Consider the following 288,358-nt stretch of genomic DNA (forward strand, 5'->3'; position numbering starts at 1 on the left):
CTCAGCATTTCCCCCACTATATTGTGAGCGTTCTTCAGGTAGGGGTATATTTTTAAATATCTTTATGTTCTAGAGCCTGATTTAGAATAGGTACTTAATAAACGCATATTTGTTGCATCAATGCATGCATACTTGAATGAATGAATGCTATTCCCAAGACAGAAAGATTAAATAAAACAAAACTTACATTCGTTTTAGCTAACATGCTTAACTACCGTGGTGAAGAAGATAAAATCTTGGCTTTTAAATTGGAATGTAATTTGTTTCTCTAGCTCGGATGTAGGAAGCAGTAGGGGTCTAGGCTTGGAATCGTTGCCTAGCTTATCACTGCTTATCACTAATAAGGAAAGGTCTCAGAGACAGACCTGAAGAAAGGATTCTAAACCACTGTAGCACAGAATTTATTTTCTAGCTCAGGTACAGTTAATTCTTGATTATTTAATTCAGCTTCATGATCTGGTTTATGACTAGCTGTGGACTACAGGGCTTGCCTACGAGGAACGTAGAGCAAGCAATATTCTCTATTTGCCTCATTCAGTCAAGCCTTTGCACCCCTCTCTGCTACACTCAGTGCCGAAAACGTAAAGCTGAGTCAGCTCTTTAAAGGAAGAGGTGAAAAGAAAGGCATATGGAAAACATGGAGCCAAAAAACCTGCTTGTCTGGAAGCAGGTCAGGTATGGGGAAAAGCCACATGAAACAAAGATGGCCACTCTGGATGCTTCTGGGAGCTAATTTCACCCAATGGAACTGTGTCACTCACTTAGCTTAAAAGCTGGAGAAGCTTGCATTGCTTATACCAACTCAAGGCCTTCAGGCTGGGTGTATCTGACAGACATGTTTTCTTAGGTCTATTCACTATTAGCCTTCATAGTATTTTAAAACTATGGTTTATCAACAGTTACGATTTGGATTTGGGATACTTCACAAACAAAATGTGTAAGTCTACATTTCTTGAAAAATTGGAAGTTGTGGCAACACTGGGTGATTACAGTTTGTGCTTTGTAGTAGCCACTTTAGATAATAAAATATTCTCCAGTCTACCACAATCCTCATCACTCCTAAATAATCAAATGACTGTCAGGTCAGGACTCCTTTCTGGTATACGAAGGTAAGACTGAGGCAGTGGTATGCTGGAGCTGGCTAGTTCTGGCTCAAGAGAAAGAGTATGCACGTCTCTTCCAAATTTCAGGTTCAATGGCACCTTGCTGGTAGCTTGAACGGTCAGGTTCTTTAGCCAACCTTGGAGACCAGTTGTTAAACATTTATCAGTGCACCTCTGGACTGAGGTGAAATGAAGAGCAGCTGCAATTCACAAAGCCTCTTCAGTTAACATATGTTACCTGCTTTATAGAAAAAAAATCACGATCCACAATAAAAATATACCAAATCTATCATGATTGACCTCTATACTTATTTTTTAAGCATAATATCAAATGCTCCATTCCAGCCCTACTGAACTGTTTGCTATATCTAAGATGGAACACCATTTTTTCTTTGTTTCTTTGTAAATATTGTTCCCTTTTTCTGGAATAACCTTTCCATCTTCTCCATCTGACCAGTGCCTACCTGTCCTCTAAGATTCAACTCAGGTAACATCTTCTGCTGAGTTATCTCTTTAACTGGCTTCCATCTCTGTGCACTTGAACATGGAGCACATTTTTCTAATAGTTGTTCAATGTTTGGCCATTGCCTCTTTGATTGTCTCTTTCCCCTCCTGGACTTTGTGCCACTTGAGAATGGAGTTTTGCTTTTTTTTTTTTTAATATGCTTATAGAAAGAGACCTGTTTTCCAGTAAACATTCAATAAAAGTTTCTTAATTTTAATATTTAAGAATATGAATTTCTTTGTATTTTGAGACATTTAATGCCTGCTTGTTCTAGCTATTAGTACTTGCTGTCTGTTGATCAAAATGTGACTCTCAAGCCTTAAACACTGGAGATAAGTTATGGTGAGGGGTTAGAATGGCAGAGAAGAGAAATAGCGTGGGTCACCAAGACCACAAGGCTCTCAGTAACTGACTGAATCAGAACGCTAGCCCAAGGTTACTAACAACAAATCCAATCTTTCCACTGGTTGCCAGCTTTCCTTTAATCCTACTATTTAATCTTATTACTCCAGTGTTTTCTCCCCACTGCTAAAAATTCCAGCACTGGTATTATCGTCTTCCTAAAGGCACTGAGATTCAATAAATAATGTAGATACCTAATTTTATAATTTAACACCTTAAATTTCTACTTATGAGTCCATTTCCACCTTTCCTGGAGTTCCTCACAGACATCCCCTATCATCATCTTATCATTGAGATTTATTGATATCATTTCATTTACCAACTGCCCTTTTCAATTTCTGTCAGAGGCAGATGTTCAATCTGGCATCTTCCCCAGCTACAATCAATGTACATAATGCCACAGCTCCTTGATTGGCTTCAAAACATTTTCCTGTCTACAGAAAGGAAGACAGTTTAAGGTTTCTGATGGCACATTTCAAGTGATGCTGCTTAATTCGTCTCCAGTTCTCAATATCTTGGTTGTCTTATACTGATCTTTAAAAACAGACTCTCTGATGTTACAAGCTGAAAAGTGGTCCCAAAGAAAAGGAGATTAAAACCATGATGGTGCAGTATAGATACTGGACATCCTATTGCACTATGAGTACTAAAATGAATATGTAGGAGAAAAATGTAGATGTTTTGGCCCTGAGAAGTTAGATAACACCTGCTAGGTGATAAAGTTGTTTACTGTGTTTGTTCTTACTTTCCTATTAAGTTTTTTAAAAAAACTGCTCTTAATGTAAAAAGGTAATGATTTTCTTGGCAGTACTTATATATGATATTCATGATCCATAAGAAAAATTATCAATTAAAGAATGTTTTTAGAATAATTGTTATATGGATTCTCTTATGCTGAATTAAAACAAATTGTTCCAAACACACTTAACAAAATAAATGTCATTTATCCAAGACCTTTATAAATTTCTCAAATAGTGTTTTCATTTTTTTAATTTTTAAATTTTACATATTTTATTTTTTTAACATCTTTATTGGAATATAATTGCTTTACAATGGTGTGTTAGTTTCTGCTGTATAACAAAGTGAATCAGCTATACATATACATATATCCCCATACCTCCTCCCTCTTGCATCTCCCTCCACGTGAAAAATTTTTTTAAAAAAGAACAAGAAAAAAAAGAGAAAAATAGGAATTAAAAAAAATCAGGTAGTGTTTTTAAATGATTTTACTTATAATAAAATGTGCAATCTATCTTCATTGAAATATTTCCATTAATATTTTCATATGAATGCTGTTGTCATTTTTATCATTTCTTTGCTGTCCATTGATCAAGTACATACAGCAAAGCCAATGTTTTTGCCATTCTCCATTGAGTTTGGCTCTGCTCTGACTCCTCCTCCCTCCCCAACTTCTGAGACAATTAAACCAAGACTACCTTAAAACTTCAGCTGTAGTTGATGAATTTTGAAAATGGGGTAACTTTTAAGAGGACTTTTTCACAAAAATCATAATAGAAAACACACAAGTGATTTTTTTAAAAATTCCTCTAGCTTCTAGAGCTGTGTTCACTTTGCTCACTTGTTATAAATTGTTATTTTTTTAGGTAGATTAAAGCAACCTGGTATTTGGAAAGTCTAATAGACTGGCTTTTCCATTTCTACTGTTCTATTTAAAGGTATTTTAAAGAATTTTTAGCAGTATTTGTACCACAGGGGATCCAGGATATATTAGGAAGGTGGAATGAGGTAAGTGTTTCTCACAGTGACAGTTATAAGTGAGTAAGACATAGGGAGATGAGTCACTTGGTCATCATATTGATGTGAATTCTTTGAGGACATAGATCGTAAATTTGAAGGAGAAGGGCGATGCATTTCTGCAAATGGATAGTGCATAAGTCTCTAAAATGCTCCTTGAAATAAATGGGACACAAAGGAGGTTGCTTTACCCTAAAATGATCTCACCTCCAATCTTAGCAGATTTCAGCATTCTTGAGACTTCCGGACTACCCTCTTAGATCAGTGTGTCTCTAAGGCGGTAGGCAATGGGGTACTGACTGGATGAGAATCAGAGGCCTTAATCAAGTCACTCTAAGCAAGCAGGTTACTCTATTAACTGTGCCATCTGTAAAATAGACCTTGTTGAAGAAAAATGTTCACAGATCTCAAAAATCCTGTGACATACAACACTGCAATGCAGCCTCAAACCAAAAGCCATTCTATTTTCTTCATAGACCGCTGTCTCAGAAGCTAGTGGAAAATATTCCAGTAAAACATCTAGTAATTCCTGAAAATTCTGGTGCTGTATATACATTATGTTTTTATATGATAAGGCACTAAGCATGTAGGTTAGGTCTCAGTAAAATTCGTAATTGGTTTATTGCCAGAAGAAATTGGCAAACACATATAAATACACAGAATTTTGAATTTCATCTTTGCTACTTAAGATTTTCATCTTAGCTAAATAACCTTGGCCATCTCACAAAACTCCTCTGAGTTTCATTTTCTTCCTTCTATAAAGTGGAAAGAACAATCCCAATTCTGACTATATCATGGGTTATTAAAAGTAAATTAAACAAGGTAAAAAAACTAGCTATTATATTACCTAGGGATGACTTGTGTATATGAGTAGAAACCAAGAGTCTCTCATAAGCAGTGAATTGCTTCACTGGCATGCTCAGAAGAGGGGCTGATTTTTAAGTGAGTTCATTCATTCATTTACTCACTCAAGCCACACTGATATATTTCAAATATTATACCAAGGTGGAGGATACTGAGATACATAAAGCACCTCCTGTACCTTCAAGACAGGTATAGTGCAGAAAGGGTTGTAGGCTCAGCTCCTTGTGGGCCACAGATATATTTTGTTGGTTAGCACAGTTTAAAGTTTGATTTAGAAGACATTTTAATATACTCTCCAGTTAGCCACATGCTCAACCACTTCCTTTCTTCTTACATTAACCCACTTTATTCAAACATAATATATGTATTTGCCTCCCAAAGTTCATGTGATAGAGGTGTGATACAGGCATGATACTCCTTGCCTTAGCCAAATGAGCACCGTAGTATAGACGCCTTATTAATTTTGTTGTTTGACTCTCAGGCTACTTTCAAGAATGCATGTTCCCATGCAAGCTGTTGGAATAACATTCAGATCATTCTTTCTTATAAATGTGCCCCAAAAGCCTTTTTTTCCATTTTTCTTCTGGATCATGCATCTCTCTAAATATCTCTTAGATTTTCTGTATTTCATTATAGTTTTGCTGAAACATAGCCCTGCCATACAGGGTGTGCTTCTGTTACATTCTTCTGAGGCCTGTATTTCCCTCAAACTCAACAAAGTGAAATCTTCACTACTAGACTAGTTTACTCTTTAGTATTTGCTCCCTTTTCTGAATTCTTGTAGCATTCTTAATGCCTATACCAGTCATTTGGGAATGGAACCACATTTGGAAACATTTCTTTAGCTACTTCATATCTTTCTAAAACTGCTTTGTTTATTTTTTGAGAACAGGCACTGGGTGTTACATTCTCTTGTTTCCAGACCTTCTCCTAGTGAAATCTTGGTGAAGTATATTAACAAATAAGCAGTGAAGGATGACACAACTCAAAATGTTACCTCAAATACATAGGTCTAATAATGTACATGGCACAGTTATATGAAATATAAAATTATATATAGTAAAAATTACTCTTAATTCTCAGAAGCAACAGAATCAACTAAGAGTAACTTGTATGTCTACTTTATTCATCCTTAAGCACAAACAACCACCAAAAAAATAAAAAGCTCCAAACTCTCATTCCATAGTTACCTGCAATAGCAATTATAATAATATTATCTGTGGTGCTATATTATACATTAGTTTTCCTGGAGGGCTAGCCTTATCTTCTGTTGCACTTGAGAACCTCTTGATTTTATGTATAAACTTATTTTTCTGAGGCTAAGTGTCTTTACCTTATAAAATCACACTTTAATGCCTCTGGAAATAAAGCTTGTTGTGAGAAACTGTATGGAAACCTAGAGACTATTATCTTAATAGTTTCACCTGATACATAGCTATATAGTCCAGTGCAACCTGAGTCTCCATGTAATTCCTAGGAGACTACATTACTTTGATGTGCAAGATTTTAAGACTACATTTAACGATGCTCAGGCAAGTCAGTTATCCTTTGTGGCTTTATGCCGCGAAACACTGGCCTCTTTTGGTACACATTCATTTTTCTTTCATTTTCTTTAATGGCTCACTGCATGCTGGTCAGATATTCTCAAAATGATTTCCAAGTAGAAAAAATGTAGATTTGGGATCTTTTATAAATGTCCCCAAAATGGAATGATATTTTTATATATAAATTGAAAAGAATTAGCAGAAAGTGAAATTATTACTGAAGAAGCATTGAACTTCAAATGAGAACATCAAAATTTGGCTTCCAGGGACTTCCCTGTTGGCACAGTGGTTAAGAATCTGCCTGCCAATGCAGGGGACACAGGTTCAAGCCCTGGTCTGGAAAAACCCCACATGCCACGGAGCAACTAAGCCCATGAGCCACAACTACTGAGCCCACGTGCCACAACTACTGAAGCCTGCACGCCTACAGCCTGTGCTCTGCAACAAGAGAAGCCACCTCAATGAGGAGACCGCGTACCACAATGAAGAGCAGCCCCCACTCGCAGCAACTAGAGAAAGCCCCCACACAGTAACTAAGACCGAATGCAGCCAAAAATAAATAAATAAATAAATTTATTTTTTAAAAAATGGCTTCCAGTTTTGTTAGTTAATAATGATAAAACTTTGGTTGACTACCTTTTCTGAATTTAATTTTCCTATCCAGGTAGTATGATAATTATAATCCTACCACTCGTTAAGAGTAATTGAGAGGATCAAATAAAATATTTTAAGTGAAGAGATTTGCAAACTTTTAAACACTACACAAATGTCATGGTATAATTGCTAAGCATGAATAATGATTGCTAGAGCCTCATACTTGGCACCATTAATTCTTGCATAGCCACAGGACAAGCCATTGTTGATGGAAATAATCAATAAACAAACTATAATAGGAATAGGAAAGAGTTTTATTTGAACCAAACTGAGGACAATAAGCCAGGAAGACACAGATTCAAGAAACTCTGGACTACAAAATGAGGGAGGCTTATAAAAGGCAAAACCTGCAAAATTACGTAGACTATTTTTCAAGAATTAGGATTGGAGCTGGCAAAAAGTAAGGGTGCTTATTAAACAAGGATTGGTTGGGGTCCGAAATGGTTGCATAGTTACAAGGGGTGAACTTGAGAGCATAAGCTTGCAGCTAGCAGCTGCTAGCAATATTGTTTTAAGAATGCCTTGCCGCTAGCAGCTGCTAGCAATATTGTTTTAAGAATGCCTTGCCGTGTCCTTGAGTTTGATATAGTTCAGAAAATTCATGTTCTCAGTGATGCAGGAACATGTCTGAAACCATATCCACAATGGCCACCCAGCTCCATTCTGAATGCCTGAACAAGTTACTCCATTTTGATTTTTAAATGCATTCTTTTCTTTAATGGTTAAAACAGATACACAATGAATGTTTAATAGGCTACAAAACAGGTTGTTCTAGTTGCAAAAACTTTAGGTTAAAGCATGTATAATTCATAATGCCTTCCCTATACCTCAATAGCAGAAAATTCCTTCCATCACCACACAGTATGGGAGTTGAGTGTACTGACTGACCGGTGGAATTATGCAGAGTCAAAATACAGTTTTGAATACATGAGAAAGAGGCCAGAGTTAGATATTTGAATGGTGAATAATCAGAACAAAGTAATTTTGAGAATAAGTTCAAAACCAGGAAATTCCATGTGAGAAAGCAGCAGATAGTACGTGAACAAATAAATAATACAGTGGTGGTGGTTGTGATTCTAACCTAAATTTTCAATCAGCATACAAAATTCAGATAATCTATCCAAGTAGAAATGGAGCAAATAATCAACAAAGAGCTAAGAGCTATGCATTTGGTAGCAGTCAAGGCAAGCAGATAAGCAGCTGGCATTCATGTAATCTCACAATAAAATTTCAATCTAGTCATGATAACATTAAAGTTGATTGGAAAAGATCCAATTATTAGAATGATTGGTTAATCAACAAGAAAGAAAATGGAAAAGGAGTTTTGTTTGTTTGGGTTGTTTAAAGTAGTATATTGCAGTGGTTAAACAATATAGCTAAAATCTCTGTTGGACAAACCACAAGGCAGATTTGACTTTTGGTCATGTAGCAATGGCCAAAAGAATCTCTTTACTTCTTACCAGCCACACTCTCAAAATTTAGGCTGCTACTTGCATATATTTCAGGATGAGACCAAGGATGGCATTAATAGGCTAATCTACTAGTATTAGAGGAGTTTCATGCAACTCCATTGTATTTTGTATCTTTAGAGAGCTCACCTTGTATTCAATGAGAAATCAATCTAAGCAGCATACAAGGCTGTAAAATTAAACCTGTGATAAAAGCTATGTCAAAAAGCTGGTGATACTATTAAACTTCTAAATTGGGCATTTACTTGCTTGTATATGCCAGGGAAATTTCCCTAAGCAAGTAATAACCGAATTAAAATATGAAGAAAAAAGAAATTAAGTGGTGGGGAAGATGAAATCGGCAGGAAGCATTCAAACAGAGGAACAGTATAACCTCTTCAAAGGTAAATATCTTCTCCCATTCAGTATAGGCAGCCTTTGTGTTTTGTTGATAGTTACCTTATTTGCAAATGATATGTCTGATAAGAGGTTAATAGCCAATAAAGAACTCGTACAACTCAACATCGAAAAAACAAACACTGTGATAAAAAATGGGCAGTGGACTTGAATAGACATTTTTCCAAAGAAGATATACTGATGGCCAACAGGCACATGACACGATGCTCAACATCACTAATCATCAAGGAAATGCAGCTCAAACCATAATGAGATATCACCTCACATCTGTCAGAATGGCTGTCATCAAAGGCAGGAAATTACAAGTGCTGGGGAGGGTGTGGAGAAAAGGGAACTCTAGAACACTGCTGGGGGGAATATAAATTGGTGCCACTATGGGAAGCAGTATGGAGGTTCCTCAAAAACCTAAAAAAGAGCTACCATATGATCCTGCAATTTCACTCGGGTATTTATCCAAAAAAATGAAAACATTAATTTGAAATGATATATGCACCCCAGTGTTCATCGCGGCATTATTGACAACAGCCAAGATATGGAAGCAATCTAAGTGTTCAGTGACAGATTAATGGATTAAGACGATGTGGTAAATAGATATTACTCAACCGTAAAAAAAAAAATGAAATCTCTCCATTTGCAAGAACATGAATGGGCCTGGAGGATATTACACCTAGTGAAATAAGTTAAACAGGGAAAGACAAACGCTACATTTTTTCACTTATATGTGAAATCTAAAAAACAAAACAAGGAATAAAATAATAGAAACAGGGGGAAAGGAGCTTCAAAATGGCGGAGGAGTAAGACTCGGAGATCACCTTCCTCCCCACAAATACATCAGAAATACATCTACATGTGGAACAACTCCTACAGAACACCTACTGAACGCTGGCAGAAGACCTCAGACCTCCCAAAAGGCAAGAAACTCCCCACGTACCTGGGTAGGGCAAAAGAAAAAACAGACACAAAGAATAGGGACGGGACCCACACTAGGGGGAGGGAGTCGTGAAGGAGGAAATGTTTCCACACACTAGGAAGCCCCTTCGCGAGCGGAGACTGCGGATGGCGAAGGGGGAAAGCTTCAGAGCCACGGAGGAAAGCACAGCAAGAGGGGTGCGGAGGGCAAAGCGGGGAGATACCCGCACAGAGAATTGGTGCCGACCAGCACTCACCAGCCCGAGAGGCTTGTCTGCTCACCCGCCGGGGCGGGCAGGGGCTGGGAGCTGAGGCTCGGGCTTCGGAGGTCGGATGCCGGGAGCCGGGAGAGGACTGGGGTTGGCGGCGTGAACACAGCCTGCAGGGGGTTAGTGCGCCACGGCTAGCCGGGAGGGAGTCCGGGAAAACGTCTAGAGCTGCCGAAGAGGCAAGAGACTTTTTCTTACCTCTTTGTTTCCTGGTGCGCGAGGAGAGGGGATTAAGAACGCTGCTTAAAGGAGTTCCAGAGACGGGCGCGAGCCGCGGCTATCAGCGCGGACCCCAGAGACGGCCATGAGACGCTAAGCCTGCTGCTGCCGCCACCAAGAAGCCTGCGTGCAAGCACAGGTCACCATCCACAACTCCCCGCCCGGAAGCCTGTGCAGCGTGCCACTTCCAGGGTCATGTGATCCAGGGACCACTTCCGCTGGAGAACGCACGGCGCGCCTCAGGCTGGTGCAACGTCACGCCGGCCGGCGCAGGCTCGCCCCGCCTCCGTACCCCTCCCTCCTCGCGGGCTGAGTGAGCCAGAGCTCCTGAAGCAGCTGCTGTTTTAACCCCGTCCTGTCTGAGCGAAGAACAGATGCCCTCAGGCGACCTACACGCAGAGGCGGGGCCAAATCTAAAGCTGAGCCCCGGGAGCTGTGGGAACAAAGAAGAGAAAGGGAAATCTCTCCCAGCAGCCTCAGAAGCAACGGATTAAATCTCCACAATCAACTTGATGTACCCTGCATCTGTGGAATACCTGAATAGACAACGAATCATCCCAAATTGAGGAGGTGGACTTGGGAGCAACGATATATATTTTTTTCCCTTTTTCTCTTTTTGTGAGTGTGTATGTGTATGCTTCTGTGTGTGATTTTGTCTGTATAGCTTTGCCTTTACCATTTGTCCTAGGGGTCTGTCGGCCTGTTTTTTATTTTTTTTATTAAAAATTTTTTTTCTTTATAATTATTTTTATTTTAATAACTATTTTATTTTACTTTATTTTATTTTATCTTCATCTTTCTTTCTTTTTTTCTTTTTTTCCTCCCTTTTATTCTGAGCCATGTGGAGGACAGGCTCTTTGTACTACAGCCAGGCATCAGGGCAGTGCCACTGAGGTGGGAGAGCCACGTTCAGGACACTGGTCCACAAAAGACCTCGCAGCTCCACATAATACTAAGCGGCGAAAAACTCCCAGAGATCTCCATCTCAACGCCAAGACCCAGCTCCACTCAACAACGAGCAAGCTACAGTGCTGGACACCCTATGCAAAACAACTAGCAAGATAGGAACACAGCCCCACCCATTAGCACAGAGGCGGACTAAAATCATAATAAGGCCACAGACACCCCAAACCACAACACCAGATGTGGACCTGCCCACCAGAAAGACAAGATCCAGCCTCATCAACCAACACAGGCACTAGTCCCCTCCACCGGGAAGCCTACACAACCCACTGAACCAACCTTAGCCACTGGGGACAGACACCAAAAACAACGGGAACAACGAACCTGCAGCCTGCGAAAAGGAGATCCCAAACACAGTAAGTTAAGCAAAATGAGAAGACAAAGAAACACACAGCAGATGAAGGAGCAAGACAAAAATCCACCAGACCTAACAAATGAAGAGGAAATAGGCAGTCTACCTGAAAAAGAATTGAGAATAATGACAGTAAAGATGATCCAAAATCTTGGAAATAGAATGGAGAAAATATAAGAAATGTTGAACGGGTTGCCCTGATGGCGCAGTGGTTGAGAATCTGCCTCCCAATGCAGGGGACATAGGTTCGAGCCCTGGTCAGGGAAGATCCCACATGCCGCGGAGCAACTGGGCCCGTGAGCCACAACTACTGAGCCTGCGCGTCTGGAGCCTGTGCTCCACAACAGGAGAGGCCGCGACAGTGAGAGGCCCATGCACCGTGATGAAGAGTAGCCCCTGCTTGCCACAACTAGAGAAAGCCCTCGCACAGAAACGAAGACCCAACACAGCCAAAAACAAATAAATATATTTAAAAAAAAAAGATCAGGAACAAGACAAGGTGCCCACTCTCACCACTATTATTCAATATAGTTTTGGAAGTTTTAGCTACAGCAATCAAAGAAAAATAAATAAAAGGAATCCAAATTGGAAAAGAAGAAGTAAAGCTGTCACTGTTTGCAGATGACATGATACTATACATAGAGAATCCTAAAGATGCTACCAGAAAACTCCTAGAGCTAATCAATGAATTTGGTAAAGTAGCAGGATACAAAATTAATGCACAGAAATCTCTTGTATTCCTTTACACTAATGATGAAAAATCTGAAAGTGAAATTAAGGAAACACTCCCATTTACCACTGCAACAAAAAGAATAAAATGTCTAGGAATAAACTACCTAAGGAGAAAAAAGACCTGTATGCAGGAAATTGTACGACACTGATGAAAGAAATTAAAGATGATGCAAATAGTTGGAGAGATATACCATGTTCTTGGATTGGAAGAATCAACATTTTGAAAATGACTCTACTACCCAGAGCAATCTATAGATTCAATGCAATCCCTATCAAACTACCCATGGCATTTTTCACAGAACTAGAACAAAAAATTTCGCAGTGTGTATGGAAACACAAAAGAACCCAAATAACCAAAGCAACCTTGAGAAAGAAAAACGGAGCTGGAGGAATCAGGCTCCCTGACTTTAGACTACACTACAAAGCTACAGTAATCAAGACAGCACAGTACTGGCACAGAAACAGAAATATAGATCAAGGAAAAGGATAGAAAGCCCAGAGATAAACCCACGCACATATGGTCACCTTATCTTTGATAAAGGAGGCAAAAATATACAGTGGAGAAAACATAGCCTCTTCAATAAGTGGTGTTGGGAAAACTGGACAGCTACATGTAAAAAAATGAAATTAGAACACACCCTAACCCCATACACAAAAATAAACTCAAAATGGATTAAAGAACTAAATATAAGGCCAGACACCATCAAACTCTTAGAGGAAAACATAGGCAGAACACGCTATGACATAAATCACAGCAAGATCCTTTTTGACCCACCTCCTAGAGAAATGGAAATAAACACAAAAATAAACAAATGGGACCTAATGAAACTTAAAAGCTTTTGCACAGCAAAGGAAACCATAAACAAGATGAAAAGACAACCCTCAGAATGGGAGAAAATATTTGCAAATGAAGCAACTGACACAGGATTAATCTCCAAAATGTACAAGCAGCTCATGCAGCTCAATATTAAAAAAACAAACAACCCAAACCAAAAATGGGCAGAAGACCTATACAGACATTTCTCCAAAGAAGATATGCAGATTGCCAACAGACACATGAAAGAATGCTCAACATCATTAATCATTAGAGAAATACAAATCAAAACTACAATGAGATATCATCTCACACCGGTCAGAATGGCCATCATCAAACTATCTACAAACAATAAATGTTGGAAAGGTTGTGGAGAAAAGGGAACCCTCTTGCACTGTTGGTGGGAATGTAAATTGATACAACCACTATGGAGAACAGTAGGGACATTCCTTAAAAAACTAAAGATAGAACTACCATACGACCCAGCAATCCCACTACTGGGCATATACCCTGAGAAAAACCATAATTCAAAAAGAGTCATGTACCGAAATGTTCATTGCAGCTCTATTTACAATAGCCAGGACATGGAAGCAACCAAAGTGTCCATCAACAGAGAATGGATGAAGAAGATGTGGCACATATATGCAATGGAATATTACTCAGCCATAAAAAGGAACGAAACTGAGTTATTTGTAGTGTGGTGGATGGACCTAGCGACTGTCATACAGAGTGAAGTAAGTCAGAAAGAGAAAAACAAATACCATATGCTAACACATATATATGGAATTTAAAAAAAAATTGGTCATGAATAACCTAGGGGCAAGATGGGAATAAAGATGCATACCTACTAAAGCATGGAGTTGAGGATACGGGGAGGGGGAAGGGTAAGCTGGGACAAAGTGAGAGAGTGGCATGGACATGTATACACTACCAAACGTAAAATAGATAGATAGTGGGAAGCAGCCACATAGCACAGGGAGATCAGCTCAGTGCTTTGTGACCACCTAGAGGGGTGGGACAGGGAGGGTGGGAGGGAGGGAGACGCAAGAGGGAAGAGATATGGGGACATATGTATATGTATAACTGATTCACTTTGTTATGAAGCAGAAATTAACACACCATTGTAAAGCAATTATACTCCAACAAAGATGTTAAAAAAAATAGAAACAAACTCACAAATAGAGATAAGAAATTAGTGGTTGCCAGAGGGGAGGGGCATGTTGGTGATGAGCAAAATATGTGAAGAGGATTAAAAGGTACAAACCAGTTATAAAATAAATAAGTCACAGATATGTAAGGTACAGCACAGGGAATACAGTCAACAATATTATAATAACTTTGGGTTTTTTTGTATGCTATATCCTTGCACTTTATTTATTTTATGTATTTAATATATTTATATTATTGAAGTATAGTTTATTTACAATGTTGTTTTAGTTTTAGATATACAGCAACGTGATTTAGTTATGTGTATATATATATTTATATATATATATGTTATTTTTCATATTCTTTTACCTTACAGGTTATTATAAAATATTGAATATAGTTCCCTGTGCTATACTGTAGGTCCTTGTTGGTTATCTATTTTATATATAGTAGTGTGCATATGTTAATCCCAAACTCCTAATTTATCCCTCCCCCCACTTTTTCTCTTTGGTAACCATAAATTTGCTTTCTATGTCTGTGGGTCTATTTCTGTTGTATAAGTTCATTTGTATCTTTTTTTAGATTCCACATATAAACGATATCATATGATATTTGTCTTTCTCTGTCTCGCTTACTCACTTAGTATGATAATCTATAATAACTTTGAATGGTGTGTAATCTGTAAAAATGTCAAATCACTATGTTATACTACTGATATTAATATATTAAAGTCAACTATACTTCAAACAAACAAACAAATAATCAAAAAAAATGTTAAGTAAGGCTAGAGTTCTGATAGCAAAGGGAAAAATGGAGAAAAATGAAGCTGTGAAGGTAAGGTCAGGTCTGGAAGGCCTTGTTTATGGGCCCTGCCAAATATGTTGGAACATTTGAAGTTTTAAAACAAGAGATCATATGTCTAAGTTTACATACCATACAGCATGTGGCTTCAGTGTGAAGAAGAAATTTAATGATGCAACACTGGTTTTGGGGACAATTGCAGTAGGAAGGAGACAATACTGTGTTGACTAGGGCAATGGCAGTGGAGATGGAGAGAAGACCGATTTGAGAAATATTTAGGACGTAAAATCTATTCACAGTGCTGACTTCTACATTGGAGGAAAGGAGAGGGCAATGGAAATTTATGTTGGAAACAGTGGAAGAGATCCAACTTAGGGGGACAATAGTGAGTTCATAGATGTTGACTTACAGGTGCCTTTGAGGCATCCAATTAAGGATATTGGAACCCTAGTTGGAAATATATTTCTGGAGTTCAGAAATTTCAGGATGATATAAATTTCTCAGTGATTTGCATATGTTCGATAGTAGAATGGTTGAATTGCATTCAGACCTGTTTTAATTTGGTGATCACTTTGCTGTGTTGTGGTACAATGTGGCTAGTGTTGCCAAATCTGGCTCCCTGTGCACCAATGCCAAATCAAAATACGGAGACAGAGAATTGGAAGATAAGAAATAGAGAGGCTTTTTATTTTCTTTGCCAGGCAAAGGGAAGATACAGTAGGCTAGAGCCTCAAGAACTGTGCCTCACCTTCCTGGGGAATTACAGGGATTCTTAATGGGGAGTTTGCAGTCCAAAGTGACTGATAAGGATCAAAATGGTGAAGGTCTTGCATTCTTCTTCTTGCATTATTTCAAAATAGTCATCGCTGGAGTCAGGCAACCCGGTAATTGGGTCCTTAGCCTCTGGGTTATCGGTCTACGACCTCCCCTCTGAAATGTAAACAGCTACACGGGTGATTTGCTACAAGAGTTTATAGGGAGAGTAAAGAGTAAATACCAGGTACAGGATGTAAATTATTTAAATTACACAGGGTTAGGGGTGACAGATTAGCTTTGTGAAGGACAAATCTAACTACAGACACAACAGATTTGTAACAGTTAAAATAAAACTAGGACTGATTAACTCAGGCCAGTTTATGTTTCTTCTCTAGCCTGTTCACTGTTCCCTTTATCTTCCTGGTTATCAGGAGAGGAAAAACCTCATTTCTATTTTTGCTGCAACACTAGTCTCAACAGTATGTGACTGGTGAAGTGCATTTACTGAGAAAGCGAGTGGTTGAACTTATTCTCAGTTGGGGGTTTGTTTGATGCATGTGACAAAACAGCCGAAGAGGCCAAGGAATTGAGAGTATTATCAAGAGTGTGTTGAAATATGGATAGTAGACTCTAATGAAATTGGAGATATTTGAAGTCAGGGAAGAAGTACAGGGGATCAGTGGCCTTGAGAGACCAATGAAGTCATAGATCAAAGCAGCTAGAATGGGAGAAGTTTTGAGATCAGAGTGTGATGCGCTTTAATTCTGACTGAAAATGAAATAGTTACAGGTGGCAGCAAGATGCCCCCTCAGAATGAATGAGGTGGTGGAGCGGAAAGGAAACTCATTGGTAGTGAGGTCAAAGAGCTGGGGAGCTGCATGTTGAACATTCCATGCCCTCAAAGCAATGATGAAGAGAAAGAATGAATTGTTATGCAAATAAAAACACAAAGACTTGACTTGCATACTATTTCCTTGCTTAAGAATATCAAAGAAACTAGAGCATATTCTGTTCCAGGAACTTTAAAAACATTATCACAATAAACACTTCGGGGTGTCTCAGTTTTTGATTTCAGTGCCAAATATTTGTACATAAGAACCTAGTGCTTTTGGATATTTCACATTTTAGCTGATATTACATACTTGTCTCTCATTATCACACACACAAAAAAGCCCAGAAAATATAGCACAGAAAAATATCTATTTTGACAGTTTTGATCATTAAGAAGCAGTGACAACAGTCACAAGATATTTCCTAGTAGGCTCTTGGATAGAGAAAGGAAATGTAATTAAGATGTTGAATAATTTAATGATGTACTAATAATTTAATGGTATACTCTCTAGAGCATACCTACTTTTACTGTGGTTGCTATTTCCAGATCCTATTTTCCAGCCAGCGATTTTTTCATGAGTTGTGATATTCACTTGAAACCTTAATCATTCTCAGAGATCCAGCTTTAAAATGGAAGCTAGGGCTTTTCCCTCTACCTGAAGCTCACTTGAAAGAACTACAGCTGCTGTCAACTGCTTTCAAGAATTATGGAGGGCAGGCCAAGGGAAAGCCTTAAGAATAATGTAATAGTTGCTTTTTGTTTGTTTTTTAAAGGCACTGGTTATCCAGACTTTCCCTAAGAAAATTTCAGTGCTGAATTTTCAGGTCCCAGATTAAGATGCTGGTTAGATGCACAGTATGATCTAGGTAAGACTCTCTAATAAAGACCCTATCATTGTAAAATGAACCATAGACAGCATCTAAAATAGTGTAACTACAAAGTAAGTAGGAAGCAAACTTTTAATACTCAAAACTCTAATTTGAAGAGTTCTATTAATTAAATTTCAATTTGTTTTTAATGTTATTCTACTGAATTTATTTACCAAATTCTATAATTTTTACCTTTATTTACCAAATTCTATCATTTTTACCTAACTGTACACACACTTTTACCTTTGTTCCTGACTTTAAAACATAATCCTCATTCACTCCCAATTTGCACCCTCAAATTTGTCTCTATCGGTCTCCTGGCTATATCATTGTTTCCATGCAGTCTTTACTTTATGATATTTCCCAAAGTGACTCTTTAATTTTGCAAATGCTTTCCTGCCCCAAAGGGAAGATACAATGATTGATCTCATTCCACCATTGTTTTTCAAGCTGTAGCAGAATAATTTCCCCCCATAGATACATATGTGATAATTCCAGGAACCTATGAATATGTTATGTTATAATACATGGCAAAGGGAATTAAAGTTATAAATGGAATTACATTTACTAGTCAGCTGATTTTAAAGTAGAGAGATTATTCTAGGTTATGCCAATGTAATTGCGAAGGTCCTTCGAAGTAAAGGAGGCAGAAGAGTGTCAGAGTCAGAGATATTTAGTGATGCTACACTGCTTGATTTGAGGATGCAGGAAGGGGCTTTGAGCCAAGGAATACAGGTGGCCTCTAGAAGCTATAAAAGGCAAAGAAAGAAATTTCCTTCCAGACACCTTAGAAGGAACACAGCCCTGCCAGCACCTTGACTGTAGCCCCGAAAGTCCCACTTTAAACTTCTGATCTCCAGAACTGTAATATAAGTTTGTGTTTTTTAAATCACTGCATTTGTGAAAATTTGTTACAGTGTAAAGGTAAACTACTACACAAGCTTTTACTTATGTGTCTGTCAGCAATTTTCAGCTTCTGAATTCTCACCTTCATTAACAACTTGCACAGATTCTCCACCCACATCAGTGACTGGCATTGTTATCAAATCCACACCAGTTAGTGCACAGTAGTTAGGGTTTTCCATTACTCAGTGGCAATATCCTGAAATAAAAGCACTCCCATAAAGGAAACATTGGAAAACCCAGCATTAGAGATGACAGAGCTTCCAGTAAAGCTGCAGTGAAGGATCACTTTGCTTAACCTCTGCTCATATCACTCACCAGGCTTTCTCATCTTCAGGGCTGTTTTTCCCATATTCCCAGATCCTCTTAGTGCTTACCAGATCCAGAGTCAAACCCATTTGAATGTACCTATATGTGTGCCCCAAAGTCTGTATCTAGGATTCCTCCTAGGACTGTAATATCCCTTATTGTTGTTGCTAATTAAAACAGCTCGTGAAGTATCTCTTCCTCCTAGGTAGTTCACAACTAATTGGAGGAGATACATTGGTCATCTAACTAATTTGTCTAAATAAATAACAATTTCCCAAAGGCATATAACTTCCAATTATTTCTAATAATAATCTGAATTATTGGTCCTGACTAGTCCTGAGTGTTAAAAAGATGGAAAAGACTAGTCTGAAGATGAGAAAATCTGAATGATATGATATTTCTAAAGGATAAAGTTTTAAATTTGTATCATTGACCTAATTATGTTGCAGCTCTCAAGTACTGAACTATTTTTCTTAAAATGATGTCAAAGTTATGAGCAACCTATCAATGTTTCTATGCTTATAGATGCTTCTAGTGTGAAAAAAATAGCTTGTCCTCCTAAAAAAAAGAAAAAGTTGAATATCCTTCTGGAATGTTACTCATTTCCTCATCATGTTTTTTCTTTCTGAGAAAGTAGAAAATTAAGTTTGTGTGCCCAGAGATGGCAATTTCTAAGTTAATGAACAACCAATTGGTTGGGTTTTTATTTATGAAACTGATGTATGTAGTACATAGTAAACATACTTGTCTACATCTGTAGATTTTTGTTTTTTGGGTTTTTTTAATTCCCTCCCTCTTGCGCCTCCCTCCCACCCTCCCTATCCCACTCTCTATGTCGTTGCAAAGCACCCAGCTGATCTACCTGTGCTATGCTGCTGTTTCCTACTAGTTAATTATTTTACATTTGGTAGTGTATATATGTCGATGCTACTCTCACTTCACCCCAGCTTCACCCTCCCACCCCATGTCCTCAAGTCCATTCTTTATGTCTACTTCATTATTCCTGTCCTGCCACTATGTTCATCAGTATCATTTTTTTTTTTAAATTCCATATATATGTGTTACCATACGGTATTTGTTTTTCTCTTTCTGACTTACTTCACTCTGTATGACAGACTCTAGGTCCATCCACCTCACTACAGGTAACTCAATTTCATTTCTTTTTAGGGCTGAGTAATATTGCATTGTACGTATGTGCCACATCTTCTTTATCTATTCATCTGTCGATGGACATTTAGGTTGCTTCCATGTCCTGGCTATTGTAAATAGAGCTGCAATGAACATTGTGGTACATGACTCTTTTTGAATTATGGTTTTCTCAGGGTATATGCCCAGTAGTGGGATTGTTGGGTCATATGGTAGTTCTATTTCTAGTTTTTTAAGCAACCTCCATACTGTTCTCCATAGTGGTTGTATCAATTTACATTCTCACCAACTGTGCAGGCGGGTTCCCTTTCCTCCACACCCTCTCCAACATTTATTGTTTGTAGATTTTTTGATGATGGCCATTCTGACAGTTGTGAGGTGATATCTCATTGTAGTTTTGATTTGTATTTCTCTAATAATTAGTGATGTTTAGCATCTTTTCATGTGCCTCTTGACCATCTGCATGTCTTCTTTGCTGAAATGTCTATTTAGGTCTTCCACCCATTTTTTAATTGGATTGTATGTTTTTTTGATATTGAGCTCCATGTGCTGTTTGCATATTTTGGAGATTAATCCTTTGTCTGTTGTTTCAGTTGCAAATATTTTCTCCCATTCTGAGGGTTGTCTTTTCATCTTGTTTATGGTTTCTTTTGCTGTGCAAAGGCTTTTAAGTTTCATTAAGTCCCATTTGTTTATTTTTGTTTTTATTTCCATTGCTCTAGAAGGTGGGTCAAAAAAGATCTTGCTGTGGTTTATGTCAAAGAGTGTTTTTCCTATATTTTCCTCTAAGAGTTTTATAGTGTCCAGTCTTACATTTAGGTCTTTAATCCATTTGGAGTTTATTTTTGTGTATGGTATTAGGTACTGTTTTAATTTCATTCTTTTACATGTAGCTGTCCAGTTTTCGCAGCACCACTTATTGAAGAGGCTGTCTTTCCTCCATTGTATGTTCTTGCCTCTTTTGTCATAAGTTAGGTCACCATATGTGTGTGGGTTTACCTCTGGGCTTTCTATCCTGTACCAATTATCTATATTTCTGTTTTTGTGCCAGTACCATACTGTCTTGATTATAGTTTGCAGTATAGTTTGAAGTCAGGGAGCCTGATTCATCCAGCTCCATTTTTATTTCTCAAGATTGCTTTGAATATTTAGGGTCTTTTGTGTTTCCATATGAATTGTAAAATATTTTGTTCTAATTCTGTGAAGAATGCCATTGGTAGTTCAATAGGGATTGCATTGAATCTGCAGATTGTTTTGGGTAGTATAGTCATTTTCACAATATTGATTCTTCCAATCCAAGAACGTGGTATATTTCTCCATCTGTTTATGTCATCTTTCATTTCTTTCAGTAGTATTTTATAGTTTTCTGAATGCAAGTGTTTCACCTCCTTACATAGGTTTATTCCTAGGTATTTTATTCTTTTTGTTGCAATTGTAAATGGGATTGTTTCCTTAATTTCTCTTTCAGATTTTTCATCATTAGGGTATAGGAATGCAAGAGATTTCTGTGCATTCATTTTGTATCCTGCAACCTTACCAATTTCATTGATGAGCTTTAGTAGTTATTGGTGACATCTTTAGGATTTTCTATATACAATATCATATCATCTGCAAAGAGTGACAGTTTTACTACTATGCTCTAGCATCTGTAGGCAAAAGCGCTGCATTATGGAACATGGATAGGGGTTTGAGAGATGCATTCTTTAAAAATTAGCAGTAAAAATAAACATAGTAATCAATTTTTTCACCTTTCAACTCAAAAGCCCCAAATTCACAGGCAGAATGTTTTAATTAGAAAACAAGGATAAAATAAACAGATTACCTTGAAGGACTATCATGAAAACCATTACCCTGATTGTGTACCTCAGAGTATACTTTCAAAATCTATTTGGAAGAATTAATATATTGATGATCCAATTAGAAAATGCATGGTTTTGGAATGTCCTTTTGGTGAAAAGGAAATGCCATGCCATAGTTTACAGGAAACATGAGGGATAATGAAACCAACACCAAAATAAATAAATAAGCAAGCAAGTAATTCTTGCCACCAAATATGGGCTATATTCCTCAGATTGATGATGAACCTTTTTAAAAGGTTAACTTTTTTTAACATTTTTAGAAAGGTTAAAAAAGAAAAGGTCTTTCTGAGAAACACAATTTCACAATATTTTAAGAGATATTTTCTTCTGGGCTGGTAGCCTTTGAAAGAATCCATCAGGTTGTCAAGTCAGGATGAAATAAACCCGGATCAAATGGAAAAACAACAAAGCCTAGCAAAAATATTCTGAATCTTCTCTTATTACTCTTTCTTCTGGAAAGTTCAAGCAAATAATATTAGCTTTATTCTATTTGTGGAAAACAGCTATCCACTTACAATAGTTACACATTGAAAAATATTGAAAAGTAAAATGACTTGTTTTTCATTATTTTAAGTAAACATTGTACTGTTTTACTGATAGCCTTACCCCTATGGCCAAACATGAGAGAGAGAAAGACAGAGAGAGAGGGAGGGAGGGCGAGAGAGAGAAAGAGAGAGAAACACAGGTGAATACTGTGCCTGTATGGAACTGGGTTGTGGCAGTTTGATGGTTTAAATAAAAATGTCCAAAAGTCAGGTCTTTTTACCTATGTATAGATACCCATTGTGCCTAAATAAACTTTTCAAGAGGAATATTTGATGCCCAATGACCTCATCTGAACTGCCATGTAAACCAATATCCTTTATATTCTGTTTGTAAAAATGGAGCTCATATAAGGCTCACAATTTTGCCATTCTGAGTCATTAAACAGTCCACAACACTTGAGATAAAGAGTTTTTAGAAAATAAGCATATTATCTGTCTTTATACCATATTATTTCAGTAGTCAAGATTCCTTCATTTTTTTATGAAGCTTCATATATGCCACACAATATAAGCAATGTTTCATTATTACTCAAAGTTTCCTACTGCAATTTGGAAATAAAATTATTTGTGTCCACCTTAGGGGTAAATGTAGCTTCTTACGTTTTCACTTACAGAATTGAATGGCCCTAAATCCTTTGAAATTTAAATAACTTCAATAGCTAGAATATTAATTTCATTTTTGAGAACTCATACTCTTGAAGGGAAAGACCACTAATGCCAAATATGGTATTGATATATTGCCCACAGGATTATAAAACAAATTTGCTTCTGGGTTACATAATCAACTACAAATTTGGGGAAATTTCCCTTTTGGCTACTACCATACATTTCTGTAGCCTCCAAACCAGAGAAGGATTTAAGGAACATTAGGAAAAATAAGACTAATTTGGATCTAAAAATTGCATCGTTAAATCATGGCATAAAAAAGATCCAACTTTTATTCAATTATGCTCCAACAGTATAAATCTACTTAAAGTGAAAAAAAGGCCTAGAATATGATCTTTAAATATTTCATGTTGGCTCTATGTTATATTCTTTTCATGAACAGGTGAGAACATTAGCAGTTATTTTGGGTTGTTCTGTCAATTAATTGTAATACAAAAATCAGTGCTTTGGGGGCTTCCCTGGTGGCGCAGTGGTTGAGAGTCCGCCTGCCGATGCAGGGGACACAGGTTTGTGCCCCAGTCCGGGAAAGATCCCATATGCCGCAGAGCGGCTGCGCCCGTGGGCCATGGCTGCTGAGCCTGAGCGTCCGGAGCCATTGCTCCGCAATGCGAGAGGCCACAACAGTGAGAGGCCCGCGTACCGCGAAAAAAAAAAAAAAAATCAGTGCTTTGGGAGAAGACCAAGGAGCTGATGATTTGTGTTGCTTTTTTTAACAGCCAATTTGAGAGTTTTTAAAATTTTTTAAATATTAAGGTTTTATTTAAATTTTATTAAAGTGATTAATGTTTTTAAGTAGTTGTGTTCTAGAGCATCAGCTTCACAAAGGAAACAGTCTTTAATCTGTTTTGTTCACTGACACCAAAGCACTTAGGAGAGTACCTGTAAAATAGTAAGCAATCAGTAAATATTTTTACCATACCCTGAACTAAAGTCACCACATACGCAACAGAATTTGCAGAAAATAGTCATCTCTCTGAGCTTTGGACCTTAACCTACCAATGTTTGTTTATTATATTCAGATTTATGTAAATAAAGTATATTTTATTTAATAAGAATATAATGAACATTTGGGAATAATTTTTTTTTCTAACTTTTTTCTTTTTGGTGTCAGATATCAGAAATTCAAAATATAATATTACAATATGCGTTCAATATTACATTCAAATTACTTCTCAATTTTATTTTAAGTTCAAGCTATGCATCTTAAAGAGCAAAAGATTTATAATTATCTCAGCAATTCACATCAAGAGAGACAGTTTTCTAAAGTTGAAATCTCAAAAGATAAAGGTCTTTAAATTTTGCCTTTGAGGGTACTTCCATTTATAAAAACAATGTACTTGAACGTTTTATGTAGCACAATTTGGATATAGGAGGGATTTTGCTTCTGGCTTAGGTTTACACCTGCCATTCCCACCCCACCCCCATCCTTGCCCACGTCAAGAAAATGATAGCTCTGATTCTTTAGTGAATATTGCTTTCTCAAAGAAAATGACACAAGCTAAGGCATCTGGTTCTGTCATGTCTTTTGTTTTGTTTCAGAATAAAGCTATCAAGACTTGAGAATAAACTGCAAATTGAAAACTAAAACGGTCCTTTAAAAAATGCATGCCTAAAAATTATACCCTTTTTATCATTGATATTTAATACAGAAACTCTAGATACTGCTTTGTAAGCCCAGAGTTTATTCATATGAATATATATAACATAATCCTAGGTAAAATCCTAGGTAAAACATGAGTGCATGTTTTATTAGTAATGTGGTAATGTAAAGAGAGAAGTTGCATAATTAAATTATTCCATTCCTTAGAATATTTCATTCCTCCATTAGCAACAAATTTTATTTTTATAGTGTTGAGGGTTTTTTTTATAGTTTATATATATGAATGTGTTGGAAAAATGCTAAAGAAATGTATTTCATGTAGTTTTATTCAGTCACAAATATTGGAAGAGTTCGCTTATCTAGTATGTCGTTTCTTTGTTAAGTAGGACATGATCACCATTCTGATATTATCTCAGAAAAGAACAAACCCAAAGTCTTGTGTTACTGTTGTTGTTAACAACATTGGCCACTGCTTCCCCCCTTCCCAAGCTAAATGAGGGCATTGTTTTCCATTTTCACAGTATTGTGAGAAATGACTAAGAGAATAACCATGTTATTAAAACCATTACTTGAACCAGTTCAGAATAAAACTTCCTCCTAATGTGAAAAATAAACAGACAATTCCACTTTTGTGGATTTGGTATTTTCTAAAGAATTCTTAATAGACTAGGGAAGTACCAACACCACCCAAAGATCATGTCTAATTTTGGGTGGTCTTAGTGTGACCTGGGGGTAATCTTGGAATCTCTTAAGCCTACTTTGCAGAATTAAATAGAAATTATATATACATATAATATTTTTATATTATTCAGGAAATATGCTAAGACTTTCCAATCATATTGAAACTTTAAATTACCAAAGAGATTCTGCCGACTTCTATTTGCTGTTATAAAATGTAAATACCTCCATCTCTGAGATTTAGTCTGTAAACAATTTTTTAAAAACCATTAAAAGTATGTTCATGTTGATGCCAGGATGAATTTGAAAGGAAGATTTCATTATCTTTAAAGGCAATTGGAAATGGGTTTAGAAACTGTTGTCAAAATTTTGTCCCATGTCTATCACATACAAAAACATCAACACTAGAGAAAAAATTACAAGTTACTACACTATAAAAATTCTTTGTAAAAAAAAAAAGTAATAATAATTATAATCATAATTGCAGTTCACATTTACTGAGCAGAATCTCTGGATACAATACTGTGCTAAGCATATTACATGCATTTTCTCATTCAAAATTCATGACAAAATTATGTTGTAGATATTATTCTCAGAAGTTTACAAGTTTCTATGAAATTTATAGTTTAAATTACTTGTCCTAAATCATATAGCTAGTAAAGGATGAGAACAAGATTCCAACTCAAATTTACTTTGACTCTAAATACCATTTGATTTACCATAGGTTAAGTAGGTTTATCTACAAAGCACAATAGGACTTAATTACTTGTGCTAATTAAGGGGAGAGGGCACCAGAGGAGATCTGTAAAGTGAATTTCTGATCCTGGGAGTTAATTCTGGCATTGCTGTTGAAAAAGTTTAGATAAATATAAAGAGGTTTAAAATAGAGTAACCATAGAATCTGTGGCAAATTGAAGTTTAATCCAGATAGTTATTAGTGTCCAAGAAGGTCCAGACCAATAGGTGAGGCAGGGCTGCAAGAGGTCCAGGGACAATGGTGAACACTGTGTCTACCATATCCTAGAGACTCTGTGAGGCCCTGGAGATACTGAACAAAGGAACCAAAGAAAAGAATAAATTGTTGACTATAGAGAGGTAAAAAGAAGCCAAATGATAAAATGTCTTAAATGGCAAGCTTAAAAGTTTGCATTTTACTCTGATGTTGATAGATGTACAACTAGGAAAGAACATAGTGAGATACAAATTTCAGAAAAATGAGTCTTAGTAACAGTTCAATTTTTTTTGTTTGTTTGTTTTTTTGCAGTACGCGGGCCTCTGACTGTTGTGGCCTCTCCCGTTGCGGAGCACAGGCTCCGGACGCGCAGGCTCAGCGCCCATGGCTCACGGGCCCAGCCGCTCCGCGGCATGTGGGATCTTCCTGGACCGGGGCACGAACCCGTGTCCCCTGCATCAGCAGGCGGACTCTCAACCACTGCACCACCGGGGAAGCCCATAACAGTTCAATTTAATAAATATGTATTGAGATTCTTCAGTGAGCCTGCTAGTGTGCCAAGCAGTAGAAATAGAGTGATGAATGCCTGCTGGGAGACTCCAAGGGATAGTGTCCAGAAAAAGAGCAGATCTAATTAGATCATTTTATCATATTTTTGGCAGTAAAATGAAAAGACATGAATGGCAGCAACTTACCAGTTTACTTACAGCTGCCTTTCAGTTTAATCCTTTCAAAAAAGGAAACTTAACTGTTTCAAAAAAGGAAAGGAGCTGATTTTTATTCATTTTCAAATTATATTTATGATATTATTAAAATCTTCTAAAGATTTATTTCAAAATTAAAGTGACTAACAGAGTGGTTGGAATTCCTCCCCACTCCTGCCCAACCCATGTACGTCCTCAAAGTTTTTTTTTTTTTTTTTTCTGTGATTCACCACAACTTATAATATCTACCAAGGAACTGTTAAAGACAAATTGCGTGGTACTAGTTAGGCAGGGAAGATTTTATTTAAGACTACTGCAATAAAGGAAAGAGATGGAACTCAACTACACTGAAACAAAAGTGGTAGAGATTTTAAGCCCCGGGGTGAGCTAGTGAAAAGTACCAGAGGACATTAGAGGGGAGTTTGGTTAATGTGATTCGGCCATCGGTGTTTGCTAATTGGCACTTAAGAAAGTTAGGCTCCTACCTTCCCACAGAGTTAGAGGTGCTATCTTTCATGATTATTACATTTCAGAGAAATGGCTCCCGGGCCCTTGAGAAAGATATTCCTGGGTTGTAGAACTGGCAAGAGCTAGGAGAAGACTTACACTTCCAAGGGGCAGAGAAAGAATTTACACTAGCAAGTTTTCAAAAGTAAATGCTCTAAGAAAAAGGTTGTCAGGGGCCGATGGCCAGGAAGAAACATGTTTTGTGGACTTGAGGGGAATGTTAAGGCATCTTGGTCATAACCATCAGTTGGCAATTCAAAAGATAACATTCGTGTCATGAAACAGTCTCATAGTTAAACCTAGTTTAGTTGGATGAAGGATTATTCAATGGTGTGAGGCTGTAGAAGTTACTGCCTATGGCTCTCAAGTGAACCACTTAGGTCAGAAGATGCTTTCTAAGGAGTAATTCTGTGTGTCCTTTTTCCACAGGTCCAACACACCGCATGTCAACACAAGAACATTTGGTGCCAAGAAAAGATGATATTAAAGGCAAATAATCTTATTTCCCCTTAATATTTTGACACTCAATGTTATGGTTGTTATGCATTATCAGTTCTAAAAAACAAGTAGGTAGATCTGAGCCTGAAGAAATTTAATTTTGGAAAATAAACCTTATAATGATATTTTTCCTAGGAATCTCATTTGTGTCATTAAGGAGTTTCACATTAAAAGGCAGTGTGTTCTCAGTAGTACTCTGTCATGTGGTGCTCTTATAATAAATTTTTAAAAACTTGTACAAATACATTTTACACAAATCAAAACAAATATAAAGCTAGTGGTATTTTATATTTTGACAGTCATCAGTTGGTTCTGAAAACATTTAACCTTAACATTAATGTAAAAGTAAAGAAAGGATATTTCTTTGTCAAAACTGAAAGAAGCAAATAAAAACAGAGCATCTAAGAGAAAATTGTCTAAATTCATTCTTCGTTAGGGAATGTGAAAATTGATGGTCTCTTCTCTAGCCCCCTGTGATGTAATGCAAACCTTTCAAGGTCTCCAGTGAAAAGAATGTCTGGTCCTTTTGTGCAGAATTTATTCTAACATGGCTTATGAAGCAGAATTATATAATTATTCCTTTACCTTTGACTTGTCCTTTTGTTTATTTCACACTAAATGACCTTGCTTCAGGCAATATTCAGCGTTTGCTGCTCTATCTTTGGCTTTTCTTTGTCTCTGAATATCCAGTGGTACATACGTGTGTTTTAATCATTACTATCTTAGGTTCTGATGCTCTCTATCAGCCATCTGTCCAGAATTCCCATGATTTTTTTAATCTTCCTGCCAGCACCCAGTGTGATAAGGAACAGCTACTGCAACAGGAGTAAACATCATTGTAGAGTGTTTAAACTGGTGCCCTTTGTTTCCAGAGAGACCAAATTACTGGTAAAATGTGAGCTCTCAGGGAAAAAAAGAAAAAAATAAAGAAATATACATTCAGTCCTTAGGTACTGCCTTCATGCTTAATCCTTTGCAATAAAATTACAGGTTTTGTTTTGTTTTATTTTTGATCAGAAAATTAGGCATATCTTTAAGTAATATACTTTCTCTTGGCCATTAAGAAAGAATTGGTTTTAAATAAGAGTTCAGTTCATTGCTAACAGATCTCAAAAGGAAATAAAGACACTGAGCCCATTGATTAAAGAAAGGTTTAATCAAAGGTTTCAGAAACTACCACCTTCAAATTACATTAAGAATCCTTTCATATGCTAGCTGTTTCATGTCACTATTCACCACTCCTAAGATAAATGTGAATTTTTCACTAATGCCAAAGAAATTTTAATCATTTTGGTGTGACGACAACACTTCCTGGCTCATAGACAAAAGTCTAAGTGTTTATCAAATTTATAACAAAAATCAAAAAATTGAGTTTCCCTCAAAAATAAGTTACTTGATATTGAGTTACATGGTATGTCCTTATATCATTTTTTATTATAAGAAATATACTGAGAAATGAAGATTTAAACTCTATGGATTTATAATACATGCACAAAAAAATTTTTAAATGGCTCCTCAAATTTGGAATCACATTTAAGGACTATGGAAAAAAAAAAAGAATTTCCTAATGAAGTACTTGGTTGGTCTGCTAGTAAAAGACTAGCTATACAGTAAATAGGGGCATGATATTTCTAAACTCTATAATAGCTTAATTCATGCTAATTTTTTGTTTGTTCTGTTACATTTGTTAATAATATATATGCTAAGTCTTTTTTAAAAACAGTGTATGTCTAGGACTCATCTCCAGATATAATTTCAAAAGTTTAGAGTTGAGCGCTGGCATTAGTTTTTTTAAAGGACACCAACAGTTTTTCTGATGCAGAGCCAGAATTAGAGATCAACATAGTAGATGAAGTTTTCAATGCTAGGAATGATGTCTTACTCATCTGTGTTGCCCTGGGATGCTTCCATGAACATGCACATAGTTAGAACACCATACATGAGAGAGAATGAACAGAGGCTAGAAAGGTAGTAGGCCAAATTGCAGCATGACTTGAATGATAGGTTAAATACACACACACACACACACACACACACACACACACACGAACACACACATGAGTATTATAAAGTAAAAATAACAAAAGGGAAAAAAGGCAAATTGATAAAACAAAAACATTTGATTTGTTGAGTGGAAAATTATGGAATTATAGTTAATTTTTTAAACTTTTTTGATTTCTATAAGAGCTTTTACTATTTTTTGTAAAAAAAAATTACTTTTACAGAGAAAAATCTGTTGGTGGATAATCAATCAACATATTTACAGCTTGAAGTGAAGTGACAGATTTATAAATAACTCCTGTGTGGTTCACATGATTGACAGTAAGAAGATGAATTAGGAGAAAAGTAGTTCTGATAAATGTGTCAGGGGACCAAATAAAAAAAAAAATGAGTGTAAATAGCAGCAGCTGTGCACCTTGGTATTTACCCAGATGAATTGAAAACATATGCCCACACAAAACCTGAACACAAATGTTTGTAACAGCTTTATTCATAATTGCCAAAACTTGGAAGCAACCCAGCAACTTCAGTAGGTGACTGGATAAACTATGGTACATCCAGACAATGGAATATTATTCAGCACTAAAAAGAAATAAGCTATCAGGCCATGAAAAAACATGGAGCAACCTTAAGCGCGTACCACTGCGAGAAAGAAGCCAATCTAAGACTACATCCTATATGATTATAACTGTATGACATCTAGAAAAGACAAAACCAGGAAGACAATAAAAAGATTAGTGGTTGCCAAGATGAGGGGAGGGGTAAATAGAGCACAGAGGATTTCTAGGGCAGTGAAATTATTCTTCAATAATTGATTCCTGTCATTAGACATTTATCAAGTTCCATAGAATGTACAACGCCAAGAACGAACTCTTGGGCTTCCCTGGTGGCGCAGTGGTTGAGAGTCCGCCTGCCAATGCAGGGGATACGGGTTCGTGTCCCGGTCCGGGTAGATCCCACATGCCGCAGAGCGGCTGGGCCCGTGAGCCATGGGCGCTGAGCCTGCGCGTCCGGAGCCTGTGCTCCGCAATGGGAGAGGCCAGAACAGTGAGAGGCCCGCGTACCGAAAAAAAAAAAAAGAATGAACTCTAATGTAAACTATGGACTTTGGATAATGATGCATCAATGCAGGTTCATCACTTGTAACAAATATCACTGGTGTAGGATACAGATAGTCGGGGATGTTGTGCATGGTGAGGGGCAGGAGATAAATGGGGACTCTGTACTTTTTGCTTAATTTTGCTGTGAATCTAAAACTGCTCTAAAATATAGTTCATTTCTTAAAAATTGAGTGCTAGGTACCTGGGATCCTCAATGGAAAATCCATAGTCTTTGAACATTTTAATGTTCAAAATGCATATTCAGTGATCTGTCACTTTGATGTGACGGTTTGATAAGTAAAAAAAGAAATCATGTAATACTAATTCAATTAAATTATTTAATTTTTAGACAATAATGAAAACAATTATTTTAGGGGAGAACAGGAAGTAACAAAATTTAATATGAATATTAATGACACAGCAACCATGTTAGAGAAAATTTGTATAAATCTATAGTTTAATAGTGTCCAAGTATTTAAACAATTCATTAAATTTTGGCAGGGGTAATTGGAAGGAAGGATGACAATTTTTTTCAGTAAGGAAAATTTTAAACCACATATTTTAATCATCATAAACTGCTAAGGATTTCAATTTTTTAACAGATTCATTTAGCTCTAAATGTCTTCAAGCATGTTATAAATCCTCCAAAGTCCCTGCTTGGTACTATAGCCTTTTAATATATTCATTGTCTCTTTCCAAGTTAAGTTCGCTGTTGCTATTCAATTCATCTGTCTTGTGATTTATTTCAAAGATAAAATGAATATCTTCACTTTTCATTCATGGCTATTTAACCTTGATTTTTTAATCAAAATTTGATGTCAATTATCTATTAAAATGTATTCTTTCCCCATCCTACATATTTTCCCTTTTTACAGTAAATCCTACATCCTGACACAATCATTAAAAACTTTTTATCAGTAATTATATTTAGACAGATTTCCTTTTCTGAATCTCAGTTTCTTAATAGTCTCTTAATAATCAACACTGAGCACTTTTAGACCTAGAAAAGATTCTGTTGATGCATTATGGGAAAGTGTTGGATTACCCAACCTTATTTCTCTTTTCCATTTTACCTTTCCTCTAATCCTGTTGGCATCATGGAATTTACAGGATAAATTTACACATAACCCCCCAATACAAATGGAATGTCAGCTATGTGTGGTGCGCTGCTGAAACAGTGGTCCATTACCCAAAAGTGAGACAGAAGCCATCTTTGGAAGGTAAGTATTTACAACAAGAGGCTCAGTAAATATTTAAACCATAATAAACTATGACAGGGGAAATTATCTGTGGCAGTTTTGCCTCTGTGATCCTTCACTTCACCACCAATAAAATGAAAACAAAAAATATTTACCTCCAGAATCTCTGTGATGATTAAGTTGGAAAGTGTAAGTGAAAATTCAGTATTAGTCATAAAATGCCATATAAAAATCAAATACCATAATAATTCATAATTTTACCACTTCTGAATCATAAGAGAAAAAAGCACTTAGAAAAGGAAGACACATGCCTAAGACTTAAATGAAAATGTGAGCTATTATGTTTATAAATCCTTTCATCTCAAATTTTTTATAATGTATGAGTATTAGGTTTGGTATCATGATGCATAAAAATAGTAAAGCCTGTTGAAAACTCCAAAACAAAGAGAAGAGCCAAGAAAAGAATATGAAGAATTTAATCAGATAGGATTCAAGTTTATCCCCAGCTTATTTGCCTTTTATTCTTCATTTCAGTTATTTACATTTCCATCAATTATCAACAAGGATGTGCATGCACCTTGAGATGTTCACAAAAGGTCCACGATACAGAGGTTCATAATTAGGTTATATGTTATATTCAGAATCCCAGGGGAACTAATAGATTCTGGAAATACTGATTAAGCAAGACGAAGAATTCTTATACGGTTTCAACTGCAACATATTTAAAGACAAGTACAAGCTTAATTTGCCACAAAACACAAAAAAGTAATTGATTGAAGAATATCTCTTTTATGCAAAATATACATTTTAGGATATAATTCAATTAATATTCTACTATATACTGACATTGTTCCTTGATCATTTAATAAAAAAATACTCTCATTGCCAGAATTTTATTTTTTGTCATATTAATAATTGAGGTAACAATGACAAAACACTTAAACTATAAGTAATATTAGTGAGTTTTTTAAGTCAAACAATTTTTCAGAACTTAAACAAATGTGGGATTCAAAATAGGTCAGTTTTGATAAATAGGCACTGAAAATTTCACAACGTAATCTGACAAGCTGATCATATAAGTGGTTTATTAAAAAAATGATACAGTTAGTGTTTGTGGATCCAACCAACAAAGGAGAAATAAGGGAAATTAAGACAGACCTATACTACACCAATATCACTGCTTTTATGATTCACAGCACAATCTACTGCAACTCCATGAGATGGTAATTCACAGAGGTATGGGCCTTACTTGAAGCTCCAGAGATGTTGATCATGAATTTGGCTTCCTTTGACGTGAGATGGCCAAAGCTGTTGATCCATGCACACACGCTGGTATTTACAGTTGTTTCATGGACGCTGGCCAGTCCACAAGCAGACCACTCATATGGGGAGCACCAAATGAGTTCCATCCACAGTTCTTTTACGAACTTTTAATGCCTCATGAAGACGGGAGGATCTCTTCCAAGTGCAACCTGGTCACATCAGGGCACATTCAGCAGCAGAAATCTGTTTCCAGTACAGTCCTTGGTATGGCTAAATTCCACAGTCCCTTTTTCAGCAGTCAAAAATCCATGATAAATTCTGTACAACACTGCAGTCAATAACAGCAGCACCAGACAGTATATTAATTTCTTTACCATAAAGCTGTGTGTAATTATAACTTTCTATGTGTGGTGTTATCAAAAGCATCACTGAATTTCTAAATATCAGATGTTTATGTCTGAGTAAATACATTGCTGTACAAGGTCTTTGACATGCAGATCATGCTCTAGAACTTAGGAATATAAAGTAGTACTTGTTATGTGGCCAATCATAAAAGTGGCAATTATCTTCCTAACTGAAAATAAACATGAGCATTAGGAATTAGCAGTCTCTAGGATCCTAAATGCCTCAGAAATATTGTTTATCTCTCAATTTATAGTATGACATTTTTCCTCCCTCTCATGCCCAGTACACCAGACACACTACTGCTATTGCATTTGTAGGGATGTGTAAACAGAATTTCTTCCACTTGGACTGAATAAGACACCCTGGGGGTTTCATTGGAGTGAACAAGCAGAGAGGCTTGTTCCAAGTAACCAAAGAAGGCAAGGGGCAGGGGAGAAGACCCAGTACTAAAATCATGAAGACCTTATCAAGGCATTTCTGTGCTTCATGGAGACAGATGGCATATACACTTAAGACAGGGAGCTAAGACAAACGGACAGAACAACATACAGGACAAAGCACCTGATTAAATACTGCCTGAAAATCTGATTAATCCCGTGAGTCAGAAATTTAAGGCTGGTCAAGAAAGCTTCCCGTGAACAACAATGCTCCTTGTTGTTTGCAAAAAAAATAATAATTAAAATAAAGGAAGGGGGTAAAAATGACAAGAGCTTTGAATGATATTTGGCACTCTGCCTCTGAAAATGATGACAAATTCTGGGATTTAAAAAAAATATATGACTCTAGTACCAAGCAGCAATTCCTATCTAAACAATGCAAGCCTGGCTGGCAGTTACCTTTCTCTCATGTTTTGTGCCTTCCCCAAGCCATTAAGTAAGAGATCTGGCCTCAGCTTGCGTGTAACCAGTAATGACAACCTCTTTGCAGTTATCTGTGTGCAAACAACCAGAGATATTCAGAACTCCAATACAGCATTTTGGAACAAAAGTAAATCAATCAAGAAATTAAATCTTTTAAAACAAATATTTTTTTCAAAGAATAAGAAAAAAAATATGTCAGGGAGAAACTCGCCCTCCATGCCCCACAATTCAACATGCAGAACAGTCGACCAGTACTTTCACATCAGCAGGATGGTTCAATGCAAGTACACATATCCCGAGCCATCCATGGTCCCCGAACTTTGTGACATTGCTTTCAGGTGATAGAGACAAGATGGTCCATGCAAATGAGCTGACCAAAGTCATGTTGTGAGCAATCAAAATAGAATCCCAGACATCTTCAGAATGGTTTAGAGAGTCACAAGAAATGAAGTTCCCATGAAGTGGTTGGCATTTGGAAGCACACTGGTTTAAATATATCTCCCTGAAGATATGTTTATGTATTAGGGTACTGGCCAATATCTGATGCTATCTGTCATTTTATTGCAAAAGGAGATCAGGGCAATTAATATGGAGAAGTAGTAGCACTACCAGGATAAGATTCATTTAAAGCCAGGATAAGATTTGTTGGCTACCCAAATGGCATTTCTGATTTCAGATAGTAGTATCATGCAGGATTGGTACTGTATTAATGGAGCTTGGAGTAAGTCTATGTTTAATTATTTCCATTATGGGATAAACAGTACTTGAATTAAGACAATTAAGCCGACTGATGCAGTTTGGTTTACAAGATAGATGGGATGGGAGATCGAGAGCGCCTCAGAGGACAAGGAGAGTTGTAGGGTGATGTTACTGGAGAGAGCCTCAGAGCATTGCCTGCCAAGCCCGCTATGTTGTTTAAGCTTCGGGATTTTTCATATCCTTTTATGAAAAAATGCACAGACATCAGTTGAATTCAACCAGAAAATAGACAAAGACAAACAATATCATGCAGGGTAATCAAAAGTGCTATTTTTGAGCTCAAAGAATTTGTTTACAAAGAATTCAATATTGAGACAATTTACAACTCTAAAAAAAAAAAAAAATGAAGCTCACTGTAGTTGTCACTTCCAAAAGATTAAACCAGCTATCACAAATTACTGTTGCAATACTTCAAAATCTATTCGTTCGCAGATTACAGTCTGTATTGATGTAATTTTGGCATACACAATATCAGAAAGCTTTTAAGAATCAGGCAAAGCAACTTAAGTAAGATATAAATTTGGCAAATATTTTTAAATTTCAGAATATGTTCCTTAAAAAAAAATGAGCTATTTTTTCTCTTTTCACTTTTTATTATTACTAAGCTAATAAAGCATGCTTAACTTTAAGCGGACAACTCTTTTCCAGCATATTTAATCTTCCAGCCTTATGGGGTTAAAAGGATGATTCCTAAATAATGGTTTTTAATGCCATTATCTAGATGATGTAGAATGAATGCCCATTTCTAATCCCTTGTATTTAAAAAAAAAAGTAAAAAAAAAAAAAAAAAAGAAAAGAAATGAATATAAATTGAGTCATAATTTTAGTAAATTAAAGTCTGATTTTGATTATATATTTTCAGCTGACTCTCCCCTGCCAGGAATTGAGAACAATTTGATCTTAATCCACCTTTTCTTTCTATTATCGTGCATTCTAATCTTTTGTTCATGATCATCATGAATTTACAGAATGAAAGATACTTCCCACAAGCTCTAACCTATTGATTTGCCTTAGCTACTCAAGCAACACCCCATCAAGGTCACCTTTGGAAGGATTCATATATTGCAGTATTTTTTATTAGGAAAGATTAGAGGCAGGTAAATGAGGAAGGGAGTACCTAGTATAAAGTTAGAAGTAAAATTGTCTTAAAAGCCAGGCAACTATTAACTGAAAAAGTAGTTATACTATACAGCTTAGCAAATAAATGTTCTGACAGCTCCACTGAAAAAAGTGTTGTAGATAGGAAAACTAAATAGCTCTACTGTGGGGTAAGATTGGAATAATAGGAACCTCTCCCTACATATACACCCACAAACTTTCAGCAGATTAGATGTCTTCTTTGATATTTTGTAGATGGAAATTTATGTCCTCCATTAACTACAATGAAGTTCTCTAGGACATAATTTCTGCTAATTATCTGCCTATATATTTTGTTAGTATTTTGAGCTATAAAGCATGGGAGGTGATATATATTTTGTTCTCCTTTGGTAGCTAATGGAGTAGTTAATGGGAGAATGTCTTAAATAATTAAAAAGGAATTGCAAGTCATTTTTTCTTACATAGGGATCTTCACGTGCCTGGAGGGCTAGTTATCACTACTCTTCTGTAATGCGATTGGAAACATAACTGGAAATTGTAGAAAGAATAATTTATACAAGTTGACTTGGATTTTTAGTGTAACCGAAAAATGTAAACTAGACTATAAACATTGATTGGTTTTGATTAAAAGCAAACTAGTGAATATGTATGAAACAAAGAGGTTGTTAACAACTAAAATTCATCCTTATAAAAATGTACCTTTTGTCCTCACTGTCACCATGTTCTCTATAAGACTTCCAAAAAGGTAAAAAATCTGTTTGACAATTTACATTAATCATGCTAGTTACATGTAAATCTTGGTTGCCATTCTCAATGTTTACTTTTCTGAATTATAGTTATTAACATAAATATTATTTATTCTATTTATAGGTCTTTTATTTTTAATAACTATGATTTCAATGTCCATTTGAGAAGGCTTCCCTTATAATTTAGTAACAAGTATTTAATTAGTAAAATTATAAGTTATTCATATAAATATATTGTTCCTTTATTCTGGAGGTTCATTTATGAACAGAAAATTTGATAAAATTTTGCCTTATCAAACTTCTACTGAATGGAATGACTAAAAATATAATTCATGAGAATAAACAATGTTGAACCCAATACATGGTATACACTTTATACAGCTTTTAAGAGCACATATTAGTTTGGGACAGTATTGAAACTTCCTATTCATGTACTATCAATGGGTATGTTTGTGTTCATGTAAAATGATTTCATAAAACTACTATATAAATAAAAACACAGGTTCTAAGTTTTGGGAGTTTACTCTTTTAGGGAATCCACATGTTTTCTTAATGTATGCCCAACTACATTTACATTTGTTGATAGAAAAATAATACAATGGGAATCCAGTCATTTATCTCATGTACATAGGGGAGAATTTTCATAACTCTAAAATCAGGTTAAGGTAGAAACCAATTTGAAAGGCCAGGAAGAAATCATATAGGAAATAAATATCTGAGTAGGAGTAATAGGAGACATCTCTAATCTACATAAAGGAAAAAGGAGAAGAAATGAATGGATTTCTAATAGACATGACAAAATAAGACACTGAGAAGATTAAGTGAAATTAGCCAGAAATGTTATCAGACCTAGGAAAAGAACACAAATCTGCAAAAGAATTGGGCAAGAATGAAAACGAAGTTGATTATGGTGAGAAATGACAAAGAATAAAAAGCTCATAGATGAGTTTTCAAAGATGTTCTCACTGATAGAATTTGTATTTGTGAAATAAGATTGAATGTATAGTTTTCTCATATAAACTGAATATCTTATGAATTACTTTGCTCATGAAAGTTTGCTATTTTATGGAAAAACTATATTTATATAGTGCTTTATAACTTGCAGTCTTTTTTCAAATGTGATCCCCTTTGACAGTTTAAAATTCAAAATATTTTCTAACCTAGAAAAAAAAATTCTATCTAGATCCTTAAACATGTAACCCTAGTATAAATATTGCATGTGATACTTTATTGAATGATGCTCAAAATGCACATAAATCTAACCACATATTACATAAAAATACATATATACATATATAAGTATATATGTATATACACGTATAGTGATTTAAGATTACAATGCACTTAAAATACTATGTTCTATATTATTAGTTAGATATTATTATTTAATATATGTACATATATTTTGCTCAAATACTATGACAGAATATTAACTATCTTTATAAAATATTTAAAAATTGTTGTAACATGATATTTAAATGTAAAATAGCAAAAAATCAAATAAATCTATTAAGATGATTGAAATACATTTTGGTGCAAGGGATAGAGGTAGAGATTGAAAGTTCTTAGAATGAAGAAGGATTTAAAATATTACATATTAAAGAAACAAAAGAAGAGTCCTTTGTCTTCTCTTTCACGACTCACAGGTATGGAGACAGAAAGAACAATGTAAAGTGCTCAGAAGAAATGAAAGAGAAGCACAACATGGGTAATGAGCTATTTCAAAGAAAGCAGTCATCACAAAATAAATATTTTAGGCTTAAAATGGTAAAGTATTCAATAGGAAGAAACTGCAATGAATAGCAAATAAGCACAATATTTTAAAAATGCACTTGCACTAACGTGAAAGTTTTGGAGTGGCTTTTCGTTCAAATTCAGTCAACTGCATAAGAAATTATTATTTCTTCATAAGAAATTAATAGTTCTTTCTCTATTCTGTCAATAAACAGAGAAAAATAACCATGACACTAAAGCCACTGGAATTCTCAAAGTAGGAGGTAATCTAAGAGCATACCAGCACTTTGACAATGGTGGGTTATAAGTGTCACAAAACTATTTCTTAAGGAGAAGAAAAGGGTCCAATTGTTGGTTCGTAAAATTTACTAAAACAAAAACAAAGACAAAAACTAGCACCTAAGGAATAGTCATAGATGCCTGGCACAATCTAGGGAAATGAAACTGTGCTGGAGTGGAGCTTCAGTATCTTGTTATATTCCTTAACAAAGATGTCTGTCCGATACAATGTATTCATTCAACAAATATTTATTAAGTATCTTCTATGTGCCACGTACTGTTCAGTGTCAATTAAAAAAATAATAAACTTAGAATTATTACTGCCCTGAAGAAAAATTCCATCAATACATTTTGTAAGTACACAAGTAGCCTTTCCAGTGATTGGGTATATTGTTCTATATGGCTGAGGATCTTGTACCTTAGCAACCTTCTGACATTCAGGTAAACCACTAGGAAAAGTGGCCCAATACTGGATAAGAGACAACTAGAGTACGTTTAATGTTTTACTTTGAAAAAAGCTTTATTATTGTTTTAAATTATTAATTACTTATCAAATATATGCATAGTGTCAACTAGTGAGTTTAATTCATTGTAGGAAAAAAGATAACTTTTAAAGACTGCTGAATCCATTGTATTAAAGTAATTAGACGAGTGACTTAATTTTTAAATACTTCATTACAATTCTGCCCATAGACAAATGAAAAAACAAAATGTAAAAAAAAAAAGAAGGGTGAAATGCCTTTTAGATATGACAATCAAGTCGGCTGTTATGATATGTATTTTTAAATGTTTATAAAGAGAGAAGATATGATGAGGAAAAGAGCACCATGATTGCACAGTTGCTCCTAGAAAATGATGAAAGAGCATTTTACAGCACTCCATATATTTGCAGCATTTAATTGCTAAGTCACCTGTTAGGATCTGATTAAATTCATGCCTACCTTTCCTGATCCCTCCATCAGAAGCACACGTGTAATCACCTGTCGTCAGTAGGAAACATGTTTCCCCTCTTCTGTGTTTGTCTCTGGTACTAGAGCGTCTGATGGGGAGCCTTTCTGGGGGTGATAATGGCGGCTCACTTCCTGTACTGTCGTCACCTGATAACACTGGTCACAGCACCATGCCCATTGACAGACAGTGATGGATGAGGAAATGAGACAGTACAAAGAGTTTACGCCGAATGTCCATAGTACAGTCACTCGATATACAAAACACAATAATCACATCATGATAAGAAAAAGAATTTTCACCACTCATTACAAAAATTTATGTGGAGCAAAATGGAAATGTACTGAAAAGGAGAGAAATGTTGTTTGGGAAATTTTAACTTCATTTTGGATTTTATCTAATAGGACAATAACTTTTACAAAATTAATGTGAATTCAAAATAAGTGTGATAATGAAGTAGCACACAAGTTAATATCTTTCCATTTTTGACATGTTATCTAGTTAATGCAAATAGACATCTTTGAAAGTGGAGCCTACTGAAGGAAAAACTCCTAAGTAAATATTTGTCTTTGCAGTGCTTTAAGACGCATGCTTTTATTATTTTCTGAAAGTAATTTTCCCCAATAAATTGTAATGAAAATAATCCTGAAGTTCACAAACTTCATGTCCAGGTTCTCTATTTTGAGGTGACATAATATTTTTGAGCATACCAGTGGAAAAAGATCAACTTCTCAAATGCCCTTGAAACAACTGTTTACTTCTATATGTTTTTGCCAAAGACTTTCACATCCTATCAGCCTAGATACTAACTTATAACAATGTTTGCCCAGGCTGAGAGTGTGTCCTCATTTCCATGCCCTTCATACGGGCTCTGCGCAAGTACGTGAGAACAGTCTAATGAGAGCAGTAACACCAACTAAATTTCATCTTTCATAAAGACATTCCTGGCGTAACAATTCTCAGATACATATTGACAGAATTTGCAAAACAATCTACTAAATAAACATAAGGACTGCGAATAAAATCTTTGAAAAAGCAGTTCAGTTCCAGCCAGTTTTTTTTTTTTTCCCATGTACCCCATAATAACTTTTGGAAGCTAAGGAGGGAACCTGTGAAAATGTCACTTGCCTTTTCTGTTTGTTTGTTTCCTTGCTTGCTTTGTTTAATTGTTGTTATTTCTAAATAACGCAAAATTATTCACATGGGATTCTAGTAAGTCATTTTTCTACAAGAAAAAGTTAAGGTATATGCATATACCTTAACTTTTCATAGTGGACAAAATCTAAATTGTGTAAACTACAAAATATTTCATCTGTAGTAGACATAATAGACTAGAGATGACACTATTGACTATCACTTTGGCAAACTGAATGTCAGCCTACAATCAACCCTAGATTATTTATGACAATAGAGAGGAGTAGCAATTCAACTAATTCAAGCAGTAAATCATCCAAAACTGAGTTCTGGGAGGGAACAAAGCCCAATGCAGAGTGCATAAAAAAGGAAATCCACAGAGAAATTCAACCTTGCCATTGATTAGCCAAAGCAGATCATCTAGCCCCTGAATAATGTTGGGCTGATTATATTACATAGCACCTTACCCAATCCAAAGGGATTATATTGAAATATCCTAATTTAAGAATAATGAAAACTTAATGAACCCTCCGTAATATTACTGAGGAAGCTATTTACTTTGAAAAGGGACATCTTACATATCACCTCTTTGGTGTTTAGGCCTTTGAAATGTAAACGTCCACTCTTCTTACATATCTTCTTCTTGTGAATTAGGTTAAAATGCATGGCCCCATGTGGCAGAGATAAAACTGAGACAAACACGCCAAGCCAAATGATATGGAGATCAACATTTTGAGAATGAAGGATGGAAAATGTCCAGTATCGTACCATCACATCGTGCAGGGAAACAAAGAAACATTGGCACAAAAGCAACAAACAGGCAAAAGAAAATATTGGTACCATCAGCAAAGGGCATTCCCACTAAAGCAGGAGAGCTCTATAGCCAGCTATGCAGACTTCTACTTAGGATTCATTTAGAAAAGCTATAATCTAGCTATCTACAAGCCTGACACAAACAAATTTTTTGTGAAGGGGTAGAATGGAAAACTCATGAAAATTTGCGGAAAATGAGAATGCTTGCCTTCTATTTCAGGGACATACTGGTCTATAAAGTATTTAATGGCATGCATTTGAAATCGTGCCTTACCTGATCTGTTATGTTCCGGAAGCCGATTGTCTTTGCCCAGACACGTGTCACCCTGTGTGCTATTACAGGCCATATTTAATTCTGTCTTGCAAAATGTAGGCGAGGTTGCCTGAGGGGCAGGAGGGATGTGCTTCTTTCTTTTTCTTGGAAGTTTCTGCTTCGCCATTGCCAAGGAGTAGTACATTCCAAAATTGTTGACAATGACAGGCACCGGCATGGCTATTGTCAGTACTCCAGCCAGAGCACACAGGGCTCCCACAAGCATCCCTGACCACGTTTGGGGGTACATATCTCCATAGCCCAAGGTAGTCATGGTCACTACAGCCCACCAGAACCCAATAGGAATGTTTTTGAACTGCGTGTGCTCACTAGCTGAAGGGTCATTGGGTTGAGCTCCTACTCTCTCCGCATAGTAGATCATAGTAGCAAATATCAAAACTCCTAGAGCCAGGAAGATGATCAGCAGCAAAAATTCATTAGTACTTGCTCGAAGCGTGTGTCCAAGCACCCTCAGACCTACAAAATGGCGGGTGAGCTTGAAGATTCTCAGGATCCTGACAAACCTGACCACCCTGAGGAAGCCAAGTACATCTTTAGCAGCTTTGGATGACAGCCCACTGAGTCCCACCTCTAAGTAGAAGGGTAGGATGGCCACAAAGTCAATGATATTCAAGAGGTTTTTGATGAATTCAAGTTTATTGGGGGAAAAAACAATACGGACTAAAAATTCAAAAGTAAACCATACCACGCACACTCCTTCTACATACGTCAAGGCAGGATCTGTTTCGATTTCATACTGTAGAACGACACTTGTGCCATTGATGACTGGTTCTGTCTTGTTTTTAACAATATTGAAAGCTTCGTGTGTCTCCAGGCAAAAAGTTGTGATTGAAACCAGGATGAAGAATAAAGAAGCAAAAGCAATAAACTGTAGAGAAAAAAAAAAAAAAAAGAAATAAAAGAAGAAACACAGAGTGATCTAAACATAATATATTTCAATCCAAATCTAAATGTATCAATTCCTGTAGTAGAAAAAGTATAAACATATATTTGAAGATTTCACTTGGCATGTTTCTCAAGTGTAAGAAGACGTGTAGGGAACATTCATTAGAGTTGCACTGATGATATGTTTCAAGTTCTGTTTTCAGCTTATATAGGCAAAAAGTTTTGATTTATGTTGGAAAATAATTTGACTCTTTTGTGTAAGACACTATACCTGTGAAAAGAGCATAAAAATCCTTGCAAAAGAATGTTAAAGGGCAACAGGCTGAAAAAAAAATAAATGTAGACAATGGCTCCAGATATTTTTTACCATCCTAGAGATCTTCACATATTAGATCAAGATTTACAACCATAAATAAAAGGTACAGTCCACACTGATAGAAATTTGGTAGCCACCCATATTTAACTGTAGGTTTCTTCTATAATGTTCAGATTGTCATGAGGTATGAACATGAAAAAAAAAATTTGAGCTATGTTACCATTTATATTATATCAACTTAAGGCAGAGTCTTGTCCAAAAAAGCAAATCTAGGAAGAGGAGGCATCGAGACTGAAGAGAGAGAAAGAGTTAAGGAACAAATTAAAAGGCAGTCTTCTTCCTGTCCTGAAAAAGAACTCCAAATGTTAAAGTAATATGTTATAAAGTTGCAGGATTTTTTTTAAATTCAACATTTCTTTGGTCAATAATATATGAATACACACCTACTAATACAGAATAATAATAAAAGCTCTCACTCATGTAGTTCTTACTAGCGCCAGACAGTCTTCAAAGCAATTTACGTAATTAACTCACGTCAACACTCATAACAACACTACACCAACACCTTTTACAGTCATAGAGTTTGTCACTTCTCCAAAGTCATAAGATTACAAAGTGATAGACCTGAGACACTAACTTGGTAAGTTTTGCCCCCGATTCTGTTCCCATAACTACCAAACTCTCAAATGTAGAATACAAATATGTTGAAACCTTTATTTATCTTGGGATCACATACTTCTTAATATTAAAGATCTGAAAACTTGAAACCCAGTTGTTTTAGTAAATGGCACTGTTGCCATTTGTCACCACCAGAGGCTTTCAAAGAAGCTGGCAGATTTCTATAATGCTCTTAGATTGAGCATGCTTAATGAATACCAAGAGACTATTCCTTGAATGTCTAAACAAATGAATTATTCAGCAGGAGGAGGTCATCAGTCAAGTGGAGGGAGGCCATTATTTAGAAATAATAGGGTATATCCCAAACCCAAAGCTCTTCCCTAATATCCTGCATCTCAACCATGACACTGAAAAGATCTAAGTTTCAAGAAGAGATTGAAACCACCTCTTTTTTTGCCCCTGGTTGATCTTCAATGGACGAGATATACAGATCTCGCCAAATACATAAGAGATACACAAAAAGACTAAAAAAAAAAAAAAAACTTTGGCCTGAGATTATCTGCTTTAAAGAACTACACAAATACCTGTGAATAAACAAAGCAACGGAATAGTTTCTAAATATACACAATTCTAAGACACAAAACTTTAGAAACCAAAAATTGTCTGTTTTTATGTCATTGGAACTTGCATTTATAAATATTTTTTTAGCATAATTTAAAGAACTACATGATGATTTTTGTATTTGTATTATTCTTCATTGTAATCTTTATAACTCAGTATATCTTTAGCTTTTAAAGACTTTGTAAATCTGCTGGAGTGTGATAGTACTATAATCGGAAACTAAAAAGAGTATAAAGAATGGAAACAAACTTTGATATTCCTGGAAATATACAACATTCATCTTAGAAGTACCTCATTATTTTGCTTAAAAATCAGCTTGATAGGTCATTTTTTATTTATAAAGGCTAAGGACACTAGGTATGGTCTAGAACAAGAGTTGTAACTGAGAACCAAAGTATGCTTCATAATAACATGGTAGGAAATTGGAAGTTGGCCTCTATCAGCCTGCAAGTGAGGACCTTGGAAGGAAGTTGAATTCTGAAGAGAAGGAAGTGGAAAATGTCTCTAAAGTGAAGGAGGAGAGGTCCATAATATGAGCACAAACAGTTGAGAAATCCCCCCACAGGTACAGCAGCAGAACTTTGGGAGACCAATGGAGAATATTAAATTCTAAGATGATGCTTGCTCTGTTAGGCCTTCAACAAAAGGTGGTTGTACAAAACAGCTTGGTGTTGAAGGTGCTTTGAGTAATGAAGGCATTGGACCATGGGAGAACAAAAAGAGGACATCAGTCAACCACGAGAGGCAAAATACGTACTGAGATTCAAAACCACAAGAGAGTAACAAATAAAAGTAAAACGTAATAAGGAGAAATGCAGCTCCCAATAAAGTCCTTGGAGATATTGGGAGACAGAGCTTCCCATGGAATGAAGAATAGGGTCTCAGTTTACTAGGAACTTAGTTTGAGTATCAAATGAAAGGGTGACTCCAGAAACCTTGAAGATCTAGAATTATCCAGAGGCCACATTTGGATTCCTTTAGCAAGGAACTTGTGTACTTTACCTGAACTTAAATCTAAGAGTCTTGGATATAGAAAATGTCTTCTTTTGTTCCTGACTCACTGAGTTAAGCCGAGATGGGTAAATATGAGGTTAGATTGAATAATATTTTTTAAAAATTAAAAAGGAAATAAATGGGGAAAAAGAAGGTTTTATTTGTTTTTCCTCTTCACTGAACTGGGAACTGTTTAAGGACTGGAATGATTTCATATTCATTTCTGTACCTCCTGCTTCTGTCACAGTAGTTAGTATTTAGTATGGCTGGATGGAAGAATAGAAGGATGGAAAAATTAATAAAAGAATGAATAAATTAACAAAATAAGGTAGACTATATTCTAATGAGGATAAAAATGATGTGAAAAAAGGAAGTAACAGAAATGAAAAATGAAAGTCCGCATATTGAAGCAAAAAAGCCAAATTTACAGCTGAAGCAAACTGAATTGGCTCACAGGTCCAAATGTTGCCAATGTTAGCTTCCATTCATTCTGTTAATGAAGTTTGTATCTTACCAGGGAGTTGGGGAAGAAACTTATACTGCCATCTTTCTCTTCCTTTTCCCCTGTGATAAGACCACAGACTCCTACAAGCATTAAATGAAAATAAAAAGAGGCATGTTAAATACTAATTAAAATGTTAGAAAGCTTTCCAGACAAAATGTAGCATGTTGACTGAATTCACAGAACTGATATTTCACCCAAGGCAGTTTCAGACTGGGAATATCCTACTAAAATATTGGCTTGTGCGTCCAGTGAGTAGTTACTTTTTCTCCATAAGCTCAGTGCCCATGCTTAGCAACATAGAGTGCCCCAAACTCTCTCTCTCTCTCCTTTTTTTTTCCAATTAGCAATTATGAAGTAGAAGTCCTCAAGGTCCAGATTCTACATAGAAGGTATTAGGTCAATCAACCTCGAAGCAAACATTCAAGTAGAATCTCCAGGTATATATAATAGGCTGAGAGAAACAGGGGGAAAGTGTGGTATATTTTTATGTTTCATCATTTTCTCTTTCAGGTTAGCATTAAAATATATGTAACTGAACTCAACAACTAACATTCTCTAACACCATACACAAAAATAAACTCAGAATGGATTAAAAACCTAATGTAAGGCCAGATACTATGAAACTCCTAGAGGAAAACATAGGCAGAACATTTTATTTGTTTATTAGAACTATTCTTTTTTTCTTCTAGTTTTATTGAGATATAATTGAAGAACACTCTTTGACATAAATCACTGCAATATTTTTTTGGATCCATGCTAATGTAAAGGAAATAAAAGCATAAATATTCATAGAGATCATTACCAATTTTTAATTTTTTGGCTTTACGTGCTATAAGAATAAACAAAATGGGCCAATTCTAGAAAATATAAAAAGTTATTCAGCTAATACAGCACCAGACCATAATTCTGAAATTGTGAAGATAAGAGCTTAGTAATGAAAGCTAATACCATAGGCTAATACCAAACATTCCCAAGTACTATAAAACTGTCTAAATCATAGACATTTTCTATCCATAACCAATTAGCAAAATATGGTAACTACACAATTGTTTTATACTGTTTTTAACTAATTCTACCTCCCAAATCTAATTCGGTGTCCGTTGTCCTCAGAGACATCAGGAAACTAAGAAATTCCAGGCTATGCCACCAATGACAGTTTATATGATTAATAAGTGACACTTTAAAAAACTAGGGATAGTTTTAAGATGCCAAAAGCAACACTGCCTTTGTCATTTAAAAATAGCAACCAAAAAATAATAAAAATAACAATCTAAAACCAAAGCAATAATAATATTAACAGGTAAAATTCAGTGAGGGCATCTGTCCTAAAAAAATAATTTGCATCTCTTCTAATCCTGCAAACATATTGCACAGTGGATTCCACTAACCCATTTTAAAGAAAAGTGAACCGAGGTGTAGAGATTAAGGTCAAAGCTCTCTGTTTTGTAACATATATTGCTTCTCTGAATTCACCTTTTTTTCAACACAAGAATCTTAAACCCTACTGAACACAAATATTTAGAAAATAAATATTACAGTATTCCAATAAATAGCATTTTATACACATATATGCATGCAGACACTCATGCACGCACACATGCTAAACTTTTTTCAAGAATAGTGCAAAAGCAGCAAAGCCAGGAAAATGAAATTCCTAAGCTTTATTCCTGATTTATCTTATGGATCTTTATATATAGTACTTTTTCAAGGTCCTTATAAAATAACTGATATAATAACCAAATGCTGATTCTACATAAGCAAAAATAACTAAGAAAACAGGTGTCAGGATAGAAAGCAATTGTGCGTTCATTACTTGGACAAAGTCAACTATACATTTTGTTCCTAAAGTATCTAAAAATGTCTGAAACTTGCATGAATGGACATGTATGAGCTGGGTTCTCCTCCTTTACATACTTTTTTTTTTGCGGTACGCGGGCCTCTCACTGTTGTGGCCTCTCCCGTTGTGGAGCACAAGCTCCGGACGCGCAGGCTCAGTGGCCATGGCTCACAGGCCCAGCTGCTCCGCGGCATGTGGGATCTTCCCGGACCGGGTTATGAACCCGCGTCCCCTGCATCGGCAGGCGGACTCTCAACCACTGCGCCACCAGGGAAGCCCTCCTTTACATACTTTTAAAAAATATATCTTCTAGCTAGAGAAAGAAATGGTGGTTTTCACAGATTATTTAGCTCATTTCAGAGCTTCCAAAGCAAGGTTTACAGGATTTGCCCTTGATACAGAGACAACAGAAGGGAAGCTTCTGAATATTTAATAGAGCTAGAAAATCCTACAGTTAATATTCTCTTGAGCTTGCACAATGCTGACTTAGAAAGAAACCCAAAGTATCTCTTTTCCACACTGTAGAATCTTAAAAATGCTGTAAGCCCTAAAATGACACTCACAACTTGAATTGCTTTCATTCTTAAAGGTAAAACATTTCTTTTAAAATATGTGCTAAAAGTTTTAGTCAATCAGGAAAAGAGAACTGTGACTGTGCTTTAGGTTTTTGTTAACATCCCATTTTTTATTACCTTATTTCTTCTTTTTAGAACTTCAACCATTTGGCAACAGCCCAAATTTTATCTAGGTTTTGTTTTATTTTGTTCTGCTTTGTCATTTTTGTTTTGTTTTGTTTGCATCAGGGACACATTTTAGGAATACTAAGCAAATCAGCCATCTAATGCCATTTAACAGTTTTTGCATATCCAACAGGCTTTGTTGATTTTGATTTTGCAAATGTGAAAATTTCTTTAAGACAGGATAAGCTTTTGAAAGAACTAGGACTGGAGAAGGACCCCCCGTACCTAAAAGTCCGTCTCAAATGGTTATAGTAATCCTTCATGGGATGTTTTTAATGACCTACAGTTTTCTTTCTTGTCTGTTCTATAATTTTGTTGGTTGTGCAAGAGTCTAATTCAATTCAATAAATATTTCTTGTTCAACTATTAAGTTGAAGGCTCTCTGCCCTGAGATTCTGGAGAAACCACAAGTTCTTATGTACAAAGAGCATTAATCTATTTGGGGGGAAAGATAAAAAGAAATAAATGCCTCAAATAAAGGTAGAAATTGTTCATTCAATAAGAAAGAGACAAAATGTTTAAAAGTCAGCCATCCACTCACTTCAGTCTGTCTTCCATTCATATTTCTCCAATTACAGCAGCCGGCTCTTGTAGAGGTCATCAGTTGCAAGTCAGTGGCCAATTCCAATGGATATTTTTATGTTCTCACTCTCAGAATCAGTAAACACTAAAGGTCCTCTCCCTTTGAGACACTCTCACTAAATGATTTTCCACGTTCTTCTGATTTTCACCCTACTTCTCTGGACAATACTCTCAGTTTTCTTTGCTACTTCCTCTCTTCCACTTGATCTCCAAATGATAGAACAACATACAACTTGGCTCCAGATCCCTTTCTATATTTAGGCGACCTGATATGGTCCAGTGATTAAAACCTACATCCATTTGCTTCTGGTTCCAAATTTATATTCCCAGCCCTGACCTCGCTGAGCTCTAGACTGCATTCTTGCTCAGTTGCTTTCTTGTCATTGTCACTGGACATGGTGTCAAGTAGGTTCACCAAATTTTAAAATTTCTTTCCTCTCAAATCTGTTCTTCCCTTCATCTTCTTTATCTCAGTAGATGGAACACAAGTCAAAACTGAGAGGTCATCTTGGCGCCTCCCTTTCCTCCTCACTTCAGAGTCTAATTCACTAACACACTGGAATCCAAGTGACAATCATCTCTTTGAGAAATCACTACAGCCTTCTAATTAATCTCCTTGCTCCCATGCTTCCAGACATGAAAGTCATAATTATCTACTGCTATGTGAATATTACCCCGAAACTCAGCAACTTAAAACAACAGATATTTATTATCCCAATTTCAACAGTCAGGGTGGGTCTGGGTGGGTTCTGACTCAGAGCCTCTCATGAGGTTGTAGTCAAGATTTCAGCCAGCAGCTGTGGTCACCTAAGGTTTAACTGGGGCTGGCAGATCTATTTCTAAGGTAGCACACTCACAGTCTGTTGGTAGGAGACCTAAGTTCCTACTGTCTATTGAGAGAAGGCCCCAGTTTCTTACCATGTGGGCCTTTCCATAGGGCTCCTTGAGTGCCTTCATAACATCACAACGTGTCAGCTGCCCACACCAGAGTGAGGAATCCAAGAGACAGAAAGAACAAGGAAGGAAAGGTGATGTCTTTTATGACCTAGTCTCAGAAGTTACTTTATGTACCATCACTTTCTCCACATTCTATTTGTCAGAAACAAATCACTAAATCCAGCCCACATTCAAAAGGGAGAAATCAAACACTGCCTTTTGAAGGGAGAAATATCAAGAATTAGAGGAATATTTTAAAAGTACCACAGCCTTCCTTTGCCCAGAGTGCAGGGCCTCTACATAAAACAGCTCCAAGGCCATCGAATAACATATGGAGAGTGGAATTAAAGGGTTCTGAAAATGATTAATTCAAGAACTGTGAGTTTCTGCAGATATTGATTCAGAGAATAGCATTTACTAAAAGAAATCTAGGTGAAAAAGTCTAATGTTGACAAGAGGGATTGGAAGAGGTTCAAAAATTCTGTGGGTAATTTCAGTGAAAAGGGATGGCCTAAATGCATAAACTACAGGGGCCAACTTTACTTCAAATAAGGAAAGCTTCAAAACATGGTATGAACTTGGCAGCAGGGAGGAAAGTGAAAAGTACTTTTCAAGGCATGGCAAAAGCAGGCACTGCTAATTAAAAGCAATCTCAGGAAAAGTTAGGTTTCACTTAGGCAAGGAGGTAGAAGAATGATAGGAAAATGAACTATAATCTGGGTTTATTAGTCTGGTCTAGCTGCCATAACAGAATACCACAGGCTAGGTAACTTAAACTAGGGGCCCCCAACCCCCGGGCTGCAGACCGTAGCCTGTTAAGAACCGGGCCACACAGCAGGAGGTGAGCGGCAGGCCAGCAAGCAAAGCTTCTTCTGCCGCTCCCCATTGCTCACATTACTACCTGAACCATCCCCTACATCGTTCTCATTACTGCCTGAAGCGTCCCAACCCCCCATCCCCCGACCCAGTCCCTGGAAAAATTGTCTTCCACGAAACCGGTCCCTGGTGCCAAAAAGGTTGGGAACCACTGACTTAAATAAAATAACAGAAATTTATTTCCTTGCAGTTCTGGAGGCTAGAAGTCCAAGATTAAGGCAGGTTGTTTCTGGTAAGACCACTCTTCCTGGCTTGTAGATAGCTACCTTCTCCCTGTGTCCTTACGTGGTCTTTCTTTTATGTGTGCTCATTCCTGGTATTTCTTCCTCTTCTTATAATAAGGTATCAGCCTTATTGGACTAGGGCCCCACCCTTATGCCTCATTTAACCTTAATTACTCCCTTAAAGGCTGTGTCTCCAAATACAGTCACATTGACAGTTAGGACTTCAACATATGAATTTGCAGGGTGAGCAAGAGACACAATTCAGTCCATAATACTGAATTAGTTAATTTATACTCAAAATGGACTGTGGGTTTCTTGGGACCAGGTGAAAGAAGAGAAGAACATCATGGTCCAGGTTGCTGTAGGCACAGGAAGGAGTTAGAATAGATGCTAAGAAGGTGGAAACGTACAATGGGGAAGGAGATCTGAAAGCAAGGACGCAGAGTCAGATTCAGGAGTGGGGGGTAACTGAGGAATAGTGGGGTGTTGTTCTCGAAGCAAGAAAAAATTGCAGGCAGTGCAATGAGATAGAGAAAACTCTATATTAAGTGAGTATTATGAGAAGTTGGAAATTAGAAGTTATTCAATGTTCAATTTATATATTAGAAATTAGGCTTGAATTGGTGCCAAATTATCAGCCTTCTCAGAGCACCCACCTGCCTTTTCTGATACTGGAAGGGCAATTATTCTGCACACAAAAATGATTTTCAAAACCCAGAATGAAAGAAGGAGGAACTTGATAGGAGTGTGTTAGCAACAGGTTGAGGATGGAAGGGGGAGCAGAGCTGAATAAGCCGTAACTTGTCATGTCATGAACTAAATCACCTCAAATACTTCATTCAATAAACAATCATTGAGTCATTGGTGGTAATTCAAGAAAATGTTTGAGATCCTTAAGTTTCTTTTTATACATTTTGGCAGAACATGCATATGGACCAGAGACAGGACAAATCCTTTCACAATTTATGATAAACATGTTCAGGCATGTGAGAAGCTGGATGAGAAAAATTAGATGCAGAGGCAAGACTAATCAAGTATGTCTACACTTCCTTAGCTTGCCAATGTATTAATTTTCACAGTCAATTATTATTTTTCCCAACAAATGATTCATAATAATTTGGATGAACTTTGAAACACTACAACTAAAATTACATAGTTTTTACTTTCTTGGTGTTATAAAAGTGATTTCTTAATTATAAGTTCCTAACATGGGGATATAATAAAAAATCTTCCCATCATGTTTGACACTTTTATTAAATTATTAAAACTAGACTGATTCCAAGATAGATAAATACCAAGAAGCAAAAATTGATATGTATGTCACTTAATCTCTCTTAAATTCCATTTTGGAATAATTTCATTAGCTCCTTTGTTCCTTTATTCCATTACGTTACTACTCTAAGGTGCTACATGCAATGTCTCTTTTTGGATTCTAAAAGATTGTAAAACCAAAAAAAAAAACCACATTGGATAAGCAATATCACCTCCCCATAATACCTTTATCTTTCACGATGCAGCTCCATGTTATGGCTGTGACTATTTTAATAAGGTGTCCCAATTTTTCTTGAAACAATTATAACTTTTCATTTCCTGGAAAAAACCTTGAGTACACTAAATTCTTCTGATCAAGAAGTATATATTAAGTGTTTCACATAATTGTATTAGGAAGACAATAAATATTTCTCTAAATATATGCATTATAGAGAAGATACAGAAATGATGCCTAATTTTTTGTTACTGTGTTTATTAGATTACAATTTCTTTCCATTGAATTTTTGCTCGCTGTTGTCAGCAGTGGCAATTGTTTTTCAATAAGGTAGATGTTTTGAAAAGTGGACTTAGAAATGACAATAGAAATTATGCTCAAAAATGTCATTTCCAAGTTATTTCTTATGACAGGGTGTATAGCCTTTTAACTTTGAATTTAACCGATCAGAAAATGTTCTCTTGTTTTAAATCTTGAAGTTGCATGCTTGAATTTTGTAGACTTAACCCTCCATTGAAGTATGCCATTTACAACTTTTACACCAGGCAAAACGTTTTGGTATGCATTATTTAGATTGTGAGTGTATACACTCCATTATATACACATGTGTGTGTAGCATAGGACCAACAAATATCATACAAAAGTTATATAAAACTTATGAAATTGTGTGTATATTTCCCCAAATAACATAGGCAACTAGATAGGTGGAAAAGAGAAACTAATATCAGTGAATTTCTTCACCATCTGAACATCTAATAATCTTTATTCACTAATTTGATTTTCTTATTAGCTAGCATTTACATTATAAAATACAAAATTAAATATAATTATCAGTACTTGAAAAATGGATTTCAGTGGTAACGCAAGACTGAATCACTGGTATTCAAAGAATCCCTAGTAGGGATGCAAACAGTAACAATCAATATTTTTTTGGCTCAGTTTCTTCAAAGGACCCCAACAGCAGTGCAAATGTAGTCATTCAGTGTGTTGGTATGCCTCAGTGAAGCCCCAGTCTGACCTAATTCTAACTTTTTAGAAATTGATAACCATGTGATTTTACTTAAATTTAATTATTTATAGTTTTTATAAATTTTATAACATTATAAATATGTATGATATTGCCAGTTATTCATTTTCTCTAAATTTTATTTTTATAACTGCTCAAAAACAGCATTTGATCAGGCTTCTCGTGACTTTCTTAAGTAAAATCATATTCATCTTTTCAATTTGCTATTGATCCCATTTGCACCAATTTTTTAAAAATGTGAAATATATTATCAAAATCTTATCTTAAAACACAATATCAAATATCTATTAAAAATAAGACATTATTCTTCTTTTATAGAAATATAAGAATAATTCAAGAAGACCTAACTTTATAGTAATATTTTCTTTTCAGCCATCTTTATCATTTTTTGATTTCTTTACCATTTATTTGGCACTATTTTTTATAGTTAGCCAATGTCTAATGTGTCACAATAAAACGTATAGTTTACCTTAGGTTATGTTATAAATTTTGTTTTTATATGATGTCTAATACAGTAAAGATTAATATTTTCCTACAAGACAAAGCTTAAACTATAATGTGCTCCTCACACCATTGGAAGAAATAGTAATTTTTTTTTTCAACAGAGCAAGATCAATCATAAGTTGGATTATACGAATGTCACAACCTTTGTCTAAATTAAAATTTCCTAGATAATTTAAGCCTTTGGACTATAATGCTACTCAGTTGAAATAATTCATTTGCATATAAAAATGAAAGATTTGGATAATATCCAAATCAAATAACTCACTTAACTTCAATTAATGTTACTGAAATAAACAGCACTCTGTTACTACTTGAATGATGTAGTTATATTACATGGACCTGATTTTAAGCCATGTGTTCTTTCTCCTTAAGTAATCATTCACCATTTAACAAATAAGCTTAAAATATTAATTTCAATAAATCTAACATATTTGGGACCTGGAATTGACCTATGTATTCTTGTTCTTACTAGTTAATTGAAAATAAAGATTTCCAAATTTAACAAGATGTGGTTTAAAAGTGATATTGTTACCTTAAATATACCAAGGAAATATATTCCAATTAGTTTTTATCTGTTACAAATTGATAGAAAAGGCAATTTTAGACTTTAAAAAAACTTTAAAAGCTTTTTGTCTAACCTCTTCAATTTATGGATGAAAAAAGCCTAAGAAGTTAGGTCTCACGTCCAGAGTCACCTAGATAGTTTATGGCAAAGTCTCTAACTCACCAAGGTATTTACATACAGTTATTTTTTAAATTTTACACACAAGTAAACAGATAAATTATAAAACAATGTAGTATATTATGTCCTATTTGAGAAATTCATTATATGTGCATTTAACCAATACTTTTTGAACACCTACAATAGGTAAGACCCATGATAGATCAGATATAACATGATCAGATATAACGTGATATAACATGACAGATATAAATGGAGTTCTATGGGAATGGAGAGACAGAAAAGGTAAATTCTTCCTGGGGGAATATGGAAAGGCTTCACTGTGGAGAAAATATTAGACTCCACCTACTTCTTTAAAAAGCTTTCCCTGACTCTCTTTTGCATGGCTAGTTGTGTTAGAAGAAGAATCATACCCCAAATCCTATGGCAGCACTGAAAATAGATTCTAATCTTTAGCTACCTGCTCTAAATATATAAAGATCTGAAAAAGCATCACTATGGAGAATATATTCAAAAGTAGTAGCTACTATCACTGTAACTCCCTGTGTCATTGATTAGCTACTCCCTTCCTGGGTTTCCATGATATTCTATCAGTCAATATCTCTCACATTCTCCTTACAGACTGTGAACTCTTTCGGAGCAGAGGAAATCATTTTTTCTTTATATTCTCAGTCTTATGCACATAGAGAGCCCCTACAAAACTTCTGTTAAACTAAAGTAAACTGGGTCTAATGGGATAATCACAGTGTTTACCTCTTAAGCAAAGAAGCTGGAAAATGACTTCCCAGGGAAGGAAAAAATGTGGAAGAGGTACAGAGTTTTAAAAGACTCTACTAAGGGCTTCCCTGGTGGCGCAGTGGTTGAGAGTCCGCCTGCCGATGCAGGGAACACGGGTTCGTGCCCCGGTCTGGGAAGATCCCACATGCCGCGGAGCGGCTGGGCCCGTGAGCCTGCGCGTCCGGAGCCTGTGCTCCGCGACGGGACAGGCCACGACAGTGAGAGGCCCGCGTACCGCAAAAAAAAAAAAAGACTCTACTAAGCCTGAGGTAGAGTTTAGTCAATTATGCATACTTGGAGGGGTAAACCATGGTATGGAAAGTGGGGGCATGTTACTTGTGAAGTAAATGATGGGTGATGAGTTGGATCTAAATAGGGAATGGTCTTAGATGCCATAATAAACATTGTGTGTTTTTCTGTTCACCACAGGTATCCAAGGAAAGTTTTAAGCACGGTAGTGACATAATCAATCTTTATTTTTTAATAAATTTTAATTAATAAGAAGGAAGGAATTTGGAGAATAAAAACTAAATAGAGTATATTCTAATCAACTAAGCAAGAGAAGACAAGGGCATGGGTTAAAGCCATAGCAGCAGCCATCAGGATGGAGTAAGGAAATAGGTTCAAGATATATGTCTGAGGTGAAACAAACAAAATGTACAGATATATTCTGTTAGGAATTATTTAATGAGGTCAATTTGTAGAAAGCAGAAGTTAGAAATTATAAGAGGTGAAGCTATCCAGACAAATTAAGTGTGCTTTACTCCTATGGGAATTGTCTACTGACAGAATGATTATATTTGTACTGATAAGTTTAATTTTCAAAAACCCAAAGGAGGAATAAAATTTGAGGAGTAGAGTGTTATTAACAGTTACAAATATCAGGGAGAAATAAAAGAAAACTTAAGATGGGTCTTTGGACTTCCGCATTGGGAGGTAATCAGTGACCAGAATGGGAATCTTTTCAAGGGAGTATTGGGCCCAGAAGCAAACTAGGTTTAGGAAAGACTGGCATAGAAGAAAGAAGGGCTAACTCTTCTTCACAAAACTCACCATAACAGGAAAGCAAAACGCTGAAGGGGAGGAAGAGTTAAAGGAAGGTCTGTTTGTCTTTGCTTGGTTTTTGCTCTTCTTTTAGAAGATATTTTGAGTATGAATACTCAAAATAGGCAGAAAGAAAGAAATCAGTGGAAAGGAAGAGCTTGAATATACAGGAGTAAGCACACTTCTCTGTGAAAATATCTTCAAGAATTAAAATAAAGGACCATTGAAACATGTCAAAAGAACTAAAACATAGCTTCACTTTTATATAATCTAAAAATCAAAATGATTTCCACCTCAGGCTTAGTGTACTGTTTCTGTTGAATGATTCCAGTGGGCCAAAATTTCACTATACAATATGGCTGTTGCACAATGACTACTGTGGACAAATTTCAGTGGTTTACAAAGATCTTATTTCTGTTCTTCCAATCTGATCATAACTGGGCTTAATTAACCATTCTTTATTACCAAATACTGAAAAAAGGGGAAAGGAAGTCCCTTTATTGGGTATAACAAGAAAAGGAAAGCATTCCTTTCCACCTTCAGCCTCTGGGTAGAAGCTTCTTGCAGACCTAGGGGATAAATGAAGCTTCAAGACCATAACGAGTTATCTTCTCTATGCCTCAGCTAAACTGTCTGCATCTTTCCTATTTCAGGGAGACCCAGAGGAGTACAGGTGGGCCTCAGAGGATCAATTTTTGAGGCTGTAAAGTCAACTTCAGTAGCCCCCACTATACATCAAGAAAACAATAAACAGGATCTAAGTGACTCCTCTGCAACAAATTTCACAAGTGGGAGACTTCTCTCTCTGGCTCCTTTATTCATGTATAGAACTGTGGCTGTTAACAATCATTAGCTAAGCTCTATGAGCTAACTTAAGAAAATGCACTTAATCAATAAAAGAATATTAATAAATAAGATTATTCTTCTTGCTAGTATAAGAAATATTTTATGATACATTTTTAGACAAAGAATAGTCACTCTTTAACTTGCATAATATTAAAAATTGCAAAGGCAAATTCTTTCAAGGAGAATTAAATATTTTCAGAGAAAAATTCCCACACAGTCTGATACTACATTGCCATTTTATCTCAATCCTCAAGGTGATATTCACAAATAGGACTTAAAAAAATCCTTTACATATTCTTAAATACAGAATTATAAAATGATAATATACAAATGTGTAAATGCATTTATAATACATTTAATTTATATGTACCCTTTATAAGATGTCTTTTAATTTATATGTACCCTTTATAAGATGTCTTTTAATTTAGTTTAAAAGAAAATGACTTTATAAATTATAAATACTGATTAAAACAGCATTTGTGGGAAATAAATGGAGAGTACAAGTATTCTGAAAAACTTATTCTTCAGACTAAGGTGCTAAAATGTACTCATAGGACATAAAAATATAGGGAGAAAATTACATTTTAAAAATACAAGCTTTAAAATTAATAGTCTATTTTATTAGCAACAGATGTATTCTTCACATTAATTCTTATATTTATTTTGCTAAGTTCTTTATTTTCATCTTTCTCATGGTTTTCCTGTACCTAACCACACTTTCATGGTATAATAGAAAATAAATTTTATAGGACTGGAGTAGAATCATATCTTCACCGTTTACTATCTGTGTAACTCTGGCCATTAGTGGCCCACTTGAAGAAGAGAGATAATAAACTCTTTATATAGTTACTATTTGAGCTTCAAAATTATCTGATCTATGTAAAAGGCACTGCATAATGCCAGGGTCTCTGCTAGCATAAGATGTCTTGAAAGCAATTTAAATAAACATTGGCTCTGGGCAGACTAATTTCTAAAAATGCTTCCGTGCTTCACCAAAGTCTCATGGTTTAAGGAACTGAGAGAGGGGATTTCAGATCCCCACTTATACCCCATGACAGGAGCCATTACATGCAGCACAACCTGCAAAACCTAAATCAGAGTCCTTAACATTTACTAAGGAGGTACTTAATAAATATTATGTTTCATTCCCCTCTTCTTCTTAGACACACCAGGTTTATGAATAAAGAAGTATGCTAAAAATATTGGTACACTTTTTAAAAATTTATGTTTTTAATATAAACACTTCAAAAGGAAACCCAACACAATCTTTGTTATCTTAAATGGTTAGGTTCATAACTTATTCTTATTGGAAGTTATCCTATGTACCTCATGCACATATGTGCCTCAAAGAATTAGAAAACAATGAACTATGCTTCCTACTAAAAGTATACTCCACCAGATAAACCTCTTTTGTCCTTCAGCAGACACTTAAGAATACTCTATTTATAATTCCTCAGGGCTGTCATCATGAAAACAATTAACCCTCTATCCAAGTGAGAGTTAGCTAAGGTGCTGGTTAACAGAATGCCAGATACAGAGATTTTGTTTATATAAATCTCTTTCAAATGAAAGCTCAGTAGGGGTATTCCTTAAAATAATGTCAACTTGATATATGTAACATAGCTGATATAGAATTAATATGTCATGGAGCTGGTTGTGAAGTTGCATATTGCTCTCTTTGTCTTTCTGTTGATGCCCCTGTTACCTAACTGTTCATAGCTGTTACTAGACATCATGTCATCAAAAGGGAGAAGAATTAAAGTGACCTTGACATTTGTGGGCACTGTGGCAAGACAATGTGATATCTAATTTGATTCAATTAAGGTTTAAAATTATGCTAATCACTGGTAAATAGATTCAACATAGATGATTCAAACTGATATTTATGGAAATAAAACCAAATAATGGTAAAAAGGAAAGAAATTTATTCTTCTATAATTACAAAAAAATACTTCAGAAATATATCCTTCAAGAAGATCCTTCTTGAGGTCCTTCAGGAAGTCCTATTAAGTGCATGTGTTAAGATGCTTAATCTCCCCACATAGTTGAAGTTTTAAAAATGGATAACATCTGGGAAACCCAAAGATATGAAACATCAGGATATTTAAAAGGGAAAACCGATAGAAAAATCAAGTAAGTCCTATATGCAAAAGGTCATTTTATGATTAGCATTTCAGGAACTCTTTTATAGTACACAAAAATTTCTCTGGAATTTGCTGAATGCCTGGGAATGACAACCTTAACTTGCAATTTTCTTTTGCTTGTCAGTTTCAATCAGACCTTTAATGCTATTTCAGTAAAGGGTTTTGAACCAAAGATCTTGAAATGGCTTTGGTCTGACATGATTTTAAAACACAAATCTGTCAAAACTGTCAAATAAATATAACTTGTAGACTATTAGGGGATTTAGGATCTTTCGATAAGACAGTTTCTACTGATGTGGGCAGAATGGTGCCCATTCAAAGGACTAGAAATACATCCCTCATTACAAAAATGACTGTTTATGTTGAAGAAAAACAAGTCTGATCTAATCTGCTTGAGTCCAGGCTCATTTCTTTTTTTTTTTTTTCCCTCTATACATGTAATATTACATTAGTTTCAAGTAGGTACAAATGATTTATTTTGAGTATTTTGTTTGTTTCTTTGCTTAATGCACAATTAGAAATGCTGCACCTAAATTTAGGAGACTGTGAATTATTCACATAAACTATATGCAACTAAGATATCTCTTTAGAGAAGGAAGAATATAAAATTCCATAAATACGGAAATAGATGACTTTCGAATGCCTCTATTAAATAAACCATGGAAATGATTTAAAATTCCAGCGAGCATATAAATTTACAGGCTACCTAGATCTAGGTAGTAATTATCCTTAAGATGTTGCTATGCCTCTCAACTGATGATCTTTAACTCAATAAATCCAAATAAAACTAGAGGTACTTAACCTAATTAAAGTTGCCATTTTGTATTGTAGGTCTTCCTAAACATTCTGGACAAGTGACTTTTCCCTATGTCAATTTCACATATAGTAGCACTTCTATTTTTTGTCTGCCTATTGAAATTGTAAGCATTTTGAGAGGAAAGGTGGCTCATAAAAAATAACAGCCAACAGAAAAATAGATTTAGAGTTGAAGATAGTGGTTTGGTTTTAGGATTGTCATAAGAATCTATTTAAATAAAAAAGAAAATCTGTTACTTTATTAGTTATAAGAGAAATTAAGTAGGGAATCAGCAAGCTGGGAAAGGGAGGCTAACCAAAGCTGGCTCACGGATGTTCCTTTTGCCATTTGCGTAAAGTCACTGTTGAAATTCTGCAAAACTCATCAGTGGCCAGCTTCCAGGGTAGAAAGTGTAGAGCGGTCCCACAGACAGATTTGAGGCCAACGACAGGGAGGAGGGGAAGAGGGGAGAGTCATACATAGCCTGGTTTCTCTCTCTAGAATGCTCTCTCTGATACCAAAATCTTTATGAAGTTGCTACTACTTCACCAATTCTGCTTTCCTTGCCCTTCTGGAAACTTAACATCAAATCAAGTTGTCTCAAGGCAATAACTGCATTAACACTTTTAGTTTCAGCCTCATTTAGAGTTTTGGTCTCAGTCTGTCACTGAAGTCTTGACCTCTTGGGTCCTGTGTGTAATTCAGGATTTGGATATGATCTTGGAGACCACTTTCAAGTTCAAAAGTATCCGCCTGGTCTAAGAACTGAGCCTCGCTCAGCTCTTATTCATTTCATAAACATTAATTATAGACCTACATTTTTGCAAACATTAGATGTGAGATACTGATACCACAAAGATGTATATGATATATTCTCTATCTCAAAGAGACTGAAATGCTAAACAAGTGAGATGGGTAAGATAATACTTATTGTAAAGGTATAAGTGTGTTTGAGAAACACCGTGTGCCTATAGAAGCACAGAAGGAGGCCTAACTCAGGAGGACAGGGAAGGTTCACTTGAACCAAAGTCCAGATCACTGAAGGAGGGAAAGGTGTTCCTGGATCAAGAAAGAGAAGGAATAGAAATGTTAGAAAGCAACATATGTAGTATTATTGAGTGACAGTTTTATGTGGAGGAGCAGAAGAATGTGAGTCTAGAAAGATCAGACAAAAAAGAAATAATTTAGGAACCTAAATTGAATCTACAGACTTTGAACTCTAAGCCCAAAATAATACTGAAGGTCTGTGCAAGACAGTGATAGATCTTCTATACTCTGATTAAAATGTGAAGTAACCAAAAGTCTTTGTTTTGTTTTGTTTTGTTCTCTTGTTTTATCTATTTATCCTAAACCCCACCCAACCAGGCCAATGTTGGTGGTTAAACTCTGCTCTGGTCAAGAGATGCTATGATTCCTCCTCACATTATCCCTTCAGAAGAAAACACCCCTTCAGGATCTGAATAATCTCCTTAATCTCTCTGTAGGAAAGGTGAATGTTTCCAAACATTAAATACAAGTCTCAGGAGAACAAAATGCAAAAGTTCCTCAGCATGTATACCTTCTAATCTGAAGACTGAAAGGGAATTAATGGAAGCCTCTTTAGAAGAAAAACACATAGCCAGTCTGGAATCTGTTGGGGTTGAGTAGAAGGCAGATGACAGCTATGATTGTATTATTGGTTTCCAAAATGTTAAAGTTTTGACCTAAATGTTGAAACTCCTGACTTCATAATTTTAAAAAATTGATGGAATTATGGCTGCATTCATGCTCTAAATAAAATAAACTATATACCATTACTTACATTAATAACTTAAGAAGTATACCTAGGAAGAGGTACAGTATAGAGTCTTTTTCCACATCCTTTTACAAGTTTATTTTAATATCTTATTTTCCAGCTATATATATCTATTTCTCTCTACCTAGCCAAATATATCACAAGCATTATTGAGTTCCAATAAAGCTTAAGAGTAAGATTTTTTGTGGTTTGAAATAGCTCCAAATTTAATCTAATCAATGAAAAAACCATGTCAATTCATAAAAATTTTAGTTTCACCAACTTTTAATAATAGATTTATTACATCAATAGTACACCTTGCTAATGCCAGTGCTAGTTTCATTAGTATTTGCTGAGAAAAAAATCACTTTTGTCCTCATTATTTAAGTGAAAAGGCAACCATATCTCTATGATAAACCCCATTAAAGTCAATTTTCTAAGACTTAATAAATTCTTATTTTTACAGATCTAAATGACTCACACAATAGTTACTTTCCACACATGGTCATTTTGGTAATATCTCATCACATGCTGTCTGACGAAATTTGTTTGTTTCCTAATGGGATATTCCATGGCTCCTAGTAACTTTAAATGAGAAAACAAGGTAAGGTTTCTGATGCAAATCAACTTCTTGGCAGTACTCATTTGTTCTTTTATTGTTTAGTCCATTTTAACCTTGAAGGAGAAAAATTTCCTCTCTTGTAAAGCATTCCAAGAGACACCTTAATTTGTAACCACGGATCTGTCAGCTGTCTTATAATGTATTTATTCATATGGTAACCATTAGAATTTTAGAAGGGAAGTCTAGGTTTATTTAGGCAATGTCCTTTGTTAGACTATCTAAGTAATGACACAGTAAGACCTCCAAAATGTATTACACAAATTTACAAGTAAAGGGGCAAATGAGTTGAAACCCCACTTCCTCTGGTACTTCTGAAAGGAAAGCAGGATGGAGAGTAGAACATTTAAGAGCAGAAATACATAGTATCCAGGTATCCCAGTAGGAGGCTGGTGTTGCAAAAACATAGTACATGTTCAGTTACTCTCTGAGTTATAAGAGAAGACCCCTGATTATCCTTATTATTACATTCCCCTTTCTACTTCAGAACTCAAGCTCTCTGGCTGTATTATTCTTGTCACCTGTATTCATACTTTGTGTTGTTACTTCCATTTTTGGGTGACTATGGTTAATAACACAAAATACATTCAGCCCATCTTAGGTAGCTTGTATATAATATTCATTAGGCAGAATGGTCAAGAATAAGAAACCATAAACCGTGAATAAGTGCTAGGAAAAAGTAGTCTGAATAAAGATTTCACAGGCTCAGAAAACCAGAGTAGTGGGTAGTGGGAGACCAACCCTGCTTGGAGGGCACTTTATTATAACTTGTTTTCAGGACATATAAATACAAAGGAGTTTAACTTCTGGCTTCGCTCAAACTTATGCTTTTGAACATTCAGTTTAACATTTCCAAATAAACCTATATTCTATCATTGTAATGACTTCCAAGAAAATGTGATACTGGCATAGAGAATACAGAATGACTTGTTGAATGGTGATAGCAATTTCCTTCAGTGCAATCAGTCTTCATCATCATAATAGTCAACACATATGGAAAGCTCTTACTACATAACAAGCACGGTTCTAAGTTCTGTACATGTGTCAACCCCTGTAATCCTCGAGGAAATCCTTCATTCTATAAATGAGTGAAGCACATAGACATTCACTTGTGCAAATTCACATAGGTAGGGCTGGGATTCCAATCTAGTCAGTCAGCTTCTATATTAACCAGGAGAGTAAATCTGGTAAGCAAAAGGAATGACGTGAAGGTATAGTGAGGATACTTTTAGCATAACTCACATCCCTGCTATATTAGAGTTTCAGCGGTCTTCACTTAAGATGGTCTTTGAATACCACAAGTTAATTAACTTGGGTATGACTAGAGAATACCTAAGTCATGGTAGCATAAATTTCTGTAGATTCTATCTATACCCAGGTTTAATGTAAGAGCACAGAGAATTTTATTAAAGTGTATTTTCTTACTTCACTGAGATAAACATGTACTAAACACAAAAGCTTCATATTTTACCATGAGAAGCTGAAATTAGACTAGGAGAGCAGAGAAAACTAGAATTATATGTTTTACATAGATCCTAAAATACATAACACCAAATGGTGTTTGCAACTTAGAGAAAATGTTTGTGGTGTTGTGGGTAAGAGTATATAGGAATATGTTAAACCATATTTATGGTCTGTGCCTCTTCCACTGTTAAACATGAAGAAAGATCAAAGCTTTGATCTTTCCTATGGACACATTTCCAAATGCCTTAGAGCTACAATTTCTCCATGATTCCCCAGAAATTCTCCAGTGCCCTACCTTAGGGAATGCAATTGTCTTCATCCCTGAATAGAAAGATTATATGTAAAATTTCAATTTCAAAAGGAAAAAAGTTCAACTGTGAAAAACAATCTAAGGTCTCAAGATCTTAAGAATCGTTATATTTATTGTAATTGGCATGTAACACATATGAAGGAATATTTTGTTGACTAAATGAATGAGTGAATGAATAAATGTATACTGAATCCCTTTGGTAGTATATCTATGTGTTTAAAATGGGTATGTTTGTATGAGTGTATAGACGCTTATAAACTGATCATCATAACTAACTGCAAGGTAAATCTTATCATGCATCATAAAAATAAGCAGTCTCTACAAAAGGCCAGAATTCTAACAGAAATAAAACAAACACTCAGTTACTGAACATCAAAATCTGGAATAAGTCTAAGCATCTAAATGGCTAGCTGAATTTTACAGCTCTTAGAGTTTCTCAATATAAGATAACCAAATAATCAAAAGTTAAGATAATTCTCTGACATATTTTTTAACATTTTAGAGATAGAGAGAGGGGAAAAGTATAGCATCCCTCTTTGATACAAAGCATTTCTTTCGTTGATGCAACTCTTTTACCGGGGACAATGTGTTTTCCTGTTCTTGTCTCTGAAGACTTTCTGCATTTCATCAGCAATGAGAATAAAGAGGAATAAATGAGATGCTAGATTTGGCAGTGACTGTAAGAGAAGGAGGCTGGGTCAATGACTGTAATTGTTCTTCAGTAGAGACTTTCTTCCAATCAGTTTAATTTTACATGAAATTTTTCCTTTTTTAATTTAAAAATATATTGCTCTGTTCTTTCTATTTTCTTGCTCAATCTCAGGATCAATTCTGTTGGCAATGAATTACTCGTCCAAAACAACTTAAGAATTTCACTGAAAATAATTTTTAAAAATCAAAAATGTAGAAAAAGTAATTAAATAACATGCTAAGACAGAAAAAGATGCACTGTGCAAATAATCCTTTATCTGTGGCATTGTGCACCAAGATTGAGGATTAGAAACTGTCTTGTCTTGAATATGTGAGCAAGGGAATGTGTGTATTCACCATCACGCATAAGCTCCACTTAGAGTGGTAATATAGAAGAAAAAGCAAAACACTAAGAAACTACTCAAGTTGTCTCTTGATATAAACCAAATAGCCATGCATAAAGGGAACAGAGAGTTCATTTCAACTTTAGAGCTTCAGATTTACAACAAAAACAAAAGGCATTTTTGAACACATATAACATCTCTATAAATGGAAATGTTATACTGGGCTAGAATCGTACTAAATTACACATAACAGATCAATTTTTAAGATACGATTATCCTTGAAGAAATATATTGTGAAAATAAATAAAGGAAACCTCATTTAAAAACAAATGAACAAACATAACTAAACAGAAATAGAGACATAGATATAGAGAACAAACAGGTAGTTACCAGAGGGGGGAGGGTGGAGAGAGGAGAGAAATAGGTGAGGGAGATTAACAGGTACAAACTTTGACCTACAAAATAAATGAGTCACATATGTGAAATGTATAGTATGGGAAATATAGTCAATAATTATATATCTTTGTACGGTGACAGATGACAACTAGACTTAACACAGTGATCATTTTGAAATGTATAGAAATATGGAATCAGTATATTATGTACCAGAAACTAACATAATGTTGTAGATCAACTAACACTTCAAAAACAAACAAATTCGTAGAAAAAGAGGTCAGATACATGGTTACCATAGTCAGGGGGTGTGGAGGGAAGGAGGCATTGGATGAAGGTTGTCAAAAGTTACAAAATTCCAGTTATAAGATAAATAAGTACTAGGGATGTACCGTAGAACATGATAAATATGATTAATACAGCTGCATGTTATATATGAAAGTTGTTAAGACAGTAAATCCTAAGAGTTCTCATCAAAATATCTTTTTTCTATTTCTTTAATGTTGTATCTGTATAAGATGATGGATGTTCACTGTACTTATTGTGGTAATCATTTCATGTGTGTGTAGGTCAAGTTATTGTGCTGTGTACCTTAAACTTGTACAGTGCTGTATGTCAATTATATCTCCATAAAGCTAGAAGAAAAAAATTTAAATTAAAGTCAGGAAGCTCTGAGGGGGAACTCTCACACACACATCACTCACCACAGCTTACCGACCCCAGCTGGAAGAAAGATTCCCTTCTGACCCATCAACAACAAGCTTCCCACCACCTGCAGCTGATGAAGAGCCATCCCAGCCTCCCCAGTTTCCTCCTAATACCTGTTGAAGGCTGACCTCCCATTTGTCTCCTCGGACTTGCTTATGGTTCAGCATAGTTTGCATGGCCCAAATTGCAATTCCTCTGATCTTCCCAAATAAACTCATTTTGCTGGTAAAATAACTGGCTCTTCTGTTTTTTCAAGGTCAACAAACTCAAGCAATGGCTCTACGCTGAAGCTTCCCCTGGTCCCTTTCACACGCAGACCCTCTCTCTAACCCTCTGTCCTCCGGCCGTGTGCCAGACCCCCACTCCCACACACACAGGCAGAGCACTGAGATATGTGCCTATACTAGAATTTCATTCCTAGGTAGTTGTTTGAGTTTGTATTTGACCACCCCCATGATGGCATAACCCTCAGCACATAGTGCAGGGCTGAGTCACATTAACTGACAAAAATTGATGGGTCCATTATGGCTTCTCAATCTTCTCATGGCAAATTCCTCCCTGAAAGAAGATATGCTAGCACGGGGTAAAATCAGTGGTTTTCAGAATGCCTTTCTCTTGTCTGTAATTATATTCTATAGCCTCCCTGTAACTCTACACACTGTCTTCAGTATCCATTCTATCAGAAGTGTAACTTTAACAAGTTTTCCCCAATAATCTCTAAACTTCCTGGAACAGCATTCAAACCAAACCAAGTCCCATCCCAGAGAATTTTTTTTTTTTTCACATCACGACTCGCGTACGTCAACACACTTATTTTGACCTTAGAAGCCCCTTTGGCAGAAGACAAGATTTATAAAGATAGTAAAGTATAATAATACGACCTGAGACTGACTTGACCAACCTCAAAATACTTTTTTTTCTATAGATTTACAGCTTTCTTGTAATAATTTGGTTGCTGGGGATAGTTTGCTAAATATTTTATCTACAAACAGCCTGATTCACTTCTTGAAATAAATGTCCTCAGCTATCTTGGAAAATGCTAGCAATAAAAATTTCCATTGCAGGTAACGGAGTCATGCCTATATAATTGTTTGAAAAATATAAAAAGACTATGAGAACTATTTATACCTAAGAAAAGAAAAGCATAAATGCTTCAGTGGAAACACACAAATTGAAAATCATGACGCACATCTGCTAAGTTTAGAAAACAAATATAACCCATGTTAGTAGACATCCTTTGATATAATTGTTCAGTACCTAGAAGCCTGTGCTGGACCCAAAGCCAATACCATATGGACCGGACCTTTTTACTGGTTTCTACTCACACGCATCTTCAAAATGATTACGTTACAAACTAAGTTGATTCCAGTTTCCTGGACGTATGCATTTCCATAGAATCTCTTGAGAACCACTTAATTTCTGCTCAAGCTTGAAGAAGTTGCCTTTTTGCTAAGTATTTTCAGAATGTGTGAAAGAGGCACAATAATACTTATTTCTTACTATTACCTCAGTGGTGTGAAGATTAATTAAAAGCACTGTTTGCTTTGAAAAGTGCTATATAAACACAAGGTATTACAATTTTGAGGAGTAAGAAATTATCTTAGGGAAGTTTTAAATCCTGGAAACAAATGATACATCAGAAGGCATTGTAATCATCTATAAATTCATGAAATAATAATAATTTTACTTAAAATTACAGAATGACAATGGAAGTGAGATTTCTACACCTGACCCTGCCACTACCACCAACACCAGTTTTTTGTGTAAAAGAAAAAACTTTCATAGATAACAGCCTCTAGAAAAATACAATGAATAGCACTCTCATCACACAGATGAAGAAAGGACAGACATTATTTATTAAGCACTATATTATATACCAGATACTTTGCCAGTTGTTTTTACGTAGTAATCTCATTTGAGACTTACAACAATCCTTAATGTAAATGGGTATAGTTTTAATTATTTCAGAGGTGATGAAACAGTCTCAAGCATGTTCAATAATGTGCTCAAATCAAACAGCTTTTAACTACCAGAGCTAGGATTTCCAACCAGGTCTTCTGCTCTTTGCATTTCAACATGTTGTGAGTATTTATTTTTAATGGTCATTGACCAAGATATAGTTAATATTTCTACCATTTAATGAGAATTTAAACTTCTAAAATTAGAGAGATTGCTCTATATAAGAGTAGACACTTCCTTATGAGGGAGTGGTTATCACCTGTGTGCAGGTAGATACTGCCCTATGTGTAGGTACATAATTAAAATTTAGTTGTCACTACCACTGTGTAGAAAGACAATTCAGATTGTTAATATCACATGTAAAATGAAAAGACAATTAACAACCTAAGAAGAAAATGACATTTGTAACATATGTGACATCGATTAGCATATTTAATATGTGAAAAACTCTACTTTTTCAATTAATTATACAATTTTTTAAGGTGAAATATAAGTCAAAGAACACAATCAGTGAATTCACAGAGAAGAAATACAAATTCCATGTGTGTTTTTTAATGTTTAGCTTCACTTATACTAAAACAACGCAATTCAAACAATATTTGCTGCCAATCAAATACATTTTTGAGCCAATGTTTATAAAATTCAGGGATGTTTATTCCTCCGGTTGGAGTATAAACTGGTACAACATTTCAGAAGATTTTAATGTAATCTATAATATAAGCCCCAAATCTTAAAAATTTAATTTCTATTTGATCCAGAAATTCTTTTAGAAAATCAACTAAAGGAATTAAGCTTCAATGTGTCAAAATTTTTTGCTATGAGAATATTCATTGCGGTGCTGCTTTTCATAGTAAAAATATGGACATTACCTCAGTAAAGGTAATAAATAAAGAATAATTTAGGTAAATCCTGGGGCATTCATATATTGAACTTCTTTGTAACCAATTAAAACGGTATTCTGGAAAAATACTTAATGATATGAAAAAAATGTTCACAAATTAACTGAAAAAAAACTCAGTGTACAAATTAGTATTGAGGATGATTCTATTTTGTTTATATAAAGACAGCATACATTTCATTTTTGCATCCAGAGATAGAGATATCTATATAGAGAGATGGAAAGACATCTGTACAATAGAGATAGAACCAGAGAGAAAATGAGAGAGACAGAGACAGATATACCTACCAAGATGGACATGGAAGTAAAATAAAGATAGAGATATCTACACAGAGTAATAAAATATATTTATAGTGATAAAATTACAGATTCAGAAATACATAGACATAGGTATGCATATATATTTATATGCATACCTATATCTATATACAGCAAAAGTTTAGAAGTGGTTATCTATAGGTAGTGAGGATTAGATTTTTTTTCTTCTGTTTATCTGTCTTATTTTGCTTAAAAATTTAGAATTAAAAAAATTAATATGTAATATTTTCTTTAAAAAAGTCATTTGTAAAGACAAAAAAATTATGAATAAAGGTCAGCATCATCTTACCAAGAAGAGTATCATTGTTGTTTTCTGTTAGCTGTTTTAATTCATAGAGAGCAGAAAAAAATCAATACCCTTTTAGACTTCTCCAATCACAACTTATTTCTGTTTGTTAATTTTATCGGTAATTAATTAGCATCATATTTAAAATTTTTCAGGTTTGCAAAAAAAATCCTTAGAGACAACCACCCTGGGTGCATTAAACTGGTCAATGTGTGGAGAATGTAGTTAGTTAGTAGTTAACTTGATAAAATTAATAAGGGTACATGTTAAAGCCAAAAGAGAATAATAAATTAGAAGTCATGAAAATAAGAGCTACAATCCTACTTCGTTATTCACTAGGCACAAAGCCTTGAAATATTTCCTAAAAATTTCTACACCTCATTTACTTCATTTATAAAATTGGGCTAAAAATAACTGCCCTTCTACCTTAACAGATATATGTAAATACTGACTCTGGCAGTACACATAAAATCTAAGAAAGTTTATATAAGTATTACAATCAGTGTGATTATTACTATTTAAAAATAAACCAGGAAACTTACAATGTGAGTTAATTGTCCTGTCTGTTAATCAGTACAAAATACTTAAATTTAGCATTTTTAACCCTTTAAGAAGATATTTTACTATAATAAATACATGATTTACTAATGTTTTTCTTACTCTTTTCTTATAGACTAGAAATGTTCTGTACTGCAATTAGTAAAAATTCAGAAACATCAAGACATATAAAATAAAATGACATTTAGTTAAATTCAATGAATTTAATTCATTTTTATTCCCTCTATACTGTATTCTCAAACCAAGTGGAATATGTAAGCACCGACATTCCTAAATTGGATACACCCTTTTAATTAGAATCCTCTGTTTAATTTTTGATTTGAGTGTTTCATACTTCTCTTGAAGTATCCTAGAATTAAACCACTTCAAGTGTGTTCACAAAGAAAGTTGGAAAATGTGGACATGAAAGTAATTCACCCAAAAGTATCTAAGGAGCATCTTCTTTACCAAATACAATACGAAAAGGAAACCTTGCTCTCCAGGAGTTCATAATCTAATTGATTTTATATCTATATCTATCTATCTGGCTATCTAATAAATAAAATACACACACACATAAATACACCAGTTAAATATGAGAAACAGTAGGATTTTAAGCCCCCCCCCAATACCATAAGAATTAATAAAAATAAGACCTCGTCCTAGTTCTAGTATTTTTAGATGATTAAAATAATTACCACCCCTATGCTCTTACAATTAGGGAGTGGCGGAGCTAGGATTCAAACATTCGTCATCAGAAGTCAGAGCCTACACTCTTACCATCTACAGAGATATTTGAAAATTCCATTAACTCTCTTAGGTCACATATATCTTAGTGTCTTTAAGAGTCATTTTTCAAATAATAAGTGTCTCTAGGAAGTTTATTGGTCCAGTAAAAGGTCTTTATTACCAGTCTCTCACACTAGTACTCCTAAAGATAGACTCCTTTTAACTGATTATGATCACTTATCTAGTAACTTCCTAAATTCTCATATCTCAAAATACAAATAACAAGAAAATTAGAAAATTAAAGATGAACTTAAAGTTGTGCCATTAATGCAATGGTTGTGATGGAAGAATATTACATTAAGATTCAAAAGACCTGATTTCCCACTCTCTAAACATTTCTTGGTGAAATTCCTTTTCTGCTGAAGGTATCAGCCTAACTCATGCCCATGCTGGTTCTAAAATTTATAATTTTAATATAATTCAGCTTTTTTAGATAAATATATTTTCCACCTTCAGTATGCTCCATTCATATTCTAGGAACGATTTAGGGTGCAAGAAGTATCAATCGTGACTGTAAAATTTCTCTACCCCAAAATTCAGGAAGCCATCATTTTGCTCTAAAACTACTGGGAAGGGCTTTTGCTGGCGTGCGTGTTGGGTGGGGTGGGAGAAAGAGTGGAGGGGGCAATGGGTGAGAAACCTGGTCATTAGAAGACATGATTTTGTGCCAAATATGCCACACGTGGCTCAACAAAAAGGAAACCGTCAAAATACTTCCTCTGTACCAAGTTCTTTGCTATGTATTGGGGATGCAAGGATAAATGACGCTGTGTTAGTCTTTGCGCTTACGAGGCTTTGGAGTTTGAGACGGAAAACACATAACAAATCATTATTATTCTATGTGAGAAGCACCATATGAAAGAATGTTCAAAGTGTTGAACCACTTATCTTCACAGTAACCTTGAGTTAAAATAGTTAATGTTTGCATCCCCATATTAAAGGTAGCATTGGCGTTTGGAGGTGTAGCAGGATTCTTCTAAGGCCTAAGAGCTAACTGAAAGCAAAATCATGATGAGACTTTTCATCTGTAACATTCACCTTAGCATTAGTGCACTCCCTGTCTTCCTGTTAGTAAAAATAATATTCTAGAGGTTTAGATTTATAAACCCTTTGGCTATTATTTTAGATATGTAAAGTAATATTAGCTGGTGGTCTCAGCATCATTTTATAAGCAATTGTGCCTACAATTGCTCATTTCAATAATTTTTAAAGCTCTAATAATTGTGTAAAGACATTATACATTTTTTGATTAATTAATATTTTGTAGTTCTTTCATTATTTTGAGGTTCATGACCTTTATCACCCAAGGAAATTACCATTTGGTTTTTCTTTTTGATGCCCATGACCTTAGTTCCACTTGTCCCCATTAAACTCTTTCAAATTAAATCTTGGGGAAACCCAGGGCAGCACTGCTAGTTACTTTGCAGATCCCCATCCATGGGCACATGTTACCATGGAGTATAATAATGCAAAGCCTGGGCACGGGCTGGGAGTGGACCAGGCATGAGAACGTGAAGATAGGCCTGTGGAAAGCTGCGTCTTCCCCCAATAATCTGACTGAAGTGTTTCAAATGAAACCCTTTGGCCACCAGTACCATCCTCTTCCTTTTTCCTTAAGCTCTTGATTGCCCCAAGTGACAGAACCAAAAGTTTCATGGTAACAGAAATTAGCCTAATAATTGAGTGACAGGCTTTTTATTTGGTGGATCTGGGTTTATATCCAGTCTATGACACTTATCAGCTGTATAACATTGGGCAGCATTTTTATCTCTCACCTGTGAACTGGAGGTTAAAACACTATTGATCCAATAGGATAATTATGAGGATTAAATGAGGCAATGAACATAAGTGTTTAGCACACTGTCTGGCATATAGTGAAATCAATGGAATTTAGCAAATTGTACAAAGATGAAGTTCTAAGTTTCAATTTCCACATCTGTGAAATGTAAGTAAAAATAATTTATCCCATAAGCTTTGAGAATTTAATGAGGTAATGCATGAGAGCATTTCACCTGGTGTCAGGTCTATAATATGAGCTCAGTAAATGTGAACTCTTAATATATTGCACAAGCATAAAGTTAAAGTGGAAGCTCTCTTAACCTCTAATTAATTAATAGCCTAGATTAACCAAAAATTCTGTTCTTTGTGTAAAACATATGAGCTGATGTCCAAAGGATCCAAACAGCATGGCTAGTGACACACCCTCTAACTATGGTAATCATAGGCCTCAGTTTGTCCAGGACTGTCATAATTTATATTTTCTTTTACTCTCAAAAGCTTCTAGGCATGGATGATAAATTACATGCCTACTCTACAAGTACACCCATGCCCTCCATACACGCCAGAAAATTTGTATGCTCTCCAAGTACTCTCTGCATTAGTCTGCAGTGCTGTTTTTGCAGATTTTCCTTATTATTGTAAATTCATAATTCAATTAAGTTTTATAAAGACTGATAAAGATGCTATGGAATTAAATATAATTTAATTAAAAATCTACATAAACTAATGAAAAATTCTACAGCATTGGACATGAGAGAGGAAAAGGAAGATCAGGAAGGGGGACTAGAGAGTTTTTGAAAATGTAGAAGCTCCCACACTCATTACTTCCCAAGTTTAAGTGCTTGCTCTCATTCACAGAAATTCAAAGTAAAAACTGTAGAGAATGAAAAAAAGAAAATGTGAAATGTGTCACTGGATTCATAAATACGTTTCCATTATACCTCAAAATAACCTTGCAAGGAAATAATTTGTCTAAGTCCACTAGTAAACAACAGTGCTGAATCACAAACCTAAATGTGTCTGAAACAGAACACTTTGCTCTCAGTAGCTAGATAATAGCTTCCGCCACCCCATAACGAAGATACAGTATGTAAAGGCTAGAGCAAGCAAAAAAATGTGATATCTTTTGAATGGAAGCCCAAAAAGCTTAATTTGCTAATTCTGGAAGACTGACTACTTAACTGATTATAAGTTAAGGATACATCCTTATGCTCTATGTCAGCATTCCATTGATATAGACATAGATATAGATATTTTTAATTGCAAAAGGAAAAAGTGAACAGAGATTGGGTACATCCTGGTGATTTATTTTCTCTGTTAATATTCTACTGAAAATTAAGTGCCTGTATAATTCTGCTGTAACACACTAAAGGAATATATTTAATCTGCAGTCCATCAATGCATAAACTTTTATGTTAAATAAGAAACTGCCATTGTATTCTCAACATTCACTATGTCATACTCCTAAATTGATATCTTCTATTAGAGCTCTATGTAATATAACTATAAAATAGACTCTAGTTGCATCAGTAATTGAATTGGGCTCTGCTTTGAAAGATTATCTTAATTATAGTGAAACTAGGGAAATAAAAATGCAACCTAGGTAGATTTAAAGTACAATTTATGAATTTTAAAACATTGAACACTGCTTTACCTACAGGTTTCATTAATGTCAATGGGAGATGTGCAGCTAAAAGAACATGCAACATTTAACAATTTTACATTTAACTGGGCACTTTTTTCCGTTTTCCTTATCAGTGATGAATTTGGTGGAATATTGCAAATGGAATTGTGGTCTACAAATTGTTAATAATGCACTCTGTTTTAGATTTAAATATGTGCTTAAAATATGGATAAAATATCTAGATTTATACATTATGAATATAAATTATAAATATCTAAATTTATAAATAAGATATTTAATATATTACATAAAATTCACTCTCACCAGCCATGTTTCAAGTAGTCAGTAAATACATGTGCTTAGTGGCTGCCATATAGGGAAGTGCAGATATGAAACAGCTATTGGAGAGCCACTAAATAGGTTTTAGAATCAAACTATTTTTAGCTTTCACTTTTCCATGCATAAAAGTCCAGTTTGTGACTTTCTAATAAATGAGAATGGATTTTTTAAAATAATATAGTGTCATTATTATTAATAAACCAGGGAGGTTTTGAATACTACCTTATAAGGAGCTCCAAATCCTCATTTCAATAGCCTGACATATCTGTCAGAAGTTTCTAAATATCCTCAAACTCATTGCTTTTGGAAACTCTACTTATCTGCCATACACAGTTCTCCAAGGTTTCTGTTTCCCTTCTTCCTCTATTTATGTTTATGGTACCACCATCTCCAAAGCCATGTCAACATAATCTTCAAAATCATGTCTCTGATTTCTTACTCTTCCTCTCCTCATACCTCTAAAATGGTCACAGCGCTATTTCTTCAATCACGTAATTCTTTTTTGTCTTTTCCTCCTCTCTACCCTCATGCACTCTTATCAACCTTTTTCTCACTTTAATCTATCTTCCAAACAAAAGCCACAGCAGCCTTACTAGAACACAGATAATATGACAGATCCAACTACAAAATGAAAGGCAAACTCCTGAGAATAGCTTTAAGGAACTTCATAAACCCTTACACATGCTACTGCTGCCCCTGACAATGGCTTGGTGACCCCTGCTGGCATATTTTGAAACCTTTTCCAAATACCTGAAAATAAGTTCAAGGTCTTTAATCTTTGTGACCCTCGTTCTTCTGTCATAAAGTGAGGGAAAGAATATTTACAGGACTTCCCTGGTGGTCCAGTGGTTAAGAATTGGTCTTGCGATGTAGGGGACGCCAGTTCCATCCCTGGTCGGGGAGCTAAGATCCCACATACCGCGGGGTAACTAAGCCCGCACACCACAACTACGGAGCCCACGTGCTCTGGAGCCGGTGCACCAAAGCTAGAGAGAAGCCCACACACCGCAACAAAAGATCCCGGGTGCCACAACTAAGACCCGACGCAGTCAATAAATAAATAAATATTTTTTTTAAAAAAACAATATTTACTTTCAGGGATACTTTAGAGCTTAAAATTAGGGATAATTTAGAGCTTAAAATTAAGCCACGTAATAAATTGCTGCTGTTTATATCATCATCATCTTCTTCAACATCATCATTCATTTGGCTCTAACCTCCACATTTCTGGTTGCATTTTCAAAGAAGTCTGCATAGACAAATTGCTAAAGATCCCTATGTTTCATTTCACTGGTGAAGAAAAATAGGTCAGACAAGGCACCATGCACTTGCCATGACCAATCGTATCACTAGGGTGTAGCCTCAGGATACCAATGACCTTCTCATTACTACTAAAAGTTACTCAAAGGCTGTTGAAGCCTAATGCTATAAATGACTTTAAATTGTTTTTATAAGACTTCTGAATTTAGTGCAAAAATTTTCATTGTACTTCATCTACCTCTTGATGCAAAGATTGCATCTGAAGCCTGCATGCGCTCAGACACATTACAATACCGAGTCTATCCAGTTGGTAATGTTACCACATTACTACTAAATAAAAATGACTGGAATATTGTTACTATAAGGCTTATCTAAATCTTCATTCTTTTCTGTTTCTTCCAGTTTTATTGAGATAAAATTGACATACAGCACTATAGAAATTTCAGGTGTACAGCATAATGGTTTGACTTATATACATCATGAAATGATACCACAATGAGTATAGTGAACACCATCATCTCATATAGACACAACATTAAAAAAATAGAAAATAATATTGTTTCCTTGTGATGAAAACTCTTGGGATTTACTCTCTTAACAACTTTCACATAAAATATACAGCAGTGTTAATTACATTAATCGTGTGTTGTACATTACATCCTTAGTACTTATTTTTCTTATAACTGGAAGTTTGTACCTTTTGACAACCTTCACCAATTTTCATTCTTCACTTTCATTTGAGCTTTTTAATTCTTTGAGTTTATTTTTTTTAGCTCTTCATGCAGCAACAATTTAGGAACAGTCATTAATAAAATAGCTGCCTTTTGATTTAATAAAGGCAACTTGTTATTAACAAAAGCATCAAATTTGCTGAAAGATCGTAACATCTTTGTGAGGCTGTCCTAGCAAGTGAATCCTCTTGAATCTCAGCTTTCCTCACACAACAGTCTTATTTTGAAAAAACATTTAAAAATGCTTAAAAAGCAATTTATAAAATAAGAGGTCCTTAAAATAGAACTTTTATCCTCATAAAAAATAGGTGTAAAGTCAAGTATTAAGTTACTCTAATTAAAAGGTCTTCAGTTTCTATAATGCAAACTATGTGTTTGTGTCATTTTGTTTTTGAAACAAAGTTTAGAAGTTTTTAGAATATGTGGAGAATCCTCTCTCACTGGTGGTAAAAATATTTATGGTTATTTTTGAGAACCATAACAGAACAGAATGCCATAAGGACTGTAGGTAAATATAAAGTTGTGTCCTTTATTACTCAGCCATAAAAAGAAACAAAATTGAGTTATTTGTAGTGAGGTGGATGGACCTAGAGTCTGTCATACAGAGTGATGTAAGTCAGAAAGAGAAAAACAGATACCGTATGCTAACACATATATATGGAATCTAAAAAAAAAAAAAAAAAAAGGTTCTGAAGAACCTAGGAGCAGGACAGAAATAAAGACGCAGACGTAGAGAATGGACTTGACACAGGGAGAGGGAAGGGTAAGCTGGGACGAAGTGAGAGAGTGGCATGAACATATATACACTACCAGATGTAAAACAGATAGCTAGTGGGAAGCAGCTGCATAGCACAGGGAGGTAAGATCAGTGCTTTGTGACCACCTAGGATGGGGAGGGTGGGAGGGAGGCGCAAGAGGGAGGGGATATGGGGATATATGTATATGTATATGTATAGCTGATTCACTTTGTTACACAGCAGAAACTAACACATCATTGTAAAGCAATTATACTCCAATAAAGATGTTTAAAAAAATTTTTTTTAAAGATATATGCTGGGCTTCCCTGGTGGCGCAGTGGTTGGGAGTCCGCCTGCCGATGCAGGGCACACGGGTTCGTGCCCCGGTCCGGGAGGATCCCACATGCCGCGGAGCGGCTGAGCCCGTGAGCCATGGCCGCTGAGCCTGCGCGTCCGGAGCCTGTGCTCCGCAGCGGGAGAGGCCACAACAGTGAGAGGCCTGCGTACCGCAAAAAAAAAAAAAAAAAAAAAGATATATGCAAATACTATCCACTTTGGTTATAAGACAGAACTTATAAGATCTCAATTATTTTGTCATTTATGGCAAATGTTCAACAACTCAATTGTGGTTACTAGCTAATTGAGGGAAATAATGTACATGTTGCACTTTTGTATGATTTCCCTCAAATACCAACATTATTTCGTTATATCATGTGCCTCAAAATGTGCTCCTTGGATCAACTGTATCAGATCCACCTGAAATGCTTGTTTGAAATACAAATGCCTTGGAGAATTTGAATTCTGGAGGCAGTGCCTGATCTGCATTTTAACTATCTCCTCAGATAACTCCTAGGTATTCAAAATTTAAAAACACCGCACTATATTTTTTAGAGTGAAAGAAATTAAATGACAAAGCCAAAGGCAGACGAAAGGCCACGTGGCCCATCTCCATCCTCTCCTCTAAATCACACTGAACAATTGGAAGTCCTTACTTTAGGATATAGTCAGCATGCATAATTACCCTGTAGCATAACAGATCTGGTTTTCAAATTTTCTTGACAAAGTTTTGATAGTTTAAATAGGAAAACAGACGGTTGCTTATATATCCAACGTAAATTTATTTGTAAAATATCTTAATCAGTGTAAGCGTAGCACTTCTCTGGAGGGAAAGCTTACTTTTCATTGCCTTGCAAACATATTCAAATATATTTTACTCAAGTTTGCATTAAAATTCATTGATGACAACTTGTATAAATATCTTCAAGGCAAATTGAACAAAGGTATCTATTCCTGAAAAATGAGACTCTCCCTTGGGAAAGTGATGATTATGATAATCAGTTGCACAAAACTCTAAACAATAATGATAAAAAAATTAAAATAGTATGGTTAAGGAAAATAAAAGAATAATTGTCAATCTTCCCTTCCCTTACCTCTTCATATTTCTGTCACAGTCTCTAAAGGAAACACATATCAAATATCACATTTAGTCCTGAAGAAAACATTCTTTGAATAAAAGGCACAAATTAATAGCTATGCTCACAATTAAACCTAATATGTGGATAAGCTTATCATATGCCAGAAGTCATTCTTGCATATATTGTTCAATCAGTTCATCACATATCTTTATCACAAGAATGACGCTAACTTTAAAAGGTCATGAACCCTGTATGTGGTTGTAATTTGACCTTCAGTTTTTTTAATTGGTTGAATAGCTATCTGTTCCTTCCCCTATACTTGAAACCTCTAAAAAAATTAGGATAGGGAGTGGAAAGAAACCAATACAGCAATTGAAATTGTTCCTTTATATCGTTTTATGAATTCATAGATCCAAAATACTTTGGCAACCATACATAAAAAGAAATGTGTATATTCGGATGGAATGGCAGCAATTCATAAATTAAATGAAATTCAGGAAAGTCTTCTTTTAAAATTTGTTCTCTTTTTTCACCATAACAATTGTCTCAGTAGTGTCAACTCTGCATATGTTACAGGATCAGTTTATGTCCATAAAAAGAAAAAATTATATTAAAATATTAAATATTATATTAAAATATGTTCCTTCTCTCATGTGTTTCTGAAAAATCAATCTCTGTAAGAAGCTAATGGCCCAACAAGCCTGATTTCTCCAGATGCAACATCTATTCTTTAGACCTTTTCACCACTGATTGGTCACCCATGGATTTGTGGAAGATTAAAAAACTTGAAGCTCTTTTTTAGTTTACTCAGGGATAGAAGCACTAATTTCATCTAGAAGTATAGACAATAACATAATAAAAGTAAATTATTCTTAAATTAAAAGGGCTAATGAAGTTGTTAAAGATACTTAATTTACAGCGCAGCCTCCTAGGTATGGAGAACCCAGCACAACTTGACTCTGACTAGAGCTTATTGCACTAATTTTGCTTTAATTTAAATGACCAGTGGCAACTAAGACCCATGGTTACCCATAAAAGATTCAAGCTTTTCTGAAAAAGATTAATTTATAATCCTTATTATTTCCAGTTAGTAAACATATATGTACTGACCAGCAAGAAACGGATAATGTGAGCCTGCTTTACTAGAAGGTTCCACTTTAAGAGTGCAGTTTAGTACATTTTGAATGTATAATAATGCATAATCTCAGTGTAGTGTTTTATTAGGTCCTCCTTTTAAAATTTTAGTTATTTTCCAGTTCACAAAAAAGCAAACTCTTGCCCCCCAATTGGGTTAAGTTTCAGAATACCAGTCCTGCTTACATTTAGTGACTAGTTCACAGTTTGGGTGGGGTGGGTACAACTTTCTGCTTGTTAAAAGTAAAGTTAAATATGATTTTTCTTTTAAAGTTGTCTTTTGATTTTTCAATTAAATAAAATTTAAACATACATAAATTACATATTAAAAATTAAAAGTTATCTATTCCATCTATACTAACATCAAATATTCCGTCAACTAATATTTTATGAATGGGCCGCCAAAACACATTGCTACCAAGATAATACATAGTTGAATGAATTGTCATTCTCAAGTTGAGTGAAGTAATAGCCTATTTGTTAAAGGTGATATAGCAGAATTATTCTCCTCTTGTCTGCTTATAAGGAAATACACCTATTCTCATATTGTCTTAGCTTAAAAGTTGAACCTGAATAGCAAAAGTCTCCTCCGCCCCTTCATAATTATGTTCAGTAATATTTTGCCTTCTCATTTAAATCAATTATATATATAACCCTTCTCTTATCCAGGGAAATGTCCGACTCATAAAATCCTTGTTCCTGTTCAGCAAGAACTTTCACCTTTCTAACAGCAAGGTTTCCATAAGGGCAATTCAAGCAGACATTGAGAAGTTTCCAGGAAGTTTTAATTGAATCAGAACTGATAAAGATTAATTAGCTACATCTGTCCTCATGACAGTCCTGATGTGGGAACAATAATCAAATAAAAACTCTGTCAACAGAAATGGTCAGTGATAAAGACTTACTGAATCTCTCTATCTCAAATGCAAATCCCCACTGCAAAGACATTACAGAAAATGAAGTTACAATGAGATAGAGGATAAGTGACCTGCTGTGCTTGGAAACAGACCAATGCAGTCTAGGAACATCTAGCTCTTTTAAAAGTAACAATGGGTAAAACCAGAAATTAATAACACCTAATGTCCCCTTGATAGAACAAAGTCTTAAAGGCATCATGCTTCACATAGAGTGGACTATACATTGTCAGAACATTTATATACTGAAGGAAGATCTGTGTTTATTCATCTCTGATTTATAGATAACAGAAGAAGTGTAAAGGAGAAATATAAGGATGGAGAATGATTTATAGCTGATCATTAACAAAGAAAATTACACAACCATACTTTCCGCTCTCATGTCCAATTTATGATTTTAATCATTAAGTTGTTCCTCAGTGCTGGCAGGAAATTCTACTGTAATCTTTTAGCCACCTTAAAATGCATGGGTGTATTTGCACAAGGCCCACACTTAGGAACCATGCTTGGTTTTATGCATAGCTGTCACTGTCTTGAATTTTTTAATAATTTAACAGGACTCTGACATTTTGTGTTGCCTGTGCGGTCTCTAGTCAAATCTCTCTTATATTCCTCTACTTTTGCAAATAATTATTATTGCTTCCTTTTATTATTCCAGTGTCTTCTCCTTTCTTGCTCTCAGTTTGATGGTTTGGGTATATTATTTTACTAAAAAGAAAATGAAAGCAATCAAAAGAGAAATTCCACCTCCTCATGCAACCATATTCAGCAACCTAGCTACACCTATACACATATAAACTTGGGTCTCCTCCTGTTACACTGAATGAATGTTTCTTTATTTTATCTAAAGCCACCTAACCCACAGGGAACATGACTCCTACTTAATGCCTGGTCTAGTCAATCCCATGACAGGACAGTAAATCTGCCTAATTCTGGAAGGCAGTATTAGGAAACCCATTTTGCCCTTGCACATGAGCTACATTCCCCATTTCCACCTTTAATACTACTAGAGGTAATATGTTGGGATCTCTGTCTATTCATTCTTTGTCTTATTTTTTGGGACAAAAAAATTTTTAATGTTGTTTATAAGAGTCCCTCAAAGACCTCAACCGCAATCACTTAATAAATATTTGTTGAAGGAATGAATGAGTGAAGCTAATCATGTTCTTAAATATTTGTTTGCTTAATCTACCAAGTAACCTTAATTTTTAAAAAATTTCCTAATTTTTACTTCCTTACCATAATTATGATGTTTTATTCTTATTCCATTAGATAGTAATGTGGATGGGTACAGGAATCTATTTCAAGTAATATTGGGGTGCTCAAATAATTTACTTGAGAAAGTAATTTAGAATGGCTTTTGGTAAAATAGTAAAGTTATGGATGACTCTATAGAATTCAGATTTCACCCTCTCCCTACAACAGGCCATCTACAGCTTGGCTGAAGTCCTTAATTTTCTCCATATACCATAATGGACAAATCCCACAATTTGCACTCCTGTTACACCACTTCCAACCAAATCAAACACAAACAGCTCAGCTCAATTTTATTTCCTTTAGAAATAAAGATAAACGTTCATTTCCCATGATTATAGGAGATTTAAACTGAGAAGAATGAATTAGATTAATGTTTTCTAATATTGTTGATTTCATGAAAATATTTTAGGAACAGACTTGGGGAATTTCAAACCAGTCTGAACCATTGGTTTAAATTACTACCTTCTGCCTACTCAAGTTCTGTAGTAGGAAAGCTTATTATTTACATTATTTAATATTTCATGAAAATATTTTAGGAACAGACTTTAGAAAATATTTTAAGAACAGATTTTCTCCACTTGGGGAAGTGGAGAAAATAGGAAAGAATCCCAGTGAATTCCCCACTTTCTACCAGAGCAACTCTGTATTTATCTTCCTTATTCATTGCGTTTTCTCATAACATTTAAGATATTCTTCTGCTAAAAATTGTCTAAGTCCACTTACAGTTCTAAGTGATTAAATAAAATATTTTTGTTGAGTATGGGAAAAAAGCATATGGTCAATTTGTTACTCAAAGGATCTTTATCAAAGAAAGAAATGGTATATTTCTTCAGAAGAAAGACTGAATGACAAAAGGCAAGTGATTATGTAATTACAGGAGAAAAAGGATGAGTAGTAAACAACAAAAGAATAAGAAAAAGTAGCAGAAGCACATATTCATCCCTACTATCATTAACCTACTATCCTTAAGCACATAGAAAATGGGTTTACCCAGATTTAGGAATTTGAAAAAATTCTGCAATTCATAGATTGAGAGATGAATTTAAAATCAAATGTAACTCATAATGTTTAGTGCATAAATAATATCCTCATTAGTTTCAGGCCTTTAAGGAATTTCCACTTTAATATTATAGAGAATAATTTAATTTATATAAATATAAAACTAAAAATAGAACTACCTTTTGACCAAGCAATTCCACTCCTGGGTATATATCTCAAAAAACCAAAAACACTAATTTGAAGATACATATGCCCCAATGTTCATAGCAGCATTATTTACAATTGCCAAGATATGGATGGAACCTAAGTGTCCATAAACAGATGAATGGATAAAGAAGATGTGATGTATGTATGTATTATATATATATTATATATAATATGTATGATATATAATATATATATATACATATACCTACAATGGAATACTACTCAGCCATAAAAAGAATGAAATTTGGCCATTTGCAACAGCATGGATGGATTTGGAGGGTATTATGCTTAGTGAAATAAGTCAGACAGAAAGACAAATATTGTATGATATCACTGATATGTAAAATCCAAAAACTGCAACAAACTAATGAATATAACAAAAAAGAAACAGAGTCACAGATATAGAGAACAAACTAGTGGTTACCAGTGGGGAGAGGAACGGGACAGGAGCAATGTAGGGGTAAGGGATTAAGAGGTATAAACCATTGTGTATAATATAAGTTACAAGGACATATTGTACAACACAGGGAGTATGGCCAATATTTTATAATAACTAAATAGAGTATAACTTCAAAAATTGTGAATCATTATATTAAACACCTGAACTTATATAATATTTTACATCCACTGTACTTCAATAAAAATAAGTAGCTAGGGACTTCCCTGGTGGCTCAGTGGTTAAGAATCTGCCTGCCAATGCAGGGGACATGGGTTCAAGCCCTGGTCCAGGAATATCCCACATGATGCGGAACAACTAAGCCCCTGTATCACAACTACTGAGCCCACGTGCCACAATTACTGACACCCGCGCGCCTAGAGCCCATGCTCTGCAACAAAAGAAGCCTCCACAATAAGCCCGTGCACCACAAGAGAGTAGCCCTCACTTGCTGCAACTAGAGAAAGCCCACCAACAAAGACCCAACGCAGCCAAAAAAATAATCAATTAATTAAAAAACCCAAGAAAACAAAAACATGAGATAGTACTTCACATCCATTAGGAGGGCTAAAGTTAAAAAAAAAAAAGTAACTAAATAAAGAAAGAATGAGATATGTTCATGCAAAAGCCTGTACATGAATGCCTATATCAGCTTTTATTTTATTTCTAAAACTTGGAAATTACCAAGATATCCTTCAATAAGTGAATGGATAAACTGTGGTACATGCGTACGATGGAATATTACTCAATGATTTTTAAAATGAGCTATCAAACCAGAAAAAGACATGGAAGAAACTTCAATGCAAATTGCTAAAAGGCCAAACTATATAGAGAGTAAAAAGATCAATAGTCCCAGGAGTTAGGGGGAGGAAGGGAAGGATGAACAGATGGAGCATAGGGGATTTTTAGCACAGTGAATATACTCTGTGTGATATTATAATGGTGGATATATGTCATCATATATTTGTCAAAACTGTAGAATGTACAACACAAAGAGCAAGTGTGAACTGAGGACTTTAAATAATAATAATGTATCAATATTGGCCCATCAATTGTAACAAATGTACCACTTTAATGCAAGATGTGGAAATGGGAAGAGAGGAGGGGAGAAGCATATGGGAACTCTGTACTTTCTGCTCAATTTTTCTGAAAACCTAAACTGCTCAAAGATAAATAAAGTCTATTTTTAAGGTCCATAAAAATGAGAAGAGAAAATAAAAGTACAGTAGTGAAGTAATTCTACCTTATAAAAAAAGCATTAGAAGCCTATATATAGCATGATTTTTAACAACAAGGACTTTGAAGAGAGCTCAACCAGCATTTCAATTGAAGCTTTGCTGTTTACCACCTGTTTGACCTTGGGAAAAAAAGTTTCAACCTCTCAAAAACTAAGTTTCATCATTTACAAAATAGAGGTGATATTTGTACCTATTTCCCTCCCTTTGCTTTTTCTTAATATGAAATATTCAAAAAACTAGTAATGTCCTTTTATTTGTTCTTTTGGAAATAAAAGCAGCATCAAGTTATGAAATGGTTCAGTTTGAACCACTGTTTTAAATTACTACCTTCTGTCTATTCAAGTTCTGTAGTAGGAAAGCTTATTATTTACATTATTATGAATATGTGCAATTCAGAAGTCTTGCTCATTTTCAAGCCTTAAAGAAGTGGTGAATTTATAGCAATAAGGCTCCAATCTGAACTTCATTAAGTAGAGGCAGTTCTCATCCAGATAAGGGCAACTTAAGGACATGATTATCTTATTGAATATTTCATATTAAAACATATCACCATGGGCTTCCCTGATGGCGCAGTGGTTAAGAGTCCGCCTGCCGATGCAGGGGACACGGGTTCGTGCCCCGGTCCGGGAAGATCCCACATGCCGCGGAGCGGCTGGGCCCGTGAGCCATGGCCGCTGAGCCTGCGCGTCCGGAGCCTGTGCTCCGCAATGGGAGAGGCCACAGCAGTGAGAGGCCCGCGTACCGCAAAAAAAAAAAAAAAAAAACACCAGCATTTAATAGAAGAGAAGTTTGCTTCTGTTCTTCCTAATAAGAAGTATGAGAAGCCCTTTAAGTACTTACATGTTTTACTGGGCGCTTATATTACTGTGCAATCTGTTGCTATTTGTAAAGTATTTATCTCACATTACTTCGGTTGATTCAGGTTTTATTTCCATGGAGAACTACAGAGAAGCTTTTCGAACATTCTAAAACTATCTTAAATCTGCTTTCTCTGTGGAATTCTTAAATTGTGTTGGTCTGGTACAAGGAATTATTTCTCAGAAATCATACTGGAAGAATTCTGAAGCTATACAAAACCATAAGCCAAGCGTGGTCTGAGAAAGGATAAGAGAGCTGTTGATCCAGAGTGGGGCTTTGCCCTCAGAGAACTTGGGCAGATTCTGTTCTCAGTGTCCTGCTGATTCATTGTTTGACCTCTCTCAAGAACTATTCCTCGCTACGGGAAGAAAACGAGCAAAAGTTGTCAACATCTTCTACATTCTTTAATGACAACTTATGAATTAATAACCTTACCTTATGATACAAATCTGAAGCAGAAATATTGCTAAGAAATGCAAAGCATTATTATTATTTATGCAAAATGTGATAAGAAAACTGGAATGTATTAATTCGAAAAATTACGAGTAGTGTCTAGAGGGCTGGCACATATGCAAGGTGCCATTTGTGCTGAGATAAATTTACTTTCTATTTCTAAGATGCAAATGAGAGAAACAAATTGAATATTCCACACACAAACACACAACTGTACAAGGCATCCAGGGATTTTGGAGTTGAATTTAGTTCAAAGTCAAATAAAGTTCAATTTTTGTACATTTTGCTTTGTTTTGTCCATGAAAGGCCCAGCTGCTTGTCCAGCTGTTTATCAGTCATTCTCGATCATAGCTTTATTAGTGTGATTCTGTACTCCTGCTATATCCTTTGCAACTAAAAATTGTAGACATATATTTTCTTTGTTTGAGGGTCATACAGAAAAGCTTCTGACTCGATGAACACGAAGATTATAAAGAAGACATTGTTTAAAGATTCTTATACAAAAATATGGCATTTATAAGAATTCAACCCTGATTGGGTTATTATGGCTTTCTTAGATAGTTGTTGAATGACCAATCATCTCAAGATAAACAACTCAGCTTGTGCTCAAATACTAGATTTCTATTATTCCCACTTCAATCTCAAGTCTCTATTGAATAACTTCAAATTAACAAACAAACAAAATATATCACAAGAAAGAATGTCATGTTTCTTAAGACCTATAATATTTGTCAGAATGAATAAAACAAAACACTTGCTGTGGAAAAGTGAAGCAATAGACCAGGATCAGAAGAGCTTTCTCTGACCCCAAATGATGCTGTGATCTTTGGAAACTATCTGGACCTCCATTTACACATAACAATTGAGAATAGACTAGATGAATGTTTTTTCAAATTGTATTCCAGAACCTCTGGGTTCTATGAAGGTATTGTAGGGGAAGGTTAAGGTTACAAAAAAAGGAGAAAGAAAAGTTCGCATGGGTAGGATTTTCACTCCCCTTTTCATTAGAATCACTCTGCGCTTATTTTTCTTATTCTTGGGGATTATCATAAGATTTAATTTAATAAAAATGTTTCCTTTTCTACACATGCTTTAAATAATTAGATTATTTCTATAGTCTTTTTTATATCTACCAGCCAAACTAGAAAAAAAATTCAATGAATTTTAGACAAATCCTGATCAGCCTGTTCCTCAAACAGGTCTACATCAGAAGTTTGCCCCTCCTTTGGTTTATCTGTTGTTATTATGGTATTATGTACTTACTGTGCATGTCCACACAGCAAAACATATTCTAGCAATCCAAACCACCTGTAAAAGGCAGTAAGAAAATGTAAAACTCCATGAATCAATAAAGCTCCCTAAAGATATTACAAAAGAATATATAACTTTGCATACTGAATATAGAACTATTTTACGTGGAAATAATATTAATATAAAATGTATGTACAGCACACGTATTTTTGGGTATCATGAAGTACTGTATTTTCTTTTTTTATGAATCATATTGCTACTACCATTTCAGGGGTCCCCCTTCTTTACTGATTAGAGAGACTATACATTTAGAAAGTCTTAATGTAGTATATTCACAGTGATTATAAAAAATCCCAACTTATAGCACAAAAACTTGACTGCACTTATTTTTAATACATTTTTGTCTTAGGAAAAAACTTGACAAATCTAAGTATTAAATTAATATTCCTTATTCTTCTTAGATCATGAACTACAAGCTCTGTAGAAGCAGTTAATGATAAAGGTGAAATTAGGAGTTTAAGTAATCAGGTATCAAGAGAAATACAACATGAAAAATAGTAGGAATTATGAAGCAGTAAAAGTGTTTAAATAAAGCAGATCTCCAAAATCATATATAAATATCAACTCAATTTGGATAATAGACTTAAATGTAAGAGCAAAACTACACAACTTCTAGAAGAAAATACGTTAAAAAAATCTTTTTGAGGGCTTCCCTGGTGGAGCAGTGGTTGAGAGTCCACCTGCTGATGTAGGGGACACGGGTTCATGCCCCGGTCCAGGAAGATCCCATCTGCCGTGGAGCGGCTAGGCCCATGAGGCATGGCTGCTGAGCCTGTGCATCCGGAGCCTGTGCTCCACAACAGGAGAGGCCACAACAGTGAGAGGCCTGAGTACTGCAAAAAAAAAAAAAAAAAAAAAAAATCTTTTTGAAATTCTGTTAGACTCATCCTTAGATAGGACACAAAATTCAGGACTTATGAAGATAAATACATAAATAGGACTTTATCAGAAGTAAAAATCTTCTGTTTCCTGTTTTCATGCTAAAAACATGGCACGAGAGGCAACAAACTATAAGAAAATATTTACAAAATACATTATCAGTTAAAGAACTTGTATCTACAATATGTAAAGAACACTTATAACTCAATAATTTGAAAACCAACAGTCCAATCTAAAAAGGAACAAAAGATTTGAACAGACACTTCACCAAACAAGAGAATAGGCACATGAAAAATGCTCAATATTATTAGTCATCAGGGAAATGCAAATTAAACCACAATGAGCCAACTACTAGAATGGCTAAAATTAAAACGAAACAAAAAAAGACAATACAAATTTCTGACAAGGATGCAGTAAAATTGAAACGCTCAAAAATTTCCTAGTGAGAGTGCAAAATGTTACAACTTCTTTGGAAACCAGTTTGACAGTTTCTTATAAGGTCACAAGCATATCTACTATACAACCCAATAATTCATAGGGTAATTACCCAAGAGAAATGGAAACTTGTGTCAAACAAGGTCCTGTACACAAATTCTTCACTCACAATTGCCAAAAACCGGAAACAACCCAAACTTCCAACAACAGATAAATGGATAAACACATTGTGAAGATCCATACAGTGGAAACCTATACAGCAATAAAAAGCAACAACACTAATGAATATCAAAAGCATTGTGCTGACTGAAAGAAGCCAGACACAAAAGAGTACACACTGTGTGATTCTATCTATTTGACATGTGGAATAGGGAGAGCAGTGATTTCCAGGGGCTGAGATGGCTGGGAGCGATGAAGGAAGAAAGATTGAACGTAAAAGGGCATCACACTTTGGAGTGATGGAAATCTTCTATATTTTGATTGAGGTGCTGCTTCCAACTGTATACATTCACCAGAAATCATCAAACTCTGACCTGGAAAGGGTGCTCTTTTAAAATGAAAATTATACTTCAATAAACATCTTTTCAAAAAATAGATCTATGCTAATTGTGGTTTAACAATAAAGGGCTAGTTTTTAAAAAGTCATTATAGAAAGATATGCATAGATATAGGATTCATGGAATATTTCAGTTTACTCAGAGCTTTTCAGTATCACTTTAGAGAACCATGTGTGATTTGAACTTCCTTGGCAAAACCTAGAACAAAAACAAGAAAAAAAAGAAAGATAAAAAGATACCTCCAAACAAACAAGAAAAGCTGGAAGGAAGAAACTTGTAAGACAATAAATGTTGGGACCTATAACGCATATTAAAAGAGCAGTAGGGCTTTAGGTAGCACAAATTCTCAGGGCTCCTATCTCAATTAACTCTGTAGTGCCTCTCATACCACACTTCCTTTCCTGTGGCCCTTCCTGGCTGCTGAGAATGGAAGAGCATCTTCTTATGGGATTTGCTAATCCCCCCACTCCTCAATTCTTAAGCAATAGCCCAGAGGGCCCTCCAAGTCAGACCAGAGTTCTAAGAGTAAGCAATATGTCTATGTTGTGTTTTATTTTTAAGATCAAAGAGTTGTCTCTTAATGGAGCTAATTAGGGGAAGTACAGAAAAAATTAGGTTTATAACATGGTGAACTTTCAGTTTTCAGAACGTGTCACTGCCCATGGAACATATCCCCTCCCATACAGGTTTACTGATAATGGATCTTTTAATAGAGAACAAAGCCTTCAATTTTATAAGATAATGTGTTTCAAATAGGAATCTATGGAATGCAATGTTTTGATCTGAACTTTTCCGATATGATATAAAAATTTGTAACTAACACTTTCCTCAGCGCAGGTCTTCATAGCTGGAGGAAGAGCACTGGGGCGTGAGATGCCTCCACTGAGTGCAAGCCTGACAGACAAAGCCTGGACGCCAAGAGGTGAAATTGAGAATGTCAAGACACATTCCAGCTTTTCCTAAGAGGGTGCTGAATTGCTTGCAAAATAATCTCCAAGGGCAAATCATAAGCTCTCTAAATGAAAATGATTAAAAGGGTTAAATCTAACTCCATGGAAAACAAGCCAAAGAATGTAATTGGAAATTTCCAACCATGAGTCAGACGAGATGTATGGGTTCTATATCCACTATTATGGTTCCCAAAAGTGTAGGGTTTTTTCTTTCCTTATTGTTATGTAGAATTATTAAGGAAAGCCTACGATTTGTCCTTATACATTTTCTTGAAACCTGAAAATATAGCCACTCATAAAATTCCACCAGTAACTTTCTATAAGATATCAAAGCAAGGACAGCAGTTATATGTTCTGGGGATTGGTCCTTCTTCTTCAGTGCCACAGTTGCTGAGTAATTGATTTACTTAGTATCAACCATTCTGTAGGACATTCTACTGGGTTACAAAAGATGTTACGAAAAACCCAAACGAACTTTTTGGCCAATCCAATATATCTGTTACCTCATTTGCTTATTATACTAGATCTCTATGGTACAAAAATACCCCCATTTAAAAATGAGGTGGATAAAATTTAACATTAGTAACCTAAATCCACACAGCTAGTGGGAGAACTGGAACTACAAATCAGATTCCAAAACCCACACTAATTGTACAACGTGACATTCATATACAGGGATCAGTACAATGTGTTCCCCACAAAACAGGAAGTGAAAGAAACAATACTAATAATTAAGTATAATCAAACTAGTTCTATGACCACCATTATATCAATATATTTTACTTCTGAGCATAGTTGTTTTTTTTTAACATCTTTATTGGAGTATAATTGCTTTACAATGTTGTGTTAGTTTCTGCTGTATAAAAAAGTGAATCAGTTATATGTATACACATATCCCCATATCCCCTCCCTCTTGCGCCTCCCTCCCACCCTCCCTATCCCACCCCTCTAGGTGGTTACAAAGCACCAAGCTGATCTCCCCTTGCTATACAGCTGCTTCCCATTAGCTATCTAGTTTACATTTGGTAGTGCGTATAAGTCCATGCTATTCTTTCACTTCGTCCCAGCTTACTTCCTCCTCCCTGTGTCCTCAAGTCCATTCTCTACATCTGTGTCTTTATTCCTGTCCTGCCCCTAGGTTCCTCAGAACCATTTTTTTTTTTTAGATTCCATATATATGTGTTAGCATACGGTATTTGTTTTTCTCTTTCTGACTTACTTCACTCTGTATGACAGACTCTAGGTCCATCCACCTCACTACAAATAACTCAATTTCATTTCTTTTCATGGCTGAGTAATATTCCATTGTATATATGTGCCACATCTTCTTTATCCATTCATCTGTCAATAGACACTTAGGTTGCTTCCATGTCCTGGCTATTGTAAATAGAGCTGCAATGAACATTGTGGTACATGACTCTTTTTGAGTTATGGTTTTCTCAGGGTATATGCCCAGTAGTGGGATTGCTGGGTCATATGGTAGTTCTATTTTTAGTTTTTTAAGGAATCTCCATACTGTTCTCCATAGAGGTTGTATCAATTTACATTCCCACCAACAGTGCAAGAGGGTTCCCTTTTCTCCACACCCTCTCCCGCATTTATTGTTTGTAGATTTTTTGATGATGGCCATTCTGACTGGTGTGAGGTGATACCTCATTGTAGCTTTGATTTGCATTTCTCTAATGATTAGTGATGTTGAGCATTCTTTCATATGTTTGTTGGCAATCTGTATATCTTCTTTGGAGAAGTGTCTATTTAGGTCTTCTGCCCATTTTTGGATTGGGTTTTTTGTTTTTTTGATATTGAGCTGCACGAGCTGCTTGAATATTTTGGAGATTAATCCTTTGTCAGTTGCTTCGTTTGCAAATATTTTCTTCCATTCTGAGGGTTCTCTTTTCATCTTCTTTATGTTTTCCCTTGCTGTGCAAAAGCTTTTAAGTTTCATTAGGTCCCATTTGTTTATTTTTGTTTTTATTTCCATTTCTCTAGGAGGTGGGTTAAAAAGGATCTTGCTGTGATTTATGTCATAGAGTGTTCTGCCTATGTTTTCCTCTAAGAGTTTTACAGTGTCTAGCCTTACATTTAGGTCTTTAATCCATTTTGAGTTTATTTTTGTGTATGGTGTTAGGAAGTGTTCTAATTTCATTCTTTTACACCAACCTGAGCATCGTTTTGAAACATGTCTAATTCACATATCAATTTAATAATAATAATACTCCTTGTGCAGTATATATACAGGTAAGGAAACTGATGGGATAATTAAGTAACTTGTCTAAGGTCATACAAAGTAAATGATAGAGCCAGGATTCAAACCTAGACAGTATGACTCCAGTCTCAAGAATCTTACTACTAGCTTGAACGGCCCTTTAAGTAGTAAAAGCATGTTCTATATATTAATGGCAATTATTATAATCCATTAATTCAACAAACATTTTTTGAGTGCCTACCTTATGTCAGGTCTTGATCTATGTGCCTGAGATGAAGCTAGAATCAAAACATATCAAGGTCCCTGACCTCAGGGAGGCTGTATTCCAGTGGGAAAGTCAGAAAATAGCCGTCATCAATAAGTAAAATATATGGCATGTCAGTGCTTTAGAGAAAAAAATGTAAATAAGTGAAATAAGAAAGTCTAGGTGTATAGGAAGTGAAGATTTCCTATTGATATTTTAAATGTCACTACAGAGATGACATTTAAAGAGAGAGCTGCAGGAGGTGAATGTGTGTAACATGTAGATGCCTGGGGGAAGAGCATTCTAGCCAAGGGAACAGCAACTGCAAGGGTCCCAAGGCCAAAAAATGCTTAACCTCTATGAGTAACATCAAGAATACCAGTGTGGCAGGAGCAGTATGAACAAAGGAATAGACTAACAGAAGTGAAGTCAGAGATAAATGGAAACCTAGGTCCAAAGAACCTTGGAAGGACTTTGGCTTTTACTTTAAGAGTAATGAGATGCCATTTTTGGATTTTGAGCTGAAAGGTGTTTTGGTCAAGAATGGACTAAGAGGGGAAATGTCAAGGCAGGAAGATCCGTTAGAAGGTTATTGTACAAAAACAGGTAAGATGATAGTGGTTTGGATTTGGCTAGTGGTGGTGGAGATAGAGAGAAGTATCAAATTCCAGATATATTTTGAAGGCAGAGCAAATAGAATTTCCTGAGGAATAGGATATAGGAAGTAAAAGAAGAGAAAGAGGTTAAATTTGACTCCTGTGTTTTGGAGTCACAGGATAAAGTTGCCATATCTTGAGATGGGGAAGGCTTTTAGAGAAGCTGGTTTAGAGCTTACCAGAATTTCATCTGGGGTCATGTTAAGTCTGCAATGATGACTATATGGCAACAGGAAGAGGATGTCAATTACAGCAGTTGAATACAAGACTGCAGAGTTTGGAGAAGAGGACTATATGCATGAACATATAGATGGAATTTAAATTTCTTAGACTGGAAGAGATCACCAAAGGGGGAACTAGAGAGAGTAAAATTTTGAGGACCTATCTCCTAGAGACTCAATCATTAGGACATTGGGCAGAGGAGAAAACAGCAGAAGAGACTGAGAAGGAGCAAAGAGAAGGTCAAGGGGAAATCAGATGACCTGTAAACCAATGTTTCAAGCAAGATGGAATGATCAATTGTGTGAAATGCTGTTGATAAGTGTTAGTGTTGCCAAGGATTAATGATTTCATCTTAGTTTTCACCTTAGTTTTAGCAATTAGAGGACTTCGGTTACCTTGAAAAGAGCAGTCTCTGTGAAATTGAGGGCTGAAAGCCTGAGAGTGGTAGATTCAAGCAAGACTAGTAAAATGGAGAATGTAGAGAGAAAAAATGGGCAACTCTTTTGAGAAAATTTTCTGTAAAAGAGCAGAGAAGTAAGGTGGTGGCAGGAAGAAATTATAGTATGTTTCTATGCTGATGAAAATTATTCCAGGGTAAGAGAAAAAGCAATGATAAACGAGAGAGAAGGGAGAATTGCTGGAGAGGTGTCACTGAGGAGAGGAGATGAACTGGATTTACTGAACAAGAGGAGAGATCGTTATCAGATGGGAAATGGGAAAGTTCATTCATGGAAACAGGAGGGAAAGCAAAGGATGTGGATATGGCTAATGGATGCAGACAGGTGGCTAGAAGCACATGTAGGTTTCTTTCAGATTGGTACTATTTTCTCAACAAAATATGAAGTGAATAAAATATACTACAAATACAATCACCACTAATATTGACTGAGCATCAGCTATGTAGCAGGCACAGAGCTGGGTCCAGTAATTATGTGATTTAATACATCTTTTAGTTTAGATATTATCCTTACATTACTATGGTGTAAGCTGATGTCAGCAACAAAACAATTTATATATTCGATTTCAAAAATATATTTTTAATTCCACACATGTTAATATTTAAAGAAAGCCAAGAGTAATCAAACAACAATATATACTAAAAAATAGTAGTTTTTTGAATCAAGTCAATTTTCTGTCAGCAACTTTAAAGTTGTCTTTTTTTCTTTCATAATAAGAAGATAAACCAAAAAATAATATAACACAGGGATGTGAATAGAGTTGAAAGAGTAGGAAAAATCACTCGTTATGAAAAGCTTTTCTTATAAAGTTCATTATAAAATCAAAAACATATAGAAATCAAATAATATTTTCCATCTTCTATGTATTATCTGAAATGTTTAGTCGATTTTATTAACTTCTGTCAGAAAAAGAAAAATTTCTCTAAGACTAATCTCCGATTAATGACATGGCCACTCAATCTTCTCGGGTCTTTGCTAGATTTATGTTTTCAGCTGAAGAGCAGAAGGAAAACATGAAGTGTGTCTTTTTATTTGAATATGTTTCTTGCAAATATCTTTCATATAACACAGCTATAATTTTTAAGTTTAAAAATCAGAAGAGTAAAAGGAATGTGATGATGACAACCATAAAGAAATTAAATTTTAGAATAAGTTGTAAGAGCAAACAAAGAAAAAATAAGGCCCAGATCATTGACTTTTACCTTTTCTAAACTATCAGGAAAAACTGCAAAAGAATTACTTTTACCTGATGCATATTAAAACACAGAGCTCTCCAGATACTCTTATTTTCTGAAAGTACCAAGCAGAATCCTGCATATAAACCTAATTTACTTTTAAATTCTGTATTCATATCACAAAAGATGAAAAAGAAAATTAAAAAACAAAACAGGGAAGAGAAAGAAGACAATTGCAGAGTAGAAAATAAAGTCACCAGAACTGTCCTTAGGCCTACGACCTCTGAGAGCTGACACATTACTTCAGTCAATAGTGAAAATAGAATGTTTGCTGAATAAATCAATCAATAAGCATTGAGCAGATATTTGGAACAGCATTTTGGGTTATTTTCCACTTACCTCTTTAGAAAATGACCTCTCCGAAGCTAACTGAATATATCCAAGAAAAATTAATTAACAGCCTGAATCTTGACTCAGAATGACTAGTGGTTTAAAAAGCTGATATGCAATAGACCAATGTGACCTTGGGCAAGCTGATTAACCTCTCCAATCTTTAGTTTCCACATCCATCAAATAAGAAAATATATATATTTTTTTAATTTAATGAGTTATTATAGGGTAACTTGTGATAATATAAATAAACAGCATTCAGGAAGTGGTCTGGAACAAAACAAAATGAAATGTCTGCTGCCATGATTATGACCTCGTATAGCCTTTCCCAACCTCACTGTGATGATATATTTCTCCCTTCTATTTCATAATTTTTAATAGGTTCAGAAACATCCATGTCCATTCTTTAGGCATCCCACCACCCCAACTACTTAGTTCCTTATATTATCATATGACAGTGAATTTGAGAACAAATTTAATTAAAAATTAGAGGAGGAAAGAACAGTGACTAAAATTTGATTCTGATTATAGATATATAAAATAATTACTAATATTTGAATATTTTTGTTTACCCTATCTTTTCTATGACTATTGAACTGAAGACTATTTAGGGGCAAGAAAAGGAGATGTTGCCATCTTTTCCCTTTTACCCCTCGACAGCTTCTAGAACAATTTCTCTAATATTGCTGCTTATCCATTTCACCTTAGAAGCAATTATTTTAAAAATACATTTAGAATTGGGACTACTGTTTACCATGACCAAGCCTTTAACTGCCCTTATCCATTCCAAAACAGCTGCTAAATTTCATAAAGCCAGCAATTACAATTTGCTCCCCCAAACCCTCACAGCTTCTTGTAAATGGATTCTGCTTAATTCCATTCTAAACCAAATAAGAAATAGTGTTTTCATGAATCCAATGTGGTAGTTTCAAGGCTGAGATAGTTTTGTTGGGCATGGAAATTTAAGCATTTTTTCTCAGAAGTTCAACTGAAATCAAGCTATCAGATACAGCCATTTAACTTTACAGTAAATACCATCCCTAGTATCTAGCAATACTTTCACATATGTGCTAGAAGGAAAGAAGGGAATATTATAGCAACTTTCACAATTTTTCTGCAATTAAGTTCAGGGTAACTCAGAAAGTAAGACAGTCACCTATTGGAAAGAGTACAAAGTTTAAAGTCCAGACAAACTGCAGACAAAATCTAAGCCACTTACTCATGCAACTGTGAGAGGGTTACTTATTTATCTAAGCCTCAGTTTCCTCACTTAAAGTGGGGCAACTATTACATATCTAGTGCGATTGATGTGGTGATTAAAAGTAGATAATGCTCGACACATAGTAAACCCCATAAAAGGTATTATCTTTCATGTAAAACTGATCAATCTTATAGAAAGATCTGGGAGATTCTGGAGAGGCAGTGTCTCCTAAACTTTACCTTAATGCTCCCACCATACTCTCTCTTGCTCTATGGTTCAAGACAGCAGTCACTGAAGACAAACTGTTTACTCTCCTCTGTGTTTTGATGGGAGTCCAGAAACCACTGGTCTGGGATGATTCTTTGGACCTTCATACACCCAGAAATAACCTCATCCTTGAAAATCTGTGAGTTATTTTAGGGAAGTCATGCTTATGTGGGGTCTGAGAACCTACAGAGAAGCCATAATTGGAGCTACATTGCTAACGGTCTTTGAAGTTCGTGGAGTATTAAAGCTTACATTGCACTCCAGCAGGTCTAGGAGCACCCAAGAAGTTCCTTCATGGTGCCTCATCAGATTTCAAGTCCCCTGTCTATTCACCACAGGCCTAAAGGAACAAAAATCATTTGGGCTCCCTTTCCTGGTTGGCCAGCACTTACAGGACCCTAATAATCTGATCTGATGGCTACCAACAAGCAATGGAACCCAGAAACCTCTGGGAGGACTTTCAGGTAGATGATCCCAAACTGAAGGCTTTGAAAAAATTCACTAAGAAGAGTCTGATGATGACTTGAAACTAGTAGAAAACAATAAGACTATATAAAGATATCTTTTAGATCTTAAAAAATAATCCGGAATTTTAAAAACATTCAGTAAAGGAAATGAGAGAGAAGATGACAACGTTTAGGGAAAGATCAATGAACAGGAATATCTCAAAACATACAAAAAATGATACTAGAATATAAAAAGTCATGGGAGAACAGTTAAGAGTCTGAAGGAAAAATACAGGAGGTTTGATATGCAAGTAATAAGAATTTAAGGGCTTCCCTGGTGGTGCAGTGGTTAGGAATCTGCCTGCCAATGCAGGGGACACAGGTTTGAGCCCTAGTTCGGGAAGATCTCCCATGCCGCAGAAAAACTAAACCCGTGCGTCACAACTACTGAGCCTGCACTCTAGAGCCCACGAACCACAACTACTGAGCTTGAGCGCCTAGACGCCGTGCTCTGCAGCAAGAGAAGCCACTGCAATGAGAAGCCCGCACACCGCAAGGAAGAGCAGCCCCTGCTCGCCACAACTAGAGAAAGCCCACACACAGTAACGAAGAGCCAACACAGCAAAAAAAACAAAAGTATGGAAAATTGCTTATTTTTTTTTAAACATCTTTAATGGAGCATAATTGCTTTACAATGGTGTGTTAGCTTCTGCTTTATAACAAAGTGAATCAGCTATACATATACATATATCCCCATATCCCTTCCCTCTTGCATCTCCCTCCCTCCCACCCTCCTTATCCCACACCTGGGAGAATTGCTTCTTAAAAAAAAAGAAAAAGAATTTCAGATGAAGGAAAAGGAACAGTTGGAGGAGGGAGAATAATCAAGCCAACAATAGACAAAACGTTTTATCAACTGAAGAAACATTTGAACTGCAGATTGAAAAGATTCACCACGTCTCAGAAAAGACTAATGAAAAAAACATATTTTTATAAGTACTCTGGTAAATTATCCCAAATTCCTAAAATGAGGTAAATTCTTTTAAGCTTCCATACAAAGTAACTTTCACAATAAAAAGAATCAGAGTAGCATTCAAACTCATCTGAAATCCCAGAAGGTAAAAGAAGTTCATATTCACAGGCCCCTGAGAAAGGACTGTAATCAATAACCCATACCCAGATGAGACAGCTGTCACCTGGGAAAAGAAAAGAAGTATATCTCTGGATACACAGGGAATCTGAGCTTATGTCACTCACGTATTCCCATTTGCAGAAAATATGAGAAGGTACCAAATATCAACTGAGCAAGACTGGAGACCTTGGGATCAGAAAAGGTGAAGGGAAGAATGGGAAGACAGGAACCTCGTAAAGCACACAGATAAGTCAACAGAGATGATAGCCATGATAAGGCTGATGATTGATATGTTATGTTGTAAATATGCATTCTTTTTTGGAAATATTTTAATGTAATGTTTTTAGTTATAAAGTATGTTACATATATAAAAGCTATAAAGAATATTCACGAACCAAACACCTAACTACTCCAATACCTTGATTGTAGGCTACAATACCTCTGCCTTACTGTATCAGCAGAGACCACTATCATTTTCTTGCTTTTTTGAGTTTATGTTTTAAAAAATATATATGTATATTTCTATATGATACATTCTTTGCTTTTCTTGTTTTTAAGATTTATAAAAACTGGTGTCAGACTAGGCAATTTTCTAGACCTTACTTTTTATGCAGTAATATGCTCATTAAGTCCATGAATATTTTTATGTAGATAATCTGCTTTCACTGCAGGATATAATCCACCGCATGAACCCACTGCACAGTTTGTCTATTTTTTTTGTTGGAGAAACCTGGTCGTTAGTAGTTACAAACAGCGTTGATATAAGCAATTCTATTTATATTTCCTGGTGCAATAGTTTCTCTAGAAAACATACCAAGATAAATATATCAATTTTTTGTATATTAATAAATATATGTTCTACAAGGTAATGCCAATTTCATTGTCACCAGTAGTGTATGAGTTTTCACTGAAAGTTGTCAAGATTTGGCATTGTCACTAAGTAATGAGTCTTAAAAGCTAGTGACACATTAAAAGAGAAAACTTATTAAGTCTGGAATTAAGAATATTAAGCTATCTCCTCAAAATCTAGAGACTTGAAGTGATTTAGGGAAAGATGGGAAATATATGCATTTTTAAAATATGTGCATTTAAATATGCATTTTGTGGAGAGAGGCACATTATACTTGTTTCATTTTTTAAATAATAATCACAAAATATGAATATAAAAACTAATGATTAGGGCTTCCCTGGTGGCGCAGTGGTTGAGAGTCCACCTGCTGATGCAGAGGACGTGGGTTCGTGCCCCGGTCCAGGAAGATCCCACGTGCCGCGGAGCGGCTGGGCCCGTGAGCCATGGCCGCTGAGCCTGTGCGTCCGGAGCCTGTGCTCCGCGACGGGAGAGGCCACAACAGTGAGAGGCCCGCGTACCGCAAAAAAAAAAAAAAAACCAAAAAACTAATGGTTAGAATGGGAATGTAAGCACCAGCAGAAATGAAAGATATATTAAAAGCTCTAAATTTATCAATTTAGACAGAAGAAATTCCCTATCAGTTTATAAAATAAGAAATAAGAATGAAGATAACTAGAAAAATTCAGAGAGCAGAATTAAAAATCATGCAATAAAGCTATCATTAGTTACATTAAACGTGACTGACTTGACTGCTGCTTTCCCCTATTACAGAAGAGGGGCCGAAAAAAAAGCACAAAAAAACCCCTCTGTTGTTTTTTCTTTAAAAGTACACATAAAACAAAAAGTCTAAAAATAAAATGAGGGTCAGCTATTAGACAAATGCAAATAGAAGCAAAGCAGAAGTGACAATATCAGTAAAGTAGAATTTAAAGTCAAAGCATCAAATAGGACAAGAGGCATGTAATGTAATCATAAAGATGCAACTTACAAAGTTCTTCTATAAACTCTGCAGTTAAATATAAAAACTCGAACTTACTCAAAGTACAAGGTGACCTTGATAAACAATTATAGTGTGAGATGCTAATTTACATCTTTCTGAATAGAACAGAATACAGAGCAAAAACATTTGTTAAGGAATGAGGGGTCTGAAAAATATGACCAAAAATCTCAGTTATGTTGATTTATATTTTCTATCCATCTCTGTATCTATCTAATTATGTCTTATACTGTAAGCACTGAAATTCTTTTCATGTCTTATGACGAAGGAATATTTACAAAAATGCATCACGTACTTAGGAATTAAAAATATTCAGTATACTTTACAAAGAATAAATCAACCAGTAAACTTAGAAATGATAAAATCAAGAGTAATTTTTCCTTACAATTGCATCCAACTGATCAAGAAAAATATGTACTTATTCTTCAAATAAAAGGCCACAAAATAGAAAATATATGAATGTCTATTATTAATCAATCAACCAATAAACTTAGCAATGAATTAATTGTAACCATACAAAGAATGAATACTGATAAAAGTCACCATGCCAAAAGCTAAAAACTTGAAAATGTGAGAGCTATTGCTAACAAATGCCTATGGTATACAGATATTCAGTCTTTTCTTGACAATCAGCCTTGCCTTGATATTCAAATAATAGGAATCAACCAATAAACTTAGAAATGATAAAAAGACAACTAAAAATCTTATTACAATGGCATTTTCTAAATGTTTTCTTAACCCTTGAGTCAAAGAAATAACCAAAACTAAATTTACAAAATGTATTTTAAGGGCTTCCCTGGTGGTGCAGTGGTTGAGAGTCCGCCTGCTGATGCAGGGGAGACGGGTTCGTGCCCCGGTCCGCGAGGATCCCACATGCCGCAGAGCGCCTGGGCCCGTGAGCCATGGACGCTTATCCTGCGCGTCCGGAGCCTGTGCTCCGCAACGGGAGAGGCCACAACAGTGAGAGGCCCGCGTACCGCAAAAAAAAAAAAAAAAAAAAAAAGAAAAAATGTATTTTTATAAAGATTTATTTTAGAAAGAGCTAAAGATCTACTCAGAGGAAATCTGATAGACTTGAGTATCATCATTATTAATAAGTAGGAACTGAAAAAAATAACTTAGTGCTCATCTTAAGAAACTGGAAGGTAAAAAAGTAAATGAATGAATAAACCAGTAAAGTAAGAAGATGTAATTAAATACAGGTAAATACAGTTGGCCCTCCATATCTGCGGGTTCTGTATCTGCAGATTCAACCAACTACAGATTAAAAGTATTCAAAAATACAAAATTCCAGAAAGTTCCAAAAAGCAAAACTTGAATTTGCTACAAGCCAGCAACTATTTACTTAGCATTTACTTGTATTTGCAACTATTTACATAGTATTAGGTATTATAAGTAATCTAGAGATGATTTAAAGTATACAGGAAGATGTGCATTGGTTGTATGCAAATACTACACCATTTTATATAAGGAACTTGGGCATCTGCAGATTTTGGTATCTGTGGGGGTCCTGGAACCAATCCCCCACAGATACTGAGGGATGACTACACTAAAATAAAAGAAATAAAAAAGGAACTTCTACTTTCCAAACTGTCTTTTAGTATTTCATTCTAGCTGCCTTTATCATCATTGTCCTTTAATCACATTTTACAGTTAACTACCATAACACTCATAATAATAAAGAGCCTGGAGTTTTTAGAGAGATGGTCATAATTCATCATTGTTACATTAGTTCACTAGAACAGGTCACAAATGCAAGTGCCTAAAGAATTCAGGTAATTGACATAATTAAGTACATCAAGACAGGTCGGGGTATAGTAGGGAAAGATGTGCACTGCTGTGAATTGGAACACACAGGCTGATCACAGTGCTTCAGGGAAACACTGCCATGTGGGAGTGTGGGCCAGTGCAGCATATCTTCCAACTTTTCAGAAGATGCCTATTAACTCAATTTTGTTTTATTTTGTTTTGCTTTTACGTGAAATTACTTGGAAAGTAACTAAAAAATTTTTAAATACAGTGAGGAACTATGCTATGTGAACTAAAACTGGTTGGCCCAATAAAACAGATCTACAGCTAAAGTCAGTCCATGGGTGACTTGTTAATCACCCTCTTCCTTACAGCCAAAATCTAATGTTCCCTAGGGTATTAGAGCAAACACATAAACAGGAAACACAGCGATTTCATTTTTAAAGTTCCTCGACAAACTACCCCATCAGTGTTGTGTGAAAAATTAGACACTTTTAAAATACTCTCATCGTTTAAAAAATAAACAATCTATAGACAAGATGAAATTATGAAAATATTGAATTCTCCATCCAATTCACACTAGATTTTGCATCTTTAATTTTTAGAAACCTTTTCTATTAAAATACAAAATGTCTGTTATAATTTCTTTTATAAATTTTTAAAAAAATTTTATTTTGTATTGGGGTATAGTTGATTAACAATGTTGTATTAGTTTCAGGCATACAGCAAAGTGATTCAGTTATACATATATATGTACCTATTCTTTTTCAAATTCTTTTACCATTTAGGTTATTACAGAATATTGAGCAGAGTTCTCTGTGCTATACAGTGTTATAATTTCTTTTTGATTAAGTTTATTTATAACTTTATGTAACATGAAAAAAAATGAACTACCACAAAAGATTGCTAATATCTTAAAAAAGAGTATCCAATTCTATTCTTTGCTTATGAAAATTATTCATAATTCACAAATTATTCTCCAACTATCATATATTAAGAAAAGAACAATATTTCAACTGAAGTTTTCTGAATTAATGCCTCCTTGATAGCAATGACTACTGAAGATTACATTTAGTTTAATAGAACTTCTAAGAACCAAAAGATTTTTTACATTTTCCAATTTTTTATGCTTTTCTTGTTAACCCTTCCTACAATCGGCCTGTCCCCATGTGTTTTATTACTACCTCAAGTCTGGCCATTCCATGTTAATTCTATCTCATTTAAAAATTCTACTATGTTCTACATTTTCCCCCGTTTTCTCCGTTTTTTACTTCTCTTTGAGCCAATATCATCTTCTTTTCCTCCTCAACTGCAAGTTCCTACGTATTTTCTCCACTTACTTGTACAATTGGAATGTACAATCAATGCAAGCCTGAACTTTGTTAATAGACAATATTGCCCAGAAGTGGGCATAGCACAAGTACCACAAAACATAACAAGCCACCAAACTACATAGCAGCCGTAAAATTAAGCATAAGGAGACCAACAGTCTAACAGAAATCTTAAGTACATAACTTTTGACTTAACTGTAACAATACAAAAGATGAATACTGATAAAAAGTCACCATGGCAAAACTAAAAATTTGAAAACGTGGGAGATACTGCTAAAAAACGCCTAGAGTATACAAGTATTACTTCTTTCCTTAACAATCAGCATTGCCTTGATATTCAAATAATAGGAAATTGAAATGCTATAGAAAATTCTCAAATCTACACAAAGCAGAATCAAGTTAGTATAAGTAGGAAACCTGTATTCATTTTACTATTTATCTCAAAAGATAAGCAGTAAGTAACCATCCGTAGTTCAGAAGACACCAAAATTAAGAAGCACGTTATATGGTAGAAAAGGATGCTTATAATTATATATATACCAATATTTGAACATCTGGAATGTTCAAAGTGAGTATATACATATGACAGTGCCTGCTACTTGATGAATTTAATTGCTTTAAAATCAATGTACTGACACTAATCAAAATTTCCATACCAAGGGATTTGGAGCAGTAAGGTGAATGTACTTAATTTTCATAAGAAAAGATCTCAGCATTATCTCTTGAAGGTTGAATTCCCAAACTTGATCCCAAATGTATTAGTCATTTGGATATGCAGTCTGTGATCAACCGAATATTAAACCCACTATTTCCCCTGCACAGTAGTCCCCCTTATCTGTGGGGGATACATTCCAAGATTCCCAGTAGATGCCTGAACTGAAGACAGTATCAAATCCTATATTCACTATGCTTTTTCTTATGAAAAAGTTTAATTTATAAATTAATCATGATAAGAGATGAGCAACAATAATAAATAATAAAATAGGACAATTATAACAATCTACAGGTATAAAAGTTATGTGAATGTGGTCTCTCTATCTTTCTCAAAATATTGTATTGTACAAATTTCTTTTTTTTTTTTTAAAGAAGATGTTGGGGGTAGAGTTTATTAATTTATTTTTGCTGTGTTGGGTCTTCGTTTCTGTGCGACGGCTTTCTCCAGTTGCAGCAAGCGGGGGCCACTCTTCATTGCGGTGCACGGGCCTCTCACTATCGCGGCCTCTCTTGTTGTGGAGCACAGGCTCCAGACACGCAGGCTCAGTAGTTGTGGGTCACGGGCCTAGTTGCTCCGCGGCATGTGGGATCCTCCCAGACCAGGGCTCGAAACCGTGTCCCCTGCATTAGCAGGCAGATTCTCAACCACTGCGCCACCAGGGAAGCCCTGGCTTAGTTATTTTAAATCTAGTTTTCCTTACCCAATGGAACTCCCCGCCACACACATATTTGTGTATGAAAGTTTAATTTCATACATAAATCAAAAGAAAAATCAGACAGTTTAATTACTCTAACTCACATTTGAACTTCATTCAGCTAAATTTTTAATTTGAAGCAGAATGAAAGACTTATGAAATCTGATGGAATAATATGTAAAGCAATCAACCAAAATGAGAGTTCAGAGAGTCAAAACCAGCTATGAACAGATATCACTAAACAAATAAATCCAAAAGGTTAAGATAAAATTGTAGATAGTTGCCAGCTTCAATCTTTCCCCTTTTTTGTACCCTATGGCCAACTTGTCAGCAAATATGGTGGGTTCTTTTTCCTAAGTATCTTGCAGGCGTTATTAATTTAGTTAATGAATATATAGAGAGTATTTAATAAATACCAGATACTGTTTTAGCAGCAAATACATAGTAGTGAGCAAAATAGACTAAGTCTTGCCCTCTTGAGTCTGTGTTTTATAATGTACTGCTGCTATTGGTATAAGCACGATCAAGAAAATTATATCAGGACAAGAAAATGTTAGAGGATAATATTTCAGATTGGGGATTACAACCCATAGAGGTAACATTCGATCAAAGTGTAAGTGATGTGTGGAACTGAGCCTTCCTCCAGGTATGTTCAAAGGACCTGGAATCCTCTCTGTATCTAGAGTTACTTACATCTTCTGTTTCCTTTATCTGTACATTTGCTTGTATTGTTCCCTCTCTAAAATGCCCACCACCCTTTTTGCTGCTTTTTAGAATCCAATCAGTTTCTTGCATGCTTCCATGACCCTGTCTCAAAAAACTCCAGTCAATACTCAACTTCTGTCTTTCATGGCCAGCTATCCCACGTACTGTGATCTGCACCAAATGTCACTGAACTTAGAATCTAAAAGAGAAAAGAAGTGATACTTATAGAACTTCTAATATGAACCAGGATCCCTGCCCATAGCCTTTTACGTATTATCTCACTAAATATTCATGATACTTCTATAAGGTAGGTATTACTATTCAGTTTTACAGATGAGGGAACTGACCTTCTGAGAGATTCTGACCACACAGCTATTAAATGGCAAAGCCAAAATCCATACCCAGTTTTATACAATTTCATATATTTAATTTTATTTATTTATTTATTTATACTCCTCCAGCAAAACAGTTTGTCCCATGTCTTTTTTCCAAGTTAAGGAGTTAGATGATTTTCAGTGCTTTTGCCTGGAGTTCTGTTGGGTTTCTCCTCTACGTATTAAATTCTTCAGGGCTCAGCATGATACAATGCCTTTCCAAATTAGTTAAGGTACACTTGGAATCAAAATTGCACAGATTGGAACCTGTTTCTTTCTTTACTTGTGTGATTCTTAATCCTTTTTCTAAACAAAATTATTTAAGAATCTAAAGCAAGCTCTAGACACTCTCCCCAGAAAAATAATGAATACAATTACATTACAATTACAATTGTGCACACCTGAAACTCATCCCTGGACTCCTTGCTCTGAATGCATCTATTTAAACTACCCAAGAAAATTATCTATTCCTTGAGAACAGCAGCTATGATTTATTTTCTCTTGAGCTCCCTGCAGTGCCTGGTACAGTGCTGAACAAATATACTAAGTGACTTGCCTGTCAAAGAATCTTGTGCTTTGGATTACGCAAAGTGATAGGTTTTCAGCATAAACTCATCTAATTCCAGTTTGCAAAATAAGAAAGTTGGATGCATTTTGCAGAACCCAAAGATCAGGGGATTATAACTTTAAAAAGGGAGCACAATAGAGTTCAACCCCACTGTTTTGAGGTCATTGAGCTGTGAATTCTGAACCTGGCTGCAGAATCTAGATTTTTTTTCCCTTTTTTTTTAAAATTAATTTTTATTGGAGTATAGTTGATTTACAATGTTGTGTTAGTTACTGCTGTACTGTAAAATGAATCAGTTATACATATACATAGAACCACTTTTTTTTAGATTCTATTCCCACATAGGTCATTGCAGAGTATTGAGTAGAGTTCCCTGTGCTATACAGTAGGTTCTTATTAGTTATTATTCTCTATATAGTAGTGTGTATATGTCAATGCCAATCTCCCAATTTATCCCTCCCACACTCTCTTTCCCTCTTGGTAACCATAAGTTTGTTTTCTACATCCATGACTCTATTTCTGTTTTGTAAATAGGTTCATTTGTACCATTTTTTCTAGATTCCACATATAAGTGATATCATATGATATTTATCTTTCTCTGTCTGACTTACTTCACTCAGTATGACAATCTCTGGGTCCATCCACATTGCTGTATATGGCATTGTTTCTTTCTTTTTTATGGCTAAGCAATATTCCCTCGTATATATAGCACAGCTTCTTTATCCATTCATCTGTCGATGGACATTTATGTTGCTTCTATGTCCTGGCTATTGTAAATAGTGCTTCAATGAACACTGGGGTGCATGTTTCTTTTTGAATTATGGTTTTCTCTGGCTATATGCCCAGTAGTGGGATAGCTGGGTTGTATGGTAGTTCTATTTTTAGCTTTTTAAGGAACCTCCATACTGTTCTCCATAGTGGCTGTACCAATTTACATTCCCACCAACAGTGTAGGAGGGTTCCCTTTTCTCTACACCCTCTCCAGCATTTATTGTTTGTAGAGTTTTTGATGATGGCCATTCTGACCTGTATGAGGTGACGCCTCATTGTAGTTTTGATTTGCATTTCTCTAATAATTAGTGATGTTAAGCATCTTTTCATGTGCCTCTTGGCCATCTGTATGCCCATCTATCCCTCCATTTCCCTTCAGACATTCCTCTTAAGCATGTAAATCCAGATTCTGTAGACATACAGAAGAAGGGATAGATGGGCTCAAGTGGGACTCACACTCCCTTCCTCAAAGAGAGTATCAGATGAATATTTCCACCTGGTTATATTTTTGGACTTGCTCATTATAAAATAATAACAAAAATAAAGCAAAGGGAAATATTATTAGATTTCAAAAAGAAGACTATAAAGGCAGCTACTAAGAATCACTGTTAGGAATTCTTCCAATTCACATAGTATCATCTTCTTATTCAGATTCAAGTGAAATGAACATTCTGAGGGAACTGGCTGACTATACATATTCCAGCAGAGGAAAATACTGTAAGAGCAAACCAACATTTAAAAATAGCCAAATAAGAACAGTAGGAATAAGAGACAAAGCACCATATTTTATCCTGAAATTCAGGTCACTAGATAACAAAACAATATTTAAAAGTGGAACAAAACAGTAATAAATGTAGGAAATGTTGAGCTGCAAGATGGCCCCTCTCCTAACATCCTCTGTCTTGGCAACGTCAGCCCATATGCTGCACCCACTTTCCTTAGTAGACTCCACAGACTGACCCCCATAGACATGTCTCCAACTCACGGTTGATACAACTTTTTCCCTGCAGCCCATCCACCTCCAAAAAAACCGGATTTGCCTTAATTATCTAGCAGTAAAGGGTGGTATCTCACTTGCTTCACCTATAATTCCCAGCTTAGCATAAGAAAACTTTCCTTTACAATTGCTCTCCCTAAAATTCCATTCACATAGCAAAACAATTTTTCTTCTGTTTTGGGCACAGTTACTCCCTGACTCTTGTTATCACTGGTAATTGAGGTTTTTTTTGTTTGTTTGTTTGTTTTTTGCATGGCAGTTTTTAAATAAAGTAGAAAGAGAAAACAAAAAGAAAGGAATGACTTCCAGATTTAATTACACATTTACCTCCATACATTGAGAAGTTTCTGGGTGTAAAAGCTTAATGTTTTTCGTTCTTTCTAATGCTCTGAGAAGGTTTTGTTTTGAATTCATTTTGCCTGCTCCTTTCAAAATATACAAAGGAGAAAATCTGCACAAGATACAGGCTGCCCTGTCAACAGGCTGGCCCTGTATTGCTTTTATTATCTTGACTGCAGCCTCCAAAAAGACAGCAGACAATTTATATAATCTACCCATAACAACTGTTCACCCTCCCCCGCCCTCCAAAAGAACTGTTATGCTGACTTTTTTCTTTTGTGGTAATTGTTAGAACCATGGATAGTCTCAGAATGTCCAAATTACTTTTATGGTCAAATGCTATTTTTCTACATAACCAAGCACTGCAGACTACAGTTTTAATCATTATTCTTTAACCAAGGTAATACTGAAGAGAGTTCAGGGAATTTTTTTAAAAAACAAGGAAATCAGCAATAATTGAGAACAAACTAAAAATTAGAGCTTCTAGGTTTGCAAAGATAAAGCAGAGAGGTAAATAATCAAATTTTAAATTCATGCAATACCTAAATAATAGTAATAACACATGTAAGAATAGCATATATACACTCTCTTATAGTGAACTGTTAATATGGACATTTAACTATCATCCTCAGCAGTTTTTTATGAATATCATATGAGTTAATGCTTAAAAGTGTTTAAAACAATGCATTACATAATTTAGGGCAATGAAGCTGGGTATTACATACCACAAACTGAATGGTACCCCTGGAGTTGTACAAAGCAGTGATCCTGCATAGTGATCAACATGTGTCAAAGTTATTTGTCTATGTCCTTGCCTACCTCACTGCATGGTGCTCTCTTCAAAACAGGCCCTATCCTTCATCATTGTACCTCAGTCCTAACACAAGGCCTTAAAAGGTGAATGCTAACATTTTCAGAGTGTTACAAAATCCCTGGGAATTAGAGCAGATAATTATTATTTTCCGTAGATAAATCAAGAAGCCAAATCTCAGAAAGGATAAGTGAATTAGGAACTTTCAGTTAAATGATCATTGGTCATTTACAAAGCACCATTTCTGAATACTATGGTGTGCCAGATTCCAAGGGCACAGCCAAGGATAACACATAACTGTTACCGTATAGTAGCTAACATTCCACTGGGGAGAAACAGATGATGAGCATGTAAGCAAATAAAAGAACTTCAGATACTACTGATAAGAAAAAAGAATAAGGTGGGGTCGTAGGGTCTAGAGTGGGTTGGTTGGCAGGTTTACAACCTGCCCTGTTGGAAGAGGTGACCTTTGCATTTCAACCTCAATGCTGAGAAGGCTGCCCTGGAGAAAGCAACCCAAGCAGAAGGAGATCAAGGATCAAGACCTGAAACAAGCTGGCAAGGAGTAATAAGAAACCCAGAGTGGCTGGAATATTGTGAGTAAGCAGGAGATTTTAGGAAGAAGGCAGAAGGAAAGGCTGGGCATTATAAGTCATGGTCAGGAGGGGAGACTTTATTCTGGTTACACTGGAAATCCATTAGATGGTTTTAAGCAGGGAAGCAGTGGGATACAATTTAAACTTTAGAAAATGTACTCAAGCTAATATATAGAAAATAAGGTAAGAAAAGGGCTAAAAGTTCAGTTAAGGGCCCAGTACAGTAATCCAGGAAAGAGATTATGCTTTGCATTACATCCCTTTCTACCACAGTGAGAGAAAGAACTTCTAACTAGACAGAATGTACTGAATGAATATGATAGCCCAAATTTTATGCCTTACAGGCACAGGAACTTCCTTACAAGCCAAATGTGACCTGCACCTTACTTTTTAACAAGTTCACTGTAAGTTACCAGGCCTTACAAGAGTCCAGCTAAATCACAGTGAGACACTGAAATTACAAAGAACAAAGCAATGCACCAATTACACTGAAATGTTCTGTGGAATGTGTTTGCTGGATATCCCCTCCCATTGTATCCTTCCAGGCCTTTTCATTTCACTCGATGGCCCTTTTGAATAGATTAATATTAAATGCACAACTTAGTAACTGCAAGGTGGATCTTGAAGCTGCTCACATTTGTTTTCAGGAATACAACAGAAACTCGCTGCAGAGACTGCCGAATGAGCCATTTCACAAATAAGTTCAAAATTTAGGTTTTCTTTAAAAAGTGGCTTTGACCAAACCAAGTCACAACTAGGGAGATAGATATCCTCTATCTCTAATAGAGATAGTGAAAAGAGTTTGGTTAAAGATAACTAATATTATATGTCACTTCACTATTTGGAAAGTGCTTTTCCATACAATGCCTCATATGATCCTCAAACAATCACTGTGATGTAGGATAATAATAATTATTATTATCTCTAATACAGAGATGAATAAACAAGTTCCGAGAAGTTAGTGACTTAACCAAGAATCCTCAGCCAGTAACTGGTCAACTAGGTCAGAACTTGAAGCCAGTTCTTCTGTCGTTCAAGGTCATGCTAGTTCCATCACTCTACTCAAGCTTGCATTTAGAAAACGTTGTCTTTCCCCAGAAAGCTGCTTAGTGCTGGGGGGTAAGAACACAGGCTCTGAGGTCAGATGTACCTCCAGGGATCTATAAGCCGACTCTTCTACATCATTGGCAACCTCTCTGTGTCTAAATGTTTCCAATTTAGTCTCTTATGAGCTTCAGTTGAATAGTTCCAGCCATCTGCATTTACGAGATGTTCAGAATAACTCACTTCCCATTAACCCCAAATATTCTATCATTTTAACAGTTGCAGAGACTCCACAATATGGCAGCAGTGTCTCGTCAATATTCAGGATTGATTTATGTTGGAGCACAGACCATAGGTTCCTGGGCATTCTGGCAGTCAGGCTTGGCAGACACAGTACCCTAACCTGGCCTCCCACCAGGAGCCTTAGCCTCCCCCGTGCTGGCCTCCTTTGACCCCATATTCTAAATCAAGCAGGATTTACAGCTGGGATTGCATGCAGCGGCACTTCTTTATAATGCCATGCCTTGAGCCCAGCCAGTTCTTTTCACAGCTGGAACGAATTCATATGCTATATCTTATGTCTTAGGGAATGGCACCCTTTTAAGCTTCTGAAGCTGCATGGACTGAAGCCACAAATGAGGCCAAAGCCGTCAAAGGAATGTCCCGATCCCCAAATGCAAAAGTGCTAAATTTGATGAAAGACTCTGGCAACAAGGAGAGTCTTTTACAAAACCTTCCTTGGCATTTGGTTATTAATTACCCTGCCAGGAAAGGCAGTCACTTGGTGGTCCTCAGAAAGCGTCTCTTTAAGAGGAATTGTGGGAATTACCTGAGAGGGGCTCCATGTATGTCTTTTCAGAAGACTTTAAGATTATGCTCTCATTTCTTAGCTGCATACATCTTTTCATTTCCTTTTAATCATTGTAACATTTTTTTCCTTAAACACTAGCTCTGATTATAAAACCACAAAAGAATTACTTTATGTATTTTTCAACAGTAGGTGATGCTGTATTTTATCCCCTTGTCTGAGTTAATATGGAACTTCACCAACAGCAGCCTACTGTACAGTGCAGGCTTCTTTCTACTCTAGTCCTCTGTATACACCTCTCTCTGGGCCACATGACCCACAGTGCCAAGACTGGCCATGGATACCTTCTATTTTTCTATTCCTAGCCTTTATGATGTTTCCAGTTCTTAATTCATCTCACCCCTAGTTCCTAATACTACACACTTCTATAACCAATGCTGTTGACTTCCCCATTTGGTTCTTAAATACAGAGCTGATTTCAATGGATTTCCTACTTATTATACCTGCTTTGTTTTCAAAATTCTCCCTTTTGGGATTCATAGACAAGCCAAGTATTCTCTCTACTGAGTCAGCTGATTTAGGACAATTTGCTTACAAGTCCTTTTTCTCATTTTACAATTAGCTACTGAGCACGGGGCCAGGCATAAGGTGAGATGCTAAGAACATAGCAGTGAAAAATAGACATGATTCCTGCCCTCAGGAAAGAGAGGATGCTAAGCCAGTAATCACACATATAACCAGAGAATGAAAGTTGTGATATGTGCTAGTAAAAAATATCGGAGGTGGGAGGGAGTCAGGGAAAGCCCCTGAAGAAGTGATTGTCTTTGTCACGGGACCATAAGCACTCTTCTTTAATTGCACTTTTTTTATGAGCTGTTGAAATCAGAATGTTGTATTAGTTTGGTTAATATTCAGCATGTGATTCAGTTACTCTGCAGCTGTGCCTGGAGAGCTTGGTCTTATTTCTTCTGGAATTTCCAATGGAACAGAAGCATTCATTTCCCACGACCGTATTTGATGGATTAAAATAAGTGCAGCTCATTTGTCAGCTCAGTTGTAATGTCAGAGTAAAATTCTGCATTCCATTTCTGATATTCACTGGGATCCTTGGCTACCTCCACTGTATAAAGGAGAAAAGTGAAGTCCTTTTGTGCTTCAGTGATCTCATCCAAAGGACTCCACAAGTTCATGATGTGGAAAAGGTCAGAACACAGAGCTCTGGGCTATTAGCTCCTTGAGCACTGACTCAGCCTCTAAAGTGAGTGACCAGAAGCATCACATGGAGGCTGCTGCGGACACTGCTCGAGTCACACTAAGTACTTTGGCCCCGACCAAAGTACTTAGAAGGATGGTACACTGAAAGAGAAGGAGCATCTGGGGAAATAATAGCCATGTTCCACCACCATCAAGGCAAGAACATTAGTCTTCTTGCCAGAAAAATGGAGCTATCTCTGCCCTCCCTAGACTCATGGACAGTAGAGTTTACTTGTTAGTGTGAAGGGAGATGAGAAATAGCAGCTATTTTATACAGTCATGACCACCCTACAAAAATCATCATCCAAGTCTTATAGCAAGCCTATAGGATATGAAATCTTGTTTTACAGATGCGGAAACTGAGTCCCAGAGCCATTTATGTGGTGGAGAAAAACAGCACTCATTTTAGTACCCACATAGGTGGGAATCCAAAGCTGCCACATTTCCCATTACACCTACCAATGTTGAAAAATAGGGTATGAATTTAAAGAGTTAAGTTTGTTGTAATATATGTACTATTTTCCGTTAAATTTCCTTGATGAGTGCCCTTTTTTGTATGTTGACTTATCAACAGAAAGTTTTGTTTTTAAAAAGTCAGAAGAACAGGAAACAGAACTTCAAAGCTGAAGGTTCTGACCTTCAACATACTTGGGTTTTTATCCTGGCTCTGCTGCTCATTAGACATTTTGTCACCTATAAACTCAGGTCAATAACTGTATGTTTCTATTAGGATTTTTCAAGTATTGTATTGAATGATGTAGACTTATTTCTTGACTCAATGTCTGGCACACACTCAGGAAATGTTAGCTATCTTTATAGTCTATATTCACATGAGTGAAATTGTTTCTTGAAGCTGTGTTAAGTGACTTTGAAAGAGCTCAGCTAACTGAGCATACATCATGACACATTTTCAATAAAATCTCAGTTCTACAGTACATATCCTAAGGGTCTTTAAACTTTGTATTCCATTGCTTAAATCTCAACCTTCTAGAGAACTTAGCTCACACATCCTTAAAGCAAAACATAAGAACAGCCTGTAATAAGTAGATGACAGATTCAGAATCCAAAGACCAAAGTTCAAGTCCCAGTTCTTCCCATCTGTGGCTGTGTGATGTATGACATTCATTTAATCCTTATGAACTGATCACTAATCCTATATTTAAGATAAGGAAAATAGGATTCACCTCTTCCACATGGCTTCAGTATCAAAGTAAATCATTGCCGAAACAGGAAAATCTATTAGGTATATTGTTTGGTAAGTAAAACAGAAAAATTCAAGGACTGAATGTTCTTATTTGATCTGTTAGGCCAAATAAGCACTAATACAATTAAAAGGCATCAAAGTAAACCAGGAAGTACAAACATTCTTTTGTTCATCTATGGAATATTCATTATCTTCTAACATTTGCTAATATTGTATAATGAAATATCAGATACTAGTTAAAACCAGAAAGCTGGAAAAATATCAGATAGTGCTGTAGGTCATAGTTTTACTAAAAGAAATTTAATCTTTGAAACTCAGATTTATATTAATCAGAGGATATTTTAATTCAGGTCTTAGGCCAATCTGCCTTGATAATTTATAAAGATATTTTATCAAGTATTATATTTTTTAAATTGAGAGTTTAGCAAATCCTCGATGAAATAAAATCCCTACCTAACTAGATCAGATAATTATATTAAATTAAATATATTTCTTCAAAAGCAAGTACAAATTTTGTAGAAAAAAGTGAAGATTGGTATATAGGTCTTGCTCAGTTTTAAAGGATGAATGTTTCTCTAACATCATTATATAAACTTAAGGTACCACTTTAGGACAAAAATGAAAGCAGTTGCATAAGATTTCAGCTTCAAATTTGGGTGTAAGAGAAACACACATGACAAAATATTCTTTTTTTAAGGCAGTTTTTACTGCGTATTAAGCCTAAACATTAAGTTTATTTTAATTGGCGCAGAATCAATGACATATAAATCTTAGAGTATCATTTGAAACCAATTCTATTCTTAATAGTACTAAAATAGATACAATGAAATACTTTTCTTCTAATTAAATGTTTTAAAAATACACTTCATGAGAAGAGCAAAACAAACAGATTGGTATCCACCCACCATTCTAAGCTTCTCTATGAATCCCAAAAGGGAGAATTCCCAAGTACCTCTTTTGGGGCTGAATAGTCAGTGAGTTTGTAATCCTTACTTCTACCTGAGGTTCTCTTCCCTAATCATTCATTAGGAATGAATGCAAAGGAAACCAATACAGCAACATCCCCTCCTTCCTTTCATGTGGGAACAACACGATTTTATCTGAGGACACAGTTTAAGGTCTTGATTCTAGACCAATTAAGTCAAGGGTTAAAAGGTACCAGATTCCCTGACCTGCATGTCAGTCCAATACAATCTGAGTACAGTTCTTCCTCTGGGGTATGCACCCCTCCACACTTCTTTCTCCTTCAATTCTTTCTTACCATGGTGAAACCCTTAGGGATCTGATGGTCTTAGAAACCCCAGGAATCAATGAGCACCTCTCAGAATCACATAGAAATCAGGAGAAACTTCAGAATCAGCAGCGTTTGGAACACTGGATCTAGAGGAAGCTGACCAGAGGAGGTTGCAAAGGCTACTTGTCAAAACCCAAAACTGAATACCACTTTTGCAACACGGTGGAGCTATCCTTCAGTAAACACTACACTCTCTAAAGTCTTATATGTTCCCCATTCATCTAGTGAAGGGAATAAAATTTCACCTAAGGTCGCTAAAGGAAGCAAGTACAAAATTCCACTAAGAGTCCAAACCTTTCAATTCTTGCTACATGAAATTTGATTACCTTCTGTATACAGGATTTGGTTCTGTATGAACTTAAATCATCCTCATTCCCCTGAATCAATTTTCACCTTGTGTATAACTCCAGAAGAGAAAACAATCTGTCCTCTACTGATCAATTTTTATGCTTCAAAAAAACCCAAAGGTATGACTATTCATACTTCACAAAACATATCCAAGGGAGTTAAACACCCCAAAATGCCTTTACACTATAATTTTTTAAGTTAAAAGTCTGCAAGTTTACTTGATCATAATCTTTAGCTCTATGAGGATTTACTATATAGAAGTTTTATAGCTTCACTGAGGCCAGAACAAGAGTTTAGATTTCAATGAGAAGGTTTTTATGAGATATAAATATGAATTGATGGTAGAGGAGGCCTTTAAGATGCTTTAATAAGTGATTAAGAATTAATTATCTGGGCTTCCCTGGTGGTGCAGTGGTTGAGAGTCCGCCTGCAGATGCAGGGGACGCGGGTTCGTGCTCCAGTCTGGGAAGATCCCACGTGCCGCGGAGCGGCTGGGCCCCTGAGCCATGGCCGCTGAGCCTGCGCGCCCGGAGCCTGTGCTCCGCAGCGGGAGAGGCCACAGCAGTGAGAGGCCCGCGTACCGCAAAAAAAAAAAAAAAAAGAATTAATTATCGGAGATAGTTTAAATATTTAATCATACATAGAGACAAAAAAATGAGCTCTGGGGATCCTTTGCAGAACTATGATTCTATAGAAATGGGCCATGACACAGTTGAGTCTTTGAAGATAAAGATGTTTTCTACAAATCAAAGAAGGATTAAAGATGTAGAATTTGCATATATTGTGATTAAATCTCTATCTCCTACCAGGTTCATAAAACTTTAAAAATAAAAAATATTTTGCAACATTCTGTGAAGAAGTTCATAATCTTCCCACTGAAATTTACCATCCTTGATATCTTTATTACTATTCCTATTGAGGAGACATTAATCAAAATACATCAAATGTTGTGGGCAAATATGATGACCAAGCTGGCAAAGAACATCAAAGAGGTTCATATGATTGGTGTATAGTCCACCATGGCGGGAATAACTATGCCATTTGTCAAACTCATGAGGCTACCATTCTCCTGCAGCAAGTTTTTCACAGTGTGGGTGATAAACAGATTAACAAAGCATGCAAAGGTACACATCTAAATTGAATGTTTTGGAAAATAATTTTGAAGTCTTGAACTTGAGCCAAAATCAGACCAACCTATTTTAGCCAATCAACCAACAGTTTAGGGTTCCATGATTATACTGTTATTCTTCTTAACAGAAACTTACCAATATAGTTACAATCAAGAGTAATCAACTGTGTTTCTCAGCAGAAGAACCAAACTAAGTGAAGAAAAGAGGAGCAGATGCTTCTTAGCTGCACTATTTGCATATCCTTATGAAATGGTGCAATCAGAAAATAATCATTCTGAATATGAACCATAGCTTCAGTTTCAATAACACCTTTTGTAAGGTATTTAGCCAAGACTATTAGAATGTGTAGGGTCAGTCATGGGAAGAATTTTTACAGAGAGAAATTTTATGTCATTGCCATTTGGTGCACCAAACACCCCTTCTGTACTCCTTTAACCCTTTTGTATGCAGTGTTATCAAACTTATACATACTCAGGCTACCGGCTAGCACCCTCAAACTAAATTCACTTATTTTTCTCATTCCTCATCAGAATTCTCCCTTTCCTAGAAACATGCATTGGAAAATAAAGTGTTCAAATAAAATTTCTACTTGAATATTACCCTTAGGAAACGAGATAGATAGATAGATACATAAATAGATAGATAGATATAGACATGGAGAGAGACATTTCATTTTGCTCCTTATAATAATACTGAAACATGGCAATCATTCTCTTCCTTTTAAATGATAAGGGAAATAAGGCCAAGAGATGGATATCTAGCAAGCTGTGAACCCGAAACTGAAACCCAAGTCCCTCTTCTCTCAAACTCAAGACCTTACTACTACACAAAATAGTAAGGAAATTAATCTTTATAGCCTAGCCCAGTGTTACATGAACTAGTTTTAAAGAATATTTGTTGCATTGAAGGAGGTCAAACTGAGTTAGTGTGTCATCTCACTTATAATAATTTGCATTTTAAAAGAAAATAGCTTGGTAAATTAAGTCCTTAAAACAGGAAAATGAATTTCCAATGTTGAAATATCAGCATTAATTTATTCATTCACACACTCATTCAACAAACCCTTACTGAACACTGTACAATGTGCCAGTCACTGTATAAGCTGTTAAGGGTACAACTTGAATAGGCTATTTTTACATCTCTAAGTATTTTATGTCAGGGGATATAGAAAATTAAACACCACTGATTACAGTGGAGTGATATATAATACATGAGGTTTACACAGGATGCCATGGAAACAAAAGGAGTTTGGAGAAAACATTCTACAAAGGTTTCATGTGTAATGTGACAAATGAGCTGAGTTTTGTAGGATTAGGAAGTTGGTGATATGAGAGGGAGGATGCTCCAGACACTTAGGACTGTGTGAAGAAGGCACAGGTGTGAAACAGCCTGAGACAAGGAAGGAATCACAAGCCATTCAAAATGGCTCTAGATGATGCGCAAGGCTCAATGTAGAGGTTTAAAATGAAGGGTCATGGTCATGGGCTAAAGCTGAAGTTTCTGAACTTTATCTTGAATCCTATGGGGACATCAAAGGATTATAAACAAGAAAGTTCAGGATAAGGATTTTGTTACAAAAAAGATTACTCTAGCAGTAGGAAGATTATAAATATGCCTTTGGAGAAGCATTTGGGGGCAGGAAGGATTTCCCGGTGTTCTTAAATCACATGGTTGAGAGTTAATTCTTCAAAATTACCCAGATATATTAAAAGAAAAACTCATGTATAATAACCAAACATTTCAACAAACTTTCCATCATGCCTACTAAAACACTGCTGTATTAAGCATTCCGTACTCTACAGTATACCATTGTATATTATACTGTATATTGTATGTACTGTATATTGTTAAAGACTTTTGCTTTCTAGTTTGTCTCAGTTAATGTTTTGGGTTTGGCACTTGTCCCAAAGATTTATAAATGAGAACTCACCATGGAAATTACAGAAAACAGGTAGTAACAATCTTACTGTTCTAGTGAAAGCCACACTTTAACAAAGTGAGAATTAGTAGCTACATAACAACGCTAGTTGAAAATGTAGCTGGATTAAATTCAAACAATATAGAAAATTATAGGATCTCTCACTTGCTTTCAGAGAAAAAGGTCAGTTCTCCAACTGCTGACAGGAAGAGATAAAGGAGCTTGATATTTAAGGAAAATTGCCTATGGCTTTATAGAACCATGGAGAAAACTGGTAGTCTCAGTGGTCTGTTTTATTTGTTTTGTGATGGTTTGGAAATAATAATTGAACATGTCAATTGGAAAATATAAAGAAAAAGCATAGGGAAAAAAACTAGTCCTTTATTGAGTAATCAAAACACATAGATTCTCATTCCCAAACTGGAAAGCTTTAAAGAGGATGATGAGGGCTTCCCTGGTGGCGCAGTGGTTGAGTCTGCCTATTGATGCAGGGGACACGGGTTCGTGCCCCGGTCCGGGAAGATCCCACATGCCGCGGAGCGGCTGGGCCCTTGAGCCATGACCGCTGAGCCTACGCGTCCGGAGCCTGTGCTCCGCAACGGAAGAGGCCACAACTGTGAGAGGCCCGCGTACAGCAAAAAAAAAAAAAAAAAAAAAAAAAAAAAGAGGATGATGAGGCAAATATACACACTGCCCTTAGGAATGAAAATAATAAAGACTAGAAATGATGGAGAAGTAAAAAAAAGGGAGAGCAAACCATATTTGTCTATAAAAAGGAGGCAAGTGAAAAAGAATTTAACATTTGAAAAAAAAAAAGCAGATGTGAGCATGTTTGGAAGACAAATATAATGAGAAGAAAGTTGAGTCCATTAAAAAAAAAAACTCAAGGGAATATTTCTATCTCACAACTCAATGTACCTTTTCAAATAAATTATCAATTATGGAATTGCTAATGGAATTCCTTTCTTATCTTTAAGTAAAATATTAAAATTTTTTCATGGCATTTACCTGGAGAGGAACGAAGACTATAATCATCTAAAAATATATGGATATGACTTTTCTCTAAACTAAGACAGAAACATGTCAAGCCAAAACCATTATTATTTCATTAATAAAGGACATAATGATGAAAAATTTCTCAATATTAAAGTGGTGTAGCAATGAAAATGTCTAGTAATATAATAGGATGTCCCAGCTTCAAACACAATTTCACAGAAAATTCGTATTACAGAGTACACTCTACGGTCTATTTTCTATTATTTTCTCATAATTAGTCTACTTTTCTTACTATAATATCTTTAGCCCCCAAATATTTACAATTTAGATTTTTAAATGGGCATTGGAATGATAAAGGAAAATCTTCAGCATAATAACCATAAAATTAGTCAATAAAAGATGTTCAGTCCTCTGTGGCCCATGTTGGAAATCTGTTCTATTATACTCATTCATAAGTAGAAATATATTCAACATAGAAAAAGACAAATGCATGTAATTATCTAAGCCTATTTCTGCAGAACACTATCAGTGATCAAAACAATGTGAGGACTGAAGGGTGTAAATAAATTCTTACAAGCCAGCTTCATATTCAGCATACTTTCAAACATGCCAGGGTAGTGGACCTTTCAAAGTTCCTCATAATTTCATGATCCCAACACCTAGTTTACAAAATCAGTTAAAACAGCAAGTCAACAAACTCTACCATTAAATAGGTGTTGTTTAAATCAATTAATGCTTAGAGAATGAAAGTCCCTTGTACTTTTAAGTGTAAGCACCTACTCTCCCCATTTACAGAGTCAAAGAAAATGTTGTTACCAAAAAGAGTAGCTCATATTTGCACTTCAGGAATTTTAGACTTTAACATTTATGCATACTCAATACCAGTCTTCTTTGTTAATAGGAAAAGAAAACCTATCTAGGGTTTTGTCTTTCAAATCCTACAAGAGAAAAATAATAGATATTCAAGCCTCAAGAGGGTTTTCAGACCCTGGTGATGTTATTCAAAAAGAATGTTAAGCTTTAAACTAATTAATTTCATATAGGAGGCAAAGAGAAATGTATACAATCAGATAATCACCAGTGGTGAGTCCCATTGTCTATTGATTCATGCTTTATTTACTTCCATGTTTTCTCTGGAGAAGATGCAATTAGCCTCTCACCTGCTAATCAAATGTGTGGCTTCATGCCTCTCGGCATTTCCATTTATAGATTCATGAAACTAAGGTCAGATTGTCACCAACTTGAAAATCCTCTTCAATGACTTCTACAAGTGAAATTATTATCCAGGTAGCAGAAATAGCTTTTTTTTTTTTTTAAAGAAAACCTGAAGAGTCATAGGAGATATTTTATTTTTTTATTAAAATATGGTTGACGTACAATATAATGCTAGTTTCAGGTATACCACACAGTGATTCGACATTTACATACATTAGAAAATAATCACCATGGTAAGTCTAATAAACATGTCTCCATGCAAAGTAATTACAACATTACTGACAATATTCCTATATTGTATATTATATCCCTGTGGCTTATTTATTTTATAACTGGAGGATTGTACCTCTTAATCCTCTCATCTATTTCTCCCTCTCACCCTCTTCCCCTCTGGCGACCACTTGTTTGTTCTCTGTATCTATATGTCTGTTTTGGTTTTGGTTTTGTTTCTTTGTTTTGTTTTTCAGGTTCCACATATAAGTGAGATCATACGGTATTTGTCTTTCTCTGTCTGACTTATTTCACTTAGCCTAATACCATCTAGATCATCCATATTGTTGCAAATAGCAATATTTAATTCTTTTTTATGGCTGAGTAATATTCCATTATGTATAAATATAAATATTCACATATACACCATACACACATATATATACTACACTTAATCCATTCATTGATCAGTGGGCACTTATGTTGCTTCCATATCTTGGCTATTATAAATAATGCTGCAATGAACATTGGGGTTCATTTATATTTTTGAATTAGTGTTTTTGTTTTCTTCAGATAAATACCCATAAGTTAAATTTATGGATTGCAGTTCTATATTTAATGTTTTGAGCAACCTCCAGACTGTTTTCCATAGTGGTTGCACCAATTTACAATCCCACCAACAGTGCACAAAGGTTCCTTTTTCTCCACATCCTCTCCAACACTTATTACTTTTTTTCTTTTTGAAGATAACCATTCCAACAAGTGTGAGGTGTATCTCATTGTGGTTTTGATTTGCATTACCCAATGATTTATGATGTTGAGCATTTTTCCATGTGTCTGTTGGCCATCTGTATGTCTTCTTTGGAAAAATGTCTAGTCAGGCCCTTTGCCCATTTTTTAATTGAATTTTTTTCATGTTGAGTTGTAAGAGTTCTTTGTGTGTTTTGGATATTAACCCCTTATTGGATATATTGTTTGCTAATATCTTCTATTCAGTAGGCTGCCTTTTCCTTTTGTTGATAGTTTCCATCACTGTACAAAAGCTTTTTAGTTTGGTGTAGTCCCATTTGTTTATTTTTGCTTTTGTTTCTCTTGCCTGAGGAGGCAGATCTAAACAAATATTGCTAGGACCTATTTCAAAGAGTTTACTATCTTTATTTCCAGAAGTTTTAGAGTATCAGGTTTTACATTTAAGTCTTTAACCTATTTTGACTTTATTTTTGTATATGGTGTGAAGATAGTCCAGTTTGATTCTTTTGTATGTACCTATCTATTTTTCCCAACACCATTTGTAGAAGAGGCTGTTTTTCCCTCCGTTGTATATTTTTGCCTCCTTTGTCACAGATTAATTGACCATATAAATGTGAGTATTTCTGGGCTCTCTATTCTGTTCCATTGACCTATGTGTCTGTTTATGTGTCAGTATCATATTGTTTTGATAAGTGTAGCTTTGTAGTTTAGTTTGAGATAAGGGAGCATGACCCCTCCAGCTTGTTCTTCTTTCTCAAGATTACTTTTGCTATTTGGGGTCTTTTGTGTTTCCATAAAAATTTTAGAATTATTTGTTACAGTTCTGTGAAAAAATTCCTTTGGTATAGGACTGCATTGAATCTGTAGATTGCTTTGCATAGTATGGTCATTTTAACAATATTAATTCTTCCAATCTATGAGCATGACATCTTTCCATTTGTATTGTCTTCAGTTTTCTTATCAATGTCTTATGGTTTTCAGATTTGACCTTTTTGGTTAGATTTATTCCTAGGTATTTTATTATTTTTGATGCAATTGTAAACTGAATTGTTTTCTTAATTTCTTTTTTTCTTTTTGCCGTACGAGGGCCTCTCACTGTTGTGGCCTCTCCTGTTGTGGAGCACAGGCTCCGGATGCGCAGGCTCAGTGGCCATGGCTTACGGGCCCAGCCGCTCCACAGCATGTGGGATTTTCCTGGACCGGGGCACGAATCCGTGTCCCCTGCATCGGCAGGCGGACTCTCAACCACAGCGCCACCAGGGAAGCCTTAATTTCTATTTTTGATAGTTTGTTATTAGTGTATGGAAAGACAAAAGATTTCTGTATATTAATTTTGTATCCTGAAACTTTACTGAATTCATTTATTAGCTCTAATAGTTTTTTGGTAGTATCTTTAGGATTTTCTATATGTGGTATCATGTCATCTGAAAACAGTTTTACTTCTTTCTTTCCAGTGTGGATTCCTTTTATTTTTTAATCTGATTGCTGTGCCTAGGACTTCCAATACTATGTTGAATAAAAGTGGCATGAGTGGGCATCCTTGCCTTGTTCCTGTTCTTAGACAAAATGTTTTTAGCTTTACATTGTTAAGTATGATGTTGGCTATGGGTTTATCATATAGAGCCTTTATTATATTGAGGTATGTTCTCTCTATACCCACTTTGCTGAGAGCTTTTATTATAAGAGGATGTAGAATTGTGTCAAAAGTTTTTTCTGCGTCTCTTGAGGTAATCATATGATTTTTATTTTTCAATTTATTAATGTAGTCTATTACATTGATTGATTTGCAAATATTAACTCATCCTTGCATCTGTGGTATAAATCCCAGTTAATCATGGTGCATGATCCTTTTAATGTGTTGTTGAATTCAATTTGCTAATATTTTGTTAAGGATTTTTGCATCTCCGCTGATTAGTGATATTGGTCTGTAATTTTATTGTTGTAGTTTGTCTGGTTTTAGTATCAGGATGATGCTGGCTTCATAGAATGAGTTCAGAAGCATTCCTTCCTCTTCAATTTTTTGGAACAGTTTAAGAAGGTATGTGTTAACTCTTCTTTAAATATATTTTTGTTAATTCACCTGTGAAACAGTCTGGTTCTGAACTTGTTTGTTGGGAGTTTTCTTTCTCTTTCATTAATGTTTCAATTTCACTACTGGTAATCTGTCTGTTCATATTTTATATTTCTTCCTGATTTAGTCTTGGGAGATTGTACATTTCTAGGAATTTATCCATTTTTTCTAGGTTATCCATTTTATTGGCATATAGCTGTACACAGTAATCTCTTACGATCCTTGGTATTTCTGCAGTGTCAGTTGTATATTCTCTTTTGTTTCTAATTTTATTTATCTAGGCCATCTCTTTTTTTTCCTGCTGAGACTGGCTAAAGGTTTATCAATTTTGTTTATCTTTTCAAAGAACTAGCTCTTAGTTTCATTGACTTATTCTTTTTTTTTGTCTCTATTTCATTATTTTTGCTTTGATCTTTATTATTTCTTTCCTTCTACTAACTTTGGGTTTTGTTTGTTCTTCTTTTTGCTAGGTCCTTTAGGTGTAAATTTAGATTTTTTTTTTTTTTTTTACATCTTTATTGGAGTATAATTGGTTTACAATGGTGTGTTAGTTTCTGCTTTATAACAAAGTGAATCAGTTATACATATATATATGTTCCCATATCTCTTCCCTCTTGCATCTCCCTCTCTCCCACCCTCCTTATCCCACCCCTCTAGGTGGTCGTAAAGCACCTAGCTGATCTCCCTGTGCTATGCGGCTGCTTCCCACTAGCTATCTACCTTACATTTGGTAGTGTATATATGTCCATGCCTCTCTCTCGCTTTGTCACAGCTTTTCTTGATTCCTGAGGCAGGCTTGTATCACTATAAACTTCCCTCTTAAAACCATTTCTGCTGCATCCTTTACATTTTGGACTGTCCTGTTTCCATTTTCATTTGATTCCAGGTATTTTTCAATTTCTTCTTTGATTTTTTCAGTGACCTATAGGTTGTTTGGTAGCATGTTGTTTAGACTCCACGTGTTTGCAGTGTTTGCCGTTTTTTTCTTGTAGTTGATTTCTAGTCTCATAGCATTGTGGTCAGAAAAGATGGTTGACATGATTTCAATCTTCTTAAATTTATTGAGGCTTATTTGCTTAGCGTGTAATCTATTCTGGAGAATTTTCTACATGCACTTGAAAAAAATGTGTATTCTGCTCTTTTTGGATGAAATTTTCTGTATATATCTATTAACTCTACCTGGTCTAATTTGTTATGTAAGACCAGTGTTTCCTTACTGATTTTCTGTCTGAAAATCTGCCTATTGATATAAGTAGGGAGAAAACCATTTAAAGCATGAATCACACTGAGGTTGCCAAGATGTCAACTTGAAATTCTCAAAAGCTAGTTATACTTGCTCTCTCTCATGGTTATATACTTCACCCATAACTCTCGCAAAACTACTATCTTATAAATGCAGGCTATGGATCTCAAAGGGAAATGGGAAAATAGTGGCAGATCAGCACAAACAAGCACATCAACACCATGGGATGAACAACTCCTCTTGGAACATATGTTTCAGCCAGGGAGTCAGGGCACTAACATTCTATGAAAGAGTCCCACTATAACTCTGCCATGGTTGCCAGTTAGCCTCAGTAACAAGTCAGCACATATATCCACTGATAGTTTTCATGGATAAAGTGGCTTACATTGAGCTCACTTTTCCCTACCACTCAGTTTACTAAGTGCCGAATATTAAATAATAGAGAGCATTGTGCTTTCACTGATGTTTATATTTTGACTCTTGCCCACATTCTAATTTCCTTAAGGGCAAGACTGTGTTCTCGCTGTTTTGGCTCCCTTTTCAATGTATACCACACTGCTTGATGCACAAGAAGTGTTTAATATATACACCTTGAAATAAAGGAAAGTGAATAGAGAAAACAGAAAAGGCACTGAGAGAAGAAATAAAATGATTTTCTGTAATCTGTACCACTATATGGAAATCATGCAGAAAAAATGGGGATAGGAAGTGTTCGCTAGAAACAGAACATTCTGAATGGTCCTGATAATCATTATACTAATAAGATATCTGTAGAATGCTATGATGCCTAAGAGCTTACTGTACTTTAATATATTTTAGAAGGCTGAAAAAATTATGGCAGAATAGGAATTTGATTACATATTTGCTTGACTGTGTAAATAACTTACCTAAAGACATATGCAGAAATAAATCTCATGCATAGTCCTAAAATCATTAAGTCTATATAACACTATTTAAGTTCTGTGTAGTATCCATGATATGCCAGTAGGCTTAATTTTCAAAAGTATGGGAATGGTCCTAAACAGTTCTGAGGTGCTTATAACACATTTTCAGTCTTAGTTCGTATACCTGTATTAAAGTGCAAACACCACACAAATATTTATATCTTTCAAGTCTTTAACCTCAGTTAGGTCTTTCTCCTCCATGTTTATTTAATACTTTGATCATAGCACTCATTATTGTATTATAATAATTTATTTATATGTTGTTCTTTTCTGCTACTCCACAAATTTTTAAAGTATCTTTTTCCAGTGTATCTCTCTCATCTCAGGACTTAACAGTCCTGAGATAGGCCCACAATAGCTCTATGCAAAAATGAATGATGTGATTAAGTAATCAAAATTGAGCACATATTTTGTATTAGAATCAGTATTAGGAAATGTTAGGGCTATAAATATGAAGCCATGTAAGTCATGACTTAAATGAGCTTACAGAGATTATTATAACATAGAAAGCGATAAAACCATCAACAAGAAATTATTGTAAGGATGTGGGAAGAACTAATTCATCTGCATCGATGTGGATATTGAAAGCATATGCTATCCATATTTGTGAGGGCAAGAATTTTTTATTTGACTTGGATACTTTCACTTTTAAAATCATATAGGGATTTTCATATCTTGTGAAAGATCTCCTACTAAAAAAACAATGCATATGCTGGACAGGTAAAGTGAGGTAGGAAAGCCACATAGGGAAGCTCAGATTTAGTTTGCCCTAGAATCCACTTTAGTTCATTGGCAATTCTGAATGAACGACCAATATCTTCCATTCACAGATAAAATCATTTCCATCTGTTGTGCCTTCTAAATTATTGCTGCTTGGATGCACCGATGCAATTATGTGTAGAATACCCTTCAGGATATAGCTAGAATAAACGTATGTTGAGAAAAGACCTAAAGCTTCAGAGCAGTTGGGGTACTTTGTATGTTTCCACCAAAATAAACAAGACTAGATGATTATAAATTTTCAGATGTGCAATGCAACAAGTCAGCTAGAATGCCTCAAATAAATACAAAATGACTCACAGCCTATGGAAGGGAATATTTCACAAGGAAGATGACCAAAATTTTTATTGATATATTGGTATATTTGGTTTTCAACATATATGCAGAAATCAAAAGGTAAATGTAAACATTATGATAATTTCTCACAGATCTTATCCTCAAATATTAATTACATTCTTTATAGTTCACTCTTAGTAAAATTTTTGGATAATCAGGATCTCTTTTTCAAAATAGAGGACTTCTGAAAGCAATGGCATGTAACTGTGATTGTAGCAGGCAGAATGAACTCAGTGTCTTCAGAGTTGTGAATATGTTACCTTACATAACAACAAGGATTTTGCAAATGTAATTAAGATTATAGACACTAAAATACAGAGATTATTCTGGATTATCTGAGTGGATCCAAACTAATCAGATGAGTCATTAAAAGCAGAGAGCTTTCTCTGGCTGGAGGTAGAGAGATGAAGTAGAAGAAAAGTTAGAGATATTCAAAGCATGAAAGAAACTCAACTCATCATTGCTGGAGTGGGGCTATATAGAAAGTTTAAGGAAGTCAGCCAGCCTCTAGGAGCAAAAATGGTCCCCTGACTGACAGCCAGTAAAGAAAGGAAAACCTCTGTTCTACAACTGCATGGAACTTAATTTGGCCAACACGTGAATGAGACAGAATCTTCTGCAGAGCCTCCAGATAAGTAACCAGCCCAGGTGACATTTTGCTTTCAGCCTTGAGAGATCTTGAACAATGGACCCAGATGAGGTATGCTCTACACGGATTTCTGACACATGAATCTGTGAGATAATAAATAGATGTTGTTTTAAGGTTGCTAGGATTGTGGTCAGTTGTTACAGCAGCAATAAAAAATTAATACAGAAGCCCTGGCTCTGGAGTCAAGACTCTCTATGTTCAAATTCCAGCCCTACCACAAAGATATAATCTCAGAAAATTTACTAATCAACTTGTATAAGTTTTCTAATCAACCTTGCAAGTCAATCAGCCTCTACAACTAAGCATAACATTAGGAAAATTATGTCTCCATGCTAACGCTCTGTATTTTCACCTGGAAAGTTAATTTAATAAAAGCAATACCTTCCTCATAGCTTTGTTGGGAGTACCATTGAGATACTGCAAGTAACATTGTTAGCCTAGTGCTTGGTCTAAAATATATGCTCAATAAATATTAGCTATTTCTATTTAAAATCAAATGCAACTGAAATATTTAGCTGGATGTGTAAGTGTCTGTAATTTACCTTGAAATGTATCAAAAACAAGCAGATTGATGGATAGACATTGGGTTGGATAAATGGATAGATATGTGACAAACCAAGTATAATATATTGTTAATGGCAGAAGGGAGGTGGTGGATACATGGATGCTTACTGTGAAATTGCTTCAATTTTTTTATGCTTGGCAATTTTTATTACAAAAGCATTGGAACAAAACAAAATTCTGCCAGTGGCGTTTGACCAAGAAAACATCCTATGTTAAGGTGAAACAGATAGTTGTTATTATTAGCAAAATTACAAGTTTTGAGAAGAAACCTTCATTTTCACCCTTGCTTTTTCTCTCTGCCCTATCTGTCTCTGAGATGTTAAGAGAATCAAATTATAAAAGGGAAGCAAATTCTCAATGCAAAATAAAAGTGCTATATGGTATATTTTTATTATTCAATTAATAATTCTTCACAAAGTGAAGTGACACATTGAATGTTCTAAAATAGGCTTATTAAATCAAATTAAATGATTCTGCAACCCTGCTGAAGAAATGTAACATAAATTTAATGACAGCTCCCCTGCTAATCCATGCTTCCTGTCACTGCATTATCACTGCTGCTCGGCATTGCTCTCATTAATTCCCTACTGACTCCCTCTCACATTGAATCTCTAGTTGATGAATTAGCATGTGAGGTTGTTTTGAATCCTGAATCACTGTAAATTCTGAATTATTAAAGAAAAATTAATAAAGTTACTACAAGATTGACTGTAGTCTTTATCAAATGTATTATACACCTCACTTTTATCCAGACACCAAAAAGCTTAATAATTCTTCTTTTAATAGTTAGCTACCTGTAACCAAAGATTTTTATTTTCATTTATTATAGATGGTTTGGTTAAGGGTTCTGAAATTGTAAATATCTTAGCATGACCCCTACCACTCATGTGCAGACTGTATACAAAATTTCTACCATTTAGCAGTTGGCTTTTCATATGAGTATTCTTATATAAAATGGCAAACTTTTCCTTTCAGATTTTACTAACTCTGATATAATTTTGAAATTTAGTACCAAAAAATATAGTCTAGGCCTTATATATGAGTGAAATGGATACTAAACCTGGAAAGTTAGGATAAAGTTTATAGGCTTTAATAATCAAGTGATAATTACAAAATTCAGTCTATGTAATGCATGTTCTGGATACTATAAGAATTGATAAATAAATGAGTACAACACCAGACTGCAAAAGCAAGTCAAGATGAAAAAGTATAAGCACTGGATTCGATAGTCAACTGGTTCCTATCAATAATCCTCAGAATAATACTCAGTAGACCTAGTTCTAGTATAACATAGAAAAAAAGATGATGTGTACTCATTTCAAGATACATGTGGAGAAAACTAATTTAAATTGACATTTTTCTAATTCATCAACTAATAAATTAGTTGCTCTCCCAGATGAATGGGGGAAAGGATATTTCTAGTGTTTATATTACAGTGATTATGATTGATTATTCATTAGATTTTCTTTAAAATATACATTCCCACAATCAGCTAAAATGTAAAGACAAATTTTAACCCCAAGGACAATATATTTCATCATAACTAAAGTAGTGTTAAGGAAACCCATTGATTCTATGAAGTTCAACTTGATCATAATGAGCAAAAATAACCTAGCTGCTAAAAACTGAATGCAGATGCTGTTCAATTTTTCAAATGTACTCCTAGTTAAAACCACAATTCACTTGTACAGGGACCCTTAGGACCAACTCAGTAATCATTCTGTATGTAGAAAGATAGCACATAGAAGCCAAGTGAATCAGCTCTATTCCTAGCTCAGGAACATTAATTCTACAAATAGTAAATAAGTAGGGAGGGCAAGGGGCAAAGCAGAACCCTAAGAGAGTACTGACCCCAGAAACACCTTCAGCCAGTGAGTTGGGGAAAGCCATGGGATAAACATACCGGTGATATCGTCCTCTCTTTAGTCACATTTTCGCATGAATAGTAGCAAAGCTAACATCAGAGCCAGATGTATTTGAATTATAATTAGTACCTCTGCATTTGAACTAGGTGATAGCTTAATTTCTCTCAGTATCAGTTAGATGGACCATTCAAAATTGGATAATTGAGGATCATTTCATGCAGGAATGGGGGGCTATTTATACAGTTGTAGGAAAGGTTCAGGAAATTCGTGAAGGATGCTGAATCACCTGAAGTTGGCAACAGCAGAAAGTGGTTACTATCCCTAGGCCTGAAGACCAATGAAGGGACAGTGTCAGGGAGAGCTGCAGCTACAGGGGAGAAACCTTTGGTCAAGGGATACAGCTATTACCAAATTAAGATCCAGCAAGGAGGGAAATACGGAGACTTCTGGCCTTCCTCTGGTCTCTTGTCAATACTTCCAACTGGCTGAAACCTACTGGGATACAAAGAGCAAGGAAGGAGCCCACTGAAGACATCTCTAGGAGAGGGAGGTGGGGAAGAGGACCTGAGAGGCAAACAAAGATATCCTACATGTTTCTAATTGCCCAAAATGACTCATTCTTTTAAATAGTACATAAGAGAGGGATGAGCAAAAATATTAAGAAGGAAGCAAAACATGGCAGTAGAGCTCTCTACTGCTCTCCCCCAGAGGCTAAGTCAAGTGGTTCAATACTCAGCCCTCTCCCAAAGTGGTAAAATATTGAACTGAAATGGTAAAATAGATCTGTTTCCCATCTGAGTGGAAAGCATTCATGTTTTTACCAGAAAGAGTGATATTAGCTGTAGAATTTTCTTATATGCACTTTAACTGATTGAGTATATTTTCTTTTATCCCTAATTTGTGGAAAATCTTTATCATGAATTGTCATTGCTTTTTTTTTTTCATCTATTGTGAAAATTATATCATTTTCTTTTGTCATTTTGTTAATAAGGTGAATTACATTGTTTCATTTTCAAATGTTAAAACTACTTTGCATTCTTGGGGTAAATATCAGTTGGTCAGGATATATATTTTTAATATACTGTTAAATCCAATTTTCTGATATTTGATAATGATTGTTCACCAGAGATATTGATCTGTAGTTTTCTTAGTTTGTAATTTCTTTTATTTTGAATCTGCATTAAACTGGCCTCATAAAATGAAGTAGGGAACATTGCCTCCTCTTCTATTTTCCAGAAACGTTCTTGAAGAACTGATATTATTTCTTCCTAAAATGATTTATAGTCTCTATCAGTGAGGGTATCAGGGTCTGGTATGTTTTGATAGAAAGATTATTTTTAGGTATAAATTTAATTTCTTTAATAAATTTTGGGCTATTCATACTATAAATTTATTTTAATGATAATTTTATGTAAATAATTCACATCTAATACAATTCACCATTTGAAGTGTACAGTTCAATAGTATTTAGTATATTTACACAGTGTGCAACCATAACCATTATCTAATTTTAGGACATTTTTATCACTCCACAAAGAAATTCCATACTCATTAGCAAACATTTCCCATTTCATCTTCCGCTCAGTCAGATGACAACTACTAATCTAATTTTTGTCTCTATGGATTTACCGATTTGGGATATTTTATATAAATGGATCATACAATATATTTATGGTGTTTGCTTTTTATTTAACATCTTTATTGGAGTATAATTGCTTAACAATGGTGTGTTGGTTTCTGCTTTATAGCAAAGTAAATCAGCATAACATATACATATATATATATATATATATCCCCATATGCTCCCTCTTGAGTCTCCCTCCCAACCTCCCTATCCCACCCCTCTAGGTGGTCACAAAGTCCGGAGCTGATATCCCTGTGCTATGCAGCTGCTTCTCACTAGCTATCTATTTTACATTTGGTAGTGTGTATATATGTCCAAGCCACTCTCCCACTTCGTCCCAGCTTACCCTTCTCTCTCTCTGTGTCCTCAACTCCATTCTCTATGTCTGTGTCAATCCTGTCCTGCCCCTAGGTTCTTCAGAACCATTTTCTTTTTTTGCATTCCATATATATGTGTAAGCATACTGTGTTTTTCTCTTTCTGACTTACTTCACTCTGTATGACAGACGCTAGGTCGACCCACCTCATTACAAATAACTCAATTTTGTTTCCTTTTATGGCTGAGTACTATTCCATTGTATATATGTGCCACATCTTCTTTATCCATTCATATGTCGATGGACACTTACATGTCCATGGATGCTTCCATGTCCTGGCTATTGTAAATAGAGCTGCAATGAACATTGTTGTACATGACTCTTTTTGAACTATGGTTTTCTCAGGGTATATGCCCAGTACTAGGATTGCTAGGTCATATAGTAGTTTATTTTTAGTTCTTTAAGGAACCTCCATACTGTTGTCCAGGTGGCTGTATCAATTTACATTCCCACCAACAGTGCAAGAGTGTTCCCTTTTCTCCACATCCGTTCCAGTATTTACTATTTGTAGATTTTTTTGATGATGGCCATTCTGACTGGTGTGAGGAGATACCTCATTGTAGTTTTGATTTTATTTCCCTAATGATTATTGAGGTTGAGCATCCTTTCATGTGTTTGTTGGCAATCTGCATATCTTCTTTGGAGATATGTCTATTTAGGTCTTCTGTCCATTTTTGGATTGCATTGTTTGTTTTTTTGATATTGAGCTGCAAGAGCTGCTTGTAAATTTTGGAGATTAATCCTTTGTCAGTTACTTCATTTGCAAATATTTTCTCCCATTCTGAGGGTTGTCTTTTCATCTTGTTTATAGTTTCCTTTGCCGTGTAAAAGCTTTTAAGTTTCATCAGGTCCATTGGTATATTTTTGTTTTTATTTCCATTTCTCTAGGAGGTGGGTCAAAAATGATCTTGCTGTGATTTTCATCATACAGTGTTCAGCCTATGTTTTCCTCTAAAAGTTTTATAGTGTCTGGCCTTACATTTAGGTCTTTAATCCATTTTGAGTTTATTTTTGTTTATGGTGTTAGGGAGTGTTCTAATTTCATTCTTTTACATGTAGCTGTCCAGTTTTCCCAGCACCACTTATTGAAGAGGCTGTCTTTTCTCCAATGTGTATTCTTGCCTCCTTTATCAAAAACAAGGTGACCATATGTGCATGGGTTTATCTCTGGGCTTTCTATCCTGTTCCATTTGTCTATATTTCTGTTTTTGTGCCAGTACCATACTGTCTTGATTACTGTAGCTTTGTAGTATAGTCTGATGCCAGGGAGCCTGATTCGTTCTTCTTTCTCAAGATTGCTTTGGCTATTAGGGTCTTTTGCGTTTCCATACAAATTGTTAAATTTTTTTTCCTAGTTCTGTGAAAAATGCCATTGGTAGCTTGATAGGGATTGCATTGAATCTGTAGATTGCTTTCGGTAGTATAATCATTTTCACAATGTTGATTCTTCCAATCCAAGAACATGGTATATATCTCTCCATCTGTTTGTATCATCTTTAATTTTTTTCATCAGTGTCTTATAGTTTTCTGCATATAGGGTTTTTCCCTCTTTGGGTAGGTTTATTCCTAGGTATTTTATTCTTTATGTTGCAGTGGTAAATGGGAGTGTTTCTTTAATTTCTCTTTCAGATTTTTCACCATTAGTGTATAGGAATGCAAGAGATTTCTGTGCATTAATTTTGTATCCTGCTCTTTTACCAAATTCATTGATTAGTTCTAGTAGTTTTCTGGTAGCATCTTTAGGATTCTCTATGTATAGTATCAGGTCATCTACAAACAGTGACAGTTTTACTTCTTCTTTTCCAATTTGGATTACTTTTTTTCTTTTTCTTCTCTGACTGCTGTGGCGAAAACTTCCAAAACTATGTTGAATAATAGTGGTGAGGGTGGGCAAACTTGTCTTGTTCCTGATCGTAGGGGAAACGGTTTCAGTTTTTCACCATTGAGAACGATGTTGGCTGTGGTTCTCTAAATGTTTGGTAGAATTCACCTGTGAAGCCATCTGGTCCTGGGCTTTTGTTTGTTGGAAAATTTTTAACCACAGTTTCGATTTCAGTGCTTGTGATTGGACTGTTTATATTTTCTATTTCTTCCTGGTTCAGTCTCCGAAGGTCATGCTTTTCTAAAAATTTGTCCATTTCTTCCAGGTTGTCCATTTTATTGCCGTATAGTTGTTTTTAGTAATCTCTCATGATCCCTATTATTTCTGCAGTGTCAGTTATTACTTCTCCTTTTTCATTTCTAATTCTATTGATTTGAGTCTTTTCCCTTTTTTCTTGATAACTCAGGTTAATGGTTTACCAATTTTGTTTATCTTCTCAAAGAACTAGCTTTTAGTTTTATTGATATTTGCTATTGTTTTCTTCATTTCTTTTCCATTTATTTCTGGTCTGATTTTTATGATTTCTTTTCTTCTGCTAACTTTGGGATTTTTTTAGTTCTTCTTTCTCTAAATGCTTTAGGTGTAAGGTTATGTTGTTTATTTGAGATGTGTGTTGCTTCTTGAGGTAGGATTGTATTGCTATAAACTTCTCTCTTAGCACTGCTTTTGCTGAATTCTATAGGTTTTGGGTCATGTTTTCATTGTCATTTGTTTCTAGGTATTTTTTTTTTTTTTTGCAGTACACGGTCCTCTCACTGCTGTAGCCTCTCCCGTTGCGGAGTACAGGCTCTGGACACGCAGGCTCAGCGGCCATGACTCACAGGCCCAGCCGCTCCGTGGCATGTGGTATCCTCCCGGACCAGGGCATGAACCCGTGTCCCCTGCATCAACAGGTGGACTCTCAACCACTGCGCCACCCGGGAAGCCCTCTAGGTATTTTTAAATTTCCTCTTTGATTTCTTCAGTGATCTCTTGGTTATTTAGTAGTGTAATGTTTAGCCTCCATGTGTTTGTGTTCTTTAAAGTTTTTTTCCTGTAATTGATATCCAGTCTCATAGCGTAGTGATCGGAAAAGGTACTTGATATGATTTCAATTTTATTAAATTTACCAAGGCTTGATTTGTGACCCAAGATAGGATCTATCCTAGAGAATGTTCCATGAGCACTTGAAAAGAAAGTGTATTCTGTTGTTTTGGATGGAATGTTCTTTAAATATCAAATAAGTCCATCGTTTTTAATGTGTCATTTACAGCTTTTGTTTCCTTATTTATTTTCATTTTGGATGATCTGTCCATTGGTGAAAGTGGGGTGTTAAAATCCCCTACTATGATTTTGTTACTGTCGATTTCCCCTTTCGTGGCTGTTAGCATTTGTCTTAGGTATTGAGGTGCTCCTATGTTGAGTGCATAAATATTTACAGTTGTTATATCTTCTCCTTGGATTGATCCCTTGATCATTATGTAGTGTCCTTCTTTGTCTCCTGTAATAGTGTTTATTTTAAAGTCTATTTTCTCTGATATGAGAATTGCTACTCCAGCTTTCTTTTGATTTCCATTTGCATGGAATACCTTTTTCCAGCCCCTCACTTTCAGTGTGTATGTGTCTCTAGGTCTGAAGTGGGTCTCTTGTAGACAGCATATATATGGGTCTTGTTTTTGTATCCATTCAGCCAGTCTGTGTCTTTTGGTGGGAGCATTTAATACATTTACATTTAAGGTAATTATCGATATGTATGCTCCTATTACCATTTTCTTAATTGTTTTGGGTTTGTTATTGTAGGTTTTTTCCTTCACTTGTTTTTCCTGCCTAGTGAAGTTCCTTTAGCATTTGTTGTAAAGCTGGTTTGGTGGTGCTGAATTCTCTTAGCTTTTGCTTGTCTGTAAAGGTTTTAATTTCTCCGTCAAATCTGAATGAGATCCTTGGTGGGTAGAATAATCTTGGTTGTGGCTTTTTCCCTTTCAGCACTTTAAATATGTCCTGCCACTCCCTTCTGGCTTGTAGAGTCTCTGCTGAAAGATCAACTGTTAATCTTATGGGATTCCTTTGTATGTTATTTGTTGCTTTTACCTTGCTGCCTTTAATATTTTTTCTTTGTATTTAATTTTTGATAGTTTGATTAATATGTGTCTTTGCATGTTTCTCCTTGGGTTTATCCTGTATGGGACTCTCTGCACTTCCTAGACTTGATTGACTATTTCCTTTCTCATATTAGAGAAGTTTTCAACTGTAATTTCTTCAAATGTTTTCTTGGTCTTTTTATTTTCTCTTCTTCTTCTGGGACCCCTATAATGCGAATGTTGGTGCGTTTAATGTTGTCCCAGAAATCTCTGAGATTTTCCTCAATCCTTTTCATTCTTTTTTCTTTATTCTCCTCTGCAGTAGTTATTTCCACTATTTATCTTCCAGGTCACTTATCCGTTCTTCTACCTCAGTTATTCTGCTATTGATTCCTTCTAGAGAATTTTTAATTTCATTTATTGTGTTGTTTATCATTGTTTGTTTGCTCTTTAGTTCTTTTAGGTCCTTGTTAAAGGTTTCTTGTATTTTCTCCATTCTATTTCTAAGATTTTGGATCATCTTTACTACCATTACTCTGAATTCTTCTTCAGGTAGACTGCCTATTTCCTCTTCATTTGTTTGGTCTGGTGGGTTTTTACCTTTTTCTTCATCTGCTGTTTATTTCTCTGTCTTCTAATTTTGCTTAACTTACTGTGTTTGGGTCTCATTTTTGCAGGCTGCAGGTTTGTAGTTCCCATTGTTTTAGGTGTCTGCCCACAGTGGGTAAGGTTGGTTCAGTGGGTTGTGTAGGCTTCCTGGTGGAGGGGACTGGTGCCTGTGTTCTGGTGGATGAGGCTGGATCTTGTCTTTCTGGTGGGTAGGACCATGTCTGGTGATGTGTTTTGGGTTGTCTGTGACCTTATTATGATTTTAGGCAGCCTCTCTTCTAAAGGGTGGGGTTGCCCTCCTGTCTTGCTAGTTGTTTGGCATAGGGCGTCCAGCACTGTAGCTTGCTGGTCGTTGAGTAGAGCTGGGTCTTATTGTTGAGATGGAGATGTCTGGTAGAGCTTTTGCTGTTTGATATTACTTGGAGTCAGGAGGTCTCTGGTGGACCAATGTCCTGAACTCGGCTCTCCCACTTCAGAGCCTCAGTCCTGACATCCAGCCAGTGCACCAAGATCCTGTCAGCCACACGGCTCATAAGAAAACGGAGAATGAAAGAAAGAAAGAAAAAAGTAAATAAAATAAATAAAGCAAAATAAGATAATGAAAATAAAAAATATTATTAAAAATAAAAAAAATCAAAAGTAATAAAAAAAGAAAGAAAGAAGAGAGCAATCAAACCAAAAACCAAATCCACCAATGATAACAAGAGCTAAAAACTATCCAAAAAAAAAGGACAGACAGAACCCTAGGACAAATGGTAAAAGCAAAGCTATGCAGACAAAATCACACAAAGAAGCATACACATACACACTCACAAAAGGAGAAAAAGGAAATATATATATATATCTATACATAAAAAAAAGGGAGAAAACAAATCAATGAACAAATCTACCAATGATAGTAAACTCTAAATACTAAACTAAGATAAACATAAAACCAGAAACAAATTGGATGTCGAAAGCAAACCCAAGTCTACAGTTGCTCCCAAAGTCCACCACCTCAAGTTTGGGATGATTCGTTGTCTATTCGGGTATTCCACAAATGCAGGGTACATCAAGTTGATTGTGGAGATTTAATCCACTGCTCCTGAGGCTGCTGGGAGAAATTTCCCTTTCTCTTCTTTGTTCGCACAGCTCCTGAGGTTCAGTTTTGGATTTGGCTCTGCCTCTGCGTGTAGGTCGCCTGAGGGCGTCTGTTCTTCGTTCAGACAAGACGGGGTTAAAGGATCGGCTGATTAGGGGGCTCCAGTTCATTCAGGCCGGGGGAGGAAGTGGTACAGAATGCGGGGCGAACCTGTGGCGGCAGAGTCTGGCATGACGTTGCAACAGCCTGAGGCGTGCCGTGTGTTCTCTCAGGGAAATTGTCCCTGATTCACAGGACCCTGGCAGTGGCTTGATGCACAGCTTCCTGGGAGGGGAGGTGTGGAGAGTGACCTGTGCTTGCACACAGGCTTCTTGGTGGCTGCAGCAGCAGCCTTACTGTCTCATGCCCGTCTCTGGGGTCCGTGATGATAGCTGAGGCTTGCACCTGTCTCTGTTGCCCGTTTGGGCGGTGCTCTGAATCTAGTCTCCTCGAGCACCCCGAAACAATGGTCTCTTGCCTCTTAGGCAGGTCCAGACAATTTCCCGGACTCCCTCCCGGCTAGCTGTGGTGCACTAGCCCCCTTCAGGCAGTGTTCACGCCGCCAATTCCAGTCCTCTCCCTGGGGTCCGATATCTGAAGCCGAAGCCCGAGCCTCAGCTCCCAGTCCCTACCGCCCCAGCGGGTGAGCAGAAAAGCCTCTCGGGCTGGTGAGTGCTGGTCAGCACCGATCCTCTGTGCGGGAATCTCTCCGCTTTGCCCTCTGCACTCCTGTTGCTGAGCTCTCCTCCGTGGCTCCAAAGCTTCCCTCCTGCCCACCTCCTGTCTTCGCCAGTGAAGGGGCTTCCTAGTGTGTGGAAACTTTTCCTCCTTCACAGCTCCCTCTCAGAGGTGCAGGTTCCATCCCTATTCTTTTGTCTTTGTTTTTTCTTTTGCCCTACCCAGGTACGAGGGGAGTTTCTTGCCTTCTGGGAAGTCTGAGGTCTTCTGCCAGCGTTCACTAGGTGTTCTGTAGGAGTTGTTCCACATGTAGATGTATTTCTGATGATTTGTAGGGAGGAAGGTGATCTCCATGTCTTACTCCTCCACCATCTTGAAGGTCTCCTGGTGTTTTGTATATGGCTTCTTTCACTTAGCATAAAGTGTTCACTGTTCATCCATGTCATAACACATATCAGTACTTCATTCATTTCTATGACCAAATCATACCACATTTTATTTAGCCTTCCATCAGTTGATGGGCATCTGGGTTGTTTCCACTTTTTGTTTATTATGAATAATGCTGCTATAAACACTCATGTCTCCATTTTTGTGTAGACAAATGTTTTCAGTTCTCTTGGGTATATAGCTAGGAGTGAAACTGCTAAGTTATATAGTAACTCTGTGTTTAACCAGTTGAGGAAGTACCAAACTCTTTTTTCAAAGTGGCTACATTCTACATTTTCACCAACAATGTATGAAGGTTCCAATTTCTCCGGTATCCTCATCAATACTACTTATTGTCCATTTTTTCTATTACAGACATCCTAATAGATGTAGAGTGGTTATATCTCATTGTGGTTTTGATTTGTATTTCCCTAATGACTGATGACATTGAACATCTTTTGGTGTGCTTATTGGCCATTTGTAAATCTTCTTTGGAGAAATTTCTATTCAGATCCTGTGCCCATCAATAAATTTATACTTATCCTTTTTGTTACTGAGTTGTAAGAGTTCTCTATGTATCATGAAAACCAGTCCCTTAACAGATATATAGTTTGAAAATATTTTATTTAAATATGTGGGTTATCCTTTTTACTTTCTTATGACTTAATTTTCACTGTATTTATTTTGTTATGTTTCACTGATTTTTCCCCCTGATTATTGGGCTGTATTATCCTACTTCTTTGTGACTCTTGGTGATTCTACTGAATTCCCTGTGTATTAGGTCTTTCCATTCTTCATTGTTGGAACATGAGCTATGCCCAGTCTCATGTGGCCTTTGGGATTTTTCCACCTTCCACCTTCCAGTAGTTCTTTCCCTGCATATGCAAATGAGTACTCAACCAAAAATTGAAAGAAACTCCTTTGCATATGTCTGAGACAATCTGTGCAGTTACACCCTCTTTCATATTTTGCTCTGCAAATTACAGCAGCCCTGACATCCCCACGCATTAGACTCTGTATCCTCTACTGAAAGAGATTATTGGGTTCTTTTTGAATTCTTTCTCTTTGCCTGTGGCCTGGAAACTATCTCCAGGGAATCATCTGGGGCCATGGTAGAACTCACTTTCCTTCTCTCAGGGATCACTACCCTGTGGCCTGGATATAGTTAAATTAGGAGAAAATCCAGAGTTTGGAAAATGTGTTTAGAAAGTCATTAATTCCATACTAAGAAATTTACCTCTACTATTTTTATTGTTTTGTGTTGTTTTTCCTAAAAAGGAACATAATCAGTTAGTTATGTGATGAGAAAATCACCAAGTAACAGTGTAATAGATGGATTACAGGGCAAAAGTTATGATTGGGGCCTAAAACAGGGTGAAAACTTGAAATATTGCATTTAAAAATCACTCTAGAAATACTTATTCTGATGGGTATACCACTGACTCTGGAGAATGACACACAGGAAGAAGTTCATGATCATGCGAGGTTTTGTAGCTTAAGAAAATTGGTGATAATGATTCTAGAGAAAGCATTAAGGAATGCAAAAGAAGGAAGAATATTTTTATAGGGGAGGAAGCTAAATAGTTAAAATCAGGATATACACTGTTAGGCACTCTATGTGATACAAAGCTACATGTATTAAAACCCCAAAATGTTTCTCTTTGACATCTGTGGGTACTGTATATTATTTGGTTATCCTATATTATATAATGGGAAAAGGTTGGAATTTGGTAAGCAATGAATTTGGTGAGCCTTATCTAAAGCCTCATTCATTAGTAATTTCCTTACCATAATAATTGCCCAATTGTCGATCATCTGTTTTAATTGCAGCACAATTCAATTCTGGATGCATCAAAATTCTGCTTTGAAACCAGTGTGGATCAGCTTTCATCTCCCTTGAGTCTATTTGTGAGGTTTTGGCAGAAGTGTCAGTATACCTAAAGAAAGTGTTGGAATTTTTGAACAAACTAAATTAAAAGATGACTCTTACTCAAGCAGATTCTTAAAGCAATGTTAAGACAAAATTATAAAATAAAATCTTCTTTTCCAACAGGAAAAGAATTTTGAAAGATATTCTGGGCAAAAGCAAAATAAGGAAATAAAGCGTATGTGCCAGGGGTTGGATAATTCCCCAAACTGTAATATCTTCTTTTCTAAATGCAACAGGCACTGCAAGTTAGCTCCTGTATCGAATGAGGACTATAATTCATAAAAATTGCCCTGATCTAAATTTTTGTCCCTTATCGAAGGAAAATGAGTTCAACCAATATTTAGACTGGAATGTCAAAACCTTTCCCTGATTAATCAGCTGTTCATTTCTGGCTGCAAGGCTCCTTTAGAGATTTTCAATATGTGTAAGAGCCATGGAGACATACATTTACAGATCATGATCTTTTAAACAAATGATGAGAATTTCAGCAATACTGTACTACAGACATCCAACAGTGATTTTTTTTTTTTTTTTGTAGTTTTCTATTTGACTGGCTTTTATTCCCCCTAGAACTCCTACTGGCTGGAGAAGTATGAACATTTGTTAAAAGTTATAAATGACTTCCTGATTTCATCAATCACTGAAGAAATATCTATTTGGATCTACCTTTAGAAATAAAAAGTATTAAATTAATATTTTCAGCTTTAAAGAACGTACAAGACTCAATAACTTCAAATAAAACAACTTGTACAAGTTTATAGAAAAGGAAATGATTTTGTCCAGTATTTGTCTTTCATGCTTAAAAATGTCTTCAAGATCTGGCTACTAGCATCATACAAATTAAGACGTGTGTTACAGAATGATTTATAAACCAAGTATTGATATTGCTTGAGTATTGTTTATGTAGGGGGTTTTGTAGCTAAGCTCAGAGCTCAATGGCATTACTTCCCCATCATTTAGGATAGATGAACATTCATTGCAATTAGTGATGTCTATAAAAGGAAAGTTTTCAAGAATCCACTCAAACCAATTCCAAAGTTTACACTAAGACACTACCAGGAAAACCTTCCTTACGTACCCTTTCATATTTCCAATGCTAGAATTGAATCATTTTCCTCAATTTTCTCTCAGTTGAGATGACTAATAATATCACTTTTTTCTGTGAGACTTCTGCAACAATTGAAGATCAGTCACTGAGCTCCACATCTATTGGAGCTCCAATTTTATTGGTTACCATTTTAGGCAAACAGCATGGATATGGCCCAGTGGGGTGGGTGGGGGGAAATAAGACCCAGAAATATAAGAAATAGATTCTGGCTCTGTCTCTATAAATTTGAGCACATATTTTGATTTCTCTGTAATTCATTCTTTGATAAAATGGGAATACATTCATCCAACAAATATTACAGAACCTATAACCTGTGCAAGAAACTGGGCTAGACAGCCGCAACGTAGTGATAAACCAAGCAGACATGGCTCTTGCCTTAAGCAGAATAGTTGGGATGAACAACTAAAATAATAATAATAGTAATAAACAGAAAGAAAAGGAAAATGGTGGCAGAGGTGAAGGGATACAAGAGTACTACAAGAGCATATAATAATGGGTGTTTGTTAATATTTATCCTAATTTCCTCAAACAAATAAAATTTGTCATACAAATGAAAGCTGTCTATTATTATCTTCAATGGTGATTAAAATGTGCCTGGACAGTTGTCAGTCACCTGGCAAGTCAGCCATTATCCACTTAAAATGGTATAATTAAAATTAAAGCATAATGAACTGTCTGTAATAAACATCAAGTGATTACTTGTTGAATAAAGTATTGTGATACTCCAAATATATAATTATATTATGTTTCTACTCATACCATGAAAGCATATGATTAATAGACACACGTGAATTTTTTATAACACAGAATTTCTGATATCTGTATTCTCTGAAACAAGAAAAATGCAGTTCTATTGGGCATAAATTATTATTTTTTAAACATGATGTTAGAATGGCAGAAAAATAAGCGTGGATATCTTTGTGATGACTTAAAAATGATTCAATGTCTAAGTTCATTGTTGGAAGCTGTTGCAATGTACATAAATATGTACTGCACATATTTATAACATTGCCAGTCCCAACCCATCCATAGACATAAAGGACCTTATTATTCTCCTTTCATGGACCAATCCAATGTTTTGGGTTAGACTCAGAATGGATTTTGCAAGGCACTAAGATTATAAATTCTTTTAAAGTAGCATCAGTCTTTCTAGAAACAACTATTCACAGATAATTTATTGATACAATTATAATCATTTTATAATACAGGAAGTTTCTTAAAGCTTACCCTTAGAAAACACTTTCAGTCTAATACTAAATGCAATGTTCATTTGCAAGTAACAAAATCACATTTGCTTTAAATGTTCTAAAATTCTGATTCAAACTGGGGTTCTCCCCAGTTAGTCTGATTAACCGGGTTTCATATAATTATAATTACACTCGCAAAAAAGAATGGCTTCTAGTAAACTTATTCATAACTAATATCAGACCATTTTTCTCTAAAGAAATACAAAATATTTTCCTATTTGCTCTCTCAAATGTTACACAGCCCAAGTCACTAAGTAAAAATTATACTGATTCTTATGACCTAGGGTCACAAATACTTGTTTTCCTTAGAACCCCTAGCCACATAGGGATTAGTTACATAGCAAATGGGAATAAGTCCAGGACAAAACAGATGGAGAGTAGCTGGGTTCATTAGGCAACATTCCAGGTGTTTGTTTCTGGCAAAAATGTCACTGAATCCCTGACCATTATGTCCTCACAGTTCTGCTTGAATGTGATAATGGCAGTAGTTAAATTAATGTGTCCTCTTTGCTACAGGGCAGGTCTGTGTTATTTCAATCAGACATTCAAACATTTACCGCATGGAGACTCAATGTCCAACTTTCCTCATATTAAAGTCCTAAAATTCTCTCTAGAGAAAATAAGAGAGATAAAGAAATAGCTAGCTAAACAAACAAATGCTTATATCCAAACTTCAGACATCTTTCTGAAAATAAGTATTTTTAGTCCAAGAGAGAATTTATGAACTAAGAAATACTGTAGATGTTACAGCAGTAGTTTTATAATTGCAGAACTTTTGATAGAGCTTATTATTGAAAATCAAAGGAAGAAATGTAAGGACATTCTACATTTGTACTGTGGCAAATGGCTTCCCTTCTCCACACATCACAGAATTGTGGCTATCACAATGGACATGATCTCTGTCCACTCATTTCCTCAGACCAATGACTTAGCTTAGCTCTTTAAAATAATTGGCTCATTGTAATTCCCCAATTTCGGTCATTAATTATGTACAAGGGATAATTGCACCCTACCTGTACCCTGAGCATGTTGATATTCTAATTTAACATGTTTCTTCTTTGACAAGTGTGTAATCTATCGAGAAAAAACTAAGCATTTTTCATTATATACATTAAACTTAGCTTCAGCTGCTTTAATTTCCAGTTAAGATTAACCTGTCAATTTAAGAGGAAAGGAGCACCTCCAGTTAAGATTAATCTGTAATTTAAGCACTCAGATCTCCCCATATCATCTAGGACTCAGTGCCATCTATTATGCTTTCTCTCTTTTATATATATAACCATTCTCTTCACTGCCATCAAAATAATAGCTTACTCTAGCTGTCTGCCTTTTTTTTCTTTCAACTCACTACGGTAAGTTTCTTCCAAAAATGCCTTTGCCAAAGTCACCAGTGATCACCTAATATTTAAATCTAATGGACTCTTTTAGGGTTTTTCTTCTCTCTTTGGCCCTCAGGATACTGTCTCACCTAGATCTTTCCTATCTCACTGATCATTCCTTTTAAGTCTCCAGCAGTAGGCTTTTTTTCCTTTTTGTCTTTTATAAATACTAATTTCTCAAGGATCCCGTCCTCAACTCGTTTCACACACTGCATGCACCACCTGGAGAATCATATAACCTGCTGGTTTTATCCACCATCACTACAATAACGGCTTTTTACAACTGCATCAGTGTGTTCCTGGCTTCCCCCCAAAGTCCCAGGATCTTGTGTTCAGTTGCGAATAGTCTGTATATTTTTTGTTATTGTTGTTTATCTGTCATAACTAAATTCTTTATAAGACCAAGGAAAAAACTGGACTAATCATATTTCTGAAAAAATCGTATGGATAAAAGAAATGATGACATGGTCAAATCCATTAAAAATAGCAGGATTATGATTAATATTTTGTCCCAGTGCACTGTTTTTACATATATCTTTATGCTGAAACATTTCTGCACAGATCACTCTTATTTCTGAATGAAGAAAACTTTACAGTCAATATGATCTTTTAAAAAAGGATATAACTGAGACATAAAGTTAGCTTAAATTTCCTTCCTCAGTTCACATTTCCACTAGCACATCTCCATCCATCAAATATCCTCACCTCTTCAGCATGGGAAGGAACAGAGTGCCAATACCTCTGATTTAACCTTGGTACACAAAAATGTGCCTGTTAGCAGTTTACATTTATTTTAATAGCTATGAAAATGAAAATACAGTGTTGAGTTCATTTTCTAAAGAGAAAAATCTAATTCATGAAGATTATGAGCATTGCTGAAAGCCCACTATGGGAATGTAGTGGCTGCTTAGAATGGGTTGTCATTAATCAGTAGTGACCCATGCTGTGCCCTCATGTGGAATGACTCACTGATATGGACATAAACACAATCCTGCTAATTCCATTTTTAAAAGCAATGCTTATTTTAGGAGGACTGCATATCTGGACTATTTCTTGACATGAGAGAACAGCAACCACCTGAATTTTTGCTGTTGCATTTTGTCTTTGCCAAGGGAAAAAATATCCACTGTTTAGTCATTTGCTTGTCTTGTATCCACTATAAAAAACTTTATCACTTAATTGTTCTCACTATCTTTATCATAGGTCTTAAAATATTGTTTATACACATGTGTGACTTACCAATACCAATTAGAAGATAACAAAAATATAATTATATCTGAGTTTATGAAACCAAGGTTTAGGCCATTTCAGAATCACCTGGATGCTTTTCTAAAAACAAAACAAAACAAAAACAGATTCCTGGATCCCCCAGGAAATCCACTGAGTCAGAAGATTTTCAGTGAAGTAAGAGTCTATGTTTTAATAGACTTCCCAGGTCATCCTTATGCACACTAAAGTTGAAAACAAGACATTTTCATTGCTTTTACTAAGTTGACTTTGAACAAGAAACCAGAAAGAACGACTGAAAGCAGAGGAGGTTGTCAAAAATGTTTCACTTTTTAAAAAAATGGGATCCTATTTAGAAAAGGTTCAAGGAGATTCCTGCCTGTGCTCCTCACCTGAGAAAAAGCCAAGGCAATGAAGGCATTCTAGCATGATGTCCTAGAGACCTCGGGACCTAACAAATCATATTATTTACTGTCTACATCTTTAAGAGCAGCTTGACTGCCTTTGCTCTCTTTAGAGTTAAAATAACCAATTCACTTCACTTCCTTCTGCTGCACAAAAATCAGTCACTTCAAGCATCCAAGTTGGCCCAGATATAATAATAAGGCCATGCCTTGAAAAGGAAATGAAAAAGAATAAAACATGAACCAAAATTTTACCTCTTCCTCAAAGGAAGCTGTGAATTATGGTTAGAAATAAGCTGATAAAATTGTAAGCAATGTTCTACTTTAAAAACAGCAGCAAGTGAAATACAATTTGGCAGCCAGGAAGAGCACAAAATTCTCTCAAAAAAAGAGATCATGACTGAGGGTGAAACTTTCTTATGTGAACAAAACTTTCTGTGTAAATTTAGTTCCACTCTAACTGCTATTCCACATCCATAAGGACTACCCTCACTCAGGTTTTCTCTCTTTTCCTCTAAGTGTATGTTCTGATGGTGGCTAATACAACTCTTCTCCAGCACTGAGGAAGAAATGTCTTAGCAGAAATATAGCTACTTTTTCAAATATAAAATAAAATAATTTTGACCTTGGAAATATGATTCATATTTTGTCCTAGAATTTTAAAAAATGTCTAAAGAACCTTATTATAACATAATTATTAGACTTTGTTTTTCTTCTAAATCTGCTGAAGGAATTAATAAAGTATCATACAAGAAAACCTAATAGCAACCTTATAGATTCCTCATGTATAAAATTGAGACAACGAAATCTTCTCTAACTGCTTCACAGAGTTGATATCCCCACATGCTTCAAATAGCAATATGTGTATCAGTTGCCTATTGCTGTGTAACAAATCACCCTGAAATTTAGGCGTCTAAACAAAAACCATCTATTGACTTAGTATTCTGCTTTGGAATGGAGTCTTCTAATCGTCTCCCCTATGTTCACTCATGAGAGGGATCTGTCAGGCATGAATGGTCCACAGCGGTCTCACTCACATGTCTGGTGTTTCACTGGGACTTTTGTTCTGGGCACTTTTGCTCTTCTCCATGTAACTTCTCCAGCATGTTCCAAAAGAGCAAGTCACAATGTGCAAGCATCTCTCAAGCCTCTGCTTGCATCACACAGATGAATATCCAGTTGGCTAAAGTCACATGACCAGCCCTAGAGTCACTATGGGAGGGGATTGTACAAACATGTAGATGCCAGGGGTGTGATTCATTAGGGATAGTTATTATCACAATCTAACAAAAATGTATTACAGTTATTTAGTAACTATAAAGAATCATATGAGTATAAGAATTATAACATTCAAAACAGTAAAGTAGTAAAAGTATAATAAAAATAGTAAAAAAAAATTATAAAAGTAAACTTGGACTAAGTCTATCAATGCCATCCACCCTTGACCATTGACCTTGTTTCCTACAATGCAGTAAATCTGATAGATTCAAATTTCATCAATTTTAAAAATACCCTTTGAAGTACATGTCGGTGGAAACACATTTGAAATACATATCTGCTCAAGAATAAAGGACCAAAAGGCAGGCAGACAGAAAAAGATATCTGCTACTTAATAGGCAAAAAAGAAAAATAAAAACCTTAGACAAACGAATAATCACAAACTCAGTGAAATAAAAGTTAGAAGTAGAGATATATAATCTATAATTGCTTAAAAAATTGAATGATTGGGACTTCCCTGATGGTCCAGTGGTAAAGAATCGGCCTTACAATGCAGGGGACGCAGGTTCGATCCCTGGACAGGGAACTAAGATCTCACATGTCACGGGGCAACTAAGCCAGCATGCTGCAACTACTGAGCTTGCGTGCCTCAACTAGGGAGCCTGCATGCTGCAAACTACAGAGCCCACACGCCCTGGAGCCTGCGTGCCACAACTAGAGAAGAGAAAACCCACACGCCACACCTGGAGAGAAGCCCGTGCGCCACAAGGAAAGATCCTGCATGCCTCAGCGAAGATCCCGCATGCCTCAACTAAGACCCGATGCAGCCAAAAATAAAGAATAAATAAATAAATAAATAAATAAATCTTTAAAAATCATGGAATGATTAATGTCACAGACCCAGAAAGACGAGAAAAAAAAAAAAAAGAGAGATTGTTTATCTCCTCTAGAACACCATTTAATGCCATTCTAAAGAGAAAACTATGCTTTAAAAAAAAGTGAAGAAAAAGTTCCATCTCTTCCATTAGCTCCACTCAGTAGTCTCTCAGTGAGGGAAAGACATTTCTTGCATCCAACCTATGTTACTCATGCTAAAACTTGCCCTTATTAGCTTTGCCCCTGTGTCTGGGCAATCCTCGTGAAAACTGGTTACCGCCTTCACACAACCACATAACCCTCCATTCACCAGAGTGCTGTTCTAATGACATCTCTTTTTTTTTTTCCCTTCTGTAAACTAAATTTCAGTTTTCTAAACTGTTCCTCAAGATGTTTTATCTTCAAACCCTTGAATCACTTTCGCTGTACTCTTCTAAATCGTCTCAAAAATTTCAACATTCATCTCAAGGGAGTGAGGCTCCTTCATCTTAGGTTATGATTAGCCAGAGACAACTATAATGCAGTTAACATCTCCAACCTTAGATTGTCTGGAGGATTAAATAAACTGATACAGTTTCTTAGAATGAGCTTAAATAGTAACTAGTATAAAATATGTTAGCAAGCAGTAATTATAGTAGCTGCTGGGCACATTAATTTTAAACCTTCTCGGGTATGGGCATTTTTACTAACAGTATGTACTATATTACTGACTAATATGGAGCTTCTCAGCCACTATGGCTACTAGCTCTTCTTCACTTTTATTCAGACTGAATAGGTGATTTCCCATTTGAGCATTCCATTTTTTAAAAATTTACTCAATTATCAAAGTCATTCAGAATTTGAATCTATCTTCTCACTTTTAAAGCAATTTTTCCATGTTTGAGTAAGGTTGTGACTAATGTAAATTTATGTTGTGGATTCAGTGAGCTCTGAAGTCCTGAGAAGGAGTTGGAAGAAGGACATTACTCTTTAGCAGGTGTTACTATGTATCTGAGGAGAAAATAATTGTATGCTTTGAAGGATCATCTGATTTAATTCCAATAACAATAAATAATAGCTAACATGTTTTGAGCATTTACTATGTACCATACTGTGCTATACAATTTACATGAATTATTTCTTTTATCCTCACAAAATTATAATGCTGTAGTAGGTACTTATACTGTATACTTATACAAATGAGGAAGTTCAGTTTTAGATAGGCTGAGTGACTTGCCTAATGCTGCATACCTTTTAGGTGTCAATGTCTGAATTAAGTCCAGGTCAGACTCTAGAAACTGAATTTCTAATCCTTAAATAAATTTCCTGTACAACTGCCACAAAAAAGTCTTGTAAGAGAGTTATTAGCTCTATTTCGTAGGTGAATAGATTGAGACAAGGAAAAGTTAAATAACTTATCCAAAATCCACCATAAATGGCAAATTAAATATTTGAACCCAGGGCAGTCTGGCTTCAGGATAAAACAACAACAACAAAATGGTTAAAACAACTGTGATTCCAGAAAGCACAAATCCGCAAATGTAAATTTCTTGTTACGCTATCCAGGTAGACTTGTCCTTCACAAGTCCAACTTTAAGTTTTGAAAAGAAAACGATAGAAACAATGAAAGCTGTATGCTAAACAGTTTTTAAAGCTCTCTTGAATATAGGGTCTCACTGACAACTTCAGTCAAGTAAGCGAGCACATGGCATCCAGCGTGACAAACCACCCCCAAAACTTAGTGGCTTAAAACAGCAGTCATTTATTTTGCTCATGGATCTGCAGTTTTGAGATGAACAGGCCACTTCTGTTCCATGTGGCATCAGCTGTTGGAGGTTTGAACAGGGGCTAGACGGTCTATTTTCAAGATGGTTCTTTAGCCTGAAGATAGGTGCAGACTGTCAGCTGGGACCTCAGCCAGGGATATTAAGCCCCTTCCTGGACTGCTTGGGTTCTCTCGTGGCATGGTAGCTGGGTCCCAGAGGAACCACACAGAGGTGGTATTACCTTTAAAGAGTTAGCCTGGGAAGTCAAATAGTGACACTTTGCTGTAGTCACAAGTCAGGCTGCCCATATTCAAAGGATGGAAACATGGCCACCCACCTCTTGGGAGGAGTGTCAAAGTGATAAAGTAATTAAACTCTTGCACTCATTTTACTTTAAAAGCTACAGTCCTTTAACTCTAATTAATAACTTTAGTCCCACTCTCAACTCTCAGATCAACTCTGTCTCTAGTAAAGAGGATGTACAAAGCCCTGCTGAAGCAGTTCAGTGGCTTTGCGAAGAGTCAGACCTGCAGGCCTATAGAAGCAGTCATGCTGTTCAAAGAACACTCATCTGGGAAATCAGGCAATCCAAGATATCATTCCAGGAGTTTCCTTAATCCTGTTTTATGATTAAGGACTCTACAGGCCTTAGTTTCCTCATATGTAAAATGGCTGTTGATCTAGGTGACCTCCAAAACCTCTGAGATTTATGATAAAAGTAACTCCTTACCTACGCATTCTCCCATACTTATGTCCCATACCTCATGTTCTAGTGCTCACCCAGATACAGAATTTGTCTGCCTCTGAAAATCTACCTCTGTGACTAGGCACCTAGTACCTGGTCCTACAACCCTCTCAGAGGACAGCCTGCCTTCCAGGGTTTCCATCACATGTAACTCTGTCACTCAGCTGTCCCAAGTGACTAGGATGGTAGAGGCTAGGTTTGGTAACTGATCTGGATGAAGTCCTAGCAGCCTGCTCCTTAGGTAGATTGACTTGTCAGAGATTTATCTTCAGATTCACTTCTGCATACCTTTCCCTGAAGTAGCAGGCCCCATCCTTGATCCCCTGCTCTCCTTGATCTTCACACGCCCAAGAAGGTTCTAGGAGAAATCTCTGATTTTCTGGCTTAGAATTCCCCAGTGCCATCTGTTCTTGGGTTCTCATGTTTATTTTATATTCCTTTCTCTTTCCATCACTGCCTTTAACAAAAGTGTCTAGTGAGTTCTTGTAGATTTCACCTTGATTTTTGCTTCTTTTGGCAAAAATAGTAGCAAAAACCTTCCCCAAAGTTTCCATAAGTCAGCTTGAAAACTCCTATTATGCATGATATATTTTGATGGGAGTCTTAATTATATAAAACTAATTTAAGTGTCAGCAATATTTTTTCTAATATGAATGTAGACATACTTTTCATCTGATAATAAAAATGACACAGAAGGTAAAGAATTATCGTGTGGGAGTAAAGATTGTCTAAGAAAACATTGCACTTCATGGTGAATACCCATTTTTATAAGACTGACATTGCATTAATAATTATAATAGTTTTACTTGTCACTGAAACAAAAAAAGGAGAATATTAGTTTTATTGTACAAAGATAAGAGTCATCAAATGTATTGTCTGTGAGTATAACTATTATTTTTTTAATTATCATCTGTTTTTTAATTACTATGTGCTAGTATCCACAGGGAACTAAATATTCTGGAATTCAAGTTATCAAAAGACATGGCTGTTATCCCCAAACATCCTTAAAAAGAAACAAATCTATGACTCATTGTCACATGTAAATTTAACAAAGTCCCAATTCAATCCTTTGCATGGCTAGTAAAAAAGTAAATGAGATAACCTCCATCCAAACTGACAAAACTTTAGAGCTCTTCTATGGCTGACATCCAATCTGTACCAATTATTCACTTAAAATGAGCTCTCAGGAAATGCTTTTCCTCCTTGACTTGCTTTTAAACTATGCATGCTTAGGTCAGGAGGTCTGCCTTGCCCTAGTTGTATGGATAACATAGAGTATGTGTTTTGTTTTTTCCTTCTGGATATATCTTCCTAATGTTAAAAATAGTCATTTGAATCAAAAAATTAACTTGGTGACTATGATTTTAATATTTCCACTTAGCATATTAAAAGAAAAAAGATTTCTTATGTGTTTTATGTTGCATTTTATAGGTAAAATAAAATTGCATTATTTAATTGTTTTTACCAAAAAAATAATGCAAGTTCACTGGCAAACACTGCTGTAGTTTTATAGTTTCTCATCAAACTTTGGTCCAATTCTTCAAAGAACAGTGAAATCTTTTTTTGGCTTAATTCTCTTTAATATCTATCTAGGGAAGAAAGAATGAATCAGCATTGCCAATTCAGTTTTTTTGCCTCAATTTCAACTCAACTGTTTGAGGATTTCCTGTCTGCCAATGCAAACATTTTTAAAGCTGCGTTATTTCTTACAAAACTTCTTATGTCTCATGGCATTTCACGATGTCAATGAGTGTGAAAAGCTTTTTGATAACTGAGTTACTAAAAAAAAAAAAACGATCCTTGGTGGAAATTGAAAATTGATATCATCTTATCACTGTCTACCAGAATATTAAAATGTGAACTGCAAGTGATGAATGACCAATTTCCAGGAACTTAATGAATCAAGGATGTAATTTAAGGAAATCTTTATCTAGTCATTAAAAAAGGTAATGGTGTGGAAAAGTTGGAGGAACCGTGTGTGTGTGAAGTATGCATTTTATTTCATGGTTTTCCCACTTACTCTACTCCTTGTATTAATAATATTGTGTAGAAAATAAGCAAATCCTGCATCTACACATTTTCATTCACAGACCAAGACTGTATACTGTCTACTTCTCATTACCTTTTAGTCTTCTGAAGATCACATATTTTCCTCTCCTCCAAAAATTATTCTGTAATATGGTAAAAACCAAGAAAATGTACACCATTTAAAAATGGATAGAACCTACATCTCTGGAAGTTCTACTTTACTAGTCTTCTAAGCCATACAAACGAAAAAAAGCAATCACTAGTTGTGGCATGTCTTTCCACAGATATTCTAGCTCAAATCTCATATTAGTCATCTTTAATCTTCGTTAGTGCTCCACATTTGTGAGTGAAATAGCGAATATTTGTTTTAATTTATGTTTTGACCTGTGTCCCAGAATTTAAAATACTCATTGGAAGACATTTAATTATCTGCTAAGAAATAAAAAATCAAGTTTAATTACCTAATAATGTTTTAAAAGGAAGATAATAAATCAAAATACATACATATGTTTATTACGTTTGGACAGAAAAATCTCAACACCTTCTTACTCAAATCATGGGTATCATAACTAAGAGGTGCAAATGAGGATTACTGAGAAAATTCAGTTAGAATTCCCATTTTATTCAACAAGCAGATACAGTGCTATTGAAACACTAAATTTAAATATCTTTAGGTTGGGCAAAAACTTTTTAATTGACCACGGTGCCCTCATATCTTACTATAACCCACTGCCTATTATCTGCCTGACCCCTGAAGGCACTTGATCACAACAAACTCAAATATAAACCAAAATACTGCACCTCTATCCAGAGTCTACTAGAGCTCACTTCTGCTAAGTATTTATTTCTGTTTGGCTTTGTGCTATTACCTATGTTACTTTTTTAGAAAATCAGAAAATCATTCAGTTTCAATTATTCAGATGATTCATAAAAATAAAATAACTTCAATGACCTCTGCTTAACAGTTTATTCCTTTTTCACTACATCCTCATCGTCCACACTAACACATTGTATAGTCTCTAGTAATAGTGAGCTTAGAGTTCTATATTATATTGCTCTGCACAAAATGCTATGCTTTTATAAACTATTATCACCACCATCTCCAACTTATTAACTTGGTAAATGCCTATTAAAATATCAAGACCATTCTTTTCTTAAAATTTATTTATTTATTTATTTTTGGCTGCATTGGGTCTTAGTTGCAGCACGCAGGACCTTTTGTTGCAGTGTGCCCGTTCTTCATTGCAGCACTTGGGCTTCTCTCTAGTTGTGGTACATGGGCTCCAGAGCACGTGGGCTCTGTAGTTACGACATGCAGGCTCTCTAGCTCTGGCATGCGGGCTCAGTAGTTGTGACGGGCAGGCTTAGTTGCCCTGCGGCATATGGGATCTTAGTTCCCCTACCAGGGATCAAACCTGTGTTCCCTGCATCGGAGGGCAGATTCTTAACCACTGGACCACCAGGGAAGTCCCTCAAGACCACTATTAAAATTTCCTTGATTCTCACAGGCAGATTGAGTTGATCCTTCCTCTAAGCACCATTAATATGTACATGTATTTCGAGGTATGTAGTTATTTGATTGCATGGCTATCCATTTACTTAACTGTGAGCTTCATCAAAGCAGGAACATCCCAAGTGCTTTGAGCAATTCTTGGGACATAGTTAGCATTCAAGAAATAATTTTCAAAACAAGGAATGAATTGTTACATAAATAATATCCTCAATCTTCCAAGTCACTTAAAGAATGAATATTTGTAATGTAAATGCATTGTAAATTAGTAAATGTATTGTCATTTAAGAAAATTGGATTCTGAAGCCATACTGTCTGGGTGCTAAATCTGATGTGGCTGCAAAGTTAACTGTGTAAATATGGGTAAATATGAGCTACTCAGACTTTCTGACCTCGGTTTTCTCATATATAAAACAGGTATTAAAAAGTACCTTCTTCAAAGGGTCATGATGAGGACTGAGTAAATAAATTTTAAAAACATAGAACAGTCCCTAGCACATAGAACTGCTCAACAAAAGTTAGCTACTTTTACTACTGAACCTAAGCATAGAAATAATGCCTTTTTATGGACACCATAAACATATCATTCATAAAAGAAAACAAATGAAACTGTGTAATCCTCACAATTCTTTGATTTTGTTTTTTTTTTCGGATTTTTTGTGTGTGTTTCTTTGTGGTATGCGGGCCTCTCACTTCTGTGGCCTCTCCCGCAACAAAGAGTAGCCCCTCCTGTTGCAGAGCACAGGCTCTGTACACGCAGGCTCAGCGGCCATGGCTCACGGGCCCAGCCGCTCCACGGCATGTGGGATCTTCCCGGACCGGGGCACGAACTCATGTCCCCTGCATCGGCAGGCGGACTCTCAAACACTGCGCCACCAGGGAAGCCCAGATTTTTAACAGAAGTTTTAAAAATTCTGTAAAGTCTTACTGGCCAAGCATATCTTCACATATACATATGAAATACTGGCTTCAACAACAACAAAATATATTACATGACCACATTACTCTAATAAACATTTTATATATAAATAATATATATAAATTATATATATTTATATATTATAAATTATTTATATATTATATTGTTTAATATAAATAATATATCAACACTTTATACATTCACTTTTAATGTTATGACCCTCTGAATATCAACACTTCACTAAATTTTACTTCATTCACTAAATTTGTCTTCATATGGTTACAAGAATAAAATGCACCTTATAACAGCAACTCAGCTATGTAAAACATAACCTTCAAAACCCTACAGTAAAATTAGGGGTAAAATCAATCTTGTATGCATTTGTAGTCCCTAAATTAACACCCAGGATATCTAGTTCCATCTGTACGGTGGATTATATACCCTGCCTGATGCTCCTTACTGAGGAATTAAAATTATATATAAGAGTGTGTATGCATGTGTGTGTAATAAATGTTATTTTGAACACATCACTGAGCTCATGCAAAAAATACAAAAGAGGAAGCAAGAGCTCTGGGGGATGAGCAAATACCAAAGATGATTTTTACCTGGACAATTTTTACCTGAAGCCAAAAGACTTTGAGCTTCCATTGTGATTACTGCACAAAAGGACAAGAGTGGTAAAACCTGAGGTTCTCACAATGCAGGGAAACTAATAAGAAGATTAAGTACAGGAGAAATAAACCCTTCCATTTGGAAAGATACATGACTGTCTAGCTGCTGGATGTGGGTGAAGAAAAATTAAAATTTCTCCTGAGGATCTGTAGCCACAGATTAGTTTTCAACCAGGTCTGCAGTTGGGATTCACACTATCTGTTTAGACCCAAGATCCTCATGTAGAGAATGTCAAGGTATCCTGGGTTGGTGCACTGCCATATGACTCGCAGAAACAAATATAAAATCACTCTGGAAGAACTCAACTTCAAAGCAGACCTCAAAGAATCCCCACTGGTAAAAATTCCAAGATAAATGAATAGGTCACAGTCAAAATTCACAACCTGTGCCAAAACGAGAACAAGCAGAATGTAATATATAGATAGACAGAAGAGGGAAGGAGAGCAGGAGGGAGGGAGAGCGAAAGTAGATTAGATAGTTGGATATACAGATAAATAAATAATACACAAATTAAAATAGACAATGGATTATGGAATTATCATATACTTATTTAACACATTTAAAGCAATTAAAATCCTAAATAAAATATGTTTGATAATATGACCAGGTATCAAGAATATTTGAAAAAAACCAGAACTTACAGAAATGGAAAATATAGTAAAGAAATTAAAAACTTATTGGACGGATCAACTAAATGCATTAGTTTAAGTGAAAATTAATGAACCACAATAAACACCTGAGATATTATCCAGAATATAATGCAAAGGGTTAAAGAGAAGGAAAATATGATAAAGAGAATATGAGACATGGAGTGGAAGAAAATCTAATGTATGTATAATTATAGCCAATAAAGAGAAAGGGGAGCAAGTGCTATTCAAAAAGATAATGCTGAAGACATTTCCAAGACTATGGTTAAAGACTCAATCCTCAGATCCAGGAAGCTCAATGAATCCTAAGCAGAAAAATAAAAAGAGATACAGCTAAAATAAAAAGTACCAAAATGAATGGGAAGATCTTAATATCCGTGAGAGAGAAAAATAGAAACAATCTTCAAAAGAATGATTATTAAAATAATTGCTGGTTTTTGAACAATAGAATCCAGATAAAAATGGATCCCTTGCTTTACTGAGAACAAACAATGGTTAACACAGTTCTATTTCCAGTATTGTAGATTTCAAGTCATATTCAAACAAGTAATAAATGAGAAAGTATAGTACCAAAAGACCCTCACTGAAAGAATTTTCATCTATATCCTTCAGGCCGAAGGAAAATTATCTCAGATGTGAGATTTGAGATGTAAAAAAGAATGGTAAGATAATATATTAATAAATATTTGGGTAAATTTAAACAAACATTCATTGTCTACATTAGCAGTAAAAATCACTAATTGTATGTTTGTGTGGGGTAGAGGGTAAATAGGCTACAATTAAGATACTGAGCCATAATAATACATAAGTTGTTATAAGAGTGTTCAAGATAAGGAATTCTAAGGTATTTGATTTGTTGCAGAGAAACATGGCATAAGAATTTAGAGGCCCCAAGTAAAGTATTCCTGCTGTATGTCCTAAGGTAGCCACTAGAAAAAGTCATAGTCCACATAACTTCCAAAAATTAGAGGAGAAATATACAATAAGAAAAATAAATTTGAAAACTCAATTTATCTCAAAAGACTGCGGCAAGGGTAGGGGTGAGGGTGGGGCAAAGGGAGAGCGGGGAAAACAGCAACAATAAACATGGATGAATTTCAAAATATTATGTTGAGATAAAGTCAAAAGAAAAGAAATACTTGGAAAGGGGGAAGATGGCAGAAGAGTAAGACGCGGAGATCACCTTCCTCCCCACAAATACATCAGAAATACATCTACACGTGGAACAACTCCTACAGAACACCCACTGAACGCTGGCAGAAGACCTCAGACCTCCCAAAAGGCAAGAAACTCCCCATGTACCTGGGTAGGGCAAAAGAAAAAAGAAAAAACAGAGACAAAAGAATAGGGACGGGACCTGCACCAGTGGGAAGGAGCCGTGAAGGAGGAAAGGTTTCCACACACTAGAAGCCCCTTCGTGGGCGGAGACTGCGGGTGGCGGAGGGGGGAAGCTTCGGTGCTGTGGAGGAGAGCGCAGAAACCGGGGTGCAGAGGGCAAAGCGGAGAGATTCGTGCACAGAGGGTCGGTGCCGACCAGCACTCACCAGCCTGAAAGGCTTGTCTGGTCACCCACTGGGGTGGGCGGGACTGGGAGCTGAGGCTTGGGCTTTGGTCGGATCGCAGGGAGAGGACTGGCGGCGTGACCACAGCCTGAAGGGGATAGTTCACCACGGCTAGCCTGGAGGGAGTCCGGGAAAAAATCTGGGCCTGCCGAAGAGGCAATAGACTTTTTCTTCCCTCTTTGTTTCCTGGTGCGCAAGGAGAGGGGATTAACAGCGCTGCTTAAAGGAGCTCCAGAGATGGGCGCGAGCTGCCGCTATCAGCGCGGACCCCAGAGATGGGCATGAGATGCTAAGGCCGCTGCTGCTGCCCCCAAGAAGCCTGTGTGCAAGCACAGGTCACTATCCACACCTCCCCTTCCGGGAGCCTGTGCAGCACGCCACTGCTAGGGCCCCGTGATCCAGGGACAACTTCCCCGGGAGAACGCACGGCGCGCCTCAGGCTGGTGCAATGTCACACCGGCCTCTGCCACCGCAGGCTCCCCCCGCATCTGAACCCCTCCCTCCCCCTGGCCTGTGTGAGCCAGAGACCCCGAAGCAGCTGCCCTTTAACCCCGTCCTGTCTGAGCGAAGAACAGACGCCCTCAGGCGACCTACACGCAGAGGCGGGGCCAAATCTAAAGCTGAACCCTGGTAGCTGTGCAAACAAAGAAGAGAAAGGGAAATCTCTCCCAGCAGCCTCAGGAGCAGCGGATTAAATCTCCACAATCAACTTGATGTACCCTGCGTCGGTGGAATATCTGAACAGACAACGAATCATCCCAAATTGAGGAAGTGGACTTTGAGAGCAAGATATATTATGTTTTCCCCTCTTCCTCTTTTTGTGAGTGTGTATGTGTATGCTTCTGTGTGAGATTTTGTCTGTATAGCTTTGCTTTCACCATTTGTCCTAGGGTTCTATCCATCCATTTGTTTGTTTTTTTTCTGTTTTTTTGTTTGTTTTTTTTAAAAAAAATTATTTTTCTTAATAATTATTTCTTATTTTAATAACCTTATTTTATTTTATCCCCTTTCTTTCTTTCTTTCTTTCTTTCTTTCTTTCTACTTTTTCTCACTTTTATTCTGAGCTGTGTGGATGAAAGGCGCTTGGTGCTGCAGCCAGGAGTCAGTGCTGTGCCTCTGATGTGGGAGAGCCAACTTCAGGACACTGGTCCACAAAAGACCTCCCAGCTCCACATAATATCAAATGGCGAAAATCTCCCAGAGATCTCCATCTCAACACCAACACCCGGCTTCACTAAATGACCAGCAAGCTACAGTGCTGGACACCCTATGCCAAACAACTAGCAAGACAGGAACACAACCCCACCCATTAGCAGAGAGGCTGCCTAAAATCATAATAAGGATACAGACACCCCAAAACACACCACCAGACGTGGACCTGCCCACCAGAAAGACAAGATCCAGTCTCATCCACCAGAACACAGGCACTAGTCTCCTCCACCAGGAAGTCTACACAATCCACTGAACCAACCTTAGCCACTGGGGACGGACACAAAAACAACGGGAACTATGAACCTGCAGCCTGCGAAAGGAGACCCCAAACACAGTAAATTCAGCAAAATGAGAAGACAGAAAAACACACAGCAGATGAAGGAGCAAGATAAAAACCCACCAGACCTAACAAATGAAGAGGAAATAGGCAGTCTACCTGAAAAAGAATTCAGAAAAATGATAGTAAAGATGATCCAAAATCTTGGAAATAGAATAGAGAAAATATAAGAAACATTTAACAAAGACCTAGAAGAACTAAAGAGGAAACAAGCAATGATGAACAACACAATAAATGAAATTTAAAATACTCTAGAAGGGATCAATAGCAGAATAACTGAGGCAGAAGAACGGATAAGTGACCTGGAAGATAAAATAGTGGAAATAACTACTGCAGAGCAGAATAAAGAAAAAAGAATGAAAAGAACTGAGGACAGTCTCAGAGACTTCTTGGACAACATTAAATGCACCAACATTCAAATTATAGGGGTCCCAGAAGAAGAAGAGAAAAAGAAAGGGACTGAGAAAATATTTGAAGAGATTATAGTTGAAAATCTCCCTAATATGGGAAAGGAAAGAGTTAATCAAGTCCAGGAAGCAGAAAGAGTCCCATACAGGATAAATCCAATGAGAAACACGCCAAGACACATATTAATCAAACTATCAAAAATTAAATACAAAGAAAACATATTAAAAGCAGCAAGAGAAAAACAACAAATAACACACAAGGGAATCCACATAAGGTTAAGAGCTGATCTTTCAGCAGAAACTCTGCAAGCCAGAAGGGACTGGCAGGACATATTGAAAGTGATGAAAGAGAAAAACCTACAACCAAGATTACTCTACCCAGCAAGGATCTCATTCAGATTTGATGGACAAATTAAAACCTTTATAGACAAGGAAAAGCTGAGAGAGTTCACCACCACCAAACCAGCTTTACAACAAATGCTAAAGGAACTTCTCTAGGCAAGAAACACAAGAGAAGGAAAAGACCTACAATAACAAACCCAAAACAATTAAGAAAATGGGAATAGGAACATACATATCGATAATTACCTTAAATGTAAATGTATTAAATGCTCCCACCAAAAGACACAGACTGGCTGAATGGATACAAAAACAAGACCCATATATATGCTATCTACAAGAGACCCACTTCAGACCTAGGGGGCACATACAGACTGAAAGTGAGGGGATGGTAAAAGATATTCCATGCAAATGGAAATCAAAAGAAAGCTGGAGTAGCAATTCTCATATCAGACAAAATAGACTTTAAAATAAAGACTATTACAAGAGACAAAGAAGGACACTACATAATGATCAAGGGATCGATCCAAGAAGAAGATATAACAATTGTAAATATTTATGCACCCAAAATAGGAGCACCTCAATACATAAGGCATATACTAACAGCCATAAAAGGGGAAATCGACAGTAACACATTCATAGTAGGGGACTTTAATACCCCACTTTCACCAATGGACAGATCATCCAAAATGAAAATAAATAAGGAAACACAAGCTTTAAATGATACATTAAACAAGATGGACTTAATTGATATTTATAAGACATTCCATTCGAAAACAACAGAATACACATTTTCCTCAAGTGCTCATGGAACATTCTCCAGGATAGATCATATCTAGGGTCACAAATCAAGCCTTGGTAAATTTAAGAAAATTGAAATTGTATCCAGTATCTTTTCCAACGACAACGCTTTGAGACTAGATATCAATTACAGGAAAAGATCTGTAAAAAATACAAACACATGGAAGCTAAACAATACACTACTGAAAAACGAAGTGATCACTGAAGAAATCAAAGAGGAAATCAAAAAATACGTAGAAACAAATGAAAATGGATACTCGACCACCTAAAACTGATGCGATGTAGCAAAAGCAGTTCTAAGAGGGAAGTTTATAGCAATACAATCCTACCTTAAGTAACAGGAAACATCTCGAATAAACAACCTAACCTTGCACCTAAAGCAATTAGAGAAAGAAGAACAAAAAAACCCCAAAGTTAGCAGAAGGAAGGAAATCATAAAGATCAGATCAGAAATAAATGAAAAAGAAATGAAGGAAATGATAGCAAAGATCAATAAAACTAAAAGTTGTTTTTTTGAGAAGATAAACAAAACTGATAAACCATTAGCCAGACTCAACAAGAAAAAAAGGGAAAAGACTCAAATCAATAGAATTAGAAATGAAAAAGGAGAGGTAACAACTGACACTGCAGAAATAAAAGAGATCGTGAGAGATTACTACAAGCAACTCTATGTCAACAAAATGGACAACTTGGAAGATATGGACAAATTCTTAGAAATGCACAACCTGCCAAGACTGAATCAGGAAGAAATGCAAAATATGAACAGACCAATCACAAGCACTGAAATTGAAACTGTGATTAAAAATATTCCAACAGGGCTTCCCTGGTGGTGCAGTGGTTGAGAGTCTGCCTGCCGATGCAGGGGACACAGGTTCGTGCCCCTGTCTGGGAAGATCCCACATGCCATGGAGTGGCTGGGCGGGTGAGCCACGGCTGCTGAGCCTGCGCGTCCGGAGCCTGTGCTCCACAATGGGAGAGGCCACAATGGTGAGAGGCCTGCGTACCACAAAAAAAACAAACAAACAATCTTCCAACAAACAAAAGCCCAGGACCAGATGGCTTCACAGGCGAATTCTATGAAACATTTAGAGAAGAGCTAACACCTATCCTCCTCAAACTCTTCCAAAATATAACAGAGGGAGGAACACTCCCAAACTCATTCTACGAGGCCACCATCACTCTGATACCAAAACCAGACAAAGATGTCACAAAGAAAGAAAACTACAGGTTAATATCACTGATGAACATAGATTCAAAAATCCTCAACAAAATACTAGCAAACAGAATCCAACAGCACATTAAAAGGATCATACAACCATGGTCAAATGAGGTTTGTCCCAGGAATGCAAGGATTCTTCAATATACACAAATCAATCAACGTTATACACCATATTAACAAACTGAAGGAGAAAATCCATATGATCATCTCAATAGATGCAGAGAAAGCTTTTGACAAAATTCAACACCCATTTATGATAAAAACCCTGCAGAATGTAGGCATAGAGGGAACTTTCCTCAACATAATAAAGGCCATATATGACAAACTCACAGCCAACATCGCCCTCAATGGTGAAAAACTGAAAGAATTTCCACTAAGATCAGGAACAAGACAAGGTTGCCCACTCTCACCACTCTTATTCAACATAGTTTTGGAAGTTTTAGCCACAGCAATCAGAGAAGAAAAGGAAATAAAAGGAATCCAAATTGGAAAAGGAGAAGTAAAGCTGTCACTGTTTGCAGATGACATGATACTATACATAGAGAATCCTAAAGATGCTACCAGAATACTACTAGAGCTAATCAATGGATTTGGTAATGTAGCAGGGTACAAAATAAATGCACAGAAATCTCTGGCATTCCTATACACTAATGATGAAAAATCTGAAAGTAAAATTAAGAAAACACTCCCATTTACCATTGCAACAAAAAGATTAAAATATCTAGGAATAAACTACCTAAGGAGACAAAAGACCTGTATGCAGAAAATTATACGACACTGATGAAAGAAGTTAAAGATCATTCAAATAGATGGAGAGACATACCATGTTCTTGGACTGGAAGAATCAACATTGTGAAAATGACTCTACTACCCAAAGCAATCTACAGATTCAATACAATCCTTATCAAACTACCAATGGCATTTTTCACAGACATAGAACAAAAAATTTCACAATTTGTATGGAAACACAAAATACCCCGAATAGCCAAAGCAATCTTGAGAAAGAAAAACAGAGCTGGAGGAATCAGGCTCCCTGACTTCAGACTACACTACAAAGCTACAGTAATCAAGACAGTATGGTACTGGCACAAAAAGAGAACTATAGATCAATGGAACAAGATTGAAAGCCCAGAGATAAACCCACGAACATATGGTCACCTTATCTTTGATAAAGGAGACAGGAATGTACAGTGGAGAAAGGACAGCCTCTTCAATAAGTGGTGCTGGGAAAACTGGACAGCTACATGTAAAAGTATGATATTAGAACACTCCCTAACACCATACACAAAAATAAGCTCAAAATGGATTAAAGACCTAAATGTAAGGCCAGAAACTATCAAACTCTTAGAGGAAAACATAGGCAGAACACTCTATGACATAACTCACAGCAAGGTCCTTTTTGACTCACCTCCTAGAGAAATGGAAATAAAAACAAAAATAAACAAATGGGACCTAATGAAACTTAAAAGGTTTTGCACAGCAAAGAAACCATAAACAAGACCAAAAGACAACCCTCAGAATGGGAGAGAATATTTGCAAATGAAGCAACTGACAAAGGATTAATCTCCAAAATTTACAAGCAGCTCATGCAGCTCAATAACAAAAAGACAAACAACCCAATCCAAAAATGGGCCTAAAACCTAAATAGACATTTCTCCAAAGAAGATATACAGATTGCCAACACACACATGAAAGAATGCTCAACATCATTAATCATTAGAGAAATGCAAATCAAAACTAAAATGAGATATCATCTCACCCCAGTCAGAATGGCCATCATCTAAAAATCTAGAAACAGTAAATGCTGGAGAGGGTGTGGAGAAAAGGGAACCCTCTTGCACTGCTGGTGGGAATGTGAATTGGTACAGCCACTATGGAGAACAGTATGGAGGTTCCTTAGAAATCTACAAACAGAACTACCATATGACCCCGCAATCCCATTACTGGGCATATACCCTGAGAAAACCATAATTCAAAAAGAGTCATGTACCACAATGTTCATTGCAGCTCTATTTACAATAGCCAGGACATGGAATCAACCTAAGTGTCCATGAACAGATGAATGGATAAAGAAGATGTGGCACATATATACAATGGAATATTACTCAGCCATGAAAAGAAACGAAATTGAGTTATTTGTAGTGAGGTGGATGGACCTAGAGTCTGTCATACAGAGTGAAGTAAGTCAGAAAGAGAAAAACAAATACCATATGCTAACACATATATATGGAATCTAAGAAAAAAAAAAGGTCATGAAGAACCTAGGGGCAAGACAGGAATAAAGACACAGACCTACTAGAGAATGGACTTGAGGATATGGGGAGGGGGAAGGGTAAGCTGCGACAAAGTGAGAGAGTGGCATTGACATATATACACTACCAAATGTAAGGTAGATAGCTAGTGGGAAGCAGCCGCATAGCACAGGGAGATCAGCTCGGTGCTTTGTGACCACCTAGAGGGGTGGGATAGGGAGGGTGGGAGGGATATGCAAGAGGGAAGAGATATGGCAACATATGTATATGTATAACTGATTCACTTTGTTACAAAGCAGAAACTAACACACCATTGTAAGGCAATTATACTCCAATAAAGATGCTAAAAAGAAAAGAAAAGAAAAGTGAAGAAATACTTTTCATTTATTTAGAGTTCACAATAGGTCAACAGTAAACCATATGTTGTAGAGATGCATTTAAAAGAACTGTGACTTGGAATAATAGACATTTTGAGGAAGATACAGTGGTATGTGATGGGACAGGGGTCATGGAGGGTTCCTAGCATACAAGCAATTGTCCATTTCTTAGTCTCAGTGATGTGACAATGATGTTTTTCATTTTTTTCTGAAGTATGCATATAACTTTACACACTCATATAGGAATGGTGTATTTCACAATAAAAACGTTTTACTATCAGGACTCTTCATAAAGGAAACTTACTTTCATTCCATTGAGTAGTTTCATGAGAGAATTGACCGGGTAGAGCACATTGAAGTAGATGATTCCTTGGGGTCCATCGTAATATTTAATTATTTAGCAAAACGTACAATTACTGCATTTGTCGTATCAGGAGAAATAATTGTGGAAGATTTAGATGGGAGCATCTGAAAGACTGGCATCTCAAACCAGCCGTATTCTTGAGATAAAACTGGCTGTTGCAGAGAGAGCAGCTGAGATCCGGGAGGCCTTAGTTGAGATCTCCTTTCCAAGGATCATCACACCTGTCCTCACAGTTGTCTATATACAGACTCCCAGCCTGATTCTCTCTTGGAGGTTCAGGGGCTCTCATATTATGCAACTTTTACACCTTGGCAAATGTCAAGGCATTAGGACTCTTAGTTTCTGGCATTTGTGACGTGTGGAGGATAAGCGACGATAAATCAGACGGACTAAATTTCCCAATCCCATCTGGTACTGCTGCTGCATAGATAGATGGAATCATGGTTTAAAAAAGAAATCTGACTGGCAATGGTGTGTCCTGAGTCATGAAATGTGTGAGCTGGTCACCCAAATAAGCAGGAGAGGAAAACTCACTTAAAGCTTTTATAATTCTGAGCTATTTTTGTTTGATGTCATTTTATAAATCATATGGTACTGGTGCTATAAAACTAAATACACAGTATATAAATAGATAATAGAGAAGTCTGTGGTTTTCTACAATAGTTACAACACGGCAACTGCTATGTGATATTTCTTTCACATTTTAAGCATTTTGAAAAACTAATATTTCCTCTGTTAATTGTTCTGTCTTTATTGTCTCTATCAAGAAGTACTTTTCAAGTTCCAACACACTTTTTCACTGATATGCCATGCTGTGTGCTAAGTATAAAGAGAGTTTCAAAACTATCACCAAACACTTTGGAGCTCACACAAGTTCAGGGCAAATAAAGACACTAGATTCAATCCTGTCTTCCAACTCTCTTTCAAGAAAATTTCCCCTCTCCTGCACAAGCCCCTGGTTCAAATATGCAATAACAACTATCAATGCACAAATTGGGTTAGGGCCGATTATATAAATTGAGGAAATTGTATTCTATGATGCCTGTAATGAAGCCATGTTCCCTCATGCACTTCACTATTGAATAGCTGATTTGGGGGCAGAGGAACAAAGTAGAAACAAAGAAAAACTGAGAATAGCTGTGATTCTTTTTTCCCCCAAAAGCTAGTCTCAAATCCAGTTTTAAACAAATGTCAGGGACAAGAAAGGCAAAGAAAAATAAACTCACATCATTCAAGGGAATAAACTCAGCACCAGCATGATTGCACAAAGATGGAGTCCCAACCAATTAATGTAGATTTCCTTCAAAGTTAGAGTTCATAGCTGAGAAATTAGGACTATATGAAGATAATGTGTGTTTATGTTGGCAAGGCTTTATAGCTAATCCTGGCATATGAGTTCATATGCTGTATTTACCCACTGATGATAGAAAACAAGAGGGCTTGTTAAGACTGCAGGTGACCCTAACTTGAAAGGGTGCTTAGCAAGGAGGAAGACGGGACAAGAATTAATAAGTTAAACATTGCCAAGCAGTTGAAGAGAAGCAGAGCACCATTACATAATGACAAGGTTAGGAAGGTTCAAGTCACTGGGCTAAGTGCTTTAGATATAGTTTATCATTTCTTCTTGCAATAAGGCTTCAAGGTAGGTAACATTCACAGAAGAGGGCAATATGAAATCCCAAAGAAATAGGACTACTTATATCTGAAAAAGGAGAAAATGTCATCAGAGAGCATCAACAAAAAATAAGTACCTATGATGCAGCACTATGTATATTTTAAAAGTGGAGTTAGGCTTCAACTTTTAGAAAAAATGTTCTAAAGGTCTGATTTCAGGTCACCAAGAGTAGTAGTTGTATATTACTTCCTCGTAGTTTTTGAGGATGGAGATGTCATAGACAGTGCAGACATCTAGGAAATGCCAGTTGGATATATCTATAGCGGCTAGGTATAGCACCAAGGTCAAAAGCACAGGATTTAGAGCAGTGGTCAGCAAACTATGACCCACAGACAAAAGCTGACACTCCTGCCCATTTTTGGGGCAGTCCACAAGCTAAGAATGGCTTATACATTCTTAAGTGGTTGAAAAATGTGAAAACAAAAATAATATTTCAGCACACATGAGAGTTATGACACTTGCAGTCTAAAATCTTCACCATCTGGCCCTTTACAGAGAAAGTTTTCCATCCCTGCTCTGAGTTGTTGGGTCTTGAATTCAAATCCTGATTTATGTTTAGCTAAACTCAATTTCTTTAAACCTCATGTCTTCATCTTTAAATGATACCTACCTTGAAGGTTTATTGTGAAACAAAATGGTAAACTATCTAAAGCACTCAACCTAGTATCTTGCACATAATAAAACTCAAAAAAAGTATAGATACCCTGCTCAGATAAGTCTAAGCTCCTTATGTAACTTTACAGCCTACCAATTGTATAATATGTCATGGGTTCCATAAGCCCATTTAGAATTTTTCAATATCATTATCATACCCAAATAAGTCTACCATGTGGTCCTTTTCCAGGAGAATGGCCAGTGTGTTTATGAGCCAGGCGGTGGTTTAGCTAAAACTAAAGTTCTGTAAGGTATCACCTATTCCATATAAATCAACTTAATTTCAGAAATATTTATTGAGAGTCCACCATGGTCCAGGGACAATCCTAGGTGCTACCCTGGTTCCTCCCGGTGCAGAGCCTGATGGTTGCATTCTCCCTTCTTCCTCACTGACAGAACTTCAGTTTTGTAGGGGTAGCAATGTGCCCAGCTAAAGCAAAGCACTACATTTTCCTACTTACTTTGAAGGTAGGGATGATTGTGGTAATGAGAAGTAAGTGGGAATCACTGAGTAGATCCATTTTTGGATGGATAGCTCCTTCTGCTTTTTGTTCTTAGTTTGTGCCCTTCCGCCTCCCTGAACTGTGGGCATCACGGCTGGAGCTCTAGCAGTCATTTTGTGGTTATGGGAGAAAGGCTTAAAAATTTGCAGAAACCTAGGCTTTGACATCCTTGAGCTGCTGAACCAGCAATGCTCTATCTCAAGACTTCTTGGTAAATCAGAAAAATAAAGCCTTTAATTTGTCTTTTGGTTTCTCTGTTTCTTATAGCCAAATCCAATCTTAACTAATATATCCACCCTCAAGGAGTTCTTTGATCCACATACTTCTTTGGGTCTAGGCATCCAAATATCAAGACTACACTTTAGTTATTTTAATCAGCTTCTGGTCATTTATGCCTGAGTAATATTATGTAATCTACTAGCACCAATCATCAAAAGTGAGGGAAAAAGATAAAGAAATAGGGAAAAGGAATCTGAGATGCTGAACTTTAAATGAGACTCCCTGCCAGCTGACTACCGACAGGGGTGATCTTAATTGATATCTCTGATTTGGGAGCTTGAACTCTATCCTGCAAATCAGCAATATAATTACTTTATCACTTAAAGACATTTTCAATGGAAACTTCAAACTTCATAAACCTTTGGTTCATCCACTCCCCTGGAAACTTCTCTCTCTTACAATGACTAGATTAAATGACAGGGAGGCTTTATTAATGTCAAGTCCATCTAAGTCATAACTCACTCAGGCAGGTCACTGATTCAAGTTACATTTGAATTTGGCCAATCTTTGTCATTAATCTGATCCTATGGACCTAACTTACACAATTTACATTTGAAGTCAATAGAAGTCAGTGGGAGACTTATTTATGTTTTCTCACACAGGGTTCGGTAATGAATACATAAGTTTTTACCAATCTTTTAGTTTATCAATTTATTGTCTGAATCTAAGTCTGTCATCCACCAAACCCAAGCTGTGAAATGGAACAGTAATAAAATAGTGTTGCTTTATAAGCCAAAAAACTGTAGTTCTAATTTTCTGAACTTATAGAATCTAACTTTTAACCTTAATTGAAAGTGGGAAAAAAGTTACTGACACAACTTTGCTGCCCACCTTTAGTAAGAAGTAAACCATACGTATATTTGGAAATCATTCACTATATCACTGAAGATTATATTTTCAGATATGCTTCAAAGAGGAAAAAAGGAAGCAGCCATACATTTTTAGTTAATGGCAAAAACAAAGTAACAGTCTATATCCTCTGATCTTTACATTGGGTAGAGCCTTGGTTTTCCTTACCAAGAGGGCCTGGTGCTTTGAAATCCAAACCAAGGGTTTTTCATGGTTATGACATTTCCTTAAAAAAAAAAAAATCAATCTGGCTTTTCAAGCACTGGAAACAGGGTCTTGTGAAATGTTGAAACCATAACAAGGCTTCAACCAACAAAGTTACTTTGATTTTTTTTGCCCAAAAACCTTCCCAGAAGCTTCATCTGAAAATGGATCTAGTAACACTTCAAAGGCAAAGGCCACATAAGAGGCGTTTTATTAACAGCAGGGCTATCTTCTACAGATTTAATTTTAGTCCCCTGAGACTTTGAATATAATCAAGTCATAGAGTCAATACTGAGCAAAATTTAATTTGGTCTTGTCCTAATCAGACCCAAGAAATGAAACAGGAATGACAAAAATTCTTATTTAAAAGGCTTAGAAATATGGGGTGAAAATGTGACCTTTACTCACAACTCAAACACTTTACCCATTGTACTATGGCATGGAATGTGCTCTTTCTATTAATAAATCCAGAATTATAACCAACTTCTAAAGCAGGATCCAATCTGCAAAAACATGAAGGTGATTTGTTCGGAAACAGCATGCTTTTCGGATAATATCGTTGTCAAATGCACGTTGAGATCTTCTCTATTCAGATCCTCATTTGCTAAATCATAAGATAAATGTACTCAAGGCTTCATTAAGATATAAAAGAAATACATGCATTTAACATCTCAGTTAAATGCATTATCATAGTTTCACAAGTGATATGTATGGTAGGTGATAATAATCACAAGAAACAGTTTTAAAACATGCAGTATAACTTTCAAGTACATTATTGATTTGAAAATTTTGCATCTCCCATGAAAAGCAAATGAGACAAAAACAACTTTACTGGAATTTGTGTCTATTCTTAAACAGGAAATACAATAAAATTAAAAATAAAAACGGAATAAGTTTCATTCCTGTTTATTACTAGGTTGTGTGAGGTGGCAAACCTACATATTTGGGTTTTAACAAGCCCACATCATTAAAGGTTTTAGACACATCCATAAATTAGATCTCATGTTTCAGAGATTAACAGATAATATCTTAAAGTATAAACTCAGGACTGCTTTTGCTTTTGATAAAAGCCTGATGGCAACAACAATAAATATTATGTAGAACTTTGTATTTTCAGAGTTAAACCAAAGTATCAAATCTAAACTATTGTTGTAAACATCTGTGGATTCATCCCACAAGCACACTTTAAAATGTACTGATATCTACTCAATTAGGAACTAATTTTACCCAAAGCCATACAGGAAGCTACTTTCAAGTAGTAGTCCCAAAACAAAGAGTTCAAATGAATAACAATAATCTGTCAAGTGGAGCACACTGATATCACTTAAATGAAAACTTCATTTTATCGAACATCAGGGTCTTTTATAGAATAAAGTTCTGCAAAGTTTGAACAACATGAAGTTAACGCATCCTGATTTCTGCTCAGCAGGGAAGTTTATTGCCTTTTCTCCTCCAGCAATGTAAAGAAAGAAAAGAAAAGAAAAGAAAACACCTTGGTAAAATTTATAGTTCTGGCAAGTTTTACAGTCTAGATCTGTCACATACACTCACGGAGGTTGTCCGCTGCCCAATTCTAGAGACTTGAATGTGAATTGCAACCCCCTGGAGTCATGTAATGCTGTTTCTAACTGGTAAATACATTTTAACTCTAAATTTTCTTACTAAGAAAAAACAGCCTTGTTCCCCTACCCATAGTAGATTACTATGACTTAAAGTGTAGAGGGGGAGAGGCACTGGCAATTAAGAAGCAATATCCAGGCAGAGATACGAAAACATGCTTAAGAAGGGAAGTGATACCGTTAATAGAACTGAAATCTTACAGTAACTAAATTCCTTCAAAGTTGTGAATTCTGTGCTTATAATATTCCCAACCTGTACACCATCCAACATTCATCAGCCAAGAATGACTGGACCCACGATGAGTAGAGTGCTATGTGAGGTTCTATTTGGGATTATAGAAAATAAACAAAGACATTCCAGTCATGTTCTCATTCTCTGTTATAGACTGAATGCCTGTGTCCCTGCAAAATTCGTACGTTGAAACTTAACCCTGAGTGTGATGGTATTTGGAGATGGGGCCTTTGGGAAGTGATTAGATCATAAGAATGGAGCCCTCATGAATAGAATTAGTGCCCTTATAAAACAGACCCCAGAGATATCCCTTGCCCCTTTCACCATGTAAGGACACTGAGAAGATGGCTATCTATGAACCGGGAAGCAGACTCTCATCAGACACCTCTTTCTGCCAGCACCTTGATCTTGGACTTCCTAGGCTCCAGAACTGTGAGAAATGAATTTCTGTCACTTACGGGCCACCACTGCTATATTTTTGTTATAGCAGTCCGAACAGACTTAGATACCCCCTCTCTCTCGCTCTCTCTGATAGTGAGTCTCTCTGTATGACCAACTATTCCACTGAGCCAGTTTACCTGTCTCAAAACTAAACCTTTTGTTAAAAAAATTAATGTTTTATAAACATCTTTCTAAAATGTATTAAATACAGCTTCTTCAACAGAATGCTTGACCTCAGTTTCTTCACTTATTAAAGATTTAGGTTATATGGACTCCAAGGTCTGCTTTTCAAGTTTTTCTAAATGATCAGGGTTTGCTGCTTTCAACCTAATGATAACTCTTTTCCATGACATCCTGAAGCCACCAGGGTTAGCTCAAGTTTATTAAATCATATGCACACTTACACACAACCAAGCCTGCTTAAAACTCTACGAAAAGAGGCTTGTCCTGTGCAGTGTTAGATTTTGAGGAGAAAGAACAGACTTAATGACACCTGTGTTGCCTCATCATCAGAAAACCTCTCTTTCTCCCTTTCTTTTAGCTTCATTTTTCAGAAGAGGTAACTTCACCCGCTCTGCCTACTTGCAGATTAGTGGAAGAAAATATTTCCAGCTCCTTTAGCAGCCCCCATCTCAAGACACTCACATGGGAGGTATATTTTACTAGAGATTTAAAAGGCTGATGCCACAACCTACTTCCTCTTTATTTCCTGTAAATAAAGGTAGGAGGATATCGCTTACAATTTGTCCTCACAAAGCCGACCTATTTAACTCGTTGTAAAAGTGGATCTGCAGATCCAGACCTGTCTCTCTCTCCCCATGCTGGCAAGCCTGAGCATGTGAGTCTGTTTTCAGTTCAGGGGAAGATAACATGCTCCATTTGCCTCAAAACCTAAGGCTCATATTGTAGCTTCCCTGAGAAGCCCAGCAAGGAGGGAGAGAGGGGATAAGGAGGAGGTGAAAGAAGAAAAGTAGGAGTTGCTGTCATCCTGTGCTTTTCCATTAATCACTAAAGCTGATATTTTATTTCCTTTTTGTCTGCAATTCCTTGACCAGAAACCCCAAAGTAAAAAGGATTGATAGGTCATCTCCAGGTAAAAGAGATGTTACTGTGAAATCACTGCAGGGAATAAACAAAGAGTTGTTGGGAGAAACCTAATTTTTCAAGTGGGATACCTAAGCCAAGAGTCTACCAGATGGAGAAAAAGAACACTTCTCACTGGGAACAGATGCATTTAGTTTCTACACATTAATAATTTGTTCTAATACCAGTCACTTACAGTTGAAAAATTCTGAGCATTAAATATAGCATTAAGCACACACATAGGTCTATGGATTGTTAAACTTCAAAATATGAGATAGATATATAGCCCATATAAGAAATATCTATTGCTTCTTACTCATTCCAACCATTTCTGCTCCATTTGTTTTTTAAAAAGCTGTTGACATAATCTTTTTTTTTTTTTTTTTTTGCGGTATGCAGGCCTCTCACTGTTGTGGCCTCTCCCACTGCAGAGCACAGGCTCCGGATGCACAGGCTCAGCGGCCATGGCTCACGGGCCCAGCCGCTCTGCGGCATGTGGAATCTCCCCGGACCGGGGCACGAACCAGTGTCCCCTGCATCGGCAGGTGGACTCTCAACCACTGCGCCACCAGGGAAGCCCTGTTGACATAATCTTGAATGTAATTTAGAAAATCTCACCATTACACTTAGAGAACTGCAACGTCAATGATTTGAAAAATATAGATTACATTAAGTAGAAGGAAAGATGAGTTATTTTCCTGAAACCTAAAAATTTGAAACGCTAAGTGTTTGTATTACAACACTTATACTTTTGCTCGACTTCTCCAAACTGTGACCCCATTTCAAAACTGCCGTCAGACTTCCTGCAAAGATTGTTGCTGCTACTGTGACGTAAACCCCAGTATTCTAAAACTACCTTGGGGAAAATCTCACACTCCCCTTGATTGGAATTTGCAAGAAAAATATGAAAGAAGGGCAACAGAATGATACCTGAACTCAAGAATTCTCAAAACTCTCAAAAAGAATTGCCTTTAATACCTGACTTAAGCTCCCTCTTGTATAACCGGCTTTTCTTTGGTCATTTGAGGAGAACACAAGCCCAGCCTCTGAACATTATTAGCCTCACACTTATTTGTTGTTGTATTTTTAAAATATATTTTCAGTGGAGGAAATGGTTTGGACTTAGTGTGTGTGTTGACCCTTCTTATGTTCACTCAGCCCAATGCAGCACACCACCATCTAAACCGAATTTGATTCACTTCATTTTGAACAATAAATCAGCATCCACTTTAGGGACTACTCTGGTTATATTATCACATGACTATCCTGGGGTATCACAGGTCAAATTATACTCTCAGCTCCAAACATATTCTAATACATTTCACACTGTGCCCTAACGAGAAAATTCTGGTTCCTGGAAACAATTCGAATTTCTGATCCTTTGCCAGTAGCCACTGTCCCTGCAGGCTTTCACTTAATGCATTTGGGCATAACTGTTGATCCTTAACTGGAGTGCATTCCTCTGGACTAAACAGCTACCAGGTAGAATTTGGGTAATGGAACCACCAGTCATGTGCAAGAAGAACATAAATGTTCTCTGGGTAAGTCAATTTGAGTCCCTTAAACATGGACCTGTAATAAATGTTTTGTTTCCCCTCCCAAATCTATTTTTTATTTATGAGGACACCCGATAGTATGGCACCTGGAGTTTTCTATGTATTATTCATAGGTCAGAAATGATTGAAATGAAAGTATCTTCATCTGCATGAATTATTCAAAAATTTTGTTGGATATTCATTAATACTTCGAAAGCCCATTTAAAAAACTCTGTCAAGTTTTCAATTATGTGCTTCCCTAACTTCACCACCAAAAGATCTATCAGGGGCTTCTCTGGTGGTGCAGTGGTTGGGAGTCCGCCTGCCGATGCAGGGGACACGAGTTCGTAGCCCTGGTCCGGGAAGATCCCACATGCCGGGAGCGGCTGGGCCCGTGAGCCATGGCCGCTGAGCCTGCGCGTCCGGAGCCTGTGCTCCGCAACGGGAAAGGCCGCGACAGTGAGAGGCCCGCGCACCGCGATGAAGAGTGGCCCTCGCTTGCCGCAACTGGAGAAAGCCCTTGCACAGAAACGAAGACCCAACACAGCCAAAAATAAATAAATAAAAAATAAAAATAAAGGAATTCCCTTAAAAAAAAATTAAAAAAAAAAAAAGATCTATCAACCTACTGCAGTTATAACAATTATTCTTAGGCCAAGCCATGACTGCTACACATACTTAAATTCCTATTCTATTTCTCAGTGATTATAACTTGTTCAGGTCAAGATAGTGAACTTGTACATTTCCTAGTAGTGTCCCCCAAATCCATGGGGCCCATGTATGAAAATTCTAAGGGAAACTGAAAAAATGAAGTCTGCATTGTTATCTTTGAGTCTGATTAGAAGTGTTTATAATATCTATCCTTTAATGATTCTTTTCCCATATTTTATCAGTGGACTAAATGGAAAATCTCAATAGGACTAAAAACAGTAAAGAGATTGAAGTAGTAATTTTAAAAAACTATCTCCCCAACAAAAACAAACAAACAAAAAGCCCAACCTATAGTTTCACTAGTGAACTCCACCAAACATTTAAAAAATTAATACCAATCCCTCACAAATTATTCAAAAATAGAAGAGAAAGGAACACTTTCCAATCCATTCTGTAAGGCCATTATTGCCCTAATACCCAAACCAGAAAAAGACATCACACACATACACACACACACACACACACACACACACACACACACTCATACACACACACTACAGAACAATACTCCCTAAAAAAAAAAAAAAAAAGTCCTTGACAAAATACTAGAAAACTGAATTGAGTAAAATATAAAAAGGATTATATATCATGACCAAGTGGATTTATCCCAGCAATACAAGGCTAGATTAAATCTATTAAAATTTAATAAAATTTAAAAATTAATCACTGTAATACATTCTATTAATAGAATATAGGACAAAAACCACATGATCATCTTAACTAATACAGAAAAAGGCGTTTGACAAAATCCAACACTTTCATGATAAAAAACACAAAAAAATCTAGGAATAGAGGGAACTTCCTCATCTTGATAAAAGGCATTAAGAAACCCCTTATAGGGCTTCCCTGGTGGCGCAGTGGTTGAGAGTCCGCCTGCCGATGCAGGGGACACGGGTTCGTGCCCCGGTCCGGGAGGATCCCACATACCGCAGAGCAGCTGGGCCCGTGAGCCATGGCCGCTGAGTCTGCGCGTCCGGAGCCTGTGCTCCGCAACGGGAGAGGCCATAGCGGTGAGAGGCCCGCGTACCACAAAAAAAAAAAAAAAAGAAAGAAAGAAACCCCTTATATTTAATGGCAAAAGCCTAAGATCAGGAATAGTCCAGTACCAGGAACAAGACAAGAATGTCCACTCTTGCCACTTCTATTCAACATTAAACTGGAGGTCCTAACCAGAAAAATTACGCAAGAAAAAGAAATAAAAGGCATTCGAATTGGAAAAGTATTTACAGATGACATATCATGATAATAAGGAATCCACTGAAAAAAAATTATAACATAAACAATTTGAGCAAGTGTTCAGGATACAAGATAAATATACAAAAATCAACTTGCATTTTTATACACCAGCAATGAACAAACCAAAAATGAAATTCAGAAGGCAATTCCATTTAAAATAGCATCAAAAATACTTGAGAATAAATTTAATAAAGGAAGTACAAGATTTATACATTGAAAATTACAAATATTTTAAAAGAAATAAAAAATTTCTAAAAAATGGAAAGATAACCCATGTTCATGGACTAGAAGACTTAATATTGTTAAGATGGCAATACTTCCCAAATGATCTACAGACTCAACAAAATGCCAGCTGCCTTTTTTGCAGACATTGATAAGCTGATACTAAAATTAATTTGGAAATTCAAGGGAACTAGGACAGCCAAAGTAATTCTGAGAAAGAACAAAGTTGGAGGACTCATACTTCTTAATTACAAAACTATAGTAACCAAGAGAGTGTAGTATAAAGATAGCCATATTAATCAATGGAGTAGGACTGAGATTCTAAAAATAAACCCTTATATTTACAGTCAGTTAATTTTTGACAAGAGTGTTAAGACAATACAATGGGGGAAATGATTGTCTTTTCAACATGTGGTGCTGGGATATCCACATGCAAAGAAGGAAGTTAGTTCTTTAACTTGGACCCTATACAAAACTTAACTCCAAATGGATAATAGACCTAAGTGTAAGAGTGAAACTATAAAACTCTTAAACATAGGAGTAAATCTCTGTGGTCTGGAGTTAGGTAATGGCTTTTTAGATGCTACACAAGTACACAGAACAGTGCCTGGCATACAGTTGGGTCTTATTTCTTTATTTTTCTAAATCCAGCTAAATCATATTTATTGTTTCTTTTTATCTGTAATTATCAGAAATTTGAATATTGTATTCCTAGGTGTGTTTAATTTTCTCAGGGTTCTCTGAACTTCTTTATTTAATTAATTTTTATTGGAATATAGTTGATTTACAATGTTGTGTTAGTTTCTGCTGTACAGCAAAGTGAATCAGTTATACATATACATATATCCACTCTTTTTTAGATTCTTTTCCCATATAGGTCACTACAGAGTATTGAGTAGAGTTCCCTGTGCTACACAGTAGGTCCTTATTAGTTATCTATTTTATATATAGCAGTGTGTATATGTCAATCCCAATCTCCTAATTTATCCCCCTGCCCTTCCCCCTTGGTAATCATAAGTTTGCTTTCTACATCTGTGACTCTGTCTTGTAAATAAGTTCATTTGTACAATTTTTTTAGATTCCACATATAAGCAATATCATATGATATTTGTCTTTGATTTCCTTCACTCAGTATGACAATCTCTAGGTCCATCCATGTTGCTACAAATGGCATTATTTCTTTCTTTTTTATGGCTGAGTAATATTCCCTTGTATATATATACCACATCTTCTTTATCCATTCATCTGTTTATGGACATTTAGGTTGCTTCCATGTCCTGGCTATAGTGCTGCAATGAACATTGGGGAACATGTATCTTTTTGAATTATGGTTTTCTCTGGATATATGCCAAGGATTGGGATTGGTGGATCATATGGTAGCTATATTTTTGTTTTTTAAGGAATCTCCATACGGTTCTCCATAGTGGCTACACCAATTTACATTCCCACCAACAACGTAGGAGTGTTCCCTTTTCTCCACACCCTCTTCACCATTTATTGTTTGTAGAATTTTTGATGACCATTCTGACCAGTATGAGGTGATACCTCATTGTAGTTTTGATTTGTATTTCTCCAATAATTAGTGATGTTGAGCATTTTTCATGTGCTTTTGAACCTAAGTTTTACCAGTTTTAGAAAATCCTCAGCCACTATCACTTTAAATACTGTTTCTTTCATTCACTCCCCTCTCTTTCTAGTACTCTAGTTTCCAAAGTTTACACCATTTATTATGCCCCAAATATCTATTAAGTTTTTTTCTGTTCTTTTTATTCTTTTTCCCCTCTGTGTTCCAGATGTGTTTTTTATTGATCTGCCTTTTGATTTCACTAAACCTGTGTTCTGATATCTCTAATTGTTTTTAATCCAAACTGATGAGTTCCTAAGTTTAGCATTAGTAGAATATCCACTTGACTCTCTCTGATGGTTTGAAAGTCTATATAAAATTCTCCATTTTTCAAATTTCATCTTTTTAAAATTCATATTTCTTTTATTTTTTAAATATGTCCATTGTAGTTAAAGTTCTTGTCTGCTAACCCTACTGTGTGAATTATCTGTGTGTCTGCTTCTACCGTCTAATAATTTTCCCTTGATTTTCTTGCCTTTTCACTTGTCTTTTAAGTTTTCATTTATATATCAAAAATTGTATATTTAAGAAAGAAAACATAGGCTGAAGTTGAAAATCTCTTCCTCAGAGCAGTTTCATCCTTTCCACAGTTAGGCAGATAGTTTGAGGGGTTAAATACTTAATCCAGTAAGGATCTGCAATAGATCAGGGATATTTTGCATTGTCTGTACAATTCAATACATCTCTGATTTAAATGTCTAATGGTGAGACTTGTAGAATGTTTATTTCAGGCCTCTCCCTCTAGAAGGATTTTGTTGCATCAGCAGTGAGACAGTGTACAAGATTTCACTCTGCTTTTCCTACCCAAGATTAATCTCAATTTTACAAATGTTATGATTTTTATCATTGATCCATTAAATCCTCATAACCCTGAGAGGAAACCCAGCAAGAGAATTATTAAAAACTTTCCCCAAATTACTCATCCATTAGTGGCGGAGCTGACATTTGAACAAAGAAAATCTAGATTTAGGGACCATGCTCTTAACCATTACACATCTATTACTGCCTTTCACAAATGCTCTAAATGTTCAAAAATGGAAATTTGTTAAATAATGTAGCTTTCTAAGGAATATTATGTAACCATTAAAATTGCCATGTAGATCTATATTCAGGCAGAAATGAGAGTATATATATATTGTAAAGTAAAAAAAGAGCGAGAGAGAACAAAACTGTATATTATATGGTTTAATTTTTTGTAAAATAAAACAGTGTAGTATGTGCATTCATGTACATGTGAACATATGAAAAATATAAAAAAATATACATCCAAATAATAATGGTGGTTATCAGCAAGCATAGGGCAATGGGTGAATTTTTACTCTATTATCTGTTTTGTTTTTTCTCCTTTTGTTCCTATTTAGCAACAAGGATGTTTTACTGTTTAATTTTTTCATTTGTAAAATAAAATTCATTTAATAAAAAAGAGTAAATTGATGGATTAAAAATCTAACATTTTTCTCAAAAATATAAAATAAAAGTTCCTGATGGGTCACATTTTCCTCTTTAGAAATAATGATAATTACAAGCTAGGAACCATTCATAAATATAACACACGAAAAGAAAATCATAGGTAAATACTGGAATGACACAGTGAGAAAGCTCTACAGACAAAATAACCTTGAGGTTAACATATGTAAAGACACATGAAATTAGAAATAAACAAAGGTTGATAACTAGAGTTGTCTTAGCAGAGAGGTCTTTCACCGATCTGAGTTGTAATTGATGCATTGTGTTTACAGCTCTACACTTTGGGCATTTCTGTTTTCTTAAAAGTACCATGAGAAAGACTGAGTTATTAAATCATGCATTCCACAGGATAAATTTTTTATTATTTTCACTTTTTAAATCCTCTTTCTTTTCAGATAACTCCTATTTTATATAGAATTTAATCAGCATCTCAAGATTGTCTGACATCTTGATGGCCTTTAATCTATAATGCATAAGAAAAGTTATCTTAAATCCTCAATCATCATTTCCAATTTTGCTTTAATCTCTACATTTTATCTTCCATATTTGAATGATAACTCTTTGTTAAAAATGTATTATATGAGATTGCTAAAGACCAAAATGAGTTCCACATCCAAGTGATTTGGAATACCTGTCTCCAAAAATCTAATCTCTTCTTGCTGTTCATCATTTACCCTCCTGTAATTGACAAAATGAATGCTGGTTTTTGTTTTTTTCAATGAATGATTTGAGAAAACTGAAAGTCATGGTTATGTTGGGCAAATCAATCAAGCACTGGAGAAGAAAAAATTCTTTAATGACTTTTATATCTCTCTTTTTGAGTATTTACTATGCGTAAGTCTAGTAGGTATACGTGGTAAATATATTCGATAAGAAATAATAATGGACTGTTTATTATGCACTTGTCTATTTACCAGGTATTGTGTTTAGTCCTTTACTAAAGCAAAATAAGAGCACTAGCCCTGTTTTCAAACTAGAAAACTAAGTCAGAGAAGCTGATTGCCCAAGGTCATAAAGGAGCTAGAAAGTGGTGGTACCAGGCTGCAGAAACAGAGAGTTGGTTTAACTCCTATGCTCTATAATTTTAAACTGCATTGTTTCCATACAAACAATAAGTTTCACGTAAACTTGCTAGGAAAATATAATTAAGTAGAAACCAAAACACAATGGTTTTGAGATTCAAAAATGATAAATATAATCGTTTGACTTTCTTTAATTTTGACAACCGCGTTTTCTGTTTAAAACCATATCAGCAGAAGGAGAATTGCTCAAATATTTTTTAAAATGTTTATTCCCTCATCATACTTATTCCCAAATAATTCTGTATAAGTAGGGGTTGTAAATAATGTAATAATGTATACTTAATGTATGAGTGGGGGTTGTACATAACGTATGACTGGCTAGAACCTAGAATCTGTCCAAATGTATTTAATTCAGCCAAAATCAATATTAAAAATCTGTTTCAATATTTTTGGAAGAAAAGTTTACACAATCTTCATTTAAAGATTCTCTTACTTGGTTTAAGCCATTGCTATGACTATTTGTAAAGATTTGCTCACAAATATAATGCAAATAATAAGACTAACAGAAAGGCTTTCCTTTGCAAAAGTCAAGTAGATGATGGTGGGTTTTTTTTTTTCGGTACGCGGAGCACAGGCTCCGGACGCGCAGGCCCAGCGGCCGTGGCCGACGGGCCAGGCCGCTCCGTGGCATGCGGGATCCTCCCGGACCAGGGCACGAACCCGCGCCCCCCGCATCAGCAGGCGGACTCCCAACCACTGTGCCACCAGGGAAGCCCAAGATGATGTTTTTAATCATCAATCTTCTGTTGAGATAGATGCCAGAAAGGAAAGAGCAAACATTTTTTGTCAAAGTTATCTCTCCACCAGGCAGTTAATTTACTATGTGTAGCCTCCATTTTTGAAACCCAGAAACCAGTGTGATCAAAAACAAATCATAGTAATTAAAATAATCTGTTTCAAGCATAAAGCTAATTGGGATTGCCTTTGTCTTTGGCCCTGATAGTCTTTCCCAGGTAAATCTCTACACTAGCACATAGCACGGTGCCTGGCACACAGTAAGCACTGAACAAAAATATTTTTGAATAAATGGATGAATCATTGACTATCACAAAATAGACGTAAGACTGCAACAACTCTGAAAAAACCAGTAGAATTAATTATAACCAATGAAATAGCACAAATTATTCAAAATGTATACAACAAGACTTTGAAGAATGATGTTCCATTAGTAGTGATAAGATAATATCATTTAGGGTGCAAAATAAAAATTCTCTTTTAAAATTTGTGAAATCAAAAGAAATATACACATAATTTGCTTAACCAACCAAACTTCATTTGTACTTTATCTTCTCTGGGCAACGAGGTAAAAAACCAGTTTGGAAAGAATTTTAACCAATACAATCACTTTCAGGGTATTTTCATTTCCTCTTCTTCTGAGTTTCATTTTTTTTAATATTCATAATATACGTAATCCTTCCCAACCAAAAAAAAGTCATTTTAAAGACAATAACTTCTTTAATATAGATTTTGATTGAATTTTGGTTAAATATTATTCTTCCTCATAGCTCTGACATTTTTCCAACCTAGTTCCTTAATTTAACTGGTAATCAAAATCATAGCAAACTTGAATATTCTAGATCATTGATTAAGCTTGATCAGAATTCTTAAAAATTATTAAACACACAACTAAACTGTCATAAAATGGGTGCTGATATATAAAACTAATTTTTCAAATGTTCTGAAATATAATAATTGGATGACTATCTTAATCACTTTTGATGCTCTCCATGGCACGTGGATTCCCCTAGTGAATATAAAATAAAGAGTAGCAAAAACCTATCTTATTTTGCCTCATTCTCACCACAAGAAAGATGAAAACTTTGCAGCACTGTTGCATAGTCTGAATCGCTTATTGAGATACAAATGAATTTTCCTTGACATAGTACATGTGTTGCCTCTGATCCACTCCTCAGATATGAAAGTGGTCATTTAAATCCAGTCTTCACTTAGAGTTTGAATCTCTCAAATTTCTTCCATTCCCCAATTCTTGGTATTTACTGAAATGTGTCTTCTCAGTTGTTAGAAAATGAAGTCTATTTCTGGCAGAAATCCACCAAAATTTGGTTATTTATCCCAAATGGATTCAAAAAGAAGTTTCCCATTTGAGTAGTCAACATATTTTCCTATATGTTCTATTGAATTAACTGTGGTTTTGTACACACGTGCTTATGTGTGAACATCTGTTTGTCCGACCTGACTGAAAAGATAGCAGAAAAGAAAAAACTTAAGAAAAAGAAATTAATACCAGATTAATTCCTCCAAACTGGAGACAGCAGCAGTAAAGAGGTGCAAGGAGCAGAGAATCTGTAGTGTCCAGAAGCAGAGAAATCTGTTTCCTGCCTGCTACATAGTACTTCCAGGAAAACAGCCAGACAAATGAGAAGCAGAGGAGAGCCTGTGTACCTGAAGGACCATTGAAGACCACAACACTGGACATCTCAACAGCAATGTTCAGATGAAATCCCACCTTCACACAGGGCTGGGACTAGAGAGAGGTGAGTGAGGCACAAAAGGTAAGAACAATTCAACACACATGAATTGAAGTTCTACTCTCTGTCAATATAATCCTAAGCTCTGCCTCTCAAATAATTCATCCCAAAAGGATTAAATAAGTAGAAAGTGGTTAAAATAAGATAAATATCATTAGGGAATAACAAATAAATCCCTACGGGGCTCAAGAAAGGGGAGATTACACCTATGGGGAATTGTACATAGAGATTACACCTTTGGTGCTTTTCTCTACATAGTTCCACCCCCTCTTTCCCAGGACATAATAGAATTGAACTCTGGCTCCTCTTTAGTTGATGGGCCCAAAGGACTATTTCTGGCCAATGAGTTGCAAGTGGCAGTTATGTTTGTTACTTCCAGGCCAGAGCATTTAATTGCTCATGTGAGATTCTGCAAAGCTCTCTATTTTCCTCCTCTGGCATCGTAAGAAGCAACTTTGAAATGGTAGTCTCTGAAGAACTACAATTAATAGGGCTTCTCTGCTGCTCCATAAAGTATATGTAGTATAAGCAGGAAACAAAATTTTGTTGTCTAAAGTCTCAAAGACTCTGGAGTTTCATTTTACCTCGGCATAACAAAACCTAACCTGACAAAGTTCAGTGTTCAAGTACAGCTTATTAATAGGGTTGGCCACATAAAATTCTGGACTCCCAGATGAATTTGAATTTTAATAAACAATGAAAAAATAGTAAACTGTGTCCCGTGCAGTATTTGGGACATAGTTATATTTTAAAGTATTCATTGTTTATCTGGAATTCAAATTTAATTGGACCTCCTATGTTTTTACTTGCTAAATTTGACAACCCTATTTATGAAGGCAGTGGATCTGTAACGAGTTTTAACTCATTAATAGAATTTTGACATGTAGGAAAGATAAGCAAATGCTCAGGTAAAGGGCCAAAGAGCAAAAAGTACAGAAGAACGGCCAAAGATCAGGAAGTCAGACTTAACTGAAATACTGTGTACCTGGGATGGCAGTTACCCTTGCATTTTGCTGTTTCTTAGGGTTCCATCCTTGGTACTACTCTCATTATTGTACATGCTTGCCCTAAGCACTGTCATCCACTCCAGCCGTCCTCTCATCTGAGCTGGAATGGGACAAGAAATGTAGGTTGGGCTGTAACTCACTTCTATAACCTCCTTTCTGTTGAGAGCCACCATGTCTTGCCTATATTCTTACAATAGTCCCCTAACCCTGACTCAGCCCTTGCTCCCAGCCCTACAATGTGTTTCACAATAATGACCACAGTAATCATTTTAAACAGAAGCCAGGTCATGTCACTCTTCTTGCTCAAATGTTTCAATAGTGTCTGGCTCAGAGTAAAATCTGAAGTCCTTATAATAGCCTGCAGGCCCTTCACACTCTGACTCCATTTACCGCTGCTCTCTTCCATCCCTGCGTCTGCCAAACAGCCTCCCTGGTGCTCCTCAAAGGCACCAGGCATACTTTCTAGTGTGAAACCTGTGCACTTGCCCACTGTCTTTATCTGAATACACTTTTCACATAATTTTTTTTTGCTCCACTTCCTGTCTTATTTCCTTCAGGCCTCTGCTCAAATATTCTCTTTCCACTGAAGCCCTTCTTCATAGTTATGACATTGAAGCCCTCATCTCGTCAAATATTTTTCTCCATACTTTTATCACCACATAATATACAGCATTTAATTATTCATTTATTTTCTATCTGCTCCCCCAATAAAATGTAAAATCCACAAGAGTAAAGGTTTTGTCTGCTTTGTTCATTTCTGCATCTCCAGTGCCCAAAACAGCAACTTGCACATAGAAGTTATTCAATATTTTTAAATGAATGAATGCATAAGTGCTGTGGAAGATAAGAATAGCCTTGGATGATTTGAAGTCAGTAAGCATGTTATCCGAGTTGTGCTTTAGCAAGATTAACAACATAGTGTAAGAGTAGTTGGCATACCCCGAATAAATAACTTTAGAAAACAACCTGAACCATAAAATAAGTGTACGGAAGTCTAATAAAGTTATGATTTTTTTTCCAAATGCCTCTTTCAATGTATTTTGTAAATACCTAACACAAAATTTTTTAAGAAAAATACATGCTCCAACTTTCCCAATGCCATAATCTTCCCATGAATAATCCATGCAGAGGAGATAGGAAGTTCATTGTGGAAGCTATTTCTGTAATATCAAAAGAGCAGCAGTGTGCAAATGGGAAGAATATGTAGGTAAGAGGTAACAGTAAGATAAACATTTTTAAACTCAGCAATCAATTGGATAAGGAGAAAATTGCAGAAAAATTTTCAACATAACTGTGGAGTTTGAGACCCATGCGATTTCACTGAAAGTTGGAATTTTCAAGCCTTATGGGCACTCCTGCTTTATTTTAATCACCTACTGAATTCCATAATCTACTATCTCTTAGCAGACCATGTCCCAATCAACTTTGCTTATCCCTATCCCATATCAATGTTTAGCAAACTTTTTGCATTATTGCAAGAATATAAGCACAGTTTTGTGTTTTTGTTTTTGTTTTGTTTTGTTTTGCTGTATGCGGGCCTCTCACTGTTGTGGCCTCTCCCGTTGCAGAGCACAGGCTCCGGACGTGCAGGCTCAGTGGCCATGGCTCACGGGCCCAGCCACTCCGCGGCATGTGGGATCTTCCCGGACCGGGGCACGAACCCGTGTCCCCTGCATCGACAGGTGGACTCTCAACCACTGCGCCACCAGGGAAGCCCCTAAGCACAGTTTTATTGTAACCTAATTTTCAATAAGTAGGGAAATTCTTCCATGAGATATGCTACTTTCATTTTATTAGTTTAATTTTAGATATTTATTATAATTTTATTTCAGCCATTATACTTTCTTATTCATAGTATTAAAAAATAATTAGTGTGATGATTTACCATTAAAACAGGTAAAGTAATATAAAAGTCTTAGAAAAAAATATAGGAGAATTGAACCATGACATTGGATATGGCAATTATTTCTTAGATATGACACCAAAAGCACAGTAAACAAATGAAAAACTAAATAAATTAGACTTTATCAAGATTAAAAACTTTTGTGCATCAAAAGATATTATCAACAGAATGAAAAGGCAACCCACAGAGTGAAAGAAATATTTTTCAAAGCATATATCTGACATGGGAATGATATCTAGAATACATAAGAAATCCTACAAGTCAACAACAACAAAAAAACCCACCTGATAAAAAAATGGGCAAGGGACTTGAATAGACATTCTCCAAAGAAGATATACAAATGGCCAATAAGCACATGACAAGATGCTGAACATCACTAGTCACTAGAGAAATGAAAATGAGAACCACAATGAGATACCAGCTTCACACTCATTTAAAATGGCTATTATCAGAGAAACAGAAAATAACAAGTGTTAGCAAGGAAGTGGAGATATTGGAAACCTTGGGTATTGCCGATGGGAACGTAAATGTGTGCAGCTGCTAAATGGTATGGTAATTTCTCACTAAATTAAACATAGAATTATCATATGATCCAGAAATTCCACTTCTGTGTATAGATCCAAACGAATTGAAAGCAGGGACTTGAATAGACAACTGTACACCCATGTCCACAGCAGCATTATTCACAATAGCCAAATATGAAGCAACCCAAGTGCCCACCCATAGATGAATGTATAAATGAAATGTGATACATACATACAATAGAATATCATTCAGCCTAAAAAGAAGAGGAAATTTTGACATGCTGTAACATGAATGAAAACTTCGGAACAGTATGTTAAGTGCAATAAGCCAGTCACAAAAGAACAAATATTGTATTATTCCTCTTATATGAGATTCCTAGAGTAGCCAAATCCATAGAGACAGAAAGTAGAATGGTGGTTGCCAGGGGTGGGGGAAAAATCAGATGGGGAGTTAGTGCTTAATGGGTACAGAGTTTCAGTTGGGGAGGATGAAAATGTTTTGGAGACAAATGGTGGTGAATGTTGCACAGCAGTGTGAATGTACTTAATACCATAAAACTGTACACACAAAAATTATTAAAATGGTGAATTTTACGTTATGTATATTTTACCATAATTTTTTTAAAAAAACAGATAAACTGTACCCAATGTACTGTACTCTACCAGATTCACACTTTTTGCAGCTTTGAATTCAAATCCTCTCATTAAAAAATACAAAAACTGGTAACAACACTATACACTGAAGAAAAATAATACAACATACCATATTCCATGGCAATGCCCATTAGTTGTCATCTTAGTGAGAAAGATGAGAATCAAGAGATTTGCCCTAATCTCCCTCTCCACCCCTGTCCACACTCATCTCTCTTCATTGAGAAAAATCTCCAAACCCAGATCATATAATTATGTAGTAATCTTTCCTCCTGATAACTTCTCTTTTTCTCAGTAATTTAATATATATGGTACAAGCCTTTAATATCCTCTCAAATGTCCTATTCAACTTCTCACCTGCTACCTTCATCATAAAAACCAAAACCGCAGACATAAACTGGCTCATCTCCTGACCCATTTAGAATTTTATCTACATTTAAACCTGATACACTGCAATTACCTTCATTCTCAGAGGATGAGTGATTCTTGTGTGATTCATTAATCCTTCCACTGGTATCAACTCATTTATTCATTTAGGAAATATTGAGAGTCTACTATAAGTCATTTCATTTTCTACCTTTTCCTTGACTCATTTCAAAAGCTATTTATCTTCTTTCTTTTCAATTTCTTGATCTCTCCTGGCTCTGAATATGTTCAAGTCATATCCAGCCTCAAACAGTATCCTCCCTTGAATCCAGATCCACAGTTCTCTGAATTTGCAGTTCTTTCTTACTAAAACTCTTTTACTTTCCTTTCTTAGACAATCTTCTTGAAATAATATTTTACACTAGACTTTACTATTTCCTCTCATCCCACTGGAATATGGAAGCTTCCCACACAGAAACTGCTCATCCAAAAGTCATCAATAATCTCCATGTTGATAAATTGGATAGGCACGTTTCAGGCCTTATATTATTGGACTTCTAGACTGCACAGGTCACGCTGACCTTTGTTTGAATCCTTTGTAAATGTTTTACTCCCTTCGTTTGATGGTTGGCTCTCTCTTGGATGATGATATCTTACCTCCATGGCCATTATTTATCAAGCTACTTTGTGACTCTTCTCTGCCCACTCTTTACGTTTTGCCATCTCCTAGGGTTCTACTCCTGGGGTGGTATTCTCATTACTCTACATGCCTGTCCTGAACCCTCTAATATACTCCAGCCCTTACTCTCCCTGAGCCTCATGCATATGTTCAAATGCCTGATGGACACATGCATCTGCACGTCCCACAAACACATCAATTCAGCATGTCTAAATTGTATTTATCATCTTTTCTCACAATCTTAATTAATGACACCTGTCACTCAGACCAAAACTTGGGAGTTATCTGACTCTCTCTCTTTCACATAATCACTTTGACATCGTGTTAAGATCATGTCCTTAACACATTTCAAATCCAAGTCCCTTTTCCATATTCACTAGCACTGCCTTAACTGAATAATCATCATGGCCCCATAAATCACTAGTGGAGCCGTCTACCTCCCAACTGCCATTCTTGCCTTAATTTCTATAAACCCATTCTCCTTACTACAGTAAGAGTGATCTATTGATCTGATTGAACTGTCTTTTCCACCACTTCAGTTAACAATGAATCCCTACCATCTCGACTTTGGAAACAGATAGAATGATTCATTTCAAATGATACTGTAAATTTATATAATCTCTTTGGATATTAATCTAGCAGTTCTTATTAAAGGGCATTAAAAATATTTGTGACCTCTGAAATAGCAGTCCAAGTCCTGAGAGTTTGTCAAAAAAATTCAAATGGAAAAAATGTGTATTTTCAAATATGTTCTTAACACTAATGCCTCAGTAATGTTCTCAATAATTTAATTCACAATAGTGAAAAAAGAAGTATATTGATGGGATAGTGTGTCTCTCAGAAAGCCTAAAGAGGAAGACTGCATCAATATGAAAGTGTTAAGAAAGTTAAGTAAAACATTTCTCCAAATTTTATACACTGAACTTCGACTTTACACATTGGAAAACAGGAAGAAATGAAAACAATTGTTTTAGAGTATAGTAGTTTGCTACAGCTGCTATGACAAAATACCACAGACTGGGTGACTTTAACAGCAGAAATTTATTTTCTCATAGTTCTGGAGGCTATAAGTCCAAGATCAAGGCATTGACAGGTTCAGTTTCTTCCATGACCTCTCTCCTTGACTTGCAGATGGCAACCTTCTCACTGGGTCCTCACATGGTTCTTTCTCTATTTGGTGTCTCTGTGTCCTAATTTCCTCTTCTTATAAGGATACCAATCACATTGGATTAAGGTCCACCCTATTGACCCCATTTTAACTTAACTGCCTCTTTAAAGTCCCTATCTCCAATGCAGTCACATTGTGAGGTACTGAGGGTTAGGGCTTCAACATGTGAATTGTGGAGGGCTACAATTCAGCCCATAACATAAAGTAATGGAATTATAGTTGAAATTTTTTTTATTATTTTGTCTTGTTAATATAATAATCAAGTGTTAACATAAAAACATAAAAACCAAGAGCTACTTTCCAAGAGGAGTTGCTATGGGATGAAGTGAGAATTAAGGAGAAGTTTTAATAAACTTACATTAGAGAATTTAATAAAATCTGATCTCTTCCCCTACTTCCTGGCAAAAAGAGCAATGAAGAAACACCAGGAAGAAGTAATGTTATTCCATGAATAGACACAGGGTTCAGGAAATGTGCTTTTAATCCTATAAGCTTACTGTGGAATATCAATAATATATATATATATTTTTTTAAAGAATTGTCAAAGCGGAAGGAAATTTGGGAATTGTGTAAATTAAAATTCTTTCAGCTGCAATAAGCAAGAAATACTGACTAAAACTGACTTAAAATATAGGAAAATTCATCTTAAACTTTATGCAAACCAGGAGTGGCTTCAAGGTTGGTTGACTCAGTAGCTCCCCTAATGACCAGGTTCCTTCAATTTTTCTGCTCTAAGATCCCTTGTACTCACTTCATCTTTCATCAAACAACTGTTTCAGTCATGATATCTGGACATAATATCATACAGAAAAGAAAAATTAAGTTCTAATCTTGAGGCAAACTCTTTAGAAGGAAGACAATTTCTCCAAAAGTTTCCTTGGAGACTTGCCCTAAAATTTCATTGTTTTATTGAACCATTCATTGACAAGAGAAATGGGATTGTTCTTGGATCATTCAGGTCCACCACTGTATCTGGGTTGGAGTCAACATCACCTGAGACATATAGCTGTATACAGAGAATGGTGTCTACCTGAAAAAAAATCAGAGTTATTTTATAAAGGAACAAAGTGGAGGACAGAGGTAAACAACAATGTTCCTTGTCTGCATATGAACACACTAAAGATGATATCCAGAGTTGCATATTAACACACTAAAGGTGATATGCAGACAGAGTAAAAACCTTGTCCAAGAATCGAGTGACAAGGCTTGCCATTGATGCCCATGTCTTCTGGAATGTGGAGTGCCCAATGAGAATACTGGTTAATCCTCTCAACTTTTGTAATACAATTATCCCCAGGAACACACTGAAGGCATGGCCCAGACGTGAAATACTAATGAAGTAGTCAAGACACTCTTCTACTTTCATCACAACCTACATCTAAGCTTAGCGATACAGTTCTACTGTACCATACAAATTAGTGTGGATGCATAGGCCTACTAGCTCTCACTAGAAACTAGGCCTTCCCAAAAAGAAATCAGGTGGTGGGTAAGAATTAAACTGGAAAATTGGTCCATGGGGATGGCAAAATGCTTCTTGAAGCTCTTAGTGTAATCGACATCAAATTCATTTAGCAGAGTTATGTTGGTGAAGGCAATGTGGAAAGTTCATTTCCTGACGTTGTGTTTTGTTGACTGTTAAAAATATTTTCAAACACTTCATTGTAGAATAAAAAGTACCCTAGATTTGGAGCAAGATATACCAAGTTTGGAAATTGGTTTCGCAGCTTACCAACATTGTAAGTATGTAACTATTCAGAGCTCTGTAACCCTCAAATGGGAATTGAGTCAAACAGAATAATAAAAATAACAAAAATTCACCACCCTCCAAAAAAACACTGTCACAGAACTGTAGTAAAGAAAAATGGGATACCATAAATGAAAACATTTAGGAGCACAGCTTAGCACTAAGATACTTCTTCCTTTGATACAGAAGGATCCAAACTGCCAGGATGAAGCAAGCAATAGAGTTAAGGAATATATCCATCCCATCTATTCTTTAACAGTAATTACATTATATAGTTAGTATCACTGCCATTTCATAAAGGTGCAAGCATTTCAGACCTCCTTATTCAGAAAAGGAAAAAGGTCACGAACAGTAAAGTTCTGGGACAGATGAGCTAATAGATCAGGTAATAGGAACCCAGTGCATATTTTATCTTTAGGATTGAACGTTACATCCCTATAGGAAACAAACCAGAAGGAAATCTCACTTCAAGATTAATTATGATACACAGAAATACACTAAAGGAAAGAAGATAATGAAAGAGTAAGAATTAAATCCCATAATTCTAAAAAATTTTACCTACGTGTTCCAACAATATTTTTTTTCCAACAATATTTGATGTATATACTACTACAAAATTAAATCAGTTCTAAGGCTGAATCAGAGTACTAGTAAAAATTAGGCTTTCTGTAGGAAATGATACAGTGTTTTACTTGTCTATAAACATTCAGAGGGCAAATAATTTTTAAAAAGTGAAAATAATTGCTCCTTAGAAAAAAGACCATTTATCATTTTTATCAATCTCAGTTTTCCTATTTTGGTTAAAATATAGAAGAAGAAATATGACAACTAGCTAAAGAAATGTTCCTTAAATCAGAGGACAAGAAGAAATTTACAAAGCATTAAAAAAAAAATCCCATGTAATTGGATATCAATTCCAATTATATGAGAAAAAAGATTTGAAGTCAATTTGATTTTTTCCCCCAGACCTACTAATGTATTTTGGTTAATTTATGCATGTACGTCTCCATGTAGTTGAATCGGTGCTATTAATTTCTAACGATGTGAAGCCTCTTTTATATGTTACGTTCATGTATAAACTAGTTCTATTTCATCACAAGTTATTTCTTGGTATAAGGAAAACTAATGAATTTGGTATGTTCAATTTATTGTTAAACACTCTCTATTCCAATTAAGTTTTTATTGTTTTTTTCTTTTGATTTCAAGGCATGCAAGCTGTTTATTATTTCTTATTTGATGTGTTGATTTGACTTGTTTTAATAATAGATTTTCACCCTTATAATGCCTATAATAAATGCAACCTGATTGTGGTAGATCAATGTTCTAATATCTTTAAATTCAATTTGCAAGTATTCCATTTAGTAATTTTGCATTCTATACTTGTAGGTAAGTTTGCTGTATAACGTTTACTCTGTCAGATTTAAAACTGGAAGATTTTCATACATTTACTTGGTATCCTTTTATAAAATCTTTTCTGATGCTCTGAAATAAATTATATATTGTGAAAATTACCATTTTTCAAAAGTTTAGAAGAACTTGTTATGAAACTAGTCAGGTTCAAGCCTTCTTAGTGTAACTTTTGGCAATTTTCAGGGTCTTCCATAGTTAATGTTTTTGATAATTCATGTCTTTCCAAAAACATAAATTTCTTCACAATTTTCTTATTTACTCACACATAGTTGCATACTTTTTGTTTTTCTTATAACTTGTTGAGTACAATGCTTCACAATAAATTCTTGAACAGAGAGCCTTTGTGGACAGTCTTCAATACTGAAGATAACGATCCTCAAGGTAAAGTAAGGAACGAACTTGACGAATTGGTTTTCAGGATTCCCATGGAAATGTAAGGCAAAACTCAAAAGTCAACTCATTTAATAATGACGCAGATGTAGAGAATGGACTTGAGGACATGGGGAGGGAGAAGGGTAAGCTGGGACGAAGTGAGAGAGTGGCATGGACATATATACACTACCAAATGTAAAATAGATAGCTAGTGGGAAGCAGCTGCATTGCACAGGGAGATCAGCTCAGTGCTTTGTAACCACCTAGGGGGGTGGGATACGGAGGGTGGGAGGGAGACGCAAGAGGGAGGAGATATGGGAATGTATGTATATGTATAAGCTGATTCACTTTGTTATACAGCAGAAACTAATACACAATTGTAAAGCAATTATACTCCAATAAAGATGTTTAAAAAAAAAGTCAGTTCATTTAAAATGCAACCAAGTTATGATCCCAGGTACGAGGATTGAGGACCTCATTTAAATTAAGAAAATAATAATTCCTTACCCTTATTTTAAGAATAATGAACTGTGTCCATAAAGTAAACTGGTTCGCTACTTCTAACAACAGTACTTTTTCACTTTTTCCAATGCTTAAATCGCCCTTTTTCCAGTCTCCTTCTGTCTACAGGACATACCTGCCTATCCACAGCAATGCAGCTGCGACCAATCCTATGCAGTACTGTAGAGCAGCAAAAACTGTTTACTACTTTTATCTCGGCCTTTGATTTCTGTCTCCTCCCTTAAGTATACCTGTCCACCTTTTCATGGCTGCTGAGGCCTCCCACTAGAGTACCTACCACTTGACCTTCTCCAAGCAGCCTCTTTCTCTCAATACTTTCATTCCAAGCAGTTCATCATTAAAGCACCATTTTTTGCAGAGAAGCAATAGAGTACAACAGTGAAAAGTGCAGATCTGATGACATCACAGATATGGATTCAAACCCTTCTCAATGACTTTCCTGCTGTGTGAACACAGGCAAGTTATCAAACTTCATTATATCTCAATTTTTTCATCTATAAAATGAGGAACATTGTGCCAACATCACAGTTTTATCAAAATGATTAACAATAATAATTCTCTGAAGCATAGTTATAAGTGCTTTGCATTTCTTAAGTCATTTTATCTCCATTACAAGTCTATTAGGGAAATGTTACCTCTCTATTTTGAGATAAGAAAACTGAGGTAAAGGGAGGAAAAGACTAGTACCCAAAGGCATACAGGGGGTTAAAGAATAAACCTGAAATTCCAACCCAGGTAGTTTGTTTTTCAAATCCCTGCTCTTTCCACTCTGAAACAGCTGCCTCTCATGTATTAAAAAGGTGACGTGTGTCAGCACATAGTGCCCCACCTGACTCGTGGGAAGCACTGAATACGTGATACTTTCCAAGATCTTCAGTCTCTTACTCAAAACCCTTAGGGCCAGATGTACTTCAGAATTACGATTTTTTTTTTAGATTTTAGAAAGGCAATACAGTACCTTTAACACATGTTACATAATACGTCCAGCAGGGTCTGGGGCAGCACCCTATAATCAAGCATATTAATATTTCTGCAGCAATCCAAACATTCACACTAAGTGGGATAAATAAAGAAGACTATAAATAGCCTCACCTCACTTCAGGACAAGTTTTACTGCAAATCAGTTACTAAAAAATGTTCTTTTTCCAGAGCTTCCCCCTCTGCCCCAGGATTTGAGAATTGAGGACAATATATTGTGGGCTATTTTGTGCCAGGCACTGTACTGGGTGCTAGGGACACGTGATGTCTAACGGTAGATGATGAGAGACAGAATGAAGAAGTTATTCGGACCTTCTATCCCCAAACAGATTATTTTTTGCTTCTTACTTCTTCCAGACCCTCTCTGATGAAACAGTTAGCAATCTGATCACTAATTTGTTGTAGTGTTTGTAGCTAAAAAGAGCCCAACAATGTTACCCCTCTCAGGAAACATATTTATATGTTAACAGAGACATTCCAAAATCACAGTGCATTAATTGAAAGGAGTGACTCCACTACTAGAAGTTTTCTTACAAGTTTCATAATAAAGTAACATAATGCAGAGATTTCGGTGACCTTAGCTCAAATATTCCCCACAAACAGACTACTAATACATATATCTCAAACCTAGATTTGACAAATCCTTTGTGCTAAGTAGGAGCTTCTGTAACCATGATCATTTCTAAAACAAATTGTAGTTTATTATAGCAGATATCCACCATAATAAAAATATTTAAACTTTCTCTTCAGTGTCCAATCCAAAAAGTAAAAAAATACAAAAACCACTGTGCCCAATGCACCAAAATTATGAGTCATACTCAGGAATAAAATAACCAGTGACTGGAAAGACCAGGAAACGACAAGATCCTAGAGATAAAAGCAAACTACATCTGAAATTGCTGTAAGGCTTTAATGTGTCTTTGAAATATTAGCTACACGTTAGGAATTTCAGCATAATCATTATGCTTCTTTTCAAGTCCAACTGAATGATATCTTTTTCTTCTCACCATAAAGAGATGTAAGAATATGAAATGTCAGCTCCCCTTGAGATGGTCCCACAATAACTTTAGTAACAGAAATCTATTTTAACCTGGAATGTGAAAGTAAACTGAATAATATTCTTGTCTTAAAATATTTTGTTGATCAACAAAAAGTGAAGCTGCTACTATTTTCCAGTTAAAAAAATATAAGTAAAGTCCAGATTGTCCAATAAAAAGTTGCTTTGTTTTTAAGAAACTTGTAGTTCAAGTTTGCTATTCACTGTGTACACTTCTATAGGCAAACACTGTATGACAATTAGCCATGAAGGGGAAGTACACTAAGATGCTCAAACAGAAGAATCTTGCCTCGATTTGTGTAATTCCTCCTTCACTGGTTGTTCTTCCATTCTTGCCCTTGTCCTTTTATCCATCCTTAAGTGGCTTACCAGGCTCTCCACTATCTCCATCTGCCTTTGCAATCTCGCCACCCACTGTCCCTCTCAGATTCTCAGAGCTCCAGCCTTGCTCAGCTCCATTCTCTTCCTCAAGAGCATTGCACTCACCCCTCGTCCCCCTGACACCCTCCCTCTCATAGCTCATACACATTTCCTTCACACCCACTTCTCCTAATCCATACTCTTCCTTCAAAGGATGGACCTAGAGTCTGTCATACAGAGTGAAGTAAGTCAGAAAGAGAAAAACAAATACCATATGCTAACACATATATATGGAATCTAAAAAGAAAAAAAAATGGTTCTGAAGAACCTAGGGGCAGAACAGGAAAGGAATAAAGACACAGACGTAGAGAATGGACGTGAGGACACGGGGAGGGGGAAGGATAAGCTGGGACGAAGTGAGAGAGTGGCATGGACTTATAAATACTACCAAATGTAAAATAGATAGCTAGTGGGAAGCAGCTGCATAGCACAGGGAGATCAGCTCTGCTTTGTGTCCACCTAGAGAGGTGGGATAGGGAGGGTGGGAGGGAGACTCAAGAGGGAGGAGATATGGGGACGTATGTATATGTATAGCTGATTCACTTTGTTATAAAGCAGAAACGAACACACCACTGTAGAACAATTATATTCCAATAAAGATGTTAAAAAAAATCTATAAAGTTTAATTCCTGTAGGTTTTCTCTGATTACCTTGGCTTGATTAAATCCACTTTCTATATGTTCCCTGTATACACACTGTTATAACACATCATATTTCCTTGTAATAATTGGTTCATGTTTTCTAAATGTAAATTCTATAAGGACTTGTGTAGCCCCATTAATGACACAGAGTCTTCCATTTTGTAGAAACACAAAATGAATAATTTTAATAATCATACATCCTTTTGTAGGAGCTGAACATTTTTTGCACTGTTCAAGAGCAGATACTTAGTAGTCCCAACTTCATCATCTAGTTGAGTCTCCACAGATGTCGATCGGCTAGGCTAAGGAAACCTGGGTTAATGGCACTGGATTTAATCACTAACAATAATATCAACCATTAGATAAGTAGATGTGAAGTCAATTTATATATTTTTCTCACTTAACCCTTACTACATCTCCCCTTTCAGCAGGGGAAGTGAGGTAACTCCCTGGAAATCAATAATTTAATTGGCAGAGCGGATATGTAAACCCAGGTCTAATTCTGCCAGGCACTTCTTTTTACCTTGCTTTACATTACCTGATAGAATGTGCTGCCACACAGCATTTTTTTCCTGAATTAAGGAAATGTAGGTAGGAGTCACCAGGCACAGTGATCTCTTTTAATTATCTCACAGCGATCTCTTTTAATTATCTCACAGCACCTAAGAAAGATTATATTCAAAATATTCATCTAGTCCTGTAAGACACATTGATTAAAGAGACACACATATCTCAGTGCCTGCCTGCAAAATGATCTGTGAATCCACAGAGACAAAACAGAGTTTAAATACTTGTAGTGGTTACGTGCCCAATCCTCACTATTCAGAATCAGGGCTGATATTCTCATGGGAAATTTTTAGTATGTAAATATCCATTAATGGATACATGAATGCAGGCTATCTCTGAAGGGACAGAGGTATAGAGCTGGAAGGATATAGAGAACATATCTGGAATGTTAAGAGCAAATTCTACATCTGAAATGATGTAAGATCTGTCGAATTCTCATGGAAGAAATAGAATAATCAAGAGTTACAGGGCTTCCCTGGTGGCGCAGTGGTTGAGAGTCCACCTGCCGATGCAGGGGACGCGGGTTTGTGCCCCGGTCCGGGAAGATCCCACATGCCGCGGAGCGGCTGGGCCCATGAGCCATGGCCACTGAGCCTGCGCGTCCCGAGCCTGTGCTCCGCAACGGGAGAGGCCACAACAGTAAGAGGCCCGCGTATCGCCAAAAAAGAGTTACAAAAAAGACTTGATGTGTAACCCTTTATAGGAATGCTATAACAGATGCTATATTTAACCAGATAATAGAGGACAGAATTATGAAAGACATCTTTGGACTGGCACAATGGTAACACATTACTAAGTTTATGTGATTTATTAGTTTGCATACTTATTCAATTTGTATGTATTTCTGAAAACAGAATGCTATAAAATCTGCTATCTACTAAATAAATGTACTATCATAGTCTCCTATAAATGTTACTTTAGTTATTAATTTCAATTTCATTGTAATGCCAATAAAGAAAATAGAGGTATATCAGTGGAGTCACAGTACCAAAGAGGCTACAAATCCTAGACTATTGGAAATTTTCTTTAGGCGTCTCTGAGAATGATTCTTGGAGTTCTAGAACCATCTAGTGCGTTTTAAGGAAAAACACTGGGCTCTCCCTCACCATTCCTCTGTGCATCTGTACTCTACTCAAGCCAAAATGATTGCCTTGTGGGGCACTCAAACTCGAGACATTCTCAGTGTTGCCCCCTCTATGAAGAACATATTGCTTCTTACTCTTCTGCCTACTTTGAACCTGTCATTTGACTCAGCTCAGGTGTTGCCTTCTCAAGGAAACCTTTCCTGATTTTCAGGTCTGGTTAGATGCTCATCCTATGGGTTCTTAAGACATTCTGTGTATCTCTCTCATGAATTTACCAAACTGTGTAATTTGTTTACCTGTCTGCTGCACCTCCAAATCCCAGTTAGACTGTATGATTCTTCAGGCTAGAGATAATCTCCAGTACCAATATTACTTAGGAGGCATAAAGTTCAATAAATATCTAATCAATTAATAAATAAAAATTAAATTGGACACAATTTTTCTCACTGATAATTTCTCTCTGTGGTGTGCATTAGAGTTTAGACATTAGATGTGAGATTTTTGATAATTTACCTATTCCTTTAAAGCAGAAAGATTTACAGAATTCCCAACCTGCTACATCTTCAGGGCTAAGAGCTTCATTTGTGCACACTGCTATACCTTAGAAATGTGCTCTTTAAAACTGGTACATTCATATTTTTTATAAAGTTAACAAATGACCACTGTACAAAACTTAGAAACACGTAATCCTTTTAGGATGAAAAAGTAAATGATCTCAAATCTCTATAGCTCAGTTATATAAATAACTTTTCACTAATTCTCAGAATTCTTTTACCATATATTTAAGTTGCTAATAATATATGAAATAAGTAGAATTTAAACCTGCTACGAGAATATTTTATAAATAGTTTTCCATATTACTAAGATTTTTTCATACATATTATTTTTCACAGTACAGTAATATTTCATCATGTGGATTGTCATAATTTACATATATCTTTTATCTCCCTTTGATGGAAATTAAAGTTATTTCAAATTTTTCACTAATATAAAATAATTATTCAAGGAATATTTTTGTGCAAAGATTAGTTTCTTCATATTGAATACATTTTCTTATAATTCATCCTAAAAGTAAGATTACTAGATTGAGAAACAATCTTGGTTGTTTACAAAGTTGACAGCATTTCACTAGTCTTTTCTATGTTTGAAAGGTCTGCTGTTAAGCGTGAAGACATTCTTTTCATGTTACTTTTTTTTATTTTTTAGCTCTTGATTCCTTATTCTGTTATGGAATCATGTGATCAAACCCCTCAAATGTTATCTTGAATGGTGGCCAAACTCAAAGGCACACAGAGTTGAACCGAATCCTCATTTCATAAAATTTTCCCATTTCGGTCCTGCAGTTTAACTTAGATACCTGAATCACAGGTGTCATTTTCCTTTCATTAGCCATTTTAACACCTTTCCTGCAATATGTGACTCCACAGCAATGGCTTTAAAAACACACAAATCAAAACTCAGATAAGCAATGATATCATCTCCTTTTAAAAAAGTGCCCAAAGGACAGTATTTATGAAAGATACGCCTTGAAACTATATGTTTTGGGGAAGGAAATTGGAAGATAGGCAATTTTCCTTTTTGTTTTAAATGGGATTTCTCAGAGGCTTAATGCACAATGTGCACTGTGAATCGACAGGTGGAGATACAGTGTGACTCATTTCTCAAGCAGAATTTGTTTTTTATGATGCAGCATCTCAAAGGACTTGTGTACTGAAGAACACACTTCCTCTTGGGGAGATTATGCCCTTAGTATGACATTGCCATTGTTTAAAGCATTTTTAGAAATCCTCTGTTGGAAGCAACTCCAAGAGACAAGTTACCAAACACCAGAAAAATCAGTCTTACTGAATTACAGTTATAGCGTATGCTCTTTTGTTCCAACCTCTTTCTTTGTCCTTATTTTCTCGGCTGTATTCCTTCACCTGCCTATTCCTCACTTACTGAACCATGCGGAACTCACAGTGGGGCATGCTGACTCTGCTTGCAAGGAGAGTTATTTGCAGAAGAGACACAGTGAAGGCCAAAGGGAATGACTGTGGAACCAAACTGAAGGCAGAGACAAGATGCTACTTTGCCCCAAGTACATCATGGAACAGACTGTTTAATTTAACTGCCCACGGACTATTCCCTGCATGAAAATAGCACAACTAATAACATAAATATAATAACCTGAGAACTATAAAATAAAATTATGAGAAATCAAATTTCCAGAAGTTAGGAATGCATATACCCATATATTTTAAAACACACCTGAAATAAGACGCATCTCTATATAGCTCATTAGCAGTTACTGAGTTTTCCTCAAATAACATAGCCTTTATGAGCAATTATTTAGTAATAATCAAAAGTCTTCTTTTTTGCAATCATCATACGTTTCTTGAGTAAAATATACTAGGAAGAGACTATTAACATGCAAGCAGAAGTTGTATAAAAGCCAACAAGAAGAGAAAAAAATACAGGGATATGTTGGTCCAATAACGTTTGAATGAAAATGGTATTAAATTTTACCCTTTCTCCACCTCTGGGACCACAGAAATCACCTCTGGCAAGGACCCAAGCATCTTTGTTGTTGTTCTGGCAGTGGTGTCACTGGACAGCTGGAGAAGTTATCTGTCTCTATTTGAACACTAACTGCTTCAAAAATTAGTGCTGAACTATCAATTATTTGATAGTTCAGGAGTGGAGAGAGTTGCCAGTGTGTGATGTTCTCCAATACCAGCAGTGTAACAATGCTCAAGAGTCCTCTGTTCCTTCTTGTCTGACAACCATCCCAGGGAGCCACTGAGCTGCGGGAAGAAAGGTTTCTAGTTGCTCCCCTCAGAGATGCATTTGCAGGTGAAGAAGTAGAAGTCTTTGGAGCACTGCATGCTGGGAAGTATACCTCACCACTTACAAAATAATCAGTGGCCAGTCTGTCAGGAAACACTTCTTTGAGGACCTTCTGTGTACCAGTCTGTCCTAGGCATCAGTAATTCACTAAACAAAAGTGATTTCAGGGCTTCCCTGGTGGCACAGTGGTTGAGAATCTGCCTGCCAATGCAGGGGACACAGGTTCGAGCTCTGGTCTGGGAAGATCCCACATGCGCGGAGCAACTAGCCCCATAAGCCACAATTACTGAGCCTGCGCGTCTGGAGCCTGTGCTCCGCAACAAGAGAGGCCGCGATAGTGAGAGGCCTGCGCACCGCAATGAAGAGTGGCCCCTGCTTGCCACCGCAATGAAGAGTGGCCCCTGCTTGCCACAACTAGAGAAAGCTCTCGCACAGAAACGAAGAGCCAACGCAGCCATAAATAAATAAATAAAAATTTAAAAAAATTTTTAAAAAGTAATTTCAGTCTCCCCTGTGCTTCATGATCTTTACTCCCTTCATGTCTTTCAGAGAAGCATGCAATGGTATCAGGAATATTATCTTACATCATTTCAACACAGGGTCTAAACTTAGTGGAATTATAGTCAAGGCAATGATAGAAAGTTGTCAGCTGTGCTCCAAAAGCTATTGACAAAAATGCAAATAATCTCGGAAACTCTCCCACAGCCTCCTGGATTTTCTACCTATGATCCAATGAAAAGAGGCTCTCCTGTCCCAAGATCTAGGGATACAACAAGCATTTGAAAGATGCCACCAATTATTAGACTAAAGATTTTGCACATCAGCCTGCTCTCAAGCTTCATATGATAATAGTTACCATTTACAGAAGGCTTACTTTATGTTAGGCATTCTGCTACACACATTAAATGCATTATCTCATTTAGTTCTCATATCATTTAATCCTCATAATACGCATCTTATGAGGAGGTTCTTTTACAAATAATGAGACAAAATCTTAAAGAAGTTAATTATATCATCCAAGGTCATGCAACTAATATGTCGTAGGGCCATATTCAAATCCAGCTCTGTCTGATGCCAAGATCTCTACTCTTAGCCACCACAATATGCTGCCTCTTAAGAGAGGTTATGCTAGAACATAAATGGATTAGGAGGAAATTCAGGACAATTCTGAATCTTGGCTGCAGAATACCAAGAAAACTGGAGACTAAAGGTGGAAGTAGAAGTGGAACTTGCAGAAAGAGATGTTCTTCTTGGGGCCAAGATTTGTTTAGTGCTCCTGCCTGTGCTTATAGCACAGGGAATTTCCCTATTCTCTTTTTTCTTCTACTTTCATTATTTCTAAATATGAGACAGAAACCACAGGTTCTAGTGATCAAAATTGTGTATCCAAAAATTCTAAACGTAGCCAAGATAATTTTCATAGGTCAATGCAACAGAAAGATATCCTCAGATCTATGAATACCCACAAAAATATATCATACTCAACTCATTCTTAAAAAACAAATTTTAAAATATATAGCGTATCACAAAGAAGTGTTTCCAAATTGACTCAAAAATGAGAAATAATGACAGAAAGTAATAGTGGTCATTTTTTAAACAGATACAAATATATCTGAAAATTATGACCATAAATATAGTTACCAATTATATACATATAATAAAAATAAAAGATATATTAATCATAAAATGAATTATTGTTTACATATATGGCATATCCACAAAACCTAAAACAATAAACTGAAATACTATTTCTATCAATAAGGATTCAGTAAGATAACTATACATATGATTAATATACTAAAAGTAGTTCTTACTCATATGCCATCAATAACTAGTTAAAATGTAATGGAGAGCAAGATCCCATTCACAATACCAACTAAACATAAAATATATAGTATAATACTTGAAGTAAACACATAGGACATATATGAAGTAAACGATATAATTCTTTTTTGAGATGTAAAACCAGATTTGAATAAAATCAGAAGGTACTGTGTTCCTGATTACAAAGATTAAATATTGGATAAAAAAACTCTCTATACCCCTATGACTAAAATTATCTTAGAGGAAATAAAAATAAAATAATTATAGTAAATTTCTAATAGCCTTTGGGGGACAAAATGGCTATTTTCTTTTTTCGTCTATTATATACTCCCTTAATTGTCCATAATAAGAACACTTACTTTTATGATTTAAGACTACTTTTTATTTTAAAAATAGGGTTTCCTGGGCTTCCCCGGTGGCGCAGTGGTTAAGAATCCACCTGCCAATGCAGGGGACATGGGTTCGAGCCCTGGTCTGGGAAGATCCCACATGCCGCAGAGCAACTAAGCCCGTGCGCCACAACTACTGAGCCTGCGCTCTAGAGCCCGCGAGCCACAACTACTGAGCCCACGTGCCACAACTACTGAAGCCCGTGTGCCTAGAGCCCATGCTCCGCAACAAGAGAAGCCACCGCAATGAGAAGCCCGCGCACCGCAACAAAGAGTAGCCCCTGCTTGCCACAACTAGAGAAAGCCCGCGCACAGCAGTGAAGATCCAACACAGCCAAAAATAAATAAATAAAATAAATTTATAAATAATAAATTAAAAAGAAAAATAGGGCTTCCCTGGTGGCGCAGTGGTTGAGAGTTCGCCTGCCGATGCAGGGGACATGGGTTCGTGTCCCGGTCTGGGAAGATCCCATGTGCCGCGGAGCGGCTGGGCCTGTGAGCCATGGCCACTGAGCCTGAGCATCCGGAGCCTGTGCTCCGCAACGGGAGAGGCCATGACAGTGAGAGGCCCGTGTACCGCAAAAAATAAATAAATAAATAAACTACAATGATCCCCTATCTTAAAAACATAAATTTGTCCTAAAATTATTCTGTTTTGAATACTATGATTTATTTTATAATTTTTATTTTATCTACTATCTCACAATGGTTTTTCCTAAAAACAATAAAGTTTTACTTGATGTCTATAATATATACAATATATTTGTATAAATGAAGGCTTTTCCAATTCCTTCTATTTGCATGACCACTATAATGTATATATGTTTCTTTAAATGTCTTTCTCAGTCTTCATATTTGCCATAATTTAGAGAGAATATCTGAGCATAATTAGGTTTTAGATGTAATGGTCTTCATTACTGCACTGGTTTGATAAACTGTATTCTAGGTAGCATGAGGAAAAAGTCACCTTGGATATTTCCATTATATTAAATGAAATGAGATAACAATACTCTGATGAATAAGAATCTTTTTTTTTTCTGTTCTCCTTGTCTAATTTTCTTGCTGCTACAACGTCCATTCTTCAGCGTCTTTTCTTAGAACACAGCACCCTTCACTGAAGGCCCCGTTTCCATGTAATAAGCAGGACAATCAGTGCCATCTATTATCGTCAGTCAGATGTTTCTCTGTAAAATAAGGACTAAGCATTTGGTCCCACTGGCAATGTCTCTGTGTAAAAAATTAAAGCACACTAATATGTAAACATTATTTCAGCTTGATGCTGTTACTTTATTGGGGAACTTTAAGTACCACAAACATCTGTTTAACCATCAATGTTCATGTTCTTACAAATGTATTTTCAGTGGACAGATGATAAATTAAAGTGTCACTGTTCTCCAAGTGATAATTTTCTAGGATTTTGTATTAATGTTAGTCTAACAAGCTTCTTATAGCAATGATAAAGTCACACACTACACGTCGGCTTTGAATTTCTTCACTAGGAATATATATTTGGGGACCAGAAGAGACAAAAAGTAGTTAAAGAAGGTGGGCCCAAAGAAGGTAAGAAGAAACAATGACTTTGTAGGAAAGAATCATAGAGGAATACATCCTTGTAGACAAGAGAACTAATGGAATTGTTCATATGGTAATAAAAACCCACTGAGAAAACTACCAGACACTGTGCATGACTCTGGAGAACAACAAGAAGAACGGAACGGTGCCTCTTCGCAGAAGTTCGTAACGAGTATGGGCAAGAAGTCTATATACATACAATCAAATTCTAGCGGAAGATAGTATACCTCATCTCCTTGACCACGTCTCATTAAAAGTGATGAAAAAATATCACAGGGATAGAAAACAGGAAACATTGCTATCACTGACCCAGAAATATTAAGATATAAAGCAAACAGAATTGAATGAATCGAGATGCAGATTCAGGGGAGAGGGAGAATGGAATTCAATACAGGTGCAAGAGGAAGCTTTTCTGGGAGTTGGTCCAATTCTTCCCACAGAGATCCAGAAGCCAGAGGAACCAGAGGCAACGGGCCCTAAGACAAGGAGCTGGCTGTGGGACAACTCCTTGGAAGTTCCTGAATTACTTTAGTGGCTGGCTACAGAATTTTCCCTCAGGATATAGCCAGCAAGAATAGCTCTCTAAATTATGTAGAGATTCAACAGTAGAGCAGACAGTTTCTATTAGGTGTGTTGGTGTGATAGAGAAAAGTAAAGTAAACTTCTTAGTACCTCAGATTTCCTCAAAGAGCATGCAGAAAAAGAAAAGAGAAAGGTCACCCTGCATTAACTGAAATTCACTAAATTTCTTTCCCCAAATACAGCTTCCTTTCTTAGGCCTTGAGAGGGTCCCTAGCTTGCCCACCTGCTCCTCCCTACACACCCTGAAGGGAATTCTTTGTTTCTGCATGATCCTGCCTATCTACCCACAAAACACTATAATCACCCCCACTCTCTTTCAAAGGAAAAGATATTTCAAGAAAATAAATACTATAAAAAAGAACAAAGGTGAAAGAATAGAAAAAAAATACCCATAGAGGGACCAGAGTTAATACCAGAAACGAGACAGAACTTTAAAAATTATTTAACTGGTATCTTCACAGAGATTCCTGAAGACACTCTATCCATTAAATGAGAACATACTGAAATGGAAAAGGAGAAGTCAGAAAATAAATGATTTACTGGATACTACAAAAATGTTGCCCAAATGGAAAAGTCAGTGTACTGGGTTAAATGGTATCAACCCACATGCATATTCACCCCAAACCTCAGAATGTCCTTATTTTGAAATAGCATCTTTGCAGAGGTATTGTAATTAGTTAAATTAAGATGCGGTCATACTGGGTTATTAAGGGCTATAACCCAAAAATTAGTGTCTTTATAAGAAGAGAAAACCGAGAGAGACACACAAGGAAGATCAGCTTGTGAAAAGGGTGGCAGAGATTGGAGTGACGTGTCTACAAATCGAGGAACACCAAAGATTGCCAGGAACCACCAGAAGCTAGGAGAGAGCCATGGAGCAGATTTTTCCCTCAAAACCTTCAAAAGAAACCAATCCTGCTGAGACCTGGATTTCAGACTTCTAGCCTCTAGAACTATGAGAGAATAAAGTTCTGTTGTTTCAAGACATCAAGTTTGTGGTAGTTTGCTACAACAACTCAGAGAAACTAATACAGCCAGTTAAATGCTGTAATACTGTATCTACAAAGTGATAGAGAAACTCAGAGGAAGAAATGAACTGCTTTTGAGAGAGTTTAGAAGGTGTCAAGTAAGACTTGATAATTATACAGGCTATTGAAAGATGACTGAATCAACTTGTTACATAGAGGAGGAGAAAGTATTCTAGGCTGTGAAAACAGTGCACAAATGTGCAACAGTGTGAATGCACCTCGTATTCAGGAATGGCAAAGCATGCAGTCTGACTGGTAGAGCTGTGAGAGCTATTATTATGTTTATGGATGATGGGCAGATTCTGGAGAGCCAGACTAAGGAAAATATAGTTTAATATGTAGCCAAAGGAAAGGGATAACAAGGTTGTAAGCAAGAAAATAGCATGGTACATTAATGCTTTAGAAGGAATTACTCTGCCTTGGATCTGAACACACCATCTTCTTCCCATTTTAACTCCTTTGGTGCCTGTTTTCATTTCTGCTTTTCTTCCTCACTACCTTTGCTCCTTCCTGGACTTTTATCTAAAGGAAATATTTATTTAAAGCAATTTAAAAGAGTATTTTAAAGCCACAGAATCTTATTGGTATTTTTTAAATCTCCAATTCACTTTAAGCTTCTAGCTTTGGAGTCTACATGAGCTACTATATTGAACTAGTCAGTTCCATTTCATAGAAATTATGCAAAAATTAATATTATTTTCTTGGGCTTTAAACCAAAAAAGCTGACATTTATTGTACAGAGGACTTCTTACTCCTCACCACCTTTTTATGGTGGTGAATTACTGCAACCAAAAAATTTAAGGGGCATACTCTGCATCTAATTTCACAACTATAAAATCTACGAAATAGCTATTAATAATCGAGTAATTGGTACTGAAGTATAAAAGATAAACCACAAAACATAATACAAAATATTATAGGGCTTCCCTGGTGGCGCAGTGGTTGAGAGTCCGCTTGCTGATGCAGGGGACACGGGTTTGTGCCCCAGTCCTGGAGGATCCCACATGCCGCAGAGCGGCTGGGCCCGTGAGCCATGGCCGCTGAGCCTGCGCGTCCGGAGCCTGTGCTCCGCAACGGGAGAGGCCACAACAGTGAGAGGCCCGCGTACCGGGGAAAAAAAAAAAAAAAAAAAATATATATATATATATATATATATATATATGTTACAGTGTTAAATCCCATGAAAGAATAACTGTTGATTTCTCAAATCATATAACCACTGACTCTTGAATTAGAAAAAAGTCATAAAGTTTGTCTTGTTCCATTGTGCAAACAGAAACTAGGGAGACATTCTTGACGTCTCTCTCTGCCTCATTCACTGCATGTAATTAATAGACAATTCCACTTTAATTATGTTCATTTTACTTCATCCCTCTGGCCACTGTTTTAATTAAGATCACAGGTATCTCTGACCTGGATTACTGCAATAACATGCTAAACTGCAGCTCTTCTGAGAAACTTGTACTCATTTTCCCCAGCCCCATCCCCTCTTCAAGTATAAAGGTTTCAGAATAATATTCCCAATTACAAACATGCCTGCCATTGCTCTGCTTAAAATCCTTCAAAAGCTCCCCACTACCACCAGAGGAAGACCAGACCTTCTCAACAGAGCTTACCAAGCCTCTGGATCCAACCTCAGCTTCTGTCTCCTGCCCTATCTCCGCATCCCTCACGCAACGCTGTAGCTGTCCTGAATTATTTACAGTATCTTGCACAGGCCTTGCCTTCTTTCCCTTTTAGGACTTTGTTTCAGTTCTTCTCTCTAAAAAGTCTGGCTATTTCCTCCTCTTCATCTTCTGGTACCAACAGAGGCATATTTCCTCCAGGAAGTCTTTTTCCCACCTTGGCAAGACTACGTTAACTTCTACTGGAGCTCTCCTGACACTGCACTATCATTTCCCTTCTGTTCTCCTCCAGGACACCACAACTCCTTAAAGGCGGGAAATATGCCTTTACCTTGCCACTCGTAAAATGCCTGGTATATAATACATACACATTAGATATTGTTCTAATTAATCACCCTTTATTCATTAGGGATAGAATTACTCCTACAATTTTCTGGACAGTAATCCAAGACCCATACGAAAAATCTCAGGAACAGACAACTTATTTTTTTATGAACATTCTAAATGCTAGAAAGTTCCCTTAAGGTGGGCTATTGTAACCACGCTATCTCCCAAAATAAGCAATGCTTGTCGTAAAGAATAGTGATGATGATGACGATGATGATAATAATATTACAGCTAAAATTTAGAGAACCAGGCACTATTCTGGCTTCTGAACATGACTATGCTCAATCCACCCTTCTAACGATTCCTTGAGTCAGATAAAATTATTATCTCCCCAGTCCAGATGAAAAGAGGGAGGCTTAAAGAAGCAACTTTGTGAAAGTTATACAGCAAGCAAGTGGTACAGTCAGGATTCGAACTCAGCCAACTGAGTTTTGATTCACACCACTTCACTTCACATTAATTCACTCCCATCTCAAAACCAACTGTCAGCTAGTCCTTCAACTCTTTGGCCTGAAAAAGAGCTGTAGTAAAAATGATATTAATAATAATAATAAAATTAAAAAATAAAAACCTAGTTAACTTTGTTTTAAACTAGTCTCTGAGTTCATCTGTCCATGGAACTCTTTTGAGGGGCAACATCTGTTAACACCCTGAAGAGCTGCAGATCTAGAAAACACACTTTGATACTGGTCCAAGCATGATTATTATCTTAATTCACTGTTAAATTGTATTTGCTTTGGCAGCAGTCACATCACAGTACTGTCATGTACTGGGTCAGTAGCCAACTACAACCCCAAAGATGTTCATCTTATCTGAATCCTATCCAAATCCTACTGCAGTGAGACCCGGGAAGTAAAAATTTTAGTCATCATCTTAAATTATTCCTATCTAAGTTTCAGAACCACTATTTTGGAATAAACTGAGATAACAGTGTTTATTCCTGCCCTGGACTGAATATCCATCTCATTAGAAAATCTCATTTATAAGCCCAGAAGCCCTCTCTTCCTCTGAAGCCTGTTTTCCTGCCTTCTGATCCTTTTATTACCCCATATAACATGGCATGGTATTCTCTGTCAAACTTCCATGTTTGCACACTACTCTGTTAACCTAATCCTTGATTGCTGGGAAAAACTTTCTCTTGCGCGTTAACTAAAATCTCATCTCCTCTGTATAGGAGACTGGGTCCTTCCCAAATCTGTGTGTCCACACTATACCAATATCTCTATTATAGTGTTAATGCATTATATTGTAACTATGGACATACAGTTGTTCTTTTCCAATAGAATACAAGCATCTTGAAGGTAAATGCCAAATTTTAACCGTTGCATTCTCAGTACTAACCTAGTTTTGGCCAATAGTTGAAGCTCAATAACTGTCAGCAGAGAGATTCAAAGGCATTTAAAAATTTCATCTTTGATGCTTCCAGTTTGTTTAGCTGAGAAAAATGTACTAATACCTGGTGACGGCATACTACTTCATCAACCAAGTGATGCAAGCCAAGGTAGAGGAAACACAAAATGTTGTTGACAAAGAAACCTAGCAGTGAAGCACAAAGTCAAGTACTCAAAAGGAAAGTTACCAAGAAATCACCTATATAGAGAAATTTAAGATGAATTAAATCCATGATTAATACATAAATAGAAAAACGAATAAGTATTGAAAACAATCACTAAATTTAAAAATAACTAAAGAACTGATAGTATGCACATGTTACAACTAAAAACTGAGCACTGGACTCTCAGGAGAAGGTGAAACAACTAAAGAATCCTGTTTCTGAATTAAGACTAATCCATTTTGAATGTCATTGCAGCCTATTAGTACATTAAAATGTATTTGATTTCATTAATTTGCATGAATTTTATATCTCTAGCATTGTACTCTAAATATCAAAGCACAGTCAACACCATTTTGAACCTAGGAATTAAGCATAAGCTCACAAATGTTTCTCCATCATGATACAAATATGATGGTTGTTCAACTTGATGCACCCACTAATCATTTTATATGACCCTCATAGGTCACTCAGGCCTGATAATAAAGTTCCAGCTAAAAAAAAAAAAAAAGGCTACTTGCTACTTTAGATTCCATTTGCACAAAAAAAGGGCCAGCTAAATCTCTGTTCTGTCCATTTCCTACTCAATTTATATGAAAGATGGGTTTCATTAAGAGTATTTTAATAATTTTCATAATTGCCCTCTCGCTGTTCACCCCAAGAGAGAAGCAGGACAATTTAAACAGTAAATCAAACTATAATGATGCATTGTTCTGTTTTCCTAAATAACAATTTTATCCAAATTAATATATTGGGTTGGCAAAAAAATTCATTCGGGTTTTTCCATAACATCTTACCGAAAAATCCGAATGAACTTTTTGGCCAGCCCAATAGTAAGGACGCTTCCTCTTGCTATGATTACTTTGCCATTGTTTCCAATACAGTTATTACACAATATTCACTTTTAGCAAATGGCATTTTATCCTTAATCAATAAACAGAAATATAAGCAACCCTATACCTGAATTTCTGTTGTATAATTTACAAACACAGATACAAAATTTACAGAAATTCTGAATAATCTGTCCCTTTCATTAAGCCCAATCTGACAAACTACTCAATGAATAATTTTATATTCGTCCAAATTGTTTTTGCTTAAACATAATTCATAAACATGTCTTAAATTTAGAATTAACAATATTATTTGGATATCATGACAATATTATCTAGGATCACTTTATTTTATAAAAAAAATTTGCATTTTATCATTTAGTGAATAACTTTCAAATTCTGGACAAAGTATTGGTGTAAAATAAGAGAATGTCTGTGCTCAAAAGGTGGCATATTTTCGTCACTTGGACTTTCCCCATGGAGACAACTCAAAGGAGAACACCTTCCGTTGCTGAGACTAAATCACATATCACTTGCCAAGAAGGGCTATCTTGACCTTTGCTCCAGTTTTTAAAGATATCAGCAACGTTGTCAGATACATAAAGAATGGCAAAGCTCCAAGATCTGATAGCAAACCCACCAGAGTATTCAAACAGAAAATGAAGATGACACTGAGGTGTCTGCATAGGATTTTCTTAATACATGAACACTGAGGAAATGTCAGATTACAAAGATGTCTCTATCATTATGAGCTTTCAGAAGAAAAGGTCAGTCAACTAACCATAGCAATTATGGAGTACTTTTTTCCCAATATTACCAGAAACTTCTTCTGTTTTGATTCCCATAAAATGCATTCTTTCAAATATTCCAAAAATTATAATGCTGCTTTACATCCCACCACAGGGAAGGAAACACCATCTTTGGATAACTGTCTACTAAAAGAAGGTTGAAGGAAATGTTTTTCTGTCCTGTATTTGCTGACCTCAAACAATATATAATCTCATTTTCAGATCTTAAAAACCATTCCAAGTATCTTTCACTCTGATTTACCAGTTATTCCTGTGTAAAGCCAACCATGATCTGGTTAATTACATGTGAGAAAAGAATGTTCTATAAAACACATTAACCATCACCAATAGGTTGAACTAGGGCTGCATTTAAAAATTCCAAAGGCAATAAGTCCAATAAAAGTAGAAAAACATATTACAAAAGACACACACACACAAGGATAAAGGGAAAAAACAGGAGGTAAGTGCACAGGCAGGTTAGTTTTGAGGCTTTAAAGGTAGTAGAACAGTAAGATATAGAACTGGTAGAGAAGGCAGCAATGGAAGGATTCATCTGGAGGGGATCTGGAAATAGAGGGAATATCTAAAACAGTGACAATAGGACATGGAAGAGGACAGACCCTACCCCAACTAACATACTTACTGCTTCCCAGAAGCTAAAATCTGTGCACCTAACGTTAAACCCAACCCAGACTAAGCAATCAAGATTGAATGCGAAGAGCACCAGGGGTCAGAAGATCTAAATTCTAGCCCTGCTACTGTCACTAACTAGCCAAGGCTATGAACAAGCCAGCTGCTTTTTCTGTGAGTTGAGGTAACTGTGTCAGGTGATCACCAGTTTCCTTCCAATTCTAAGTCTCATGCACACTAGAAGTCTGTTTTATATACCAATCTCATTCAAAGAGTATATATTATATATATAAATATACACATGCACACATACAAATTAATATTCTCAATCAAAACTTTAAGCAATACTCCCATGAGTCTCTTCCTTCATTTATCCATATAAAAATTTTATAAACATATACAAACCCTGAGTGTGTATCTACAGTATGCCAGTGAATATATGTTTTTATGTAAATATGTATATACTGAAATAGAAAAACTATTTTTCCCAAAAGAGAAATATGGTGCTCTATATAATACCTACATATATTTCTCTTGAAATAGTCTTCATTAATGAGTACATTAAAATACAAGCTTATGAAGTGTGCTAGACAGCATACCATTCTCTATGCTTACTCTGATAGAGTGAGCTGTGAAAGAGATTAGGACTAAATAATTTGACACTATTTTGTAAACACTTCAATGTGTTAGGCATACCTGTAAATCCTCAAGTGAGTAAGACTTTCCCTTCTGTATAAGATACGGGAAGGGGAAAACGCTGGTGTCTTTGACAAGGCTCTATTCAAATGGAAATAAAACTGAGATTATCTAATCAGTTATCCTTGTGGGTGGATGGGTATACACCTGCACTGAATCTTAGACTTAGGAAATGACAGAGCCGATCATCTTTATGGGTTTCATGACAGAGCCACAGCAAAATGACTTCCTGAGATCAATATGTGGTTGAGAGAAAGCTGTTTTCAATGGAAACAAGAAGCTAGGAGCTAACCTGTTTCTATGGTAACCAGAGCAGCAGTTACCCAACAGCTGTAGGGAAAAAGAAGGGCAGAAAGTTAAAATGCAAAAAACAAAAGAAATCCATACTAGTTTACCCTATTAGGGTGATGGTCCCTAGAGTACAATCAAAACCAGTGCAGACATACTGTTCCCCCCACCCAAGGAATTTTTAGCAATCACTATCCTTATTTTTCCTCCAAACCTCAAAATCTTAGAGCTGGAAGGAAGTTTGGATACTTATCTAGTCCAGTGTGTCATCCCCATTTTTTTCTTTCAGAATAAGGCTGAAGGATATCAAGACTCAAGAAGATGAAGTAAATTCTTTAAGGTCACACAGCTAGTTGTGAAATCAAGGTTAGTGCCTAGGTCTCATGGATTCCAACACAGGCATTTTTCCAATGCTGTTTCCATATATTCTCTACTTCTAGTCTCTTCTCCTCCCAACACCCACATTTTAGTCACTTTCTGAGAAAATATTGACTACAGAGTATTAAAATTAATCACCACCCTTCAACCTATGAGAAAAGCAAAAAAGCAATGCTATCCTGTCATAAAAAAAAAAAAATCTTGACTGCTCTTCCAAAAGAAAAGCCCTTCATACTTCAAAAAGAATTGAATTAAGTTTATATCATATATTGATGGTTATTGTTTAGATTATGTTGCCACTCTATATTTCCTTATGGAGATCTGTTTTTATATGTTATCAGTCCTTTAGTGTCCTTTACTATTTCATTCAGATATACTTTAAAGGTTGCCATAATAAAAAGGATAAATGACTCAGAATTTGAAAAATATATGAGATCTAAAAACTGCATTTACTTTATTTGCAGTAGTAAAAATAAATAGTAATGATACATATTTCTAATGGGAAAGGTTGACCTGCATTTCTTTATAAACCTACACATTTCCTTGTTTTCAGTTGCTTTGAAAATAAGCTTCTTGACAGAGAAGAAAAATTTCCTTGACTCTCATTTAGTATTGTTAACTCAGTTCTACAGATGAACTCTTGGGAAAATATAACAGAAAAAAGTCATACCTAATCTGTCCAGCTATTCACCTTTGGCATGCCTAATGCCCCAGCAATGGATCAGATCACCTAGTTTGTGATAAAATACACTACTGAAAATACAATTCTATTAGAGTTACCTGTTTTTTTAAAATTATATGTTGAATGAGGCACTCTTTGATCTTATCCAATGCTCAGAATATAAGAATAAAATTAATTTGTGAACTATACAATTAGTGGCCTGGAAAAGGTCAAAGGACACTTAGATGCTTATACAGCAAATGCAAACACACCAGACTATTACACCAAACTCTTTTTAGGGGCCTGAAGTTTGGATTTGCATTGTCATATGGTTGGTCATAACTTGTAATTAAAATGCAAGGGATGAAGACACTCGACCACACTGCAAATAATTCAGTTGTTTGGTATATGTACATCGTTTAACATATTCTTCAATAATGCTGCAGAAAGAGAGTGTATAAATCACTTTGAAAAACAGAAAAATCAAGATTGAAAAAGCCTAACATTTTCACATAATAAAATAAAGACTAACAATACCTTAAGACCATCATTTCTTTTTTTTTTTTTTTGGTCACCCCCTGCAGCTTGTGGGATGTTAGTTCCCCAACCAGGGATTGAACCCTGGGCCCTCTGCAGTGAAAGCACGGGCGTCTTAACCAGTGGGTCGCCAGGGAATTTCTGAGACCATCATTTCTAGATGGAATATTTTCCTGCACATCTAGGCAATATTTCTATGTGAGATTTTTTTTTGAGGAAAACATCTATAATATTTCTGGAATTTTGTTTGTTGTTATTTTGTTGCATTTTTAATTGAATAGATAATGTTTTAGGAGATATCTTATTATAAATAGAGTGGCGAGCTTATTGAGGGCAAAGCACTATATCTTCTCATGCATTCCCAGTAGCTTACATAGTTTCTGGTACAGTGACTGCATAATCAGTATTCACTGACTAAATAAACATTCTAAAATTTTAATAATTAAGAGCAATATTTTATAAACAAGCTATATTTGACCATTAATTCTTTTAACTGGAGCAAGGCTCACAAAACAAGAATTAATACACTTTCTTTCTTTAATCTTAATATATGACTCAAATTGTCTTTGCCTTATTATAATTTTTTAAAATTAAACGTTACACTTAAAGCTAGCAAATAGCTACTTAGATAATTTCTCTCCTGTTTTGTCTGGTGCTTTGAGGTAGAGGAAAAAATGGCCCATAGAAAGTAAATTACATATTTGCAATTCTGAATCCAATTCTAGATATTTAAGTTTAAATTTTAATAGTTTTAAGGAGTATATTTTAGTAATGCTGTGGAAATAAACAATTTAAAATACTAATAAAGTATATTTTCAAGATTATAAAAATGGTGGATTCACTATCATAATCCAAGTATAGTCAGGATTATCTGCATATAGTGGTATATAGATAAAGGTCTGGAGAACATATACGAAGTGATCCAGACCCACACCAAAAAGCCAACATCTTAAAAATGGTTCTATGGCAGTTTTTTTGTTTTGTTTTGTTTTTCTTTTCTAAAATTCTCTTTGAGAGTAAAAAAAAAAAAAAAAAAAAAAGGTCTATCAGGTAATCAAAGATACACATGCTGCCAAGGAAGGGCCACACTCTAGACCAGAACCTAATTCAATCACTTTCCCTCCTTCCCCCAAAAAATAAGTGAAAAGAAGAGGGAGATCTAATATAACCACTCTTAGCTCTGTAATATTGGGAAATTTTGCGCTTATATTATCTTTCAAACTTCTAAAAAATCTAGAAGTTCTATTAAAGAATTTCTGCCTGGTGCCTGTTCACTTACTATTATATGCCTTCATAGGAAAGCGCATACAAGCTTCATTTCCTTCTAAAACTTAGACATTAAATTGGAAATACACAATGCAGAACATTTTTACAAAAACATCTATGCCTCCTTGTTTTTTACTATTTGTAAGTATCACTCAATGGCATCAACGGAATAATCTCACCTTTTCTTTCCTGATCTCATTTTCTGAACAACAGGTTTCCATGACAACTTATATTTAAATTTTTATAAATTTCTATTTTGGAATACTATTCTTAAGGATACAATTCATAAATGAAAAGTATAAACTTATTTACCAAGTTAACCTGAACAATTTAGACCTCTCAAATATGTATTTACATCATAAATTAAAAGTAATAGAGGAGGGGGAAATGCCAACCAAAACAAAAGGCAAAAATACAATGTTGTAGAATTCAATTAATTATCCAGTTCCTATCACTCTTGTTTCAGTCTGCCACTTTAGATCATAAAAGTTAGAAATTAAACATGTCTATTATAAAATTGAGCCAATCTCCTCAATGTTGGGAAAGGATAAGGACAATGTTGAAACAGGTGTAACAAATTGAAAATAGAATTTGGACAGTTAAAATTGTTCATCTCAAGTATATCAATAAAAGATGAACTAATGTAAAATGAAAAGTAAGAGGGCTTATAAAAGTTAAATACTTCTATTAAGAATGAGACTTGTGACAGTAAGACCACAGCTAAAACAAACCACTTCATAATTGATTTTATGTCTCCTAGAATCATGTCCATGCAAAATATAATTTCATCCAGTGACCTCCCAATGTAATTCTATTTATCAAAGTAGTCAGATAACATTGTCTGTCAAGCATCTGAACTAAAAGTGTCCATATAAAAATATTAAATCACATTTAAATAGAATGGTGACTTCTGAGTATTCTTCAGGCAACCCCTAATAATTTGAAAAGGGATTTTCTTGAAGACAAGTCCCACAAATGTTAGCCAATCTGAACAAAAAGGAAAACATTACATATCAAGTGGTCAATAAAAATGGAAAGTTAAAACAGGCTTCATTTTAAGAAAACTGGAATCCCATATTTGCACTCTAATGTTGGGTGGTACAGCCAAAGACCTGGAAAAATATATATATATATATATATATATATACACACATATGTCATAGATGACCTTTCAAAGTTAGAATTCTAGTGACTGTCCTATGCTGCATTAAATCTCAAGAGCAACACTATATGCAGAGATTTCACAAGCCAGACAGTCAGTTATAATCAGTGGTTGTGGTGGAAAGGGCCTGGGGGGGATGTCATGAGACCTCCAGCATAATTTTGGCTCTGCTAATAACTCGCTGTATGACCTTGGCCCTCACTTAGTATCTGCAGTCTTCATTTTCCTCATCTACAAAATACAGGGTCCTCACGAGGTGATCTCAAAGAAATTTTCCAGGTCTATGATTCTGAGCTGATTCTGCTTCTAATGGCTCTTTGACCTTGTATTAATCTCTAATCTATCTGTGTTCTTTTCCTCACCTAAAAGGGATGCAGGTCAAATCCTTAATATTACTACAATGAAATCTTAGTAAGATTTAAAAAAAAACTATTTTCAGTTCAATAGTCTAGCCATTGACCAATAATCAATAGAATCAATTACCATAGCAATAATAAAAACTGAACATCTTAAAGTTTTTGCTGTGCAACCTGGTCTACAATAAAATGTATTCTATTATTATGAGGAAAGATAATAAAACTTCCTGTCTTTTTTTGTACCACATAAAATAAGAAAATTATAGGATGAGTCTGAAAACAAATGCAGATTATCTTTTTAGCTGCCAAGTGGAAAGAGCACTGTAGCACTCGGCTGAAATCCAAAACAACAGAGGTAAGGGTCATGAGTCTATGATTTAACTTAAATAAATAATATGCACTTTTTTTCCCCTGAATGCCAACTCTTGCTGAATTTATAGAATGGTCTTAGAAGGAAGATTTCAGAGTTGAAGTTAGTAATTCTACATTCAAATATGAGAACATGGGCATACTAGAATTTATGTATGCATTTAAATACCAGATCTCATAAAGTAGCAATGCTTTAAATTGTCTCTTTGATATTCTATTTCAAATTGAAAACAAAACATATCCTCAGACTTCTACTAAAGTGGTATCAGAAGCACATCTTCTGACATGTTATCAGCTGCACAACATCTCAGATGCAGAGACTTCTGACATTCAGGGAAACACAATAATGAGGATATAGCCAAAGTTAAGCTGGGAGAATTCCCATTCTGCCCAAGGGGAATCTTTTCTGGGTGTCAGAAGCAAACCAGACACATGCAGTTACAAAGATTTAACTAAATACAGTACTCTGTTCTCACATATAATTAAAAACCATTCACATACTGTATAATTTTGGGTTGTTTATATTTCTTTTCTTTCCTTTAAAACTAGAGAAACCATTATTAGTTACTTTTATAATCTCTTCATTGGGATTTTGAAGAATTAATCGTGGGTATCAAGGACTAAATTTAAACTGTCACTCAAGCTAAAGACTGAAAAGAAAAATTGAGGATGGGATCACAATCTATAGAGTATAATAAAGTTGCCTACAATCTAAATTACCCAGTCTTTAATTTAGAGACTCCCACTAAACCAGGATCACCAAAGTGACCAATTGGCGTTCAACCTGTAGAAAACACAGATACAGCACAAGGGGAAAGGCATCAGACTCCAAAATTCACTGTGCAGGTGGGCTATCCCGTCAACTCACGGGGACAAGCAAACCCAGCACTGCTCTCTCTTGGAAGGACACAGGCGCAAACAACATTCGGGAGATTTTCACAAAATGAACCTCCTGGCACACCCTCTCCCGGCCCAACCACGGACATATATTCCATTTCTCCTCTACTGTCCTCAGATTAGATCCCTAATTGGAGCCACTGCTCTGGGGGAGTCAGGTGCGCAGCAGTGTCAGGTCTCACTGTAAAGGTCCAATAGTGATGACCAGAGGCCTGAAGGGCCATCCGAGCTAAAGAAAACGTTGGAACAAGAGTTAGAAAAAGAAACTCAACAGAAAGTGTGATAGCGGTTTCAGAACAGGGGTCCGGACAGACTCGCCCAGAGTAGCCGACATTTGCCCTTTCGGTCCCATCTGCTGAAGTAAATCTCAGTTGCAGTTGAGGAGGAGAGGAGGGGGATGCTGGGGGGCGGGGGGTAGGGAGCAGGGAGGATCGGGGCCAGAGTCCCTGAGTTTACCCTGCACGGGAGGGGCCCCTCGTCTCCTGGTTAGGGAACCCTGTTCTCTTCTCCCCCTGCCCCCATCCCAGAGGCCTCGGCGGAAAAGAACAGGAAGTTGCGGAAGGAGTTGGGAGAAGTTGGCGCAGCAGGGAAGGGGGCGACTCTGGCCTTACCCTGGCGGCTCTGGACGAGTAGGGGTCCTCAAAGAGGGCCCACATGCGGGGCTGCAGCCTCCTCCAGCGGCCGGACTTGCCGTCGGGGCCCCCCAGGCCCGCGGCGTCCTCAATGCCAAGCCTCTTGGCCGCCAGGTCCTCGTCGTCGCCAGGGTCGCCGCCGATGAGGTCGGGGGTCTCGAAGATGTCGAGCGCCTCTTCGGCGTCGCGGTGTTGCCGGTAAGTCATCCAGCAGCAGGGCTCCACGTCGGTCTCGTCGATGCCCCAGAAGGCCAGCTCCTCCTCGAACAGCGGCCCGCACACGTCGGCGGGGCAGTGCAGCTTGCCGGTGCGGTAGTAGTTGAGCACATAGGCGAAGACGCCCGGGTGCCGGTCGAAGAAGAACTCGCGGCTGCCCCGGGGGTAGTCGCCGCCGCCGCGGACGCTGCAGTTGCCCGCGCCGCCCTCGAAGCAGCCGCCCGGCCCGGGGGACAGCGGGGGCGGTCGCGGCGGCGGCGAGAGCGTAGGGGGCGACGGCTGCAGCTTGTCGCCCGCCGCCTTCAGGCAGTCGCCCTGGGGCTCGGAGGCGGCGAGAAGGGCCAGGCGCGTCCCGGGCAGGGTCTTGAGGGTGCTGCGGTAGGTTTCGTGCCGAGTGCCCCCGACATTGAGGATCACCCTCTCGTTGTTCTCGATCTTGCCCATCTCTGTGCCTTAGACATGACTGGGGGGAGGCGAACACAGCACCAAGTTAAAGATCTCGGCCGGCGGAGCCGCGCTGTGACTCCCACCCCCACTCCCAGCCCGAGAGTCCCAAGATGCAGGGTTGACAGAAAGGCGAGGGGCAAAGGGCCCTCCCAGGATGAGTTTGGCGCCCAGCCCTGTCCCCGCCTCAAGCATCATACCTTTCCCAGGTTTCTAGAGAACTGAGGAGATAGCAGTCCGAATCTTCCTTGACCTTCCTTGACACCTTTTACCCGCCTCACACCTTTCTCCCTCTGCTCTGTCTCCTTCATCTTTTCACCCTTCACCCTCTCTGCCCTCTGTCCTCTCTCAAGTCTCACCTGTTCCCAGCCCCTAACTCTCCCCCTCTCTCTCTCCCCAAACCCCTTATCTTTCCCTCCTAAGTCCTCCCCTCCCCCTCTCCCCACCCCCCGTCCTCTCCCAGTGCCCCGTCCCTTTCCTCCCTCATAGTCCGAGACCCTCTCCCTCCTACCCTCTCCGGGAGGCTGTTCCCTTAGGCAGGGAGTTCTCTCTGCCCAGGCAACTTGGCAGTGTTGGGTGAGAGACCCCCAGACTGGGCGGCGAGCCCCCACTAAACGCGTACTCTCGGTGAACTCTGGACAGCCCGCTGTGGCCGGCTCGCGGGGAGTGCCCCTTGCGCGACCTCTACTCCCCTTCCCGGGCCAGGCAAATAGACTGAACGCGGAAGTCAGAGCAAAAAAAAAAGTCCCTGCTGGTGCCTTTCACCAGGGAGACCTCTCCCAAATTTCCTGATCCAATTTCCTTTTCACATTGCTGCTATTGTTGAAATTATTATTACTTGGGAAAGGAAACGACTGACTAGGATCCATTTTGGGGAGCAGAAGTGATAAGTGCATCCCACCCCATCCCCCTTTCCCAAGAAATGCAAACGTCTTGCGGGCGGAGGGGTGCTTTCTAGGAGGAGCGAGGCCCGGGGAAAAGCTGCTGGAGGCACACCCCCTGCATCCCCGAGCTGGGAGTCCTGGCTGACAGTGTCCCCGTTTCCGATCTCCCAGCCACCTCTCCCCTGGGCTTCACCTCTCCAATCCTACTGCGGAACGGAGGGGGGATGCCTGCCTTGCAGGGTCAGCACGCCCTTCCCGGCAAATCAGCCCCTTGCCCTCCCGCCTCTAGGTACCTTAACGAGACCGAGAGAAAAGTGGTTCTGCTATGGTGTCCGAGTGGACGAGGTGCTCCGGGCAGCCGGACGGAGTCCCGACACCCAGCCGAGCCGCCCTTCTCCAACAAGAAACTACTTGTTGGCGTTTTTCGGGTTCGGGTGGCTGGGCCGCTTCCCGTGGCGCTGGGCTCGCGGAGACAGCCCCCGCCGGCCGCGCGCCGCGCCACCCGCCCTCATTGTGCGAGCTGCTGTGGGCTCGCTCCGCGCCAACCTCGGCGCCCAGAGTCACCATCGCGCGGGGCCGGGCGGACCATGGAGCTCGGGGCGGGTCCAGCCGACGCTCCGCGACCCAGCCGGGAGCCGGCAGAGCAGCCGGCCTTGGCTGCCGCGGAGCTGACCCGAGGTCCGGAGAGCTCACCCACTCGAAGGTGAGACCACCCGGCTCCGACTTGGACCTGCAGGTCTCGCTTCTCCCCGCTAAGCAGCCGCTGCTGGAGCTGTCCCTTCCCCGCCGCTCGCCTTCAGCCCCCGCCGCCAAAGCCCAGAGCTCGGGGAACGGTGGGTGGTGGGTGGACCTGGGGAAGCTCTGTTGTACCAACCAGGTTCCTCTATTTTTCTTCAGTGAAGCTGTATTCCCACCCTCTCTGGAGCGTCTGTCTGCGTTATTTACACCCCACTGTCTACACCCTTTCTCTTCCTGCTGCCGCACCCCTCCCAACAAGTGAGAGAGAAAATCTAAGACAAAGTGCATTTTTTTTTTCTTAATGGCAGCTGAAGGGAGAGAGCTCTACTTACAGGTGACAAGTGTGTCCGGTTTCTCGCGTCTTATCCATGGCTCTGGCTTGTTCTTTTCAGTGAAATGTAGGTCTCCAGTCACCACATCATGGTTATATAAAACAAAACAAGTTTTAAAAGTTTATTCCAGGAACATAATGCTCTAGCAAGTAAAAATTCAGGTTTATCAGAAGCTAAAAAGACAAGCTACAGATATCCAAGTAACGAAGCAATGATCTCTTTAGCCAATTTCTCCCTTTCTCAAATTTTTATTGCACCTTGTATTAGTTTGCTAGGGCTGTCATAAAAAGCACCACAAACTGGATTGTTTAAACAGCAGAAATTTATTATCTCACAGTTCTGGAAGCTAGAAGTTCCAGATTAAGGTGTTGTCAGGGTTGGTTCCTTCTGAGGGTTGTGAGAAATGGACCTCTTCAAGGCCTTTCTCCTTGGCTTATAGATGGCTGTCTTCTCTCTGTGTCTCTTTACATCATTTTTCCTTTATGCATGCCTGTCTCTGTGAACAAATTTCTCCTTTATATACGAACACTAGTCGTATAGGATTAGGTGCCACCTTAATAATTTCATTTTAACTTGACACCTCTGTAAAGACCTTATCTCCAAATAAGATGGCATTCTGAGGTACTGGAGGTTAGGACTCCCACGTCTCTTTTTGGGGGGAGGGGAGGTTTGAGGGGAAGGCTGAGACACAGAGCAGCCCATATCAGACCTTACCACCAATGGATTATGTGTTTCTGTGTCTGTATTTCTAGAAAGAAAAGAAAGGAAGGAAGGAAGAGAGAGACCATAGTCCATGGAGATAGATTGATAGGCTTGAACTTGAAGTCCATGGAGTAGGTAAAACACCAGGTTTTATGTAGGAGGAAGTCTCTTTGAAAAACAGATACTGATATTGACATTATGGAAAGAGCAAGAGTTGTGAGTTACTAATGAAAAAGTTTTAGCAATATACAGGGCTGCAAGGCAGGCAATTAAATATAAACAATTCACTAAAGAAAACTACCTGTTATGACAGTAAATAACTAAACAAACTACAAAGTCTTTGGAAGGCCACTAATGTCTAGGAAACTAATGCAAGAAAATATGGTAAGTGTACATTTATAAGAAATTTACTAACAATATGACAGTAAATGTGTAATAATAACCTACCTAGCCTTGTGAAAATATAAATTTTACTAACAAAAAAATGTAAAGCTTAAATACTGAGGGAATGATTCTAGTTTTGCACACTGAGGCATTTCTAAAAGTAGCAGTGATAGTAAATTCCATTGCCAGAAAATTTACAAAGAAAAATTATGTTCAGATTCTAACATGCATTCTCATATTGTCTAGATAGTTCCTTATATAGCTTAATGTAAATTCAATAGGGAGAAAAAGGCATATGGTTTGCTTTAAAATAAATTAGTAATAGTAAGTGTAGTAGCAGCAGCATTTATATTTATAGATAGCATTTAGTGAGAGCTTACTATGTGCAAAATGCTTTACATAAATTACCCCTGTTAATTTAAATGGAGGAAGTATTCACACTAAATTACAAGACTTCCAGAAAGATAACTCCTACAGATGGCAGGAATCAATAATGAAAGCTTTTAGCTTGATAATGTTAAGTTTGTATTAGAAAGGCTCCATATAGAAACCAAAAGAAAAGTGAAAAATAATGCAAAGGACTCATGGGGGGAAAGGCGAAAACAAAGATCTAACGAATCAAGTTGAGTCTGAGGTTATATAAGCTCTCTGGAAATAATCACAATGGCAAAAGGATCATCTTTTAGAAGAATTCAGAATTTTCTTGTGATTCATAAAGAAATAGATGTGAAATTAGAGAAGATTTTGGATAAATTTGAAAATAAGAATGTGGGAAGGTAAAAGGATGAGATGTCCTTATCAATGGAGAATTGATAAATGAAACAGTGAATGAAATAACAGTCTCGCATTTTTTTTCCTGGTCATTATAAGAGGGGAAGATCCTAAGACAAATACCCAGGCTTCATTATATAAGACAGGAGAGAACAGAAAACCCCTCCAGCTAACTAACTCCGTTGATCCTGCTGTAAAACACACATAAAAGTGTGTGGGACGGCGGGGAAGCAAACCTTTGAAAGATGGCAATGGAAAACTGAGAAGGAAAAAACAGTTGTGGTTTCCTTTGTTGGTCTGTGTAGAGCAAGGATTTAAAAGATGTATGGACATTACCTCTTGCAGAGAAGCAATTGAAATACTGCTTCCTTTATATCCTTGAGTCAGCATCACAGAAGGCTTCAGAAACTGTGCTACATCACCACCAGAAATGTGGATTGATCTCATAAAGCCACATTGTGACTGTCAGAATGACATACTTGTCAAATGTTAACACTTTAACAAATTAACTCTTTTAAAGTCCAGTATAATGATTATTTAAATATTATTCACCTTCAGAAAGCAACATATTCATAAGCAAAATTTCTCTGCAGTAAATTTTTAAGATGGCCAGAAGTTCCCATCCCCTCCTTTAGGTATGCCCCTTTGTAATGTGATTTTGCATCTGCTCCCATTAAGTCTGTTTCTCCAGCCCTTGAATCTATACAGGCTTTGTAACTTGCTTTGGCCAATAGAAAAAGTGCAAGTGATTTTTGTACCAGTTCAAAGCCTTGGCTTCAGAAGGTCTTGTGTGCTTCTGCTCTCTCTCTTTCTTGGAACCCTACCCTAGTGCTACAAGAACAAGCCTTAGCTGGCCTGCTTGATGATGAGAGACATATATACCATCACACACACACCCGGCCACACACACACACACACACACACACACACACACCTCTTTGGTACAAAGAAAAATAGTACTAGAAAACAAGTAAGAGGACATAATACAATAAGGATTTAAAAGAAATAAACCCCTAAAAGATATAAAGCACCCTGCACCAACAGCTAAAACTTCTCATCTCTGCCCCTGGAGGATACCCAGCTAATCTCCAGAAGTAGAACTGCCTTGCCCTTATACATGTGTCCAGAAGAGCTGTCCAGCTGAACCAAGCCCAGATGCACTGACCCACAGAATCAAGAACTAAAGAAAAGACTATGTAGAGACTATTAAGTTTTGGAATGGTTTGTTATACAAGCTGATTCATCCTCTAAGGTCCCTTCATCTGAAAAGTAAAAAACGAGCCTACTTACCTGACCTCTTAACAATAACTAACATTTATATCATGTATTGTGAATTCTAAAAAAACTAACAATATATGATATACATTTTCTTAAACGATAACTTTTTGAGAGGTAATATTTTACGGTGGTTGATTCCACAGGCCTTGGAGACAGATAAAATGGAGTTTATCTTCTGAGTGTCACTCGCTAGATGTCTGACCTAGAGAAAATTACCCATCTCCTTGAGCCTCAATTTTCTCTTCTATAGAATGAGGAAGATGACACTATAGTTACTATGGGAATTAAATGGCATAAGGCCAATAAAACACTTAAAAAGTTTCTGGCATATTTTAAGCATCTATGAATAGTAACTTTCACTGTCAAATGAGGACGAAGTCTCACCCCAAAATCACATAGTTACTAATTGGCAGAAGCAGGACCATAACCCGTATTTTCTGATGGCAATCCTAACTCTTATCTGTTATAGCACACTGCCTTGCTGAGAGGTCAAAACTAGCTCAAATATTGAATAGTCCATAACGATGTAATGAAACCAAAACTCTAGAATCCTTGCAATATGTCTGTATTCTTATCAAATTATTTTAATTTAAAAATATATGTATTAACCATCTTTTAATGACCTAGTTTATGCAATACACTTTTTTTTTACTATCCAACATAGTTACTTGTGACAATTATGATAAGATAGACCTAAATACAAAGAATTCATGGATTACTAGTTTTACAACTTGGTCGTTTAATTTGTAAGAAATACATATTTGCATTGGTTATCAAGAGTCAGAGCCTCTGCATAAATACTCAGCATAACAACATAGACATTTAGCCAATTTGAGCTTACTGTATGCTTATAAAATTAATGTGCAAGAGTGCTAAGAAAAGGCATTTAGAAAGGATGAGAAAAATTTCCCACTAATATAGGACCATGTTGACTGATGACCATTAAAAGCAAGAGTTGAAAATAGCCTCTTGTTATGAAAAATTCTGGGTCATAGTCCTCTGTGCCAACCATTCATTTAAATAGATGATGATAGATAGATAGATAGATAGATAGATAGATAGATAGATAGGTAGGTAGGTAGATAGGTAGGTAAGCTTTGGTAAATGGAACAGCCCGTTATTCATGCTGCACTACTTGATGTCATTTTAACTTACAAATGGGTCAATTTGCAGTAGTTTCTCCTAGAGTAGCCAACTGTTTTACTGCTAAGGGTTAAATTATTGGCAGGTGCACTTTACTTCCTATTGTCCTTGTTCCTCAATAGGTCATGGATGCTAGATAAGATATTTCATTAAAATTTTATAATCTGTATTTTTAGTACTTTCCTGCCTTCTCCTGCTAATTATTTCATATCTGTATGGCTTACTCTACTACGTTGTATACATTTATAGATTCCCTCTCTTTATATGTTCTCCCTCTCCCCGGGCTGGAGAGTTCTATGCTTTAAAGTGCATCAGACTCCCCTAAGAAGCCTTTCAAAATGCAAGTCTCCACCCTGAGATTTTGATTCAGTTGGTTTGGTCTGCACCAGTTTCTGCAGTTGGAAATCTGTGGGGTTTTTATTTATTTATTTTTTGTTTGTTTGTTTTTAATTATTTTATTTTATTTATTTATTTTTGGCTGCATTGGGTCTTTGTTGCTGCGCGCGGTCTCTCTCCAGCTGCGGGAAGCGGGGGCTACTCTTCGTTGCGGTGCACGGGCCTCTGACTGCGGTGGCCTCTCTCGCTGCAGAGCACGGGCTCTAGGCGCACAGGCTCAGTAGCTGTGGCTCGCGCGCTCTAGAGCACAGGCTCGGTAGTTGTGGCGCACGGGCTTACCTGCTCCGCGGCATGTGGGATCCTCCCGGACCAGGGCTCGAACCCGTGTCCCCTGCATTGGCAGACGGACTCCCAACCACTGCGCCACCAGGAAAGCCCGGAAATCTGTGTTTTTAAAAAGCATCCTACACTTTATGAAATGTCCATAGGAAGCTGTATGGAAGTGAATGTTTATAAATATGTAACAAGAAATTAGCTGAACATTGCATCTGCAGAATATATTAGAGAGGACTGGAGCAGGAAGGGAACTAACATTTATTAAGGACAAACTATAGACATATATATGTATTATTTTATTAGTATTACAGTAAGTCTAAGAAGCAAGTGTTGAAACACTTATTTTCTTCACATTAGGCCAGGGATTGTCAGAGTGATTAAGGAAAGAGAATTGTTAGCAACTGCAGTAGTCAAAACAATTTTAAGTACTTAAGAGCAAAATAAAAGGCCAAGAGCTTTAGATGTAACTCATTTGATCCTCAACCTATGATTTTACCAGCATTTTACTGATAAGGAGACTGAGATTTCGTAATTTTAAAATAACTTGCCCAGTGTCACATGACTAATAAGACACAGATGGTAACTTTCAAACACACAGGCATTTAATCTCAATGCTTGTGTCCTAGTCAGAGAATAAATAGTAGAGCCGTGATTTGAATATATGTAGAACCATGATTTGAATAGGAAATAGAAGAAAATAGACATAACAAAAAATAAATACCATATTTGAAGTATACCAATTGTATAGTGAATTGAAAACCCATTATCACAGTATCTCAGAGCTGTATCTCTTCCTTCTGTTTAATAAACAGCATACGAAAAAAAAGCAGAAATCAAAGTAGGGAAGTAAACCAGATTTTTAAGAAGGACTTTGTTTGGATTTATTTAATACAAGAGGAGAAGAATGGAAACGATGAGTCACAAATATTGTTTTGCAAAAGGTCGGAAATAATCTGGTGGGTTTCCCCAGGAAATAAAAGTATGAGCTCAAAGAATGAGGAAAGCTGAAAGAGACTTGCAATAAGACTAAAGCAAATATAAGCACACCATTTTAGCTTCATTATTTAGAAATAGAACTAGACAGGTAGGAAAACAGGCTTCTGAAAAGCTACCATATTCAGGTTTCAAACAGAATTGAGTGAAGTAAAAATAATATCAGGGCAAAGGAGCAGTTCTAAAAAGGAACCAGACAGAGACAAATATTATTGAAATTCTTCTTTAACCAGAGCATGGAAACCTGCTTTTCAATTTATTTTTATTTTTTTTTAAAGAAATGGAACTATGGGATAGCATAGAATATCATGCAATTTTGGGAACAGAGGTGAAAAATAGTTTAAAACTCCATATGAATTAGCATGACAAAATAACCTCTCAGAGAAAATGTTATGCCCCATACTGAAACACACAGTTAATTGTTTCCAAGAGATATAAAACACGTTTCAAATTTCTATCAAGAAAAAAAAAGAAAAACACGCATCAATTTTAACTCCGTAGTATGATATATAATCTTTAAAAGTCCAGTATTCTCTGAATGTCCTGAATCTTTTTTTATTGCCATAATTAAATTGGGACATTTAGTTAAATAGATTTAAGAGCATCTTTAGTTGATTTCATTTCATTACTGTGATGGGTGACACATTTATTAATGAAATATTAAACCAAGAGAATACTCACAATACATACTCCTCCCTAACCCTAAAGGCAATACTTTCTGCTTTTACTAGTAGTCATTTCAATTATTTTGTCCCCTTTTAGGCAATGACAAAAAAAAAAAAAGTATTAGGCAGTAGAACCAACTTAGAAAGCATAGTTGTGGGGGCTTCCCGGGTGGCGCAGTGTTTGAGAGTCCGCCTGCCGATGCAGGGGACACGGGTTCGTGCCCCGGTCCGGGAAGATTCCACATGCCGCGGAGCGGCTGGGCCCGTGAGCCATGGCCGCTGAGCCTGCGCTTCGCAATGGGAGAGGCCACAACAGTGAGAGGCCCGCGTACTGCAAAAAAAAAAAAAAAAAAAAAGAAAGCAAGCAAGCAAGCATAGTGGTGGACAATAACTAAAAATAAAAAAATTGTCCCAAAGGCCTTGCAAACACAATACCTAGAACTAAACTCATCATCCATTATCTTCAATCCCCAATTCAGCTTTTCCAACTTCCGCCTGAAATCTATGAGTGGTATTGATATGCTCAAGCTAAAAACTTGGAAAATAAACATTCATGACTCAATCCCTTTCTATCTCACATCCAAGATCAACTCTGTCACCATGTTCAAAAAATTCTTTCTCCTAAGCAGCTTTCATGTCTGCTCACTTCCTTCCATTCTTAACTGTCCAGGCAGTCACCATGTGTTATCTGCATAATATCCACAGCTCCCTAACAGAGCTCTCTGCCCTCAGTATTGATACCAAAAAAAAAAAAATCTATTCTGCTTATTGCAGTCAAAATGGTCTTTCAGAGAATAAAGACACTCATGATGCCCTGCCCTATTTTATTACTTACCAATGGCTATTTCTTGCAATTAGGATAAACCCAAGTTCCTTAAGATGTCCCTGTCCATCTCACCTGGGTCATTTCTTTCTGACGCTTTCTCCTTCTTCGAACTACCTCAGGATAATTCTCAGATACCACTCCTTTTTCTTAGAACCTTCCCATCTCTCCTCGCATGTCTAACTGCTACTCAACGTTCAGATCTCAGTTTAAACATTATCATCTCCTCGCAGGCTTCCTCAGTCCTCTAAAATATGTTGTGTTCTGTGGATTCAGTACTATGCATATGCACATAGCATGCTTTATTTTCTCTATCGGGACACTTAGAAGTCAGAATTGCAATTACTTGTTTAATTGCTTATCTCCCATGCTAGACTATAAGGGCTGAAATCAAGGCTTTCTTGACTACAATTATATCCCCAATGCCCAGGTTAATGCCTGCTTTACAATGATCAATGATGAAGATAATGAAGATGATGATGATAATGAAATAACTGCAATGTTGACTATATTGCATTTGATGATTATAATTATATTATTGTGTAACTACCATCTTCCGGATTCTGGGTTAAATGATTTACATTTATTCCTCCGTTTAATTCTCACAACAATCCTTTAGTATATGTACTATGATTATTCCCATTTTAAAGTTAATGACTATTCCCATTTTAGAGGTAAAGTTATGTAGGTATAGAAAGGTTATTAAAATTGCCTGAAATCAAACCTCTAGTAACTGGAGGAAATAAGACTTGAATCCAGGTGTTTTGCCTGCAAAGGTTGTCTTTTTCAATAATATTTGTGTTGAATTTTATTGAATGTTGCAAGCCATGTGGAGGAAATTGCTCTTTATGAGTTTGAGTTTCTACAACCGAGAATTTTAGATATTGGATTCTTATCCCATTGGATTTCTGATGATTCAATCTTACTCATTCACAGTGGAATCCTAGTGCTCTCAGCTCTGCTTCCTTTTCTTAAGAATTCTAAATGTATTATTTCCTTGGAAAATTACAAAACCCATAATATACAATACGTTTACAAAGTAAAAGGTTTTTAATGGGTATTCAGAAGTTTATAGATCGATGTCCTTCTAATTTTAAAATTAACTTAGTGACACTATTTTTCAATTAATGTCCTATTCTAATATGTCATCTATATTCAAAAAATAAGAGAAAATCTTCCAAAATATAAGGATGCTTCTCAGCCTGCTTCTTATCTGAAGCAGGTTAGAGTCCAAAAGCCTCTTTTCATTTTGAACTTTCCCTGCCACTTTTAGCCCAATCTAATATAATTCTTTTTAAATCTTTGTGCATCAAATTAGGATCTATTCCATTAAACAAAAGATACATTCATATACTTTTTCTTCAAGGCCATCTAAATCTTGGGTTCCCTGTGAGGCTGCTAGGATACAAAACCCTTCACAGTCTTAGGAGTTCTATTGTTTTAACAGGGAAGGTCTATGTGGCATACCCTTAAATTCCTTAGATGGCTTTTGTCTAACTGAAAGTATCTATGAGATATACCAACTTATATCTTTTGAGGATTTTAACAAAGGATGCTACAGCCCTATCTGAATTTGATTTCTTACTTTGGTATTCTTTTGCTGGGAAAGATTGAGAAAAGAAACAGTTTTACTTTCAAATCCAGCAATTTCTGGTTCATGTAATTTCTCTAAATTCTGCTCAGAAATTTAGAGGCTTCTTCTTTGGTGCATCTCTTCTTCTCCTGTTTTATCACAGGCAGCAAAAAGAAGCCAGTTGTCACTTTGTACATTCTGCCTGAAAATCTCCCCTGCCAGATCTATGAGTTCATTAGGTTTCCTTTCTATTTCTCATGTGACCGTAGGCAACAGTACTGTCAAACTTTCTGCCACTACATAAAAAGAAACCTCTGTTTGCAATCTCCAGTAACATTTTCCTCACTTTCCTTCAAGCCCTCGCCAATGGTTTCCTCAAGGTTATTTCCAGCTTCCACTAACAGTCTCCTTGAGACCCTTTCAGCTTTGGTCTACCACTGGGTCCCAAAGCCAATGGAAAATGCTTTGGGCAGCAGTGCTACACTTCCAGAACCAAATTCTGTTCTGATTAGAGCTGCATCACAAACTACTCCAAAACTTTGTGGCTTAAAACCAGAGCCATCTTATTATTACCTCTAATGGTTTTGTGGGTCAGGTACCATGGCAAAGGATGGCTCATCCTTGCTCCATGATATCTGAGGCCTCAGATGGGAAGACTGAAATGACTGTGGTCTGGATCTGCTGAGACTGACTGAGAGTTTGCCATCTACATAGTCTCAGGGTCTTTTCATGGGATGTCTCCATGTAAGTTTTCCAGTATGGCAGCCCAGGGTAGTCATACACTTTACATTGAAGCTCAGGGCTGCAGAAGCAATAAATCCAATAGATCATGGTAGAAACGACAAGGATTCCTGTGATGATGCAAACCTAACCTTAAGCTCCAGTCCTAGTAGTTTTATTTCTATTCCATAATGTACTAAAACTAGTTCCTATCTTGAGACCATTTCAGTTACTGTTTCCTTTGCCTGAATTGCTATTTTTATGGATCTCTTCCTGGATTGCCCTTTATGTCATTCAAGTCTCTGCTCAGACTCATCATCACACGGAAATTGTCTTGACATGGTTACCTCCTGCATCAGTCACCCAGAATCCAGGGAAGCATGTCACTTTTCTTAATGTGATGCAGGGTGTGCAGCGGAGAGGTCAAAAAGAAAAAGAGAACCCTCTTTTGCAGGCGGTGAGATACTGCAATTACTTATGACTTTATTTTTTTCCTGACTTTTTTTTTCCCCTCCTTGAATCTTCGTGGTTTTATGAAAAGCAAAGTGATTCACAGTCTAATCATATACCCCTTTTTTTCTTGTCCTTCACCTAATAGGTTTGGGGAAGTAATAGAAGAAATAGAAGAAATAAGTTAGAATCCAGGCTTTAAAAAGTGGGGATGATAGAGCAGAATATTCAGCCCTAAAACCCCTCAACCTTCCTCCCATCAACTGTGTCAATTACCATCTTCCTGTTTTGTTTTACTCCCATACCCTGAGCAACAGCAATAATATATGAAGGATAGAGAAAATGTCCAGTATAAAACAAATGCTTACGCATTTTTGTTCATTCAAATACTATTTCTTAAACTCTATCTCTCATCTGAACAATAGAACACCAAATGAAATTGCTAGTTTGGAAATTACATTAGACATACAAGGAAAAATTCTGACTTCAGTGGTTATAAGAAAGTACGATGTGTTGTGTTGTCATAGCAGATGCAAAAGAAATTATTAGAAAGTAATGCCTGGATCAACTTGGATGAACTCTCCCTCTAGGCAATAGAGGAAACTAGAAATTTAATTGTAGTCTTGTCCCTGTCTTAGAAATGTGCACTTTAAATCGCAAGGAAACATCATTAAACATCAAGTTTCATCACTTCCACCAGGATTTAGAAGCAAGTTAATTTCACATGCATTTTTTCTTAGTAAGGAAAATGTTTCCACAGAATCTACCTCATGGGAATCATACTAGAATTTATTACACAGTGAAAAAAAGCAATACAGAAATATCTTTGTGCAATTGCTAGACTAAAAAGCATAGGTGAAGCTAGTAACTTTGTATAATCCATTAAGAAAGTGTACCTGGAAGCCCCATTCTCAGGCTAGCGAACTAAAAGTCTTGACTCTCTTCCTATGAAGATAAAATTACTTTATTGGAGCACAAATACTTGCAATGAAAGTGGAATGATGGAACTCTGGCCAGAAAGGACAGCCAGAAATATAATTTGTCAAATGATACTACAACATGTCCACTACACATATGTTACCCTGGAAGAGATAAGAGACCCCACAGGGCTTGAACATTTTACTTCCAGAAAAAAAGTGTCAGTTCGCACTTAACATATAATGTTAAGATTTTGTTTCTAATATCTAGGATAGCTGGTGAATGTTCTGATAGTTCACATTTTCAAGACATGTAGCAGTTATTCCTTTAGATTTCATATATTTTCTTTTCAATATTTTAAGAAAAGCTACCTAAAATGTATTTCACATTTTCTGCCTTAGTAAATTGTGTGAAGAAGCATAATTTATCCTCTCTATTGATATAGAAGGAAAATATTTTATTGTTTTATTACCTTATATTTATTTTATTATCAGTGAATTTAACTTGTTCATTAAATATGTATATTTAGTTACATTTATATGTATAAGGACTTACATTATATATACAAATATACACACATATGTATGTGTATATGTGTGTGTATATTGCTGAATCAATTGAAAATAAGCTGTAGATGACTTGACATTTCACCTCTGAATATTTCAATATGTATTTCCTATAAATGAAGACGTTCTCTTATATGTCCATAATACCTAAGAAAATTAACAATAATTCAATAATGTCTAATAAACATTCAATATTGAATTTTTCCCATTCTGGGATCTAACCGATGTTTACACATTTGCATGTGTTCATTAGGTCTCTTTAATCTCCTTTCATCTGGAACTTGTTGCCCTTCCTTTGTTTCTCATGATGTTTTCAAAGAGGCCAGGCCATTTGTCTTGCACGATGTCTCATATTCTGAGTTTGTCTGATTGTTCTCTTATTATTAGATACAATTACAGTTTTTGGAAATAATAGATGATATAGCATACTTTTTTATTGTATCACATCTGAAGACATACAATAACCAATTATACTACTATTGATGATGCTAATGTTGTCATTTGGTAATCAAGTGACCACCAAATCTTTTCAGGTAAAGGTACATTTGACTGTGGTAATTAGTAATCTGTGGGATGATTCTTTGAGATCACATGAAAATTCTTTTTCCCAACATTTTATTTGTTTTAGCATTCATGTATAATGTTTGCCTGAATTAATCTTTATTATATTAGTTGTTACAATATAAGAAATTCTAGAAATGAAATATATAGTTACTGGAATTAAGAAATTATTACATGAGTGTAACAGGATATTAGACACAGCTGATGAAATGATTAGTGAAGTGGAAGTTCAGCCAGTTAGTAGAAAATATCAGGACTGAAACACATACAAGGAAAAGGAATAAAAAAAGAAGAATATAGGAGATGTATGGGACACTATAAAAGGCCTAATAAGAATGTTAAAATCCCTGGAGGAAAACAGAAATAATTGGGCAAGTAACTATGCTTTTTCAAGCATATGCAACAGTTACCTAAAGTTAAATGACTTTATTAAAAGAATAAAGAATATTCTTGAAAGAGTACTGGACTAGAATTTTAAAGTTTCTAGCCTTGGCTTTACTAATGCCTACTCATGGCAAAAACGTCTTTATTCATTAGACATATCATTTAGCTTTGATGGTCTTCAATAGCCTCAGTTTTTTAAATGGTGATTTTAAAACACCCATATTGTCTACCTTACAGGATTTCTTTTAAAATAAATCAAATGAATCACATACATAAAAGAACACTGAAAAGTGTAACATTTTCAAATGTAAAGTATTGACGTTGACATCCTTCATAGGTGTTAAAATCACTTGTCATTATTGATTCCAAGAAGAAGGGACCCAACAGGAAAAAAATACTTTGTTATTTTATAATTATTGTTCTTCATAGGGAACAAGTCTTAAGTCTTCAGATAACTTACTATGCCAAAATAAAGCCCTTTGTGATTAACAAATTTAATAGAAAAGAGTGACTTAAACATATGTAGATATTGTTCAGTCTGTCCTTGAATAACCTTGTGTTGATTCATATATTTGTCAAGGCATTATTTGGAAAACATCAGAAAACAAACCAACTTTATCAGAACTACAAGACTATTTACAAAATAGTTTGTACACAAGTCCATTCTCTAGAAAAAATTAATGTTATTCATACATTTGCTTATTTAGTAATGTATCTAACTTTGAAGAGTCAAAGTCATGCATGCATTTAAAGCTACATATACCAAGTTTATATGCTAATAGGAATACCTTTGACCATTTTCAAGAAAACAGGCTCCTTAGTGGTTGCAGCAGCAGCTTTAGCATTGCATGCCCATGTCTGTTGTCCATGCTGATAGCCGTGGCTCACGCCCATCTCTGAAGCTTATTTAGGCGGTGCTCTGAGTCCCCCCCTCCTCACGCACCCCAAAACAATGGTCTCTTCCCTCTTAGGCAGCTCCAGACGTTTTCCTGGACTCCCTCCCGGCTAGCTGTGGCACACTAGCCCCCTTCAGGCTGTGTTCACACAGCCAACCCCAGTCCACTCCCTGGGATCCGACCTCCGTATTCCGAACCTCAGCTCCCAGCCCCCACCTGTCCCGACGGGTGAGCAGACAAGCCTCTCGGGCTGGTGAGTGCTGGTCAGCACCGGTCCTCCGTGCGGGAATCTCTCCGCTTTGGCTGCACTCTCCTACGTGACTCCGAAGCTTCCCCCAACCCCCACCCCCTGTTTCCACCAGTGAAGGCGCTTCCTAGCATGTGGAAACTCTTCCTCCTTCACAGCTCCCTCCCAGAGGTGCAGGTCCTGTCCCTCTTCTTTTGTCTTTGTTCTTTTTTCTTTTGCCCTATCCAGGTACATGGGTAGTTTCTTGCCTTTTGTGAAGTCTGAGGTCCTCTGCCAGCGTTCAGTAGGTGTTCTGTAGGAGTTGTTCCACATGTAGATGTATTTTTTAATGTATTTGTGGAGAGGAAGGTGATCTCCACATCTTACTCCTCCACCATCTTGAAGGTCCTCCCACTACATGGCCTTTTAAATGAATGAGATAGACTTTTATGTACTTGTACAAACCCTCAGCCCAACTCTATAAAAATGGAAGTTACAAGATACAAACACTAAAGGTCAAAGTATCCATTTCCATCTAATAGAAATCCCAGAAAGAAAAAAATAAATAAGAAAATGGAGAGGAGGGGCTCCCCTGGTGGCGCAGTGGTTAAGAATCCGCCTGCCAATGCAGGGGACCCAGGTTCGAGCCCTGGTCTGGGAAGATCCTGTATGCCGCGGAGCAACTAAGCCTGTGTGCCACAACTACTGAGTCCACGCGCCACAACTACTGAAGCCTGTGCACCTAGAGCCCATGCTCCAAACAAGAGAAGCCACCACAATGAGAACCCCACTCACCGCAGTGAAGAGTAGTCCCCACTCACCACAACTAGAGAAAGCCCACACGCAGCAACGAAGACCCAACGCAGCCAAAAATTTAAAAAAGGAAAAGATAATGGAGAGGAAAAACTAAAGATATAATAGTCATGAAATCTTCATAACTAAAGAAAAATACATGCCCTCAGGTGAGAAGCCACAGAGTACAAAGCAGACCAGAAAAGACAAAATAATACATATTTATAAATAGTACAGAAATATTTAAAAACATTAAACACAAAGAGAAATTCTCAACATTTGTAGGGTAAAATGGTAATGTTAAATTTGAATCATTGAGCTGAGGTTCCCAAAGAGCAACATTGGATGTAAAATGATAAAAGACTAAAGTACTATATAGAGGATAAAGTATGGATTATTTTGTGAATGATGTTGAAATAATTGGTTCACTATACTATGTAAAACACAAAGGAATTATGACTCTTCACAGAAAAAAAGCTCCATGGATCGAAGACATATTGTGAAAGAAAAGCAGAATTAGTGGAAAGTGTACTCTAACATCTTTTCTCTCTCTATGGAGAATGACTTTAAAATAAGACCAAAAGGCATTAATGAGGTAAAGAAAAATCATGTATAACAGTACATCCAAAAAATAAAGATTTCCTCAGACAAGGGCCCCTCAGATAATGTTAGCAGTAAGTGGGTATTTGCAACATCCAAAAGTGACAAAAGGATTAAGATCTGGAATATCAAGGAAGTCTTAAAAATTATCAAGAAAAAAGGAAACCAGTAATAACTTATAATGTAAAATAATATGAAAAAAATTATATATCTGGATCACTTTGCTGTACTTCTGAGACTCACACAATATTGTAAGTCAACTATACTTCAATTTTTTAAAAAAGACTAAAAAAGAATAAGGAAACCACAAAAAATTGAGAAAGGATAGGAATAGGCAATTTATAGACACAAACACCATTAAATATACAAAAAGAAAACCAACTTCAGTAGTAATCACAGAAGTGCAAGTAAAAGTAACAATGGCTACACTGCATGTTCATCATATTGGCAAAACTTCAAATAATATTAAGTATTGTTGCAGGTTCAGGGAAGCAAAAACCCTGATGCACTATTTTTGGATGTAATCAGTAGCATTCATTTTGGAAATAAAATCTGTTAGTTCAATAAGGGTATGTACATCTCCTAGAATCAAAAACAAGCTCTAGAGAAACTCTTGTTCAGGTACACAAATAGGCATGAATAAAAATGCTCATTGAAGTACAACAGTAGAAAAACATTGGAAGCAATCTAGGTATCAGTCAATAGAAGACTAGATAACCTAGGTGAGTACTAAAAGAGGATAATTCCAATATATTTATTTTTTAATCCAGTTCCATATGGGCTGAATGAAAAAAGTAAGAAATGTAATGCAACACATGTAGTAATATATGAATCTAATATTTATATGAAACTTATGTAATTTATATATACATATATAAGTATATATGCATTATATGAAGCAATACTGTATATTTTACCTTGACACATGTAAAGACATTTATGGAAGTATGAATTGGCAGGACAAAAATTAAGCACAAAAGGAAAGAAAGCATAATGGGATGGGATCGTGCTGGGAGATGAAGGGTATAAAAATACAAAATAAAAATTTGTCATATACTGACTGATAATATACCAAGGAATATACCTCAATTTAGTTGGATGCACTTGAGATCCTCCTTCTCAAATTATAACATTCCACATGGGCAAGGTCATAGTGAAACAAGCACTCACATATACTGCTATTAGATGGTACTTTTCAGGACATAAACTCTAATCTGTGTTTTTTTGGAATGTATAATAAACTAGTCAATTTCTAAGTCTATATTATTTTATAGGAGCAATTTCACCGCTCTTGACTATCAAGGCCACGTTTAACCACCCCAGTCTTAGCCTTTATCCAGTTTGTAAGATATTTCTCTTTTATTCATTCAACAGATGTTTACCAAACTCCAATTACATTCCACAAACTCTCTTAAAACTCATCCCTGTCCTTTATTGGTTCCCCTTCCACTTCTGATTGCTCTATTATTTTATTTTTTATAATTTTGATCTACCTCTAAATCTGAAAATCTCTAAAATTAAACCATATTTTTGCCTAAAATACTCTTTAGACTAATCTTCTATTCTTGTACTTCTCTATATTGTCAATTTCCAAATCCAAATCTATTTTTTCATCTGGATATTTACGCTTTCATAACATTCTACTACCTCAAACTCAACATAAATCAGTTGACTCTCATTATCTTCTACCCCGAAACATCTCCCATTGCCAATTATGGTTGGCTTCTCTGGATGCATTGTTATCCCAATTGACCACTTAAATTTAAAAAAAACAAAAAAAGATTCATATATTTGTTTTTCTCTTTTCCTTCCCTGATCAATCACATCAACTCCCATAAACTCATATCTGTATTGATTTCCTATTGCTGTTGTAACATATTACTACAAACTTAGTGGCTTAAAACAACTTAAAACAGCAATCAATTATCTTACAGCTTTAGAGGACAAAAGTCTGAAATGGGCTAAAATCAATGTGTCAGTGGGACTGCATTCCTTATGAGAGTTCTAGGGAAGAATTCTTTTTTTTTTTTTTGCCTTTTCCATCTTCTAGAGGCTACCCACCTTCCTTGGCTCATGGCCTCCTCCCATCTTCAAAGCCTGCAATGACTAGTTGAATCTTTTTTGTGCTGCCATTTCTCTGGTTCTATTTTTTCTGTCTCCTTCTTCCTCGATGACCCTTTGGATTACACTGAACCCACCTGCATAATCCAGAATAATTTCCTGCATTAGCTGATTAGCAATCTTAATTCCAATCTCAACCTTAATTTCCCCCTCACCATGTAACATTCACAGTCTCTGAGGATTAGGATTTGGACATCTTTGTGGAGCCATTATTCTATCTATCACATCATCTAATCCAAATCAGTTGAAATATCACCTCCCCCATCCTTTTTTTTTTTTTTTTTTTTTTTTTGCTTTTTTCCCCCTTATTTCATAATTTAGGACAAATCCTATGCAAAATTCTTTTCCTTCCAAGCACTTCTGGGAGTTCCACCAGGTACCTCGCATGTACTTAAACCAAGTCATATTTTTTTAAAGTTTCACCTGTACTGTTATCCCTCTTTTCTTCCTTAGCCTTGTTCATTAAATACAAGCATGTCTTCTGGTTAGTGATGTAGCCTTGGAGGATCACGATCACTGTTCCTAGCCTTGCCCATCATTTCTGCTGATGCTGCAATAGTGGCACTCAAATCCCAGAAGCATCAAATTTTTGAATTGGAGGAAAATGCTTCTTTCCACTTTTTGTGTTATGTTCTACTAACGGGTAACACAGCCAAGTTGCTTGTTCCCATCTTAGAGACTTTTTTAAAAAGCTTAGTTTTTACTTTAAAATATAGATCCATAGAGGAGACAAATCTAACTGGCAAAAATGATGTGTACTCAGCATCACTATTCCCCAAGGATGAAAAATGCCTGGTTTTGGTTTGAATATCTACAGATTGAGTCATTGACTCCCTCTTCTCTGAGGTCAAGTTTTCATCCAAGAAGCCTCCTCAGTTAGGCAGGATAGACTCTGGTAGACCTAATCACCATCACACAGACCACATCTATCTTAAACCAATGGTGGAAACAGCTTGCTTAAATGCAATCAGCTACAACCACAGCCTCTCACACCTATTCCTTCTTTACTTTTCCATAATCACTGCTTGCCCTGCAAGGGAGGTTCACGTAGTATTTATGTAATTGCAATAGCCACCACCGTCACCCTATTGTCTATATAATCCTCGCCCATCCAACATGACATCATTGATTAAGATTCCTAAATCAGTGCTACTTTTCTATTTGGGGATGTATAGTATTTTTCTGTGACCATTCGAAAAAAATACAAACAATCTATCATTCAAATAGCTTTCTAATATTTATAATATGACTTCCATTGTTTTGTTTTTAGCTATTGCCTTTCTTCATCCTAGTCCTTATGTCACACACTTTCTTTTTCAAATTATCAAAGTCACATCATCTTTAAACATCCATCACAAATCCCCACTACCTCTCAATACAGTTGGGAAATTTTCTAGGACAATTTTAAGTCTTTTTAAAAATTCAGTAAATCAGTTGATGCTTAAATGACTGAGTAAGTATGGATTTTGTTTAATAGATGTCAGCTGTTGCTTTATTGTACCTAGGTGAGAAGAGTATCTCTTAAAAATAAAAATTAAACAATTTATGCTAGGGTTAGCATTACTTTGTTATTACCCTCTTGGGCTAGCAGACCATTGATAACAGCCCCAGGTGTTACTCTGTTCTTTCTCGCTAGACTTAAACTCAATAATTCCAGGTTAAGTCTCATCCTGATATCCTCAAAAACCCAATTTGGCAATTCTATTATTTCCTGTCTGTACCCAGTACCGTTAGCAAGTCTCCTTTCCTGAGGCCACTGCCTGCCTTTTTAGAAAAATTCCCTTTTATCAGTGGCTCCAAACTCACAATATTTTTCAGCTGACTTGGCTTCACTCCTTCTGGAAATGACTGCCGCTCTTTCAGGCTAGATCAAAAATATACGTCTTTAAATTCCAGAGTTTCTCATAAAAAGTCTACTTCACCATTCATAGCCATACCAGGTCAAATTACTGCCATATGATATTAATAAATCATGAAATTAGTTTATCTGAAGATAATGTGATCACTTTCACTGACAGGGAAAACAGGGACTATAATTCAATACCCAAAAACATTTGAGGAAGGAAGTATTCTTCACGAAGCTTTCTGGTTGAAAAATGCTGCATAATTTCAAAATAGCAGAATCATTTGGGCAACAGAGGAAAAGAGCTTCAAGGGTTCTGAGGTTATGTCTTTACTCTGATGCATTTTTAGAGATCTCTCATGAGGACAAAATAACCCTTAAGGAGCAAAAAAATACCAGTGTTGCTGTAATTTTTGATAAAAGCAAATAGTTCCAACAAAAGAACCGGGATTTAAGACACTGTGTGAGCAGAAGGCCAAAAGATCAGATACTTGGGCACTTAACAAGTTAAACGTGCTGAGAAACTCATTGTTAGCAGCTTGCATGCATTTATTGTCTCTCCTAAGGAGGTTGAAGAGACAAGCATTATGAAAAACAATTTTTTCAAAAAGTGAAATCGTGTCTTGGGGTCTTCATTGGTTATCTCTGACCTGACAGAAAAGAGTTACTGAGCTAAAGTTAAGTCATCTCATCACCATTTCAATTAATTATAAGATACGTGGAGGGTTATGAGGAACGAACTTAAACTAATGACTCTCTGCTTCTAACACCATGAAAAACCCTGGGTTTATCAGCACTCTTAACACTGGCTGAAATCTCCTCACATATAGTCCTTACCACATGCCTAAGACAAGCAGGGTACAGTACTTCCCACACAAAAATGACTTGTGCAAAAGTTAGAATGGAAAATATCTGAGAACAATCACCTGTGAACAATCTTCATTCCTGTTTTTCTTAATCACTGAACAATTGCAGCATCCTACACTTTCTCCTCTTTTCTTTCCCTGGGCACCTGCACTCTTACTGTTTTCAAATGTCTCTTCCTGATCTTTCTCTCTATTAAACAACACAACCTCCACCTTATTCGTTGCCATGCAAGAGTCCTTTCTGTGGATAATGAACTGCCTTGTGTCCTTCTCTTTCAGGACCGCTTCCCCTCCCCTTACCTGCTAGATAATTCTAAAGTTTTCCACATACGTGACAGTGAAAAGAGAGTCTTTGGAAGGAACCATAGGACTAGCCCAAAGCAGCATTTCATAAGTGTAAATTTTCTTTGTCATTTGCTGTTTTATCATTAATGTACATAAATTTAGCATCCTACTTCAAAATGCATCTGAGTTTCTATTAATCTGAGATGTATGAAATTGTTTGCCAAGCATGGAAATGGATGCTACAGGAAGACAGACCTTGATTAATTGTGACTTTTAGTACTCCCGTAAGCCTCTCTACTGAAAGCTATTCTTTTTCCGATGTCCACAGGAAAGTGGATATATGGAGAGATAGTGGAGGTGACATTCTCCTGATTCCCTCATTCTTCTTCCTGACTTTTACTCTTCCATCTGCCTGTAAAAGTCCATCCTCATTTAAGGCTATTTATTGTACATCATCCCTGTTAAGCTCATTTCATTGAATGTAGACCTTCAGACCTGGCTCACAGTATTTTTCTGCCATACTTCTGCCGTAATTCTAGGAGATTTTAGCATTCATGTAGACAAAGGATGGCATCCTAGTTTCAAATTCCCTAGACCTCTTTCACCTTACCCTTTCCTCCTCTGCATTACAGCGCTCCTCTAAAGAACACATTTTAATAGCTCACTCAGAAATTTCAAAGTTTCATATTCTATACTTTGTAAACAAATTTTTGTTTTTTCACCTCTCTCCTACTATCCTTCCCACCAAATCTGCACAACAATTTCCACAAACCCTCTAGTCCCTGGATTCCCCATTTTCTTTGGATTTATCGGTTCCATCCTAGGCTAACTTCCTTCCTTACTGAGCTTGGACCTCAGAAGTTCAGCAACTGCAAAACCCAAATCCTGGAGCAGTAACAGTTAACCTTTTTTGTTTCTACATTTTGATAGTTGAGAATACTGGATAAAAATCTTCCAATTCTTTGATTTTGCACTACTATAAATTCATGATTTTCAGCCCTGGCTAGGACGTCAGCATCAACCTCAGTACTCTTACTTTCCTTGATTAGTTCCCTCCAACCTTCCCCTCAAAACACATTCAGAACTTGCACCACTCCCCTCCCTCAAACCTCATCTTCACTCAGACTCGACTCTTTTATTCTCAGCAGATATCAAAGTCTTCTGCTTTATAGTTCATCATGGGGAAAAAAAAGTTTCTCTCTTTACCTCCCTACATCCTTACCAGCAAAATATATTATCCATATGGAAAAGTAGCTAAAAATTATTTTATTCAAAGAAAAAACTACAGTGCAAAATTTAAATCATTTTCAATCATTTGAGAGGTCCTAACCCATTTGATAGCTTAGAATATGAAAATAAACCAGATCTGATCTGAATAATTATAGACAGCAGGTGTTCCAGTCTTTGTATTCCTACCTAGATAGGGGCTGGACCAAAAACTACCTACTTCCCCATTTATTGCTTATAAACTATATGTATACTTTAAATTCTGACACAATGTAATTAGATTTCTAAAATGGAAAACACAGAGAGTGTGCCACTTTTGAGTCGAAAAAGATAGTGCATCTTTGATCACTGAGATGGCGAGAGAACTGCTGAGACTTCATTCTCTAAAACTCACATCCACAAGGGATTCACTTTCACTTTCATCAAGACAGCAATCTTCTGGTATTGTTGACAACTCAGGAACACCAAAGTTGCTGTCTTGGAGGGTCTGGGCTCTTGCCTATAGACAATCCAAACCAACTTCTTGCAACATTCAAGAGAAAATATCCAGCTAGTCATTTAGAAACTATTTACTTACCTCCAGTAAAAGGACTCAGTATCATTAATCTTTGAATACTTTATAACAAGCTGGAGAAACTGCGATAACTTAATGAATTACGTTTCTACTTCCAGATTGAGAAGACACAAAGTTAATACGGATGGCTTTGCTTTTGCAAAGACTAGTAGAAAATTGCAAGCTTTCAGCTGAGCTTCCAGTTTATCAAGGCTCAATATTTCTTTCCTTTCCGAAATATGAAGAAGTATAATAGTCTTGTGTAAGAAAAAAAAAGTTTAATACAGCAGCATGTTCCATTTCATAGTTCTAATTTTTCTTCCAAAGTTATTTTTTTCCTTCATTTTCTGTCAGAAGCAGTGCATTTACATTGACTAATCCAGACTACTTCATGAGAAGATGAATCATTGCATTCTTCTTCAACTCTTCTGGCAGCCAGCAAAAACAACAGACTCCAGTGCAAGACAAATTTTAGGTTTCACCTTCATAAAAGCCAAGGATCTGTCCAAAATATTGACAACCAGGATAAAAGTTTATGTGCAAGACTGAAAATAAAAAAGTTGGTTAAATCCCTTAAATCTTGACCTGTCTCTGTCTTTAACACACAATGTTATTGTTCTCAGGGGAAGCCTTTGTCAAGCTCAGTCCTTTTTTGTGGTGGGAATTTCTGTTCCTATTCCAAGTAGAGTTTCAGTAGCTCAGAGAGTTGAACTTACTCCAGCCTGCCAAGACCTATGCCCCCAGATCCTTCACTAGGTGGGAGAGGCAGCATCTGGCCTGGGGAGAGCTGAGCACAGAAGAACACGATGGACTCTTCCCCGGGTCAGTGACCCACCAGCTCAACAGTGTCCCCAACAAGCATCCAACCCTCCACTGCCTCTGCCACCTCCTCCGCAGCCTCAGAGCCCAGCTTCACACCGCTGCCCATGCCCACCCTCCTACTGACAGCATCTCCTCCTGCAGACTCTGGTCTCCCAGCAGCTCTCGCGCCATGCCATGCCATCAGCAGAAGCTGAAGCAAACCTGTTCTTGTTCATCATATTCTTAATTTCCAAAGTTAAAAATTGTTCTTCGATTTTCCCTTTTCTATAAGATCCCGTTTTGGCTTCATAAACAGATAATCTTTTCTTCTATCTTTGATTATATTAACTATGAATTTTTTTGGTTCTCTGTTCCATTGATTGTTTTTGTCCAAGTTTTTTTTTGTTTGTTTTTGTCTCTGCCTCTTGAGTTGTCTTTTCTCAAATGTCCAGTGATTATTGGCATTCCCTTTATATGTAAAAATGAGAAGCTGATTGGAATAAGTGCATTGGTGTGTGTTGGTGGAGGGTAGCAACCTGGCTGTCTAGGATTCTAGGAGCAAAGCAGGAGAAGCAGCCTGCTAGTCCAGTATTTCAATACATAGATGTTTACATAATTCCAATATTCTTAGCTCCAACACTCACCCCTATCTTATCCTGTGTCTGTTGTCTCTGAATCCAGAGCTCCTGAGCTTAGTTTCTCCAGACTAAACCTGTTGCTGCATACGATGGAGGTGGGTAGAGTCGTTCTCTGACTGCTCAGGGAAGTGCAGGGGAGCAGGCAAGTTCAACCAGTTGATGTACAGATATTAAACCAATCATGTTGCCAATCACACCTCAGCCCATGTTCTAGGCATTCTTCAAGGCAAATTAGATAAATTCTTATAGGTACCCCACCTCTTGCAGGTATTTGGATTTCTACTTCTTCTAGTCTGGTAAGTTCATTAAATCTCCTCCATCAGTTTGCTGTCTAAACATTTTTTGAAATCTTTCATCCATGGTTTTCCCTTATGTTGAATTTACCCTTGTGGTTAATACTTTTTTGTTTCTTCACTGATATTTTAATGAAGTTTTTGGAGGGAGAGCTGATGGGCAAGGGTGGTCAATCTGCCAAACTTAACGGGAAGGGTTCAGTAGTTAACTGTTGCTATTTCTAAAACATTGGACAACATCATAAGTGTACATATGGGTGGTTTGGGGGGCAACAGGTAATGCCATATACCATTTGCAACATTAGAATATCCTTTTGACTCTATCTTCAAAGTATGATCAGAATTTGAACTCCCCAATAGCTGTCATCCTAATCCAGTGATATCATTTTATACCAGGACACTACCACCTGTCATGTGGATTGAGATAATGTAGCAAATGAGAAAAGCCAATCTGGATTTATCCTGATGCCTGAAATCTGCCCAATAGCTGACTTCATTCCCATACTATGCCTGCTAGCATTTGGAGGAGAGGTCCTAACTAATGCTTATACTGTTCAATGAGTAGATGCCTAGCAGTCATTTCAAGGAATAGGCTTTCAGTTTCCCCCCAGATTTAAATCTAACCTGACATTCATTTGCCACCTTAATATGTGCTCACCAGCCCCTTAACTCCCATTCATGGCTGCCCTCTGTAGAAGGGGTATAGACCACTGACAACCATGTATTCTATGTCAAGAGAAGGGGGGTGTAGAATATAAAATGGATAAGCCTCTTTAATACAAGAAAAGATCTTTAATACATGAACCTCCAATGACAAGAACAATCTTGGTTGATGTTTTGTAGTTTTGTCAAAATAAGAGTAGTAAACTTTCATTGAGTAATCAGCCTCCTTGTGCTTATTATGTACATGCAGTTCCTATTTTTGCTTTCAGCAAACCCATAAGAAAAATGTGAACCACATGGTCCTGAGAGGAGGTAGCCGATCCAGTACTAAGACTAGGAACTTATCCTTGAACCATAAGCTCAGTTAATGCAGCTGGCAGAATGGTCCTGGGAGCATATGAAATACCACTTTCAAGCCTCCCAGAATAACTTGGGAAAACTTCAAAGTGAGCTTTTTCTGAATAGCCACTGGACACAAGTGAAAATGCACGCCTCCTTATCTCTACCCCAATTTTTCTAACCACAAGAGAGGACTGCCAACAATTAGGTTACACCCATTCTCAACCATCTGCACTATTCTTTCCCAAGAATCTTAAAGTTCATCATGTGTACCCTTGACCCCATCTTGTCCCAAGCTACCTAGTACTCCATCAGTACCTCATATTTTTTAATCTTCCCTTTTATCTTCTTATTATTCTTAAGTAGTGCCCTTGCTTTATTCTCATAAATGCTTTTTGCCTTACATTGTTTTGTCCAATATTAGTTTAGCTAGATCAACTTTCTTTTGGTTTTTTTTTTTTGCGGTACGCGGGCCTCTCACTGTTGTGGCCTCTCCCGTTGCGGAGCACAAGCTCCGGACGCGCAGGCTCAGCGGCCATGGCTTACGGGCCCAGCCGCTTCGCGGCATGTGGGATCTTCCCGGACCGGGGCACGAACCCGTGTCCCCTGCATCGGCAGGCGGACTCTCAACCACTGCGCCGCCAGGGAAGCCCTCTTTTGGTTATTTTTTGAATGGTATATATTTCCTTATCCATTTCTGTGTGGTTTTGATTTAGGTAATTAATTATTTAACTTGGGTGTCCCTTATAAGTAGTATGTGGCTAAAAGTTTTATTCTTTTTATTCAATGTGTTAAAATCTGCCTGGTGAAATTAGCCCAATTGTATTTATTATGGTTACTAGTATATTAGGATTTTATTACAATCCTATTTTGTGGTTTCTGTTTATCCAAAGTTTTTCTTAGATTCCTTCCCTACTTACCTTCCATTTGATAAATATTTTTATGTTTTCTTTTATCTATGATGATTTTAAAACTGTAGATGACATTTTTATTCTTTTTGGTGACTTCTGCTAAAATTTTGATATGAATACTTAACTATAATTTTTAGCAAAATGTAACAGTATTTCTACCTCTACCCCTAGCCAATCATATCATCTTTCACAATCTCTTCCTGTACAATGTTATTGTTGTTTACAGTTTTTGTTTTATTCTTTATTTTAAATGCGCACACAAAATAACATTTTATTGTCAGTTAATTTCATTTAATATTTTGTCATTTGCTTGTATTTGGAGCAGAAGATATGAAGTGTCTTGAGTGCAAGCCCTTTAATCTATGAACATGTGTAAGTCTCCCCCCACTGTTCTGGAGAGGTTCCAGTGCTGTCAACAGATTCTCAAAGGGGAACATTATCCAAAGATTAAGAACCACTCACCTTCAGCATAAAATCCAAGTCCCTTTATAAGGCATACAAGGCTCTCCAGGACCTGCTCTCCAGGACCTACTCTGGGCTTCTGCCACTCCTTGTTGGACTAGTCAAATTCCAGCAAAACTAAACTGTATGGGAGCACGCACACACACACATACACACACACAGATACACACACACACCTCACGTACTATACTGGTCCTTACTTTTGTGCATTTGCTCATGCCTTTCTCTTCCACACTTCTCCCATCTCCATCCCTGGTACTCACTAAATAACCCCTCCTCGTCCTTTAAGAAGTATCTCTGGTTTCAATTCCTGTAAGAACTTTTCTCTGATTAGCCACCACCATTACATTACTGGGACTTCCTTAGTTCCTGATATTTTATAATTTGGCTTATATTTGTATAACATAGCTGTTTCCCATATGAGACAGTCACACAAGTGTAGTAACTATGTGGTTTGTGTTTGTATACTCTCCATGCCTGGCACAGTGCCTGACATATATAGTAAGTATTCAGTATATATTTGCTGAAGGAAATAACAAAGGAGAAGTACTATGGGCCTGCTTAAGGGTAAAAAACAATTAGGCTAAATACTTTCAATTAAGATCAGTGTTTATCTATAGCTTCAGAATTAGCCAGCAATAAGGAACACCAGTGAGACTCTTAATGAAGAAACTACAATTCAGTGATTTAACTGGAAAATAATACTGAACAGGGATTGTACAAAATAAATGTGTGTGTACACATACACACATGCATACACGTATTTTTGTTTCACTTTTCTAAAAGATAACTTCTTCTTACTGAGTTCTGAGGAAAAGCTGGCTCAGGAGATGCAATTGATAGGTCCTAACTTGGGGATGGGACGGGAGAGCTTGCAAGGTAACAGGAAAACCAGAAAACACTAATCTGACTCCACTGTGAAAGAAAGAACTTTAATACAAGAAAAGGATATAATGACATATAAACTTGGACCTTTAATACAGAAAAAGGATATAGTGACATATGAACGTGCCGTTTATAAAATAGAAGATAGTCAAGAAAATATGGAAAACAGCAAACATTTAAGAAATATGGATATGGATATTACAACATTGCAATCCAACCTTAAAATATGCAAAGAAAATAATAGAGCAAAATTGATAATCCACATTATAATGTAAAAATTCTGAAAAATAACTAAGGTGAGAAATGGAAAAATTAGAAAATATGTCTGGTGTTAAATGAACAAGCTGAAATCAACACTAGGATATATCCTAATAAAAGCCTTAAATTTCAAGAAAAAAGAATTCACTAAACTTCAAAAGCAGAAGGAGAGTGAACACATTACCACCAGGAAACCAAATTTAAGAGTGCTTCAGACTACCAAAGACAGTGGAGTGACGTCTCCAAAAGCCTGAAAGAGAAAGCAGGTGATCTAAGACTAATCTCAAGTTGTCCCTACTGCATGGCGGCTATAGGAGCCATACTAAGAAAGGCCAATTTCCAACATCTTTTCCACTCATACATCTTTCTTCAGAGGACAATAGAGTATAGCACTTAGAACATCAATAACTAAAAGGTTACAGGAAAACTCAAAAAAAGTCTTTGGATGTTTTATAAACTACTTTATTGATTCATAAATAATAAAAAGAAGATAAAAGTGATCATTTAAAAGGGTAAAATACAAACATTTATAAGAAGTTGGTGTGGAATTTAAATAACTCCAGTAACTTTTGAACATAACTTTCAAAAATATCAGTTCTTCATACAGAAATCATAAAGAATATGACAGGATAGACAAGATAAACAACATAAAATATATGATATAAAAATGATCCAAAAGTAGTGGGATTGTTGAGGTAGATACAATTTTATGTATTATGTCAGTGGACAAATATTTATTTTCTATTTATGTGCCAGACACAAAACCAGGAACTGCACTAGACTATGAGAATACAGTGATGAACAGTTAAAAATGTCAACTGCCCTCTCAAGGAAGATAATAATTGATTTAGACAAATACTAGTGGCAGAGTGATACAACAGATAAAGAGAATGTTGTGGAGGGTATAAAAAAGGAGTCCTAGTATTTCTGGCATTACAGATGAAACCTGAAAGTGGGTTTTAAATTGTTCACAAGAAATTTCAGAAATAGAATAGTTACCTTCTAAGTGATACTGAAATACAAAAGAAAAACATAAGTAGGAAATACATCAAAATCTTACCCTCCCTCTGCCTTCCAGCCTTCATTGCCTTAGGTAGCTCCATTTAAACTTGCTTACATATCATCTTCTTTGTCTCTTCCCCCATTGTCATGACACATATACAAATGCACATGTGCTCACCTAGAGTATTATTTCTATATCTATGTTGTCAATCGCTTGTCACACTTATTATAATCATTGACTTCTGGATCTGCAGTCTCCAGGACCGATAAGCCTTCTTGAGGACAGAAAGCATCTTTTATTCTACTTTGTTATCATGAAGATCTAGCATAGGAAAACCCTTTCCTTCTCTGTCCCAGTAGAAACTCAAATTTTACTCTTCCACTCCAGGTGGACCCATATCCATTATAATCTACTTAAACTCCCTCCAATACACACACACACACACACACACACACACACACACACACACACACTCTCAAGATAGGTGAGGTTCAGATCCTGATTTGAGTTCTTGGCATTTCTGCTTCAGACCTTGGAACAATAAAAGCAAAAGCTTGCCTGTCTTCTTGGAATAGGACTGGAGGGATCTCTTTTATTCTTTTCTGTATCTTATAGGAATAAAAACCAAACATAAATTATTATCTCTACAAATTATCTTGCCATATTTATTTGAGTCATTGGTGAAACTGTTAGAGGAAATAAGCAAATGTTTTCAGCAAGAAAATTATATGATACTTAATCTAAGACTGGCAAATAAATAAGTAAACTATTTGCCAGAACTAATATAATATAAAGAGTAACTGCTGCAGTGGTAAAGTAACATGTTCTGCAAGGTTTTGATTTTACATTACGATTCAGTTTGGTTTCTCTTTCATAAAGTATGACCTTTTGGATTTTGTGTATTACACATTCCATCAGATAACTTTCTACCGTACAACTGAAATCATATAGACTTATCATGTCTATTTTTTCCTTTAGTGTCTCAAAAGAATTTTATAAACTGTTGCCATATAAATTAAATCCCCTGAATATTTGACAAAATGTTTTTAATATCCTTGCTTTATTCAAAGTTTAAGGATTTGTTTAACTATTTTTATATAAAAATTAACTCCAAAACTTAGCAGGTTAAAGCAACCATTTTATTTTGCTCACAAGTTTATGGATCAATTATATCTCAATAAATCTGAAATTAAAAATAAAGAATATGGAAGGGCTAAGGGTTCAGCTGGGTGGTTCTCATTTGGGGTCTGTCATGTAACTATAGTGAGATGTTGGCTGGGACTGGAATTAACCCAAAATGACTCACTTACCTGTCAAACAATTGATACTAGTTACTAGCTGTGAGTGCAGATTTGGCTATTGATAGAGCACCTGCATATAACCTCTGCAGTTTGGCAGTCCCACGTGGCTCAAGCATCAACAAATGTGGCAAAAACTAGGTGGATTTTTCTTGCCTAGTCTGAAAAGTAACACAGCATCACTGTAGCCATAATCCATTGTTACAAAGAAGTAACAAGTTATCCACAACCAAGCAAAGGGGAAATAGACCCCATTTCTTGATGTGAAGCCAAATTCACTATGTAAGAACACTACATGGGATGGGATAATGTTGCAGCCATCTTTGGAAAACAATCTCTTACAGAATTCCAGGCAGTCTATTGTCCTACTGTAACACACCAAAGATATTAGAAGTGTCACCTAAAGTCTGTATAGATATAAAATTAGTCTTCCATATGTATCATCTTTCAATTAATTTCAATAACAACAAGTTTTATTACTAATCACTAAAGAATTGATAGCCTTAATACAAGATTTTGAATTTCCTTCATGGGCTCTGTTGAAGGAAGAGAATTGATAATAATGAGAAGTTTATTAGATGCAGGAGTAAATAGTGACATACAAATTATTTCTACCCATAATATATATCCCTTTAAAAGAACAGCTCTACAGCCGCATAGCACAGGGAGATCAGCTCGCTGCTTTGTGCCCACCTAGAGGGGTGGGATAGGGAGGGTGGGAGGGAGACGCAAGAGGGAGGAGATATGGGGATGTATGTATATCTGATTCATTTTGTTATAAAGCAGAAACTAACACACCATTGTAAAGCAATTATACTCCAATAAAGATGTTAAAAAAAAAAAGTAGCTCTTACGATTGCCATTTGGGATTAATCAGAAAAAAATAAGGAAAACGTTGATTATTTTATTTCAAGCAAGAAAACAAAGGAACTAAATGTATACTGAGTTACATCTGTCTACTAGACTGTGCTAAGTACTGTATCTGGATATGTATTTACGCTTAACATCTTTAAGTATATCCATTTCTATATCTATATTCAACCCTCATTTCAACCTTCAGATGCAAAAGTAGAGACTAAGTGATACTAAGTTGCTTTCCAAAGTCATATAGCTGATTTGCAGCAGAGCTCAGGTTTGAAAGCAGTATTCAGTGACTTTAAAGCTTGTGCTCTTTCCACAACATCATTTACATTAAAATATTACTATAAGCACATACTTTTCCTTGATGTGGTGGTCATCTGAATACTTCCCCCAAATTACTTTTCCTTGACAACTTAAAACTGGTGGCGCAGTGGTTGAGAGTCCACCTGCCGATGCAGGGGACACGGGTTCGTGCCCCGGTCTGGGAAGATCCCACATGCCGCGGAGCGGCTGGGCCCCGTGAGCCATGGCCGCTGAGCCTGCGCGTCCGGAGCCTGTGCTCCGCAACGGGAGAGGCCGCAACGGTGAGAGGCCCGCGTACCGCAAAAAAAAAAAAAAAAAGTTCTGTAAGAATCTCTTCAACTACTTTATAAGTGTGCAACTTTGATAAGTGACACACAATGATTTCCTTGAATTACAGTCATTTGTTTCATACTGACTTTCTCATCATCTGAAAATCGCAGAAAACTCAACATACAGTTGCAAAGGTGAGGAATCTTTTCGTTTATATCTAAACTTATTCAGCCATGGCTCCGAAATCCCATTCTAACTTGATAAAAAGAATACTTAAACACAGGGACCATGATTGTTTTCTCTTGGCATAAAATTTGTCACCAGAGAGGTAATTTTTATTCAAATCCTTCCAAATAATTTTGCCTTGCTTGGATATCCAAAAACTATACAAATCAGCTTACGCAGGTTATTAAAGAGAGAAATCTGAAAATGTGTATCCACTAATACATTTCTAAAATCTCCATGATCAAATCTCCAAAATCTTCTGTTTCAGCTTATATATATCAATAGAACCTTTTAATTGCCATCTCAATAATACCTTAATAAATCGAATATTTTCAGAATGGTGTGTTATTATTGTTCCCTGGGATGACACAGACAGCCCTTCCATGCTCCACTGTGCCTAGTTTATGCCTGTGTTACAGCAATCATGAATTAGGTTTTGGAATTTTTAACTACCTTAGGCATTGTGCCATGCCATATTTGGGTCCGTGATGCCTACTGTAGTGTCTGACGGAGAACTGCAGCTGTGACCTGACAACTAACTTAGGAGTAGTTAATTTAGTTGTACACAAGTAACACGTTCTTTATGGTAGTTAACTGTGACTTCCCCACCCTCCCTAAAATCTTTGAGGTAGGTGAGAATTAGCTATTCCTCTTATCCTCACTACCCAGTTATAACGAAATAAATTTCAGAGTAAATTCTGCCAGACATACAGACGTTTATTAAACAAGCGCGTCTTAGCAAGGAGACACGGAGAGATTACCAAACCTCTTCTGTAAACTCAGTGAAATCCCAGCAGTCTGTCCTTTTGGGAACTCCAATCAACGCTATGCTGAAATGCTCACCAGAGGAAGAAGCCGTCACACTCCAGGGGAGGGATCTGGTTACTGCATTGTTATAGTTGGTCGGCCAGAAGTCGTTCTAATCCATAGATAGACACAAGACCATTTAGGACTCTAACAAGACACTGTTTTCATGGATAAAACCCATTGCGTTTAGGAGGCTAATTACCTAGGCATCCGATAATGACTGAGTCCCAGCTAACTGAAGTGAATATAGTAGCCCCTGAGCCATGAGGCCTTGTTGATGAAGTGCAGTCTGTGCATTCTTTATTAGGGAAACTTACTGCCCCTGTAGTTGAAGTTTGCACTAAAGTGCACATTCATACTATTTACATGGTCTATGCTAAAATGTTTTAATGCAAAATTGTTCGTATGTAAGAACCATTAACAATCGCTGCTCAGTAAATCACACGTGTATCCTGTCAACAAATTTTGATTTAACACCTACCACAGGTCAGACACAATGCTAGACACCATAACGTTAAATAAGATATGGTTCTTATCCTCAAGAAGCTTACAATCTAGTTGGAGAAACATAAGCAAAATAATCACTATAGTATGAAGTGATAAATGCTGGATTAAGGGCACATCCAAGGTGCCAAGAGGATCCCAAAGAAGGGCAACTACATCAGACTCAAGAGTTTGTCTGATGTAGCTTTCTAAAAGACATGGTTCTTGAAGTAGTATCAGAACACAACTATGAATTAAGTTAGATGCACTAAGTGGAAGAAATAATTTTGGACAAAAGTAGCAGAGCAATTCTGAAGGCAGAGAAGTTTGAAACCTCACAATCCATTTTCAAAATTGTAAGCAGTTCAGAATGGCTGGGGGATCAAGGAGAGTGAGCTGAGTGGAGAGAGAGGAGCTTAGGGAGACCAGATCATTCAGGTTTACAAGTTACGGTAAGCAGTTTGAACTTTTCTAAAAGATATGGTATACCAAGGGAAGATTTTAATCATGGAAGAAGTGTACATTTTAGAAAGATCATTCCAACAGCAATATGTAGGATGGGTTGAAGCAGGACTGGGGAAGAGACAGAGTTGACGAGGGGGTATGTGGTAAAACCTTGAGCAAAGGCATAAGCAATCGAGAATAGTGAAAGAAACAGATTCAAAAGAAAGAAACCAAAGGACTTGAGACTGAGTGGATATACAGAGTGTGAGAAAAATTTAGAATACCTCTGCCTTGGGCAATTGTATGGATAGTGCTACACAATAGGTGTAAATGACTGAATGAATGAAGTAATGATCAAATGAACAGTGGCTCCAATATGGAGTATTTATTCTTTACTATATGAAGATATCCAATACATAAGTTGTCCTTAGAAGTTTGTATAACCATAAAACAAAAGTAGGAGGCAATGACACAAGCTTCGTCTCTTATCAGTTTCTAATAATCCCTGTCAACCCATTGGATTCTCTTCTCTTGCTTGGCTTCTGTTATACAGGCTCAGTCCCTTCTACTTCTTTAAGCACTTTCACTGTAGATGTTTTTTTCTTGCTGGTCAACCTAGTAGTGATTACAGTTTATCACAGTACATATTTTATTTTGCAAGCACTATAGCATAAACTGTAATCTCACAAATGCATGTTAATTAATCTGCAGTAAGCACAGCTTACTTTATACAATTCTCTCCTGAAGTAACTGACAACTTAGATTGACTAGAAATCCAAAGTAATTAATAAACTAAGATGTGTTTTACAGCTGCATCTACATTATGAATTATCCTAAGTGACTCTCCCTGTGCAGAATCACTGGCTTATTAAGTACCTATGTTCATATACCATAAAATTTAAAACAGGAACATATACTTTTATCTATACTATAGTTGTTCCATCATACAAATGTATATTCTTTCCTAATTAAAATATAGCTAAAAGTTCCTAAATAATATCCCTTTTCTAATTAAATATAAATTTTCCCTGAAAATCTGTAAAACTTTATTTATAAGAATAGAAACAGTAAAGTCAATATATAGAATTCAATAAACAGTATGGTTAACTGGAAAAGCAATTCTATACCACAAACAAACAACTACCTTTTAAAGATCTAGAGAACAATGAAATACTCTTAACCATAAACTTCATGTAACATCGTTACAACATATAACAATATTTTAAAGCTAATCAAGAGATTTTTAGAATATGAAGACTATATTTTTAATATAATTTCAAAAGTCAATTATTATGTTGTGGATGTTTGAAAATGTAACTTCTATTAAATGCTCTCCTATTAAATTGAATACTAAACAATAGATTTTTACTATACCAAAGAAGAATGCAGACAGTGAGGCAAAAGCAGAATGATTTATTGTGCCACGAATTATAATTTAACAAACTATGCCAAATAACATATTGAACATGGATTATCTAGCTCTACATGGAAATAACAGTGTAAAATAATAAGAAATTAACTACAAGAAGTTACATCTCCTAAACAGAGAAAATTCCTGCAAATAATCACATGAATATTTATATTCAGAGGGTGGAGGTTTATTGAAGAATATGCTGTTATATTAATATGTTAAATCCTGGAAGAATCTCCCCGCCACCCTTTTTTTTTTTTCCAATATGACAGCCTATACATTTTCTGATTATATTCACAGGAAAATATGACATAACTATATTAAGAATAGATTTGTTAAGGAGAACTAAATAAAAATTTACCAACGAAAAATATTACATGCATATTGAACACCCAGAGTTATTAGTCATTTTAATGTAAAAACAATTTGTAGGGTTTAAAATGACTATAGTTGGATAAATGTTTCCAAGAAAAAGAATGTGACTCAGAAATACTGTTATAGACTTATTTCTGTCAAAACATCTTCCAGCATATTGTTTTAATTACAATAACCTAATTGAAGAAGGAATAAAGAATTTAGCTAGAGAAAATAGCACTAAAATGTCCATGTATACTTTGTTTCTGATATTTCAGTAGAAAGTTTTAGTACCTCCTCGAATCTTGAAAAAGTACTACTTTAAATTTATGGGGCTCACGCACATCACATTTCTGATAATGTTGTCAAAATATGAAGTTGTATGCCAAAATTCATATTCTACACAGTATGTATTTTCATTTTTGAACCACTTCTTATTTTGCTTGACACTATTTTTTATAGTTTGTTTTATCTTAATACATAAAATTTTAAATCATAAACTTGAAAATAACTCTATAAAGTTTTTTCTTTCTCTCTGCATTTCCAAAGAGATGTGAGGAACATAGAAGAATTTATAAAGAATTATTACATCTAACTGTTAAATAAGATCTATTTCAAAAAAAATGTTTCAGTTGTTTAGTATACCAAAAAGAGGTGTTATTTAGGATAGCATGCGTTCATTTTAGGACACAGATGAACTTTTTACATTTTGGTTAAGAATTACTAAATTATCCCTTAGTCCATACAAGTGATAACATACTTTTTGAGTTCTTTATTTAATATTCTAAGAAAATATTTCTCTTCCCATTTTGTATTGTTTCTAGTTAAATAATAATTCTGTGCAGGTAATAGGAATTGCAGTTAAAAACAGAATAAAATAACAAATAGAACTGGTCACCAGAATAATTACATTGTGCTCTATTGAACAAGCAATAGTACATGATTTGGAAGACAAGAATTCACAAGTCAGTGTTTAAATAAGCATTTGAGGGGTAAGCCTCCACCATTCTAAATATTTATGTACAGAAAACATCTATAATCACACTGCATGGAAAGTTTCTTTTGCATATCCTTTAATTCATTTAACATTTTCAGATGTTTGAAGCAAGCTGAACTATTTCAGTCTCATAGGCTTTGGGTCCAAGTCTAGTTCATCAAATTGGGAATGGTGGCAATTATATTTTGGGGAATGGGTAGCAAAAAAAATCAATGGACAAGAAACGTGGTTACTGTATAGCTGCTCACCTATTGTTTGATACAGATGTTACTTTTCTATGAAGGCTAATAAAATATGACCTACTAAAATAACTTGAATAATTACTTATTCAAGATAAGTAATAAATCAGAAAGACAGATCTTTATAAACTTATAAGCAGGCGAGCACTCGTATATGTGTGTGAGTATACACATACCCTTACATCTATCTTTCTGAATACCTCTCTTTCCAGGTTCAACTTTTTTGAGAAAACAACAAACAAACAGAATAATGAGAGCCCTAGAAAAATACATTCCAGTGTTTGATACTTTAAATTCAATTCATCTCTCCTTTAAAATGCTTAGTACTGATGATATACTCATTTTAAAAAACTAGATCCCCCATGGAGTATGTAAGATATTAACAAAATCTTCATCATCTACTATCCCTATACTTAGACCTTCATAGTGATCTTCAAATTCACCATATGACACTTCATCAGACTTACTGCAGGCATCTTTCAGTGTTTCTAGAAAAGACGTTTTGATTTCTTCCTCTGTGGAATGTCCTGTAAAATAGTACTGACTATGAAACAATGTCCTTAAAAGTTCAGTGAAATGGCTGATGATAATAAAGAAATACTTAAGTCACCTGATGAAATCTTTCCAACAATTTGAAGTCTTATGTCAAACTACCCTGCAATTTATTTAAACATTTTCTTGCATGAACTAGAATTTAATGGTGAGGACTTCAACACACATTTGAAGCATCTTTTAAAAGCGTCTGACAGGATGTGTCCTTATGTATAGGCAAAATAACAGTTACTACTGTAGATATTCTTGTATTTGTTAATGTTTTAGAGAACTCGGTTTCATTCCCATTAGAAATGAGGAAAGAAGAAAACAAGTAAATAGTTTCATGATTTATAGGCTGATAACACAGTAATGCAATGTGTTAAAGGCATTAGTTACTTTATGAAGCAGTTACTCATAACTGCAGCTAGAAAATATTACTGCAAACACAGGATTCAGAGGCCTATGAAAATCTTTGCTGGAAGAAATTTTACTTGATTAACTCATTCTATTTTTAATCTCTGACATTAAGTAGGCTATTTCCACTGGTCGGTTATACTAAATATGATTAAATTTTACCCACAGGAAGATGCTATTGAGAATCACATATGTAACAAAAAAAATTGAATAGTTTGTTATTTAAAGTGAGAACATAAAATATCTGATTCATCCTTTTTTAAAAATTCATTTGATTTTTTAATTTAGAAAAAGAACAATAAGCTATTTAAATAATACCTTTGATTATATTATGGCCAGCTAAAGGAAAGAGTGATCTCAGCTTAAATACTTTTTCCTTAGGGAGGAAATATTAGGATATTTTCTGTACCTTCAAATTTTAATAGACATATTTATGTTCATTATATGATAGCTCCATCCCTAGAGAAAGCCATTTCCTTATTCTGCCTTAAATCTTGAAGCATAAGCAGTTACAGTAAAACTAATTCAGAGAACTTGCACATGTAATTATGTATCCTCTAAATCTATTCTATTCTAACTCAATTTCATCACTATCTCCTCAACAGGAAATAAAAGTTAATCTCAATTATAAACATAAAAGAAAAAAATAAGTACAGATAATAGACCTCAGAACTTTTAAATTAAGCAGCTCTCCAGTTGCTGCTAACGTGTTTAAGAAGAAAGAGCTCCATGGCCGACCACTTACAGGAAAGAACTCATAGGGCTAAATAACTCATCCAGTATCACACAGACAGTAAATGGTTAAGCAGTGAATTACATGGATCTCTCTGATTGGAACTCCCACAGTTTTCCCATTAAACTTTGCAGTATCTCAGGAAGGGCCTCAGCCGTTTATAGTAAAAGAACATACTAAAGTTTACTGTTTGCCTTCAAGATGGCGGAAGAGTAAGACGCGGAGCTCACCTTCCTGCCAACAAAAACATCAGAAATACATCTACATGTGGAACAACTCCTACAGAACACCTATTGAACGCTGGCAGAAGACCTCTGACCCCCCAAAAGGCAAGAAACTCCCCTCGTACCTGGGTAGGGCAAAAGAAAAAACAGAGACAAAGAATAGGAACGGGACCTGCACCAGTGGGAGGGAGCTGTGAAGGAGGAAAGATTTCCACACAGTAGGAAGGCCCTTCGCTGGCGGAGACTGCGGGTGGCAGAGGGGGAAAGCTTAGGAGCCGAGGAGGAGAGCACAGCAACAGGGGTGCGGAGGGCAAAGCGGAGAGATTCCCGCACAGAGGATCAGGGCCGACCGGCACTCACCAGCCGGAGAGGCTTGTCTGCTCACCCGCCGGAGCGGGTGGGGGCCGGGAGCTGAGGCTCGTGCTTCGGTCGTATCGCAGGGAGAGGACTGGGGTTGGCTGCATGAACACACCCTGAAGGGGGCTAGTGCGCCACAGCTAGCCGGGAGGGAGTCCGGGAAAAAGTCTGGAGCTACCGAAGCGGCAAGAGACTTTTTCTTGCCTCTTTTGTTTCCTGGTGCGCGAGGAGAGGGGATTAAGAGCGCCGCTTAAAGGAGCTCCAGAGACGGGCGCGAGCCGCGGCTAAAAGCGCGGACCCCAGAGACGGGCATGAGACGCTAAGGCTGCTACTGCAGCCACCAAGAAGCCTCTGTGTGAGAATAGGTCACTCTCCACACCTCCCCTCCCGAGAGCCTGTGCAGCTCGCCACTGCCAGGGCCCCGTGATCCAGGGAAAACTTCCCCGGGAGAACGCACGGCGCGCCTCAGGCTAGTGCAACGTCACGCCGGCCTCTGCCTCAGCAGGCTCGCACCGCATCCGTACACCTTCCTCCCTCCAGCCTGAGGGAGCCAGAGCCCCCGAAGCAGCTGCTCCTTTAACCCAGTCCTGTCTGAGCGAAGAACAGATGCCCTCAGGCGACCTACACGCAGAGGCGGGGCCAAATCTAAAGCTGAGCCCCGGGAGCTGTGGGAACAAAGAAGAGAAAGGGAAATCTCTCCCAGCAGCCTCGGGAGCAGCGGATTAAACCTCCACAATCAACTTGATGTGCCCTGCATCTGTGGAATACCTGAAGAGACAACGAATCATCGCAAATTGAGGAGGTAGACTTTGGGAGCAATGATATATATATGTTTCCCCCTTTTTCTCTTTTTGTGAGTGTGTATGTGTATGCTTCTGTGTGTGATTTTGTCTGTATAGCTTTGCTTTTACCATTTGTCCTAGGGTTCTCTCTGTCCGTTTTTTTTTTTTTTTTTTACTTAAAAAAATTGTTTTGCTTGATATTTATTTTTTATTTTAATAAATTTATTTTATTTTATTTTATCTTCTTCTTTCTTTCTTTTCTCCCTTTTATTCTGAGCCATGTGGAGGACAGGCTCTTAGTGCTCCAGCTAGGCACCAGGGCTGTGCCACTGAGGTGGGAGAGCCAAGTTCAGGACACTGGTCCACAAGAGACCTCCCAGCTCACATAATATCAAACGGTGAAAATCTCCCAGAGATCTCAATCTCAACGCCAAGACCCACCTCCACTCAACGACCAGCAAGCTACAGTGCAGGATACCCTATGCCAAACAACTAGCAAGACAGGAACACAACCCCATCCATTAGCACAGAGGCTGCCTGAAATCATAATAAGGCCACAGACACCCCAAAACACACCAGCAGACGTGGACCTGCCCACCAGATGGACAAAATCCAGCCTCCTCCACCAGAACACAGGCACCAGTCCCCTCCACCAGGAAGCCTACACAACCCACTGAACCAACCTTAGCCACTGGGAACAGACACCAAAAACAACAGAAACTACGAACCTGCAGCCTGCGAACAGGAGACCCCAAACACAGTAAGTTAAGCAAAATGAGAAGACAGAGATACACACAGCAGATGAAGGAGCAAGTCAAAAACCCACCAGACCTAAAAAATGAAGAGGAAATAGGCAGTCTACCTGAAAAAGAATTCAGAATAATGATAGTAAAGATGATCCACAATCTTGGAATAGAATGGAGAAAATAAAAGAAACGTTTAACAAGGACCTAGAAGAACTAAAGAGCAAACAAACAGAGATGAAAAACACAATAAATGAAATTAAAAATTCTCTAGAAGGGATCAATAGCAGAATAACAGAGGCAGAAGAACGGGTAAGTGACCTGGAAGATAAAATAGTGGAAATAACTACTGCAGAGCAGAATAAAGAAAAAAGAACGAAAAGAATTGAGGACAGTCTCAGAGACCTCTGGGACAACATTAAACGCACCAACATTCGAATTATAGGGGTCCCAGAAGAAGAAGAGAAAAAGAAATGGACTGAGAAAATATTTGAAGAGATTATAGTTGAAAACTTCTCTAATATGGGAAGGGAAATAGTTAATCAAGTCCAGGAAGAACAGAGAATCCCATACAGGATAAATGCAAGGAGAAACACGCCAAGACATATTAATGAAACTATCAAAAATTAAATACAACAAATATTAAAAGCAGCAAGGGAAAAACAGCAAGTAACACATGAAGGAATCCCCATAAGGTTAACAGCTGAAAGGGAAGAACAGCAAATAACACGTAAGGGAATCCCCATAAGGATAACAGCTGATCTTTCAGCAGACACTCTGCAAGCCAGAAGGGAGTGGCAGGACATATTTAAAATGATGAAAGAGAAAAACCTACAACCAAGATTACTCTACCCAGCAAGGATCTCATTCAGATTTGATGGAGAAATTAAATGTTTTACAGAAAAGCAAAAGCTAAGAGAATTCAGCACCACCAAACCAGCTTTACAACAAATGCTAAAGGAAGTTCTCTAGGCAGGAAACAAAAGAGAAGGAAAAGACCTACAATAGCAAACCCAAAACAATTAAGAAAATGGTCATAGGAACATACATATCAATAATTACCTTAAATGTAAATGGATTAAATGCTCCAACCAAAAGGCATATACTGGCTGAATGGGTACAAAAACAAGACCCGTATATATGCTGTCTACAAGAGAACCACTTCAGACCTAGGGATACATACAGACTGAAAATGAGGGGATGGAAAAAGATATTTCATGCAAATGGAAATCAAAAGAAAGATGGAGTAGCAATTCTCATATCAGACAAAATAGACTTTAAAACAAAGACTATTACAAGAGACAAAGAAGGACACTACATAATGATCAAGAGATCAATCCAAGAAGAAGAAATAGCAATTGTAAATACTTATGCACCCAACATAGGAGCACTTCAATATATAAGAAAAATACTAAGAGCCATAAAAGGGGAAATCGACAGTAACACAATCATGGTAGGGGACTTTAACACCCCACTTTCACCAATGGACAGATCATCCAAGATGAAAATAAATAAGGAAACACAAGCTTTAAATGACACATTAAACAAGATGGACTTAATTGATATTTATAGGACATTCCATCCCAAAACAATAGAATACACATTCTTCTCAAGTGCTCATGGAACATTCTCCAGGATAGGTCATATCTTGGGTCACAAACCAAGCCTTGGTAAGTTGAAGAAAATTGAAATCGTATCAAGTATCTTTTCTGACCACAATGCCATGTGACTAGATATCAATTACAGCAAAAAATCTGTAGGAAATACAAACACATGGAGGCTAAACAACACACTACTTAAGAACCAAGAGATCACTGAAGAAATCACAAGAGTAAATCAAAAAATACCTAGAAACAAATGACAATGAAAACACAATAACCGAAAACCTATGGGATGCAGCAAGAGCAGTTCTAAGAGGGAAGTTCATAGCTATACAAGCCTACCTTGAGAAACAAGAAACATCTCAAATAAATAACCTAATCTTACACCCAAAGCAATTAGAGAAAGAAGAACAAAAAAAGTCCAAAGTTAGCAGAAGGAAAGAAATCATAAAGATCAGATCAGAAATAAATGAAAAAGAAATGAAGGAAATGGTAGCAAAGATCAATAAAACTAAAAGCTGATTCTCTGAGAAGATAAAATCATAAATCATTAGCCAGACTTATCAAGAAAAAAAGGAAGAAGACTCAAATCAATAGAATTAGAAATGAAAAAGGAGAAGTAACAACTGACACTGCAGAAATACAAGGGATCATGAGAGATTACTAAAAGGAACTATATGCCAATAAAATGGACAACCTGGAAGAAATGGACAAATTCTCAGAAATTCACAACCTTCGGAGAATGAACCAAGAAGAAATAGAAAATATGAACAGACCAATCACAAGCACTGAAATTGAAACTGTGATTAAAAATCTTCCAACAAACAAAAGCCCAGGACCAGATGGCTTCACAGGAGCAATCTATCAAACATTTAGAGAAGAGCTAACACCTATCCTTCTCAAACTCTTCCAAAATATAGCAGAGGGAGGAACACGCCCAAACTCATTCTACGAGGCCACCATCACTCTGATACCAAAACCAGAAAAAGATGTCACAAAGAAAGAAAACTACAGGCCAATATCACTTATGAACATAGATGCAGAAATCCTCAACAAAATACTAGTAAACAGAATCCAACAGCACATTAAAAGGATCATACATTATGATCAAGTGGGGTTTATCCCAGGAATGCAAGGATTCTTCAATATTTGCAAATCAATCAACGTGATACACCATATTAACAAGTTGAAGGAGAAAAACCATATTATCATCTCAATAGATGCAGAGAAAGCTTTTGACAAAATTCAACACCCATTTATGATAAAAACCCTCCAGAAAGCAGGCATAGAGGGAACTTTCCTCAACATAATAAAGGCCATATATGACAAACCCACAGCCAACATCATCCTCAATGGTGAAAAACTGAAAGCATTTCCACTAAGATCAGGAATGCCCACTCTCACCACTATTATTCAACATAGTTTTGGAAGTTTTAGTCACAGCAATCAGAGAAGAAAAAGATATAAAAGGAATCCAAATTGGAAAAGAAGAAATAAAGCTGTCACTGTTTGCAGATGACATGATACTATACATAGAGAATCCTAAAGTTGCTACTAGAAAACTACTAGAGCTAATCAACGAAGTTGGTACAGTAGCAGGATACAAAAGTAATGCACAGGGCTTCCCTGGTGGCGCAGTGGTTGAGAGTCCACCTGCTGATGCAGGGGACACGGGTTCTTGCCCCAGTCCAGGAAGATCCCACATGCCATGGAACGGCTGGGCCTGTGAGCCATGGCTGCTGAGCCTGCGCATCCAGAGCCTGTGCTCTGCAACGGGAGAGGCCACAACAGTGACAGGCCCGCGTACTGCAAAAGAAAAAAAAAAAAAGCACAGAAATCTCTTGCATTCCTATACACCAATGGAGGAAAATATAAAAGTGAAAGTAATAAAACACTCCCATTTACCATTGCAACAAAAAGAATAAAATATCTAGGAATAAACCTACCTAAGGAGACAAAAGACCCGTATACAGAAAATTATACAACACAGATGAAAGAAATTAAAGATGATACAAATAGATGGAGAGATATACCATATTCTTGGATTGGAAGAATCAACATTGTGAAAATGACTCTACTACCCAAAGCAATCTACAGGTTCAATGCAATCCCTATCAAACTACCACTGGCATTTTTCACAGAACTAGAAGAGAAAATTTCACACTTTGTATGTTAACACAAAAGACTCCGAATAGACAAAGCAATCTTGAGAAAGAAAAACGCAGGTGGAGGAATCAGGCTCCCTTACTTCCGACTATACTACAAAGCTACAGTAATCAAGACAGTATGGTACTGGCACAAAAACAGAAATATAGATCAATGGAACAGGATGGAAAGCCCAGAGATAAACCCATGCACATATGGTCACCTTATCTTTGATAAAGGAGGCAAGAATATACAGTGGAGAAAAGACAGCCTCTTCAATAAGTGATGCTGTGAAAACTGCTTGGACAGCTACATGGAAAATAATGAAATTAGAACACTCCCTAACACCATACACAAAAATAAACTGAAAATGGATTAAAGACCTAAATGTAAGGCCAGACACTATCAAACTCTTAGAGGAAAACATAGGCAGGGGCTTCCCTGGTGGCGCACTGGTTGAGAGTCCGCCTGCCGATGCAGGGGACACAGGTTCGTGCCCTGGTCTGGGAAGATCCCACATGCCGCAGAGCGGTGGGCCCGTGAACCATGGCCACTGAGCCTGCACGTCCGGAGCCTGTGCTCCGCAACGGGAGAGGCCACAACAGTGAGAGGCCCACGTACAAAAAAAAAAAAGCAGAAAAAAACCAAAAACATAGGCAGAACACTCTATGATGTAAATCACAGCGAGATTCTTTTTGACCCACCTCCTGGAGAAATGGAAATAAAAACAAAAATAAACAAATGGGACCTAATGAAACTTAAAAGCTTTTGCACAGCAAAGGAAACCATGAACAAGACCAAAAGACAACCCTCAGAATGGGAGAAAATATTTGCAAATGAAGCAACCAACAAAGGATTAATCTCCAAAATTTGCAAGCAGCTCATATAGCTCAATATCAAAAAAACAACCCAAACCAAAAATGGGCAGAAGACCTAAATAGACATTTCTCCAAAGAAGATATACAGATTGCCAACACACACATGAAAGAATGCTCAACATCATTAATCATTAGAGAAATGCAAATCAAAACTAAAATGAGATATCATCTCACACCCGTCAGAATGGCCATCATCCAAAAATCTAGAAACAATAAATGCTGGAGAGGTTATGGAGAAAAGGGAACCCTCTTGCACTGTTGGCAGGAATGTAAATTGATACAGCCACTATGGAGACCAGTATGGAGGTTCCTTAAAAAACTAAAAATAGAACTACCATACGTCCCAGCAGTCCCACTACTGGGCATATACCCTGAGAAAACCATAACTGAAAAAGAGTCGTGTACCAAAATGGTCATTGCAGCTCTATTTACAATAGCCAGGACATGGAAACAACCTACGTGTCCACCAACAGATGAATGGATAAAGAAGATGTGACACATATATACAATGGAATAGTACTCAGCCATAAAATGGAACGAAACTGAGTTATTTGTAGTGAGGTGGATGGACCTAGAGTCTGTCATACAGAGTGAAGTAAGTCAGAAAGAGAAAAACAAATACCATATGCTAACACAGATATATGGACTCTAAAAAAAAAAAGAAAAGAAAATGGTCAGAAGAACCTAGGGGCAAGAGGAGAATAAAGATGCAGACCTACTAGAGAATGGACTTGAGGATACGGGGAGGGGGAAGGGTAAGCTGGGACAAAGTGAGAGAGTGGCATGGACATATATACACTACCAAATGTAAAGTAGCTAGCTAATGGGAAGCAGCCACATAGCACAGGGAGATCAGCTCGGTGCTTTGTGACCACCTAGAGGGGTGGGATAGGGAGGGTGGGAGGGAGACGCGAGAGGGAAGAGATATGGAGACATATGTTTATGTATAACTGATTCACTTTGTTATAAAGCAGAAACTGACACGCCATTGTAAAGCAATTATACTCTAATAAACATGTTAAAAAAAAAAGAAGCTCTCACATTTCTGGTTTAAAAAATAATTATTTATTTCCTCACTTAATGGCCTCAAGTCCATGCTATGAATTAATATAATTTAAAGATATTACTTTGATTAACTCACATTTTAGAAATCTAATGTATTTTCACTTGTAATGATTACCTGAAATTACTTAAGGATGCTTCTTTGCACAATAACATTTTCTTATGTCTATAACAGACACACTGCCTGTTTTGTTAAAATCCATTTTCATAAAGGCCTAAATAAAGAGAGAAGTGTTATTTTTTTCTGTGAAATCATTAGAACCTAATTTTCTATTCTGCAGTAGGTTATTTTTTTACCTCTAAACAAGACAGTTTAAAGTACTAAACTGGTATATGAAGGAAGCATCATGAAAACAGGGAGAAAGATATTGGAGCAAGATATTAGGTAACCTGCACTTAAGGTGCACTACCACTTTCTAGCACCCTGACCTTGAGAAAGTAACTTAACCTCTGTTACCCTGGCTTTCCTCTTCTGCACACTGAGGAGTTGGGTAAAAGACCTCTCCGGTAACTTTCAGCTCTACGAATCACATGAAATTGATAAATGGCCAAGACAAATGACCAGGAGTATTTTGAGTCAAAAAGTAAACCTGCAAATATTCCATTACTAAAATCAATGAGAAAGTTAAATAATTCTTAAATGGGTTTTGTTACTCTATTTCCTGAAATTTAACTCTACCTTTTGAAATGCTAGTTGTTTTATCACTCCTCTAATTCAATGCAATTCTGAGGATCATAAAATATATTTTATTGAGAAGAGGAGTGTGTCCATAGAAACATACAACTGACCAAAAGCACCATCCTACATTTGCAGATGAGTCAAAACTAGAATCAAGTTTGTTTATTCACAATAATGTCACAGGTATGTGGTACCTGTTATGGGCTGAATTGCATCCTCCCCAAAATTCATATGTTGAAGCCCTAACCCCCAGTACCTCAGTGTGACTACAGAAAAAGATAGAGCCTTTAAAGAGGTGATTAAGGTAAAATGAAATCATTAGGGTGGGCCCTAATCCAATATGACTGGTATCCTCATAAGAAGAGGAGATTAGGACACAGACAACACAGACTGAGGGATGCCCATGAGAACACAGGGAGAAGACAGCCAGTTAATTACAAGCCAAGGAAAGCAGCCTCAGGAGAAACCAAACCTAATGACACCTTGATCTTGGACTTCTACCCTCCAGAATTGTGAGACAACAAATTTCTGTCATGTAAGTCACCCAGTCTATGGTATTTGTGATGGTAGCCCTAGCAAACTAAGTCTACTTTTGTCCTCTATTCCCAGGACCAAGACTTATGAAAGAGACAACCCTCCAGTTTCTACTCCTGATACTCACGCCTATCACTAGGACATGTAAGGTAAAAATATATGCAAATTTATAAATATTATGTGGTGAATTTGTTTAACATAAGGTTTTTATTTTGTCTTTTGGCCAGTAAAGATAAAGATTTTGACATTTTCTATTGGAGATTTGTACCCGATGTAATTGTTCATACTACCTTATTCACAATAGCTTTGTTTCAGTATTAGATAAATATACATTTTATATTAGGTACATATACAAAAGAAAAAGGAAACTACATTGCTCAAAAGCATGCTCTAAAAATGGCTGCCAGAACCTAAGTAATATCTTCTCTCCTACATAAGTCAGAGCTCCTGTTTTTAATTTACAATTTAACATGATCATTTTAATTTTCATTTTAACATTTAGCATGCATATTTAAAAAGTAGACAAACGTGTTTTAGTCATCATCCTAAGATAATGTGCATTGAGCCTTGACACTGGGACAGCTATAATGCTCATAATTTTACATGTAATACCTTAGACCAGTTCTGTGAGATAAGAAACTGAGGCTTGGAAATATTTTATAATAGATATAGACGTATAGCTATATGGAGCCAGCAATTTATGGAATTAGTAATTTGTGAACTGAAATTTAATTTCAGATTTTATTTTCCTTTTACAATATTTTCCTAAAACATAGGCATAAGTTATGTCGCTTTATACTGGGTAGATTTGTATGTGTATGTGTGTGTTTGTGTTTTACTAAACCCAAAATACATTACAGGGAAAGGAATTTAAAACATTTTCAAAGGTAATTCATTAAAGATTTAAAAGAAAGAACCTAAAAATCTATTGAAAGTAACCGTTTGAAAGATTACTTCGTTTCCTTTTGAACAAATGATTTTCTGTATTCATTCATTTCACCTATAACGGTATGCTTGAATTCTCTGTAATCAACCTTACATTGCCATAACCATTTAGAATTAGCCACAAAGACTCAAAATCCTAGAAATAATCACACAGAGACCACTGTTACACCTTTAAGTTATATATGGCTACAACAATAATCATCATAGTAGCATTTTGTTACATCTGTTGTAGCCCTAGACAAGGTAGTGGACTTAATAAGAAAATTCCAAAAAGTTACATATAAATCCAATCAAAGGCACTAAAAAAGCTTATTTAGAGGAACTCTGTAGTGGACAGTTCCATAAAGTTAAGAAATATTTAAGAGTGGCAATAAATCACAAATGTATCTTTTTTTTTTTTTTTTTTTTGTGGTACGCGGGCCTCTCACTGTTGTGGCCTCTCCCGTTGCGGAGCACAGGCTCCAGACGCGCAGGCTCAGCGACCATGGCTCATGGGCCCAGCCGCTCCGCGGCATGTGGGATCTTCCTGGACTGGGGCACGAACCCGTGTCCCCTGCATCAGCAGGCGGACTCTCAACCACTGCGCCACCAGGGAAGCCCCAAATGTATCTTTTTAAATTTATTTTTTTCAATAAAAAATGCTTACCATTCACTTGAATTTGACCATTTCATTATCTTTAATGTATTATATCAGTGACAATTAAGAAGTCACTTCACTTACTGGAATGCCTCCAAAAGGTATTAGGATACTGACTGTACTTCTGCTAGTCTTCATACTTGAAAGTATAAGAGATTTGAATGACTCTAACAATTATTCCATGATTTACACTGAAAGGTGCTGTTTTGAGTAGATCCCTTATGCCAATTTATTCATTTCACCATTGCCACTTACTTCTTTGGCAAATGCACTATTTAATAGAATATTCTATTCATAAAGTTCCTAACAACAACAACAAAAATACAGTATGAGATTTTCTTAAACTCAGGTAAATAGATTTTCAATATTTCAGTCAAGTTGTTAGCTTTAAATGAGAATATAAATAAAACGTCTAGCAAGGTGACTGACAAATAATGGTTACCCCCAAAATATTCTCTTCCATTTCCTTCTAATTTTTTCAATTAAAATTTTAATAAGGAAACTTAAGACGCCCTGCCCCACCCCCCCCTACAGTTCTCAACAACCCATACATTTTTTTTGGTCTGTTGTAATGCCCTGTACATGAAAAGCCTTTAAGGTCTATAAAATGAGCTTTTAAGAGTGAAATTGAGCTTAATCTTTAAAATCATACGTAATATGGATAGAAGATGAATTTGCTCACCCAACTCAAGGGATACTAGAATTAAAAGATAATGCTAGAAGCTTAAAAGAAACATTTTTCAAGAATTGAATAATTTACCAAAAGTTGCAACAAATTTATATAACTCTTTCTAAAATATGGTGCAGGATGGAAAATGATAATTCAGTTGAAACAAAACTAAGGTATATTTATTGATAGTATCTCTATATAAATTAGGCTATTTAGGGGGCATACCAATTTTTTAAAATTTCAAATTAGTAAGAATGACATTGCCTTCCCCCAAACTAGTGCCAGAATTAGACCCAGGTTGGTGATTCTTATGTTCTTGTTTTTGCTTCTCATTGCATGGGCAGTCTCCAGTGATATTATAGAGGAAAAGAAAAAACAGGGTATAAGACACCACATCTTTCTAATTTTCTATTGCTATTTTATTACTATTATTATTATTATTAATGCAAGGAAGAGATGAAGTTAGATAATCCCTAGTGTGTGTCACTAGGTGGGCCATAAGGTTAAACATTGTAAAAAACACAAGACAGGTATGGCACAGCAATGATAAGCAATACCATACTAGCACAGAAGTTTACAATTGATAAAGCATGTAATTTTCTCATTTGAGTTTCAAAGCAACTCTGACTATAATTATTATCTCTGGATTGCTCCAGCAGAGTCTGTCTGTCAGAAAAGTGAAAAGGCCTATTTAAGATCACACATTTCAAATGTTAAGGGTAGAACTTGAACCTTGATCTCATAAATTCAATTTCCAGTGTTCCTCCCACAAAATGTACTATATCTTGTGACAAGACGATTTGAAGCAAAAGAGAACAATGCAAGAGAATGCCTTATCTAAAACCCTTGAGGTAGACATGTTTCAAATTCATATACACTCAGGAGAAAATCCAAACTTCTGAGCATAGCGTGCAAAGCTTTAATGTAATGGACCCTGCTAGGCTTATTTCTCTCCATTCTTCTCCTTTCCTTCCTTCCACCTATCTATCTATTTCAACTCATGCATCGTCTATTTATTCAGCACCTGCCAAACGCCAGGTTCTATTCAAGGTATTAGAAATAGAGCAGGAAACAAGAAGCACCTTGGTCTCTGCCCTGATGGAACTTCCATTCTACTGCAGGCAGAGCCAGAGAATATCTACAAAGTGGTATAAAGAAAACAAAATAGATAAATGGTATGGAGAGGATCAGGGATCAGATGGGATGCTCCTTTAGATGGAGGTGTCAGTGTAGTGTTCTTAGCAGAGAAAACCTGAATGATGAGAAAATTCAGCCATGCAAAGGTCTGGTGGAAGATTACTCACAGCAGAGGGAAAGGTAGGGGTGAAACCTCTGGGGCAATTCCTGGAACCTGCCGCATTCCCTCTCCCCTGGAAGCCTTCACATGAGCTTCTCCCTTTCCTGAAGTAGCTATTGTCGGATCCACACTCCCCCTACCCTCTTGTCTGCTTCATTCCTCCTCATCCTTCAAAACTCAGCTCTGACACATACCCACCTCCAGGAATCCTATGAACTTCCTTCTCCCAGAAATCCTATGAACTTCCTTCTCCTTAACCTGGCTTGCAATTTATCTCACATGTTCTGAAAGCATTCTCTATTTAACACTTATCATGTTGTTTTGTAATCATTTATATTTTTCTTTCCTTTACTTATGAAGACCTTAAGAGTACAGAGTATGTCTTCTCAGAGTTTAGAACAATGCCCACTTATTAGGCTCTTAATAAGTATATGAGGGAGGGATAAATGTTGACATTTAAAAAATCAGCAGGACTTGCCTGATGGCTTAACACTGATAACGAGGCATAAAGAAGGAGACAAATGAACTACTAAAATTTCAGTAGAAAAGTGAATAAGACCACTGAAGAATATTATGTCATTCACTGCAGAGAATTATCTGTGGTACATACATTTTTGGACACTTCTAAGTGAAATACTTTTTTTGTTTTGTTTTACATCTTTATTGGAGTATAATTGCTTTACAATAGTGTGTTAGTTTCTGCTTTATAACAAAGTGAATCAGTTATACATATACATATGTTCCCATATCTCTTCCCTCTTGCGTCTCCCTCCCTCCCGTCCTCCCTATCCCACCCCTCCAGGTGGTCACAAAGCACCGAGCTGATCTCCCTGTGAAATCTGCCTTATCTAAAAGTCCATTTCCTTCCTTGTCCAACTGTTGAAGGTATTTTCTCAATCCAGTCAAAATATGAACACCTCTTTTACATAGCTGTTCTTTTAGCACATCTGTTTAAGAAGAAGAGAGATGGAAACTAATTATTCCTATGCACAAATGTATCAAGTTGCGATTGTCTTTCCGGTAAGAAAATTAAAGTTGATATAACTGACATAAGGGATGTGACTATGCAACCAGATCATAAGTATGACTGACAAAAGGCTTTCAAAAATAGAATGCTCTTAGTAAAGGGGGTTATATACAAAATCACATGTAAAATGTACCAGAACAATAGCACCACTGTGTGGTGAAAGTGTTGCATTTTATACATAGGAAAATAATGGTTCACTTTATCAGCATGAAAATAACCTAAATGTTACAAATAAAATCTTAGTTTTTTAAAATTTCCCAGGTTTCCTCTTCATCTGTCAAGCCCATATCTTTAATCTCCTTCCTCTTTCTTTGTAATTACCAACTGAATTACAAACTTTTGAGTGATCTGCCTGACATCAATTCATCAGTTCAAAATTTCTAAAATAGTTTGAAATCTTCAAACTGTAGGTTATATATTAAATAGCATCAAGGCTTTGGAATGCTATCCTATCCTTATACATTTAAAGTAACCCTTTCCAGGGCTTCCCTGGTGGCGCAGTGGTAGAGAGTCCGCCTGCGGATGCAGGGGACACGGGTTCGTGCCCCTGGTCTGAGAGGATTCCACATGCCGCAGAGCGGCTAGGCCAGTGAGCCATGGCCGCTGAGCCTGTGCGTACAGAGCCTGTGCTCCTCAAGAGGAGAGGCCACAACAGTGAGAGGCCCGTGTACCGCAAAAAAAAAAAAAAAAAAAAAAAAATGTTCTTCCTTATCCCTCATTCTCCTTGGACCAGTCTGAAGGGGGCCTTGGGAAATATGCCATCTTTGAGGGCTACACAGCCTTCTCAGACTGCTTTCTGCCCACAGAAGTTTAAGGTCTAAGAGTCATTAAAATATCTTGCATTCATTGCTTTTTCATAACAGGTTTACAGTATCTTTGGGAATACACCTCTCTCCAAAACTCTGAAGGTCTTTCAGCTATATGCCTCCAGTCAGTTCCAAGTACCAATACCCATGCTTAAAGTATAGTTTGGAGAAATTTTCAAATCTTTATTTCTTTGTTTTCTCACCCTGGCGCTTTTCTTTTTCATCTTAATGCCAGTTACCTTGAAACATGAATTTTGGAGAAATGGGTACAGTCTTAATCTGTTCCATTTGCTGAGGCAATTTTTAATCAATTAAGAGGATTTCCTTGGAATCACATACTTCATCTTCTCTTTGCCCTGAGGCTTTTAATCACATGAAAGTTTTACAACATTGGTCTCTCAAAGCCTTTTATATAGAAGCAGCTCCTTTTCCATTTCTCAAAAGCCCCACATTTCTTGATTCTCTCTTTCTGCTTCCAAACTGGCCAGTGTTTTAAATACTTTTATAATATCTTCTTGAACCCACACTACAACCTACAAATACTATTAATTATCTGTTTTCCAACCTCTGCTTAGAGCTTCAAGTTCAATGGACTCATGATCTGCCTCCTGAGTAATAGATCACATTTTTTCAGATATTTTGGCTCTGAATCACATGGATTGCCATCACTACTCTGACATAAGTTTCCTCACTGCTCGCCAACTAACTGGTAAACTCTACCACATAGCTAAGGCAAGCTTGCCACTAACATTTGTGGGCTAGAAGAAGTAAAAAAAATGGAAGCTCACATATAGTCTCATTGTTGGCTCAGTAGATTTTTATTTAGTAAAGAATATGTGGGGCTTCCCTGGTGGCGCAGTGGTTGGGAGTCCGCCTGCCGATGCAGGGGACACGGGTTCATGCCCCGGTCCGGGAAGATCCCACGTGCCGCGGAGCGGCTAGGCCTGTGAGCCATGGCCGCTGAGCCTGCGCGTCCGGAGCCTGTGCTCCGCAACAGGAGAGGCCACAGCAGTGAGAGGCCCGCGTACTGCAAAAAAGAAAAAAAAAAAAGAATATGTGGTTTCAGGGATTTCATCTAATCTGCTCGGATTTGGATTCGGTCAGGATAATTTTGCTCATTTTCATTGATGTTCTTAACTAAATTTCCATTTCTTCTAAAATAATCAAAACTGTCCATTAAAATTATAGCTATAATTTTATAGTTATAACTGTAACTACAGGGTTAGGGTTAGGGTTAAAGTTATAATGAATGGTCATCAATTTTAGTATTTTAAATATTTTTTTAAGTTTTTGGAAAATTTAATTGTCTTCTTAAATATTTTTATAAGTATAAGATTATTTGCTATTCTAGTGCTCATATCCATCTACTGGCCAATGTGAAGAACTGATGTCATGCTTCACTTAGGTGACATAAACAACTACATTTATCCCTACTTAACAGTAATAGAAACTTGCTACCATTGCAAAAAGTCTCCTTATCCCTGAAATGGGAATATGAAGAGAGAAGTGAGGAAACAGATCTTCAGTAGTACTTCTAAATAATGTTATATTATGCATGAATCTACTGCTTTCATGCTGAAATGAAAGATTTGACAAGTTGAGCTTTTCTCTTAACCTAAGAGCTTCCATGGTTCAAATCTTTCTTGGACTCTGAAGCAGTGTCTGTCTCCAGTGTCATCAGCAACAATATTCGCAATCCTTTTTACCATTCAGATACAGATGCCTTTTGCTTTAAAAACATGTGGCAAAAGATGCAGACATTCAGTGTTGCGGGTCTCATTGAACCCGTGCTAAGGTTATAATGAGGAGAATCTTTCTCCTCATTTTAAAATAAAGTGTGTGTGTGTGTGTGTGTGTGTGTTTGTAATATGTGATGTTCTATATAGTCTGGACCCAGAGCAGGGATCCTTCCTACCTAGGTCTCAAGAGGTATGAGCTTGGATTTTTATTATGGCTGCACTGCACTTCCAGCAATAAGTTTTACAAGAGGCTAGGCTGAGCCCTGGTATGAAATAAACCCTGAAATCTCAGTGGCTTAATGAAACAAAGTTTAATTTCATACTTAACACAGGTTGTAGAGAAAATGAGTTAGGATTCAGCCTCTCTGGCTGGGGCAAAGGAGTGCCCCCAAACTCAGCTAGCTCAGTGACAGGCAGTATAACAAGAGCTCCCAAGGTCATTCATTGGATAATTGCTTTACCAATGTGAAGAATAGGAGGGTATCTACTGATCCTCTTGCTATTCTAATGTAAAAGGTTTAGCATCCTTTTGCTTTCTTTTCATCCCCATTTTTTATTAAATTAATGACTCATTCAGATTGTTGTTATTCTTAACTGCAAATGTTTGTTATGCTGGTGGTAACTAATTATAACACAAATAAATTTTAAGGTAAGTTTTGGTGAGGTTGTGGAGAAATTGGAACCATGGTACACTGTTAGTGGGAATGTAAAATTGTGCTGCAGCTATGGAAAAAAGTATGGAGCTTCCTCAAGAAATTAAAAAATAGAACTATGATATGATCCAGAAATCCCACTTCTGGGTATCTATCCAAAAAAAATTGAAAACTCAGGATCTTGAAGAGATATCTGCACTTCCACGTTCATTGCACCACTATTTGCATTAGCCAAGATATAGGAACAACCCAAGGGTCCATCAAAAGAATACTGGATAAAGAAAATGTTGTATATACATTACAATGGAATATTATTCAGCCTTAAAAAAAGAAGGAAATCCTGCCATTTGTGGCAACATGGAAGAATCTGAAGGACATATGCTAAGTGAAATAAACCAGTCACAGAATGACAAATACTGTATGATTCCAGCTATTGGATGCATCTAAAATAGTCAAACTCATAGAAGCAAAGAATACAGTAGTGGTTGCCAGGGTCTTGGAGGTGGAAAAATCGGGGAATTGTTATTCAAAGGGTACAAAGTTTCAGTTACATTAGATGAATAAGTTCTAGAGATCTGCCAAATAGCATGGTGCCAATTGTTAACAATAAGATATGGTGCACTTCAAAATTTGTGAAGAAGGTAGATCTCATTTGTTAAGTGTTTTTACCATAAAAACAAACAAAACACAAAGGGAGGGACTTCTCTGGTGGCACAGTGGTTGAGAGTCCTCCTGCCAATGCAGGGGATGTGGGTTCGAGCCCTGGTCTGGGAAGATCCCACATGCCACGGAGCAACTAAGCAAGTGTGCCACAACTACTGAGCCTGGGCTCCAGAGCCTGTGAGCCACAACTACTGAAGCCCGCGTGCCTAGAGCCGTGCTCCGCAAAAAGAGAAGCCACCACAGAGAGAAGCCCATGCACCGCAACAAAGAGTAGCCCCCGCTCACTGCAACTAGAGAAAGCCCACGCGCAGCAACAAAGACCCAAAGCAGCCAAATGGCGCAGTGGTTGAGAGTCCGCCTGCCGATGCAGGGGACACGGGTTCGTGCCCGGGTCCGGGAAGATCCCACATGCCGCGGAGCGGCTGGGCCTGTGAGTCATGGCCGCTGAGCCTGCGCGTCCGGAGCCTGTGCTCCGCAACGGGAGAGGCCACAACAGTGACAGGCCCGCGTACTGCAAAAACAAACAAACAAACAAAAACAAATAGAAAATAAATAAATTAATTTAAAAAAAGCACACACACACAAAGGGATACAAGTAAATACTGGGAAGTGTTGATTATGTCTGTTACCTTGATTGTGGTGATGGTATCATGAGTGTTTGCATATGTCCAAACTCATCAAATTGTACACATTTAATATGCACAGTTTTTTTCTATATTAATTATACCTCAATATATCCATTTTAAAGTATTATTTTTGTCATTTGCATTATTTAGTATATTCCTTTCAGGAATTTTGAATAGTGACTATTATGCTATATATTTTTATTGCTGAACATTTTTTTTTATCCTCTCTGTATATAGAATAAATTCTTCAGTAGCATATGATACATCCCAACATCCTCCTGCTCTCAACCCTATGCACAATATAATGTTTCTTGCCACAGCATAAGCAGAAGCATCATGATTATCTGAGCATATCCTTAAAAAGTAGTGTGTGGGGGGCTTCCCTGGTGGCGCAGTGGTTGAGAGTCCACCTGCCGATGCAGGGGACGCGGGTTCGTGCCCCGGTCTGGGAAGATCCCACATGCCACGGAGCGGCTGGGCCCGTGAGCCATGGCCTCTGAGCCTGTGCGTCCGGAGCCTGTGCTCTGCAACGGGAGAGGCCACAACAGTGACAGGCCCGCGTACCGCAAAAAAAAAATGAATAAATAAACAAAAGTAGTGTGGGAACTCTCCATCAGATGAAACTATTATAAATATCTTTGTATTTAGTTTCTATTTTGAAGAATTTCTTGGTAGGTTTTTTTCTTCTTCCTTCTGTAGAGAAACTTGTTATGTAAATGTCATTCATAATATGAGTGTTTGTGATTACAAGAGCTTCTAGAATGTACTTGAATTATTAGTTACTAGGCATAAGACAAGGGATTAGGCTTTTTAAAGAGATTTATGTCTATAAGTAAGTCAACTTCTTCCATTTACAAGTTAAGCCAGAATACTGCTCAATAAAAATTTTCCCTTAGGGCCAGAGACTTAATAGCAATTACGTTTTAAGTGAAAGCATTGCCAGATCTGAGAGGTCGTTAAATTTTTTTTCTAAAAAAATTTTTAATTACATTGTTCAATCAAAACAAATGAGCTATAATTATAGACTCCTTGGGACTTTTAAAATGCAAATATATGTTTTTAGTTATACATACATCTAGGGAATTATAATTTGTACATCTTGTGTATGTTTGAACTGGCTTGAAATACATGTTTTGAATAAATATAATTCCTTAGCCATCAGATATTAATTCTTACTTTTTCAAGACCATAGTCTTTACCATTTGGATAGTAATAATTCTAGATCTTAATTAGAATGACAGAATAGTTTTCTTTTGTACCATGCTTTGGATAGAGGATGACTTTGGTACAAGCTATTTCATGGTAGAACTGTACTTTAATTTATATTTTTTCTTTTAAAATATATACCAGATTAAAGCTAATCATTTTTCCTTTTTAAAGCAGAGAAATCTCCGAATGATCCAGGCAAAAGACTAGGATTCTCACAGGCTTAATGGGAGGTAAAGTTTTCTAGAGACTATAGCTATGCTGAGATACCTTGGAAAAGAAATGAATTGCATAAAAACTATAGCTAGGAATATATTAGGTGAAAAGAACTGGTTGAAAACATTTCTTTGCTGTTGTTGATTTCTTGGTTTGGTTCTGAATTGTATCTGTGAGAAAAAAATGGAGGCTCTGTCTTTCTGGTATTTTACCTGTTTCAAGTTCATATAATTTTTGGTGGAGGTTGGTATATCAGAACTCATCACGCAGTCTATTCATTTTTCAGAAGAGTAAATTATGTACCATCCTCTGAAAACTACTGAAGTCTCTCTTGGGTACTGAAAACAAAATTTTTGATACGACAATTTTTGCAGTTTGAAAGAAAATTAGTTATTAAAATGACAAAAAAAGAATATAGGAAATTAACCAATGAGGTTAATAGCATGAATTTAAACCTACAATCCTAAAATGGAAACATAATGGCATTTATTTGTTTTCATTAAATCAACTTCAGTGTAATTTTTAGTCCTCACATTGAAAAGGGAGTTAAAAATGCTATCTTTAACATTTTTGGACTTATCTTCCCCCATTGTTACACACACACACAAAATCTGAAGTCTTTGTTCCAAAAGATAAAGGAAGCATCTTTAGGAATCAAGTCAATGATCATTATTATCCTTCCAAACTAGTGACCACTGGGATGCCAGTGACATTGTCCTTCCAGGTTGGACATGCTACTGCTTCCATGGTAGTCCTATGCCACAGAAATCATGACAAAGGCTGGAAGAACAACATTAGATACACTACCTTCCGAGTCCAATGTCCTACCATTCCCTCTGAGATCTTTTTGTATGCTCAAGGCTACGATTCCGATACTGGTAGCAGCCTTTATTTTTAGCTGCTCAAGCTTTCTGCCAGGCCAAAATTCTTGAGTCAAGGGATTATAGGGAATCTATCTATCTATTAGGAATGCCTTCTTTTAGAGTTGTGGAGATAAGAATGGGAAATACAATGAGCAAAAACTTTAAAAAATTACCTTCCCAACAAGATGGAGTAGATCCATTTGCCCTACTCCCCCCATTAAGTATAGCTAAAAACCTTGGATATTCTATATAAAACAAATATCAGAAGACTTAAAGTTGGAGAAAAGGAAGCAGACATCCTCTAGAGACTCCAAGACTCAAGGAATGACACAAGGTGAGTTCCCTGGATTTCCTTTTTGACTCTTGTAAATCCTGGACTGGGTACTAAAGAAGCCTGAAATCCAGAAATGTCAATGGATGACGGAAAGAAAAGCCTCAAGAAAAGCCTGCCCTCTCTTGCCAGAGAATAAGGAAAGGGACAGCCTAGTAAGGCAGAAATGTTTTTTGTTTGTTTTATTTTTTACAGTAAACATCCTCTTCTGGACAAACAACATGAGGAAAAAACAAGCCTCTTATCCTTTTCAACAAAGGCCAAGTGGAGGACTTAGACCATCATCCTTGCCTGACACTTATGAAGCACCCCTCCCATCACCTCTCCACCAGTGATGTGTCAGAGGAGAGTGAGGAGACTTCCAGCCCCCACCAGGCAGTAATGAGGTGCCCCTCGCCCTCCCAGCCAGGGTGGTGTCAGAGGAGGCCAAGCATGGAGCATACATGTTCACTACCACCCAGCAGTAATGAAGTGCACCTCACAACAACCCCCCCCCCAACAGTGTCAATGGAGGCCATATGGGGAAACAGGACTTCCAGCCTCATCTGAGGCAATAGATACCCCTTCCTCACCTGAGGTGTCAGCAGAGGTCAAGTGGGGAGCTTAGACTTTCATTCCTGCCTGGTCATAACAAGGTACCCCTTTCTCTCCCCATAAGATGATGTCAGCAGAAGCAAAGGGGGAGCCTGGATGTCCATCTCCTTCCAGTGGTAACAAGATAACCCTCCCCACAGCAGGGTTAATAAAAGTGAATAGGGATCCTGGACTTTTGCCCACCAACCAGTGATAAGTAGGACTGACCCCCACTGGAGCAATGTCAGTGAAGACCTGCTAAAACTGGAAGATTGACTAAGATCTAGAATCTCATAATATAATACGCAAAATGTCAAGGATACAATTTAAAAAATCAGTCACATACCAAGAACCAGGAAAATCTCGATGTGAATGAGAAAAGGCAACAGATGTCAACACCCAAATGGCACAGGTGTTAGGATTATCTGACAAGGATTTTAAAGTAGACATCATAAAAAGAATATATACATACACATATATAACTTTGCTGTACACCTGAAACAGTGTAATCAACTATACTTCAATTAAAAAAAGATATCAAAAAAATCATAAAAATGCTTCAAGGAGCTATTACAAAAATGCTTAAGAGAAATGAAAAAAAATAAAGTCTCAGCTAGGAAATGGAAGTTACAGATTCAAATGGAAACTTTAGAACTAAAATATAGACAAACCAATATTAAAAATTCACTGGATGAGCAATGAAAATGGGAAAGGAAAAGACCGGTGAACTTGAAAATAGAACAGTAGGAATTACCAAATCTGAACAACAGAGAGAAAATGGACTGAAAAGAAAAATGAACAGAACATCAGGGATCTATGAGACAATAACAAAATATTATATCTAATATTCATGTCATTGGAGTCCCAGAAGGAATTGAGAAAGATGGGGAGGGCCAGAAAAAATATTCTAAGAAATAGTGGCTGAGAACTTCCAAAATTTAGATAAAGATATAAACAATTCTGAGTAAAAGCCGAATATGATAACCCCAAAGAAATTCATGCCAACATACATCATAATCAAACTTCAGAGACCCTAAGACAAAAAAGCTTAAAAGTAACTGGAGAGAAACAATACATTACCTATAGGAGAACAACAATTTCAGTGTCATCAAATTTCTCAACCAAATCCAAGGATGCCAGAGAAAGTGGCACAACATTTTCAACTTTAATTTCAATTTCAAAAAAGAGTCAACTAAGAATACTACATAGAGAAAATATGCTTTAGGAATGAAGATTGAAATTAAGACATTCTCAGATTCAGAAAAACTAAGATGATTTGTCATAATCAGACCCACTCTAAAAGAATAGCTAAACAAAGATCTTAAAATAGTAAGATAATGATAAATCAAGGATTCTTGGAACATCAGGAATGAAGAAAACACAAGGCAAAGAGTAAAACTATGAGTAAACATAAAAAACTATTCCCTTATCTTTTCTAAATTATGTTTGAGAGTTAAAGCAAAAATTATAACATAGGTTATGGTTATATTGGTTATATTATATTGGTTATGGAACATATATAGGTTCTTGATATAGAAGAAATATTTAAGACAATTGTATTATTGGTGGAGTGAGTGGCAAAGGGACCTAAATGGAAGTAATATTTCTACACTTCATTCAAACTGGTAAAATGCTGACACCAATAGTTTGTAATAAGTTACACTTATATATTATATAATACCTATAGCAACCACTAAAACATCTATATAAAGATATATACTTCGATAGCCTCATCCACCAGAGGGCAGACAGCAGAAGCAAGAAGAACTACAATCCTGCAGCCTGTGGAACAAAAACCACATTCACAGAAAGACAGACAAGATGAAAAGGCAGAGGGCTATGTACCAGATGAAGGAACAAGATAAAACCCCAGAAAAACAACTAAATGAAATGGAGATAGGCAACCTTCCAGAAAAAGAATTCAGAAAAATGATAGTGAAGATGATCCAGGACCTCAGAAAAAGAATGGAGGCAAAGATCAAGAAAATGCAAGAAATGTTTAACAAAGGTCTAGAAGAATTGAAGAACAAACAAACAGAGATGAACAATACAATAACTAAAATGAAAAATACACTAGAAGGAATCAATAGCAGAATAACTGAGGCAGAAGAACAGATAAGTGACCTGGAAGACAGAATGGTGGAATTCACTGCTGCGGAGCAGAATACAGAAAAAAGAATGAAAAGAAATGAAGACAGCCTAAGAGACCTCTGGGACAACATTAAGCGCAACAACATTCGCATTACAGGGGTCCCAGAAGGAGAAGAGAGAGAGAAAGGACCCAGAAAATATCTGAAGAGATTATGGTCAGAAACTTCCCTAACATGGGAAAGGAAATAGCCATCCAAGTCCAGGAAGCACAGCAAGTCCCATGCAGGATAAACCCAAGGAGAAACACACCGAGACACATAGTAATCAAATTGGCAAAAATTAAAGACAAAGAAAAATTATTGAAAGCAACAAGGGAAAAATGACAAGTAACACAAGGGAACTCCCATAAGATTAACAGCTGATTTCTCAGCAGAAACTCTACAAGCCAGAAGGGAGTGGCATAATATACTTAAAGTGATGAAAGGGAAGAACCTACAACCAAGGTTACTCTACCCGGCAAGGATCTCATTCAGATTCGATGGAGAAATCAAAAGTTTTACAGACAAACAAAAGCTAAGAGAATTCAGCACCACCAAACCAGCTCTACAACAAATGCTAACGGAACTTCTCTAAGTGGGAAACACAACAGAAGAAAAGGACTTACAAAAACAAACCCAAAACAATTAAGAAAATGGTCATAGGAACATACATATCGATAATTACCTTAAATGTGAATGGATTAAATGTTCCAACCAAAAGACACAGGCTTGCTGAATGGATACAAAAACAAGACCCATATATATGCTGTCTACAAGAGACCCACTTCAGACCTAGAGACACATACAGACTTAAAGTGAGGGGATGGAAAAAGATATTCCATGCAAATGGAAATCAAAAGAAAGCTGGAGTAGCAATACTCATATCAGATAAAATAGACTTTAAAATAAAGAATGTTACAAGATACAAGGAAGGACACTACATAATGATAAAGGGATCGATCCAAGAAGAAGATATAACAATTATAAATATATATGCACCCAACATAGGAGCACCTCAATACATAAGGCAACTGCTAACAGCTCTAAAAGAGGAAATTGACAGTAACACAATACTAGTGGGGGACTTTAACACCTCACTTACACCAATGGACAGATCATCCAAACAGAAAATTAATAAGGAAACACACGCTTTAAATGAAACAATAGACCAGATAGATTTAATTGATATTTGTAGGACATTCCATCCAAAAACAGCAGATTACACTTTCTTCTCAAGTGAGCATGGAACATTCTCCAGGATAGATCACATCTTGGGTCACAATTCAAGCCTCAGTAAATATAAGAAAATTGAAATCGTATCAAGCATCTTTTCTGACCACAACGCTATGAGATTAGAAATCAATTACAGGGAAAAGAACGTAAAAAACACAAACACATGGAGGCTAAACAATACGTTACTAAATAACCAAGAGATCACTAAAAAAATCAAAGAGGAAATAAAAAAATACCGAGAGACAAATGACAATGAAAACATGATGATCCAAAACCTATGGGATGCAGCAAAAGCAATTCTAAGAGGGAAGTTTACAGCTATACAAGCCTACCTCAAGAAACAAGAAAAATCTCAAATAAACAATCTAACGTTACACCTAAAGGAACTAGAGAAAGAAGAACAAACAAAACCCAAAGTTAGCAAAAGGAAAGAAATCATAAAGACCAGAGCAGAAATAAATGAAATAGAAAGTAAGAAAACAATAGCAAAGATCAATAAAACTAAAAGATGGTTCTTTGAGAAGATAAACAAAATTGACAAACCATTAGCCAGACTCATCAAGAAAAAGAGGGAGACAACTCAAATCAATAAACTTAGAAAGGAAAAAGGAGAAGTTACAACAGACACCGCAGAGATACAAAGCATCCTAAGAGACTACTACAAGCAACTCTATGCCAATAAAATGGACAACCTGGAAGAAATGGACAAATTCTTAGAAAGAAAGAAACCTTCCAAGATTGAACCAGAAAGAAATAGAAAATATGAACAGACCAATCACAAGTAATGAAATTGAAACTGTGGTTAAAAGTCTTGCAACAAACAAAAGTCCAGGACCAGATGGCTTCACAGGTGAACTCTATCAAACATTTAGAGAAGAGCTAACACCCATCCCTCTCAAGCTCTTCCAAAAAATTGCAGAGGAAGGAACACTCCAAAACTCATTCTACGAGGCCACCATCACCCTGATACCAAAACCAGACAAAGACACTACAAAAAAAAGAAACTTACAGACCAATATCACTGATGAATATAGATGCAAAAATCCTCAACAAAATACTAGCAAACAGACTCCAACAACACATTAAATGGATCATACACCATGATCAAGTGGGATTTATCCCAGTGATGCAAGGATTCTTCAATATATGCAAATCAATCAATGTGATACACCATACTAACAAATTGAAGACGAAAAACCATATGATCATCTCAATAGATGCAGAAAAAGCTTTTGACAAAATTCAACATTCATTTATGATAAAAACCCTCCATAAATTAGGCATAGAGGGAACTTACCTCAACATAATAAAGGCCATATATGACAAACCCACAGCAAACATCGTTCTCAATGGTGAAAAACTGAAAGCATTTCCTCTAAGATCGGGAACGAGACAAGGATGTCCGCTTTCACCACTATTATTCAACGTAGTTTTAGAAGTTTTAGCCACAGCAATCAGAGAAGAAAAAGAAATAAAAGGAATACAAATTGGGAAAGAAGAAGAAAACTGTCACTGTTTGCCAATGACATGATACTATACATAGAGAACCCTAAAGATGCCACCAGAAAACTACTAGAGCTAATCAATGAATTTGGTAAAGTTTCAGGATACAAAATTAATGCACAGAAATGTCTTTCATTCCTATACACTAATGATGAAAAATCTGAAAGAGAAATTAAGGAAACACTCCCATTTATCATTGCAACAAACAGAATAAAATACCTAGGAATAAACCTACCTAGGGAGACAAAAGACCTGTATGCAGAAAACTATAAGACACTGATGAAAGAAATTAAAGATGATACAAACAGATGGAGAGATGTACCATGTTCTTGGATTGGAAGAATCAATATTATGAAAATGACCTTACTACCCAAATCAATCTACAAGTTGAATCCAATCCCTATCAAATTACCAGTGGCATTTTTTACAGAACTAGAATAAAAAATCTTAAAATT

General features: G+C 36.4%; 2 protein-coding genes and 1 pseudogene across 9 annotated transcripts; all 3 read right to left on the reverse strand.

Annotated features, from left to right (window-relative positions):
- Positions 1-32,490: 32,490 nt before the first annotated feature.
- Positions 32,491-224,025, reverse strand: KCNC2 (potassium voltage-gated channel subfamily C member 2). Of its 8 annotated transcripts, XM_060025267.2 has the most exons (6): positions 223,367-223,844; positions 221,509-222,208; positions 42,338-43,265; positions 40,110-40,274; positions 34,529-34,623; positions 32,491-33,615 (listed from the first exon to the last, which is right to left on the reverse strand). In XM_060025267.2, exons 2-5 carry the CDS (start codon positions 222,187-222,189, stop codon positions 34,562-34,564), a joined length of 1,836 nt encoding a protein of 611 aa, XP_059881250.1. In that variant the 5' UTR covers positions 222,190-222,208; positions 223,367-223,844; the 3' UTR covers positions 32,491-33,615; positions 34,529-34,561. The 8 variants fall into 8 exon arrangements, with proteins under 8 accessions (XP_059881250.1, XP_059881252.1, XP_059881248.1 ...); XM_060025269.2 differs by lacking the exon at positions 40,110-40,274; XM_060025265.2 differs by lacking the exon at positions 34,529-34,623.
- Positions 224,026-245,976: 21,951 nt separating this feature from the next.
- LOC132434322 (cyclin-G2 pseudogene) lies at positions 245,977-247,083 on the reverse strand (annotated as a pseudogene).
- A 13,368-nt stretch (positions 247,084-260,451) lies between these two features.
- On the reverse strand, positions 260,452-276,317 carry CAPS2 (calcyphosine 2). Its single transcript, XM_060025984.1, is given in 7 exon segments — positions 260,452-260,627; positions 269,692-269,790; positions 271,751-271,825; positions 271,828-271,867; positions 274,946-274,979; positions 275,162-275,282; positions 276,314-276,317. Coding segments are annotated over 7 exon segments (549 nt in total).
- Positions 276,318-288,358: the final 12,041 nt, after the last annotated feature.

Source organism: Delphinus delphis, chromosome 11 (genome assembly GCF_949987515.2).
Source record: "Delphinus delphis chromosome 11, mDelDel1.2, whole genome shotgun sequence".
NCBI lineage: Eukaryota > Metazoa > Chordata > Mammalia > Artiodactyla > Delphinidae > Delphinus > Delphinus delphis.

What these genes read in the sequence shown, in the direction of transcription:
- KCNC2 (XM_060025264.1), bottom strand. Translation starts at nt 222,189, where the DNA reads ATGGGCAAGATCGAGAACAACGAGAGGGTGATCCTCAATGTCGGGGGC. An exon ending in ACTCGTCCAGAGCCGCCAGG is followed by an intron (nt 43,266 to 221,508) that starts GTAAGGCCAGAG and finishes TTTTCTCTACAG; the next exon opens with TTTATTGCTTTTGCTTCTTT. An exon ending in TCCGGAACATAACAGATCAG is followed by an intron (nt 40,275 to 42,337) that starts GTAAGGCACGAT and finishes TGCTGTGACCAG; the next exon opens with TGTTATCAGGTGACGACAGT.